The sequence below is a fragment of the Stegodyphus dumicola genome, chromosome 11 (genome assembly GCF_044657685.1).
Source record: "Stegodyphus dumicola isolate Sdum_Otavi_A_Nest chromosome 11, ASM4465768v1".
NCBI lineage: Eukaryota > Metazoa > Arthropoda > Arachnida > Araneae > Eresidae > Stegodyphus > Stegodyphus dumicola.
Genome location: NC_140778.1, coordinates 55,096,635 through 55,384,992, shown reverse-complemented (window position 1 = coordinate 55,384,992; position 288,358 = coordinate 55,096,635). Strand labels below are relative to the sequence as shown.

The following is a 288,358-nucleotide window of genomic DNA, read 5'->3' as shown; positions in this document are numbered from 1 at the left end:
AGTCCTTACAAAATGGCACGTGACTTAAGGGTGTTGAACCCTGGATTTTTTAAACCAATTTGGTACTGATTTAAGGAGGGAAAACTTAGTAAGTAAATCTTGTTGACTGATAACGTAGCACCCTGAAATTTCTGAAATATGTTCAAACGAAATCATAAAATCTTCAGTATCAATAATCAGTACAAAATTAACAAATCAAATATAGCATCAAATATAGACAGACTCTATGATTCATTGTGATTAATGTCATGTATGTCATCAGAGGCGTAGCGAGGGTTTTCAATACCCGGGGACAACTGAAGATTTTGTGCCCCTTTTTGTGTACCAAGAACGGAAAACATTTCATTCTACAATTTCATCACATCAATTTGGCGCCCCTTGGATGCTGCGCCCGGGGACAGATGTTCTCCCTTGCCTCACCCAAGCTACGCCACTGTATGTCATTATTATATGCTGCCGGTAATATTGAAATACTTAGTATTACTTTGAATACCTGTAATGCTGCAGTTACTCTTCAGAGCTCTAAAGAGCTTATTTAAAATTTTATCTTTTACTTCCCCCCCCCAAAAAAAATTGATAATAATTAAGAAAGTCTTCAGTACCTAAAATTGACAAATTTTATGTCATAATTTGTTAATTACATATTTAATATGGGCTAGTAAATTATTTTATTGCACTAGGCAATTGATAGGAATATGATGAAAATTTCGCGCTGAAATAGTTTATGTTCTGAAGGTACCTAACTTCGTACCTATATAAATAACTGAAAAGTAAAACATATGCTCTAAATTACATTTAAATTATAATACGCTAATAAAAAAGCTCTACGTACAATTCAAAACAGAGTATATCCAGATCCAAGCAGGAATAAAAATTTGAATCAAGTAGCTCAGTTTTATATATATATGAAAAAAAAAAAAGTGGGATAACCTGAAATTTCATGCTTTCTTTCTAAATAAAAATATTTTTATTAAAAAGAAATTTATAATGTTTGACTACTACAGATTAATCGTTTTTAGAATTTTGCATAGAACAAGAGCAAATTTTTTTCTGGTATACTTCTGCTCATTTTAAGCGTCCCAAAGTGTAGCAGAAGAGTAGCGCCATCTTGCGGTCAGTAGAAATTTCATGGAGGCCACCGAAAACACAAAGGAATAGTTTCACACTGAGAAGTTGGCCTTGGTAAAATATAATGCGCAGAAATTTGTTTTGAGTGTGAAATACTGTTCGGCTACGAATAACTCGATTGCATAACAAATACAAATTTTAATTTTGTACTGTGTTGGTTTGCGCTAAGTAACCACCGGTAAATTTATTTCAACTCCAAACATTGCTATATATATGTGTGAGAATCTACTCTGTTATGTACTCGCTTCGGCAGTACATATACTAAAATTGGAACGATACAGAGAAGATTAGCATGGCCCCTGCGCAAGGATGACACGCAAAATCGTGAAGCGTTCCACATTTTTTTTTTAATTGGATATCGCTTCCTTCGTCATTTCGAAACTCGATTGATGGTATAGATTTATGTTATGTTGACAACAGGTGTTAAATTCAGTCGGGGCTCCAACAATAATAGTACCAAATAATATGAGCTCCGATATTCCATTTTTTAACAATCTGTCATTATCTTAATTTACGACTTCAAAGTTATAGCGCTCACAGTTATCATAGAAAATTAAAAGTAAGCTCAAAATATTAGTACTGATGAAAGTAATTTTTAAATCCTTGTGTATAGGCTGAGGAGTAAAACATCATTAGTGAAAACTCTGAGAGCCATAGTCTGAAGAATTTGCTTTTGATTTGTGTGACATCTGATAATCTCTACTATTAAATAATGAAGAATCTGTGTGTATATGTATGCTTGAATGTTCCTGGCTCATTTTATTTATTTTATATTCTGTGTGAATTTAAGGAACTTGTCATTAAAAACTTGTAGATTTAAAAGCTTTGTGTTGCCATTCTGCAAAGCATAAAATATTTATGTTTCAATTTTAATCAAAAAAACTCATTGAAATAAAAGAAGTGTGTTGCCAATCGTATCAAGTGACACTTAGCCGACGGACACTTAACCGACACCAGTTAACCAACATTACATTTAGCCGACAGGTCATTTAGCCCAGTGCTCTGCAACCTTTTCTCACCTGCGACGCACAAAAAATTCTTTCTGGAATTTCGTGGCACACCAAAAGCTAATGTATATATGTACTGATTTATACACAAAATTTACAATAAATTTTTGTTTTTAATTTGAAAAATATACAATTATAAAACCATAACATATTTATATGCAATCATAATAATTATCAACGTGATACCTGCGCTTAAAAAAGTTATATATTTTTGAGTTCCGAGTTATCAAGGAAGTGCCGAAAAAATTCAAATGCTGATACACTTACAATCACACACACAACCACACAACAGTGAAATACATAAAAACATTTAAAATAGACATTATTAAGGAAAAAAATTGTCATTGTGTATTAAATACATGATAAAAAATTGCAAAATGTCAAATACATGTATTTGATTGCGGCACATGTATATTCTACTCATGGCACACCAGTGAGCCGCGGCACACCGGTTGCGGAGCACTGACAGTTAGCTGACAAGGACACTTAGCCAACAGAACATTTAGCCGACATGGACAGTTAGCCGACAGGACATTTGCCCGACACGACAGTTAGCCAACAAGACATTTGGCCGACACAGAGAGTTAGCCGTCAGAACATTTAGCTATGGGACATCAACAGGTTAATAAGCCGACAGTGACGTTTAACTGACAAGTACCCAAAAATTATTTAAACTATCAATTATAAAATTTCTCGACTACTCCATAAGTTCAATATTTAAGTCATTTTTTCACCTATCAGTAAAATTCATTTTTTGATTCTTAAAGATCTCATATGTGCTATTAATTATTGTCTTAATTAACATTGTTTGATTTGTATCTTGCTGTTTGGTGTACATTGGCCAAATTGAAAAAGCACTGAAATTTCTCGTTAGGGAATATAAATTAAATTTCAAAAGGAAAAAGCTAAGTACAGCAGTCAATTAATTACATTTTATATGATCTTCAAAAATTATCCGCAAAGCTAAACCAAAAACGAGAAAGAAGGAATGCAAGAGGAAAAAAAATTAAATTAATGAAAAATGAAACAAAAATTTATACATTTTTAACAGATATTGCAAAAAGTTATATTTTATAAGAAAACATTAATATAACATATTATATTGAAAATTACAAATTGTAACTTTCAAAACATAGTACATAATATTTTTTATTTGCATGACCAAGGCCAACTTATACTTAAAGTCTGCCAGTGTGAAAATATTCCTTTGTGTTTTCGGAGGCCTCTGTGAATTTTCTACTGACTGCAAAATCGCACTACTATTCCGCTCCACTTTGCGACGTTAACAATGAGCAGAATGGTACCCGAGATAAATAATTGTCTCATTATATGCAAAATTTAAACACGATTAATCTGTAGTAGTCAGAAATTTGGAAAAAGTGCAGAATCACCCACTGCTTGGCGCGTTTTTAAGAATTATACATACTCGGAATGCATGAATACATCGACTTATTTTCACTTAAAAAAAAAAAAAAAATGGCATTGCGCACTCCCCTTATCCATGTGCACATCGACCCATTTTCACTTAAAAAGTCAAAGAAAATTGACAAAAATACAATTCTTCTTACTACTACTTCTTACTTCCTATAAAAAGCGCCAAACAAATAAGTGGCCGATTCTGCACTTTACCCAGAAATTATACATCTCTTTTTAATAAAAATATTTTTATTTAGAAAGAAAGCAAGAAATTCCAGTTTTCCCATTTTTCTTTTCTTCGTCATCTTCTTCATTCTGATTTTAATTCCTGCTTGCACCTAGATAGACGTTATTTTGAAATGCACTTATTAGAGTTACCTATTCTAATTTAAGGGTAATTTAGAGCAAAGGTTTTACTTTTAAATTATTTAAGTTAGCAGGTAGCTTCAGAACATAAACTATTTTAGCGCAAAATTTTCATCGCAGTAATATCAGTTGTCCTGTACAACAAAATAATTTGGAGCCATTATTAAATATGTAATTAAGAAATTAATAAATGATCTAAAATTTGTTAATACATAAGAGAAAAAGTACTTCTAAAAGAGATTTGGTTTTAGGTCCTGAAGATTTTTTCTCTAATTTAATTAATATAAAATACCTTTTAAGGAAGCATTAAAAAATAAAATTTTAAATAATGCAGATTTAGAGCTCTGAAGAGTAAACGCAACACTACAGATATTCAGAATAATACCAAGTACTTCATATCACCGACAGCATATAATAATGACATACACGATATTAATCACAATGAATCATATACTCCTTCTGTCCCAAACTAGTTGAGTACTGATTATTGATACTGAAGACTTTGATTTTGTTTGCACATTTTCCAGAAATTTCAGGGTGCTACGTTATCAGTCAACAACTTTTCTTTCCTTAAATCAGTACTAAATTAGTTTGAAAAATCGATCTTACGCACAGCCTAAAGCCACGCCCCGTTTTGTAAGGAATCTTCCTTCTGTAATCGCTTAAAATCTTCAGGCTAATTAAATATAAATGCAATGATCTGTCTGGTCTATACCAGCCAGTTCACCTTAGAAATTCTTCCACGAAGCCATCCCTCACCTTAGGCAGACAGCCCTCGAGGCTTTGCCTTAATCACATAAACATGATCTGTCTGAAATACGGGCGCCATATTGCTTACAAAATGGGGCGTGGCTTAAGAGCGTGCTAACCCTCTAAATTTGCGCCGTTAAAATTGTTCGAAAATTAGTGCTATATTTGTGGAAAGTAAAAACTGAGAATGAAAAATGAAAAACCTAGTACGCAGCGTTACATTTCCTGTAGTACACTGCATAATTTTAATGATGTCGATCTACTAAACTACATCGAAATTTACTTATAACTCCACCTACTTGAAATGTAGCAACAAATTTGGGACATAATTTTCGACCTAAGTGTACCAACTTGTTTGAGACGGAGGGAATATAAAATTTTGAGACTACTAGTGTTGAATACCAAGTATTTCAATATCATTAGCAGCACATTTTAAAAAATAAAGCCATATTTTCTAAAACAAAACGTATTACCTCCATTAATTACCATATATATACGGATTCTACATGAATCTGTATTACTTCAAGTGCAATCACAAAACACTCAACGAGGTAGACACAAATTCATGCACAGCGTATTGATACATCACTCTAATTAATATGAGATACTCCCTTTAAAATTTTGAAGCTAGTACAGACAGCATTCAAATGTTTCTGGATCATAGATAACAAATACGAGACTTAAAAAGTAATAAATTTCGTTAAAAAGCTAACGCAATTAGCATTTCTTATAAAATATATACGTGAATGCATTTTTAAATTTAATTGCATTAAATTCATATACAAGTATATAGGTTAAAATATAATTTATGCAGAAAACAGAGATGGTCTCTAGTATGATAAAAAGAAATTATGATATTTTTATTTTATGAAGACAAAAAAATGACATGAAGCTGAACACACGTACGCACACATATTAAGAAGCTTGTTTATATCCAAAAGCAGAGGGAAAGAAGCATATCAAAAGAGCTGTAAAATTTTACGGGATGATGGCTTTCATTTAAGAATTTTTGTATTATGTACTTGTATTAAATCTGCATTCCATGAAACTGATGGAAATGCTATCCGTCCAACAATTATATGTTGAAATTAATTATTTAAATACAATCGTAAGATAGTTTTTAAAAGGAAGAAAACTTTGCAGTCTGGCGCGCAACAATATACCATTCTATGTTACTATTACTTACAGAGGCATGTTTTAATAAAATACACTGTTTGTTAATAACGAGCCACGCTACAAATAGAGAACGTATAGCAAAAGTGTAGCAGAATGCGAGCGCCATCTAGTGATGAGTTTCGCGAAAGCCACTGAATACTGGGAACCGGAATTTCGTTCAGTCTGGCAGGCCTTGAGTATGAGCCTTGTAATAGACCAACTTATACTCAAGGCCTGCCAGTGTGAAAATACGTATAAGATTGTTAACCACGCTTTGCGACGTTAACAATGAGCAGTATGGTACCCGAGACAAATAATTGTCTTGTTATATGCAAAATTTAAAAACGATTAATCTGTTGTAGTCAGAAATTATACATTTCTTTTTACTAAAAGTATTTTTATTTAGAAAGAAAGCATGAAATTTAAAGTTATCACATTTTGATTTTTTCATATATAACCGTCGGATACTTGATTCTGATTTTAATTCCTTTTTGCATCTAGATATACGCTATTTTTAATTGTACTTATTAGAGTTACCTACTCTAATTTAAGGGTAATTTAGAGCACATGTTTTACTTTAAAATTATTTATAGAGTATGAAGTTAGCAGTTAGCTTCAGAACATAAACTATTTCAGCGCAAATTTTTCATCTTATTATTATCAGTTGTGCTGTGCAACAAAATAATTTGGAGCCATTATTAGATATGTAATTAAAAAATGATGAAAGTAAATTTGTTAATACATAAGAGAAAAAGTATTTCTAAAAGAAATTTGGTTTTAGGTACTGAAATTTTTTTCACTTTTTTAATTACTATAAAACACATTTTTAGGAAATATTAAAAAATAAAATTTTAAATAATGCAGGTTTAGAGCTCTGAAGAGTAAACACAACACTACAGATATTTGAAATAATACCAAGCATTTCAATATCACCGACAGTATATAATAATGACATACATGACATTAACCACAATGAATCTGATAAAAATTTTTAAGCTTGTTAGTGATGAATACCAAGTATTTCAATATCACCTACAGCATACAGCAATAACATGTATGACATTAATCACAATGAATCATATACTCCCTTTGTCCCAAATTAGTTGAGTACTGATTATTGATACTGAAGACTTTGATTTTGTTTGCACATTTTCCAGAAATTTCAGGGTGCTACGTTATCAGTCAACAACTTTTCTTTCCTTAAATCAGTACTAAATTAGTTTGATAAATCCATCTTACGCACAGCCTTAAGCCACGCCCCGTTTTGTAAGGAATCTTCCTTCTCTAATCGCTTAAAATCTTCAGGCTAATTAAATATAAATTCAATGATCTGTCTCGTCTATACCAGCCAGTTCACCTTAGAAATTCTTCCACGAAGGCATCCCTCACCTTAGGCAGACAGCCCTCGAGGCTTTGCCTTAACACAATCTGTCTGAAATACGGGCGGTATATTGCTTACAAAATGGGGCGTGGCTTAAGAGCGTGCTAACCCTCTAATTTAAAATTGTCCGAAAATTAGTACTACATTTGTGGAAAGTAAAAATTGAGAATGAAAACCCAGTATACAAGTGTTACATTCCTTCTTGTACACCTTAGAATTTTACTGATGTCCATCCATTAAACTGCATCGAAAGTTATTTATGACTCCTACTTGGAATGTAGCACCTAATTTGAGACAAAACTTTCGACCGAAGTGTAGCAACTAGTTTGGGACGAAGGGAAAAAATAATTTTTAGAATGCTAATTTCAATATCATTGACAGCATATTTTAAAAAATAAAATCATATTCGCTAAAACAAAAAATATTACCTGTATTGATTACATATATCTGGATTTGACATGAATCTCTATTACTTCAAGTGCAATCACAAAACACTCAACCAGGCAGAAATTCATGCACAGCATCACAATAATTAAAATGAGATGTGCGCTTTAAAATTTTGAAGCTAGTACAGACAGCTTTCAAATGTTTCTGGATCAAAGATAACAAATATAGGAGCTAAAATGTAATAAATTTCGTAAAAAAGCTAACGCAATTTGCATTTCTTATAAAATATATACGTGGATACATTCTTAAATTTTAATTGCATTAAATTCATATACAAGTATATAGGTTAAAATATCATTTACGCAGAAAACAGAGATGGTCTCTAGTATGATAAAAAGAAATTATGATAATTTTATTTCATGAAGACGAAAAAATGACAGGAAGCTGAACACACGTACACACACATATTAAGAAGCTTGTTTATATACAAAAACAGAGGTAAAGAACTATATCAAAATAATTTTAAAGCTTTAACATTTTACGTGATGATTGCTTTTGTTTAAAAAATTTTGTATTATGTATTTGTATTGCATGAAACACATGGAAATACTGTCCGTCCAACAGTTATATGTTGTGAATAATTACTTAAATACAATCGTAAAATTTTTTTTAAAATGAAGAAAACTTTGCAGTATAGCACGCAACAATATACTATTCTGTGTTACTATTAGTTACAGTGGCACGTTTTAATAAAATACACTTTTTGTCAATAGCGAGCCACATTACAAATAGAGAACGTATAGCAAAAGTGTAGAAGAATGAGAGCGCCACATTGTGATGAATTTCGCGAAAGCCAGTGTAAACTGGGACCCGGAATTTCTTTCAGTCTGGCAAGCCTTGAGTATGTATAAGTTGGCCTTGGTCAGACTGAAGAGATACATTATGTATATTTCTGAAGTGTATTTTAAAGGGGCAATCTATCCACCCTCCGTACCTTTCTGTGCATGCGCGAAATAACATCAGAAGGCAGTAAACCGGCATGCCGTCGGTCATATTATAAAATCATATTAACCTTCAGCATTCCCACACCTTTTCAGGTAGTTTTCTTTAAATTCATTTTGATGCTGTTCATTTATAGCACTGGGATATTGTCCCTTGAATTCACATTCCAGAGCTTCGATCAATCCTTTCAGTCGGTCTATAAATTTTAAGATACTCAAATCCTCAATCGATAATGTTTCCGCATCCATAAATTCTATCCAGTTTCCGAGAAACCGATATGCAAGTATAAGAATTTCCTCGGGAAGCGCAGACACACGCTTTCTAATTAATTCAGCAGTAGCCATTTTAATTAGCGGAGTATTATGATTCCCCGCCATATCCACGTGCTTCCCGATCAGAGATATAAACACACACACTATAGGTAGCAGGAATAATGTAACACAATCCGTTGCAATCCACTAGGTAAATAATCACAAAAACACAATTGCTCACAAAATTACTCGAGTAGATCATCAAATCAAGCACATATTCAATGAAAAACGATGGAACACCGCAGAGTAGAAGCGCGCTAAAAAAAACTTCGTACACCAGCTCGGTTGTAGAAAATCCAATCCAATCAATAGCAATCTCCATCCCATACAAAACTATGCTTATCCAGCTTTCCAACCGATGACGACTCAAGAGCAGACTGCCTCTTCAATAGTTCTCGCTAAGTTCAGGAGATGGCGCCACAGTACGCAACTAGAACTTTCCACTATTAAAGTGAGCTAAGAGCACCCGTAGGGTAAATAATTGCTGAGTTACAGTCTTAGGACTAAATATACATTCTCACTTCACTATGTTACTATTCATACACTATGTTATGCCAGAAAAGATACACTTTTCCACACGACGCTACACACAGGATGTGGCTTTCCCAGCCTAAGAGCCCGTAGAAGTGCCCAGCACCTGAGCCTTCAATTCACGTCACAGATGCTGTAATATGCAGAAATGTATAGCCATATGAGTCGTAACGGACTCCTTCCCGTAATTTGACCTGGCTACGCCCATGGACATGTGTCGGGTTTCGATTGTTTTCTCGGCGATTATTATACCAAAAGATTTTCTTTTTTGTAGTGTCTGATTCAGACATTAATGAGTAAAGTTTAGGTATTTCAAGATCGGATAGAATAAGATATGCGCTTGTGCGCGGCACAATTTGAATATTCTATGCTATATTGTTGTATTAGCGCTGGTTTATGCAATATTTAGCTTCAAAATTTTGTTGAATTTGCTGTAATTGAATAACACGTGTCTGTAGCCCATTATCATTTATGCGCACGTCAAAATAGTAAATATAGTAATTAATTCATAATTTTGGTATCTATGTAGCAGGCGATCTATCTATTATTTATTACTGAAATACGAGGGTAAGTTGAAAAATAAGTTTCCCCTGTCGACTGTGGTTAGAGTTGTGTATGAAGTCATAAATAGAATGAGACATTAAAGATATGACATACCTTTATTTTTCTACATAGGTACCAAGTACATTGAGACATTTGTCATATCGCTTGATAAGCTTCAAAAAGCCCTCCAGGAAAAAATCAGGGCTTTGCATATGGAAGAAGCGTTGAACGGCTTGTTTCACTTCAGTATTGCTTCCAAAGCGCCTTCCCCCGAGATTTTTCTTCAAAGCCGGAAACAGATGGAAGTCGCTTGGTGCGAGATCAGGACTGTATGGCGGATGGTGTAGGCGCTCCCAACCAAGAGTTTTGCGTTGCCGTCGCCGAATGTGGTCTGGCATTGTCATCCAACAGCAGAACACCAGATGTGAGAAGGCCAGGCCGCTTTTTCCGAATCGCCTCTTTCAGTTTCGACAGGGTGTCACAGTAGCGCAGTCGAAGGCTTTCGCCACGTCCAACATGAGGAGAGCAACACTTTGTTTGTTATGCAAAGCAGAGCCACAAAAGTCAGTAATACGTAACAATTGCTTCGTAGTAGAAAGGTGCTGGCGGAAACCAAATTGTTCCGGAGGCAACATGTTTAGATTGGATTGCATACGTGAGAGAATAATGCGCTCATAAATTTTTCCGAGCACAGGCAGGAGACTAATAGGTCGATAGCCATCTGGTTTCGTGTGGTCCTTTCCAGGTTTAGGAATTAAAATAATTTTTGCACTTTTCCACTGCTGTAGAAAGTAGGAGTTAAATAAACACGCATTTAAAATGCTAGTGAAATTCGCTACTGCACAGGGAGGTAACATTTTAACTGCAGTATTAGAAATGCCATCATTTCCGGGAGCTTTGCGTGATTTGAGTTTTTTAATAATTTGAGACACTTCTACAGGGGTAGCAAATTTGGGAATATTTCGTGCTGTGGGGGCATTTAGCCAATCTTTCACATGAGTAAGGGTGAAAAGTTCAAAGTTTCTGTCCACCTGCAATCATTTGGCGTAAATTGTAGTTCCAAATGCGAGGCGAAAACATTTGCTGTATCTTCATTTGAAAGGGCAACAACTCCGTTATGGAAGATGGGACGATTGGTAACAAAATTTGCTTTGAGGTTTTTTATTAAAGTCCAAAGAGATCCGTCACGGAAATCTAAGTTGCACATTTTTTCACACCAAAGTTCGTCCTTGTGTTGCTTCCCAGCAGGTTTGATGTCCCGGTTTAGGCGATTTATCGCCCTTTTGGCGACAGGATCCCAGGTAAGGTTGTAAATTTTTCTGAGGCGATTTCTATGCCTCATCATTTGACGTATTTTAGGCGGCAGTCAGAAGAGCGTGTTTGTATTTACAACTGTATCACTAGCATTTTCAATAGTCTTTTGAATTTTTGAGGTAAATGAGGATACTGCAGAGTCGATGTTATCAACACAGTTCAAATTTCTGACATCAAGAATATTATCTTTCATGAAGAGTTCATAGCGCTGCCAGTCAGTGATTTTCCTAGTGGAAGCAGTATTATTTTTGTTCACTCCTAAAGTAGCAAAGAGCGGTAAGTGATCCGAGGATAATTCGTGCAATACTTCAAGCGTGACAGGGATAGTTGTGGTGGACAAGACAATATCCAGAATGTCGGAATATTCTATTCTGTCCGGGCGATAAGTGTATTCGTCCGGTGTGTAAATAACAACAGGATGGCTTAAGATGTAATTTTGTAGAGTTCTACCGTTTGTATTTCCTTTACGGCAATTCCATGCGATGCTCTTGGCATTTAGGTCTCCTGCCAGGATCGTAGGAGTATCAGGAGGAAGGATTGAGTCTAGTAGGTTATAAGTTAACACATTATGCGGTGGATTATAAAAAGCACTGAAATAAATATTTTTGTACACCGGAAGGGTAATCAGTGGCGTAGCAAGCGTAACTGGCGCCCGGGGCAAAATAACTTTTTGGCGCCCCCCCCCAAAAAAAACTTTCAGTAATATAATGTATAGAATATATTTGTAATAAGAAAATAATGCAAATAATAATAAAATGCTGAATCTGCCATAAAATACTCAAAAATATATAAAGATTAGTCACTACCTAACTGCACTAGCCTTGGATTCGGAAATGCATCTGTGTCGGCGGAAAAATCTGACCTACGATGATCTAGAATTAGTTAAAAAGGTGTTATTTATTTTACATATTTATATAAGTGTTTTTAAAAAGTACAGTTTTTAAACAATTAAAAGTTTAATATACATTATAGATAAACAAATATGTGGCAACTTACCTACTACAACTCAACTCTGCCAGTCTGATAACCCATAGCAACCAAAAACAAAAATAATATTTGTTCCATTCAATTGTTATAATTGTTTAACGATCTGTCTCAAAAAATTGTACTACCAAATTGTACTAATTGTACTAAAATTGTACTAATTGGTGACACGCATTTATTACGAATGGCAACCTTCAATGTTGCACAAGTATGGAGTTTATATGTGTAAATTCTGAGCAGCAGTAAGTTATCCAGTGTGATGAGATGCAACTAAGACATTCACCTGTCATTTCAAGCTTTTTGCCGCATTCCGGTGAGTCAACATATTTCTGTCATAATTTCAGCGGATATATGTATCGTTGTATCGTCTGCTGCATTTGAGCCTCCAATTTCTCTGATTTCGAGTACCAAGAAACTGTGTCACTATATACATATTCATTATTTTTCTATACATATTATTATTGTGCATATTTGATTGAGCTAAAGTGGTTGACAACGATGCTGCTTCGCAATTGGCGAGAGTGGCAGTTAAGCCACCGCCTTTTTCTCGCCGAGACCCATCGTTATGGTTCATTCAATTGGATGCGCAGTTGAGTCACATTACTGCCGACGAAACTCAATTTTATACAGTGATCGCTGCGTTAGAATCAGAGGTACTGCAATCAGCTCATGAAATAATTTTGAATCCATCGACGACGGACAATTACAAATCTTTTAAAAAAAATAATTTCTGTTTATGAAGAATCCGAGACAGTTAAAATCGAACAGCTGTTGCATGATTTATGGTTGAGTGATATGAGGCCTTCTCACTTGCTGTCTAAAATGTCAGATTTAGTCGCCGGTAACCTAACGGATAACATTCTTAAAACATTATGGATGAATAGACTCCCATCTAACATGCAAACTATTTTAGCGGCCAGTAGCGAGCCACTTAAAAATCTTCCCGAAATCGCTGATAAAATTCACGAGATGGCCATTCCAGCGCAAATACACACAGTGCAGGCTCATGGTCCAGGTATTGTGGTGTTACAAGCTTATATTGATGATCTGTCCAAACAGGTTGCTCAATTAGTAGTCATCCAAGCTGAACCTTTTCAGCGCAACAGCTCCGCATCACGTGGTCGAAATATACGCTGTAGCCAACTGAGGAAACGTTATCAAAGCCCTCCTCCAAGTCATAATAGTCATAATACAGGGAAGACACAATCCTCCTAGTCCCATGACCATATGATTATGAAAGGTCGACCCCCTCAAGACCAAAAAAGGAAAGAAGAGAGAAAAAGAAGCTAATTATCTAAAAATAATTGGAGGTTAATTAACGAACTAAAAATAAGGAAGAGACATACAAACAACGAAACACAACACCAACATTCAAAATCCAAAAACAATGAAAAACTCCACGAGCAAACAGAGTGGCTGAAACTCTCAAGAAATATTCATTCACATGAATTTTCGGAACAGGCACAGGCGGTCCAAAGCCATCGAGGAATTCCCAATTTAAATAACCTGCAGAAGGTCAAACCGAATTCCCTACAGTATTACTTTAATAGCATATTATTTGTAAAATCATAATTCTATTTAAACTATTAATTTATTTTAAAAATTTACTTTAATAGTCCTACTACTATCTGAATTTAAATGTATTAATTATCCTTATTAATCATAGAAAAGAAGCTCCAGGACTGCCAATAACCGAAACTGGAAAAATTTAAGATTGCCATGTATCATATTAAAACCCTAGTAATTACTCCATTAAGAACAGAATATAAGAAAAAATTTTAAAACTTTAAAATTTCAGAACATTTTAAAATCAAAAACTACAATTAAAAAATATAAAAATTCCATAAAATTTAAAATTTAAAAATCAAAATCCTAAAACTCAAAATTACTAATTTCGATAATTTAAATCTGATAATCCATCAGGATTCTCAGCATTTGCAAAGCCATATCTATGTAACAATCAACTGCATCTCTTCGAAATACCGCATGTACGAAACATCCACAATGCATTAAATAAAACACTACACAGAAAAATTTCAAAATTTTCGTAGTAAACCTATAAATACTCATAACTGAAAATATAATACATATAATCAAAAGATAAATATACACAATACTAAACAAATATTCCAAATTCAATATTAGAATTGATCAAATCCATTGCACATTTAGAATATGTTTTTACGATTTCCAAGTTCCATGACTTATCTCCCAAACATTTCTTTCTCAAATTTTCCAATAAGGAACAATCATTCAAGAAGTGATCTGCGTTACCAACTTGATAGCAATGACCACACAAGTCTGAATTTTGTAAATTAAATCTCGAAAGGTACGCGGGAAATCTTCCATGCCCAGTTAAAAACAGGTTTAAATCAATATTACTAATTGGTCGCATACCATTTTGAATTTTAATAGACTTCAAAAGACCCACGCACCTCTCTGATTCATTCCTTCTAGTAGTATTCCAAATATCATTATAAAAATTGTTCATGTTTCTAATTGCATAACTTTTCAAACCAGAAATTTCTGTTTATATTCACAATCATCATTAGTGGTCGCCTCTTTAGCCAGGACGTCGGCCCTTTCATTTCCAACAAAGCCAACATGTGCTTTTATCCAGTGTAAATGAATGCACATATTCTGCATTAAAAATTTCAATAGACATTTAATATCAAATATTAATAAATTAGTAGGACGGGCCGAGGTCAAGGATTGAAGCAAAGACATACAATCAGTATATATATGAATAGAATTAACACAAGTCAAAATTTCCTTAACCCACTGAAGGGCTTTAAGCATTCCGATTGAAATACAGAATTATAATTATTAAGCTTATATTTTTTATTTTCAATTTCAGTTCCATAATGATAAATCACAAATGCTGCACCCAATTTATCATCTTGCCTGGACCCGTCAGCATAAATATCCAATTCTCCGACTATTGGGAGTTTACAATCAAATTCAAAAACACATAAACCAGAAGGATGTACCAAAATATTATTAATTCTTTCAAACATATGCCTTGTAATCAAAATATCTTTATACAATTTAAAATCAAGTCTACCAGTTCTAAACAAAAATTTTTCAAAATATAATTTATATAAAATTGAAAGAGGCGGCGTGCCGGCTAGAACGCAGAGCACCTCAGTTGAGACAGTACGGAAACATCTTGTAATCATTAAGCACCAGCTCCTCTGTATGGCATCGAGTTTGTTCCTCAACCTGACCAATCCCCGGCACTGGATCCCCAGGCACCAATTCCATAGAAAACTCTAGGGATAATTACATTATTCAAAATATCTTTAAGAATGCATGATTTGTTACAAAGTGTCTCACTAGAAAAAGGATCTCCTGTAAAACATTAACATATCATCTGAGAGCCGATGAATTGTTTTAAAATGATCTGCGAAGGTCAACTTGCAATCAATCTTGACTCCCAAATATTTAATAACATCAACAAACTTTATTCTTTTTCCTTGATATCTAAATTGTGGAGCTCTCACTTTGATCCCAGCCCGAGGGAAAATGATTGCAAAAGTTTTTCTAAGTTGAATTCAAGACCCTCGCCGATTCTCCAGTTTTCCAGTTTTAACATAACATTCTCAAATGATTTCTCGAGTTTTTCCAATGATGCACCATACATCAGAACAGCAAGATCATCTGCATATGCAATAAAGTTAACATCACTGGGGAATTCCAAAATAAGAAATTTGTTTAATATGATATTCCAGAGCAGGGGAGCACTGAAGGAGCCCTGCGGACAACTAATGAAAATCTCTAGTTCTATCTCTGCAGTCTCATCCTTAAAAGCATTAAACAAGATTTTGCGATTGTTAAAATAACTCCTATAACATTGAATCAAATTCCTTGGCAATTTGAGGTTAATCATGGTTTGTAAAATAGAGTTCCAGCACACTGAATCGAATGCAGACGAAACATCCAAGGACAGCAGCACTACGTGATGCGAACTCTTATTGCTTTTGATAAAGTCAATAGTATCATATAATGCATCATATGTAGAACAGCCAGTTGTGAAACCATACTGTCGCCGACTGAGTATCATTCTACTATTCAAGTAAAACTTCAATCTCTCAACCAAGATTCTTTCATACACTTTTCCAAAACCACTCAAAAGTACAATTGGTCTATATCTGTCATTCTGCTTTGGAATTAAAACAACTCGACCGATTTTCCAATTTCTTGGAAACACATAAAATTTAAAACAGTAATTAAAAAGCAATATAAAAATATCCAGATATGTAAAAATTAGAATCTGAACAAATATAGGATTAAAACAGTCCGGGCCCAGAGCGCTTCGACGCCTTATTTGTTCAACTGCACTTCTGATCTCTGCCTCTGTAATTACAGCGTCATCCAATAGCAATCAGAAAATCTATCCTCATCTAATGAAATATCCTAAGGTGCTCCCAATTTGAGTGATTACGAAAGCTTCTGTCTATTGAGTTCAATCAAACTCATCAGTGTGCTGAGGATTATACAGAGCAACAGCACGTCTCACTTTTTCAGAGGCAATTCGATAAAAACCATCATAATAATAAAGATTATTAAGAAAACATTTCTTCTTAGTTTCAAATTTTGTCTTCCAAATTAGACGTTTATAAGTTGCCAAATTTTTTATATGCAATTTTCCTTTCATTACGTATATATTGTCCGTTAAATTCAAAATTTGCGAACTTTTCCTCAAAGCACGTATCCGGCGTCGCATACAAGTAAGTTGTGGAGTCCACCACGAAATCTGCCTACTTCCCTTTTGTTTTGTTCGTAACTTCTTTTTAACATCGATAGACAGATCCTCAAAAATTTTTCAATACAATTTTCAGTTGTATCAGAGTCCTCACACTTCAATAAACTAATTTAAATTTCTGCATTATCGGAGCAATTTTATAACAATACCTTGTAATCCGGTGGACATCTCTTGTTAAAACAATCTTAGGAGCACAATGAATATTTTCATCATAATTCAACTGCAAATAACGATGATCACTAAGACTCTCATCCATCAGAACTTGCAGAGCCCCAGAATTGATAGACAAACCTGGTGAGGTCATAACAAGATCAGTCTATACCTCCGATGGTAGATTTGAAAGTTGCAGGAAAACTCAAATCATTTAGTAAAATTATATTATTAGAGACGATAAAGTCAAATACCAATCGCCTTCTTGCATCAATATCTCCTGCGCCCCAGCTTGGATGTTTAGAGTTAAAATCACCGGTAACAATGAATTTATTATAATTTTTCATGACCAGGTATTTGTTTTTACCACCACAAATTTCGAAACAAGGCAAACAAATGCCGCCCACCGTGTCGTTATAACGACCAGGGAACTGTTTCAAGTTCTATTATTGGCGCAGAATTTTTTCAAAAATTTTCTTTGCTTGCCGATCTTAAAAATCGCCGTTTGATAGATTCCACAACCAACTTAACTTATCCGGGAGTAATTCGCAATAGTCAAGATTTGAGCATTAAACTGATTTCGGGTAACTCCCCCATGGCATCAACTTCTCAGAGAATTCCCTGCAAACACGCGCCCAGTTATGGGTATTTCCGAACCCAAGCAGGATGTATTACATTATATTGAAACTACCGGACCTCCGATTGCCGCTAAACGAAGACGCTTAACTCTGGACAAGCTTAAAGCCGCCAAAGAGGAACTTCAATACATGATGGAACAGGGAATTTGCCGTCCTTCAAAAAGTTCTAGGGTCAGTCCGCTCCATCTAGTTCGGAAACGAAATGGTAACTGGCGCCCGTGTGGCAATTATCGCCGGTTAAATGCAGCTACAATTCCTGATCGTTACCCAGTCCCTCACATTCAAGGCTGTATGCAAGTTTTCGAGTGAAAAGCTATTTTTACAGCCATTAATCGTGAGCAGGTGTATCACAAAGTGCCCGTTAAGCCAGCTGATATTCCAAAAACTGCGGTTATTACGCCTTTTGGACTATTTGAGTTTCCGGTCATGACTTCGGCTTATGCAATGCTGCTCAAACATTCCAACGCTTCATGAAGCAGGTGCTAAATGGCCTCGACTTTTGTGTACCTTATTATGATGACGTCTTAATCGCCTCCTCTTCAGAGCAAGAACACCTTTCACGTTTGAGAACAGTTTTTGAACGTTTTCAAAGGTACGGTGTCAGTCTTAATCCTTCCAAATGCGTTTTTGGCCAGTCAAGAGTATCCTTTCTTGGTCATGAAATTTCCTCTGATGAGATTCGACCCCTTCCAGATAGAGTCACCGCTATCCGCGATATGCCCGAACCATCTACAGTGAAGGACTTACGACTTAAGAAGATTTCTTGCTATGCTCAATTTTTATCGACGTTTCTTACCTCATGCAGCAACCATACAAGCACCTCTAAATTCCTTTTTGGTTGGAATCAAGAAAAACGATAAACGTGTTATAACCTGGACCGCAGAATCTCGCGAAGCGTTAAAAAATGCAAAAATGATTTAATATCGGCAACAAATTTGCAGTATCCTTCCGCATCTAAACAATTATCACTCTATGTTTATAAGGAGAGGGACTCCCGATTTCCTAGCATGCTTTCGTGGTGTAGTGGTTCTACACGCTGGGCCGGTACTCCAGAGGTCCGCGGTTTGATTCCCGGCGAAGGCGATTGCTATTTTTTCAATCTCTCTTGCTTCCAAATAACCTAATGTCTCTACAGTGGCGCCCAAAATAAAAGGGGTGTTGAATGAGGATTCTCCACACCCAGGATTTGGCGATTGCGGCCCCTAAAAACCCCAGTCGCCCTTTAAAAAGGGGAGTTTATAAGGTATTTCTCCCGCTTTCCTAGCGTGTCTTCATGGTGTAATGGTTTTGCACGCTGGGCCAGTACTCCAGAGGTCCGCGTTTCGATTCCCGGCGAAGGCGTTGCATATTTTTCATCTCTTCTGCTTCCAAAAAATAACCTAATATCTCTACACGTTGACGCATCAACGACAGGTATAGGAGCACTTTTAAAACAAAAAGGTCAAGAATTATGGAAACCACTTTCATATTTTTCTAAAAACCTCTCACTAGCACAAACCAGATACAGCACTTACGATCGCGAATTATTAGGAATTTATGAAGCTGTCAACTATTATCGGCATATGCTATAGGGACGCGTTTTCATGATCTTCACAGATCACAAATCCTTAATCTATACTTTTCAGCAGCGTTCTGATAAAGCTTCTCCTCGTCAAATGAGACACCTAGACTTCATAGGGCAATTTTCAACAGATATCCGTTATATTGCGGGTTCGCAGAATATTGTAGCAGACATCTTGTCTCGTATTGAAGAACTAGCCGTTCCTTCGCCAATAAACTTTGCTGCCCTTGCGGATGAACAACACCGGGATTCAGAACTACAAACCCTCTTGAAAAGCAAATCTTCCACCAATCTCAACTTGCAGCCTATGCAGCTGTCACCTGGAAAATCACTTTATTGTGATGTTCAGGATTCAAGATTTCGACCTTATGTTACCTCCGTGTTTCGCCATGCCATTTTTAGTCAGTTACATCGTCTGTCACATCCTGGCATCAAGGCTTCAAGGAAACTGATATAGCAAAGCTTCGTATGGAATAGCATGCAAAAGGACATAGCCAACTGGACACCATCATGCTTGGAGTGCCAAAGATCTCAAATTGTCAGACACACCACTAGCCAACTTAAAAATTTTAATTTGTCCTCATCTCGCTTCAATCACGTGCACCTCGACTTGGTCGGGCTCTTATATTTATTAATAATAATATAATACATGAATAAAATTAATTATTATGTATACATTTTTCTTACCTTGAAAATTTAGAAGCAAATTTATCATTTACTTCATCAAAGTAGATCCTTTCAAATTTTTCTCTTTCCACACTTAAAAATGCTAGATGACTTAGGGGATCTTGTCCCACCGTTGATTGTAAATATGTGAAAATTTATTTTAATTTGCTGAACGAACGTTCATAGTAAGTAGTATTTAAAGTGCGACTCTTAGGTTTGGAAAAACATATTCCCTATAGATCTGCAGTGGAGTTTTAGGTTCTGTTTCTTTTCTACTACGGAGTAACGTCATGCAGTCACATTCACTGCTCAAAACAATTAGGGTGTATTGTGGGTTCGGTATGAAATAACCATATAATCGATAACATTTTTGAACAAAAGAAAATAGAAGAGATTATAAAGGAAAATTATAACGTTTACAAAGTTGGGAATATGCAAATTTAGTCTGTGACGTCGAAAACTATGCGTTTTAGATAAGGAGTAAGGAACGACCTGCAGTATTCCTTTTTGTAATAGAAGATTAAAAACAATTCACATGCGTTGAATGCTTCGTAGCAGTGAATATACATCTCAGCAAGATGACTTAGTTGAATCAGTAGCCAGGAAGGCCATCAGACGTTTACAGGAGAGTCAAACGCAATCCATTGTAGCGGAAGCGTTACGAATCTCAAAAAATGTCATTTCCAGATTATGGAATCGGAATTTGGAAACTGGATATATTTGAGAAATTCGGGACAAGGTCGTGTTATCGTTTTAAAATAAAAAGCGAGAGATATACGTGCATTTCGTTTAAATATATATCTCTACTTTGGAGAAATAAAGTGGTCAGAAAGAACGTTTTGGTTGATGTACTGCAAGCATTTTATTACACAAATCAAGAAAATAAATAATTATATTATATTACAATAGTTATTAATTTTAAATATATTTTTCAGAAATCGATCAAAATAAAAACTGAAATTTTCCGGAAAAGCTTGTTTGGAGACCATTTGGCGCCCCTGTACGAGCGGCGCCCAGGGCATCATGCACCCCCTTGCCCCCCTCTCGCTACGCCACTGAGGGTAATGCACACTGTAATCAGCTCGCAACCAAAGTCTTTACACTCTTTAACTAGGCAAGATGGTAAATTTATCTTCACATAGATGGCGACACCTCCGCCTCAATGGCTAGTTCTATCACAGCGATAGATTCTGTAGTTGGAGATATTCAGACTGTAACATCTTTGAGCATGTGTCTCAGTAATGAGCGCGAAGTCAATATCGTGCTCATTGAGAAATTCTTGCAGTTCTGAGATTTTATTGCGGAGACCATTTGAATTCCACACCATGAAGCGGATTAAAGTTGCGTTATTAGTGTGTTGGCCCATTATCTGAGATCACATTTTCTTGAGGTAGAGCGTTTTTTTCTTGGGTTAGTTGCTTGAAGAGTAGGGGAAGTCCAGAATTTTGAATAATTGCGAAAAAGCTTTTAAGTTCATGTAGAATGGTTTTAGCTTCTCTTACCGCTTCAGGGGCAAGTCCGCTGGCTAAGGCTTGCGAGTAGGATTTGTTACTGATTACTCGATCTGCATAAAATGATGGCTGAACGTGAGCTTTAGGCTTTGGAAACTTTTCAGAACCACGAAAGTTCGCAGTGTGTCCAGTCATCTTACAATTCGCACACGTAGGGGAGTATTCTTGTCTTTTTTACATAAAAACGATTGATGAGCGTCTCCACGCTTAACGCACCGAGGTTCATGGTGGCAATGTGTCTGAGCATGGTGAAATCCCTGGCAGCGGAAACACTGCAGGGGTCCAGCTCTACCTCGGTATCTTTCTACTTTAATCCTCATTCCTAGGATGAATTCTTCGTCGAAGATATTTTTACTTTTTTCCTTACGATCCAGGGTGATCAAGAAGAGAGGCATATTTATGACTTTTCCGTCTCGTCTTCGTTTGAGTTTATTCACTCTGATGATGCTATAACCTTTTTGAGTTGAACATTCAGCAATTTCGCTTTCGTCCGTGTCGTTGGGAAGATGTCTAATAACAGCCTTAACATATTTGTTTTCAGGCAATTCGAAGCAGTGATATCGAATACCTTTGTCTTTGAAGACCTGTATGATTTGTTTATAAAGCGCAGGGGATTTGGATTGGATTTTAAATCCACTCTGAATTAATTGACCAAAGTAATCCTTTTCAGCCTGCGGATTATAACCGATGAGGAGTGCTTTAACTTCTGAAAATTTGAATCTTTCCTCTTTAACCATGATAGGCGGTGGTTTTCTTGAGCTCGTGCTAGGATTGGATTCCGAGGATGGACAGCAAGAGTGACGATCGCTCGTGTGACGAGCTCCCGCCAACTCAGCTTAATTCAGGGAATTTGAATATCAATAATGATATTATTGATGCGAATATGTGTGAAGCTAGGAATCAGGCTCCCCCTGTGCAATCTGCGTCACCAGATGACGAGCGAATGCAACTTATCATTCAATTTTATGACCTCAAGCAACAGTTCGAGGCAATCCAGCGCCAGAAGAACTTTATGAAAAGGACGCCTTCGTCCCTGGACTCCAGTGGATACGAACAACTAGACCAAGCGGGTAAGACCCTTTTTCATAAAATCAACGATATTGCTAATATCTTAGATGTCCCAATTTTTCACCTTCCCTCGACCAGAGAAGAATTTCTTAATATTCTGGAGAGCGAGCGCTTAGCCAAGATGGCTGCCGCTCAATCCACAGAAGATCCTCGTAAGCAAGAGGCATCTATTCCCACGCACGAGGTGCGGGGGAAACCGGTCCAGGCGACGTCATCGCGGAAGCGAAAGACGCAGACAATCGACTCTGACGGGTTTATCACCCCTGCGGCTCGAAAGCAAGGGAAGGCGTCTATTATGGATCTCACAATAGATGATTTGGCACAAAACACTAAAGAAACAAATGTCACTATTCCAAATTCTAAATTGCTAACCAGCTCAAAAAATGCTATTCCTAAAAAGGAGAGGATTACTAACAAGTACGAAAAAATTAAAAATTCCATAATCAACGATCAAACTAATGACGCAGAAATGGCTACTGAAAGTACTACTGAGGGAGTTAATTCCGAGCAGGCACGGAACTTATCCCCCCCCCCACCGCAGCCTGAGATTCCGGCAATTCATCTCAAAAGCAGCAAGAACTGGAAGACACAAGTGTCTTTCATGAGAGAAATTGCCCCAAATTTACGGAGCATCCTGACTGGACCCTATCTAAAAATTTTTGTTCAAACAGAGCTGGAGTTCAGGTAGGTCACCCGCTGGATTAAGCAAGCCGGCATCCAGTTCAAAACTTTCGATCTCAAGCAGGACCGGCCAGTCAAAATTTTCATCTGAGGCCTCCCTGTTGAAACAGACGTCGGGGACATCAAAGAGGAAGTGGAGGCGATGGGATTTAAAGTGCATCGCATTGTTCGGCTTACTCAACCTGGCTCCAGACACCCAATGCCACTTGTGTATTTATAAAAGTCATCCCTCACCCCTTCCTCGATCATCTGTTTGCTGTCACTGACATGTGGGGCACAGAGATCAGCATTGAGCGTTACCGAGGCCGCAAGGGCCCTACTCAGTGCTTTCGGTGCCAAGGCTTTTTCCATTCTTCGGAACTCTGCACCCTTCCAATCCGTTGTGTCAGATGCTCTGGACCCCATTGGGCACGTGAGTGTACCAAAGGCTTAGATGTACCTGCCACTTGCTACAACTGCGGTGGAGACCATCCTGCTTCATATAAATCTTGTCCCCGCTACCCAGGTAACAAACGGGCTCGCGGTAAAAATTCCGCGCCTAAGACTAGGGCAGCTGCTCAGACAGCCCCCCGCAGGGTTCTTCTAAGCCCCCAGCAACTGCTGAGACAAGACGTCCCATGCCTGCTCCCCCAAGCAACGTCAGTTCACCATCTTATGCACAGATGGTGAAGAACACCACCGAGCACGGATTCAAATCCACGAATCCAAGACTGTCGGTTACAGAAGCCCCTGCAGCCCCAGCAGTGTCAGCCATAGCAGAGTGTAGCAATGATTCAGACGATGTCTTCTCATCTACACTAAAATGTTTAATCGAAATCTCCCGCGACCATACCAGCGGTAGCTACCAGCGGTAGACAAGCATACTCTGGTCCTTGCCTTCAAAAAAGCAATGCCTAAACTCAGGCAAGCAGATGCTTTAATGAGGGCATTTTATATTCATGAAAGCTATGTTGAGCTTTCAACCTAATTCGGCTTTTTTAGACCCATGTCTTCTGTTTTTCAGTGATGAACCTCTAATAACGGCCTAAAATTCAACTTTATTAATGACAGTTCAAACACCACCAGAGAACTGACCATTTCCATGTGGAATGCCAATGGATTGACATCTAAAATTCACGAAGTTCGTGATTTTGTAGTAGAGCACGATATTGACGTGTTTTTAGTCCAAGAGACTCACCTTACCCCAGGGAATACTCCCAAAATTGGGAATTATGACATTTATTGTACTGACAGGGTGTCACAGGGCAGAAATCCCAGTGGTGGCACTTGTATCTATGTGAAGCGTTCGTTAAAGCACCACATGATACCGTCCCCTGATTTAAATTTTTTGGAAGCGACAATTATCAAAATTTTCCTTCAAAATTCCTCCCTGCTGACAATAGTCTCAGCTTATCTACCTCCACAGTCTACAGCACGTGGAAGGCCAGCTTTTCCTGTCAGTGATTTTGATAAACTTTTGAATATTTCAAATCACCTAATTATTGCTGGTGATCTAAATTCACGCCATACCGCATGGTTTTGTTCTAATAGGAACAGGTATGGTATTAGTCTAAATTCATGGTGCCAGAGTAACCATGTACAGATCATAGCTCCTACCCTCCCGAATTTTTACCCTGTTAGGGGGTCCCCAGCAGTTCTTGATCTGGCTGCCTTTTATAATACATTTTTTCGGCATGAGATAAAAGTGATTCAGGAATTGGACTCTGATCACTACCCCGTTTTGATAACCCTAGACATTCAAAATCGATACTCAAAATTTGAGGAACAAGTCTCAACAAATTGGGACGACTTTAGGTATATTTTAAAAACAAATTCACTCCCTCCCATCAAAATTTCCAGCAATTCGGACTTTGACAGGCATATTAAAAGTTTGGTGTCTTTACTGAAAGAAGCGAGAGCTGCGGCTTCAAAAACACGCAATCACCCAGGTGCTAGGCTCCCACCTTAGACTAAATTCAAAATTAAGCAGCGGAACTACTTGCGAAAAATTTGGCAAAGGTCACGAGATCCCAATATCCGTGCCCAGTTTCGCAAGATACAGAACGAGATAAGGACCGAAACCCGCTTATTAAAACAAGTGGAGTGGAAAACATACGTTGAGTCCCTAACGACTGAAGACAAATCGATTTGGCGCGCAGCCGCCCGATTACGCAAACATAAAGCATACATTCCGCCCCTTCAAACGGCCGATGGCGCACAGATGGCCTACACTGACTCAGAAAAGGCTAATGTCATAGCTGACAGACTTGCAACTCAATTCACACCAAACCACGACTCCTACTGTAACCGCCCGGTTACACAGGGGCGCATACAAGCACGGGGTAAAGATTTCTTAACACAACCTACCACAACTGAACTCAGACCAACGGACCCTACTGAAGTCATGGTTTTCATTGATAAATTGAAACCTGACAAGGCACCTGGCATAGATTCTATTTCGAATCGCATGATCAAAAACTCCTCCCCTGTGTTTATCGTATGGATCACGGTACTCATAAATTTAATGCTCAGGAGAAGCTATTTCCCCGACTGCTGGAAAATTGCAGCAGTCGTCCCCATTCCAAAACTGGGACAAAATTTAAACTTACCCGTCAATTACAGACCCATAAGTCTGTTATCTTCTCTCTCTAAGATCTATGAATTTGTTTTACTTAATCGCCTGAATGAATTCTGTCGGGATCAAAATTTACTAATCCCGGAACAATTCGGCTTCCGACCTAAAAACTCCACGGTACACCAGTTACTCCGTGTAGTGGAATTCATTCATGAAGGCTTTCGTAAGCGAGAGAAAACTGGAATTGTCTATCTGGACGTTGCCAAAGCCTTTGACAGGACTTGACATGACGGGATTATCTACAAGTTCATGCGGCTTGGTTTTTCGGCTCATCTCATTAAAATTATTAACTCGTACTTGACCGGACGCAGTTTCCGCGCGCGAATTAACCACGAATTCTCCTCTCCCCGCCCAATCTATGCTGGGGTAGCTCAAGGTAGCCTCCTTGCCCCGTCAATCTTTAACCTTTATGTAAAAGATATTCCTAAGGCCCCAAATATCGATCTTGCGTTATACGCAGACGATACAGCCATCATTTCACAACACTCCAACACACTCCAGGTAATCTCACAACTGCAGAGTTACCTTTCGACCTTAGAACTCTGCCTCGGTCTGTATAAAATCAAAATTAATGTCGCAAAATGTGCTGGCACTATGTTAATCCGAAGAAATATCCCAAGTATACCCAATTTAATGCTCTTCGGTGAACCCATTCCCTGGGTCTCTTCTTACAAATATCTAGGTGTTTTACTAGACTCAAAATTAACTTGGCAGCCTCACATCCGCAAAATCATAGCGGTTGCGACAGCTGTCAAAACCGCCCTACGCCCTCTTTTAGCTAGTAACAGTGACCTGTCAACTGATAACAAAATCTTGCTCCACAAATCAATGATTAGGCCGGTTCTTACGTATGCGTGTCTCGTCTGGGGCCCATATGCACTGACTAACAGAAAACATGTCCAAATTTTTGAATCTAAAATGCTTCGGCAAATTTTAAATACTCCGTGGTTCGTACGGAACGAAGAGATTCATAATGACCTCAAAATTATGCCCATTAATCGCTATATACAGAGACTTTCGGAAAAATTTTTCAAAAATATTCAACGTGTTGCAAATCCTGTGCTTCATATGCTACCCGTATACGATCCTGCTGTTGCTTCTTCCCGGAAAAGACCCAGAGCGGTTCTTAACAGGGAATACTCAGCTTTCCCATTTAAACGGGCTAGATATGAGCACACTGATAGCCACGTGAATAACTACCTCTCGTTCCTTAACCCCCCCCCGTCTCTAAAGTTCTTTAACGCACACGGCATTAACTCGAGGAACCTCCTTTAACGTTTCTTTAATAAGAAACATCGCAGTCAAATAGGACTGATTTAAAATACTTTAACTTATCAAATGAAATAAAACTGTAAAAGATTTTTAAATTATAGCTTCTTTCTTCCTTTAAAAAGGAACTTTCTTAGGCGCTTAACAGCGTCCTTTTCGGCCTTTAAATACCGCATTGAATAGCGGTAAAAAATGAAACTTCTCCCTCCCAGCTGATCACTGGCAGAACTACTTTTTCGACCTGTAAACAGGTTCCCCCCTCCCTCCCACCTCGAAGAACGCGCATCGGAATTCCCCTGCGTATTCTTCATCTGACGTATGCAAAACATGATTATCAAGGTTCAAGGAAACTTCACCTTTTATTTTTCTAGTCTAAATATTATAGCTGCCCCTATCTAAATTATTCTGGCCCTTTTTCGGCGCAAAATTAAGACCTTCTGAGTTTTTTTGCCTTTTTTTGATTCAGTGTGAAGGCACTTATTCCAAGTCATTCGGCTTATCAAAATTTTACCCTATTTGACAATCCCCTCTTTTGATGATTTAATTTCCTCTGAAGATGTGGAGGTAAAGGCGTAGTTGCCCATGAACTCCGTAAATTGCACTTCCTTGATCCCTTGATCCTTACTAGGATTGGTCGATGGTTGCGGACATTGGTTGCAGACTGGGAGAAGTGTCCATGACGTTATTTTTTGGTGTTTCGGTAGCCGGATCTGCGACCTGTACTTCTGGGGCTGTATCTATATTATCAGAAGTTGTTTCCGTGGTCGGCTCAGCTGTCGAATCAGAGGAATCCGTCAGGGTAGGCTTTCGAGAGGGTTTTCTTGGTCTTCTAGTAATATCTCCTTTAGGACCTGAGTCCGTATTGGAGCTGTCTTCATCCAATGCTTTATATTTTTTAGACTGCTCTTCATCTGAGCGCGCAGGGCTGCTGGCTCGTCTGGCATTAGTTTTGTTGATTCCAGTTATTGAAGAATCGTTATAATTAACCTTAGGAGCAGGGATGTTTGGTTTGGGAAGAGAAGTAGAAGAACGATCAGCATTCAATTCTCTGTCGATGAAAAGTTTGAGACGACGAAGGAATTTAAGGTCTCCTGCATCTTTAGATGAGAGAGATCCATCAGCTTCTTCGACGCATTCTAAGTTGGTAATCTTAGCGGCAATAAAATCGATCATTCGATCCATGGTGGAGCGGATGGCAGAGAATATAGCAACGGGGAAAGCAATCAGAGTCTATTGCAATACCGGCCTACTGTTACAGCGGCATGCACTCTGATCAGGTATAATAAAAGAAGAGTTCCAATATCACAAAATCAGGAGCGAGCAGACGTACGTCTTACATGTACGACAGTCAAAACTCGAAATCTCCGAGCACGTGGCCACGCAAGCGCGGCGATTAGGCCTAGGACAGGATGATGAATCGAAGAACCGGATCTGGTGGAACGAGCACTCGCAAGCGACGTGCTACTCTCATGAGGGATACGACGAACTCCTGTGCACTATCGCTAACAAATACACTCCAATTTAGGGAAAACTAATGTATGCAATGAAACAACAGCACAGGGTATTTAAATAGCGCAGTCCGGGTAAATAGTAAATTTTTTAGAGATATGTGATACAAATGCCATAGGTTCCAGTGTTAAAATAAACCAGATCGTCCCTACTCTTTCTTGCGGACATGTCGGTGACGCTCGCCCCGCCCACTGGGTTAGTCATGTGCGCAAGAAAGAGTCGTTTGTATCACATAACTAAGCTATAACTGTTTTTAATTATTAAATGTGATACGTTGTATAGTAATGAGATTATGAAAGTCACAGTTTTTTTCAAATAGGATTTAATACATCTCATTAAAGCACTTTTTACTGCATTTCGCGCATTTTTTTCACGCGTAATTCTTGTACAAAAAACTTTACTTTGATAAAACGATAAAAACCATAAGCACAAAATTTATGAACGTAATTTTGCGTAAAAATAAAGTAAAATTAGATAAGATTGATAGCACGTGATGTTTTGAAATAAATAAGGTAAAATTAAACAAGATCTGATAATTTTTTAAAAAAATTTAATGAACATTTTCAGTCAGTGATTTTCAAAACTATAATAACGTTACAAAACGATTATTTGATTATATCATCATTAAATTATTAACATTAAAGTGGATTATTTATTTTAGTAATTTATAAAATTCGGAGCATAAAATTTTCTGAGTGTAATGAAGGGGGGAAAAAGATAAAATAAAATCTAGAAGCACACAGATTTTATATTACGCCCAAAAGAAACCTTTTTTAACGTTTTGTGTGTTATCTATGTTTATTGAATATCATGTTCTTCGCCCGTAAACCACATACATTTGAAAACAGCATATCTTTACAATTTCCACACTGAAGATAAAACTGTTATTTTCCGTACAGTGCTCGCTCTGAACTCGTTGAGTTTGTTAATCAAAAATTCGTTTAAAAATTCGTCAAGTTTTACAAAATAAGAAATAGATTAAAACAAATTCGAAATTCGACCGTCCAGATGCCCATGTTCGGGTGGAGTATTACATTATTCAAAATTTGATGGCTCTAGATACTGTCTTTTTTGTCACAGTGCGAGAAACATACATGTATTCATGCAGATTCTTCATTATTTAATTTCTTTAAATATAATACAGGGCGATAATATTTGGTAACAACAATTTGCAAGGAGACACGGACATTTATAGTGAAACAGCTCAAAATGGCGCTTCGAGCTAATAAATTAAAGTAACCGTAAATAAAAAAAATCGTATGCAGAACTAAAAATAAATTTAAAAAATAATCACTGTAAAGTACAAACAAAATTAATTATTCCGGTTAAATACAATTTTGATATTAGAATTAAATGTATAAAAATTAAGGAGTCAAAAGTGTTTATCACTATGATGTATTATGAAATATAATTGAAATAAAATTCCTTTATAGAAATTGTTCTATAATATTCATCTATAATTTTAAAAACGCAGCACAATTTAGATATTTAAACAAAACTTTCAAAAATTAGTTTTTAAATATTTTAGTATTTTTTACTTATTTACACAAATAAAAAGCATAAAAAATGCTTGCTTGAAATTTTCTATTAGTTCAGATTAAAAATATTATTTTCTAAAAGAAGTAGTTACAAATTTCCTTACAGCATAGGAAAAGCTAAAAAAATATCCAGCCCTGAAAGCATGCAATAGCTCTATAATTATTTGGAACGCTACTTATGCTTGATAAATACGCTAAATTTTTAAAAATCAATCTCAGTTTCAAAAATAAAATATGGAGAAATTCTAATTTATATTTATAAGTATATTTATATTTATAAGTATTTAATTTATATTTATAAGTAATTTATACTTATAATTTATATTTATAAGTATTTAATTTATACTTATAATTTTTATTTATAAGTATTTAATTTATACTTATAATTTTTATTTATAAGTATTTAATTTATACTTATAATTTTTATAAGTATTTAATTTATACTTATAATTTATATAAGTATTTAATTTATACTTATAATTTATATTTATAAGTATTTAATTATAAATATAATTTATATTTATAATTAAATATATATAAATTATTTCTAATTTATAAGGCGCTACAACCAAATTTTTCTTGACAATTATACACGGAGCAATAGGCAACCACTGTTAAATTTCTGCAAGTCGTCCCTACTCCTCCGGATGTGATCAAGGTGACAGCCGGTAACGCGTCAGACGAGGAAGAAAACCTATTTGGGTTAGTCTATTTCTTATAAGGTCCATGGTATTCTTCCATTTACACTACGCGTACTTTCTATTTTCTCTTAAAAATAACAATAATAAATTGTTTACTATTGAGAATTAATATCAAATTCCTTACTTTAGATTTAAATTAATAACATTTATGCTTAGGCGTTACGGATAATAAGTATAATAAAGTGTTTATATTTACAATTACCATGATACAGTGACCGAATTCTATCAATTATTCAAACGATAAACAACGTCGTAGTCTCTAACAGTTGCATAGCTTCAATATCTTAAAGGATTTTTAAGCAAATTAAAAAAAAAAAATTAAATTCATATTGTGGAACATTTCAATTTTATCAATTTTACAAATCACCTTATTGCTACGTAACGACATAATTCCTTACATACCAGTAATTAGACAATTTTCATTATATTCTAAAAATTTTAAACTTTACATTTATAAAAAAGAAGAATATTTTTTAGTGCATATGAACATCATTACACAGCTTTCATATCCGTTTCTAAAATTTCCAAATCACGCCATATTCTCTGTAGGCATACTAGAATCCTACGCATCAATACATTAAAAAAACTTTAATTTCTCACAATGAAAGAAAATAATATAAGAAAATAAATACTACAAATTTGGAACACTAAGCAAATGCTTCATATATGCACACACACACACACACACATATTATCAATGAACTCATATTATCAAGTGCAATTACGATGCCAAACAATACGCTGCAATAGGCAACCAAGTTTACAGTTTTGCTACTGTTGAGTAGATCGTCGGACTATCGATATTTATTTTAAGTCGGAAAGCATTATCAACATATCAAAAACCAAACAATTAAAAATACAATTTAAATAACAAAAAAGATATCTCAAATATGATTTACAATTAATACTACAATACAAATTTAAAATACACAAACGATACGTTAAACATTACACATAAAAAAAGTTACATTAGTGCTTGGCATCACACACAACCTCGTTTTCCCTTGTACACAACAATCCGTATTCGCTCGAAAAACATCAAAGAATTGCACAAACTCAGTGTCCCTGCGCACATCCATCTATTTTCACTTAAAAAAAAAAAAAAAAAAAAAAAAATGCAGAGAATTGCACAAAATTGGCCTTGCCCATCACATTGGCTTTGCCCCTGTACACATCAATCTATTTTCACTTAAAAAAATCAAAAAATTGCACAACCTCGGCACTGCGCACCCCATTGGCTTTGCCCGTGGGCACATCGATCTATTTTGACTTCAGATTCATTCTCTGATTCAAAAAAATCAGAGAATTGCACAAACTCGGCATCGCGCACAACCTCGGCACTGCGCACCACATTTGCTTTGTCCGTGTACACATCAAACTCAGAGAATTGCTCAAACTCAGCATTGCGCACTGCATTGGCTTTGGCCATGTACACGACGATTTATTGTCACTTAAAAAACAAACTTTACAAAAATTTTTCCAATCTGTCACCGTATATTTAGCAACTTTTCTCCATACACCACTCAATAACGCTTTTTTAACCTCTTCGCTCCAACTGATAAAAAAACCCAGATTCAGATATTCATCCATTCTGCAGTTAAGCACTGAATGAAACACACTCACCAATAATCAAGACATTATATACTTATATGTTTGCTTTCTTTATATTTATATATTTGCTATTTATATATTTGCTTTCTGCAAAAGAATTCTTTTCTGTATTTTCAGTAGTTTCGGTTATAATTTTTAAATCATGCATTCAATATTTTCAATCGTTTGGTATCTTAATAACACATTTGTGAGAGACAACTCGCTGCGTTAAATGCTAACTCTACCACACAACACACAAAAGGAGATTTATAATTAAAAAAGTCTCGCACAGGACATTATAAACCTAACAATTAAACTCAGTTAAAATATAATTTAAGTTTTCTTTAAATATGAAGCTGTAGCATACTTATACCTTGTTGTTAAGAAGACGCGTAACCAATATTACGTCATAAAAAGGCGTGTCCAAGCATAACAAAAAAAAAAAAAAACAGATGGTAAGCACCGCGTCGACTGATGCAGCCTATTCTGCGATTTAGCCAATTAACAAATACGAAATTACACTTAAGAGGTCTTTTTAAGAATTTCACATAAATTATTAAAATAAGTGATTTCATTCTTTTTTCATAAAATATTCAATACTTCTTATATTCATTAATAAATGATTAAATATTTAACTTGAAAATCAAACCTATAGGTATTATTAAAACCTGAGAAGAAATTTTGTAAATAATTTGCTGAATCAAATAAATATTGTTATATCAAATAAATATTGTTGCCATTGAGACAAAAATTATTTCAAGTTATGAATTAATTTTCTAAAATAAAAATTACAAAAATGACTATTCTCCACCTTCGCAATACAACTAATAATTGTATTTAAAATTACTGTATGCTTGGATTTTTCATAATTTTAATTTTGCAAAAAATCTATTTAATCCAGAATTATTCCACAAATGAGTACATTTAATTCTGTAAACTTAAGAAGAGGGGAAAAAACACATGTCATGCATTACGTAATGAATTTTTATGAATCCATAGTTAAAATTTTACAAGCAAAATTTGCATATAACTAACAGAAACAGAAAAAAATTCTTAAAGACAATTAAAAGCACCCCTAAATAGATTGAAAACACTGAAGTACATTATAATTATGTACACTGAAGATGTTCAGGAACGTGCACGAACTCAGTTAATACACAATAATTTAATATGTTCATTATAATGTAGATTTTTGTGGCAACAGTGATGTTGTTTACATATTACTTTGAGCGTGATAACGCATGGGATGTTATTCTTTTTGATATGTTTAGAATGCTAAATAAAATAGTTCGTTGTTGATTAAAAAGGTTTTCTCTGCTAAATATATTACCATTCGTCCGAAGTTATTAAATAAATAAATTGATCTAATTTCAAACAGAAGTACAACTTTAAAAAAAATTACCGAGAAAACTTTTAGACAATTATTTGGAATGACCATTATGAAAACCAAGAGAAAAGTTTTGCACCCTAAATAAAAGCATTTCACTTATAACATTACATTTTAAAAGTCTTTTAAAGAATTTCACATAACTAGAACAAAGCACCTTTGACTACAACAACAAAGAACCTTTTCGAACAACGCGGTAAAAGATTGCTATAATGCCATATACTCGTAATATAATAATATGACGGACGGCATGCCGGTTTCTTGCCTTCTGATGTTATTTCGCGCATGCGCAGAAAGGTACGGAGGGTGGATAGATTGCCCCTTTAAAATACGCTTCAGGGATATACATAATGTATCTCTTCAGTCTGTCAACTTATACTATAAGTTGGCCTTGCTTATACTCAAAGCCTGCCAGATTGAAAGAAATTCTGGGTCCCAGTTTTCACAAATTCATCACTAGGTGGGGCTCGCATTCTGCTACACTTTTGCTATACATTATCTATTTATAATTTGGCTCGTTATAAACAAAAAGTGTATTTTATTAAAACATTCTGCTGTAACTAATAGTAACATAGGATGGTATATTGTTGCATGTTATGCTGCAAAGTTTTCTTCCTTTTAAAAAAATAGTTACGGTTATATTTAAATAATTATTCACAACATGTAACAGTTGGACGGATAGCATTTCCATCAGTTTCATCCAATACAGATTCAATACAAATACATAATACAAAATTTCTTAAACAAAAGACATCATCACGTAAAATTTTAAAGCTTTAAAATTCTTTTGATACGTTTCTTTCCCTCAGCTTTTGTATATAAACAAGATTCTGAATATGTGTGTGTACGTGTGTTCTGCTTCATATTATTTTTTAGTCTTCCTGAAATAAAAATACCATAATTTGTTTTTATCATACTGGAGATAATCTGTTTCCTGCATAAATGATATTTTAACCTATCATATATATATATATATATATATTAACTTTGGGAATAATGTGAGAAGTACTCAGTTCCGATTACGCATTATTTTGTGTGTGGGAAATGAGAGATCATGAGATATGTCATGTGACATTAATGGACGAATTACTGTTCTTTAATCGGAAAAGGGGGTATATTTGTAAAAATATCTGCTGTACTTTATAGCAGTAGTTTCATTCTATGTTCTGTGAAACTGTTGTTTAATATTTGGATCCCATTTCCGTATATAAAGTAAATCCGAAATTTTTATTACGTTTATGTGTAATTGAAAAGAATTGCTTAATTGCGGATAAGTATGAATGTCCAATATGTGGGAATGAAATGAGATTGTGTGAAAGGAAGGATATTACAGATAGTTTGAATGGCGGTGCAAGAAACCTGGTGAAATAATGGACATTTTCTGATCCGCCATGCACTCAAGATTCTGTAGAAGATTAGGTAAGTTAGTATTTTTAATTATTTGAGGATATTATTTTTATGCATATCTAAATGTAACGAGTAAATAAATTAATATGGTATTATTGGAAAATTGTTATTAGCAATGATTTAGTTTAAAGTAATTAGGATTGTAAGCTACTTTTTATTAATTTAATGTATGTGCTTATTTATATTTTAAGTAGTGTTTTTTAATTTAATTATATTTTAATTTAATGATCGTGATTTTGAGAGTTATATGTTTGTAGTATTTTGGAATACGTTTGAGTAGAAGTAAATGTGCATGGAAAGAATTTAAGTATTTGACACTAAGTATTTGTAATCATTTTTAATGTTTTGTTATAAATTCGTTGGTGACGTTTATAATAGATAATTTAGAGGTAAAAGTTTTGGATATTTTATTTATTTTATACGTTCAAATGTTCGTCCTTGGAAAGGGTATATACTTTTTCGCCATCAGGTAATTTCTTATATGTCCTTTTTACCGAATTTAAAGTTTCACAAAATTTTCATGCATTTTCGTAAAATTTTTCTAATTTACGAGAAAAAAGCAGTGTACATGGATATAGTGAAGAGTGTGCGCAATGCCATGTTTGTGCAATTCTGGGATGTTTTTTAAGTAAAAATAAGTCGACGTGTACATGGTTTAATTATATTTTAATTAAATGATAGTTATTTTGTGAATTATATGTTTGTAGCAATTTGGTATACGTTTGAGTGGAAGTAAACGTGCATGGAAATAATTTAAATATTTGACACTAAGTATTTGTAACCATTTTTAATGTTTTGTTATGAATTCGTTGGTGACGTTTATAATAGATAATTTAGAGGTAAAAGTTTTGGGATATTTTATTTATATTATACGTGGAAATGTTCATCCTTGGATAGGGTATATACTTTTTCGCGACCAGGTAATTTTATATATGTCCTTTTTACCGACTTTAAAGATTCACAAAATTTTCCTGCACTTTCGTGCAAATTTTTCTAATTTATGAGAAAAAAGCAGTGTACATGGATAAAGTTAAGAGTGTGCGCAATACCATTTTTGTGCAATTCTGTGACTTTTTTTAAGTAAAAATAGGTCGACGTGCACATGGCTACCGTGTATGTGCCATTCTGAAAAACGCGGCAAGGAGTTTGCGATTCTGCACTTTCTCCCAATTTTGCAGTTAATATTTGTCATGATTAAGCAGTTTTGTTCCATAAAATTTCTAGCATAAGTGTAATTCGGCTAGCAGATTGTTGGAAAAAGTGTTGAGTAAATAAAAAGAAAAGAAACATGTCTTTACTTCGTAAAGACAAAATGGCGGCGAAAAAAAAAAAAAAAAAATAGGGGGTTGCTGTAGCAGAGTTGGTCGCCAAAAAATCGCCAAGTTACCATAATCCAAAGATCAATCTTTTTTAGTTCTCGTATTTGTTATCTTTCATCCAGATAACATTTGAATGCTGTCTGTACTAGCTTCAAAATTTTAAAGCACATACCTCATTTTAATTAGTGTGATGTATCAATATGCTGTGCAAGAATTTGTGTCTACTTGGTTGAGTGTTTTGTGGTTGCACTTGAAGTAATAGAGATTCATGTTGAATCCTAATATATATAATTAATAATAAAAAGTAATACTTTTTGTTTTAGGGAATATGGCTTTATTTTTTAAAATATGCAGTCAATGATATTTAAATACTTGGTATTCAACACTAGCAGTCTCAAAATATTATATTCCCTTCTTCTCAAATTAGTTGCTACACTTAGGTCAGGTCGAAAGTTTTGTCCTAAATTATTTGCTACATTTTAAGTAGGTAGAGTCAAAACAACTCTCGATGCAGTTTAGTAGATAAACACCAGTAAAATTACACAATGCGCTACAAGGAATATAACACTGCATACTAGATTTCCATTATCGCGATCTCAATAATTATTTGCACTCCCCAACACAAGCCACATGCCAATGATCCTATTAATCGTAAAATCTTTCCTATCTACTTTTTGCTTTAGTGTTTGTACTGTGTATAAAAAATTTTAAAAAACCAAAAAAAGTATAAAATATAAAATACAAGAAAATTTTAAAAAACCTAAAAAATTATAATAAAATTATGAAACTTAAGTTTTTATTTCTCATCTCTATCCCTAAACTTTCTCGAGCCTGTGGCTCCCTCTAGTGTGCATCAAGTAAATCACTTATGCCAAATTTTTCTTATTTCTGCTCGCTTTTAGTAATTCTGATGTGGAGGTAGATGGTTTTGAACCATAGGAACTCCGAAATTTTTAAATCATTGGCATTGGCATTTTCATTATCAGTTTTTACTTTCCACAAATGTAGACTTATTCTAGGAGAATTTTATAGACGCGAATGTAGAGGGTTCGCATGCTGTTGAGCCACGCCTCATTTTGTAAGGACTATACCGCCCATATTTCAGAAAGATCGTGTTTATGTGATTATGGCAAAGCCTCGAGGGCTGTCTGCCTAAGGTGAAGGATGCCTTCGTGGAAGAATTTCTAAGGCGAACTGGCTCGTATAGACGAGACAGATCATTGAATTTTTATTTAATTAGCTTGAAGATTTTAAGCGATTACTGATGGCTGAGTCCTTACAAAAAGGGGCGTGGCTTAAGGGTGTGCGTAAGATAGATTTTTGAAACTAATTTAGTACTGATTTAAGGAAAGTAAAGTTGTTGTTGACTGATAACGTAGCACCCTGGAAAATGTGCAAACAGAATGATAAAAACTTCAGTATCAATAATCAGTACTCAAATGTAGCAACTAATTTGGGACACAGGGACTATACGATGCATTGTGATTAATGTCATACATGTTATTATTATTATATGCTGTAGGTAATATTGAAATACTTGGTATTCATCACTAACAGGCGTAAAATTTTATATAAGATTCATCGGAATTAATGTCATGTATGTCATTAATATATGCTGTAGGTGATATTGAAATACTTGGCATTATTTTGAATATCTGTAGTGCTGTGTTTACTCTTCAGAGCTCTAAATCTGCATTATTTAAAATTCTACTTTTTTAATATTTCCTAAAAAAGTATTTTATATTAATTAAAAAAAGAGAAAAAATCTTTAGTACGTAAAACCAAATCTCTATTAGAAATACTACTTTTTCTCTTATGTATTAACAAATTTTAGATCATCATTTATTAATTTCTTAATTACATATTTAATAGTGGCTCTAAATTATTTTGTTGCACAAGACAACTGATATTAATAAGATGAAAATTTTGCGCTGAAATAATTTATGTTCTGAAGCTACCTGCTAACTTCGTACTATATAAATAATTTAAAAGTAAAACATGTGCTCTAACTTACCCTTAAATTAGAATAGGTAACTCAAATAAGTACAATTAAAAATAGCGTATATCTAGATGCAAGCAGGAATTAAAATCAGAATCAAGCAGCTGAGGTTATATCGGGGAAAAAAAATAACGGTAATTTGAAATTTCATGCTTTCTTTCTAAATATAAAATATTTTTATTAAGAAGAAATGTATAATTTGACTATTACAGATTCATCGTTTCTAAATTTTGCATATAACAAGACATTTATTTGTCTGGGGAACCATTCTGCTCACTGTTAACATAGCAAAGCGTAGCTGAATAGTAGCGCCCTCTTACGGTCAATAGAAATTTCAGGGAGGCCACCGAAAACACAAAAGAATATTTTCATACTGGTAGGCCTTGAGTATAAGTTGGCTTTGGTATAATTTGGCCTTGCTGGAAGCGTCCACTGGTGACAGCCAATAAGCGAGTAGGAGATCGCGCGCGCTTTCATTTCTTTACATTGGTAAAAGTATAGTTTAGGGTACCCCTTTGCGATTTTTGGCGGTACATGGATACCGATTTCGTGTATCTTTTCGAATCGTTATTTTGGCTTGCAAAACGGCGATTTTTGGATTTTTGGGCCAAAAATCGCCGCTACGCTAGTCAAAATAATAAGACAAACAATTGCACAAACTCGGTATCCATGTATACATCGACTTATTTTCACTTAAAAAAAATCCCCGAATTGCACAAAAATGGCATTGCGCACTCCTTTGACTTTATCCATGTACACGTCGACCTATTTTCACTTAAAAAAATCCCAGAATTGCACAAGCTTGCATTGCGCACTCCCTTTACTTTGTCCATGTACACATCGATATATTTTCACTTAAAAAGTCAAAGGAGCACAAAATTCTACAATATAGGCAAACAAAAAATACATTTTAAACCAAACAATAAAATAACATAAAAAAGGAAAAAACATGTTATACATTTAAACACTACCAAAAGCAAATATTCACTTACCATGATTTTCGAGTTCATTCGTACACCCAGAGCCACGTAAAAATTAAAATATCAATCATATTCAAATGACTTTTTTTCAAACCAGGTACTATTTCTGATCGAACGCTTCACATAGTGACCATCTGAACCTTTCTTCCTACAAATCCATCTAAACGGTTTTTACGTTCGACTAGACGCATATCCTTCCTACATACAGGACACTTATAATGGCTACTAAGTAAACCTTCATTTACACAACAGTCAATTAAAGCTCTTTTCCCCTTTAGCTCCAAATCGTATAGAAACTTCAAATTAATCTTACTACATTTTGGCCATTCTACCGTCTAAAGAATCAAACCAACACACACCACAAAAACGCTTACAAAACATCCCATGATTCAAAATTTCCCAGAATCATGCACCCGATTACGTCACAATAGGGTTTCCATAACATTAAACTACTCAGGCTACCATAAATGAAACAACAACTTGGCGATAAATCAAACAACAACTTCGCCATAATACAAGGGGTACTTTAGTCTACTCTACCCATTTACATTTCGTAGCAGTCTTCCGCTGTTAATCTTCGAGCGATAGAGCGACTTTTTTTTTTTTTAAATGGTTCGATCGAAACGTGTGGTGAGCCGAAAACAACGAAAATGTATTTTGCTGCAGAGTTTTCTTCTTGCAGCATATGACTTTAGTAAAAAAGCCACGAAGTGAGTAGGTGAAATCCATTTACAGGCAGAGAGCAAGCAATTCATGGATATCATTCTGCTTCTCTACCTCATCTACGAGAGAATTATCAGGACTTATTCTTCAATTTTACGAGTATGTCGGTAAGTACAATTTTCATTGCATATAACAATAATATAGTTATGGTATAGTAGCATTTCTCAAAGTTTCAAATTTTAACATACAGTTTTGTTGTAATCCATGCTCATCATGTTTTTGTAAGAGCCTGCTAAACATCAAAATCAATGAAGGAGATTACATTTTCTGCTTCTTGCAAAAAAAAAAAAAAAAAAAAAAAAAAAAAAAAAAAAAACTGAAAATTGCAATTTCTGTATTTTTCTTAAACATTGAGAATTTAAAAATGCAGAAAGAAAAGAATGCTTATGTGAAGGATGATTAGCTATTTGTCATTTCCTTTTAAAGTATGATTTGCAATGTAAAATGAAAATGCTTTGCTAATTGAACAGTGCTAAGAATTGCACAAACTCTGTGTCCATGTACACATTGATCTATTTTCACTTAAAAAAAATCAGAAAATTGCAGAATATCGGCATTGCGCACAGCCTTGACTTTGTCAATGTACGCATAAATCTGGTTTTGCTTTAAAAAAATCAGGAGAATCATGACGTCGTATAAGTTTAAAACAAAGTTATTCATTGCCAAAATTGAACAAAATTTGTAGCCAATCGAAGCTCCATAAACTGCATTTTAAATCACACAATGAAAAATAACAAAAAAGGAAATATCGACTTACCTTATTTTTAAATTTCTGTGTCTCCAATCTTCCAATCTGTGGTACACAAAATTCCTTAACAGCATCCAAAAACTTTCTAAAGTTGTCTGAACTAGAATATGCATACTGCCATAGACATATAAATTCACAAAAATAAGAGTAAAAAATATCCTACCTAGTGCCGGACTGTCGGTGGTATTTCTTCCGAAAATCCCTTTTTATTACATTCCACATTAGGAATTAAAATTAATTAGGAAATGTTTTAAGTGACATATTTCATTAACTGGAACACAATTAGGTACAGTTTTTAGAACTTAGTTCAAAACAGTAAAAGTTAAAATATTAAGATAATTATCATTACTTGAAAAAAAGTGTGAATGCTAAATATCAGTATTATATAATAACCATTATTCTTTTCTGGGTTGACTAATTGAGTATGGCAAGGGGTTATCCTTTCCTTTTGTTCAAAATTTGGTCATTAAGTATACAGGTTCCAAACCATCAAAAATTATTTAGAAAAATAAAAACATGTTTTATTGTTACTATTTAACTATTATTATCAGTATTTTCATTTCAAATAATTAGAGAGTGCTCCATTTTATAAAGTTTGTGCGATTCATTTTATTATATTAGGCAATAAAAAGTACATTTCTTTTTATGAAGGGAAAAGTTTAGAAGAAAGAAAAATATTACATTAACGCTTTTGTCCATGCTTTGCTTTCACTACTTTTAATTCCATTGCTAACTTTATAATACAAATAGATATATTATCTGAGATCATTGATATCAGTAATTCAATTAATACTCCGGATTCAAAATCTAAACACAAAAATGTACAGAAAATAAAATTACTTACCATTCCGATGGAGACGATCCGCAATCATCATCCCTCCAAGCGCATTCTTTTTTATTTTATTTTTATATTAAGTCTATTATCCCATATAACGGGATGTCGCTGAATTTCGGCAATTAGACTACAATCTTCGCTCATGTCGTCAGCCATGTTGTTTATTGAACTTAGCGCGCTTCTGCTGCTGATGATGATTTGAAATACTCTCCTGATTGGTCGGTTCAATGTGTCGACTAGCTCCGTTTTGCGTGAAGTTCAGATTTTTAAACTGGGTCCGTAGTGACAAAAACTGGTTTTTTCTAGCTGATCGGCTGTGTTGGTTGCGTTCGTTAGCTCCGATATGTCCCAGTGTGAACGGATGAAATACTATCCTCCACCCCCCTGAAATATTTGACGAAGAAATAGATTGGATTAATGAAACCAAATATCTTGGAGTCACCCTTGACCAAAAACTTACCTTCAGAACCCACTTCCGCTCCGTAGTACAGAAATTTAAAATCACTCCAGCTACTATGCGATCTCTTCTTGGTAGAAAAAGCAACTTATTTACTACAAATTAATTTTATATCGCTCTATACTTCGTCCAGCTCTCCTTTATGCAGCTCCTATCTGGGGACATGCAGCTGAAACCAATATTAAACAATTACAAATTCTGCAAAATAAAATTCTACGAGAAATTATCAATGCTCCTTGGTATATTCCAAACATATACATTCACAGAGACCTTCAAATTGAACTTATTCAAGAGTATATTAAACGATTAGCGGCCAACTTCTTTTATTAAGTACAAACCCACAGTAATAGCCTTATTAGCACTCTCAAACACTCCCCGCTTTTTAGTGAAAAACATCGGTACCCAAGTGACATCCTACCCATATAAGAATTACAACCTTAATTGACTCCTTCACGCTAAACTGACTCTGCGATAAGTAAAGTTCCACCGCACAAACTATGGGCTGATAGAAACCTGAGAAATTCTGACATGGATTAGGATTATTCTTTAATTTCAATTTCTAGCGCTATATTTACTCGACGGGACTTCATAAAAACCAGAGACAGGAATACGACTTCAAACCAAGCGAAAACTAAAAGGAAACATTCAGACTCCAAATGAATCAAAAGCACCTAGATGAATCAGCACGTACTTTTGATAAATTTTAAAAATGTTTTTCCAAATCTCATTGTCGGCCAACATGAAACCGTGATTAATACTCTTCAGAACAGCGCTGAACATAGGCCTAAACCTCTGGAATGGACTCCAGAAAATCAGCTTAAAATTGTTACTGAAACTATAGAAAGAAAAAATAAAATCTGAAAGGTCTCAGATTTTAAATTACGTCCAAAGGGACGTTTTCATACAATTTTGTGTGTTACCTTTATTTATTAAATATCACGTTTGTCGCACTTAAACCATAAAATTCAGTTCAACAGCAATATCGCAAAATAGTTTTAAAATGAGCATATCTTTAGAATTTCCGATACAGAGACTCGCGCGCTGGAGTTAAAAATGTTGTTTTTGTACAACTTTGCCATTGCTCGCTTTGAAATCCTTGAGTTTGTCAATCAAAAATTCGTTAAAGTTTTACAAAATATGAAATCGATAATAAACCAAATTCTAAATTTCAAATTTGGGCTTCCAGATGCGCATATTCACAGTAGGATTACGTCATTCAAAATTGGATGGGGCTATGTACCGCTGTTTTATCACAACGCGAGAATCATACATACTTTTATGCAGATTCTTCATTATTTAATTTCTTCAACTATAATACAGGGCGATAATATTTGGTGGCAACAGTTTGAAAAGTAAAACGGACATTCAGAGTGATTCAACACAAAATCGCAAAAGGAAAATAATAGTCCCTCAGGGACAAAGCCCCTTTGGACTAGTTATGAGAAAGACCCCAATACTTCCGAGGAACAACTTAAACCAGCATTCGTATTTGAAGAATCGATAGAAGACCAGATTAGAAAAAAGTTTTCCCAAGCAGGAATCACCTAAACAAAATTTACAGTCCCAGTCAAAAAATAATGATGGGTCACTCGACGACAATGGATGGATTAATCCCAAGAAACGTACAAGACCATAACCAAAAAAGTCAATAAGGAATTTGAGCAAACTAAAAGATTTACCGTTCTAAACTCAGAAAAAGATAAAGAAATTGACACAGATATTCCAACGCCGCAAAAGAAAATTACACCAATCGTAATTACTGAACTAACCCGCCCCGCCCATTGGACTTCATTAAATAAAATGCTTCACAAAGTACTGTACAGTTGTACAGAGCATTTCGAGGCAGAAATAAAGAACAGAGCAATCTACGTCTAAACAAATTCGAAACTCCAAAACTCCATAGCAGGCTTTGAAAAGAACAAAAATCAGTTTTTCACACTTATCCGATGGATGCAGAGTCTACAATTAAAGTTATCCTGAAACACATTCCTAATTCTGTCTCAGAGCAAGAAATTTTCGATGAGCTCGAACGCAGATTATTCCCCGTCTTTAAAGTTAAACAACTCCCAAAGAAAATTGAAGATAATAAAGTAATGCTACCCAATCTACTTAATAAAATTGCATAGAAATACCAACGGCGAAGCTATATTCCAATTATATAACATTTTCGATTTCATAATGAGAAGTACAATCCCAGAAAAAGACCAATTTAGTGCTACAATTGCCAAGAATTCGGACATTTCCTGAAAGGTGAGTTGGGAAAATCGTCACTTTATATGCGGATACGCGTTTTAAAAGCTTCATAAAAGATGTTAAGTGACTGAATGAAAGCTTTAAATATCGTTAAAGTGTTTAATAAGATTTCTAACGTATAGTAAAAACAGTTAAGAATTAAGTTTTAGGATGTATTAAAAATTAATAAAAATGTTGAAGTAATAGGATGGCTTCGTTTTTTTTTTTTTGGTAAAATGTTTCGCTCTTGAAAAATAAAATTGCATCTTCTGTATTTGGCAAATCCCAAAGACGCATTTTGGTAGCACTAGAAAATGGCGTCAAAAATCAGCAAACAACAAGGCAGAAAGGAATCCAAAAGATTAACTATGTGCGAACAACAGGATTGCTCTTTATTGGATTGCATCAGCGCAACTTCTTCTGGGGTTGCGTTAATACGCAAGTACCGAATTTTGAGATCAGAATACAGTACTTCATTCCGGACGTACCAGTGAACATTAGTAAGGATGCGAGGCGTGAAGTTTTGAAACTCTTGAATTTTCTTCAGATTAGAGTTAGCTGTATGATTTACTTTAATCATTAAATTATTTAATTTTTAATGATTAATTATTTTATTAATAATTTTATTTATTCTTGTTCCTCTTTCCTGATGATCTTCCATAGGGATCCGGCTAGTTGAGAAATTAAACCCTGGTTGTGCCATTAATAAATTGCATGCAAAAGAACTACTATTTGTGCACACAAAATTGTTCACAAAGTTGCCATTCTTTGCGGAAAATGTGTTGAGTATAAATTAGATTAAGAATTTATGTACAATTTAAACAACTAAATATTGTATTTAAAAGATAAATAAATAAAATAAAAAATTAAACAAAAAAGAAAATCTGAAAGGTTTCAGATTTTAAACTACGTCTAAAGGGGGCCCCCTTTTTTTATCATTTTGTGCATTACCTTTATTTATTAAGATCATATTCTTCGCACTTAAACCATAAAATTCAGTTCAAGAGCAATATCGCAAAATAATTTTAAATTGAGCGTATTTTTAGAATTTCCGATACACAGTCTCACGAATTCCTTGAAGTCAATAACTTCAAGGAATGATTTTGCATTTAATGAAGTAGTCTGAGAAAATAAAAATACACTTTTATCTAAAATCTTTACAACAAATATGATCTCAGTCACATTCATTTAAAATAATTTCTCTTTTCAGTATTTTGAAAAACCTATCCTCGTTTCTATAAAGTATATAATTTTAAATAAGCAGTAAAAACAATAATTTAATCCATAGCTGTTTAGTTTACGAGTATGCTGCAACCCTCCTGGCCGACAATAATCGGCCTCATGGTTAACGCAGACAAAGAAACAAACAATAAAAAAATAATTGAAAAATAAATAAAAGATTAAAATATTTAAAGTCCTATTCCTATGATAGTCTTGTTTTCATTCACAATCCTCATAATTTCTGTTGCATAGCTATTCAAGAATTTTCTTTTCAGTTACATTGTTCATTTATTTTTCCAAATCTCGTTCTCACACTCTCTGTCAATTTACATTCTTCCATAAAATGAGCTGCAATTCCGTACTTCCCACAAGCCAAGCATTGATCATTGCCCTGGAGATTAAAACGTTTTAAATAAGCCGGGAATCTACCATGATCCGGGATAACTTGAATAGTATCTATTATTAAATAGATCCATTTTTCTTTTTATGGTCAAAATCCTCAAGTAACCCTTGTTTTTATTTGAACCATTCCATTCCCGAGCCCATTTCTCAATTAGATTTGCTTTCATTTTTCTCAAGGTAATTCTTCTGGAATCATTAATAGCGACATAAATATCACCCTCTCCCCAGCAGCCTCTTTAGCTGGCATATCCGCCCTTTCATTCCCGATAACACCAACATGTGCCTTAACCCAATGAAAATATATACCATTTTTCTCTTATTTTGTTATGTTTTTTTATATCCAAAAGAAGTATTGCTTGATTCCGGATTTGCCAAGCTTTGTAGGGCCGAGAGAGCATTAGAATAAATATGCATTGTAAAGTACTGTTTTAAGTTTTCATAACTCCACCGCATTGCCTCTAATTGCAACAGCTTCAGCTTGATACACCGATTTATTTCCTTCTAATCGTATTTTTTTATTATAGATTTCGACTCCGTAATAAAAAATAACAAAAGCGCAACCAGTTCCACCTGCATATCCGGAGCCATCAGTGTATATATCAATCATGCTAGTATTCATATAATCGTTATCGTACGGTATACCCTTGAAATCTTTTGGATGTATATTAATAAAATCTTTCCCTGTCAAGGCGTTACCATTCAAAACATCACCATTTTGACATGTTAAAATCTTTAAAACGATAGCTGAGTAAAACGTTTTCATACTGGAAGTTATAAAAAGTGAATGTGGAATGGTGGAATGCCAGCAAGTAAGCAAACAACTTCTGTAAAAACAGTACGGAAAGCTCTTATGATTGCATGCAGCCATCTCCTTTGCAATGAATCCAGTTTAGTTCTCAGTCTAATCAATTCCCCTGCCCGGCAGCCCCACATGCCAATGCCATGTAAAATTTTTGGCCTAATAACATTTAAATAAATATCTAAGGGTAGTGCTTTTTAACTTTAAAGTTTGTGAATCAAAGGTACTTCTATAACATTTTTAAATTCTCTATTTCTCTATGAAACGCCTTAAAATGTTCAATAAAAGTTAGCTTTTCATCAATAATCACTCCAAGATATTTAAAGTGACTTTTAAAATTAATCTTTATACCATTAAATTTCAACTTTGGTTTTCTAGTAGCCTTACCACCCCTTTGGAAAGAAAATGGCATTTATTTTTTCATTGTTGAACTCTATATTTTCTTCTCTACTCCAGTTCATAAAATTTTCCTCTAAACTATTTTTTCGAGTTTCTCTAATATTAGAGATCTAATATTCTCATATTAGAGAGTTCTCCCAGTTTACAGCATTTCATTGCTTAGGGAAAATAAAAATTCAATCATAGCATCGCTTTCTGACCAATAATTTTAAGTATGAGGATTGGTTTATGTGATTATGGCGGAGGAGTCGACGGCTATCTGCCTAGGAGGGATGACTTGGTGGATGGCTCTGAAAGGATGAAAGAAGAATTGGCTCATGTACAAGTTAAACACCGGAAAAACTACGAAAGTGCCCTTGCAGGTATTCCGTTCCACCGAACTACCCGTGTTCAGCAACTTAACCGTTCGGGGCTTAAAATAAGAATCGGGTTTGTTTCCTTTATCAGTAAAGTTATCTTTTAAATAAAAACTGAATTCTGCTAGAGAACTTGATAAAAAATCTGCGGATATGTTAGAAGATGATACGTAATTTGACTTTAGAGCATTGTTCAATCTATTAAATAGTATTGCAAGTAATAAGGTAACACGCATGTTACAAAATTAAGAAATGATCTTTTATTGTTGCCAATTTATTACAAAACATTAAAACGCTTCACTAATATTTAGTATGAATTAGCTTGTGGAAAAGGAAAGATTTAAAATTTACATTTTCAGTATAAAACCAGTTAAAATATAAAATTAAATATCTAAAATACATTCATCTTCTGAATTCTACATTCTACGTCATATATAATATGATGTCGTGAATCTTTAAATTTGTGGAGCATCAGTAGAAAGAACGTCAGTCGTCACAACCTGTGGAGCATCAGTAGAAAGAACGTCAGTCGTCACAACCTGTGGAGCATCAGTAGAAAGAACGTCAGTCGTAATAATGTTGTCATGGTACAAACGCAGCACGATATCTTGCACTTCTTCCAGTCTCTTCCTTCGGTCACCAGCAAAGAATTCTGGAAATTTTAGGTTTAATTTCAAATCTTCAGGTCGCTCGCTCCAGTGCCTGGAAAACGGTCGCAGGTTTGAATAACTTAATGACAACTTATTCAGATGTGAATGATTTTGTACATATATAATTTCACAAAAACTATACAGGAAAAATACAACTATTTCACATGTAACTATTTCACATACAATGCAACATAAAAGGCATTGCTGTCTGCTAGGCACAGCTAAAACTGTTTACATCTGTTATGAAGGTTATTTTAGAATAAGTATGGTCAAGAAATGTGTAGTTCTATTTAGTTCCTTCTTTACACAGGTAAATAACATTAAATTTCTAGTGTTTAGGCGACATTTATCACAGATGTCACTATAAAACCTAACCGAAATGACCTGAGGAAAGTATCAGGTAAGTTTTTTGCCTGGAAGTACAAGTTTGCACATAAACATCAAAGAGAAAATTGTTTGGCGCGTGTTTTTCCGTAACGAAAATGTTGTGAAAAGCTTTCGTATAATGAATTTTATGCCTTCAAGCAAAAGTTGTACGATTTAAAACATCCAGAACTTGTTTCAACTCTGAATACTCTCCACAATATCCTGAATAGATGTTAATTTTGGAGTTAGAATTTAAAGATCGGATGCGGACACCACGACTTCCTTGTAAGCCCCATTATACACATTTTTTGCTGCACTTCATTTAGACTTATTTCTTCGAACTATTCTAATTTAACTCAGATTCCCTTGTACGCCCTATTATACACATTTTTTGTTACACTTCATTTAGACTCATTTCCTCGAATTATTCCAATTCCGATTCCCTTGTACGCCATATTATACACATTTTTTGCTACACTTCATTTAGACTCTTTTCCACGAATTATTCCAAGTTAATTCACCGATTCCTCAAGGCAAGTTGAAAATGACATCAAAAATTACAAATTTTGTAATTATCCCGGCAAATTTTGGTCGTGCGAGAAATTCGTACGAGTTCAAACTTCACATATTTTTTTCTTAACAAATATTAAAATTTTTACAAATATTTGTATAGGTACCAAGAGACTACATTTAAGGTTTCATTATTATTATTATTTGACGAAATTATTCTTTAAAATTTATACTACCGAAGCAAATATTTTCATCATTTAAAACTCCTGCAGTTAGAAATATACGACTGCGAAAATAGAGCCCGTCTGAGGGGACGAGTATATTTATGTTTGGCGATTGCTTTAAAAAGATGCACAACTATGTTACAACAGACCCATATACAAAATTTCAAATTTTGTCGTTTAATTGCTTGAATTGTGCGCGATACATAGGTGCATACCTACAGAGATCACGAAAAATTCCCTTTTGAATCCATTTTAGAAAAAGAGACCTTTATTCTGTTCGTACCTATACATGTCACGCAAAGAACATCGTCAAAAAGGATTTTCGTTTAAATAAGATACCCGAAAATTTTCGCGATTACAATAGTTCCTTTACTCCCCCCCCCCAATGGTGAGCAATTGCCTACAATGGCACTGGACACTCCGAAGGACAGTAGTGGTGGCCATTTTGTTCTGGAGGGAGCCAATAGGCGATTACCGATACCTCCTACGAAGGGATAGACTTGCATCCATGCCTTCTCCGGGATTCGAACCCATGCCCTCCGGTATCCCAGTCAGGCTCCCCCAACCTCTATACCGTCTGGGCGGTTTCCTTCGGTTTGCACAAGGAAGTAAAAGCGGAAATTTTGCGAAACTGTTTACTGTAAATTAAGAACAGTGTTTGTCTTATTTTCAACAAAAGTAATGACTGAATAAAGCCAAAATCCTCCGTTATTTTTATAGCGGTGGCTTAATAACTAACAAACAGAAGTGTCTAAAGAAAACATTACGAATTTATCAGGTACGATAATTAAACATTAATTATATACCGATTGAAACATGTTAATATTTAAAGTCTTACTTTGTCATCGAAAAGTTATCTGAAGCAATATAACCAAGGAACTTGAAACAGAAATGCATGACCTGAAAATAAAATCAATTAATTAAAATTATTTCAAATAAAACTTTACTTTAGCAAATGAAGACTACGGATTGATACAGCTTTATTTGATGCACTTGATTACTACAAAGCACGCAAGGGCTACGTTTCTATAGCGGAAGGAAGCACTTTTAAGGGAACTTTAAAGAATTCAACACGTTAAATCAGAGGAAAGTTTCGCAAAGCACACATAGCCTGGCTGATACCGGGATTCGCACCCAAGCCATACAACCAGTGTTTAGAAACTTTACCGTCTGCCATCAGTGGGCTTTGGAAGGATACCCTATGTTGGCAACCACCGTCGATTCCCCTAGCGCATGCGCATGATAAGCAAGTTCTCTGCTGCATAATACTTATACTAAGTTAATGCGAAGTTAGCCAAAGTCAATGGTGAGTATTGCATGTAAGCGAGAAGTGCAAAGCGCTGTGTAATATGTTTCTACTCTGCTGTTCAACGTCTTCATAGTATAAATGTTTGTCATGTATATGGAAGATTTTATTTTATTCTTCATAGGTTATGGGCTCAGTCAGCGCTTAACCGTGCAGTCAAACTACTATTAAATTCTTTCGGGAAGCCAAGCTGCGTCGACTGAAGTGAAAATGGCGACGACTAATACAGTGTCAATTGAAAAGCTAAGCAAGGACAACTTTGACACGTGGAAGCCATACTGATTAAAAATGATCATTGGGACTATGTAACTGGAAAAATTCCGAAACCATAACCTGGTGATGAAGAATTTGCTAAATGGAAAGCAACTGACCAAAAATCACGAGAGGATATAATCCTATTCATCTTACCCAGTGAACTTCCACATGTAAAGAATTGTGCAACATCTCACGAACTGTGGCGTAAATTGTATTCTATTTACGAATCGAAGGGACCAGCTAGAAAGGCGACAATTCTAAAAAACTTGCTTTTTACAAAAATGAGTGATTCTAAACAAATGACTGATCATCTAAATGATTTTTTTCATTCTTTGGACAAACTGAAAGAAATGGAAATAAACATTGCGGATGATTTGCTTACAATATTGCTTTTATATAGCATACAGGACTCTTATGAAAGCTTTCGAATAGCCATCGAATCTCGTGAGGAACTGCCTCGGCAGAAATGCTGAAAATTAAACTGTTGGAAGAAGCTAACGCTCGCAAAAATAAAGATTCACCGTTTTCTGAACCACAAAATGCGTTCTATTCGAAAGATCGGAAGTATACTCAACGACCGGTTCCTAAACCAAAACCAGATAAGTCTGCAAACCGAAGACAGTATCCAGTTAACTACAGATGCAATTTCTGCCATATCTAGGGGCATAGAGCATCGGAACGTAGGAAGAAAAGTAAAGAAACTATAAGCAAACGCCTCAGTGAAACTGCGATGTCTGCAGAAATTCGGAATTCCTTGGAGCAAGAAAAAGCCGTAGCATGCACTAATAGTAATTCTAAGGACATTTTTTGTCTCGATAGTGGTGCAACATCGCGTATGTGTAACAGCAAGGAACTGTTTCAAGAAATTCACGAGGTAGGTGATACTTATGTTAAATTAGCTGCTGATAAAATAGTTAAAGCTATTGGAAAAGGAAGTGTGAAATTTAAAGTTCGCATAGGTTCTAAAACTGAAAATATCAAACTAAAAAATGTATTGTGTGTACCCGATTTGAAAAATAATTTAATCTCAGTGTCTAAAGTAACTGAAAAAATCTTTCAGTAATTTTCAAAGAAAAATGTGCTCAAATAATTAACTCTAATAACGAAACCGTAATTTTAACTAAACTCGAAAATTAACTTTATTTTGTCATGCCAATATTTGAATCTGTATCAGTTGCCAAAGAAATAGATCAGTGGCATATAAGATTTGGCCATTTAAATGAAAATTATCTCAAAAACTTCAAATAACATGGTTAGAGGTCTTTTTCTCAAAATGACTACTTGTAAGGTATACATTCAGGGTAAACAAACCTCAACCCCCTTCCCAAAGAATCCAAATATAGAAGTACTGAATTGTTGAATCTAATTCATTCTGATTTGTGTGGTCCCATGAGAACTGAATCAATAGGTGGATCATTTTATTTCGCAACATTTATCGATGATAAATCTCGATATGTTCGTGTTTATTTTCTGAAATCTAAGGATGAGGTTAAAGAAGCTTTCAGAAATTTTAAAGCATTTTTTGAAAATAAACTTAACTCTAAAATCAGAATCCTGAGAACCGATAACGGGCTAGAATATTTAGGGAAAATAATAAATTTCTTAATAATGCGGGAATAAACACGAAATGAGCACTCTTTACACGCCAGCCCAGAATGGCGTCGCCGAAAGGTTAAATCGCACTTTAGTTTCAATGGCGCGATGTTTGTTACTGCAATCCAATCTGCCTTAGAAATTCTGGGCCGAAGCCGTCAATACAGCTGCTTACATTCGAAATCGCTGCCCAACGCGAGGTTTAAAAAACGAAATAAAAACACCTTACGAAGTGATGTTTGGCAGAGTACCAGCTGTCTCTCACTTCAGAACCTTTGGCCAAAAAGCATTTTCGATAAATAAAAGGCCAGGAATAGGCAAATTTGATATTCGATCTAAAGAATGTATTTTTATTGGCTATTTTGATGAATCAAAAGCGTATAGACTTTGGGATCCTGAGGCACGTAAAGTGATAATAAGCAGAGACGTAAAATTTATTAATGAGTTTGAAAACTGCTGTAGTTATGACTCAGAGCAAGAAATAAATCTGCTTTTCGCTCCGGATAAAAAATTATAAATAAAACATGTTGTGAAAAATCATCTCTGGACGACAACGAGTCCCCACATGACTCTGAAAAGGAAAACGGAAATGATTTAGATAGGGAATCAATGCTTCCTATCCTGATTAAAAGGGGGCCTGGTCTACCCAAGAAAATAAAAACAGGTTTACCAGGAAGGCCTAAATGGAATATCACTATACAGTTTTAAATAAAAATGAACAAACTCAAAATGTTGTTGAGGAAAGCATTAATCCTACGGTGCAAGAAGCATTAAATGGAGCATGCATATGCTGAATATTGGCATAATGCCATGCCGCTAGAATATAACTCGCTTGTTCAGGAAAAGGCTTGGGAATTAGAAAAAAGACCTGAAAACAAGAAAGTTATTGGTAGTAAATGGGTTCGAAAATATAATCACGACGGCACTATCGAAAAATACAAAGGTAGGCTAGTTTCTAAAGGGTGCGCTCAAATCCCTGGTCTCGATTTCACTGAAAACTTCTCCCCTGTTGCTAGATTAAGTTCCATAAGAACAGTTTTAGCTTACGTTGTAGAACACTATCTCAAAGGTTACCAATTAGATTTTGTAATGGCCTATGTAAATGGAAATTTAGATGAAGAAGTCTACATGGAAATTCCCGAAGGTTTTCGCGATGAAACCAATTCAGATAAAGTGCGTCTTTTAAAGAGATCATTATACGGTCTTAAACAATCAGGACGTCAGTGGTACAAAAAGTTGGATGAAAAATTGAACTATGAAATTTAAATCTCTTAATTCAGATAATCGTGTTTATATTAAAAAGACGCTTAACAGTGAAACTATTATAATTGTTTATGTAGACTATCTTATCGTTTTTACCGATTCTAAGCAAACGTATGAAACAATTCGCGATAGTTTGGCTTCTGCTTTCACAATGAAAAACTTGGGGAAATTACATTATTGCTTAGGCATAGAATTTTACCAAAATGAGAATTCAATTAAAATTTCTCAAAAGAAATTTGATGATATTTTAAATCGGTATAATATGCAAAATGCTAAATCAGTCTTCACGTACAGATAACAGCAAAAAATTATCAAAAGAGATGAGTCCTAAAAGCGAAAATGAAATCTCTTAAATGAAAAATGTTCCATTTAGAAATCTAATCTGATCGCTAATGTACCCTTCAGTAGCTACTAGGCCAGATATCACATACGCCGTGAATTTCTTAAGTCAATTTAACAACAATCCGAGAAAAGAACATTGGCATGCTGCGAAAAGAATACTTCGATATCTAAAGGGAACACCAGATCAAGGACTAATTTATACGAAAACAGGAAAACCACTCATCGCCTTTGTGGATGCAGATTGGGCATCAAATGTCGATGATAGAAAATCCTACACCGGTTTTGTATATATATTAAGTGGTTCAGCCATAACCAGGGAATCACGAAAACAACGCAGTGTAGCTCTATCTTCAACGGAGGCGGAAATTATGGCTTTGTCTGAGGCCGCCAAAGAAACCGTCTACCTACGTCGTTTTTTGAAGGAGCTGGGTTACACCATAGAACACTCAACAACAATATACTGCGACAATCAAGGAGCTCAGAAAATTACGAAGAACTCTGTGTTTCACTCCCTTAGAAAGCACATAGACATTCGCCATAATTTTGTGCATGAAGTATATGAACGCGGTGAATTAGATGTGCAGTACATACCTACCAGTGAAATGGGAGCTGATGTGTTAACCAAACCCCTGACTCCTGTTAAACATCAAAACTGTTGTACAATTGTAGGACTGAATACTGTTTAATATGTATTTTGTTTTACTTTTCAGGAATAAGAGAATCAACGTCGAAAGGGGGTATGTTGGCAACCGTCGTTGATTTCCCTAGCGCGTGCGCATGATAAGCAAGTTCTCTGCTGCGTAATACTTATACCTAGTTAATACGAAGTTAGCCAAAGTCAATGGTGAGTATTGCATGTAAGCGAGAAGTGCAAAGCGCTGTGTAATACAATGTTTCTACTCTGCTGTTCAACGTCTTCATAGTATAAATAAATGTTTGTCATGCATATGGAAGCCGTTATTTTATTCTTCACCCTACAAAGAATTTTAATTTACAATTGACCATAACGAGAATTTTAATTTATTATGCAGAATTACTGAACAGGATTTGTTTCATTTACCAATTACGTAGTAAGCTTTTATGGTGTTTTGCATTTCCGTAGAACATTACTGATATCGTACTGCAGAAAATTCGCACAAGGTTAACGTCTTCCGCAGCGACACATATAATCTAGATTTTTAATCATTTATAGAATGTTTCATTTACCATTTCCAAAAAATTTCTAGATACCCTTTTAAAAATTGTTTCTAGCAATATCTCAAAAGCGTATTCTCCCAAAAAAAGAGTTATTTTCAAAGATTACACGAAAGTGTTAAAATGGGAAAGTTCTCACTGCACAAAAGTCGGGTTAGTTCATTTTCAATACAGCAAAGCACACATGTGGGATTTGCTTAGAGGGACACATGCTTTCGTGGAGATTGTTCCCTAAGGCACCAGCCGCCAAACTCATGAAGCTTCGGAGCTACCATATTGTTTTTAATTTTTAGTGTGTGCTACCCAAAATAACTAAAAAATTTATAAAAATCCAATTGCTTATAGGTGTGGTGTATTTAATTATGGCAAAGCACACTAGGGCTATCTGCCTATGGGGAGGGATGCCTTTCGTGGAGGACTTTCTAAGGGAAACTGGCTCGTATACACGTTACACATGGGGAAAACCACCCAATTGCTTATAAGCTTACGTTTAAGTAAATTTGAAATAAATTTTAATTAAACTGTATGACAAAAAGAAATTGAAATAGAATTGTAAGCAAGAAAGAACTTTAAGTATAGTTTGTAATAAATGTAATATCAGACTTTATCAGACTCATTAACATTAATAAGGAAGATAGCTCCCTTTTAGTCACCAAAAAGTTTTTAATGTTCGGAGAGTAGGTGCTGGCTGGAATTTGAATACAATTGTCCAAGTATTCATCAGAGATGTCTGTTTCTGTGCTTATATTTAATTGCATACTGGAGAAATGAATCTCGCACAGATATAATTAAACACTGCAGTCACTTTGAGACAAACATGGAACAAAATTGAGCATTTTTCTTAAAGAACAAGAGGCCAAATATTTTCATAGTGTTAAATATATGTGGCGTTCCGACAGATACTTCAACTTCTATTCATGAGATGGCGCCACGTGTAAAATTCAGTTCTTAATCGGAGCAGCAAAGCGACGTCATTACTCACTCCGACTTCTCGAAAAACAACTGTACGCGACGGTAGCATGAACTGTGTTCCGAGCTCTGTGTTGATCTCTGCAATGTAATTTAAATTGTAATTTAGTACTTAATATATTCTTTTGTTATAGGAGATTGTCTACTCTTATTTTCTTTAATTATATCATGCATTAAGCACTGGACCACTAAATATACGTTTACGACTATACATCTTCCGATTGCCAATAGATCGGCAGTGTTTGTAAAAAGAAACTGATGTCATAATTATGTATATACAGCGAGTCTTTGGTTGTTTGTCAATAAACGTTGTGTGAAATAACGATCTGTTTATTACTTTAATTTCGATTCAGTCTGAGGAAATTTTAAGTTTTCCAATGTACTTCAGAACGAGCAGGAGTGGGTCACTCAGAAAATAAAATAGAAATATCTGATGTGTACACCACATGACTTCCTTGTACGGAATATTAAATTCTACGCATTTTTTTTCATTTCATTTAAACTTAATTCCTAAAATTTCGTTCGATATATTTCATTCAATTAATGTAGTTCCTTTCGCAGGAAGGCAAAATTACATGAAAGCTTAAACTATCTTTGAATTTGAAATTTATACAATTAAAATTTGAATGTAAAGATATAAAACGCCAAATACAGTTAAAGCAATTAAAAACAATTTTCACACTTCAAATTAGAGTTTCTAGGCTAAAACAAGCAATTTAGGCCAGCGGCCAAGGCAGATTTTTGCGAGGGAAAACTGAAAGTTTTGGTCCCATTCAGCAAAAAGACACTGGAGGTGCAAAAACACTTAATTCACCAGTAGGTTAAGTTTCAAATGTAAGCAAATATGATAGAGTAAAAGAATTAGGAGTAGCTGATCTTAAAACAAATTAAATTGTTAATACTACAGCTATTGCATACACATTAACTAAAGGCATAAGAAACCTAAACCGGAAGATAAGATCAATAATAAATCAACTATTTTTAAAGCAAACTATACGCAGTTTTCCAGCATGCAAGATTAAAAAGCTGAGCTCACCGAGCCGAGTAACAGAGGGTATACACTGACTACCAATAAGTATTTGGACACCTATGCAAGTGACGATATCTGCGGTCCTAAGGTACGTCACGGACTCCGTCGGTATATATCGTGTAGGAAACAGCATCGGATTTAGTCGCATGCAAGATGCCTCTCAGTTCGGAGCTCTGATTTCGAGAAAGGTATAATTATCGGGCATCACAAATGTGGCAGATCCTTAAGGGACATATCTAGCGATTTGAAGTACCCAAAATCGACAGTGGCCTATGTGATTAAAAAGTGGAAGATGAGCGGTGATTGTCGGAATGTGCCCAGAGTCGGCAGACCAGCGAAACTGGGAGATACAGATCGACGAGTGCTGTACAGAGAAATTCGGAAGAACCGCACCCAACCGATGGCCTTCATCCGCGAGGAGTTTCAACAAGCATCCGGGAGTATTGTTTCAATGAATACCATCTGTAAGGAAGCATATCTGCTTGGTTTTCATGGTCGTGCTGCTGCCCATAAGCCTTTGATCACAAAGTCTAACCGCCTGCTCGGTTAATATGGTGCAAAGCACATCGAAATTTGACCGTAGATCAGTAGAAACGGGTTCTTTGGAGTGACGAATCAAGGTTCACCCTTTACCATTCGGATGGCAGGGTCTGGCGTCTACCTGGAGAACGTCTCCTGCCAGAATGCATTGTGCCAACAGTCAAGTTCGGCGGAGGTGGAATTATTGTCTGGGGGTGTTTCTCCTAGTATGGGCTGGAATCCTTTGTTCCCATTCATGGTACGCTCAACTCCGATCCCTACTGCACTATTTTGGATGACAATGTGCTTCCTACGTAGTGGGAGTTTTACGGGTTGGACCCCTGTTACTTTCAGGACGACAATGCCAATTGTCATGTTTCGACGTTAACCGAGGCTTGGTATGGTGCCAATGGAGTTCATCGAATGGACTGGCTTGCCCAGAGTCCAGACCTAAACCCTATCGATAACCTCTGGGACGAGTTGCATCGCCGAATTCAGGGGTGCACTACCCGTGAAAAATCGGTGAAGGAACTTCTACGTCTTCTCCAAGCCGAGTGGAAGAAAATACCACTAGCTGTCATACAAAGACTTGTGAAAAGTATGCCCCGGAGGTTCCACGCTGTAATTACCTCTCGTGGAGGCTCTACCAACTATTGATTTTGAATAAAGTTAGTTTTTCTTTTCTATCACAGGTGTCCAAATACTTATTGGTAGTCAGTGTATATTAATATGTTTGGTGAGGCTTTCTGCAACCAAAAAGAGAGGTGCACAACTACATGTTATAGCAGTCCTATATACAAAACTTCAAAGTTCTGAATCTAATCGTTTGAATTATGCGAGGTACATAAGTACAGACGCAACGAAAAAAAATCTCTTCCGAATGGATTTTAAATCAGTTTTATAATTCGTTTGAAGTCCTTTATTCTGGAAATCTTTTATTCTATCCTTAGGCATAGATATCACGCAAAAACAGTTAAATTTAATCCGATAGCGGTCAAAATAGATGTTTCCGTTGAAATACGGCTCCCAAAAAATTCCGCGATTACAATACTTCCGTTACAAGGAAGTAAAAAGAGACTGAAAGAGTCTAAATAAATAATTTTGACTTACCTCTTCATTCTTATAAAGGCGTTCTGGCAAATTATGCCTGAAATGGAACGTTTAAAATTAATATTTAGAATTAAACCAAGACAGCTTTTTTTTAAGACAAATTCGCTAAAAGTTATACCATTTGAGGAATTTGACTTACCCGAAAAGGTACCAGTCGTACCCAAGGGTTAGGTACGCCATCTGTAAGGGAGTTAGTTCGTCATGGATCCAGTGGTCGGCCCAAAGAGACAACCGGAGAAGAGATGCGAACATGGGTGTACGATCCCAACCTGAGATGCAATGAACTAGGGCGCTATGGTTACCTAACGAATGAATAGAATGCATTTTCTTCTAGAATAAGTTTTCGTTAGAGATAATTAGGTATTTGAATTTTAACGGATTTTGAAGATTACTTATTTCGTGAGAGTTAGCCAAAGTACATAGATCAGCTTATGCAAATAGCAGTGGCTGTTTATGTATTAGTAAGCATAAAGTTTGACATTTTTTTAAAGTTCGTAACGGCTGTTTCTGATGATTTAATCTCTAAATTTAAGATTGGTCACATCATTTCGGAGATCTAACGGTACAATATTAGTTTGCATTAATTTTTCAAGAAAACGCTTTGGCTATGAATTTGCCCTCTGAACTTTCGCAATGTGATTGTTAAAAAATGGATGAACATAAGCATGCTACCTTTTTCAAGTTTTGAATAATTTTAGAATTCTCGGCTATGACTTGAAAAGGAGTTCACGCGAGATCTTTCTAACGTTGCTTCCACAGAGGAGCCTAGAATTCAGTTCTCTTATTCCTGATAAAGTGAGGATATAGTTTACAGCTACGCAGTTTGCCTAGGTTTAGCAAATTCCAACAATGGACGCTTGGAGACACGAAATCTGTAGTCCACATCAACCAAATGCTTTTAATCAGTTTCGAGCAGATTAAAGGATGTGTGAAAGAAATTTCATTAAAGATCTCCCATATAGCAACATTTATACTGCTGCAGCATCACAGGAACATCAGAATTTCAGTTGACATCCAGTGGGTTATTCTCCCGTGGTTCTACAAAGATTTCTGATGGTTGAAACATGTGCAAACCATTTCACAACATTCGAACTTACCATGGATATGACCTTTAGTAAGATAATAGGCAGGCGTAGAAATGAAGAGACCAAATTATGAATAGATAAGTTGAGCTGGTTTGCTACGAACACTTGTAGTCACCAGAATTAAACTTCACAGAATAAATCAGATATCCTAACACACTGTGCAACGCGGATCTTGTCGACTAATGCTCACTTGTTTGAGCCAGTCCACTAAATTCCTGTTGGGAAGATACTCCTGTCGTCGGCAACAGCTTTGAGCACCTTGCAGGCGACAGTGCGATTTAGCTCAGTTCCGCCCCACCCCACAATTGATGGAGAGCATCACGGGGCATGGGTCGATGGTCTCCCACCCCTCTCCCTCTATAATCAGCCACTCAAGAGGACTTTCGTCCCGCCACATATTTAGAGCGTCCCCATGCCGCAAGAACACTATACATTTATAAACATCCATGCCTTCTTCGGGATTCGAAACCGGACCTTTCGGCACGGCAATCACTATACCGGTTGCGCGACCCGCGGATGTTGCAGACTTTAAGCTGAAGTATGGTGTTTATTTCTTACAGAATATTCCCGCGTATCTTTGGAGTCCTTGTCCAGTTAGTCATCAGCGAAGGTAGGATTTACATCAGGTTATGTTACAGTTCGCGAGACGAACTCACAAGTACGTAGTTGATTTTGCTCTATTTTTCATGTTATCTTTCATTTTACTTAAGTTTCCAGTGCACTTTGCTTTTACATGCCATGTAATTGCTTACCAAGATTCATTTGGTCAAGATTATTAATAATCACTGTTCTAAGAAGGAATCAGCACTTCTCGTGCTTATGTGCCTCCATCTAGCGGATTTTTCACGTACCAATAATGGTTTACTTAAGGGGAACTAACATACGGAAGTAAAGGTCTACGGCCATTGTTTCTACCAATTAAGTGTGAAGTGGCATTTTAGTACCAATATATCAGAATTTCGCGATTTTATGTATTCAACATCTTGCACATTCATTAAATTTACAACTGATAGACATCACTCTTATTTGGGAAGAAAGAATTGATCTGGCAACTGCCGAAAGATTAAAGGAATAAACTAAGAAATTACTTTAGACATGAACATGATACATTAACCATTAATCTAATCTGAAATGATTGAAAACTCGCATTTTAGCTCAGCTAATATTTTACATTATGCGTCTGGTTTGAGATTCGCCTGATAAAAGTAAAAATGTATTTATGTATGAATAGAGCTAGAGGTTAAAGTGAACGTTTAGAAAATTGACAAATTAAGTCCAAAATGTCTCCAAATGGCGGCCAAATTTGGCAACTTTTGGCCGTTTGTCGCCAAATGCAAGAAAATTAGTGCCCAGAACTATTGCCAGCTTGGCGATATACGGCTAAATTACCGAGATACCCATTTTATTAAATATTAAATGGGACTTGCCTTGTATTCGTACTTTTCCGGGATAACTTGCCTCTAGATTATGTTAACAGTACTCAAAAAATACAACAGTTTCACGTATATAATTGCACCAAAGTCATCTATATACAAAATTTGCAATACTAATTTTCCGTTCCGGTTATGTCATTTCAATACACAATGGTTTGGTTTATTCGAGTGAGGAAAAAAAACACGATAGGGCTATTTGCCGAAGTGGAGGAATGCCTTCGTGGAAGGCTGAAGGGAAATTTAATCGTACCGACATATAGAAATGTTAGGAATGACTTACTTACCTGATGTAATGACTACCAGCTGAATCAAGAGGTATTCTTCGGTTAACTTAACGAGATCCCAGTCCTAGAAAAAAATATTAAGTATTTAAGTTAAAATGTTCAGAGACGCTATTTTTCCGTGACCTGACCGAGTACCAAAGTAACATTTTGAAGCATAATAAAGAGCACTTGAGTTTTTATATGATAGGAAATACTGGAATTTTAAATGAAGCAAGCTATAAATGTACTCGACAGAAGTTCTGGAGGTACAGAGTTAGATTTTGCAAGTTAAAGGATATTAAAAAAATTATAAATTGGGAAAAATTTCCGAATTAGATATCTAAAAACTTTTAGCGCAAAGGAACTTAAACATAATTCAAGGTTTTATATACAGTGCGTAGAACAGTCTGGATAATATGGGAATCATGATTTTGTGACCAAGCATGGTTAAAGAACACCGGCTTAGCCAGGCTTTCATCAAGTATTTAAACATGTTTTAACGCTTTGATTTTTCTAGTTAGAATAACATGGCTCATCCAAAGAACTCAGGAAGGGATTTAGTTTATACAGAAGGTGAAATTTTAGTTGAAATAGCAATGACGATGGTCATTTTTGAAGCATCTATTTTTCGCTTAATAGAAGTGCTGTGTGATATTTTGCGAGAATAAATCTGGCAACAACTAGTGGTAACCATAGCTACAGATTTAGTTATTCGAGTTTCAGAAATGGAAATTTTCGTGAGCATTTTCTTTTAAATGCCATTTTTAAAATATGTTTAGGATTGCGTTAAAAATAGAGTTCTAGATCGGATCTAGTCCTATGCTTACTTTTGCGGTATTTAAATTACAAAAATTTTCTGAAGTCTAGAAAAAATACGCTGGGCTTATTCTCGATGTAAATTTGCAAATATAGCCGAACAGAATTCTGTTAAATGCTTTCAGAAATCTGGAATAGTATTTTAATTTGTAGATGTTTATAATATATACTCTTCTATATTGGAGGTCAGGTGAGAAAAATTAAGAATTTTTGCTACTAACAACAAGTGTTTGAAACTAATTATTCTAGTATTTACTAATTGCTCCATTATTTAACTCTTAAATAAAAGGTAATTAACAGCCTCCTTAAAGTAGGAAACGTAGGATCACTTTGACCGCATATGGTCTCAAACTCAACCTGCTTGCAAAAATGTTCGGCATGTTCAAAGGAGTCAAGTGATGAAAAGTTGCAGTCTTAAAATACTCGTTCAACAGCGTTTAGATCAACGTCGTATTCAGAGTTTAATATCGAAAAATAATTGAATACCTACTTTCGCCAATTTAGATCTAGTTAACTAAAATTTTAATATCGGAGGTAGAATGCAAGTTTTCAATATTATTAAACGCTAATTCTCTTACGCCTGTTTGCAGTCCGAATTTTGATGCGTTCCAGACATCACGAAATAGTTTTTAGTTCAATACAAAATGTTAGACATTTGCAAAATTTAAATAAACTTTTCATTTAAACACAGTAGTATAAATACATTTAAAATTAAACTCACAATTAAATTTGATGCTTACAAAGTAGTGCAACAACAAATTCGTATTCTTTAAGAGAAAAATTCAAAGTTGAAATGCTTATGGTAATAGGTTAAGTCAACCAATTAAAATAACTTTGAAACAATTAACCTTACTATGAATAAAGGAAAAGATTAACCCATAATTTGTTAAAGATTAAAATTTCGGCTCTCTTTACTCTTGCTCAAACATAACTATAAAGGAATTCATTCCTCTTCTATTGCTCATTAAAATCTTGTTAGAATATGGTATATTTATAACAAAAGACTAGAGTGCTATCTGCCCAAGGGTAGGGATACTTTAGTGAAGCGTTTTCCAAGGGAAACTGGCTCGTATACACATTAAACATGGGGTAAACCAGCCCGTTCGCCGGACTGAACTACCAGTGATCAGCGATTTGTCAATGTAACTAACAAAAAGCATCGGAAGTCAAAAATCCGTACACGTGAAAAGTGAGGTTATTTTTTGTTTAAGTTTGGGCACTACACGGACGGCAGGGATGCATTCATGGAAGACGTTTTAACACAATATACATGCGGGAAACTATGAAAAGACCCATGCAGCCAGCCCTTTCGCGGGATTCGAACATCAGACCGAACTGCCAGTATACAGAAACTTTACCGTTCGGCTACTGGTGGGCAAAACTGATAAATTAGAGGTTATATATAAGGTATTCCTCCTGCCTTCTTAGTGTGATGGTCTGCACGCAGGGCGCGTATTCCAGAGTTTCGCGTTCGATTCCCGGCGAAGGCGTTGCTAATGTTTCATCTTGATACCCAATGTCTACACTGGCGCCCGATCCGAAGGGTGGTGGATGATTCTTCACACCCAGTCGCCCTTTAAAAGGAGGAGTATACAAGGTATTACTACCGCCTTCTTGGCATGCTTTCGTTAAGTGGTGGTCGGCACGCTGGGCGCGTATACCAGAAGTCCGATTCCCGGATTATAAATGTAGTTTAGAAACTTATGAACAGCGGATTAAAATAGAAGATCAAGTATGTAATTTGAAAAATGAAATCAAACTTATTTTTAAGAAACTTTTTCATTAGAAATTCTTACCTTATACTGGCTATAGTCCGTATCCGGAAAATACATAATGAAGTTTTTAGGTACTTTACATTCTACAGTTACGGTAGGCTGTAAACAAAAAACCAGATTTAAATAAATGATCTGAAACTAAATTTCACATTTTCCTCTTGAACGAGGAAGGTCATCTTCTGAATGTTTAGCGAAAATATTCAAAAGATTTCGAATGAAAGGCTGCATCTATCGGTACGTTAATGAAAAGTTTACCCAAAAAACTAAAGAAATTTAGATTTAAACGAAAAGAGAAACACGGAAAAGTGAAACAAAGCACAGCAACAAGCTGATGTTTGGCATAAATCAGCCAAAACAAAAGCACGTTGTCTCATATCAAAGAACACTAATCTCGTTTTAAAACGTGAAATTAAATCGATAGCTAATCAGAGTTGAAAATTTATTACTCATAATTTTGACTTGGGGCTCCGCAAAAATTACTCAAAAAGCATCTCCAGTTTATGAATTTTTTTGAAGCTTTACGCATTCACAAAAATATATCTCGTTTAGTTACAATCCAGGCCTCCCTCTCTTAAAATTACATTTACTTAACTTTCAATTTTGTTACCATTTTCCCGAATAGATGGTGCTACGTTCTTGTTCGCTTTACTGCCGTAGGTTAAATATACGACTGTTGTTACTTTAAAATACGACTGTTAACCTCTCCAACAAGTTTAGACACGAATTAGAAAAATTTAAATCTAAATACTATGCACTGTCGCAGAAATCCCACTTCAGACATTCGTTTATAATACTCACATCCGATTGGCTTACAGTACTCCAACATCTTTACTTCGTTATCACGAATTACTTCACAGTTCATGCTATCTCATAACACACTGACCAGGGCTAGTCTTCCTATCCCTGCAATCCCCTGTTGAATTTTTTTTCCTATGATGTAAATAACGAAGTCTCCCCCAAACCGGTGTTATTTGAGGTGCCTGTAATAGCAGAAGAAATTACTGTTGACACAGGTCTATTAAAAAGTATCAAAGCTAATTTCCAATTTTGCTTCTGATGAAAAGGTACCTGTTAGCCTTCGAAATCGATTGATTTAATTGACTAAATCTATACCGACTGGTTAAGTGACTGGCTAAGAACGAAGTGTATGGCCCCATCGATGCAACTGAAAACGCATGAAAAATTTGATTGCCATCTCACTACAACTTGATCTTTGTGACGGCCGATATTCGAGCCAACCCTGAAAAGTTATCCACTATAATATTTCTTCCAGTTTTTTCTGATTATTTCTTTTCATGCATATCAGAAACAGTAAACATACAGTTAGCCCTGGACATGGATTACTCGCAAAATGAAGTTTTCGCAGAGCGAGTCGCGTATCTCAATATAAAAATCGTTGAAAGTAAAATACCCCTTTACTCTCAATTTTTAAAATTTAAATGAATTACATATTTATGAATCTCAAAAATTTAATCTCTTTCATTGGAATGCTTCGTTTCCAGTAAGAAAATGCTCGCTTTAAAAATGTAATAAACGAAAGCTTTGCAGCTATACAGCAGCTAGCAAGACAAAAAATGGACGGTTTTCGTGGAGGGCTTTCCTAGGCAAACTAACCCTTAATTCACATTGTGCCCGGCAAAAAACCACCATATAGCCAGCCTAACTGAACCTGTATCGAATTGAATTTTTTTAAGAAAATTAAGTTGGACAGGACACTAAAAAATGCAAAGTAGACAACACGTTACGGTATTTGAACACAGCTCGAAACACTTTCAACAATCGTATCCGGTTGGCTATATGGAGCTAAGTTCTTGATAATATTTGTAAATCTGAATAAGTACACGTCTACCAAGCACTAATTACGTTGTAAGGATAAGAAACCCTGTACGCGTACACGGAAAAGTGAGTTTACAATGAAATTAAAAGGACCATTTAACTGCAGATGTTTGTTTACAATGAAATTAAAAGGACCACTTAACTGCAGATGTTTCGTACCGTATATTCCAGCGTAGAACGCGCACTACTAACACAACAAAATAAACTCCATTATGGGTGCGCGCTATAAGCCGCATATAAAAAAGGAAAAACGAGCATGCAAAAAAATTCGATTGCTACCTGTACCTAAATCCTGTTTATTTAAAAGAAATTACATACTATGAATTTAAAAAATTTCATTCTCGGATAACAGGAAAAATTAGTCTATTAATCTTCCGTTATACCTTTAGTCATATCGGATTCGGGTTGATATTTAACGTCACTTATTCTGATCTATAAATATCTTTTGTTCCATCTACACTGTTATGTCTACATTCTTTAAATGACTAATGTTGGGATTAATTTCATTCTTTGCTTTTATTATCCACTTGCACACTATTTCTACACTGGCATGACCCACTTGGCAACAGGGTGCGCGTTATACGCCGAATATACCTTAAAATTAAAGTTCGACCTTATAAGTGCGCATTATACGCCGAATATACCTTAAAGTTCGACCTTATAAGTGCGCATTATATGCCGGAATATACGTTAATTCGAATCAAGGTATGTTTCGAAAACCGAAGCTTGTTTTAAATGCCTATAATCAGGAAGATTTTGAAAATTTGATATTTCACCTACGTTTAACATTTTCAGACTTAACAGCTTGCTTCTCTTACCACCCACACACATTAAACATACATAGTAATAGCTTCACTGGAAAACAGTGTGGGCTAGTAAAGGCTAAATATCCTATTAATTTCACAACTTTTAATCATGCGTCGAAACCAAATAACGAATCTCCTATAATCATTTTAAGAATTATCCACGTGTCGCTTAGAAATACGTTAAAGAGAGTGGTAACCAATATTTACCCCCTTCAAACGTTCTTCAGCAACCATTTCTTGGAATGTATGCAGGGCCAGTGTGAAGGAAATTAAAGATCTATTCTTATAGTTAGCTTGTTACACAACAAAATGTTATGCAGCACTTAACAAAACGTAATAGCACCGGATCTTTGAAAATATTTGCAAAAATAATGAGCGGTACAATTTTTACAAATAAGATTTGATAGTTTTCACACGAGTCAAAGGGTGGGTTGTTAATCCGTAAGGCAAAGCACAAAACCGCTCTGCTTAACAAGCAACGTGGAAAGATCCACAAAGATGTTTATTCGTACTAATACTGGTTTGGTTCATTTGATAACGGCAAAGCACACGAGAGCTATTGGGCGTAAGAGAAGGAATGTCTTAGTGGAGAACTTTCTTAGAGAACTTGTTCGTATCCATGTTGCACACGAAGAAAACACGAAAATTCACGTGCAGCTAGGCCATTTGCCTAGAATCGAACCCAGGTCGTCGAAATACCAGTGTTCAGCATTTAACCCGTCGGCTGATGGTAGGCCCACATACTTACGTCAGCTAAAGCGTGCAACCCATCCTTTTGTGGGATTTGAATCCAAGTTGACTTGTCAACTGTTCAGCGGTCTTGCCCCCGTGGTCAACTATGGACCAAAGAGGAGGAAATTATGCAAAATGAAATCTTTAAAAAACTCCTTTAAAGAAAACAGATTTCCGAGTAGGTAAGCAAGTTAAATGCATAGCTTTATTAATGTCCGAGTTTAAGGTCATGCTGTACATTCGCCAAGCTATTGGGAAGACTGTAGGCGGGTTAACTAATTTTGGCACAAAAGACCAGAACTGCCCGCTGAAAAGGTAGTATTACATTCGAAGAGGAGTTTGTAAGGGAACTCTTATTGGCGTTACATACCGCGATACTATAAAAGCTAACTTAATTGTCCGCTTATTTACTATATAAGGTGTTACAATGAAATTATTTCAGACAAACACACATATTTTGTCCAAGATGCGTGAAAAAATTACCATTTCTGGTGGTTGGTGTCGGTGACCACCATGGAGGTAGGAAAGGGAGGAGGGGCCATTCCGCGCTAGAAGTGAAGCACTGCTTTGAAGCTTGGGTCACCAGACGGGGTGTTCTTTGTTTACATTCAGAAGCTCGCTTGACAAGATTCTGATAGTATTTCGACACACGACAGTTTCATAGAAATCGAAAAAGGGACACTCTCGCATGAAAGAAACATTCATAGTGTGATGGATAATAGCAATTTGTATAGTTTACTGACATTTACGCAAAAATCACATCTTGGTTATTTTTCGATAACTAATAGCGATTTTAATTATGAATTTGTTTTATAAAATTCTAAACTGTTGCACTACAAAAATATAGATTTTAAGAAAATTGCTAAAAGAGATCTGCCAAAATTTATTTCCTAGAAGATTTGAAAAGTTTGAAACTTGATGGCTAAATGTAAATATAAAATTATGTATGTTAAAATATTTGCAATTAGGCACATAGGTCAGATTAAGTTTTTATTAAATAGAGTAACGCATGCAAGGGCTATCTGCCTAAAGAGAGAGATGCCATCGTGGAGGAATTTTGAAGAAAAACTGACCTTTGAGTGGGTATTAAAAATAACACTTAGAATTTTCATTCAAATTTTATTTATATATTTTTTATGTAAAACTTTCGTGTGTATGCTAAATTAGTGTAGATTACTTTACACGAAAAATATAGTGAATGCACAGAAATTAAAGATTTGCACATGCCGGAAATGATAAATAGGAAATCTGTATGGGTATTTATGCATGTGCTTGCAAAATGCATGTATCTGCCTTTGACAAAATACTTAAATATTCATTAAATTATTTATAAATGTATTTGAAATGAAGAATTTATTCACTTATAAACAACTGTGAAAGTACTGTGAAGAAATCTAATGATTAAATGTATCTAATTTATAATGATTATAAATGTTATCTAAATATATAATAACCTTAATATTGAATTGTAAACATGAAATCCTGTTGACAAATACGTTATAAAACTATTTAAGCAAGAATTGTTCGTATTGGAAAGCAATCTGTTAAAAGGTATTGTAAAGCAAATGCTATGAGATGCGCACTGAAATGAAGGGTTAAAAAAATCTGATAAGTATAATGAAAAGAATTATTCCCTTTACATTTTATAATAACTCAGTTACAAGTTAAACAATACTTTAAAAAAATTTTATTTTATTCCCTTTCAGAAATGTTCAGAGAAAGTCAAATACTATTTAATACCTATTTAATTATTAGGAATTAGCGAAATAAATTTATAATAATAATACTTATTTAAAGTATTTCGCTAATTCCTAATAATTCTCTAATTTAAAATGAACCGAATAGAGCATTAATTATAAATTGACTTACATTTTTCGATTTAAAAGAAACCAAAAAATCATGTCATAGTTAAGAAAGTATTTTAGGAAGAAGCTCTATAAATAGAAAAGAAATAATGCGTAATTTTAATATTAATAATACAATAAACTTTGATCTTAATTTTTGTACCTTAATCGAATAAAATCGAATTACCTTAAATTTTTTTTCTAATCTAATTAACGAAAACTTGTGGAAATATTTCATTCAAATTAAACCATTCTGAGAAAACTGTCCTGTGAAAAGTATAGCATTTAATTCCGTTCAGAATGAAATGTTGTTTAAAAATATGTTGTTTTCACATACTTAGGACTCTGAAGTCTTGTAGAAAAAGAAAATATATACATTTATATGTATATTTGCTACGTAATTACAAAATATTTACATCCGAACGCGTCAAATCCCATAGAACTCAATGGTAAATGACCCAATGTTTTGGTCACCACGTAGGGATCGCCGGTGCTTCAGAGCAGGGTACGGAGAAACTTGTTTAGGGCGACTCCATCTTACTTCCTACCTCCATGGTGACCACAGCCCACAGAACATATCCCTACAAATCAGTCTATGGTACTCATGGAAACTCTTTCAAGCAGAGTGCAACTCATTGTGCTGCATTCCCAAACTATTCTTGTAGGCTTTTTTTGAGCACCGCAGAGTGCACTTCGTCGTATTGTCTTCGATGGCTGATGTTTATTTTCTTGAAGACTAATTGCTGCATCAAGGACTGCAGCGATTCTCAACCGGTGGTACGCAAAGAGACAAAGTATTTTAACTATCAAATTAAAAATATTTTCGCGAATTCTCGTGAAGAAAAAGAACACTTGATAGTAATTTCCTGTAACCGAACTTTAACTGAAGATTTCAAAAATAATTGTTAACGTTTGGCTTAACAGAGAAAATAATTTAAAGGCAGTTAAAATAAAACTCTTAAATTTTTTGCCTTTTTGCACAACCTATTTGAGTAAACAAGGATTTTATTCCCTGTTATATTTGAAAAATATAATACAGAACAAAATTAAAAGTGTATCCTAATTTACGGTTAAAACTAAGTGAAATAAGACTAGACATTAAGAAATAAATCAGTCTTTAACATGCCCAAATTTAACTAAATTTTAGAATTGAAGTATTGTACCTCAAATTTTAATAAAAATAATGAAAGTATTAGATTAAAAATTGGTTATGTGTGCATATTTAATACAAATATGCCAATAAGTTGTGCAAATGGCTATATACATATTTAATATTTCTATTCAGAAAATTGAAAATCGTCATGGTAAAATGTAGCGGAGGTACAAAACTCAATTTTTGTTTAGATGGTACTGGCTTATATTTCTTCATTAGCGAGCTACAAGGAAACTTCAGAAAGGGCCAGTCTTGAAACCCACTCACACGAGTGAGTAAGACGTTCAATAGAGAAGGTAGTTACTGTAGGTTAACCACAGTCCTTGAAACTTTTAACAGTGGAGAACGCTGGCCGAACCTTACAGAATGGGTTATATTCATTATTGTTAACACTTAAAAATTCTGTACACATTTTTGAATTGAAAGCACTTCGAATTTCAATTTTTATAGGCTATTTTTGAGTCTAAGAGAAAACGAGAGAAATCCGACTTCTCTAAAACCCTTCCTTACTTACTGTTGCAGTAAGAGTTTTAATTTTAAATAAATTAAAGTTGAATTGAAAATTTATACTGCATAGGATAACCACCAAAGACACATGCCGAAATTCTCAGAGACTCACCGCTTCCCAATCAAATCTCAAACCTTCAGGGTTTCTGCCGTTTCGATGATATTCTTCGAAGAATTCGCAACCTGGAAGAGAATTTAATCAAATTATTACTGAAATCTCGAGTTGTTTATAACTGAATAAAATTCGAAAAGGTCCTTAAAACTAGGTTTACAACAGTGTTGTTTATAGAAAGTTTATTAAAGGAAGAAAAATGACCTGCAATCAGTATTACAACATTAAACCACAAAATTTTATTTTCTGGTGTTGGTGTATTGAGAATACGGCAAAGCACACTAGGGCTATCTGCCTAAAGGGAGGGATGCCTTCGTGGAGGACTTTCTGAAGGAAACTGGCTCGTATACACGTTACACATGGGGAAAACCACGAAAACGCCCATGCAGCCAGCCCGTTCGCGGGATTCGAACCTTGGACCGAGCTACCAGTGTTCAGCGATTTTACCGCTCGGCCGCTGGTGGGCCTAAGGTTGAGATAAGAGAGTTCTTTTGATTTTAACGATAATTTAGAGTTCTTGCCTATAAGGCTGTATAGCGCACAAAAAGCCATATTTGCTTTATTTGCCACTGCTTTTACACGATGAGCGAAAGTGAGCCGATTATCAATAATAGCTCCCAAAAATTTGTAAGAGCTTTCAGCGAGGGACAACTTCATTTTTAATTTTGATCTCATTATGGATGAATACACTTTTTCTGTAACGTCTGAAGAGGACAATACAACATTTGCTCGAGTTTAAATTTATCTTCCAATCCTCACACCATTTATTTACGAACAATTTGTCCATGGTGAGAACTGGGCTAAGTGAGTCCATAAGGACGACCGTGTCGTCTGCATATTTCAAAATTTTACAGTCAGGAGGGCTTGGCAAGTCGTTAATATAATTGTTGAAAAGACAAGAGTCCCTGTGGTACCCCACTAAAAATTATTTTCTTGCGAGAAATAGCTTCTCCGCACTTGACTTGAAAAGGTCTGCGATTAAGATATTATGCGAATACTGATGGCAGAGTCCTTACAAAATGGCACGTGACTTAAGGGTGTTGAACCCTGGATTTTTTAAACCAATTTGGTACTGATTTAAGGAGGGAAAACTTAGTAACTAAATCTTGTTGACTGATAACGTAGCACCCTGAAATTTCTGAAATATGTTCAAACGAAATCATAAAATCTTCAGTATCAATAACCAGTACAAAATTAACAAATCAAATATAGCAACTAATTTAGGATAGACAGACTCTGATTCATTGTGATTAATGTCATGTATGTCATCAGAGGCGTAGCTAGGGTTTTCAATACCCGGGGACAACTGAAGATTTTGTGCCCCTTTCTGTGTACTAAGAACGGAAAACATTTCATTCTGCAATTTCATCACATCAATTTGGCGTCCCTTGGAAGATAAAATTATATTTTTCATTTGAAACGCAAGTTCTAGAAATTCTGAAGCAAAACTAATTTTACCATTTAGCTTCGAGCAAAATTGCTGCGAGAATAGAACTAAAGCTATTTTACCTCTTGGCGTTATTTATCTACAAAAATATGCTTAACTTAAGGCTTTGAGTTCGATTCTTGCAAGTTTCGAAAACAGAAGCGGGTTAAATCGAGTAGCTCATGCTTTATGTTACATAAATTAAATAAATATGGGCTTAGAAAAGTTCGTGTCTGAAACGTTAAGATAATTAATGAAACTATTTTGAAATATATAGTTATCGAGAAAGAATCGCCCAATTACAAAACTTAATATTTTCTTCAATTGCAAACAAAACTAAATAATAAGTCATTGCGAAGAAAGAATGTTAATTTTTTGACACGTATGCAACTAGACTTTTTTTAATCACCCGCATAATATCAATGCAATTCGCCATTTCTTGCCAAATACGTTGCAATGCTTCACTTATTTCTGCGATATTCCGTAAGAAATGAATTTAAGGAACTCTTTCAGTCACGCCCTTTGGGAACTCAAAAGAGCTGGAAAATAATGGTTGAGCGAGCTGGAAAAACATTTTAGGTTTCTGACGACGGACACTGCTATCTCTTTATGTTTAGGCTCACTTAACGAACTTTGTTTTACTTCATCAACTCTAATATTTACCTGACGAAATGCTATTTTTTAAGTTACGCTCGACAATATCTTGTTAGTTTGGTATAGGACTTCGGCCTAGGTATCCATACCGGCATAACTAGCTCCGCCCATTGAGTTTTCCTTAAAGAACAACACGTAAATCTTTGAAGATACTACACAACAATCGCTTACTTTTGGAGAGTACTTAAGTGTCCTGTATAGGCTGGTATAAAAACATCAAAATGTATTTAAGAAAGCAGTGGGGACCCAGAGCATGCATCTTCAACTGTCCAATGACGTCTGTTCACCATATCCATCATCCAAGCAACCCAGGTCTACAATTCAGGCGATTTCTAATCAAGCACCGAGAAACATTCAGTAAGATAAAGAACATCGACTACCTCCACAAATAAGGACTATATATGCCACTGTAAATCTTCAGTCCTCTCATTCTGCAATAATTTCAGAGTGCCATTGTTATCCCCACCACACACTTCTAACGCGCCTTCAATCTTAAGTCATCAGTGCCTTACCGTGTAACAGAGCAGATTCCAATCGAGTGAAATGCAGTGAACCGACATGAACTATCTGGAATTATGGTTCAATTACCAAGTGTATCATGTTGAACTGCGAGCCCCATCGTGTGCTTGCAGCACACTGTACCGATTCGTACTATATGAATAGACGGACATTGCGAACTTTATATGTTTATTGCATCTTTATTGTATTAGATATTGTATCTATTATTACGAATTTTATTGTATGTCACCTACCCATGAACATTACCATCACCAAATGTAACAATATGCAGCGCTGTATATCCAAATGTACGACATGTGTATGATTGCATGTCACCTTGTTTATTACTTAACAAATACGGAAAGGTGGTACATCGGGGCAATACCATTCTTCATAGCGATGATAGTGCCCCCCGTACTTGTTCGTCCTGTGTAGGCGTGGGGATTTTCGAACTCTAAATTGGAATTTACATGAATGACAATTTGTTTTGCCAGTTAAATGAAAGTGGTTTCATCACTAAATACGAGTTAACCGAAAATTTTGGTTTTGAACAGCTTCATCCATGAAAAAGTAGTGTATCGTCATGTAGTGTTGCAACTCGTCACTAGGTTTCAGTGCTGGCATGTTTCGCAGTTCTGAAAGCTTAAAATGCAAATTTTTCCTCAAAACAGTCCAAGCAGTGGACACATGTCTTAAGTTTACCATTAGCACGAACAGTCGATTACTGTAGACTGCGTAAGTCTTGCTCTTTCAACATTCTGTGGTAAAACACCTGGTTGCCCTGCCCTGGACTTCTGCTTTTAACGGGCATCCTGGAACTTGTTTTAACTTCCGATAATTGGAAGTGGTTTGGTTTACGAGATTACGGCAAAACTTCGAGGGTTATTTGCTTAAGGGAAGAGATACCTTAGTGGAGGATTTTCGGAAGGAAACTGGCTCGTATACACATTGCACAAGAGGAAAACTACGAAAACGCCCATGCAGCCAGCCCGCTACCGGGATTCGAACCTCGAACCGAACTACCAGTGTTCAGCGACTGTACCGCTCGGAGTAATTTTTATTTAATTCCCTACTCTGAGATGTTGAGTACTTTCTATTAAATTCACGCTGAACATCGATTACCGAAAGACTTGCAAAGAAGAAAACAGAAAGCTGCTCATGCGCAGTTTCCCGTTTCCAAAATTTCAATACCAGTTTAATGACAACAGTGCTGCCCCCATAATGCTAAAAGAAGGTTTTAAACTAAAATTTTAATATTTTCCCTTCACAGTGACAATTCCATATGTAATTATGGAACATAAAATTGAAATGTAGGAATTGTTTTCTCATTAATGATTTGGTTTACGTGATTACGACGAAGCATCGAAGGTATCCGCCTAAGGGGAAGGATGCCTTCGTGGAGGACGTTTTAAGGGAAACCGAGTCGTATGCACAATCCACATGGGGAAAAACACGAACACGGCCATGCAGCCAGCGCTTTCATGGGATTCGAACTACCAGTGGTCAGCGATTTTACACCTCGGCCGCTGGTTGGCCTCTTTCCTCATTAATGATTGCCTTTTTAGAGTGTTCGTACTAAGATAAACGATACTACGACTCCTGAATAATTTGAATATATTGATAATAAATTTACCCAGCTTCCTCTTTTTGCAAAAGCAAATACTGAAAGAATGTGGTACCTTAACATTAACAGTTTAAGATTATCTTAATGCTGCAAAGCAGACGATGGTTCTTAAAGGATAATACTTTCAAGGAAGGCAAATGTCCGAAATATTTTCCAAATACTCTTATTTCTGACTTACACCGGTCAATGTAGATATTCACCATGTAGTAATGGTGAATGTTGAACATATAACAATATTACATTTTCTTCTCCGTAATTCAGTCTCAAATAAACGCACTTGAGACTTGAAATAAAAACTTAAGAACACGAGAACCTAAAGCATACAATACATTCAAAATGAGAAATTAAAATAATAGAAGTTAAAAAATTATACAGTACGTTCTAAATGAGAAAATAACAGTAATAAAAACTTACAAAATTATGTGATTCAAATCTTGTTTACTGTAACAACTTTAACTATTACGGCACTTTATTACCTCTCTTTTCGACTTTCACCAGAGCATATCTGCGATTGTCGACATACAGCGGTGAGGGTCCGAATATACAAGAATGTAGTGAAATATTCGGTCTTTCACTGATGTATTTGGTGAATGTTGATATTCTCCGGTGAATGTCGACGTTCTCCAATTTCGGTCTTTCAGGGTAACATACACTGAGAAAACAAACCTGTTCACTGTATTCGAATTTGGGAGAACTAGCTGAATTACCTATCTATTTAAAAAATTCGCTACCATTACCTTTGGCACAGGTTCACAGTGCCGTTTTACGGGGGTCATAGATGGTAAGTATAAACAAACTTCATTTTAGGTTAAGTTGGCCTTTTTGAAAATGATTACCGAATTTCAGTCCATTAATGGGTTTCTATGGAATTCCGTTGTGCAGTACTAAATTCTTTGGAATATTAGGTAGCCAATTGTTAATATAGTACTAAAGGGAGGTTTTGTTCAAATCATATAGTTTATTTGCTTTATCAAATGAAAATTTTAAACGCGAAAACATTAAGTAACGAGTTTGTCCCTCTGACGGGCGAGGATTTTCGCTAGTGAAGGAAAATTTCCCAAAATTAATAAGAAAAATTTTGATTTTAATGTAAAAATTCTGGTATTTGATGCCCGGATTTGTGCACTTAACATGTTGCCCTTGTTTCTTTGACGTATTTTAATATGCACGTATATATACGTTCTTAGAGATATCAAAATATTCTAAGCCATATAGAGCCTTGCCGATTAGAGAGGGTGAACGCCTTGCTTGTGAAGCAAGATATTAATTTATACGGCACAGCCGTATATATACGGCCTAAAATATTTTTCGATATTTCGAAGAACGTTTATATACGTGCATATTATAATATGTCAAAGAAACCAAGGCAATATATTAAAAGTATGCAAACCCAGATACTAAAATATTAGGAGAAGTTTTACATCAAGATGAAGGAAGTTTTTTTCTGATAGTTAATAGCAGCATGTTTATGGTAACCGATTCGTTGAAAACCGATCTAAAAATCACAATTTATTAACCCAAATGAGCAATTTGCCCAGAAGACTTAATTTCCTTTTAGCATTTTGCGTCGCCCACTATAAAATTGGTTTCACTTCTCAAATTAGAGCCCACCAGCGGCCGAGCGGTAAAATCGCTGAACACTGGTAGTTCGGTCCGAATCCCGCGAACGGGCTGGCTGCATGGGCGTTTTCGTGGTTTTCCTCATGTGTAACGTGTATACGAGCCAGTTTCCCTTAGAAAGTCCTCCACGAAGGCATCCCTCCCCTTAGGCAGATAGCTTTAGTGTGCTTTGCCATAATTAAATACACACACTTCTCAAATTGTTGGCACCATATAATAGAGCTCTGCATTATATTTAAGGAATCTGCACGAAAGTATGCATGCTTCTCCAATTGTGAAACAAGCCAGTACCCAGAGAAAATTTTGAATAACAGTCCTGTACTCGAATATGGGCACGTGGAAGCCCCAATTTACTAAAACTATTTATTAAATAAAGGTAACAAAAAACGTTAAAAGTTCCTTTGCGGGTAACAAAATCTGAAATTTTTCCGATTTTTAATTATTTTCAAAGGCCACATTTTTAGCTATCACAAACAACTGTACAGCAATAGTAATTCTTTGAAATGTTGATTATAAGCGGAGATAGAGCAGTTTTTGACAGATGAGGAACCGGAAGTCAAATATTAAAGGGCCGATGAAAGATGTAGTTTTCACCCTTTGTTATTTTAAAAATAATTTTAAGCATTTGAATGTGTATAGAGAATCTGGCAACTTATTTTTATTATGCATTGCCGTTTAAGAACGCGAATTGTGTACGATGTGCAACGTTAATCTGAAGCTTACGTGCGTTTTTTGATTAGTCAGTTTATGATATTACAGCAACTATAATTCCAAAAGTACTTTATAGAATCACTTGGAAGTTGTGCACACAGAGTTTGAGTCATTATGCATAATATAGAGGAAAACTAAAGATTAGTCTTATAATTAATTATATCAATTTTTGATCAAATTTTACCATATACTACTAGCGAAGCAATATTTTTCAATTATCCTACTTCATTGTATGCTTTTGATAATTATATGCGACAAGATCTAAAAGTTTTTATCACCATTCTCTTGTCGGTGACGGTTGATGTCCGTTAATTGTGATCCAAAATTTTTAGCTTTAGTATAACTTTCACAAATTAGATTTTTTATCAAATTTGTGGTGATTATATTCAAGTGCAATTCAATAAAAACTCGAATAAACTCAAATGTAACAAGCATTTAAAAAATGCCCATCGTAAGAGGTCGGTTGCCTTGAGAAAATGTAGCTAAGCAAAGAATAGACCTACATTGAAATCCAGAGGCAAAAATTTGCAACATTACATACGCATTTGGACCGAAGCATCACATGGCCATAGTCGCAATATAGTAGGAATTGATTTACCACGGTATTAAAAATATTTAGTGTATATTACATAATGCCGCCTAACGGGACAGTGGCTACCGACGCTAACTGCAATACCAGAGGTCCCGGGTTCGAATACCAGAGAAGACATGGATATTCGTAAGTGTATAACGTGTGCGGCATGGGGCACTCTAAAGATGGGACGAGCCGAAAGTCCTTTCCAGAGGTTGATGTTAGGGAAAGAGGGGTGGGAGCATCTGACCCATTCCCTCCAGCAAAGAATATGTATTGTTAAGAAGGAAAGCTTCGCAGCAGGAGTGACTCCCTCGGAACGAAAAGGAACACAACTGCGCATGCGTGAAATATCAGTCGCCAAAAAGCGCAAAAGTTCGAACATGTTCGACGGTCACGTTTATCAAGAGTTTAAAGCTGTGCGACTCCATTTTTCCCCCTACATATTGACAGATATAAAATCGGACATCAAACTGCGATATGGATAATACAAGTTCAACTAGTAAACCAAAAAAAAGCACGAAAATTCGAGTTCAAATTATCGCGAAAAGTCAAAGAACGATTCATCTTAACCCGTGTAGCTCAATTTCCTGTACACGTGGCGAAGGTGGAAAATCTCGGCCAGGTACATCACAAAGGGGGAAATTCTCGCCAACAGGTTCCGTCGCCAAATCCCTTGGCGAATTGTCTCTTTTCTTTCTAGCGGCTTAGAAGACAAACTGGTTTACATTACGTCTATGGAGCCTTTGCTTCTTTACATAGACTTTCTTTGGCTCCAGGATGTTGTTCATCAAAATTGGGGCCGAAATGAGCAGTGTCGTTCTGTCACCTGTATGGTTCTCAAGGGCCTTGCCAACGACACACGCAATCTTGCATTCCTTTCCAGGATGAATTTTGTGAGCTTGTTCCAACGTTACCGTCAGGCAAGCGAGATAAGTCGGAACAGCTTATTTTCAACGCCTTCTTTCCTTAAAAAATATTACCCATTTTCCAGACTGGTGACTTTCTTTCAACAATGGATGGGATAGTAATCTGCCTTATAAAAGAAAGATTCTTACATGGTGCATTTTGCAAGCGAAAGTAGCTCATATTCACATGACGCATGGAATTCCCACAAAATCTAAATGGAAGCAACTCAAGTCGTCATGCTTTTAACAATTAAGCTACACGAACCACCAGCACACCCTCAGCGCATAAAGCTGAGGAGTAGTAAACCACGAAGCACTATCACAGCCAAGACTTCGTTTATTATGGCAAAGAACACCACGGCTATCTGCGAGTGGATGGATGACTTAGTGGAGGATTTTCTAAGGGAAACTGGAAGTATACACATCGGCGGCCAAAGACTTGATCGATTAGTCAAGCATTTTCACCCGATAAAAACGCAAAGTTGTTTAAACATACTAACATACAGTCTTAAAGAAAAATAAAATTGTTCGATGAATGTCAGTAATCCAAATTTAATTTATAGAAATCAGTCTTAAACTTCCCTCAGGTACCTACATATAGATAACCATCTTCTAAACTAAATTCTTAAAAAGTAAATATTTACATACAAATATTTAGTCCCGGCAAAGAAAATTAAATACCACAAAACTTACCCGGGTATGGAATTTGAGTTATATTGAAGTCTTGGTAAAATCCCCTGTTTACTTTTTCGGAAGAAGTGACCCTGTAAAATCGAAACAGCATGAAGCAAGTTGAACAAAATATAACAATATGAATACAAGATAAAGAGATTAATATTTACTTGATGATGCATAGTTTTTCCATTTCTACCATGAGGTCAAAAATAAAGTCAATACCCAAATAGTGCAGGAGTTCTCTATCGTGATAGTGCATGTCCTCTAAACTCTGCGAAAACCTGCAATTCAGTAAAACTCATCTTAAATATTATGTATCAAGTTTCAATAAAATTTAATATATTGGATTAAATCTAAGCTAAAATACAGGAGGTATTCGCACATTTTTTTAGACGGTTTGGCTTTTGGTCTACAAGAGCGCCTGCTCGCGAAAACGTTATTTGTAGCTGCAGTTATATTTTTTGAAAGTAAATTATTGTTTGCTATTTGACAATTTTGTTTTCATGGAAAATTACACTTTAGAAAACAATGGACGGAAGGGGTATATTCGTGCTCTTTCCGAAGAAGGGTATTTCTATTTACTTATTAAAAAATCCCGGCAGAGCCATGATTTTTAGGATCTACAGCAAAAGCAGATAATAGTCAAATAAGAAAGGAGAAACGGTCAAAGTTTGGCTTGGAGCAGGAAAATTCTTCTAAATACATATTCAAGGAAAACTGAACGTTGCAATGTTAACTTTAATGTTAAAATCTTCGAAGTCAAAGAATCATTAAAATGCTCAGTATAAATTGTGAATAAAGTGATCAATGCCAATTTAGATGCTGAAAAAGGCGAAAAATGTAATGTGTGTAGCAGTACTTTACCGATATATCGCCGAATGCAGTACGCGCTGCAGAATCTCAGAAACAATTATTCAGACAAAAATGGAAAAATGTTGTCACAATAGATGGATCTTACGTATATTTAAATGACCTCAATAAAAAGATGCATTTATTACCAAACAGGAAGAAATCTCGGAACGTGGTTTACAGAACCTAAAGGAAATTTTTCCGAAGGTATTTACGATCGTTACTTTTTTATACAACTAAAAACTTAAAATTAAAGTGCGGAAGACTGAAGCTCAACACATTATTAGGAATTCATTTTATGCCCAGTTTTCAAATATCTAATACCTTTTCTTCACTCAACGTGGCAACCATCAATAGAGCTGCGTCAAGGCAAAGCAAGCAGCTGCGCACGTCTAAGTCCACTGTTAATTTCTTGGAAAAAACGAAACAAGTATCAAGGTAGTACATTTGACTCGCATTCCTGCTAAATCTCTTGAAGAATTCAGATTTGAGCTTTTGGACTTTTAAAAAGCTGCTTGTTCAGACGTCGATCTACAACCCTCCCACGATTTTGAAAAGTTGTCCGAAAGGAATGGAATAAAATAACTCTTCTGCTACTAAAACAAGACTAGTCTCCAAAATTACGGTGTAGAAAGATCGTGAAGAATAAGGGTTAGTGAACGGAACATTTAAAACAAAGATTTTAGGTAAGATATTTATGTAAGTACAATGAGAATCTTATAAAAAGTGTGCGAACATCCTTATTACAATCGCCAAATAGAAAATAGTTAATGATTCAAAAATAAATTGGCTTTTAACATTAGGCAGTACATGTGAAATACCGAACGTTTGTATCCGCTAAAGCAACACCTAATTGCATTTGCTAAAAATTGCATCTGGGAGGTTGATTCAGGTTTGCTTAATCAATTTCCATCATAAGAAAGCGAAAAAAAATCGCGGTTACGTAATATGTCTACAGCAGGAATCCATCTGCGTCCACAGCAGGAGCAGCGAAACAGGACGCATAGCATGCATATGCAGTGGACTCACAGGAAAACTTATCGGCGTGGCCTGTGGGCGCATATGTGCGTCTGGCGCAAGCCATCGGCGTAGATTAAGGGCGCGAATGCGCGCTCGGCGAAAAGTTTGGCTGTTTATTGCTGTTGTGGCCTTGGCTATTAAGTTTAAAATTAATTTATGATTAGGAACAGCACGAATTATAATCACATAGCTAAGTTTATTACTTTTTATTTTCTAGCTATCGAAATGTGACGCTACGAGCAACGTTTTGAAACCAAAAGCAAGCAATCATGAATCAGAACTAGTTGCCATTCAGCATAAAGAAATTTAAGTATAAATATGAACTACTTGTTGCCATTCAGCATAAAAGAAATATGAATATTAACAAAATATTAAAGTTAATTTTATAAAATAATTAACCACATCAACAAATATGAAATATTTCTCATGCAATACTTGGGCCACTACACCGTCTCACGTTGTATGTTCGGAAATTATTTCTGTCGTACATGTCCAACACCAGCAGAAACGTCATGTCTCGTTCGTTGCTTAGCAACGAGAAAATTAAAGCTAGTTTACGTGGCGAGTCACTGCGGCCGTGCGTCGCTTACACGAAACACTTCAACTTAGAGCAGTTAGCAAGCAAAGAATTAAAGTACAAAAATAACTTATTCCAATCACTTGAAGCCTAGCGAAAAAGGCCCTTCCTCAATGACGTTTACATGAAAATAATCTGCACGCTTAGATTTTATGTGCTTTCTGCCAACATTTTGAGCGTTACCTTTATTAAATAATTTACTTCGGATACAAATCACAAAATTGAATTCAACAGCAATATCACAATATTAAAAGAGCATATCTTTAGAATTTCCGATTCCCAGTTCGGCGCGGTGGAGATAAAAAATGTTTTTCCATACAGTGCTGCCATTGCTAGTTTTAAACAGTTGAGTTTGTTTATCAAAAATTCATTCAAGTTTATCAGAATTTGAAATGGGTAAAAAAATTTTAAATTCGGACTACCAAGTACCCAGGTTCGGTTTGAGGACTACGTTATTCAAAATTGGGTGGCTCTAGGTATCGTTCTTTCACAATGAGAGAAACATTCAGATTCTTCATTATTTGGTTCCTTTAAATATAATACATGGCAGTAATATTTGGCAGGAACAAATTGAAAAGCGAACCAACAGAGAAAGTGAAACGACGTAAAATGCAGTTTGGAGACTAATAGTCCTTTGAGACCAAGGCCCCTTCGGGCTAATAAATGGACCTATAACTATAAGCAGTAAAAACATGTTTAAACAATCCGAAAATGTTTAAGAAAAGAGTTTATGCAATTGCTTCACACAGTCATTGTACAAATAAAGTGAAATTCCTTCAACGTTTCCAAAAGAATGCAAGTTTAAAAAGTTGTGCGATTAGAATGAGGCAAAGCCACGAGGACTGTTTTCAAACCTGTATACTAGCGCTTCAATGTTTTTAAACAGTATATCATTCTTTATCTTCGCTCAAGGATTAACAAACGACCAGAAAATAGTCCCCAACTTCAGAACACTGGTTTTATTCCTTTGCAAATGCAATGAGTCGCAATTTATTTGATGTCCTTCGCGTGCAGCGATTGGAGAATAAAATAGTCTTTGCATGCAGTTAGACTACAGCAATTTCTTTTTGTCAAACGATTCTGAACAGAACACTTAAACTTTGAAACTTAATTTTTATGCATTCAAACGAAAATTTTGTATAATTAGAGTAGTGAAACCACTTCTATTACTTCTTTCACATAAAATCCGTCGATTTAAAAGTTTTCAATCACTCGGTCTGTCTTTGGATCGAAGAATGCTCTTTTAGTCTTAAGCAATTTTTTTCAAGTACTTTCATTAGTCTACAATTTAAGCCCATAAGAGTATTAGTGTCGAAACTGCTATTTACGTCGAAACACGAGTTTAATCTCTTCAATTTGTTACCACCAAATATTCCGTACGTTATATTGTATTAGAAGACTTACATTATATTACACTTTAAGAATCTGCATGAATGTTAGTTTCTCCACAATGCGAACATGCAAAGATACCTAGATCCTTCCAATTTTGAATAGCATAGTACTCCTCTCGAACACGGGCATCTGAAAGTCCGAATTTGGAATTTATTAGCAATTTCATATTTTTTTAAAGTTTTTAAGAGTTTAAGAAATTCGACAATTTCAAAGCGACCAATGGGAACTCCGCACGGAAAAAAATTTTTATCTCCAGCGCGCGAGACTAAGATATATGCTGTATTTAAATATATTAGAAGGCATTGGCTCAAATTTGCTTGTCCATGTCTTAATTTTTAAACTTTACAAATTTGCGATTAAAAAGCTCAATTTTAAAGAGAGCAGAGGGAACACTAAAACATTTTTATTTCCAGCGAGCGACTATAGAAAATTCTAAAGATAAGCAGTTTCTTAAATATTTTTAGCCCAAATGCTCTCGAAACGTGCAAGATTCTGTAAATGGAAAAACACCCCTTCGGGCGTACTATGAAATCTGAACCTTAATACAATCATAGCATAAAATGAAATTTACATAATCAAATCGCGTTCATCGTTTTGGGCTCCAATATTTTAATTTACAGTATTTTAATTTCAAAGTTTCTGTAAAGAGAGCATATTAAGCACAAAAGCAAACGAAGTTTTAAAAGAACATCAAGAAAGGCAAATATTTATAGACAGACTTGCTAATATTTATTTTAAGTTAAGATTTGCATTATTTGAGTTACAGAAATAAAGCTCATTAGATTAACAAAGCCTTTTAAAGACATCGTGTTTATACAAAGAACTATTGCTTATATGCAAGAGGCATATAAGTTAGCAAATATAAGTAGATCAGGGTAGTAAAGGCTATCTGCCAATATATCTTAAATTCCTACTATTAACTCTACCAGTATCTTCCTCAAATTTTGAGTCATTAATAAAACACTATCCACTCAAGTTCAAATACTTTTTTAAACTTGACACTGGATATAAATACTGGTTTTTCACACATTAAAGTCAATTTCTACTTATTCCAGTTTATCGGAACTAAAGATGTGCCGTTTTGATTAAATATATTACAAGACTTGAAAATAATGACCGTTTATTAGGAATCCTCACGTGCTGTAAAATTTTGTAACTTGTAGTACATGACTGATCAATGGGATTGCAATATTTAACGATTAAGTGGCAAGAGTAAGACAGTTCTAAAGATTGCTAAAGTGTAGGGAATTAAAGAATTGTAGTTTTATAGCGTTGGATGAAGTGGATGTAATGTCCCATTACGTAGGGAAAATTCTCCCCATATTTCGATGTTGACGTGATAATACATGTTTAAAATATAACGCTTTAAAATGACACTTATTCACAAGCGGAGAACGTGAAAAGATACTACAACATAACGGACGATTAGAGAAAGGCATAAGCGCCAAGAGAAGCTTGCGAATGAAACAAAGGAAGAAAAGTAAATTAGTAATTTTTCTTTGTTGATAGAAGTTGAAAGTGGCCAACTTTATGTTATTTGTTTAAATTCAGATACATTTTGCTTTCAAATCACATGCACTTTTAAAGTGAACGTTTCATGGAAAACTTCTCCGAAGGAATTTTACCACCATAAATTGTTTTGACTCTTGATTTACATAATCCTTCCCTTTTACAAAGAAGGCTAAAAAGAACCAAAACAGAAAACATTCCGCTTAAATTTTGCATTCGTTATTTAAACAGATACGAATTGAACCCATCGCATGAAACTACACTGTTAGGGACTGGGAGGTGAACATTGTTGATACTTTAACAATTCATTGCTAAACAGAAAATTAATGTTTCGAGAACTTACTTTTTGAAGCATTTGAACATGGAAAAGTTTCAGAAATTTTACAGCAGCATTGTAAAGCTTCGAGACATGCTGTACATTTGATATAATTCAAAATATCAAAGATCTACATACTGTCAAAATAATTTACAACACGTTGATAATAACAACACGACGAATTTGCTAGTGACGCGTGTATACAAAAGCGCAAGATTTTCAAGATTGTATTGTTTGCATGTGGCAGAGCACTTGAGAAACATTAACCAGAAACCGAAGAAAGTCATAATGCAGACTTACGTTAAGGCATTGTAGAGAACTAAACAATTTAAAGTGTATATAAAATTTTTTATATACAGAGAAACAAAATTATGTAAAATTATCCAATTCTTAGAAGATTTACTTTTCAAAAATAGATTTCTGTAGTTCGAGATATTAAATAAGAAACGCCAATAGTATTCAAATTAAACTGATATTTTAAAAGGTTTAAATAATTAATTGTTTCATAGTTAGATTCTTAACCTTTTCAAGCCTGGAATTTTTTTTTTTTTGAGAGGCGCGCAGGGTCTGCGACATATTGTTTGTATGTGGTAAAACAGTCTTAAAACTGTTGCGAAATGTGATGAGATAGCTAAACGGCGGGCCAGAAAGTGGCAGCAAATGGCGATATGCGAGACTGAGCGAAAAATTCTAGAACGCACTTTTAACGCACTCTAATATTCTCAAAGATAAGATAAAGCTATATATATCCTTTCCTGTACAAGAAGAAAGTATCTTGAATTTAGAGATTACCTTAAGAGCGATGGGAGCTGTACTTTAGTGCATTGCCATGAAGCCGCCTTCTTAGTTATAGCCTGAAGACCGTCCTGCTAAGTGTTTCAGCGTGTTTGTCGTAGTTCTAGACGGGCGTCAAGGCGCCTCTCAAACTGTCCTGTGTAAAATTGTTTATGGACGAATAAATTGGGTTCTGGTTCTTCATGAAGTCTTATCAATTACTGCAAATGCACGAACCCATAAAACGCAACCATATCGCCAAGTTCCTACTGCCAAACCGTTTCACAAATAGCATAAGAAAGTATTCAGAAAACAAGTGAAAAGCAAATACGAACAAGTCGCCAGATGAGCAAGAGTAGCAAGCTTGTAGAGTATTTTAATTTTGTAACATTTTGAAACACTTTCCTATCAATTCCTGTTCCACTTGCAGCTCCCTACCAGAATCGGTTTTTAGATTGACGTTGAATGCAAATGAATATTATTTAAGGAAGGTTTAACCAACTTCGATAGAGTCCTTAGTGGCGCGTGTTTGCCTTTCGGCTAAATTATTCTTGAAGATGTTACGCTCGGAAGCAATATATGTGCCTATTGGTATTCGCCGGCTAGTTTAAGGGCCAATTACGTTAGATACTTGCCTTTAGCTTCGGCTAAGTCGACTTTAGTTTCTTACTTGTTATTCCGAGTTCAAGCTCGAGTAGAGGCTTTGCTGCAAGCCCAAGAACGGACCAAATGTTATTTATATTTGAGTGAAGCAAGGGTATTTTAATCCTTGTTGAGTCTACGTCTTAGTTGCTTGAACTCTGTGATAAATCACTACATAATTGAATATGTTCCTCGAAGTTCATCTTGGACAAAGGGCGAGGAACCCTACAAGCTAAATAGCAAGACAAACTTTACTAACCATAAAGCAAGATCCACATACGAAGGTCGAAACACCAGCAATAGGAATGAAAGGCTTAAGTTCTAATATTTTAGTTCACGTAATTTGTCCAGCAAAACCAATTGAATTTTGTAACATGGAGTAACTATTCATCCAAAAATAGTATCAAGATCTTTCTCAGTATGCTTTATATAAAGGTACAGAAGAAGTTACTTACAAGAGCGTGCTCGTGGATTCAGCAATATTTGATGCTACCTGCGCGGCCTGAGTTCCGACGCTCCTGAAGAGAAAACAGCAAGTCAATACAAGGTTAGTAGATTAGTAATCTAGCGTAAGTACTTAAAACAGTTACTTACGAGTTCGTAACAGTAGAGAAACTTCAGATAAAAACAGAACTATTAAACCTCTACACTAGAGCGGCGCTATGTCGATTTGAAGCGTCCATTTTATGTTCGCTACGGCACTTTGGAACTATATCCCTTAGTAGCATGATAATGGGCGTTCTGCGGCAGGTGGGTCAGTGGGTCAGGGGGTGTGGTCAATGACGTCACACAGAGGGCGGGGCCAAAGGCAACGTCATCACACTAGGAGGCGTGGTCACGAGTGGAGTTGAGGTGTTGGTAGATTGCTGGTTGAGTTGTAGACCTCCTGCTTTTCATTTAAAGTTAGTTTTTTTAAATTGGCAACGGGGATTTTTTTTAGATATATGCTCATGGCGCCCTCTAGGGATGAAAAAAGAAAATAATCTATTTAGGAATTGCTCATGACGTCCTCTAGGGACGAAAAAAAGAAAGTAATTTATTTTAGAAGTTTCTTTTTTTTTAAATGTCCTATTATTCAAAATATAGGATCGATCCCTGAAACAAAATATCTCACCAGCTGAGTAGTTTGAAGATTTTAACCACTAAGCTGACGGGATACATTCAGATTTAGGTAAAAAAGCCTATATAAGAAAATGGAATTTGAATCAGCTCATCAATTGCAATTATGCCTGCTCCAGGAAAAGCCACCGTTGCGGTGTGTTTATACACTTTTATGTGTTATTTTATCATCCATCTATATTTTTACAGAATTTCATAAAATTCCTATTGATTTTACGCTACGTCTTAACGACAGTGGGAACTTATCATTATCCATATGAAGAATTATTCAATAGGTTATGAATATGAATTTATCGTATCAGGATCCGGCTCATGTTGCAAGTTTTGGTGGTGTTGAAGCTTTACATCGTGCTGCAGGAGGTAAAGTTTCCAGGAAAGAGATTCAAACATGGTTAGAGAGAATAGATGCGTACACGCTTCACAAGCCAATTCGCCGAAAATTTCCAACGAATAGAGTAATCGTGTATTCTATAGATCAACAATGGCAAGCTGATTTAGTGGATGTTTCACATTTACGGGATCATAATGATGGTTATCGATATATATTAACCTGTATTGACATATTATCCAAATATGCATGGGCTATTCCTCTGAAACAAAAGAGGAGAAGATATTGTGAAAGCGTTTCAAAAAATAATGAGTCAACGTAAACCAAAATTCCTTCAAACGGATCAGGGCACCGAATTTAAAAATAAAGTGTTTATAAAATTTTTAAAAAGAAATCAAGTTAAACTTTTCAGTACATTCAATACTACTAAAGCATCCGTGGTGGAAAGGTTTAATCGCACTTTGAAAACAAAAATGTGGAAATATTTTACGACTCGAAATACATATAAATATGTAGATGTCTTGGACAAATTAATAGAAAGTTATAATGCTACTTTTCATTCAAGTATAAAGCGAGTTCCCATAGAAGTCAATTCAGAAAATGAGAGTGATGTATGGTTTACCTTGTATAAAGATCATCCTTCTAACGTTACTAAATGTATATTCGCTGTAGGAGATGTGGTACGTGTTTCCAAACTAAAGCTTACTTTCGAAAAAGGCTATGAAACCAATTGGACGGAAGAACTATTTGTGGTGACAGAGTGTGTTAAAAGACATCCAGCTGTGTATAGAATTAAAGATTTACTTGGAGACTCAGTAAAAGGAACGTTTTATGCATAAGAGTTGCAGAAAGCGAGACTGAAAGAGGAATATCGCATTGAAAAAATTTTAAAGAAACGTATACATAAAAATCAGACAGAATACTTTGTAAAATATCGTGGTTATCCCGACAAATTCCATCAATGGATTCCAGCTTCTAATTTACTCTCGATATAAAGTGCGAGAAAATATTGTATCCGAATCATGAAAATGAGTTTTTACGTAACACTTCCGAGCGATAGCTCTATGAATTATTTCCCCGAAAATAAAATTTCACATTTTATAACACGTTTACCTGTTCCCATTGAATTAAAAGGTATGTGGGAAGTTGGTTTGGTTGAATTGCTATATCCGCACACATGGCACAATGTGAATGCAGACAATAACTTAATTGGATTTGTTTTAGAGAAAAATGGTGAAATGTTAGGTCGTAGATTACCTCCAGGATGTTATGAAACAGTACCTGATATTTTAAAAGCTATTTATATTAAAGAACATCAAAACAAAATAATATTTAATTATAACACAGTAACAAAACGAGTGAAAATCAAAGTGAAAAATAACGCTGATTTACTGATTTTAAGTGATTTTACATGATGGGTTAGCACAAATGTTAGGTTTTGAACCTACGGTTCAAAACCTAACATTTGTGCAGATGATAGTTCCGAAACTGTTGTAGAAAGTCCTTTTGCAGCCGACCCCTGTGCACATTATCGTGTATTAATGATATATACGGATATTGTAGAACCTCAAATCGTAGGAGATGTTTTAGCTCCTCTTCTTCGAATTTTAAGAGTAACTGGTAGCGATGGAGAAGTGGTGAGTGCACTATTTGATAGACCTCATTATTTACCTGTGAATCGGAAAATGATAGACACTTTGGAAATCGATATAAGAACGCAAATGGGAGCATTTACGCCATTTGAACGAGGAAGGTCACACGTGAAACTTCATTTCCGTCAAAAATACTTGTCATAATGTATGTACCTTATCAGTGTTGTCAAAAATCTTTTGAAGATTATTATGTACAACAAACAGGACATGGATTGAATTATTATCAAGGTAATCTTTATCAGAGAGGATACGGATTAGGGGGTCTATTCAGATCCTTCTTTCGCGCTGCCGTACCTCTTATTAAATCAGGAGCCAAAGCAATTGGAAAACAAGTATGGCATAGTGGACTTTATTTGTTAAATGATGTATCACAAGGACAAGATGTAAAAGAGGCTGCTAAGCGTCGACTGAAAGAAGCCGGAAATATATTAACTGATAAAGCTGCTACTAAAGTGAAGAACATGATTGGTTCTGGACGAGTTAATAAAAAGCAGAAACGTAGGAAAAAGCGTACCATTTCTCACCGATCAAAGAAGGTGAAAGCACAGGATATTTTCTCTTAAAAAAAAGTATGACTTCGTATATTCATCGAGACTCTCCCGTTTGCGTCAAATCTGAATTAGATTTATTTACCATTCCTCCTACGCAAACAGCTATAGAAAAAGGACAGTTTGTGGAATATCACCCTCTCGCAAATATACGAGATGGAGGACCTATCGAATTTAATATTTCTGGCAGTAGTGAAGACTATATTGATCTAGCTGCTTCTTATATACACGTGAAAATTAAAGTAGTTAAGGCAGACGGATCCAGTTTAACAGACAAAGAACCGGTTGCCCCTGTAAATTTATTTTTACATTCTCTCTTTTCGCAAGTAGATGTAAGTTTAAATGAAAGAAAAATTTCATCTGCGACAAATACCTATCCTTATAGAGCCTTCATCGAAACATTATTAAATTATGGGGAAAATGCAAAGAAAAGTTTACTCACCTGCGAAGGATTTTTCCAAGACACTTCACCTAATAAAATAGATGTCTTAGCTCAAGATGCGGATGCTGGACTAAAAGCTCGCGGTGAACTTATAAAAAACAGTCAAAGTGTGGATTTGATAGGACAATTACATTGTGACATTTTTCAACAAAATCGACTCTCGTTAAATTTCGTTGATGTGAAAATTAAAATGGTGCGTAGTAAATCTGCTTTCTGTCTAGTTTCTACTGAGAAAGATGCCGATTATAAAGTGATCTTGGATCATGCTTCTTTGTTTATCAGAAAAGTAAAAGTAAACCCTGGAGTCTCTCTCGGACATGTAAAAGCGTTGGAAAAAAGTTCTGCTAAATACCCTATAGATCGAGTATTATGCAAAACATATTCAGTTTCTAAGTTGGTCTTTTATGCAAGATAATGTATTTTTAGGATTGATGCCCAAGCGAGTCATTATTACTTGTGTAGAAAATGCTGCAATGAATGGACAATATTCAATGAATCCTTTTCTGTTTGCCCATCATCATGTCAACTTTATATCGATTTATGTAGATGGACAACCCGTTCCATGTAAACCAATGGACCTTGATTTCGAATCTAATCATTATGTGCGTGCTTACCACAGTTTATTTTCTGGATTTAATCGCGACAAAGGCATCTATTTATCTCGAGAAGAATTTGTGAAAGGACATGTGTTATATGCTTTCGATTTAACTCCAGATATGTGTGATGGATCTCATTTTAACTTACAGCATCAAGGCAATTTGCGAGTAGAAATTAAATTTGCTAAAGCTCTCTCTGTGACTCTCTCGGTGCTAGTCTATGCAGAATTTCAAAACGTGATTGAAATAACAAAATCTCGCCATGTACTATGCGATTTTGCTAATTAAGCAATGGACAGCCTTGAAATAAGCAGAGCACTCTCTCAGAATGCAAAGACACGAAAAGTATTTCTGGGAGTTTTTGCAAGTGATCGACTCCCTATCGAGATCAAGAAATATCCAAGTTGCTTTATAGCTAATGTAGATCGATTATTCTACTGTTATCTTAGACAGTGTACCTTTACGAATGAGAAGAAAAGCACAAAATGCATTAGCTATTTTAAAGCGACATCCTGATATTCTTAAGTGGAATGATAAAGGCGAGGTACATCATAAGGAAAAAATTAAGCATTCAAATATTATAGACTTATTCAATATCCTTTTTACAACCAAAAAGAAAAAGATTAATATTCCTGCTAAAAACGAATTTTTAAAAGCCTTGACTGAAAGCATCTGAATCCGGTAGTCACTGGTTAGCCTTTTACATTTCATCTCCACAGCATTTAGAATTTTTCGATTCCTATGGACATGATCCATCCTATTTTCCTGTACCGATAGCCAAGTATGCAGAACGATTTCCACAGATGGACTTTAATTCGTTGACTCTCCAAACTAATGTAACAGCAGTATGTGGTCAATATTGCATATACTATTTATTGTAAATGTCGTGGACAATCTCTCAATGATATATTATCTTTCATACCTCAACATATATCTAATGATATTAAAGTATATAATTTTGTAATCAAGAAATTTCATGTAAGATCTTTTTTCTATCAATAAATACATTTAAACTTTATACATTATGTGTCTTGTCTCATTTAATATGGAATTTCCAAAGCTACAACATCCTTTCACAATGGTGATTTCGGGACCCACTGGATGTGGGAAAACCTATTTTGTACGAGAACTGTTAAAGTATAAAGAGGAAATGTTTTCAACGATTCCCGATAAAGTAGTATGGTGTTATGGAATTTACCAACCTCTGTATAATGATATACCGAATGTTTTGTCGAAGGTTTACTAATTAAATATCAAGAATATTTAGGTTCCAACACATTATTCATCATAGACGATTTGATGAGCGAATGTGGGAATGATAAACGTCTGACTAACTTATTTACAAAAGGAAGTCATCATTTAAATTTAAGCGTTATTTTTATCACACAAAACTTTTTTCACAAGGGAAAAGAAATACGTGAAGTGACTTTAAATGCACACTATTTGATTTTGTGTAAAAACAGAAGAGATGTCAGTCAAATCGTACATTTAGGAAAACAGCTCTTTCCGCGTCATTTAAAGTTTTTCAAGAAGTATATGAAGATGCAACCAAGAAACCTTTTTCTTATTTATTCATTGATCTGCGCAGTGAAACTCCGGAAGAATTACGTTTACGCACCCAAATTTTACCTAAACAAGTACAGTATGTTTATCAAATGAAACATTATTAAAAAATAATAAAAACAACAGCTTTATAAAATGCATCATCATTTTATAAAATGACGCTGGTCACGAAACAGCTAAGACAGTTACAGCTGTTAAACATTTGTCCGTTAAAGTTACGGAAACAGCTATTAAAGAAAATTAATATCAATTGCATAAAAGCTATATGCGAATGTAGTTTAAACATACTCAAAGGAAACGTTCCATTGTCAGAGCAACAAAAGAAGTCTCTCTGTAAGCATAAAACAACTTTACGAAAATTAGGAAATCATAAGATTTCTCTTGTGAAGAAACGAAAATTAATTTTACAAAAAGGAGGTTTTCTAAACGTTTTGATTCCTGCTGCTTTCAGTGTTCTTACAGGACTAACCAATGGAGTTCGCTAAGAAATATGTGTTAGTTCCAGACGAGATGATGACAAAGCATACCATTTCTGATAAACAGTTAAGTGAATTGGATAAAGCCATGATGCATATTTTAAACAGTTCAGTTGACGATCGTGAGAAATTAGTGCGTTATTATGAACTTTTACAAAAGAAATTGAACTTAAAGGAATACAATTCACCCTTTAAACCTCTTAAAGACGACTCACAAAATTCTTTAGACGATTCAGCTGAGATGAAGAAAGTGAAAGAGGAAGAAGAAGCCCCCTCTTCTGTGACAGACGGCGACAAACAGATGACTAACTGATTATTCTACTGTTATCTTAGACAGTGTACCTTTACGAATGAGAAGAAAAGCACAAAATGCATTAGCTATTTTAAAGCGACATCCTGATGTTCTTAAGTGGAATGATAAAGGCGAGGTACATCATAAGGAAAAAATTAAGCATTCAAATATTCACTTATTATTCAATATCCTTTTTACAACCAAAAAGAAAAAGATTAATATTCCTGCTAAAAACGAATTTTTAAAAGCCTTGACTGAAATCAACATGCCAATGGACTATATCAAAAATGAAAATTTACAGAATCATGATGTTAATATGAAAAAATATTGCATGTTAAATCTGTAAAACATACGTTCTTCACGAAAATGGGAACCTTATTGAATGAATAAAATTATTTTTACATACAGACTCTTCTCTACAATCAATATTTGTTTTACATCGTTTTTAAATGTTATGAAAAACATTCATTTCACAAAGAAACTTTTACCTTTCAATACATTTATTTTCAAAGAATAAATTTCTGTATTATACATAAAATATACTTGGAATTTTCTTTCATTAGTTAATATCAAATTAACAGCAATATCCATTTACTAACATTTGATATACACGTTTGCTTTAAAATTAAAACTAAAATTTCAATATATTTCTATTAAAAACATAAGGAAAAAAAAATAGTCATAACATCAACCAAACACAGAAATTTAAATAGAATAGCTGTACTTATATTAATGCATTTTTATAATCTTCATAACATTTCGATTCAAAAAACCTATTACAAAATAAATGAAAAATTTTTTTCTGCCTTAAAGAATCTTATATTTTTAAAATTAATACATAAAAATATATCTTCACCAATATAATTCATCAACACTTATCGTAATACATTCTTGTCTTGTCTTGTTTGGGAAGGACAGTCTATAAGGCGTCATTATATTATTGCGTTATCATGGTAAGATAGGTTAATGGAAAACTCTGATAATCACTGAAAACTTATTTGAAAGAGTTGTTATTCTTAAGTTTGACATTACTTATACATATATGCATAAGGGTAATCTTAAAAGCATCATCCACTTATGATAGAGTAATGGAAAATTTCTAAAACTCTGATAATCATATGTGAAAGAATGTATTATCTTAAGGTTGTTGTTGCTATTCCAAGTTTGACAATACATACAGAAGTGAAGGAAGATCCTTGATAAGTAGACTTCACGTTGTAGACTTCGTTATGATAAGGGTTAATGGAAGTTGAAATCGTATTCAAAAGAAAGGGTTATCATAATGTTGTCCTGGTTCAGATTATACAAATCTGAAATGTTTCGAGAGCATTCTTTAATCCCTATAAAAGGTGTTTCAGAAATGGAAAAAGTCAGTTCTCTTCTCAACCTTGAAAAGAGCAAGTCTTCCTGATTTGATTCACAGAGCTTAATATTTTTTTGCGATGGCTTTCGAACAAGATCACCAATCTGTTTCTTCCAATGTAAGTATTAGAACTGTTATATATTATTTTAGTCATTTTTTTTCAGACTAGATGAACTTTTTAAAATGAATTATAATCAATCTATTTTTAATGCATGATTTATATGTTTGCTTCAAGTATGATTTGAATTCAAAGAGCTTTTAATAGCCTGCTTTTTATATAGTTTAGAGCTCAAAAAAATTTTTTTAAGCATTTGTAAGAGTCTGAAGGAAATCAGTCGAGTTTGTATATCGTTGCATGATATTTTTAATGCATGAATGAACTATTTTTATGAGAGAAGATGCTTTTATTTTGAATCTATTTTAAAAGTATATTTGTTATAAGATAATGAATGAAGTATCAAATACTGTTAAACATGAATCATTTTTGAATATTCTAAAAAAATATTTTTATTAACACAGTTTCTCTTTTTTTTCTTAGTTTATCGACTTTGGAATTCAGGAGGAGGACTTCAACTCTCTAACTTCTGAAAGAATGGAACCTCAACCAAGTACAAGAGAGGTAACTTTTTTTCTTTTTAATAGTGACTTGCAGATATAGTTATTTATTCAATGGTTCTATTTCCAGTCAGTCGTTGTATAATGTGTGATTATTAGGAAACAAAAGTAGTGAGAGAGATTTTTAAACTAAACTAAAATTCTTTAAACGTAAAGAGTTAATACTAAATGATTTCTAAATTGAATTATGTAATTAATTTTTTTTAGTGAGGGATGATTAAAAATGAGTAATTTTATAATGAAGAAAGCATGCATATTGAAAGCCGCTTTTCTATCTTTCACAGGTTTGCGACATATGTGGTAAAAGTTTTAACAATAAAAGTCATTTAGTTCGTCATTCGAAAACACATGAGGGAAAAATCTTTCACTGTGAAGAATGTCAGGCTCAGTTTACGAAGACACATACAAAATATTCATGTTAAAAAAATACCTTTTCATGTGAAAAATGCAACGACGTGTTTAGCAGAAAACATGATCTAATGAAACATGACCGTACTCAACATGGTACTGTTCAAAGTATTAAAAGGAAAAGTAATAATCCCCATCCATTAAACAAGCGTATGAAGCATGCAGCGTCGGCCTTAAACGTCTTCAGTTCTTTTACAATTATCGCCACCAAAGAAATTAATTAAGATATAGAAATATTTTTAAATAATATCAAATTAAATATTATGTCGAAACTCGAGGAAGAAATCAATGAGAAAAAGGCTTTAAAATGGTACATTATAGTAACAGCACAGTTCTCTAGAATAGGACATGATGGGGACGAAGAGGTTATTAAACCACATTTTAGATCTACCTGCCTCACAAGTTTAACAATAGAGAATGTGGAAGAACAATTGAATGAGGCCTATAACAAGATAAAAAAATCATTTGAAGAATTTTTACAAAATGGCTCTGGATGGACATTAGATAAAATTGAAAAATTAGAACTCTGCACAGCACGATATCATCCCTTAGCCGCTAGTAGTTATATACCTCTTCCCAAAGAACTTGCCATGAAAAAAGCCATTTTAAACATTCAAAATGATGATCAAAAATGTTTAGTGTGGTGCCTACTTGCACACAAATATGATCTGTCTAGAGAAAATAAACCAGAACGAGTAAATCATTATAAACCCTATGAACATGAAATAAAATTAGGAAATATTGAATGCCCTGTTCCTATTACAAAAATATCATCTATTGAAAAACTAAATAATCTTAGAATAAATGTATTTGGATATGAAGAAAAAGAAGTCTTTCCCTTCTACATTTCAAACAGAAAAGAAACTGATTGTATTAATTTACTTTTAATCAGTGATGACACTACTCAACATTATTGCTTAATAAGAAATATGTCCCGGTTATTAGGTAACCTCACAAAACACCACCCAAGCATGTTCTATTGTATGAGATGCTTGCATACATTCACCCGTGAAAACCTGTTAGAAGAACATGCAAAATACTGTCAACATCAAAACATACAGAGAATTAAAATACCATCAGAAGAAGAAAAAATATTAGAATATACCAATTATCAATATGAAGAGTCTATTCCGTACATTATTTATGCTGATTTTGAAGCTTTAATTGAAAACAGACACTTGTACACCTGATGTAGCTACTGCGTCTTTTACAGAAAAAATACATCATAAAGCTTGCGGATATGCTTACATAATTGTAGGACCTGATGGGAAAAGCGTTAAACCTGTAACAGTATACAGAGGTCCAAATGCAGTAGACCATTTTATACAAAATATTTTACGTGAAGAGGAAATAGCGGAAAAATTATATAGTATTATACCTCTTTCCATGACATCTCAAGATGAACAAAATTTTAAAAATGCAACTCATTGCTACTTATGCAAAAAAAATTTGAACAATGATCGTGTAAAAGATCACGATCATCTTACGGAAAAGTATAGAGGAGCTCTGCACAATAAGTGCAATTTGAAATTTAAACTTCAAAAGAAAATTCCTGTCGTATTTCACAATTTAAAACACTATGATGCACATTTAATCATGCAAGGCATCGGCAAAATTCAAAACAGGGAGTTTCATGTTATACCTAATAATATGGAAAAATATATTTCTTTCAGTATTAAAAGAAAATGGAATAATCTAAGAATATCTTTAATTTTTATTGATAGTTTACAGTTTATGAACGCGTCTTTGGAAAAACTGGTATCTAACTTGCCTGAAGAAAAATTTAGGATTTTAAAAGAAAATTTTCCCAATGATCAAAACATAAAATTATTATTACGGAAGGGAATATATCCATATGAATACATCAACTCTTTTGATAAATTTAAAGATACTCAGTTACCATCCATAGAGAACTTTCGAAGTACTTTAACTGGTGAAAGTATATCTTCGGATGATTACATTCATGCTCAAACTGTTTGGCAAGCTTTTAATATTCAAAATTTAGGTGAATATCATGATTTATACGTAAAAAGTGATGTTTTACAATTAGCAGATGTGTTTGAAAATTTTAGACAGCTTTGTAAAACTTATTATAGTTTATATTGTGCGCATTTGATGACTGCACCTGGATTCGCTTGGCAAGCCTGCTTAAAAATGACTGATCAAGCTTTGGAATTATTAACGGATGTTAATATGCATTTATTTATAGAGCAGGGCATTCGTGGAGGTGTGTCCATGATTACCCAGCGTAAGTCTGTAGCAAATAATAAATATCTGAAAAATTTTGATTCAACTAAAGAAAGTAAATATATCTTATACCTTGATGCAAACAATCTCTACGGGTGGGCTATGAGTCAACCCTTACCCTATGGAAGTTTTGAGTGGGTTGAACCTCATAAGAATGTCATAGAAAAGATTTTGACTTTATCAGAAGACAGTTTGGATGGATACATCTTGGAAGTAGACCTCGAATACCCCAAAGAACTTCATAATGCCCATAACGATTACCCCTTAGCTCCAGAAAAAATGAAAATAATAGCTAATCATCTTTCACCTTATGCAGTCAGTGTACTGAAAAATAATAAATTTATCTCGAATACTAAATTAGTTCCTAATTTAAATCCTAAATTTAATTATGTCATCTCTCATAAAAATTTACAGTTATATCTCTCTTTAGGTATGAAATTAATGCATGTTCACAAAATTATAAAATTTAAACAGAAAGCTTGGTTACAACCTTATATACAGTTTAATACAGATCAACGTAAAAATGCACAGACAGGATATGAGAAAGATTTTTTTAAACTAATGAACAATAGTGTGTACGGTAAAACTATGGAAAACGTGAGGAAACATGTTGATGTTCAATTAGTCAATACTGAAAAAAGAGCGAAAAAATTGGTAGCTGCACCAACCTTTCATAATTTCAGAATTTTTGATAACGATTTGGTTGGAGTACAAAGGTTGAAAAACTGTTAATTTAAACAAGCCCATTTATGTAGGATTTGTCATACTAGAACTTGGTAAATATCATATGTACAATTTTCATTACAATCATATCAAAAAACAATATGGAGAAAGAGCCAAGCTACTTTTTACTGACACAGACTCTCTCACGTACGAAATTTTAACAGAAGATGTATATCGAGATATGAGTTTTCATACGCATCTGTACGATATGTCAGATTATCCGAAGACTCATGTTTTATACAAAATCAATAATAAAAAGAAAATTGGATGCTTCAAAGATGAAATGAATTCCGAACCAATAATAGAGTTTATAGGACTGAGGGCGAAAATGTACTCTACTGTTGGATGAAAGTGAGAAGAAAACCGCGAAAGGAGTTAAACGAAGTGTCATTAAAAGGAAACTTAAACATAAAAATTATAGAGATTGTTTAGAGAAATCCATCTTCACCAGAGAATTACAATATAATATTCAGAGTAAGAACCATCATCTTTTTACCATGGCTATAAATAAAATCGCACTTTCAGCTTTTGATGATAAAAGATATATTTTAAAGGATGGAGTACACTCCTTAGTCTATGGGCATATCAATATAAATAATGTTTAATGGAACACAAAATGGATTATTTTTAATGTGGTCAATGACTTCACAGTAGAGTTATGGGAAGGGGCTGGCACCTGGGTATTCAAAAAAACCCCATGACTGAAACTGAAGAGAGACCCTCAGGTGTCAGAAAGCTGAGGCTTTCGATAAAAGCCCGTGTGTGTGTGTGTGTGTGTGTGTGTGTGTGTGTGTGTGAAATTTTAATGAGTATTATGTTATTCTTTCCAATATTTTTAACAGTTATTTCGTTCCAGAAAAGCAGATATTTTGTTTCAGGGTTCAATCCTATATTTTGAATAATAGAACATTTAAAAAAAAAGAAACTTCTAAAATAGATTATTTTCTTTTTTCGTCCCTAGAGGACGCCATGAATCCGTTGCCAAATTAAAAAACTAACTTTAAATGAAAAACAGGAGGTCTACAACTCAACCAGCAATCTAAAAACAACTCAACTCCACTCGAAACCACGCCTCCTAGTGTGATGACGTTGCCTTTGGCCCCGCCCTCTGTGATGTCATTGACCACGCCCCCTGACCCACTGACCCACCTGCCGCAGAACGCCCATCATCATGCTACTTCCCTTTATTTAAGACGTGCGATAAGACCTTCCTATCTGAAGAACTTTCGCGTACCAGGCTCGGCTTGACTTAGCCAAATCTTACTTAAGTCTCAGCATAGCATTATGCTTGAAAAAGGAAAGAAACGTACCTTCAAGTTTTACAAAAATTAAAACTAAAACTACATTAGCTGTTGGCTAATATAGGCGAAATCGGCTCGAGTTGCTGGTCCGCCCGAGCAAAAATGGCCTCGTTTTGGAGGACCTTACTTCTATTACAACCTAATTACTTACTATTACGTTGATTCTGCCTTACCTTATGAGATAGTGCCTATGTTAAATGAATAAGCAAGTATGTCATTGATATTCACTTATAGAAATCATAGTTTAGGTAGTCTCAGCATAGCATTCGCTTAAAAATTTAGCTTTAATTCTTCTAAAGCTATAAGTTTGAAGATCACTCTGCTTCATACTTGAATAAAATTTTTAGGATGTATAGTTACGACGTTTTGGGGAACGTTATGTCCGTTGCGACCTAATTACAGTTACTACCATGTTAATTCTGCACTACCTTACGAGAAGGTGTCCATTTTAAATGAATAAACTAGCATGTGGTTTGCGTGATTACGACAAAGCTTCAAGAGCTATTGGTCTAAGGGAAGGGATGCCTTCGTGAAGGACTTTCCAAGGTAAACTAGCTCGTATGCACGCTACACATAGGGAAAACTACGAAAACGCCCATGTAGCCAGCCCGTTTGTGGAATTCGAACCTCAGACCGAGGTACCAGTGTTCAGAGACTTAACTCCTGGGGAGCTCAAAATAAAAATCGGGTTCGGTTCCGTTATCATTGCAGCGATATTGAAATAAAAATCGAATTCTCCCACAAAACTTTATAAATTCTGCAGGCATGTTTGAAAAATACGCATTTTGAGTTTAGAAAACAGAGTCAGGACGGAAATGCCAGATTTCAGAGACCTTTAAGACTTTGAAATGTGGCATTTCGTATTTTTATGTATATTATATAGAAATGTAGACTGGAGAAGGCATTTACATAAACTTAGGATTAAGATATGAATGGAAGGAAAATCATCTTACACGATTGCGTCCATAGCCATGGAGAAGTTATCTTCATGAATCACTTCAGCTGGAAAGAAAAAAGCAGGTTTGTATTATCCAACAAAGATTAGTAAAATGAAGGTAAATTGATATTGAATCGAACTAACCTTTTGGATCTGGTTGTTGTTTTATATTCTCCGAAACAATAGAAAGTTGGTTGCTGAGTGTAGCAGATCGGCAAAAGAACTGAAATTTAAAAGAAATATGGTTGTGTATCAAGGGAATCGTAGTTAAGGTACTGTCGACAATTGTCTACCAATGTTGAAAGGAAAGATAGTAAACTAATGCTGTCAAATAGCACTAATTTGTTCTTCACCATGCTTTTAAAGATCATAAGTTTAATTTTACGATATACGGTCATAAGTTTATTACACGGCAACATCTGTACCTTCACTTAATTATAAGTACACATGCTGTATAAAATTTAAAAAGTAGAAAAGAATTAATTTGAACATCTCTGAGCGAAACGAAAGTTTGAGCTCAAGACATCACATACAGTTCATCTTGAACAACTATGAGCAGTATCCTTTGAAGGTGCTATAAATTTAGTAGGATTTCTTTTAATGTCGTAATTTTAGTTGCTGCAGTTTTTTCATTCATCATTGCTGCGAATAGATGTACTTATGCCTCAAGAGTTTAAATACAGCTAGCTTTCTTAACACTAGAAACGCCGTTGGGGTCATCTTGACCTTTTTTCCAATTTTACGCGTTTTTTTTTTAATATACAGCTGAGATTCGAAGCTGATATTTTTTCACTTTTTCTAAAGTGTTTCCAAGTATACTAAGCCAAATTTCATATTTCTACGTTAATTATTTAAACAAATAATCGCAGATATACCTAAAACAGCCAATTGGGGTCATTTTGACCCTCATAAGAAAAACGACACTAGGAGCACTAGGCCATTCAAAACTTTGTACAGATGATTTGTGGAACAAGAATTGAGGATCACCTGTGTTCAAAGAAATAATGTCACGCAATCAGTTCCGTGAAATAATGCGGTATCTCAGATTCAATGTCCGAAGCACCAGAGCCGATCGTCTAGCCACTAACAAATTTGCTTTCGCTTCTGTAACAAGCTAATGGAGAACTTATTTATGCTATAATCCTGGAACAGAAATAACCGTTAATGAACAATTGTTGCAAGATGTAAACCTTGTAAATCAAGATGTAGATTTATTCAGTATATGGCGAATAAACCGGACAAGTTTGGCATCAAATTCTGGCTAGCAACTGATGTAAAATCCAAATATGTTTTGAGTGGTTATCCTTATTTGGGCAAGGATGAAGAACGACCAACTAATTTACAACTTGGGGAAAGTGCAGTTCTCAAATTACTGCAACCACATCTAAACTCCGGACTCAGTGTCACAACTGACAATTTTTTTTACTTCTGTGAAAGTTGCAGATGAACTTTCTGCGAAATAAACCACAATTGTGCGGACGATGCTTCTGAATAAGCGAGAATTCCCCCCCCCCATTGCTCGTGACACTTCTTCGGCACGATATTCAACTTTTGCACTGAAAAATGGAGACAAAACACTTACAATATATAGGTGCAAGAGCAGAAAGAATGTCGTGATTCTGAGCACGATGCACAATAATGCGTTTGTTGACGACAGCATAAAGAAAAAACCGAACACTGTCACTTACTACAACAGTACAAAATGTGGCGTTGATGTCGCAGATCAGATGCTGAAGAAATACAATACAAGTAGTGGAAGTCGCAGGCCTGTACATGTTTTTTACAACGTCCTTGACATTGCTGCTCTCGATGCTTGTATTTTATTGAAATAATCCTTGGGCACCTCTATTTCCTGTCGAGAATTTATTCTTGCACTCGTGAAAGAACTACGAGTTGGTGCACTACGCAATAGATGCCCCTCAATCGCTCAAATACAGACACTTAAACGAAAGAAATGTGCATTTTAAAGTTGCAAGGGCAAAACAAGACTTGTCAGCTGCGAGGGATGCCAGAAAACAATTTGTGGTAAATGTGTCATTGTCAAGCGTTCATATTGTATCACCTGCGATAATGTATAACAAACTTTGGAAAACATTACGTGTTTATTCCCAATTTATGTTTTTGTAAATTTTTGCATATGTTCCATTTTCCTCTTTTTGCATTTGTATCTTGTTTGTTTTTCAAAGATTTTGTTTTTGTTTTTGTAATCTTACATTGAAAGATATGTGCTAATTTTCGCTAATTGCACGAAAAAATTCTAAAGTATAAAAAGTAAATAAAAACCTAAAACCTCTTTTATGTGGTCATTTCAGCATCATTTCAATCATTTACTGTGTTTACTTGTATTTCTTATGAGGGTCAAATTGACCCCCAATGGCGGTTTCCGGTTAGTCTGAAATTCGGCTGTTCTAGTATTAAGAACTAAATTGCTTCTTTACAATAGTCTAATAAGATCCGTCTTGACTTATGCATCACAGATTTGGGCAATGACTACCATTTATGTAATGAAGCTCTGGAAAGTTTTGGGCGAAAGATTTTACGTTGCATTCTTCGTGGGATCCAAGTGAATGGATCATGGAGAATAATTTGGAACTCGAAAATTTACAAACAAGCCTGTGCTGTAAAATTCATCAAATTACAGAGACTTAAATGGGCTGTCAGCTGTCTACAAGGAATAGCGTTGCTGCAAAATGTTTGTGGCAAAGCCCATGGGAGATAGACCTCGGGCAGACCCTAGCTAAGATGGGTTGATTGTGTCGAGAAAGATAACATTTTAAAGGCTTACAGCTGGAAAACAGTCGCCGAAATTAGATTGGTGGAGGATTCAGACAGATTAATGAGACTATTTCGGATACTTATTAGCCGAGGAAGGCTAATAGTCTCGAATGGGTATTTTGCATCGAATGACTTAAATGCAGTGTACGACTTTTCAAATTGTTACCAGTAAACATTAACGCTTTGTATTATAAAGAAATTAAATAATGAAGAGTCTGTATCAATGCATACATGTTTTTCGCATTGTGAAAACACGATACCTAGAGCTATCCAATTTTGAGTAACAGTCCGGCACCGGAATATGGGAACTGCAAGCTCGAATCCTGAATTAGAGCATAATTACCCATTTCATATATTGTAAAATTAACAAATTTTCATTAAAAATTCAAAGATCTCACAGCGAGCAGCGACACACTGTAGGGAATAAAATATTTATATCCAGCGCTGCGAGACTATCCGAAATTCTAAGCACATCCTTTCGAAACGTATATGTATGTGCAATTGAAAAAATACCTCTTTGGGCGTAATATAAAATCTGAAAGCTCAGACTTATTAATCTGCTAGTTGGCTAAGTGACAAAGCGGAGACTTTACGGCTACCAAAGGTTGGTAGGAATTGTGTTCACACTCCTAATAGGAGTCTATTACAGCAAAAATAGATAGACGAGGGCAATTACATAAATGATACCTTAGAGACTATGATCTTTTCCTAGTACACATTCATTTTGGTCTTGCATGTCAACTAAGCAAATAAAATTTAAGCAACAATTCCCTCAGAAACAATTTTCACATTCTATAAGCTGTTTATATATTGCGGCGTATGCTACTGGCTGAGAAAAATTTTAACATACCATTATTACCGCGCCTGTTGTGTATTCGTACGTTCTGTACAAGGAAATTTCTCCAGATGCTGTTTACGAAGTACGGGAATTGAAAATTATACTTACACACAGACGTCCAATTACATAATGTGCTGCCAATTTTATATATCGAATTATTGAGGATGTTTCTGAAACGATTTTTGAGAGTTGATATTTGGAGTTTAGAATATTTAGTCAAAAGAATAATATTCAACATATATGTAATGTAGTCAAGACTACGTACACTTTGCACAAATACATGAGACGGTTCTGCGTATTACTTTCCTGTAGGCCGATTAGCGAAAATTAACTTGAATTTTTCAGGTCTCGAAAGCATGACTCAAGATATGCAATAGATTTATGTATAGGAATCTACTAACATGGGTATTTTTCCGAAATTATTTCATTGACTCTACGACTAAATATGCCTGAATATTTGACAAAATGTGGTGAAAAACTTAATTAGAAATTTAAAAACTCATCTTGGCGTCCTCTTTTTTTCAGTTTGTGCCGAGATGTAATCGTTTGGCAAGAATCTTGATTTATAATAACCCATTTTCTTCCCCTTTTACACTCTAAAAAAACAAACTCGATAAAAAGTAAATCGTTCATTCTTTCAAAAGAATTTGACAAAGTTCGCAAAGAACAGTTGGGGTCCGTATAACAAATAAGCCAATATATATTTCAAAACGGGCGAATATATTAATTCACGTACATCTTCCGAATTTTTGAACAAAAACTATTTTTGCAGATCTACCTGGAAGTAAGTCTACTCTAAGGTGATAATACTTTAAAGGTACTGTGATTAAGTTCTCATAAAGGAAGGAGAAACAAGATTAATATGGAGAAGGATGTCTCGAGAGCTTAAGATGAATAAACTTCCGAATACGTTTTCAATAGTTGTCAAGTTGAATTGTTTTAAAAATATTAACCTGTTGTCATTGTTTCAAACGCAGAATCGAGAGCCATAGAGCTCGCACGTAAAATGTAGCGATATTGGAATTTTTTGAAAAAAAAGATTTAGGTTTCTCTTGTGGATTGTATGTAGCCTTTTATTTTGAGACGTTTAATAAAATTTCCATGCGGTGTCCCATCATTTGAGTTCAACACCACACCGTTGAAGCATTAACATCAACACCACAAATTCAAAACGTTTTTCGAAAAATTTAAAAATTACCAACACAAATTTCTTAAATAAATCAAATTATCTTCGAATTTTACTTTGATTGAACGTAAATTTCGAACTAAAAAAGGAATCAATTAAGTTTAAAAATGTATACTAACCACTTAACATTCAGGAAGAAAAATTTAAAAGTACTCGCGAGATTTTTACAAATCTTGGCACTTATATAATTGGCATAGAGTCATAAAATCAGTATACTAAAAAAAATCTATGCCAGTCAAGAAAAAGGTCCGATTTTGTGTCAAAGTAACTGCAGGAACAATGCTATATATAAATCCAATACATCTCCCAAGTTGCCCTTTCTGGACATGAAAAATGCACAAATTAACTTTAATTCGGCGCGGCAGAACGGGAGATACACACCTCTCTCATTTCTTTGGAAGAGAGGCAGAATACAGTGTTAGATTTACATGATACGTCTATAGCTATGAACGAACACTTAAATTGTTCTAAAGAAAAATTAAGGCATCCAAATAGTAATGAGAACTTACGCGTTTGATTTTTACAAGGAATTTTATAGTAATTTAAAGTAGAAAAATGCTTTTGTTCTCTCATATGTACAATTTTAATATACGAAACTCAAGGAACTAAAAGCAGTTTACATGCCCTAAATGTATAACTAAATGATTGCTTATTAGTTTAAAGAACTACTTAAGATTGACGATCTTGGGCAAATTGCATGAACTCGAGAAATATGTAGGCGTGATTCCGCCAATTGTTTGAAAAGCGGTGGCTATTAAGGAGCACCAAGGAACGTCTTTTAGTGAAACATTAAGAGGAAAATCTACCGATAACGCCACCTAGCTGAAATTGTGAAGATACCGGTATGTTTCAACATGAGCTTTAATACTTAGTAAACAGCTACAGCTGAATAAGAAATAAGTCGCGTTATCCTATGAGACTGCAAGTTTATTCAGTTGAAGTTATGTGCAAAACCGATAAATGGGAATTACCAACTAACTGATATTTCCCATTTATTGAACCATTTATCGGATGGTCTTATTTTCCCATCTGCTAATCGAAAACTGGGAGTTACCAACATTTGATAAAAGTCTGTTGTAAAATTATTGTACAGAATATCTGCTACGCATGATACTTCATACTTTGCGATATACTGGCATTCAGCAGGATGTTATCTTCCTGCTCGCACCAGTTCTTTTATGGATTCCAAATAAAGCCTGGCTTTTGCCATTTCCGCATTGAGGCATGAGATGTAGATTGGGGGCAGGGATAAAATTATAAACCTTACCTCTTGATTAAGCTGGTATCCTTCTCACACGAGCGTTGCTGAGCGAATCTGAATAGATGTGGAAGGGGAGCTAACCAATTACTAAAGGAAGGAATTGAGAATATGTATATTTACAGTAAGCTTAGTTTCTATGATAACAGGACACATTAAATTGAGGATTGCGGGCAGCCTAAACAGCGGCCGCTAGACCAATCAGCTTGCGGTATCGGCTGTAGAATACATAGTTGCAGAGTATACTAAAATTGCGATAAGACGTTATGCATAAACGTAAAGTAAGTAAAATGACCACTTAAATTGTTCACAAAATAGTGTTCCATAAGGTGGATAACTACTCATGGATCGGGGCAGAAGAATTACACCTCCCCAATATTACAATATTATTCCTTAAATATAGAGTTGAATGCTAGAGTCATCTGCCTTCCAGGAAGGAAACAATTTATATTCACCTTGCATATGAAGAAACTTTAAAACGCCTTTGTAGCTATTCACTTCCTTTGAATTCAAGCCACAGTGAACTGAACTGTACCAAGTTTCGCGCCATAGACCATTTAATATCGCCAAAAACACTCCGGAGAGTTTCGTTTTTGATTCAGTCAAACTTCACGCATATTAACAGTTTCAGAAAAAGGGATGCCTTTGTGAAGGTTAAGGAAACCGATACATTTAAGTCATGTACCATGACAATCTCAAAACTCATTCAATTGGCAGACCAAGCCAATTCAAAAAGATGAACCGAGTGTTCACATTTCATATTCACTCGGCCATTTATTTGAGAATTCCGAACACAAAATGCAAGTACTACTAGCATGGGTCAGATACCTAAAGAAAAATTGAATTTTCTAATGAAAAACTCCATGATACTTTAATTGTAGAAACAAGGGAAAATTGCTATGGATATTCCTACAATATTTTCTCATTCGTTCGATATCAAGTACTCTCAACTGCTTTTTCAAAAATTAATCTATGATTTATCATAATTTCTTTACATACGCAAACAGATTTTAAAATTCAATATAAGAGTACGAAACATTTCGCGTTTCGTTTCTTGAATTGAAAGACAGAAAGAACGCTAATGATCATGCACTTCCGGATTCGTATACCAAAGTGCAAACAATTCATGCAGTTACGAACGATTTTAAAGGGATCTTTGGAATTTTTGGAATATGGTAACAGGTAGTTTGGCGACATTTTGGTAAGGCGATAAAGGTCACAAGCTAGTACTTTAGTAGTGTACATGGATAAAGTCAAGAGTGTGCGCAATGCCATTTTTGTGCGATTCTGGGATGTTTTCTCAAGTGAAAGTAGGTCGACGTGTACATGGATACCGTGTATGTGCAACTGTTAAAAACGCGGCAAGCAGTTTCTGCATTTTCTCCCAATTTCGCACCTAATCTTCGTCATGATTACGCACTTTTGTTCCATAAAAGTTCTAGCATAAGCGTAATTCGGCTAGCAGATTATAGGAAAAAATGCATTTACTTCGTGAAAAAATAGCGTCCAAACAAAAACTAGCATGTTGCTGTAGCAGGGTTGGTCGCCAAATTTTCGCCAAAAAATCGTTAAGTTACCATAATCCAAAGATTAACCTTTTAAAGCTCTTTTGGCAAATTGTAGCGTCAAGAAACTGAAAATGCACAGTTGTAAATCCCAAGCACTGTTATTAATGTAAATGCACCGTTATTAATTTGGCAAAATTCAAACGAAAAGTACATAAAACGCAAAGGCATGAGTAGGATACAAATTGAACGAAAGTTTGAGTTCACCAGTAACGAAAAAGATTGTCCAACATTAACACTTCACGGGAAGAATCAAACTCATTTGGGGCAGTAAACTATGATCCAGTACACGTGAATTATCCAACTCACGTGTACTAAAGGAAACAGGATCGTACTCACACTGCACACAGCAAGGTTGACGACAAAAATTCGCATGCAGATGAATTACTTGCGTTCTAACAGAGATTGCCTATTAAACAATCCGAAGTTTGCTTTCTCAAATACCAATTTTGAGATTTTGAGTTTAAAGAACCTAAGTTTGCAGGTCTGATTATGCTAATTCTTTAAAAAGGAATGGCGATCAAGGAAGACCGAGACAAAGCCAGTGAAGATAAGGAAGTTCTTTCGCTGAAACCCTCATAAATTTGATTTTTAAGGAAAGCATTCACCGATAACGTCCACTAGCTAAAAAAGTTAAAAATACGTTTTAAAAAGGAGGTTAATACTGAAATAAAGTTGCAGCTGAATATGAAGGCATTCGTATTATACTAAAAGTTTAACCTATTAAAGTTAAATGCAAAGCCATAAATATTTCTCCAAATAATTCCATCGCATAGGCTGCTTTCACTGGTTTATGGGGTTACGGCAAAGCCTCGAGGGTTATCTGTATAAGTGGAGAAATGCCTTCGTGGAGGACTTTCAGAAGGTGTGTGTATATAATTATGGCAAAGCTTCGATGGCTATCTGCCCAAGAGGAGGGATGCCTTCGTGGAGGACTTTCTAAAGGAAACTGGCTCGTATACACGTTACACATGACGAAAACGCCCATGCAGCCAGCCCGTTCGCGGGATTCGAACCTCGGACCGAACTACCAGTGTTCAGAGACTTTACCGCTCGGCCGCTGGTGGGCCATTTTCAGAAGGAAACTGGCTCGTATACACGTTAGACATGAGAACTACGAAAACGCTCATGCAGCTAGCCCGTTCGCGAGATTTGAACCTCGGATTTAACTACCAGTGTTCAGCGACTTTACCGCTCGGGGGCCTGCTTTAATGGTAAGTTTCAATAATAAAGACTTGGTGTAAGCATGCATTGACAGTTCCCCGATAAAAATTGGTTGCAGTAGTAAAATCAGAAGAAACAAAGTAAACATGCTCCTGGTAAGACTGATGAATTAACAAGATTATCATCTCCGAAAATAAGAAACTCCAACAAATATATACGGAATAACACGGGACGCATCTTGGCTTGGAAACAAATTGAAATATTAGAAGTTATTGTCTAAGGCGAACTAATTGTTTTTTACTCCATGTCAAGGAGAAAAGTTTTGAATACGGAATATTCACTAAGTGAATCTTTCAAATCGGCGTTTTGAACTCTATTTCTGCTTATTAATTACTTGAAACTAGATACACGACTGAGCAATAATGTTATTAGAAGTGTCAATTTTGAAATTACAGGGCTCAAATACATTATACGAAATGGTGTATTAAAAATACACACATTTCAAACGGTGGGTTGCAAGTCACAGAATCCAAGTGGAGCGTTAAATCGAAAGAGAAGGATATTTCGCGTGGACGAAGAAAGTTACAATTGTTGATACTTCACTGCGGAAGTCTAAAACGCTTACTTCTGCGCAAACTTTTCGTGATATCTTCGAAACCTGATTGAAGAATCGCTCGGGTTCCAAAAGGGGAGGAAGTGTTTAAACATCAAAAACCCATTTATTAAACATATATAGAACTTGTGGAAGGCCAAATTAAATATTTATCCGAGACCTTATCCTACTATGAAAAATCCAACACACTTCTTAATCTCATTCTCTTCTAAAAACCTTTGGTGAACCATTGTCAACGTTTTTATTCATTGTACACACCAGGACCAGCAGCGTATGGTGAAGGGGTTTCTTACTTCATTCTAAAGTATATGGTCTATAGATATCCAAATGAAAACTTGAAAGAAAATTGGGTTCAGTTCGAAGACAACTGAATTATCATTCATCGAGTTAAAACAATGCAGTTATTAACAATTAGAATATAAGGCAACCAGTAACTATACAAAACTCCTATATTGCAGTAATGTTACGTGTAATAAAAGGTATGGGTATAAATGTCGTCGCACATTTGGAATCTTAACTTGAAAGTGGACAACGAAATAAAACAGACTATTTGAAATTTTTGTAATTCTAGGGAGAAATCTTCAGACATGTCTAAACTTGGGTGTTGGTTGTATGACAATCTGTGGTAAAACAGAGGTCGTACAAATATTGATGTTAACGCTAAAGTGCAGAAATCGGTTAGCCTGGAGTTTAGGGTTATCCTTTAAAATGCGAAAGTTGTTTCATTTCGTAAAACGCAAATTACCTAGACAATCTGCACATTACCTACTACGCAGTTAGTAAAGTGAAAATAAGATCATTGCTGGGACAGCAAACTTTCCATTTTGTTTAAAACAAGCACCAATTACATTTCTAAATTCTTGATTGGGAAGGGTTTCAGAAATGTTACTGCAAATCTAAATGTACCACAAATACTAGTGCTGGTTGCAAAATCCAATTGCTAAGAAATTGGAAGTGTCACTAGTCTTTAGTTAGCACTAGTAAGCTAGCAATTTGCTCATGTTTATAAAATTCATTTCCTTAATGGTAATATTTTAAACCGCTTTATTCTTTGCGTCCTAGTTCGATGATAGATTGCATCAACTAATATTTTTGACCAATTGTATTAACTTCACTTCTTAGGTATGGCAAAAGAATTAAACAATATTATGTTAATTAAGCGTTCAGAAATGTTGCTGCTGTTCCACCAAAGATCTTATTTTCAGTTTAACGAGCGCCTAGTAGGTAACGTGCGGATCAGCGAGAGCCAAGTAGGTAATATGCAAAGTGGAGGGAGAGAAAGGAAATTCTAGATACAAACTTGTGAACTTTAACGACACGGAAGCCGTTAATGCGTACATTACGGCTGGATGAGTACATTACGTACATGTGCACGTTGACTTCCGCACTTTACCGGTAAAGTTTACGGAGTTTTACAGATTTTAAGCCCTAGGGAAAGAATTCTCTGTACTATATATTCGACCTTGAAACATTTATTGAAAATTATAATCGTTTAATACATTTGATTTCTGTCCAGCTTTCAGGTAATTACCGGAGTCTTAAGTAAAAATTGAGATTCATGTAAAATATTTAACTTCATGCAAGAAGTGTTTCCTGTAAGTTTATGTTTTGGGCTAGATTCATACGAGAAATTCAACATGCTCAATTATTTTAACAGAGATGGTTAATCTAAGCAGGGCACTTCAATTTCAACTCAACAAGAAAATTAGAATGAATTTAATACAGTCAATATCTAAATAGTTGTATCTCTTCTGAACCAAGTTTTAAAGCAGTTTAAACTAATAAAGCCTAAACCAAGTTTTAAACTTAACCATCCTGAACTACAAGTGGTAAAATTAGCTTACTGACACGACTGAAAAGCTAATAGCATAAACGTTTGATTCAACTGGTAATAAACGAAAAGTAAAGTGTTACTTAAAATTTAAATCAGAAAAGTTAAGTATAAACATTTCCATTGAGTATTTAATCGATTGGATTGGATTATTGTAATTTGGTACAAAACCTGTCAAGGTTATCTGCGCCAGACAAATGGTAACAATGCAATTAGTCATTTGTAAAAACTTCCAGCTTAGGTAAGAACAGAGATTACAGTCTATGATAAGAACTGATATCTTAAAAAACAGGTTAAAGTCTATTATAAAAGCCAATATCTTTTAAAAACAAACAAATTACGATGATGTGCTTTTCAAATTAAACTTCCTAAATCCATTTCTGAACAATTAAAATTGTTTTTGGCGAAAATAATTAAAACTCTGGCATTCCACCAAGATATGATGGACTGTCAGATCTGCATTGCAGTTTGGGCAGCTGGGATTCTCTTCCCTTCAGAATATACTCATGGGTCAGGCGACAATGGCCAATTCTCAGTCGAGTCAAGGACATCTTCCTTTCTATTAGCCATACATGGCCAGTATCCAATGATGGGTTTTACATTTCTCAGCTTGTTATATACTTTGTCATCCCATTGCTTCTGCCATTTGCTTAGGATTTTGCTTTTGACAAACACTTTGATGTCTGCTAGTGGAATCTGAAGCTTGTACATTGTGGTTGCAGTTTTAGCTGCAATATCCGCCAATTCATTCCCCTTAATGGCAACGTGTCCAGGGATCCCCGAATTTTTAAAGAATGATTCAACTTCAGGATTCTGATTGCAACTGGATGAGTACATTGAGCGTGATTTTTCAATGACGTTAAGGCACTCATGGAATCTGTAGATAATAAATTTTATGTACTTTTGTTTTGAAAGGTAAGTCAAAGCCAGATGGATTGCAGTAAGCTCAGAAGTAAGCACAGAGCAAACTGTATGTAATCGAACCCCTACCATTGTTTTTTCCGTGACGAAAGCAGCGCCAACATGATCCTGGGATTTTGATCCGTTTGTATATAGAGGGATGTATTTCCTATATTTGTTTCTATGTTGAAAAAATATCTGCTTGTAGATGATTTTACCACAGTGTACACTAAACTTTAGTGTAGCCTGAACTCTTGCAAGTTTGAACTATAGTGCAGACTGTACTTTCAGCGAACTCTAACTCCTGGCACCATAACTCGACATCCGGTACCAATAGCTTCATCTCTATGTTTAAGTGCTCACAGCACATTTGCAACCCCAAGGATACCAGCAATACACATATGACTCTATAAGTATTTATTACTCTTGTTTTTACTCTTTTATCTTACATATGTGTCTCTTCATATTTATCTTAATATCAATGCATCCTTATGTTCGTATCTGTTAGTATTTGTTTTTGCCTGTGTATGTATCTATTCTTGTATTTGTTTTGTATATTTTTATGTATCTGTTATTCCAACAGCCATGCACACCCACAAAGTTATTGTCACGCAACCATTGTCAAACAATAATCCTCAGCCCCTGTTTGGCCATGTATTGATCTTTAGATCTGTATTATAAATTCCGGAGGCAGCCTCACGGGGCCCCAGAGAGTTGTTATTCCTAGATAGGGGAGGGCGTGGGACACACGCTTGTTTACCTATGTTAAACAACAGCCGTCCCCGTTCTCCGTCACCTGTAGATGATTTCATTAGTTTGTGATTTACTCCAATGTCGAGAGTATTTAATCGAACATGTGCAGAAAGGTTAATTTGGATAGAAAAAGTTTGGATAAGTGATGCAGAAGACAATTGCTTTCAGACTTTACGAAATCAGCGATGAACTTTGGAAGGAGAAAATCTGCAGATTGTATTGCCGAGCAATGTAATATTGCATGAAGGGGTATTCCATAAAAAATGATGGAAGAACTTTATTTATCATACCTCAGTTTTAGAGGACATGGAATTGTTAATATACGAAGCCTACTCGTGCCTTTTTTAGACCATTTTGCTTTGCTGGGAAAATTCTAACGGTTTGAAATTTTTTTAACAGCAGCTGCATTTTTGAGTAAACATTATCGCCTGCTACTTCAGTTGTTTTCATGTAAAATGTCGCTTTTCAAGAAGCAATGGATGGAAGGCTATGTTTACGTTCTTTCCGAGGAAAATTATTCTTACTTATATTAAAAAAGTTGCGAAAGCAACAATGCTAGGTAATAATTGTCAACAGAGGAAAAACACGTATCCAAGGGAAAACTGAGCGTTTCGAATGTTGTAAAAGTAAGCTTTAATGTAAAAAAATAATCCACCAAGTAAAAGACAGTTGCAAAATCAATAAAATGCTCAGCATCAACTGTACACAAAGTGATTAATGCTGATTTGACTTTTAAAAGAGCGAAAAACTGAATGCGCCGTGAGAAACATTTATAAAGTCAAAAATAGAAAAGTGTCATAATACATGAATCTTGGGTGCACTTAAGACTAGCATAAGAGACCCATTTATTATCGCAGAAAGGAGAAACTTAAAATATGGTTCCAAAAAATCTAAAGAAAGTTTTTTTAAAGGCATTTACGATTGCTGCTACTTTTTCATTCAACGGCTAATCAAAACTCACGAGTGGAGAAAAATGTTAAGATCAACTCCACATGCTATCAAAAACCTTTTATTACAAAATTTCACATGGAAATAACTTTACACACAATTATTAATCAATAGATGTGCATCAAGACAAAAGAAGCAGCAACACAGCAAAATCCACCATTTCCTAGAAAAAGGGAACACTAAACGGGCATCAAGGGCATAGTTTACTCATATCCTTACTAAACATCCTGATCTATCACCTTTCCAAAAGATAATTAGAGTCCAAAAAGATACAACCTATCCATCTCCCGAGGTTTTGAAAAACTGTTCTAGTGAAATGGGATAAAATACCTCATCCGAAACTACAAAAGGCTTTACAGTCTTGGAAATTAATGTGTATAAATATAGTGCAGAATACGGGTTATCAAACAGAATATTTAAAACTTAAAATTTTTCGGCAAAATGTTTCTGTAATTACAATGAAAATCGTTTGAAAAATGTGCGAAGAGCCTGTGTAGGCATATTTCTTACCCAAGCTACCAACGCTTGCTTCACGTTAGTTTAACACTACGTTTTTGACAATTCTTGTGAAAACGTAATCGTAGAAAGTCTTCAAAACATCTTTCACACTTTGGCTCTTAGAGAGGCAGGGCTTAATTTTTAAGTTAGAAGTGCCGGGGCCCTACTAGACTGTCAGGGAAGAATCAAGATAATAAATAAAATGATTAAAAATTAAAATCAGTAATTAAACCAAAATAAAAAGGAAAGTAAGGAGACAAATAAAATTAGATAAAATTTTCAGACCTCGTCTTACTTCGTGCTCTAGCTGGAATTAAGATTCCACACAGAAGGTAAAAAGTAGTTCAGCTGATCTCCATCAGACGAAGCCCTGGTTACACGCATAATGGGCTATTTTACAGGGATGAGAAATACAATTTTGAAACAGAAAGATAAAACGATTAAAGCGTCACGAAGGATATCAAATTCTAGAAGCAGCTTCAAGCTACGGAAGGTCATTTTTACGCGAAAATGTAGCTTCCGAAATAAAGAGGAAAGAACAAGACTTTCTGATCGCGATGCCCCGTCGATACAATTCTAGCCGTCAAATAGAAAATCAACCCGAATAAAATTTGATAACATAACAAACGCAAGACCCTTGTGTACAAGTGACAGTAGGACCCCGCGTTTGGTTACATCGCTCAAGACGTCTACAGATCTCCAGTAGAAATTCATTAACGTGGCACACGCACGATCAGCATATAACTCAATTTTTTTTTAAGAATGAAAAATTTATTCAGTTAAATCCTTCGCCCTTTCTGGAGAATAAGTTTCACATGTGAGCGAGGGCTTTTCTTTGCTTAAAAGCCCCAACCTCTGAGGAAGGTTTGTGCCCGAGAGAAGAACAAGCTTACCATTCAGAAGTTGCAACAGATTTTTAAGGCGTATTTATTATTCCACTTATATGGGGATTTGTCTTAGTAGCGGAAATTTAGATCGTAAAAAGTAGAGATTGCTGCTTAAACCTTTCTGAAGCTTTTGCGCAAGTTGAGCAGTAGTTAAATGAGTGAGCTGGAGAGCATTATTTGGTTACAGCCGAAAACATCGAGGCAAAAACATCGCGGACGAAAACGTCGCGGAGAAAACAACGCAAGGCAAAAACGTCGTGCTACAAAACATCGTTGGAGAAAACATCGCAGTTCTAAAATATCGTATACAAAACACTGTCGTCGAAAATAAAGCGGCTCAAAAACTTCGCAGTTTAAAAACATATTCGTCGAAAATAGCGTGGTAAAAAATAAAGTATTTACAAATCATGGCATGACGATAACATCGCAGACATGCTTTTTTCAGGTTTTAATAATTATAAGTGGATATTCCCATAATGATTTGTGAGCGCAAGGTGTAAAGAAGGATAATTTTTATTTTCACATTTTTTTATTAAGTAATAAATTTTTGCTGAAAAAGTAAGAAGGAAACTTAAGCATAGAAAATTAAATGCAACTTATAGATTATACTTTTCATGAAAAATTACCAGTAAAAACTTTATAAAAAAGGATTTATTAATGGCCTTTGCTAGTTAACTATGTCGGTTTAAAATTATATTAAGTTCTTAAGTTGCATTAATTTTCTATGCCTAAGTTTCTTTTTTATTTTCTCAGGAAACGTTTATTAGTTAATAAAGAATATGAAAGTAAAAATTATCCTTTTCATCTTGCGCTCACAAATCATTGTGGAAATATCCATTTACAATTATTAAAGCCTGAACATAGACGTTATTGGAATTGTTATCGTCCTGCGATGATTTGTAGACCCTTTAATTTTTACCACGATATTTTCGACGACTATGTTTTTAAACTGCGAAGTTTTCGAATCGCTTTATTTTCGACGTCGATGTTTTTGTACCACGATGTTTTAGAACTGCGATGTTTTCTCTTTGCGATGTTCTCCAACGATGTTTTGTAGCACGACGTTTTTGACTTGCGTTGTTTTCTCCGCGACGTTTTCGTCGCGATGTTATCGGCGGACACCGCATTATTTACAGGAAGTGAAATTTACGAGTTAAGATTTTAACATTTATAGAAAACTAATTATATGTACATAATTTCAGACTTCTGTGTATGGCCGTGTTTTCAAATGGGTTTGGAATATATTTACCAACTATTGTGGATGTGAATTTTATTTTCAGGTGAAGGCTACATGATTGTCTATCCACATTCGGGGCTCATGGCATATTCCGGCTGTGTTCCATTTACATTCCAATTTGCAGTCTGTCATTATAAACACGCAGAAATTAATGTAAATTGATAGAAAAAATTTAGCAATTAACGGATTAAAATAAAATTTGTCCCTCGAAATTAGGGTTCACTTACAGAAAAACGCCGTAGCCTTTTCATTTAGGGAGCCGATGCGTTCCGGCTGAAGTTATGATTTCTCAAAAACTGAGAAGTACGAGATTCGAGTTCCGGTGTTCTCCAGCGGAATTTAAACTTTGTAGATGGGTGAAAAGTCCCGCTGTGTTGCCAAGATTTAATTCATCGCAAGATGGAGTACTTGCAATGAATTAAGTTTCCTTTAAAGTTGATAAAGTGGAATGTACCGACACGATTCAAATTTCTAGGTAGTACTTACTTTTCCGTCGATCAAGATGACCGGAACAGGAAATCGCCTCCTTACTCGACTGTACCGGCATTTGCCAAGCCACTCGAAATATTCATTATCGTCGAACCTCGAAGCGGGGGATCTGGAATAGAAAGACAAATTAATCAGTTGAAATTATAAGTCGAATACACACTAGAACTCAATATCCGAATGGCAGTTAGTGCTCATTTGAAATAACCAGATGTTTAAATTCTGCAAATAAAATGCGCATCATGATACAAGTGCAGGAAGCAAACTTAAGCACACAAATTGGAATGAATTAGCGTGATTAGATTGCGGCAAAGCACACGAGAACTAGCTGCCTTCGTGGAATGTTTTTAACATATCCGAGCAAGATGATTTAGCTCGATAACTGCAACGCACTCGAGGGCTACTTGTCTAGGAAGAGGAGGGAAGTCTTCATGGGCGACTTTCGAAGTCAAACTCGCTTGTAATGCTCACGCATAAGGATAACCACGAAAAAGCCCATGCAGCCAGCCTGTACGAGGGATTCGAACCTCTGACCGAACTACCAGTGTTCAGCGAGTCTATCGCTCGGGCTGGTGGGCCATATTCGAGCATAAAATAATTTCGAATAAACAAGCCAATAGTCTGTTCACAACTTATTCGTAAATCGATTAAATTTCTTTACCAAATTACGCAAGTGAAATTCCGGGATAAACTTATTTTACGAAAGACACATGTTGGGGCAAGTACATGCTGCGTTCAACCCCTTTTAAAATAAAGTACAACGCCTAACTATTCCAACATTTTTCACAGGATGCAGTAAAGTTATTATGCAACAGAGCTTTTGAAAAAATTTTCATGAGGTTAGGTTTGTTTTATTTAGATTATGGTAAAGGTCACTATGGCCATCAGCTTAAGGCAAGTGATGCCTTCGTGGAGCACTTTCAGGGACACTAGCCAATACACACGTTACACACCGCGAACACCACGAGAACTCCTATGCAGCCAGGAATCTTAATCCCATGCAGTCGGGTCGTAAATATCAGTGTTCAGTGACTTTACCGCTCGGCCGTTGTGTGCCCAAGAACTCCGTACGAGATTTTCAGGAAGTGAAACGCGGGCAAGATTATATAAATTTAACAGTAAAAATTCGCTCGTTATACTTTCAATCTAAATATATTCGGCTAATACCCAACCACTTTAAGGTCAATTGCTACGCGAATTTTGTTATATTAAGTTAATGAACACTTGCCCATTTATACACATTTTACAAGCAACTGCTTGTGCTTACAGATTGTTTTTGACGTTATTTGAACAGTTTGTACAGTACTTTTCGGTTACTATAAACAGTGTACATTTTCTATGAAATTAAACTAAGTATTTTATTTGCCTTAATACAGCTCATTTTACTGAATCAATGGAAATCATTCACATAGCCACTGAAGGAAATAAATTCTACTTTTACGGAATAAAAAGGAATATAGAGAATTTCATTTTATTCGCTCAAGTTATTAGTTTTCGCTTAGGTTAACAGAAGTAAAATGCCTTTTGAAGAAATAAAATTAAAGCTTATCTAATATATGGGACACTTGCGTTTAGATTTGATGAGAGTAATGGAAACACGTGAAACCCACACGAGTCTGGTTTATGTGATTACGACAAATCCTCGAGGGCTATCTGCCTAAAGAGAGGGATGCCGTACTGGAGGATTTTCCTAAGGAAACTGGCTAGTATACGTGTTACACATTGGGAAAATCACGAAAACTGCGCTCCCGTTCGCGAAAACTACCTCGGACCGAACTACCGGTGCTCAACGATTATACCGCTCGGGAACCCTAAACACAAAAATAAACACTACTTTCAAAAATCTATGCGGACAGCAATTTATGGAACAAGACTTTGAGACGTTTATGTATACACAACTTAAATGACTTTGAATACTTTCGGAAATAAGCCTATTCGGAATTCAGTTGAGCTTTTCCTTAGCTAGCATTTATTGCGTGAATATGAAACTAATCCTGTATTTTCAAGGTTAGCCTAGAATTATGTTCAAACGTACAAGGTTAAGCAATTCGCGTAGTAAATAATGTAGGTACATGTGCAAAAAGTTTCACAAGTTAAATAACCTCTTGGAAACTGAGAACATAGCTGGCTACGATGAATTTAGAATATTGGTACACCTTATTGAACGATGGAAATTTTTAGTATCGCGGTAAATTCAATTTAAATGCAATGAAAAGAGTAAAATAAGCCAAAGTGTGGCGAAAACTCAACTCTTAAGTTTCACATATCACTTGCAAAGTTTAAAGATAATTTCAGGTTAAGAACAAATTCCAGGATAACAAATTAACATTTACAGTATTTGGAAATAACTGTTATATATTTTTGTAAATAGTGGACAATCCAGATTCCCATAAGAAATTAAATTTCACAAGAAAGGTGTCTGAAATTGGCGATTTACGCTTGGTTATGTTAAGAACTTTTTGGATAGATTGGAAGTTATTCAATTTAAAATTACACGAATAACTTAGTATTTTGACATAGAAAGCGAGTTCAAGAGAGCCTAAGTAAGAAACTTCTTTCGAAAAGATTAATGCATGTTTAGGTAGTGAAGATTTTCTAAACAGGTTGTACGCACAAGATCTATGGAAAAATATTTCGTGAGAAGTTCTGGAAAGAAAGGAATTGCCAGCCGATAGTGATTTGGCAAAGCTTCGAGGGCTATCTGCTTATGGAGAGGGATGCCTTCATGGAGGACTTTCTAAGTAAAAGTCATTGGTATACGGGTTACACAAAAAAACCCCAGAAAACGCTCCTGCAATCAATTAGAAAATAAATGAAAGACATTTTCCTTTGCACCACAATACACGCCAAACGAGTTTCGCAGAAAGATAAGTTAGCGTTGAGTATTGACTACATTTAAACATATTCTGATCTCTTAACATGTTTACGTTAAATAAGTAACATCAGTAAAAAATTATATTGGGTCATTTTATTTTCTTCATTTATCGAAACAATCAAAGATTAGGTTTACGAAACTTACTACGGTCGAGAAAATCAGAAAGTTTACTTGCTCAAAGTGAGAACTTACCGCGAGCAGGTTTCTGAAATTTTTAGGCAGCGGGAAAGGATCTGAAATCCAGATTTCCTAAAACACTTGCCAACATTAACAATCTTTGTTAAAAGGGAAAGTTTCAAGAGAAACTCATTCAGCTATAAGTATATGGATGAACAAGGAATATTGATAAAAAGCAGCAAGGCTGAATACTTAACTCTCATTTTCGCCAAGCTGGCGATTCATCCGCAGTTGAAATTTAAGAGTACAAACTGCAGTTGCTGCCCTGACAGTATAGTGGTTAGGGTAGCCTGACTGCGATACCGAAAGGCCCGGGTTCGAAACCCGGGGAGGGCATGGATGTAAAATTTGTCAGTCTTTTCAGAGGTAGCGATGACCACCTATTATGTGTTTCCACAATAAAATAACCACCACTTGTGGCCTTTTGAGCGGCTAATGCCGTTATAGACAAGTATCTGCCATCGAAAAAATAAAAATTTTTACGATAATTATACAAAATGCGCATAAGCGTTAATCGAAACTTGAACTTCTGGATTTTTCATATTTTTTAAGCTTAATATTAAGAGAAGGAAACAAAATAAAAATAACTGAACTCAAAATGTGTTCAGTATTAACTGGGAACATATTAACATTGTCATTTACGCAGTCGAGTACATGATAGCAGCTTTGGAAGACGCTGTTCTACCTCACCATGGGTACATGTGATTAGTCTTAACAGCTTAAAGTATTCCAGGTTTGTAGTAAATCAGAAGAAAATTCAGTAGAAGTAAAGGATGACAGTTTACAGCGAAAAAGCTAGAGCTTTGAATGATGCAGTAAGCTGGGTTTTAAATGAAAACGTACAGAAATTACTTGAAACGATTCTACCGATTGAAAAACTCAGAATGCGAAATTCCCCAGTTGAAAAACTACGTGCCGGTTTCCAGATAGCCGAGAAAAAGACTACGTAGAAAACTTCAAGTAGTCAAGTAATGAAAGAGTTCCTTTCCCCGACAGCTTTAAAGCGAAGTAATGGCTGCCCAGCGGCACAGAGCACCGCAAAAATTCTACAAATTCTTAAATCGCGGGTTCCATTTCCGCTGGTCGCAATTACGACTCTGCATCTATATGGACTTTACAATTTCAGTAAAAACTTGGAGTCAGAATGCTCTATACGGACAATGTTAAAGTGGCCATTTTCGATGTTCGTTTTCTCAAATCTTGCTAGATACACGTCTGAAATTTGTGATTAAAGTAAACGTATGACTACACTGAAAGAAGCTTTTGAAACGTTTTGAGTGTTACAGCAACTTATAGAATATTCTATTAAACATAACAAAATTTAGCACTTTTCACAAAAAATTTCAGAAATTTTTTCCTTAGTTTATGACAACAGATTACAGCAACCGGAAAAGAATTACGAGTTAAAAAAATCGGCATACACGTGAGCAGTAGTTTGAGAAAAGGTACATCGAGTATAAAAAATCACATTCGGAGAAAATGTTTCCTTGCAAAAAGCCCAATTGGTAAAATCTTTCGATGATAAATTGTGAAAGTAATTTTTTTACTGTTTTAGTTTTCATAGAGATAAAAGCATGGCATTTTCAGAAATGCTCAAATTTTAGAAAATTTGAATACAAAAATCCAAACCACCATTTTTGGGATTGGATTGGATTATTGTAATTTGGCACAAAACCTGTCAAGGTTATCTGCACCAGACAAATGGTAACAATGCAATTAGTCATTTGTAAAAACTTCCAGCTTAGGTAAGAACAGAGATTACAGTCTATGATAAGAACTGATATCTTAAAAAACAGGTTAAAGTCTATTATAAAAGCCAATATCTTTTAAAAACAAACAAATTACGATGATGTGCTTTTCCAATTAAATTTCCTAAGTCCAGTTCTGAACAATTAAAATGTTTTTGGCGAAAATAATTAAAACTCTGGCATTCCACCAAGATATGATGGACCGTCAGATCTGCATTGCAGTTTGGGCAGCTGGGATTCTCTTCTCCCTTCAGAAGATACTCATGGGTCAGGTGACAATGGCCAATTCTCAGTCGGGTCAAGAGGACATCTTCCTTTCTATTAGCCATACATGGCCAGTATCCAATGATGGGTTTTACATTTCTCAGCTTGTTATATACTTTTTCATCCCATTGCTTCTGCCATTTGCTGAGGATTTTGCTTTTGACAAACCCTTTGATGTCTGCTAGTGGAATCTGAAGATTGTACATTGTGGTTGCAGTTTTAGCTGCAATATCCGCCAATTCATTCCCCTTAATGGCAACGTGTCCAGGGATTCACGAATATAGAATCTGGTATCCCCGAATTTTTAAAGAATGATTCAACTTCAGGATTCTGATTGCAACTGGATGAGTACATTGAGCGTGATTTTTCAATGACATTAAGGCACTCATGGAATCTGTAGATAATAAATTTTATGTACTTTTGTTTTGAAAGGTAAGTCAAAGCCAGATGGATTGCAGTAAGCTCAGAAGTAAGCACAGAGCAAACTGTATGTAATCGAACCCCTACTATTGTTTTTTCTGTGACGACCACCATTTTTGGGAGATTTGTAGCTTCCAACACCCCTTAAACGCCCGACGTATCCTCAGTTTGGACGTTTCGCCTCCGAATGTGGTATCTTAACACATTTCTTCCATTTTTTACCGCAAAAGGCCTCAAGAACCTGAACGAAATTTACTGGTCGAGACTCCTAGAAGTCGTACCGGAAGAGTGTGAAGTTCTAAAGTTTGATGTATGCAGCCAATAGCTTTGAATTCAGTAGCATGCGAGTGTTTTAACACATCGTTATTTAAACAAGTAAACATTTAACTGTACACGTGCAAAAGAATATGGTATTTCGCACTAGAAGTGTTGCGATTAATCTCACTAGTCCGAACCTAATCAGAACAAGTTCAAGCAATTTATCGTCGCAGGTAGTGCAAGACGCGTCTGCAGTTAACTAGAGCCTTGAGCATCAAACAGGAGACAGTACCATTCTCTTCCAATGTATTTCAGAATCTTAATAAAATGCCCATTAAAAATTTAGTAAATGGATTGCATCAAATATGATCAACTTACGTATGGTTGACAGGATATTCTTCCTCGTTAGCGTTTTTCTCCTTCACTGGTACGATGATTACACTTGGGTAGTTATCACATAACGTTCCTCCAACGTTAGAAACCAACTGAAATAAAGACATACATGAATTTCGTTTTGTCAAACTTTGATAACGTGACAGATTTAGTTTTAAATGATTCAAGAACACTGAAATAAAGAAAAATATTTACTCTGCAGAAGTAGCTTTTCCGAAAGAGATCTATGCAGTTCGAAACTATATCCCAGTCCTCCTGGAAGAAAAATGAACACGATATTAGAGTTTCATGTATTATACTTGTTCATAGATCAAGAATTGAAGACTAGTTTAGAAAATAATTTTACTTTAAATAGCGTATTTTTTTAAACCAGAATTACTTACATTTGGTTTTGTGTACGATATACAGGGATTGTTACAGAAGAAGTTTTCAAAGAATTTTCTCGCATTGGAAAGACAAGTGTAAAACGCAATTACTGGAATTAAATTCTTTGAAATACTCCATTTCCAATGCTGAAATATCTAATTTCATACTCCAATATGTTAGGATGTTTCAGGAAAACTCATTAATTTTAAAAGCAAAACTTGCGGCGCGTTTAAGCTTTTGCTTTTGAAAGCCCAGCATCAATGCAATAATAAGTGCAGGGACTTCTGGCAGTATTGCACGTAGCTATATTGTGTATACTAACAGATCAAGTTTATTGAAAGGGTAGAATATCTCATTAATACCTATTTTCAGTTTCACTTATCCCATTAAAAAGCTTATAATAAACATTAAAATTTAAGAGAGCTTTAAGTCTAGAATACCAGTTTATAGCATTAAAATTAATGTGAAGTTTTTCGATAAGAGTTCAACTTAATACTCAAACACATTATATCTCGGAAGAAAGAAGGGCGTAAGATGTTGACTTTAAATCGGTGGAAGTAATTTAAAATACTACACATTCTTCGCTTAAAACTTTAAATGATCATAAACTGAATAAAATTCGGTTTTCATAAATAACGACCTAATGAAACAAAAGAGTTCATGTTAAAATTCGCATTTTAAGTTCCAGTATTCTAATGTAAAATCTGGTTAATTCAGCTTTGCTGAAAGTTGTAGCAGAGGAATTTAACGCTTCATGGACGTTGCAAGTTATAAAAAGGACAAATAGAATTTTTAATTTTGAACGGTCTTCCAATGCAGAAGAGTAAATAAGGCTTGCTACTCAACTTTACGAAACTCGTAATTAGAATTTGCAAGTTATACGTACTTTAAGTAACCGATACTTTGGTATAAGCGAAACAACCCTGGCAAAATTTGGCGATTTTTTTATGAAACGAAACATAATTGTGAATTTTCAGATTGTAACTTAAAATGAATGTGGTCACCTAAAGAACAATTATGCGTATGGTTACCACAACCTGAGGATTTCTGAAACTTTGGCAACGTCTAATGCGATTGCAAAATAACTCAAGTACTAAATAACGTTTGTAATACGACACGCTTATTTTTAAGGCTTAAGAACAGAAGAACATAAAACCATTTTTAGTCTAATTTAGAACTGGTTAAAAGACAATGCAAAAAGGTAGAAAATTACCGAAAATTTTTAGCCTTCAGGTTTACAGTGCACATATGACTCGACTGAAACTCAAAGTAAATGCCAAAAACTGAAACGAAGACTTAAAAATGAAATTAACATACCGCATGTTGAGAAGAAGCAACATATTGATTATCCTTGAAACGCTTCAGCAACGATGAAATTAAATCTTCTGTTATCTCTGCTTCGTAATCTAGATGTTCAAAACTTTCTCTACTCTTATGAATGAGATCGGGCGATTCAACACTAGAGCTTCCTGAAGTCGGTCTTTCAACGTCAGATGGAATTTCAGTCGAAACATCTGAAGCTTCACTTACGGTACTTTCTACAGATGTCGATTTAACATTTTTTTCTAAAAATGATTCTTCATCAGATACAACTTCAGGCGAAGAACTTGACGATTCATTTCCTGCGGGTTTCTCTTCCGAACAAAATTCGCCATCAGAAGACAATTTACCAACGTTTTCTCTTTCTGCAAGTACCCCATCAACGTTAGATACATTTTCCAACGAACGACTCGATGTTTCATCTGTTGCGACTTCTGCAGAAGAACATTCCAAATCTGCAGTATCTATTTTTTCAGAAGTATCCAATTCAGCAAGTGAAACTTCACGGATGGAGGTATTTGAAACCTCTACATTAAGAGAACTGAAACTTTCATCGTCAGAACTTGTAAAACACACTCGTTTAGCGTCTTCCATTGTCAAAGTAAGAAAACCCGAGATGCCTCGAAAACACCTATTCCAGAGCTCAGCACACAGAAGAAGGGGAAACAGATCTTAAGACATTTATCCATTTTCGTTTTTGCATGTAATTCACTAGTAACCAATCAAAAAAACCTTGCAGTTCTTTTCAGATCATTGTATGTTAGTGAGTAGTTTAGACATTATGCCATTTAGAAACGTCAGCTACCATTTTGCGAGGACCTATGTAATGTGCTGTAGTCTGGTACTTGTGTTGAAAAATCTAAGGATAGTTTCAGAAGTCAGAAACGTTTTAAATAAAACTGTATGTCACTGAACTCACAATTTATAGAAATGCAGTTGGTACATAAAAGGCATTTTGCAATTTCTTGACAAAACATTTTTGTTATATAAAAATTCTAGTTACAATTATACCTAGCAATGTTGTTCCTTGGATTTCTGAATGTGCGATCCTTCGTGTAAATTGTTAATGTGACAAATCATTGTTTTACTGACCTACCACGATGCAGTGTTTTTCTTCTAACCAGAAATAAAGACAAGTATATAATTTTGTGATATCCATGCAGGTCGCATCTTCATTCCATTTCAACTTTTTCTATAGCAATTCCTACTTTCAACTTTTGATAAAATAGGGAGATCTATATGAATTTTGACCATGTGTAGTTATATCCAAATTCCTGTTTTTTGTTTAGAGTGTTTCCTGTAGTATAGAGAGATCATATAGCATCAGGACGAAAAAAACCCTCCATTCAGGACAACGCGTTTTGCTAGCAGGCACTAGCACTTACTCAGAGTAAAGTCTATTTCAAAGTTTACTCTGGAGTAAACTTGTTAGCGATTTTCTAGCTTTTTGTTTGCTTAGTAACCGACCTAGTTCAAAAGTCCGATTTTTTCAACTTTTTTTTTTATTTCACATTTTAAAGGCCACACTATAAGGTATTTCTCCCGCTTTCCTAGCGTTCCTTCGTGATGTAGTGGTCTGCACGCTGGGCTGGTATTCCAGAAGTCCGTGGTTCGATTCCCGGCGAAGGCGTTTGCTCCTTTTTCATCTTACCTGCTTCCAAAAAATATCCTAATGTCGCTACAGTGGCGCCCGAACTAAAAAAGGGTTTTGATGATGATTCTCTTCACCCAGCATTTGGCGACTGGGTCCCCTAAAAACCCCAGTGGCCCTTTAAAAAGGGGAGTATATAAGGTATTTTCCCCCGCTTTCCTAGCGTGCCTTCGTGGTGTAGTGGTCTGTACGCTGAGCCGGTATTCCAGAGGTCCGTGGTTCGATTCCCGGCGAAGGCGTTTGCTCATTTTTCATCTTGCCTGCTTCCAAAAATATCCTAATGTCTCTACAACACTTTTAACTATCAGAAGAAACTTTTCTTGTCTTGATATGTTTATCAGAAGAGGAGATATGCCAGTTTTTCTGAAAGACGACAAATCGGAAGCTATTGTTTGCCACGGCGGAAGAGGAAGTTTAAAGAAAAAATTAAAAAGCGCAGTTTCCGCCTTTTTTATGTTATTTGTTATCTAAATAATTTTAAGCATTTCAATTAGTCTGGAGAATCTGGCAAAAAATTTTTAATACGAATTTTCTCATTTTTGTTTGGCAATGGGAAGAGTATTGTGTATGTCGCGTAATGTTAATCTGAGAACTTTAAATGTGATTTTTTATAAATATTTTTTTTTCTATAATTTATGTTCACAGCAACCATGATAACTCTAAAAGTTCCTGGCTGATCTTCTATAGGCGGGGTAAGTTGGCGCCAAACTATTTTGGCCTTCAAAATTTGGCGAATTTTTAATTCGTTTCAAAATTTCAAATCTCAAAAGTTGGCGAGTACTTGTAAGGATCTTAAGTTTTACTAACGTTTATTTTATTTTAAATCTTTACTATCACTTCTTATTTTCTACTTCCGGCCAGAATTAAAAGCTTTAACTTATTTATGCAAATTTGTCTGGCGAACGCCAAGTCCTTAAGTTGTGGCTTTTTGCCAAGCGAGAGAGAGGAAGGCGTTAGTCGAAGCAGGCCGCTTACCTTAGCAGTTTTACTCGGTTGCTGGTTGCCTTCCAGACCAGAGGTTTAATCCTCTTAATAATTTTAAACGTATTGTAGTGTTAACAGTTCTCTGTACTACATACGCCTTCCTGTTAATATAAGGCCAATCTTCCACGTTTATTATTCCAAATTTAAGTTAGAGTTTAGTTATATTTTTATATTCTTATGTTCAGACCACAAGTAGTTGGTCTCTGTATTCCGAAGTACGGAAATTATTGTAAAGAGTGAAAAATAAAGGGTTTTGTATACCCTTCTTGTGTATCCTGTCTACTTCCCACAGTTATTGAACATAGCTTTAGTAAGCTCCCTGTTCCGAGTCAGGTCCTTGCATGTTCCCAAAGAAAGTAAGACGAAACATTGAACCTGATATACTAACATGTTATTTTTAAACGTAAACACAATAGTAACTTTTAAATTTTTTAGCAGTGATACGCCGTTATTTTATGTAAACAGAACTGTGCAAGTAAAATGAGGTGATGTGGGAGCTTCCGCAGTTGTTCCTTTTACAGAATCTGCAATAGTTCCGTTAGTGTAAGTCTCAAATTCCCATTACACCTTTATAAGCAGTACATGCACAAGATACAAATGGCCTAATTGTCAAGAAAATTTAACGTCTTGTGCCCATTGGGCATTGCTTCATGAGCCGGACACGTCGCGCCTTGCGCGATATTTCGGCTATATTGGTACAAATGGCAGAAATAGAAACTATGGAGAGATCGAGACCAGTTCCCGATTAGAAACCTTATCGGCTCCACAAACAGAAGAGGACAATACAGCTAGTACACCACAGGAGCAAGAGCAAAGAATCATTCTTTGGCAAGAGTTCTTTAACGACAGTAACTGTGCTGTAGAAGCGCATGAGTGTCTAAATTTAGGTAGACTACCAGCAGAAAGTGAAATTCTTGAAAAAAAAAAGTGAAAAACATCAAATCTCAATTTATGAACCTGTCAACCTACTGACACAAATGAATTTAAAAATTGTGAACCTAGAAGGTAATTAGTGAGAATAGAAGGCATATATATATATATATATTTACTTATTACTTGCTCTGCCCTTAGGCACTACACGGAAAGGCAGGGATGACCCGTGGAGGCCTTTTTAAGGAAAACTGACTTGTGTCCATGTTACACATGGGGCAAACCACGAAAACGCCCATGCAGCCAGCCCGTTCGCCGGGATTCGAACCCCGGACCGAACTACCAGTATTCAGCGGCTTTTACCGCTCGGCCATTGGTGGGCCAATAGAAGTCATATGTTAGAGGAATAATCACGCAAGAAAAGTCAACTTACGCTAATGTCGTGAGTACTAGAAATGGATCTCTTTTGACAGCACGCTCATTAACCAGAGATATGGAGCAGGCACACCCCACAATGTACAGTATATGTGATCAATGAGGCCAAATATGTACCTGACATGTGGTATACGTGTATTATTATTTTTAAAGAGTGTTTTATTTGTCATAAGTCTTCAGTGTTAATCAAGTGTATCCCTCTGCGTGTGTGTTTTCTGTACATTTTCATGTTTTTGTGTTTTCATACATTTAGTACCTAGCTCTGAGCCCCTCACCTGTAAATCCGTCCCACAAGTCTCATACCTGTAATTATGTAATTAGTCAAGCAATGTTAATAAGTCGCCCCTGTTTGGCCATGTAAACTCCTGTACCCTTAATAAGCTCCCGGTGTGGACTCTTGAGGCCACAGGGAGTTGTTGCCATTAGATAGTGGAAGGCGAGGGACACATGCCTGTTTATCTCTGGTAGCCACCAGGCGTCCCCGTCTTCCGTCACCTACCTACCTACCTACCTACTCGAAAAAAAGACATTACCTCACATAGAGTCAGATACAAGGTAGTCTGATATACCGATTTCTGTAAACTTAAAGTTAGCATTGTAGAGACATTAGAAATTTTTTGGAAGCAGGCAAGATGAAAAATGAGCAATCGCCTTAGCTGGGAGTCGAACCACGTACCTCTGGAATACCGGCCCAGTGTGCAGAACCACTACACCACGGAGGCACGTCAAGAAGGTGGAAGAAATACCTTAACAGCATAAAAGCCGTAAAATGAATTGACAGGGGTCGCGTTTTAACCCCTTCTTGGTCGGATTTCTTTTTCAAATTTCTGACCCAAACAAAGCATTTTTTCTTAGTGCTGAAAATTAATTTATGTTTTATCATAAATTCGAAAATGCAAAATATTTATGACAGTAAGCAGTTTTTGATGAATCTACGGGTAGTCAAGTATGCGATTTCCCGTCCATTGATCACCGGTTTTCCCTGCAACGCACTCAAGTTTTGAATTTAAAAATATACAATGTGATGTCATATTTATTAACTATATTGTTTTGATGTGTTTAATATAAATATCTACGTGAAAATAATTATTAAAATGACGTAGAAAATGCTTTGGAAAATGTATTACCAACCTTACCGTTAAAACAGCTTCACAGCCTGTTTTGGACATCAGAGTATAAAAACCACATTTATCACAAAAGCAAAATCATTTATTTAATCAAAAAAAAAAAAAAAAAACTTTTGCTTACTTTCTCAAAAAAAAAAGTTGGCTATAATTATAAAAAAATATCTCGAATGTTTTTTTAGTCGAAATTCTAAGAGATATCACGCGGATATTCAATAACAGATGTTGAAGGCGGCAAATCTCACTGAGAAAATTATGCAGGGACTAGGACTAGTCGCGCTGCCTCTTAGCAGTATTCAGAAATACAAAAATAATAGCGGAATTCAAAGCGACGTATGAGTAGCGACGAATTCAGTTTTAAAGATGGAATTTTTCACTTCGTCTCATAGCGTCTCACGACGACCTTACGGGCACAAACACACCGAACGTATGAGATGCGACACCGAACGAAAAGAGGTTAATAGAATTAACAAAAAAAAAAAAAAAAAAAAAAAAAAAAAAGGGAGGAATAGTTAGAGTCTAAGATATTTCTCCCGCCTTATTAGCGTGCCTTCGTGGTGTAGTGGTCTGCACGCGGAACGCGTATTCCAGAAGTCCGTGGTTCGATTCCCGGCGAAGGCGTTGCTCATTTTTCATCTCTCCGGCTTTGAAATAATCTAATGTCACTACAGTGGCGCCCGAACTAAAAGGGTGTTGGATGATGATTCTCCACACCCAGGATTTGGCAATTGGGTTTCCTAAAACCCCAGTCGCCCTTTAAAGGGAGGAGTATATAAGGTATTTCTCCCGCGTTCTTAACATGCCAACAGTAGAGCTAACTTCACGCATATTCAGAACTATGAAATCATCCCGGATGATTTGCTCATCCGACCTTATGCTGAACACTTAATTAAGCAAGCCAATAAGTAATTTTACTCGTCTGTGTTTACTCTCCGTGTGCACCTTCCCACATCATCACTTCTGGCAAGCATTCCGACTAGATTTCGACCAATCACAGTGAAGCGCCAGTAGTCTACGAGCATCTCACGGACTTTTAGCTGTAACTACATTGGACTTATCCTTGTTTGGACCAGTGTTGCTTGTTTAAACAGCTGGCGTCAGCTCCTGAGCCCAGGCGAAAATTGCGCCGTATTGCTTTTTCTTCCTCTTATTTCTTCCCTTCCGAGGAAGCTCAACAAGGAGCTTTTTAATACCAAGCTCCGCATAGAACTCTTTGCATAACTGGAAAGCACTGCTCCGGCAATAGAAACCCAGTACAATACAGTATATCGCAGTGTTAACATGCCTTCGTAGTGTGGTGGTCTGCACGCTGGGCGTGTATTCGAGAGTCCGTGCCTCGATTCCCGGCGATGGCCGTTGCTCATTTTTCATCTTGCCTGCTCCCCAAAATATTTAATATCTCTGCAGTGGCCCCCGAACTAAAAGGGTTGCGGATGATGATTGGCGATTGGGTTCCCTAAAAACCCCAATCGCCCTTTAAAAGGGGAGAGTATATAAGGTATTCTTCTTTTGACCGTGCCTTCGTGGTGTAGTGGTGTGCACGTATTCCAGAGGCCCGCGGTTCGATTCTCGTCGAAGGCGTTGCTCATTTTTCAATTTGCCTGCTTCCAGTTAACCTAATGTTTTTACAAGGTAACTGACCTCGTTCGAACGGCTTTTATCAGAATGATTGTTATATATTTGAATTTACGAGATTTTTACTGGATTGCACTCAAAGTTAAATACAATCAATAGAAAAATGATAAAAAATTCATTATTTTTTGCAAAAAACTGAATTTATGAAAAAAACTGAAATTTTTACATCGAAAATCAACAAACACGTCAACCATCACTGACAAAAAAATAATGACGATAAGAACATATTTTTAACTTTATTTTATGTATATTAACCACAAGTATACAGAGAAAAAGAAGAATTGGAAAATATTGGTTCACTTGTAATGTATGGCTAAATATGTTAGTCAACACACCAAAATTTTCCAAAAATGCATACACTATTGAAGAAAAAATTACTAATTTTGTAAAACTATAACTTTAAGTCAGCGTGATGCATAATAATATACAAGCTTTGCTTGCAAAATTTCAAATGACGATTCTATAAGGAACTTGGTTAATCGGGGTTCCATAATCGGGGTGAGCTCGAAACATGGTGGGAGTTTTTAATTTGCTGCGATTTTCATTTGGTTGTGGTTTCGGCTGTATGTTTTCCCGTGGGAAATCTAGAGCTTTATTTCGGTGATTGCAAGGAATGCGAAGTTAGTATAGCTAGAAGACTTTTTTTTTAATTTAATTTTGAAATTCTGTGTTTGCTTTTAAAAGTTTTACTGTTTAATTTTGCAGGAGGTTAAGATGTTCTTGGTGGGAAAATGTTGGATTTCAGATGACGTGAAGCTTATAATTTATGAATGTTTTCATTTAATTTTAGTTAGTTAATGTTTTATGGGTAATTATTTTTTAGTCCAAAGGGACAATTTGCCCTGAAGGACTATTAATTTCGTTCTGGCATTTTGAAACGTATAAACGGCGAATCCCTTTTCAAATTGTCATTATCTCCCTATATTATATTTAAAAAAATTAAGAAATGAAGAATCTGCATGAATATATCTATGTTTCTCGCATTATGATAAAATAACAGTATTAAGAGTCATCAAAATTTTAATAATCAAAATTTTAATAATAATGTTCCATAGAATATGGGCATGCAGAAGACCTATTTTTAATCAGAAATTTGTTTTATTATCGATTTCATATTTTGTAACGCTTTAACGAATTTTTGATTAACAAACTCAAGGATTTCAAAGCGAGCAATGACAACACTGTGGAAAAAAAAAATCTCCATCGCGCGAGACTCTGAATCGGAAATTCTAAAAATATGCTAATTTTAAAATTATTTTGCAATATTGCTGTTGAACTGAATTTTATGGTCTGAGTACGTAGAACATGATATTTAATAAATAAAGGTAACACACAAAATGTTTAGAAAACGCCCCTTTGGACGTAATTTAAAATATGAAACCTTTCAGATTCTTTTTTTTAGTTTTGTTTCTTGCAGATGGCAATTGAAAGATGTGGAATGCTTAATGTTTTGAACGAAAGTTGTTTAGTGTGTTGAATTACACGACGATAATAACTTATATATATTAGTGAGCTTTTGATGCATACGTTGTTAGTGAATTTGAGTATATTTATTTGGTTGACAATTTTGGAGTCCGAGGGAAGTGTTATACAATTTATTATTTTATTATTCACTAGCCGCTACGCGGTTTATGTAAGTTTATTGTAAGTTCGTCTGGCTTTTAAATGTATCAAAAAATTGCCTAAAGGAAACACCAAACATTAAATTTAGAAACTGCACAGAATTTTACTCTGCAAAACAGCTTTATTAAAATAAGAAATAAATAAAAATTAAAAATAAAAAAAAAACCCACAAATTTCAATAAAAATGTATTAACCATAAAAATAATTTCAACGAAATAAGAAATATCCCTTAAATTAACCAACTTCTTGTTGCAAAATCTTAAGAATTCAAACGGTATAAAAGAAGTTAAGAACTTTGTTTCCTAAAACAAACATGCAGAATTTAAATTACAATGAAATAAGCAATAAATCTCATATTTTGAGAAAACAGTCAGCAGTCTAGTATCCAAAGCAATGAAGGGAAAACTGTTGCTGAAAACCACATTTCTAAAAGAATGAAATTATCATCAGAAAGCAATAACCAATCAAAACTGTCCTTTGTGGATGACATAATTCAAAATATACAAACCTCTTTGCCATTAGCTAATAAAGAGAGACAGAAGAAAAAGGAAATTCTTTCTCTGGTGCCTCGCGAGACACATGCGCGTCAGAACAAGAAGTTTGCGATGTGCGTGTTGTGTGTCCAATAATCGAAACAAAATAAGCAGCATTTTATCTTATATTTTCAACAGTCAGCAGTCCAGTATACAAAGCACTGGATGAAAAAATGTTGCCAAAACCACATTTCTGAAAGAATAGAAACTATTCAAAATGATACGGTTTCATCAAAAAAGATAAAATAAAAATATCTGACTCGAATTTTGAAAAAATCGCTTCGAGATGCACTGGCTCTTGTCAAGATTCACCTATGTACCAAATTTCGTAGTCCTGGGTCTATTAGCTTATATGAAGCACGAACGAAAGCCACACACACGCAGAGAGACTCTTTTATTATACGGTAGAAATTATATTATTTTATCATGAATTACATAGATAGGGCTATGCTTTTACTTGCAAAGCTGATGGAATTTGTTTAAATCATCTAGTATTTTACTTGTACTATTCTGTTTACATAAATTAACAGCGTTTCGGTACTGAAAAATTTAAACATTATTACTCTGTTTATGTTTAAAAATCACATCTTAGTGCTCTACTTGCCTTCAAAAAATTCGCCAAATTTTGAAGGCCAAAATAGTTTGGCGCCAACTTACCCCGCTTATGGAAGATTAGCCAGGAACTTTTAGATTTATCATAGTTCCTGTGAACATAAATTATATATATATATATATAAAAATAGCAAAAATCGCATTTGAAGTTCTCAGATTAACATTACGGGACATATATACACAACTATTCCCATTGCCAAACGAAAATGAGAACATTCATAATAAAATTTCTTTGCCAGATTCTCCAGACTAATTGAAATGCTTAAAATTATTTAATTAACAAATGACATAAAAAAGGACGGAAATTGCGCTTTTGAGTTTTTCCTTTAAACTTCCACTTCCGCCGTGGCAAACAACAGCTTCCGGTCTGTCGTCTCTCAGAAAAACTGGCATATCTCCATCTATAATAAACATATCAAGACAAGAAAAGTTGTTTCTGATAGTTAAAAGTGTTGTAGAGACACTAGTATATTTTTGGAAGCAGGCATGATGAAAAATGAGCAAACGTCTTCGCCGAGAATCGAACCACGGACCTGTGGAATACCGTCCCAGCGTGCAGACCACTACACTACGAAGGCACGCTAGGAAAGCGGGGAAAATACCTTATATACTCCCCTTTTTAAAGGGCGACTGGGTTTTTTAGGGGACCCAATCGCCAAATCCTGGGTGAGGAGAATCATCATCGAACACACTTTTTTTAGTTCAGGCGCCACTGTAGAGACATTAGGATATTTTTTAAAGCAGGCATGAGAAAAAATGAGCAAACGCCTTCGCCGAGAATCGAACCACGGACCTGTGGAATACCGTCCCAGCGTGCAGACCACTACACCACGAAGGCACGCTAGGAAAGCGGGAGAAATACATTACAGTGTAGTCTTTAAAAATGTGAAATAAAAAAAAATTTAGATTTTTAGACAAAATCGACCTTTTGAGCGAGGTCGGTTACGAAGCAAACAAAAAGCTAGAAAATCGCTAACAAGTTTACTCTGAAACAGTGCGAGTAAGTGCTGGTGCCTGCTTAGCGAAACGCGTTGGCTTGGATGAAGAGTGCTTTTCCTGCTGATGCTATATGGCAGGGATTGCCAAACTTAAAGCCGATGGCAGTCGCATGGTAGATTTTATGAACGTTCCGAGAGCCGCAAGTCCAAATTTATATCGTTTAAAAAATAACGAAGCAGGTTTGGAATACAAAAAAACTTTCGAAGTAAATTAATGAATATATGTTTAACATAATTACATATAAATATGAATAAATACATCTTATATCTACTGTTTTATGTGCAGAAAAGATAAAGCCAAAGAAAATAAAAAAAATTGTAACGCTTGCACTGAGCAACTGAGCGTTTTTTCTTCAGGTAAAGAAACCAACTATTTTCTTCTGATTTCCTCTATACCTCTCCGTTTATAATTATTGTCTTATTTTAGTAGATGTAAAATGAGTTGGAAGCGTCTTCTTTGGCCTACGATTACATAAAAATTTTATTTGAGTAAATTAAAAATCATTATTTAAAAGAAAGCTGAGCGTTTTTTTTAAATAATGATTAAAACATTTAATTTAATTTTTTAAACTTTTCCGTTTAGAAAGGAAAGTTTAAACGTCAACGCACACTGAAGAGAAATTGCTAATCGAGGAAAAATATGTATTTTAAAATAAGTCATTAACTTGTTTAGGCTTTTGCTTAAAAAGCAATTTTGTTTCTCCACGCAATTAACATAAGGAACAACCTAATGAGAACATTCGAATCTTTGGATGTAACCTAAGAAATCATTAAATTTTTTTTCCAAGTGATTTGCAGAGTATAGAAAAATTTGCCATTCAGTATCTATGACAACGGCTATGACTGATACAGTATTTCAGCCTGGTATTGCAGGGAATCTGCCAGAATTGTTTAGTAATCATTACACTACGCATCATTGAAAATTCTCAAAACTATCTCCCGAATCGTCCCGATAATTTTGGACATAGATAATGAAGTTCATGCGCATCATTGAAAATCCCTGAAACTACCGCTCAAATTGTCCTGATAATTTTGGATATAGATAACGAAGCTCATGCTCATCATTGAAAATTTATCAGGTTCAGTGTTTCTCCTTACTTGCTTGGGGAACATTGAAGAACCTGACTCGGAACAGGGAGCTTACTAAAGCTATGTTCAATAAATGTAGGAAGTAGACAAGATACACAGGAAGGGTATACGAAACCCTTTATTTTTCACTCTTTACAATATTTCCGTACTTCGGAATACAGAGACCAACTACTTGTGGTCTGAACGTAAGAATATAAAAATATTTAACTAAACTCTAACTTAACTTTGGAATAATAAACAAGGGCCTACGTGGAAGATTGGCCGTATATTAACAGGAAGCCGTATGTAGTACAGAGAACTGTTAATACTACAATACGTTTAAAATTATTAAGAGGATTAAACCTCTGGCCTGGAAGGCAACCAGCAACCGAGTAAAACTGCTAAGGTAAGCGGCCTGCTTCGACTAACTCCTTCCTCTCTCTCGCTTGGCAAAAAGCCACAACTTAAGGACTTGGCGTTCGCCAGACAAATTTGCATAAATAAGTTAAAGCTTTTAATTCTGGCCGGAAGTAGAAAATAAGAAGTGATAGTAAAGATTTAAAATAAAAATAAACGTTAGTAAAACTTAAGATCCTTACAAATTCTCGAAACCATGTCTTGAATCATTAAAAAAATTTTGGACATACATAATCTATTATTAATAAATCTAGTAATTCATGCAGGGCTATGTAAACGCTTCGTAGAGTACATATTTCATCTGCTTACGGGGCGAACTCTTCAATCTAGCTGTTTAAACGTTCAGTTGTTTTTCAAATACATGGAAAATGAAAAATAATGTTTCAGGAAGAAATCATACCTCTAACTACTATAATGAAATTATTTCACAAATTATGCAAATGTTCATATAACATGAACCCGTACCGCTTTATATATCTATGGACATGCATAGATGTTCGATGTGGAGGCCTTTTGCAACGCGACAGAAGTCTTCACAATAGTTTAGTTCCTAAGCTCTTGCCAAATAGTACGGATCCATCCTATTTTAAATATTGCACCCATAAAGGCGATCAAATGGCTTACCCTCTCGTCTTGAATTTCTAAGTAAAATAACTCAGAAGAAAGTTTTAAATAAATTATTGTCAGCCTAACGGTCTTGCATTACCTAACCTGTGTAGGGAAAATAAATCTCAAACTGAGTTTGAAATGGAGTCTGTAGGCAGAGGATATTTGAAAAAATAAAAGATCAGACTTTAAAATCGAACGTTTACGAGAGCGAAATTGCACATGATTGCCTGAAATTTGTGGTGATCAAGCAGTGGAATAAAAGACGTGTAACCAGAGCCGGGGCAGCTGCAGAGCGGCAGTGCTAAGGGGTGAAACGTTTTAGATATGCCGGACAGCAAAATGTCTCTAACCTAGTGCGAGGTAGAAATAAAGAAGGTCATCAAACAAGAAATCGATAAGTACAAGAAAATACCACAAACTAAAGAGATTTTACCAATATCAGTATGCCGATTTTGACAAAGCTTTGGAGAAGAGAGACATTAGTGTTCTGTTGATCTCACATTACTCGAAACAACGTTATTATATGATAAGAAGATTTGATGATTAAGGTCAAAGAGATGTATCTGGAATAGAATATTTGATGAAATGGGAATCAAGCATTTTGGCTAAAATTTAAATCGTTTTCAAACCAGTGATTCTTCACACGACTTCAAATATTTCAGCATGCACAACCATTGGTGAAATAAATTTTGATCTCTGCCTAGGATTACGAAGAAATTATTACTGAAGATAGAATTTCATGTGGGAAAAGTGTTCATCAAGCATATTATTGTGAATGGTTAAGAAATCTGTGAAGCAACTGCATAAAAAGGCTTGACTTGCTTAGGGATAGGAAATAATTTTGAAAAAATTTCTGAGAAAATTGAGACAACCAAGTGAGAGGTCCTAACCAAGTAAGAGGATGAAGGTTCACTCCAAAAATGAAATCCTCGTAAAATTCTTTCACAGATTAAAAGAGATCTGTATGGATAGCAGAGTGAAACAGATTTCTTCAGCCATTCAAGGAATGAAGAAGAGTAACCTAAAACGGAAAGCAAACCTTCCAGGTGAATCACAACTGTTGTGAACAATCGGATCACACAGGAATGTAAGAAGATACTGCCTGAAGTAAAATTAACTTGTGAGAAAAAATATTAAGGAGAACAATTAAATAAAAATATTAACATTGCGGTTCAGATTAACTTCATATTGATGTATTCCGATGGCCATTACCTGTTCAAAAAGTTGCAAAAACGGAACAGTAATTACAAGAAATGAAATTATTTGTAATTTCACATATTTGTTGCTCTCACGATAAGCCAGCAGTGGACAGTTTGATACCTATCAAATGTTTACATACATAATATCAGAAATTAAATTAGCGATTAATAAAGAAGCCTGGCACTGCATGAGTTCTATTTCAAATTGCATTTGTATTAAAAAATTAAACTAGTATATTTATTCAAAACAAGTCGCAGTTCAGATGGCAAAAGACCGCAAGTACCTCGCAAGCCGCAGTTATGGTGTCGAAGAGCCACAGTTTGGTCATGTCTGCTATATGATCTCTCTATACGCATCACTACAGGAAACTCTGCAAACAAAAATGTTATCGATATAACTGCACCTGGTCAAAACTCATATATATCCCCCTATTTTACAAAAAGTTGAGAGTGGGAATTCTTATACAAGAACATCAAATAGAATGATAATGCAACCGGGATGAATACAACAAAATTCAATTCTTGTCTTTATTTCTGGTTAGAAGAAAAACACTGCATCGTGGTAAGTCAGTAAAACAATGATTTGTCACATTAATAATTCACACGAAGGATCGCACAAATTGTGCGTTCAGTGAACATACAATTTTATTTAAACCGTTTTTGATTTCTGAAACTATCCTACATTTTAAACCCTAATACCAAATTATAGTACATTTCATAAGTCCTGGCAAAATGGTAGCTTACGTTTCTAAATGACATGATGTTTAAACTACTCATTAACATACAATAATCTGAAAAGAACTGCAAGGTTTTCCTGATTGGTTATTAGTAAATTATATGCAAAAGCGAGAATGGATAAATGTCTTAAAATCTGTTTTCCTTCTTTTCTGTGATGCGCTTTGAAATAAACTCTTTTGAGGAATCTTGAGTTTTCTTACTTTGACAATGGAGGACGCTACAAAAGGGTACATTACAAGTTCTGATGACGAAAGTTTCTATTGTTGTAATGTAGAGTCTTCAAATAGTTCTGATGACGAAAGTTTCTACTGTTGTAATGTTTCGTCTTCAAATAGTTCTGATGACGAAAGTTTCAGTTCTTTAGATGTAGATGTAGATGTTTCAAGTAGTTCCAACCTTGCAGTTTCATTTGCAGAGTTCTATTTTTCCGAGAGAATGGATTCTTCTCATTTGGAATGTTCTTCGGGAGAGAAAATCGCAACAGATGAAACACCGAGTCGTCCGCTTGAAAATATATCAAACGTTGAAGGGGTATTTTCAGAAAGAAAAAATGTTTCTAAATCTTCTGATGGCGAATTTTGTTCTGAAGAGAAAACTGCAGGAAATGAAACAACTTCTTCGATTGAACTTATATCTGACGAAGAACCATCTTCAGAGACAAATGTTGTTAAATTGGCTTCTGAAGAGAAAACGTTCAGTGAAACTCCAAGGTTTTCGATTGATATTGGATTTGACGTTCCAGGGGTGTTTTCAGAAAGGAATAATGTTTCTAAATTATCTTCTGATGACGAATTTTGCTCTGAACAAAAAAACTGCAGGAAATGAAACGTTAAGTTCATCGACTGAAGTTATATCTGGCGAAGAACCATCTTCAGGAGAAAATGTTGTTAAATTGCCTTCGGAAGAGAATACTGTAAGTGAAACTTCAAAGATTTCGACTGAAATTGCATCTAACGTTGAAGAAACGCCTTCAGAGAGCTCTATTGTTGAATCGCCCGATCCTGTTCAAAAGGGCAGAGAAAGTTTTGAACATTTGGATTTCAAAATAGAGATAACAGAAGATTTAATTTCATCGCTGATGAAGCGTTTCAAGGAAAATCAGTATATTCCTTCTTCTGCATATGGGGTATGTTAATGTAATTTTCAAATCTTGTTTGTTTTTAGTATTTACTTTGAGTTTCAGTCGAATTATATTTGCATTGGAAACATGAAAGCTAAAAATGCTCGGTATTTTTCTCTTTTTGCATTGTCTTTCAACCAGCTGTAAATTAGACTAAAGATAGTTTCATGTTCCCTTATTCTTAAAAATAAGTCCCTCATATGACATACGTTATTTGGCACTCGAGTATTATCACAATCGCATTAGACTTTGCCAAAGTTTCAGAAGTCGCCAAACTCTGGCAACCATGCGCATAATAGCTCTTTAGGTGCCCATATCCATTCTAGGTTTCAATCCGAATATTCATCCACTTATTTTTTCTTTTGCAAAAAACCGCCAAACTGCGCCAAAGTTAATCCACTAGTACATAAGTACCTGCATCTTTTATTTGAAGTGCCTAAAACTTGCAAATTCTGAAATCTTTGGTTTCAGCAGCAGTCTTGCTTAACAATCTGTATTAAAAGACTGCTCAAAATTACAAATTCCGTTTGTCCTTGTTTCATTACACCGTCTACGTAGTATTAAATACGTCGAAGTTGTTAAACGTATCTGCCAGAGCTTTCATAATGTTGAAAGAATCAGGTTCTGTATTGGAATGCTGGGAGTTAAAACGCGAGCTTTAGACTAAACTCTTTTGTTTCATTAGCTCATTATTTATGAAAACCGAATTATATCGTGTTTATGCTCATTTTAAATTTAAGTTGTCGGCGAAGAATGTTAACGTTTGTTAAGTCGGTGAAATCAATTGAAAAATACTGCATATCTTTAGCCCTTCTTTGTTCCAAAATCAAATACGGGACATTGGACATTTCCTGTCTAAAAAGTCAAATTACATTTTAATACACCAAATTCGTATTCTACACCTAAAGTTCTCTTAACATTTTAGTTTATTATCAGTTCCTGAATGCTAAGAATAACTAAGTATTAGATGTTCTACCCCCAATAAACTTAATCCAGTGGTATACACAATATACGTACGTGCATTGCTGCAAGAAATCAGTGCAGTAATTATTACATTGATGTTGGGATTTCAAAGCAAAACCTCAAAAGCATCGCAATTTAAGCTTCTAAAATTAATGTGCTTTACTGAACCATGCTAACGTATAGAAGTATGAAATTAGGTATTTCATTAATGGAAATCTTATGTCGACGGATTTAATTTCAGTAATTGCTTTCGATACTTTTCTCCCGACTGAGAGAAAATCTTTGAAAACATTTTCCCTAATAATCCCTCGATACGTGTACAAAACCAAATATAAATTAATTCCGGTCTTAAAAAATTCGCGCAATTTAAAAAGTAGTTGTCTAAACTAATCTTCAATTCTTGAGTTATGAAGAGGTGCAATACATGAAAGTAGAATAGTATGTTAATTTTCTTGCAGGAGGATTGTGACATAAGTTCAACCTGCATATCTCTTCAAGAAAAGCTACAAGTGCGAAGTAAACGCAATTTTCTTCATTTCTGCGTTCTTGAATCACTTAAAACTAAATATGTAATGTTGTGAAATTTTGCCTAAGCAAAATTCATGCATGGCCTTATTTCAGACGATTCGTAACGATGTTGGAAAGTTATGCTATAACTACCCAGGCACAATCCTCTTGCCAATGAAGGAGAAAAAAGCTAAGGAGGAAGAATATCCTGTCAACGAAACGTAAGTGGATCATATTGAAGCCATTTATTTGATTTTTAATAGATATTTTACTTAATGATTCTGAAATGCGTTGGGAAAGAATCTCACTGCCACCTATTGGGTGCCGAAGGCTCTGGTCAATGTCTTATATTCCTTTACCACGATAAATTTCTCGGACTTACGTACGCGTCTTGTATTCTTTACCACGATAAATTTCTTGGACTTGTTCTGATTAGGTTCAGACTAGTGGGATTAATCGTAACATTTCTAGTGCGCAGTACCATATTATTTTTCACTTGCACACTTAAATGTTTACTTGTTTAAATAACGAAGTGTTAAGTCTCATGCTACTGAATTCAAAGCTATTGGCTGCATATTTTAAAGCTTCACTTTCTGCTGGTACTCCACTTCTACGATAACCACTAAAGATCACTTGCGCCTTGCCTTTTACGGAAAAAAAATAAACAGTGTTGATATAAACACCACACCCGGAAGCGAAAAGTCCAAATTGACGATAAGTAGACATTTTAAATTTTTAGAGTCCATGCAAAAGCAGAAATTCGAGCAGCGAGGTTACCACTCGCCATTTAAGAATCGTAGAATTGTGTGTTGCTCCGTACCGCTGGGCTGTTATTTACTGCCTTCTGAAGCTGACAGAAAACAAGTCTTTCATCGCTTCATCGGTTGGACTTTGCTACAAAGTTTCTGCCTTTCCTGGAAACCGAAACGTTGTTTTTCAACTGGGGATTTCGCATTCTGAAGTTTCTCAACCTGCTGAATCGTCGTTTCAAGTAATTTCCGTATGTTTTTATCTAAAATCTAGCTTAATGCGTCATTCAGCGTATCTTTAACGTTTCGCTGTAAAATGTTTTCTTTACTTATACTGAGTTTTCTTTTGATTTAATAAGATCCGAGATCACTTTAAATTGTTCTGCAGAAAGCTGCTTTAGTACATATAGCCATGCTGATCCATAACCAAAGTATACCCTCCTTCAAAACTGCGATTATGTTCTCGATTAGCTTCTACTAACGAGTGTTAATATGTTCGCAGTTAATACTAAACACATTTTGCGTTTAATTACTTTCCTTCTCTTAATATTAAGCTTAAATTTATTGAAAAATCAGTCTTAAGATTTGGATTGTTTTTGCCTTTTGTAATGGCGCGAACTTGAATATAACGGCTTTGGCCACTCCTAAGGCCAGAATGGTGGGTATTTTATTATGGAGGCATGGATTAGACGGTCTTGGCTACCTTTTATGAAGGGTCGGGTAGTTTTACATCAGTGCCTTATCCGGTATTCGAACCCGGCCACTTCCGTTTCGCAGTCACTCCCCTAGTCGCTAACCAATACCGTCTGGGCGGCAATTGCAATTTTTATTTAGTTTCAGCTGCGGATGAATCGCCAGCGTGGCAAAAATGAGAGCCAAGTATTCAGCTTTGGCCCACCAGCGGCCGAGCGGTGAAAGCCTTCGCTCCGAGGTTCGAATCCCGGCGAACGGGCTGGTTGAATGAGCGTTTCCGGGGTTTTCCCCACGTGTAACTTGAATACGAGCCAGTTTCCCTTTAAGACCTCTATGGGGCATTCCTCCTTTTCCGTGTAGTGCCTAAGGGAGGAGCACGTAGTAAGTAAAAACAAATTCAGCCTTGCTAACGTTTTATGAATATTGCTTGTCCTCCATATACTTACAGATGAGAAATTCTTTTTAAAATGTTCCATTTTAACGAAAATTGTTAATGCTTGCAAACTTTCCAAAAAATCTGTTTCATATCCTTTCCCGTTACCTAAAAGCTTCAGAAACCTACTCGTGGTAACTTCGCGCTTCCAATAAGTAAACTTTCTTACGACTCTCTCGACCATTGCAAGTTTCGTAAACCTAAAATCTCAAATTGCTTCGATAAATGAACAAATTAAAATCGACTCGATATAAGAATTTTTTATTGACGTTACGTTAAATGAGTACATGTTAAATTTAATCATAGCCAATAATCGGCTATAATGTGTAAATCTTTTTGAAAAATCCAAGAAAAAGATCTTTATGTACTTTCAGTTTCCTGAACTTCTTGTGAAATGTTTCTCTACAGAAATTGTGTATAGAACGTCTTTATAGTATCTTGTATAAATCTGTATTATACGCTCCAAAAGAATTTCCTTCCTTAGGTTTTTGAGGTCTAATTCTGTGTCAATATATCAAGTTATCCGCGTAGTTTTAGATTAAAGGACGTCTGATCTAGCCAAAATTCCAATTCATTCCAAGCATCTTTCAAACTACGCTTATGAAATTTATTTTCGCATAGTTAACGTGCAAATCTACATAGAATGACGCTGGTTGTCCGCTATCCTTAACGGTATATAGAAATTATTTCCAAATAAACCTTATTTCGTAGCTGAATTTCTTTTTAAAATTGTTTCGTAAATGATGCTGGGAGTTTTCGCCTCACTTTGGCTTATTTTACTCTCTTTTCGTTGCATTTAAATTTGCAGAGATAAGTAAACATTCCCATCGTTAAATATGGTCTTCAAAGATGTATAACAATTCACAGTAACCAGCTATTCAGTTTCTGAAAGCTCACTCAGCTTCTAAAACTATTTTTTTGCCCATGTGAAAGCATACTTATGTACCTACATTATAATTTAGGACACGTACATAAACGTCAGCAACTCCTGTTGCATGAATTGCTATCCTCATCGTTTTCTGGAACCCGAGTGTTTATTTTTGCTTTTTATCTCGCGTGTTTAACGGCTGAAAGGTCAAGTCTTTGACACGAGCCACCTTCCCTCAGAAAATTCTTCACGAAGGCATCCCTCCCCCTTGGCCAGATAGTCCGAGTCTTTGCCGTAATCGCGTAGACCAAACCAACTCGGGTGTTTTAAGTGTTTCATTATGTTCACCAAATCCAAAGTTTCTTATATACATTAAGTTGGCTTTAATTTTATTCCTGCAAAAGACATTTTACATCTGTTAAACTACAGTTCGTATAACTTGAGCGAATCAAATGAAATAGCTTATATTCCTTTTTGTTCAGTAAAAGTTGAATTTGTATCCTTTAGCTGCTATATGAAATACGTTGCTTTAATTCGGAAAACTGAAGTTGGTTTGTTAAGCCAAATAAAATACTTCGTTTGATTTAATCTAAAAGTGTACTGTTTATAATAACAGAAAATTACTGTAAAAACTGTTGGAGTAACTGTGCAAAATCATTAATCCAAGCGGTTGCGTAATTTATAAATGGGTAAGTGTTTATCGTCAATTAAATATAACAAAATTCGCGTAGTAATTAGATTGAAAATGTTTATGTATTAAACGAATGTATTTAAACTGAAAAAAACTAAATTATTAGTAATTGGTATACTTGTACAATCTTGCTCGCGTTTCACTACCTCTGCGAGTGTCATGAGAATTTCGTGTGTCCATCAGGGGCCGAGATGTAAAATCGCTCAATACTTATAATTCCCACTTGGGTTGGATTCCAGGAAAACGGGCTGGCTCCATGGGCCTCTTCGTGGGACGTGTATACGAGCCAGTTTCCCTCGGAAAATCCTCCACTAAAGTATCGCTTTCCTTAGGAACATGGGTATATGTAGTGACCTTTGCCATAATCTCAATTAACCAAACCTCATCAGATTCTTCCAAAAGCTTTCTCGGTTACGTAACTAATTTTACTGCATTTTGTGAAGTCTTTAAGATAATTCGGCCTTGTACTTTACACTGAAAGGTGTTGAACGCAGTGCGAACTTGCCCCAATATGTCTTTCCTAAAATAAGTAATCCTGAAACTTCATTTACGCAATTTGCTAAAGGACTTTGAAAGATGCACCATCAGTGTAGTAGTGCACAGCGTATTGGCTTCTTTATTCTAAATTATTTACTACTCGAATATGGCCCACCAGCGGCCGAGCGGTAAAGACGCTGAATACTGGTAGTTCGGTCTGAGGTTCGAATCCCGGGAACAGACTGGCTGCATGGACGTTTTCGTGATTTTCCTTCTGTGTAACGTATATACGAGTCAATTTCCCTTAAGTCCTCCATGAAGGTTCCCTTGGGCAGGTAGCCCTCGAGTGCTCCTCAGTAATCAAGCGAAACTATCCTACTCGGATATGTTGGAAATTTTCCACGAAGTTTTCCCTCTCAAAGGCAGCTAGTTCTCGCGTGCTTTGCCACAATCTCATAACCTAACTTATCTCAATTCGTATGTTTACGGGTTCAGTTCCTGCACTTTTTATGCTACGCAACTGACAAGCAGTATATACCCGGATATAAGAATCCGGTATTTCAAACTAGCAGTAACCCCAGTTACTTTGCATATTGAGTTCTAGTGTGTATTCGACTTGTAATTTCAATTCATTAACTTGTGTTTAACTTCCAGATCCTGCTCTTCGAAGTTAGACCCTAAAGAATACTTGAAGCGGATTGAAAAATGCCGTTACAGTCGAGTAAGAAGGCGATTTGCTGTTCCGGTCATCCTGATCGACGGAAAAGTACGTTTTTTAGTAAGAAATTTAAATCGTGCAGTACATTCCAGTTTAACAATTTTAAAGGAAACTTAATTCATTGCAAGTACTCCATCTCTAGATTATTACACCATCGTAAAATTAAATCTTGCCAACACAGCGGGACTTTTCACCTATCTACAGAGTTCAAATTGCCCCGAAGGCCATCGGAGCCCAAAATGAAAGGGCTCTGGCACTTTTCTGTAAGTGAACCCCTATTTCGACAGACAAATTTTAAGTCATTAACTGCGAAATCTTTTCTCTCGATTTACATTTACTTCTGGGTGTCTAGATTGATACAAACTGCAAAATGAAATATGGATGCAATTTGCCATGAGCCCCAAATGGGAATGGTCATTTCAAGTAGCCCTCACCGTAAATTAAAATTCAAATTGTCAATAAATAGTTAATAAATGTATTCTAAAACTATTGGAAGACGGCAGTACACGAGAGTTGGAAATGATATACATTATATGACATACCGTATTTTGAAAGTGTTTAGGTCCTGAAATCGAAAAAATTTTACTTGTCAAATAACTCTCCAGCTCGCTCATTTAACAATTACTACTCAACAGCTCGTGCAAAAGATTAAGAAATATTTCAGCAATGTAAAAAAGTAACCATTGTTCCATTGTAGTAATTAGTTACCAAATTTACGCTACCAAGACGAATCCCCAAATGTGTCTCATGGTACTTAATAGGTTAATAGTAAATGCCTTAAAAGTCTGTTGCAACTTATAAATGTAAGGCTCGGTCGCAAACCCTGGATGATGGTTGACGCTTTTCCTTAACCCAAAGACTTATTCTCAGGAAGTGCATAGAATTTGACGGTGTATAAATTTTTCATTCATAAAAAATTAAAAGCGATAATCTGATCAGTCACTTGCCGCGCTAGTGTCTTCTTAGTGAAGACTTTTGAACGATGTAACCAAACACTGGGTTCTCTGTCCTCTTGTCTCTGTCCTGTCAACGCTTATTATCACGTCGTTATGGAATCAAATTCAGGGAAAATTTCTGCTTTACAGTTAAAATTATATCGATAGGCCATAGCGATCAGAAAGTCTTCTTTCCTTTGTTTCCAAAGCTACACGTAGCGGCTGAACGGTGAAGTCTCTGAACACTGGTAGTTCGTCCCGCGAACGAGCTGGCTGCATGGGCGTTTTTGTGGTTTTCTCCGTATGTAACATGTATACGAGCAAGTTTCCACGAAGTCTTCCACGAAGGCACCCCCCTTAGGCAGATAGCCCTAGTGTGCTTTGCCATAATTAAACCAAACCAACCAAACCAACCAATCCAAAGCTACGCTTTTCTGTTAAAATTTCCTTCGATAGAGTAATGCTGTTTCTAGAATTTACTATTCTTTTTACTGATGTTTTAATCGCTATATCTCTTTTCATTTCTCTGCTACAAGATTTTACATTTTTAATACCTTTAAAATGCTTATAACCAGGGCTTAAATTCTATGGGCATCAGCTGAACTTTTTAGCTTCTCAGTTTAATTGTAATTCCAACCGGAGCCCCAAATAAGATGAGTTCCAATAATTTAATTATTTGTATTTTAATTTCTATTTCTCTTTACATTTCTTTTTATTTTGCTTTAATTTAATTTTCAATTTCAGTTATTTTCTTTCCTGGTGGTCTTTTATAAGACTCCGGCACTTCTAGCTTTAATTAGAATTTGATTTTCTAGATATTAAGCCCTGCTCAAGAACGATCTTAAGAAAAATCGCTTGATTTTTTAAGACATTGTAAGATTAACTTTTTTAGACATTTGGCGGTATAAATTTCATTAGACACAGAACGAGCGTTGGGAGTTTGCTTAAGGCATATCGCTACACTAGCTGTTTACCCGTTTTTGGACGATTTTCATTGCAATAGCGGAAATATTTTACGTAACATTTTGTTTTAAATAACGCTTATTCTATCTAAACAATAAAGCCTTTTGTAGTATCAGAAGAGGTATATTATTCCTCTACTCTTGAACAGCTTTTCAAAATCCAAGTATGTCTTAGTTCGACGCTTATTAAACAGGTTGTCCAAAACACCAAAAGCGCAAATATACATTAATGATAGATCAGGAGATTTAATAGGGATAAAAGTGAAAGGTATGGCCTTGGTACCATTTTCTTGTTCCTTTTTTCCCCAGAAAATTGGCCTTGGAGTTTAATGTTCGCCGCTTGCTGTGTCTTCATGCATGTCTACTGTTTAGTCACTGTGTAAAGAAATTATTTCACATTTGAAAATTGGCTATAAATTTGTTTGACAACATGTGCAGTTAATCTTGACATTTTCCTGCACTCTCATGATTTTTAATTTGCAGTTTTATGGAAAACCAGCAGCGATCGTAAATCCCTCTTAAAACTTTCTTTAGATTCTTTGAACCGTGTTTTTATTGATAATACGTGGATCTTTTTTGGCAGTCATTTAAGTACACCCAAGACTTTTATGACAACACTTTCCTATTTTTGTCCGTATAAAGGTTTCTCCCTGAGAATTCTGTAGCGCGGTAAGTTGCGGAGAGAGAAGATTCACTCTTTTCCCCTTTTAAAGATTCAGTCAGCATTAATCGCTGTTAATTACCATACCTTTAGATATCGAAAAATCGGTACCAGATTCGGAAATATATGTATGCACAAGTATATGTACTTATAAATGCGTGTACACACACGCGTACTTAAGTATGCACATAAATTTCTGAATCCGGCACTGTTAACAGAATACCTGGAAAACTATGGCTTTCATAACGTTTTTAATAACTAAAGAATTTTCTTCAGAAACGGTACAAACATAGCGTTCCATCCACTACTTCTTTAAAAGCGACATTTTTCATGAAAACAAAACTGAAGTAGTAGACTATAAGTTACTTTCAAAAATATAGTTGCACTAAAAACATTCGAAGCATACCACTTTTGACAGCGAAGCAAAATGATCTAAAAATGTACCAAACGCCTGTGTATATTAATAACCGTTTGCATTCTAGAATTGACGTGCCATGAATAAAAATCTTCCATTTTTGTATGAAGTACCCCTTCCTGCCATATTAAGTGAATTGCTGAGTCATAAAATGTACAGGTTCCAACCTTTTTAAAGTTTAGCACTGATTTCGTGGAGTCTGAAAGCAACTGTTTCCTGCCTTTGTACACCCCCTATTGGAAGATTTTTCCCTCTAAATTAGCCTTTCTGAAAACATGTTCGATTAAATACTCGATGGAAATGTTCATGGCTAATAATACCTCTAAGTTTTAAATAACCTTGTATTTGTCGTTTGTTACTAATTGCATCGAAATTTCATGATATTTTACCTCTTGTCGTCCAGGATGGTTAACTTTAAAATGTCTTTTAGGCTTTATTCATTTGAACTACTTAAAAATTTCCTTCGGAAGGGATACGGCTATTTAGATATAATTAGTCGTATTTAAATAAACTCATTCCGAATTTTTCTTAAAGTGAAGTCAAGGTTCTATGAATGACAGCTCGACATCTGTGTTCAAATAATTGAGCTTGCTGAATTTCCCATATAAACCTAGCTCATAACATAAACGCACAGTAAACACTTCTTAGTTGATTATACATGAATCTTAAATTTTTACTTTATACAATTCTGGTAATTCCCTGAAAGCTCAATTAAAATTCGAATGCAACTTAAGTGTATTAAATAAACGATTATAATTTTCAATAAAGGTGTCATGGTCTTGTATATGTACAGAGTTCTTTCACTATGGCTTAAAATCTATTAAACAGTGTCGGTGTTGACGCTAATGTGCTGGTTACTTAGCAAATCTCCATTAAGTAACTTCCTCCTAAAAGTGAAATGAAGTTTTCCGTATGTTATCTGGGTAATGTGAACATTAACGGCTTCCGTATCGTTAAAGTTCAAAAGTTTGTTTCTGTAATTTTCTTCCCCTCCCTCCACTTTGCACATTACCTACTAGGCACTCGCTGATCTAGCTAGTTCAAGTTTACTAGGCGCTCGTTAAATTGAAAACAAGATCTTTCGTGGATTAGCAACAACAGTTTCTGTACCCTTAACGTAATTTTATTTATTCTTCATACCTAAGAAATCAAGTTAATACAATTAACAAATTAGTTGATAGAATGAATGAGCGATCCAATTATACTAGGATGCGGTATAATAACTGTTTAAAATAAAAAACTGTTTAAAATAAAAAACTGTTTAAAATAAAAAACTGTTTAAAATAAAAAACTGTTTAAAATAAAAAACTGTTTAAAATAAAAAACTGTTTAAAATAAAAAACTGTTTAAAATAAAAAACTGTTTAAAATAAAAAACTGTTTAAAATAAAAAACTGTTTAAAATAAAAAACTGTTTAAAATAAAAAACTGTTTAAAATAAAAAACTGTTTAAAATAAAAAACTGTTTAAAATAAAAAACTGTTTAAAATAAAAAACTGTTTAAAATAAAAAACTGTTTAAAATAAAAAACTGTTTAAAATAAAAAACTGTTTAAAATAAAAAACTGTTTAAAATAAAAAACTGTTTAAAATAAAAAACTGTTTAAAATAAAAAACTGTTTAAAATAAAAAACTGTTTAAAATAAAAAACTGTTTAAAATAAAAAACTGTTTAAAATAAAAAACTGTTTAAAATAAAAAACTGTTTAAAATAAAAAACTGTTTAAAATAAAAAACTGTTTAAAATAAAAAACTGTTTAAAATAAAAAACTGTTTAAAATAAAAAACTGTTTAAAATAAAAAACTGTTTAAAATAAAAAACTGTTTAAAATAAAAAACTGTTTAAAATAAAAAACTGTTTAAAATAAAAAACTGTTTAAAATAAAAAACTGTTTAAAATAAAAAACTGTTTAAAATAAAAAACTGTTTAAAATAAAAAACTGTTTAAAATAAAAAACTGTTTAAAATAAAAAACTGTTTAAAATAAAAAACTGTTTAAAATAAAAAACTGTTTAAAATAAAAAACTGTTTAAAATAAAAAACTGTTTAAAATAAAAAACTGTTTAAAATAAAAAACTGTTTAAAATAAAAAACTGTTTAAAATAAAAAACTGTTTAAAATAAAAAACTGTTTAAAATAAAAAACTGTTTAAAATAAAAAACTGTTTAAAATAAAAAACTGTTTAAAATAAAAAACTGTTTAAAATAAAAAACTGTTTAAAATAAAAAACTGTTTAAAATAAAAAACTGTTTAAAATAAAAAACTGTTTAAAATAAAAAACTGTTTAAAATAAAAAACTGTTTAAAATAAAAAACTGTTTAAAATAAAAAACTGTTTAAAATAAAAAACTGTTTAAAATAAAAAACTGTTTAAAATAAAAAACTGTTTAAAATAAAAAACTGTTTAAAATAAAAAACTGTTTAAAATAAAAAACTGTTTAAAATAAAAAACTGTTTAAAATAAAAAACTGTTTAAAATAAAAAACTGTTTAAAATAAAAAACTGTTTAAAATAAAAAACTGTTTAAAATAAAAAACTGTTTAAAATAAAAAACTGTTTAAAATAAAAAACTGTTTAAAATAAAAAACTGTTTAAAATAAAAAACTGTTTAAAATAAAAAACTGTTTAAAATAAAAAACTGTTTAAAATAAAAAACTGTTTAAAATAAAAAACTGTTTAAAATAAAAAACTGTTTAAAATAAAAAACTGTTTAAAATAAAAAACTGTTTAAAATAAAAAACTGTTTAAAATAAAAAACTGTTTAAAATAAAAAACTGTTTAAAATAAAAAACTGTTTAAAATAAAAAACTGTTTAAAATAAAAAACTGTTTAAAATAAAAAACTGTTTAAAATAAAAAACTGTTTAAAATAAAAAACTGTTTAAAATAAAAAACTGTTTAAAATAAAAAACTGTTTAAAATAAAAAACTGTTTAAAATAAAAAACTGTTTAAAATAAAAAACTGTTTAAAATAAAAAACTGTTTAAAATAAAAAACTGTTTAAAATAAAAAACTGTTTAAAATAAAAAACTGTTTAAAATAAAAAACTGTTTAAAATAAAAAACTGTTTAAAATAAAAAACTGTTTAAAATAAAAAACTGTTTAAAATAAAAAACTGTTTAAAATAAAAAACTGTTTAAAATAAAAAACTGTTTAAAATAAAAAACTGTTTAAAATAAAAAACTGTTTAAAATAAAAAACTGTTTAAAATAAAAAACTGTTTAAAATAAAAAACTGTTTAAAATAAAAAACTGTTTAAAATAAAAAACTGTTTAAAATAAAAAACTGTTTAAAATAAAAAACTGTTTAAAATAAAAAACTGTTTAAAATAAAAAACTGTTTAAAATAAAAAACTGTTTAAAATAAAAAACTGTTTAAAATAAAAAACTGTTTAAAATAAAAAACTGTTTAAAATAAAAAACTGTTTAAAATAAAAAACTGTTTAAAATAAAAAACTGTTTAAAATAAAAAACTGTTTAAAATAAAAAACTGTTTAAAATAAAAAACTGTTTAAAATAAAAAACTGTTTAAAATAAAAAACTGTTTAAAATAAAAAACTGTTTAAAATAAAAAACTGTTTAAAATAAAAAACTGTTTAAAATAAAAAACTGTTTAAAATAAAAAACTGTTTAAAATAAAAAACTGTTTAAAATAAAAAACTGTTTAAAATAAAAAACTGTTTAAAATATTAGAATTAAGGAAATTTACGAAACATAAGCAAATTGCGCACTTATTACTATCTTAAGATTGCTGATAATTTGAATTTCATAGCAACTGGATTTTTTAAAAGCACACCTATTTGTGGTACATTTAGATTTGAAGTAACATTTTCTGAAACCCTTTCCCATGAACATTTTAAAAAGTGGTGGCTGTTTTAAGTGCACAGAAACGTTGCTGTTTTTCGAATAAAAATCTTATTTTCACTTTCACAAGTGCGTAGTAGGTAATGTGAAAATTGTCTAGGTAATATGAGAACTTTCCGCATTTTTAAGGGATCGCCCTAAACTCCAGAATAACCTATTTCTGCACTTTCAGCGTTAACGTCAATATTTATACAGCCTTTCTTTTGTCGGGCGAACACCGACTCAAACATAGAACAGGTCGTCATACCACCGACTCAAAGTTTAGAAATGTCTGAAGATATTTCTTGCAAGAACTTGAAAAAATTTCAGTCCATTTGATTTATTTCGTTGTCCAGTTTGAAGTTGATTACAAATGTGCAATGATGTTTATATCCATACTATTTACTACATGTAACATTACTGCAATATAGGATTTCTGTATGGTTACTGGTTGCCTTGCATTCTAATTACTAATATTTGCATTGTGTTAACTCGATGAATCATAGTTCTGAGTTATCTTCGAACTGAACTTCCTTGAATTTTGCAGTTCGATAGCTATAAACCATGAGTTTTAGAATGCAGTAAATCCCTTCACCATACGCTTTGACCTGCTGGTCCTGGTGTCGACAATGAATAAAAGTTGCCAATGGTCCACGAGAGATTTTTAGATGAGAATGACATTAAGAATTATGTTAAATTTTTCATATTAGGCCAAGGTCCCAGATAAATATTTAATTCGACCATAAGGCTACTTTCGACAAGTTTTAGAACTGAATAACTGGATCATTGGTGTTTAAATACATTCCTTTTTGGAACCGGAGTGATTCTGCAAACAAGTTTTCGAAGATATCAAGAATAATTTGCGCAGAAATAAGCGTTTTAGAGTGCTGGATTTAAGTGTCAACAATTAAGACTTTCATCGTCTACGCGAAATATCCTTCACTTCGTTCGGGTTTCCTTTTGATTTAACCCTTAGTTTCTACCACTTGCAGCTCACCATAGGAAATGTATGTGTGTGCGTTTTAAATAATTTCCTCTAATGTATGTTAGTGTTTAAGAGCCCACCAGCGGCCGAGCGGTAAAGTAGCTGAACACTGGTAGTTCGATCCGAGGTTCGAATCCCGCAAACGGGCTGGCTGCATGGCCGTTTTCGTGGTTTTCCCCATGTGTAACGTGTATATGAGCCAGTTTCTCTTAGAAAGTCCTCCACGAAGGCATCCCTCCCCTTAGGCAGATAACCGTAGTGTGCTTTGCCAAAATTAAATACACCTTTAGTGTTTTAAAATGCCACTTATAGTAACGTAATTGCTCGGTTGTGTACTTAGTCGCGTGTTGTTAATCGGCTAAAATCAAGCTTAGAATCGGGTTTTGGACATCGTTCACATGGTGAATATTCGGTATTCAAATATTTTGCGCCGTTACTGGAGTAAGACATCATATTAGTTTTCCTTACACAGCTAGTTCAAGTTTTCTCGATTTCGAAATAAAGATGCACGCCTTGTTACTGAGGGAAGATTTGTTGGAGTTTTCTTATTTTCTGAAAAGTAAATCTGTACTCTTCAGAAGATAGGTACCTTTAAGTTGTTCCTTGCGATTTTACTACTTCAACCATATCCTATCGGGAAAAGTATCGATGCGTGTTTACACTGTCTTCAATATTGCAATTTATCATTAAAGCAGACCCACCGGCGGACGAACGGTACAGTTGCTGAACACTGGTAGTTCGGTTCGAGTTTCGAATTCCGCGAAAGGGCTGGATGCATGGACGTTTTCGTGGTTTTCCCCCATGGGTAACGTGTATACGAGGCAGGTTCTTTTACAAAATTTTCCACGAAAGTATTCCCACCTAAACAAAATGTGTAAATCTCTAATAAACAGAGAAGCGTTATTCCACACAACGTTTATTCACGAACACCAAAGACGAACAGATACATATACATAATTGACATCAGTTTCTTTTTACAAACACTACCTCCATCTATTGGCAATTTAAAGATGTATAATCCTAAACTTAACACTCCCCCCATGCATCCGTAAGCGGATGCATCAAGTTTACTGAACTTCAAGATTATAAAGTCTTTTAATTGGTCTTCTAATAACACCCTTATCCAACTGAATCTCACATCTAATTCTATCATCTCCTCCATGAAATAATTCCTTAATCCTACCTATCTTCCAGTTACAGCGTTTAACATTACCTTCTCGTACAAGTACAACATCATTAATATTAAACACGGGAGAATTCTTTGGAGGTTTTGAAAACATGATTGATCTTAATTCTAACAAATATTCTTTATAAAATCTTTTCTAAAAATGCTCTAATATTAATTGTCTGTTTCCATAATAAACTTCCTAATCAACTTGTAGATTCTAGTTTAGATTCAGGTGAAGGTAAAACAGTCAATCTAGATCCAGTTATAAAATAAGATGGTGAAAGAGAATCAGGTTCATTTGGTTCATTGTATACATACGTTATAGGTCTAGAATTAATAACAGCTTCAACTTCAACTAAGACAGTATACAGTTCTTCATAATATAAAGAAGCTTTACCTAAGATACGTTTTAAACAAGTTTTTACAGATCTTACCAAACGTTCCCAGAATCCGCCCCATCAAGAAGCCCCTTCTACAATAAATTTCCATTCAAACTCATTTTTACCAAGGAAATTTAGAACCTTTTCATCTTTACATAATTTATACAAATATTTTAATTCACGATCAGCAGTTTTAAAGGTTTTAGCATTATCAGAATAAATAACTCTACAAATACCTCTACGTGCAAAAAATCTACGTAAGGCTTGAATGAAACACTCTGTACTTAAATTTGATAACAATTCTAAATGGACTCCTAGAGTCGCTGCACAGGTAAAGAATGAAATGTACACTTTTGTACCACCTTTTAAATAAAAAGGGCCGGCGAAATCTATGCCACTTACCTCAAATGGTTGAGCTTTCTCCACTCGGTCAGCTGGAAGAGGAGCCGATATCTCGTGTCCAGCTTTAGCATATTTTTTACAAAATCTAAAATCATGTGACACAGATTTAACAAAACGTCTAGCTTTTAAAATCCAAAATTTCCCTCTTACTTGCACTAAAGTTTCATTTACACCACTATGAAGTGCCTCTTCATGACAATTCAAAATAATTAAATGAGAAAAATAATTATTTGGTAATATTATAGGCTGAATTTCATCGGCATCTAATGATTTCACTAATCTACTTCCAACTCTTAAACAACCCTTTTCATCCATTACTGGATTTAACCCAAACAATTTGGAATTATGAGAATGGTTTTTTACATTTAACATCATTCAACTCTTCAAAAAAATACTCACCTTGTGATAATTCAATAACACATAGCATTACATATTTCATTTTTGGTCACAGGACCAATCGCTCTATTGTGACTTTAAATTATTAATGAATCTAAATACATATGACGTGACTCTTAAAAGTTTACCTAAGTCACTAAAGTTTTCTATTTTTAACACAGGTTGTAAAGGTTTAACACTGCTAGTAACTTGAGTTACAACTCTTTCTTCAACACTATCTACTGTTACAATTCTCGTTCACTTTAGGCCAATTTATTTCATCCTGATGAAGCCATGGAGGTCCATGCCACCACACTTGATCTACTACAAGATCACTCACTTTAACACCGCGTGTGATTTTGTCGTCTGGATTATCTGAGCCAGGACAATGCCACATACTCGGGGATGTTTTGTCTTGAATTTCGGACACTCGATTTTGTAAGAATGTTTTCCATCGCCGTGGTGAGTTTTTTATCCAATGAAGCACAATAAGAGAATCTGTCCATAAATTAATCTTAGCTTGAGGAAAATACACACGGACTGTAGTTACAAGTCTTGCACCTAACACTGCTGCCATAAGCTCGAGTCTTGGTAAAGATAATTTTTTCAGGGGTGCCACTCTGCTCTTGGCTATCACTAAACTTTCTCTAGAATATTTTAAACTATGGAATTTCACGTACACTGCTGCTCTGTAAGCACTTTGAGATGAATCACAAAAACAATGTAGTTTCAGTGTTTCAGGCGTTTCATCAACATCACGAAAATACCACCGAGGTATCTGAATATTAGGTAGATCACATAGTTGCCTATACCATTTGTTCCACTTGTCTTGCAATTCTGGTGGGATAATTTCATCCCGATCAACACCTTTCAGCCATAAATCGTGAAACAGAACTTTTGCTTGAATAACGTATGGAGCAAGAAAACCAACAGGATCGAAGATTTTTGAAGCAGCTTTTAAAACACAACGTTGTGTTTGGTCATTTGACTGGATGAAATCAACGTCTTGTGCATTAAAACAGAAGATATCCTTAATTGTATCCCATTGAAGTCCAAGAATCTTTGAGGGGGAATCGCAGTCAGGCAATTTGAAGCTAACGAAGTTGTCACTTGATTTATACTGGTTTTTTACAATATCCGAATTGGAATTCAATTTGGTCAAAGTCATTGATGCCTTTTCATTATATCATTGGCTTCATGATATATCTGTATCGTTTCCTCCTCCGTATCTGATCCACAAATAAAATTGTCAACATACATGAAGTTTTCTAACATTTCTACAGTTATGGGATAGATGTTTTCAAATTTCTTTAAATGATGCTTAATGCAAGCGCCCAGCAAAAATGGACTTGATTTTGCTCCAAAAATTACACGACACATCTGATAAACTTGAATTCTCGGATTGCTCAAACTTGAATTCTCATCAATCCACAAAAATCGCATTGAATCCCAATCTTCAGGTGCTACAGAAATTTGCAAAAACGCTTTCTCAATATCTGACGTAAATGCAATTCGATGAAGTCGAAAATTTATTAAAACTTTCAAAAGTTCAGAATGAAGATTTGGTCCTTGCAGTAAATTATTTATCGATTCATGATTTTTTTCCTTTGAAGAAGCATCATAAACAATGCGAAGTTTTGTAGAATTATGATCTTCCCGGATGACAGCACGGTGAGGTATGTAGTAAGTTCGTCTCCCAGATGGAGTACCAAGATCGACCTATTCTGATTTCTTCCTTAAACTGATAGTCAATCACTTTATATTGCGTATAAAAGTTCAAGTTTGATTTAAATTGTTCGATCAGATTTAAGAATCGTCTTTCAGCATTCTTAAAATTGTCTCTTAAAGTCACATTCTGATCTTTCCATGGAAGTCTAATTTCGTATCAATAACCCTTTTGTGTAATCGAGTTGTTAAATATTTGCAAGGCCATTTTGTTCTTCGTCAGAAATATTTTTAATACCTATGGATTCAATATCCCAAAACGATTCGACGCTTTTTAGAAGTTTCTCTTCTACACTTAAGTTCAAACACGCATCATGGATTTGAAAGTCTGAGGAAGAAAATTTGCCTTGTATACACCACCCAAACAAGGTTTTCATCGCTACGGCGTTTCTGTTTATCCTTGTTATTTCTTCGCTTGTTATTTTCCATATAATGTCCGCGCCGATTAAAACGGAAATATGATTCATTCCATCGGCGCCGCTGCAGTCTGTCAAAGTGACGCCGAATGCTTGGAGTTTGAATTTGATTTCTACATCTGGTACCCGTATATCGGCATTTGTTAAGACTGGTACTTCGATGACTTCGAGATTTATGGATTTTTCAGGGTCATTAATATTCCGGAGCGTAAGTTCAACTTTCTTTCGACGCCAATGTTTCCCGTTCTTTTCACCGAAGGTATGCAGATTTAAAACAGTTTCTCCTTTCACTGGTAATTGTAATTTTCTTGATAAATCTTCTCGAATTGCAGAGATTTGGCTACCGCCGTCAAGAAGACATCTCTCAATACAATTCTTATTTCTGCCCTCAGCCACAGCATACACCGTTTGAAGCATAATATTAGATCCAGTTTTGGCAGAAGAATTTTGAACAATTTCCGCCGATGTTTCAGTTTCCTTATTTTTTACACTGGAGACAGCTGATGCGGGATTTAACACACTTTCATGATGTTTACCGCGGCACTTTTTGCAGGAAAACTGTTTGTTCTTACAGTTGATAGCTAAATGTCTACATCGAAAACACAGAAAACATTTTCCTGTACGTTTCAAAATGTTGCGTTTCTCTTCAGAGTTCACCTCAGTACATTCATATTTCGTATGGTCTTCTTTATCACAAAATATACATTTGTATCCAATTGTTGATATAGCTGAAGCAGTCGGAACTTTCGGTTTATAATTCGGATAAACTTTCGTGCGTTGTTCATTTTGACGAAAGTATGGTTTCTGATTCGTTTTCGCAGAGTTTATTAAACTTGCAGCTTCTCGACAGTTAACTTTTTTTAAGAATTCTATAAGTTCCTTTATATCAAATCCTGCTTCCATATTTCGACTTCGATTTAATTCCTCTGGAAATTTCTGCAAAATGATAGGACAGAGAATATTTCCATAACTTCCAGAAGTAACGTTTAACGATTCTAAACTTCGAATGTTGACTTCGCATTCATCGTACAGCTTACGCAGTGCTTTAACATTTGAAATGTTTCCCACTGGTTCAAGGGATAATAATTTATTCATATGTGAGGTGATAACATCTTGTCTTCCAAAACGTTCTTTCAATATTTCTACTGCGGAATCATAATTCTGGTCACTTAAAGCGAAACCGGAAATGGCAGCTAAAGCATTACCTCCAAGTACGGATTTTAGGTACGCAAAGTTTTCAGTTTTCCCAATCCACTATGATTATGAATTGTATTTTCGAATTGGTTCCAAAAGTCAAACCATTTACACGAATCTCCATAATAAGTTCCGATTTGCAGACGTGGCAACTTCACTGTTTTCGCTTCAATTGGAAGTGCAACATTAGCCGTTTCATTCTGATGAACTGTTCTAGAAGTTTCCGAATTCTTCCTCTCCATAACAGTTTTATCCTGGTATTCTTCACTTAAGGTAACTTCATTTTCAATCTCCTCTGAAGTTACTTTCGTTTCTATTTCTGAATCTAAACTTTTCGGTTCATTCATTTTTCTCAATTCACTGTTCATATAAATCCTCAATTTTCTCATTTAGCGGAATATTATTTGCTAAATTCGATTCGACTTTGGTTATCAGTTTCGTAGTTAATTGTCTAACAACCGATCGTTTCTTTTTCAAATGTTCAAGAACGCCCTCCATTTTCGAAATATTCAGTCTGTCGATTTTCTGGTTCGTAATAATCCCGGTTTGCAGGCACCATAAACAAAATATGTGTAAATCTCTAATAAACAGAGGAGCGTTATTCCACGCAACGTTTATTCACTAACACCAAAGACGAACAGATGCATATACATAATTGACATCGGTTTCTTTTTACAAACACTACCGCCATCTATTGGCAATCTAAAGATATATAATCCTAAACTTAACATCACCCTTGGGCAGATGGACCTCGAGGCTTTGCCGTAATCCCATAAAGTAACCTTTCAAGCAGCATGCCCCTAGCATTCAACACTATTCAACGAAAATTAACAAGTAATATTGGGGGAGGTGTCGTTCTTTTGCCACCATCCATGCGTAGCATACATCTTGAACTCAATTTTTGTGACTACTTCAACTTTTGAATTCAACTTTTGAATTTCAACTTTTGAATCAACAATTGAAACTTCACTTTGTGATCATTTTACTTACTCTGCATTTATCTTTATCGCAGTCTTGGTGTACTTTGAAACTGGGTTCTACAGCCGAAACGGCAAGCTGATTGGTTTAGCAGCCACGTATATACGACTGCCGGCAAGCCTCAATTTAATGTGTCCTGCTAACATAGGGACACCATTTATTGTAAATAATTTACGTATTCTCAATTTCTGTATTTTGCATATTTCGCATCCATTTGCATAATTTTTTCACATCTTCTGATTCATCAACGGCACTCCTGTGAGCAACTTGCTTGATATGTAGTCTTCAATTAAGAAGCAAGGCGCTTCAAATTGTTTCTCCCATCTTGTCTGGAGATTACCTTAATGCGGAAATCACACCCTTGTTGGGATGCATTAGCACCCCCGCAGGGATCGCTAATGGAACTGGTAACACCGAAGGATATCATTCTGCTATGATGCCAATATATCGCAAAGTATAAAGTATCATGAGTAGCAGGTATTCTGAACAATATTTTACATCTGTGGCTTTAAGAAATGTTGACGATTCCCAGTTTTGACCATTACATCAAACACTTTACGTACAGTGGGTAAGAAAACTATTAGCAATTGCCTTTAACAGATCATATTGGGAAACAAAGGAAATGCTTGACAATTTTAGCTGTACAAAATGAACACTGGAGGCAATAAAGACACAAATCCTAATGAAACTTTCGTTTTAATATGGCTTTTACACAAAATATACAACAAAAACGTAAATTGGCATGTCAAAAAAGTATTGGCAAGATCATACAGAAAAATGTGGGAACAAAATTAAATATTTTGTATTCATACCTTTTGCATCTATAAGAGCTTGTAATCTATTTCTCATAGAGAAAACCAAAGTCCTGTTGGAAAAAACCAGCCCTGTTGGGAATTTTGTGCCATTCTTGCAGGAGTAAACACTTAAGTTCATTTTTACACGAAATTTTGTTTCCTGACTTCTAGGTCCAATTTAAGGCATAAATTTTTAATTGAATTTCATGTCAGGCTATTGAGGCGGTGTCTTTGACTGACAAGGAGCATTATACAGTAACTATTGCGAGATGAGGTTCATTGAGTCCTTACAGTCATTGTTCTGTGCAAACTCAAATGATGTTCCTAAACGAAGTTTTTGGGAGACTGAATTTTGTTATGGCGCAATATATCAATGTATGCGTGTGCTGTCATAATACCACCAATGAAGCACAGGTTACAGATTCCGTTTGCTGCCATACTGCCCCAAACTACAAAGTTTTGTTTTCCCAGTTCGGTGTTAAGCTCTGCACACATATTTTCGTCCATCACTCTCGAAAATGTTGCATTTCAATTCGTCGAACAAAATAACAGGGTTCCAAAATTCTTGTGATGAATTAAAATGAGATTTTGCAAAATCTAATCCCTTTCGCCCGTTTATTTCTGAAATGAAAGGTTTATTTCTAGCTGTTTTTCCATAACTTCCCGTATGTCAGAAATTCTAACGAGTCTGTACACTAAGTTTTATGCGAAGTATTAGCGACATCTTTAAGTAACTGGGGTGCAATTATTTTAGGGTTTTTCTTAACATCTTTGATAACGTAACATTTTATATTGCAGAAAATATTCGATACCGTCCACTTCTAATCTTATTTTCCGTCGATCCCGTCTCTTTGAACTTTTTACAACATTTCTAACTGTAAATAAACTTATGTTTAACTGTATTTCTAAAGCACGATTAGTTAAACCCTCATTTCTTAGCTGAATAATCATGTCTTTAACATCAACATCACTCCTTCGACTTCGAAGCCATTTTATCACAGTATTAGCAAAATAACATTTTAAGTTTTGAAGTAGCACTGCAGACTGTATACTAATAAGGTTTCTTATCAGTCTAAACACGTAACCTCTACATAACAAAATTTGCATAGCAGTTAGAACTTTGCCAATACTTTTTGACATGCAAATTTACCTTTTTATTGTATATTTTGTATAAAACGCATATTAAATTGAAAGTTTCATTAGATTTGTGTGTTGATTACCTCCTATGTTCGTTAGCTGAAATCGTCAGGTATTTCCTTTGTTAGGTAATATGATCAATTTTAGGCAATTGTCAATACTTTTTCACCCACTGTATAAATAATTTAATTGGATAAATGACTAGCCTCGTAGGATAACGACTGCTTTTGTCTTCAACTGTTGCTGTTTTCTTTAGCATAAAGCTCATGTTAAACATAAACAATCTTCTAATTTGGGATAGATGCCGTTATCGGTGAATGATTTTTCCTAAAAATGAAATTTATGAATGTTTTAGAAAAAGATCTTTTTACTTTCGCTGCATTTCTCTGTGTTCCGCAATAGCCACCGCTTTTTAAACAATTAGCGGAATCGGGCCTAAATACTTGTCGAGTTCATGCGCTCTTGTCTAGCTCATCAATCTTGGGCAATAATTCGTTAAACTAAACTCTTAAGCAGTTCTTTAAAGTATAATTTTAGGCCACCTGAATAGTGTAAATTGCTTTTAGCCCTTTGACTAAGAATTCAAAAGAAATTATTTCATTTGGCGGGAAAACGTTTGACGCCAACTGGATAACAAAAGATGGAACATGCACAACTAGGGTACATTGCATATATTCTAAGCACTTTTAACCCTTTCTATTAAACTTTTAAAGGGGTCATGTATGTCCCGTTGGTAGTCAAAGGATTAGTTCCTTGAGTTTTATAGATTAGAATTATAGATAAGAAAAACAAAAGCATTTTTCTACTTCCTTTAAATTGCAATAATATTCCTCTTAGAAATCCGACTGAAATAACAATTGTTACCACCTGAGAATGCCTTATCTTTTTCTTTATAACTTAGTATATAAGTATAGGTCCATGGCTATAGATGAGTATCATGTAAATATAAGGCTGTACACTCTGCCCACCACCCCAAAAAATTGGACAGTTCTGTATCTCCCGTTCTACTAGGCCGATTTATAAAATTGAAGTTGCGTTTTTCATGTCTTGAAAGAGTGATTTAAGATAATTTGATTTATATACAGGATTTTTTTAAGGTAGGTATTTTGACACAAAATCGGAATTTTTCTTGAATGACGTATCGATGTTTTTCTGCATTTCGATTCTACGACTCAAATTATGTCAAAGGATCAGGCTTGTAAAAATCGTACGAGTAGTTTTTAAACAATTTGCTCTTAAAATTTTAACTCCGCGGTATTGATCAAATTTGGTATTAATCTTACTAATCTTGCTTAGTCCCTTCTTTCATAATTCGAAATTAAGGTCCAATCAAAGTAAAATTCGCGGTAATTTTGACTTTTTGCATTTAGTATTTTTAAACTTTTCGTAAAATATTTAAATTATAGCGATAATTTTTATCGTCGCTTTAAGCAGATGTATTTCTACACATACCTGCCAAAAAATTGAAAGTTTTTATCAATTTTCAAAGGTATGTACAGATTTATATATTGCCGCCTTTTTTAAGCAATATAACGCCAAATGTCCTTTACGGATCTTAAAAGTAACATCTGCGTTTAATACAAATTAAACTATTGGAAATGAACGATACACCTATTCCGTCGTGCTCAATGCGGAGGAAAGGAATGTAAGTTACGACACATCCACAGTTCTCGTTTTTCACCAAATTTAAATATTTAGATGCAATTTGAGTCTAGAATCTAAATATAGACAAATCGGTAAGTCGTTTCACAAAATGTCTGGTTTTGTTTCAAAAACTGTTGGAAAATATACTAAATGTAAGTATAATGTATATTTTATTCTACCTAGCGCTTTCCCACACATGAAAAAGACAAGTTCAATTTCATCAATAGGCTCAGTAAAGCGGGAGAAATGAAACTCTCGCCAATTCTGTGTGTGCAAAGTGTACATCGTCTTGACTGCATTATGACTAGATTCATTAAATATTGACTAAAACAGGTTCTCAACCTTTTGACTAATGCGTACCATCTAAACAAAAACTGAATCTTTAGTACCACCACCACTCTTGAACAAAGCTCAAATCGCACAAATTTGCGAATGTTTGTGAAAAAAAAACTGTCAGGATGTTGGGTTTTAATTTTTTAATTTAATAGTTAAATATATTTTCCTTTGCGTACCACCGTTTGAGAACCCTTGGACTAAATCATCGTCTTGACTGCATTATCACTAATTTCAGTAAATAATGATTCAAAATTCATTCACAAATTCATTGACTAAAAGTATTCTAAAATCCAAATTCTCGAAAGTTTCAAATTAACCTCAAATTCGATACCTTAAATTAGCCTAACATTACATTATGTACCTTTTACAAAATATAATGGAACGCCTATCTGCAAGTACCATTTGTAGTCCCCGTACTTCGTAAAAACAGCTATGCAGTACATATATTTTTGTACTGTACGCATTAATACACAACAGCCGCAGTAATAATTCTATGTTAAGATTTTTCTCGCCAGGGGAATACGCGGTAGCATATGAACAACTCTTCTGAAAAGTCCAAATTATTTCAGGGTGGTAGTGCTGTTTCTTAGTTTGAGTCTGCTGTTCCTTAAATTTTTGCTTACTCGACATGCTAGACCATTTTTTATGTACTAAGATAATCATCGTAATGTATGCTTATGGGCAATCGCCCTTGTCCAAGGCAAAATTATTTTTGCTGCTGTTATTTTGCACTGTTACGACGGTGAGGGCAATTCCTACCAATCTTTGGTAGCCATCAGGTGTTACTCGGTAACTTGGTCAGCTGGCAGATCAACAAAATAGTCTGAATTTTAAGATTTCGTATTACGCCCAAAGCGGTATTTTTTCCTTTATACACACATGCACGTTTCGAGAGCTTTTTGGTCTAGCATTCTTCTGGAATAAAAATATTTAAAAACAGTATATATTTAGAATTCCGGATAGTCTCGCGCGCTGGCGATAAATATTTTGTTCCGTACAGTGTGTTGGTACTACTTCCTTTGACATCGTTGATTTGTTAGTGAAATTCGTTAGTTTTACAAAATATCGAATGGGTAATAAAATCAATTCAAAATTCGAGCTTGCAGTTCCCATATTTCGGTGCAGGACCGTTATTCAAAATTGGATGGTTCTAGGTATCGTGTTTTCACATTGTGAGAAGCATGTATGCATTGATACAGTTTCTTCACTTAATTTAAATATAATACAAGGCGATAATATTTATTAGCAACAATTTCGGAAGTCGTGCACTGCATTTAAGTCATTCGATCCAATATGCCCATTCGAGAATAATAGCCTTTCTCGGCTAATAAGTACCCGAAGTAGTTGCATTAATCAGTGACTCGGCGAGGATTTTAATACCTTAAATTTTTTTGAGCGAGCAAACTGCTGGCTTTCTTTAATGCTATGTTCATTTTCCATATAGGTGTTGATTGTGATGCTTAATATGTAATGCTCCTACATAAACGTAGAACAATGAAGGAAATTAATTCGGATTGAACGATTTTTAGTTTTCATTAACTGTTTGACCAATCCTGCAGTCGTGGATATTGTGAAGTTAAAATTAAACTCAAAAGCATGACCACGAAATTCTGTACAGTTGGGTACCCGGGCATGATGGTATCCGGGGGGGGGAACTAACTAGTAGACATTCACGAAGTGAAATCTGCTGTTGATTTGTGCAGCCAGCATATTGCCCCAACAAATATTTAAATTATAAAGAGAAGACTCAAATAATTTGCAGGTACTGTGGGATGCCCAGGTCCTCAATAAAATTTAAAGCGTGAAACCTCTAGTTCAATACTGGCATTCAATATGAAACCGAAGGGAAGAAGCAACTTTAACCAGTCTTCGTATTGGTCTCTTTCGTGTAACGCATGTGACCCCTGAGCGTTGAACACTCGTTGAACACTGGTAAAGTCGTTGAACACTGGTAGTTCGGTCCGAGGTTCAAATCCCGCGAATATGCTGGCTGCATGGGTGTTCACGTGGTTTTCCCCATGTGTAACGTGCATACGAGCCGGTTTTCATTTTAAGTCTTCCGCGAAGGGATCTCTCCCTTTGGGCAGGTATCCTTCGAGATTTTTCCGTAATCGCATAAAACCCAAACAAAACCATGTCTCACATGGTACCTTTTAAGGGCCGAGAGTGAATCTGTTCGTTCTTGCTGTCAGTGTTGTGACAGTGCGCCCTTTTTTAATTCACTTGTCTTTTAACACTTCATTTAAAATATTTTAATAAGTGACTTGTCTCTTGACGTCTTGTCCGAACAATCGGTCAAGATGACAATGTTCGTTTATTTCACTGCTTGAGAGAAACTGGTTTTTTATCGTGTAATTTGATGTTGCATCCTTGTGTTTTAATGCTACGAGTTTAAATGTCTCGTGTCTTAAGATTTTATACGTGCTTCACATTTCATATTGTATAAATCATGAGTTAACTTCATTTTAATATTTAGCATTTTATTCCTTTTGATTTTATGTCTGTTGTACTAAATTTGTAACTGTACTTGATATTAATTAATAGTAATTTGTAATTCTACTTTTGTGTATTGTCAACATGTTCTGGCGCTAATAACATCTCCAGGTTATTTGTCATACAATGCACTACTACTACGTTTATCTAGTGTTGCCATCTTTACAAGATGGTAAATTAAAATTACACTCAGCTTGTATGTGTATATAAGGCCGCACAAATGTTCTGATTGTGTTCTTGCAAGTGACACTTCTATGTAAAAAAAGACTTTTTAACGGTTAATGTGCCGCCAGTTTAAAACCAACTTATTATCAGAAACTGTTTATAGCAAATAATGGAATATTAAACCAATGTTTACGTTCAAGCTTTTATAAAACGCGGCACCCTTCCTAGCCAAAAATTGAGATCACTGCTTTCCAGCACTTTTGATTCAGTTTTCGAAATTAAAGTAGAATAATTTATAAAGTGACTAGCGAATGAGGGAAGAGACTTGTATTTCAGAATATATGTTATATGGTAATGAATTACTACTATGGAAAAACATTTTCTGAATAAATCCGAAAACAGCTGTTGGTTGGAAATAACTTTTTCAATGACTCGACAGCCCTGGGTGGGACATGGCCATCTCTACTGTTGCCAACTATTTTCCAGTTTTAACCTTTAAAATATTAAGCTCTTTTTCGACACAATCGATCCATATTAGCTAGGGTCTACCCCTAGGTCTATTTCCCATGGGCTTTTCCAGAACGATTTTCTTGCAGCAGCTATTTTCGTTTATTTCAAGCAGATGGCCAACCCATTTAAGTCTCTGTAATTTGACGAATTTTGCAATATTGGGTTCTTTGTCAATTTTAGATTTCTAAATTAGAACTTCTCAATGATCCATTCACTTGAAGCCCACCAAGAATGCAACGTAAAATCTTTCTCTCAAAACTTCCCAGAGCTTCCTTATCACGTAATGAGTAGTCATTGCCCAAGTCTGATGCATAAGTCAAGACATATCGTAAAGCTTTTGTAAAGACTCAATTTAGTTAAGTAAGCTGGATTTTAAATAACTCCAGGGCATAAATACATCCATTTGCAGCAATGATTCTTTTTAATACTTCTGGGAAATAACTGCAGCAACTAAGACACTGAATTAAATCTGATTAAATTTATAGTAGCTTCTAAAGATACTGCTCATAGTTATTTTAGAGGAAGTGTATGGGATGTCTTAAGCTCAAACTTTAGTTTCGTTCAGAGATGTTCAAATTAAACCTCTTCTACTATTATAATTTTATACAGCATGTGTACTTAAAATTAAGTGAAGGTACAGATGTTGCCGTGTAATAAACTCATGACCGTATATTGTAAAATTAAACTTATGATCATTTTGATCCTTGTTAAGAACAAATTGGTGCTATTTGAGTGGATTAGTTTACTATCTTTCCTTTCAATATTGGTAAACAATTGACACCTCTAACCACGATATCCCTTGATGATCAACCCTGATTGTTTTGAAATTTCAGTTAGTTTGCCGATCTGCGACACTCAGCAACCCACTTTCTTCTGTTTCGGAGAATATTAAACAACAACCAGACCCAAAAGGTTAGTTCGATTCGATTTACCTTCATTTTAGTAATCTTTGTTTGATAATAATCACCTGCTTTTTTTCTTTCCAGCTGAAGTCATTCATGAAGATAACTATGCCATGGCCGTGGAGATGGTCAAGTAAGGTTTTTCCTTCCATTCATATCTTAACGTAAGCCTATGAAAATGCACTTCAATTTAATTTCTATAAGTGAATACCTATGGCATGTTATCGATTAACATAAAACACATAAGACAAGGTAGAATCAACATGGTAATAACTGCAATTAGGTTGTAATGATAGTAAGGTTCTCCAAAACACCATAACTTAACATCCTAAAAGTATTCTAGAAGTAAGAACCCAACTGAACTTCAAATGTTAACCCTCTCCACTCGAGGCCTCTTTTTCTCTGGCGATTTGAGCTGTATTAGAGAAGAGCTAATGCAGCTTTTGCTTTAATTTTTCTAAAGCTTAATTTTCATTTAGTTTTCTTTCAAGAGAATTCAATGCTAAGATTTAGCTAAGAAGGCAAGCCGAGCCTGTTACGCGAAAGTACTTCAGATAGGATTATCTTATCGCTCATCTTAAACTGATATAGTTCCAAAGCACTGTTACAGCTGTGGTGTAGTGGCCTAAATCGCTACATAAACCCCGGGTTATAATACAGAGTTGAAATGAACTTCAAACTGAAGTTCTAACAACATGAATTTTAATAAAGTAAAAACTTTAATAGTTACGATTCTTGACAGTATGGGACTTCGATACATATAGTCCCGTAATTTGAGAATTTTAACAGGAAAAATGCTCTATCGCATTATGCACTAGGAAATATAGTTCTAGCGGGCCAACATGCCCATAGCTCTAGCAGAAAAGAAATCTGGTCTCTTCTCAGGAAACCACCTTTTATATTCACCCTGCCGTTACTTGCGCTGAACTCCCGGAGGTTGAAAACTCCTTCCCTCGTACAACGAAGGTGCCTATCTCCTCACCCTAATGAAGACTTTTTTGCCTATTGGAGTTGCCTTCGAGACTGCAACCGGAATCACTAACAAAGGCCACTCATTGCACCAGGATTTCACCACCAAAAATGGTAGTATTGCAATCCGAAATCATTTAGCCTAGACAAAGATACTCTATGCGACCTTATCACCTAGCGCACACAAAGTGGACTCTTCATATCGGCCCGGAATCGCTCGAGTGCGGAGGGTTAATAGTTGTTTTGCTTTAAAGTTTTTCTACTATTACGAGCCTTATAAGCAAGTTTTAAGCATTTACACTAGATTACTAATTGTATAATTTAATGTTTTCTCTTCAGGAACGCTGCAACCCAGGTCGTGCAGGTAGCATCGAATATTGCTGAATCCACGAGTACACTTTTGTAAGTAATTTCGTTTGTATGTTTATAAAGCACAACTGCAAGAAATTGAATCACTAGCACCACGAATGCTGTTACTCCGTTTTGCGAAATCCTAGATAAATTATGACATACTAGATAAATTATATGAACTAAAATCTGAAGATTGAAAACTTAAGCCTTTCGGTTCAGCCGATGGCGTTTCCGAACTTCATATGTTGAGGTCTGTTTTATGGTTTTCTACTATTTAGCTTGCTACTCTTACTTAACTGGTGGCTAGTCCGCATCCGCATTTGCTTTTTCACTCGTAAAATATCCGCAAAACGAAACTAGTGAAAAAGCGGATGAATGTTATTTATAGAATGATTTGGCAATAGCAACTTATTAATATTGTTGCTTTCTACCAGTTCGTAGTTCTGCAACAATTCATAGAATCAAAACTCAATTTGTTCGCCAGTATAAGCTGTATCACAGGACAGTTCGAAAGGCACATTTACGCTTGTCGAAAAACGACAAGCATGCTGAAACACTCGACAAAACACCGTACAGGCTATAATGGTGAAAACAGCTTCACAGCAAAACACTAAAGTACAGCTCCAGACTCTTTCGACCGCTCTCGAGCTAATCCCTGAACTGAAGACTCTATTTTCTCCCCGTACAGTTGGAGTATATATAGCTTTAAACCATCTTCGTGAAAAAGATAAAAGTGCATTCTAGAATTTTCTCGTTGCAATCTGACACATCGCCAATTTTGTTGCCAATCGGACAACCCTATCTTTCCTTGCTACTTTCTGGCAACCCGACGCCCTCCATTTATCTATCTCACCGTATTTCTCCATGGTCTATTAAACCATTTATAATGGTAAGATTTCTCAGATTCTCTCACTTTTTAAACTAAATATTATCGCCATGTAGTGTATTGTAAGAAACTAAGTAATGAAGTATCTGCATGAATGTTTCTCGCATTATGAAACAGTACAGAGAGCCATCTAATTTTGAATAGCGTAGTCCTCCAACCGAACATGAGTACTTTGAAGCTCGAATTTTATTGTGTACTTCAAATTTTGTAATACTTTAACGAAGGTTTAATTAACAAACTATGATTTTAAAGCGAGCAATGCCAACACTCTACGGAAAGAAACCTGTTTATCTCCAGCGCGAGAGACTTTGTATCGGAAATTCTTAAGATGTGCAGTTTTGCTGTTATTTTGTTTTAACTGCTAAAAACCTAGTAAGTAAAGGTAAAACCAAAACGTTAAAAACTTTTGCGTGCAATATAAAATCTCGAAAGCTTTCAGATCTTTTCACGTAAGCGTTACCGAGGAAAGGCATGCTCTAAGTGCTCGCCAGACTTCAAGTGATTGAAATACATTATTTTTTTACTTTAGCGCCTTCCCCGCTAACTGTTTTAAGTCTAAGAACTTGGAATTAGTGGCGTGCGGTCGCATAATGGCTGACCAAACATTTCATTTTTTTCGTTGCTGCGCAACTAACGAGGCACAAGGTTCTTCCTGGTGTTGGACATATTGAGACAACTGGTGACGAGACAGCTTCCGTCCTAAAACTTCTTTACCAATCGGAATTAAGTGCCGCCCCGCCACGTATCGATCTACAATGTTTCGACCCCACAGAGCGAGGGCAGACAACGCAGTACCAGTACGGTCTCTGCCGAGCCTTGCACTGTCCCGAGTAGCCTCAGGCTTTCTGTGAAGACCGATTCTATACCCTCGTGGTTGAGACCGTCTAGAAACAGATCCTAGTCAGTACTTCCCAGGAATTCTCCTCAGTCAACACTCTAGAAGAGGACGTATTAAGATAACTCAAAGCTACAAGGAGGCCCCGGCTTCAATGGCCATACGGAATTAAGTGCCAACCCCGCGCATCTTAACAATCTACCATGTGGCGACCTCACAGAGCAAGGGCAGACAAGGCAGTAGCCGTACGGTCCCTGCCGAGCCTTACTTTGTCCCGAGAGCCCTCAGGCCTTCTGTGAAGTCTGTTATTATACCCCCGTGTTTGAGACTGCCTAGGTACAGATCCTAACCAGTACTTCCCAGGCGTTTGCCTGAGTCAACCCACGGGGGAGACATATTAAGACGGAAATAATTTCAGAACATGCACATAAGACTCCAGTAAACGGCCAAGCCCTTTGTCGAGCGTGCATACTCCATGCCGATGGCTTGCGACAGACTCACATATGCACCCACAGGCTACACGATGGGTTTTCCTGGGCGCATATACGAGTCCATAGCAGTCAAAAGTTAATAAACATTTTACAGCGGCGATATTTCCCTTTTTAATGTGGAAATTGACTAAGCAAAGCTGGATTAGCCTCCCAGATGCAGTTTATAGCAAACTTAATTTGGTGTTGCTTTAGCTGATACTATCAGGTTCAATTGTTCCGTCTTACTTTCTTTGGGAACATGCAAGGACCTGACTCTGAACAGAGAGCTTACTAAAGCTATGTTCAATAACTGTGGGAAGTAGACAGGATACACAAGAAGGGTATACAAAACCCTTTATTTTTCTCTATTTACAATAACTTCCGTACTTCGGAATACAAAGACCCACTACTTGTGGTCTAAACGTAAAAATATAAAAATAAAACTAAACTCTTAACTTTGAAATAATAAACGTGGAAGATTGGCCTTATATTAACAGGAAGCCGTATGTAGTACAGAGTACAGAGAACTGTGAACACTACAATACGTTTAAAGTTATCAAGAGGATTAAACCTCTGGCCTGGAAGGCAACCAGCAACTGAGTAAAACTTCTAAGGTAAGCGGCCTGCTTCGACTAACTGCTTCCTCTTCCTCGCTTGGCAAAAAGCCACAACTTAAATACTTGGCGTTCGCCAGACAAACTTTGCATAAATATATTAACGCTTATAATTCTGGCCGGAAGTAGAAAATAAGAAGTGATAGTAAAGATTTAAAATAAAATAAACGTTAGTAAAACTTAAGATCCTTACGATACAAAGGTTCGTTTTTCGCATGTACTGAGTGTTCAAAGCTAATTTATTTTTAAATCATTGTTTCCTATTTGTCGATTATACTAAAGCTGTTCACACATCTCTTATAAGATTTTCAATGTATTTACACAAATAAACTTCCTAAAAAACCTTTTTCATTGTTCCATTTTGAAAACCCTTATCTTTCTGCACCGTAATTTCCGCGACAAGTCCTTTTTTAGTTCTAGAAAAGGCATTTTATCCCATTCCTTTCGAACAGCTTTAGAAAATCCTAGGAGGGTTGTAGATCAGTCTGAACAATCCGATTTTTAAAAGTCCAAAAGCCCGAAAATCCGTAAACGATACCTCAGGAGGTTTAGCAGGGATGTGATTGCATTGTTATAGCGTTGATACCAATTCCTTTCTCATTTTTTCCGTTTTCCAGGAAATTAGTAGTGGATTTTGACCTGCAGCTGCTTGCTTTGCCTTGCTAGTGATGGATTACTGGTTGGGTAAAGAAAGGTGTTCGATATTTGGAAAACTAAGGATAACATGAGTTGCTGATAATGTACCAAGCAACAGTTTTCTCCACTTTCTTTAACTTTCATTTGCAGTCATGTAAAAAAGGTAACAATCGATAATCCCTTCGGAAAACTTCCTTTAGATTCTGTGAACCACGTTCCAAGATTTTTCCTCTGTGGTAATAAAGGCATATTTTTATCGAACTCATTTAAATATACGTAATATCCATCTATTGTGGCAACATTTTTGTCCGAATAATTGTTTCTCGGAGTGTTCTGCAGCGCGTTCTGCTTTCGGCGATATGTCTTTGGAGAAGAACTATACACATTAAATATTTCGATGTCTAAATCGGTATTAATCACTTTATTGACAGTTGATGCTGAGCATTTTAAAGATTTTTTGACTTCGAAGATTTTCTTTTAGCATTAAAGTTGTTACCATTGCAACATTCGAAACATTCAGTTTTTCCATGAATATCTATTGTGAAGAATTTTCCTGCTTCAAGCCAAATGTGACTGTTTTTCCTTTGTAATTTGACTATATTATCTATCTTTGCTGTAGATCTTAAAAATCATGGCTTTCAGGGGATTTTTTAATAACTAAATAGGAATAACTTTCTTCGGAAAGAGCACGAATATAGCCCTTCCGTCCATTGCTTTTTTTTTCAAGTGTTATTTTCCATGAAAACAAATTGTCAAATAGCAGACGATAATTTACTTTCAAAAATATAACTGCAGCTAGAAAATTTTTTTCTGAGCAGCCTCTTTTTTAGACGATTTGGTTTTGCTTTAAAAAAATGTGCGACTACCCTGTATATTTTGGCTTGAATTTAATCCAATATATTAAAGCTTGTTGAAATTGACCATAATGATATTTAGGATATGTTGTACTGAACTGCAGGTTTCCAGAGACTTTGGAGGAAATGCACTGTCACGACAGAGAACTCCTGCAATATTTGGATATTGACTTTATTTTTGACCTCATGGTAGAAAAGGAAAAAGTGTGCTTCGTCAAGTAAGTAATGCTAATCTCCTTATCTTGCATTCATATTGTTCAATTTTGTTAAATTTGCTTTATGCTGTTTCGATTTTACAGGGTCTCTTCTTCCGAAAAAGTAAAGATGGAATTTTACGAAGGCTTCATTATAACTCAAATTCCATACCCGGGTAAGTTTTGTGGTATTTAATTTTCTTTGGCGGAAACTAAATTTGTATGAAAATATTTACTTTTCAAGAATTTAGTCTAGAAAATGGTTATCCATATTTACGTAGGTATCTGCGAGAAGTTTAAGACTGATTTCTATAAATTAAAATTAGATACAGGCATTCATCCAAGAATTTTGCTTATCTCTTTAAAACGCTGTGGTATTACGTTTAACAACTTAACGTTATTTTATCGGGACGGGAATGCTTGACTACCAATGTGTATACGACCGGTTTCCCTTGGAAAATCCTCCACTAAGTGTGCTTTACCATGGTATATTAAACCAAACCAGTCTTGGCTACCGATAGTGCTTTCTGGTTTATTCCTCATCAGCATTAAGTGCTGAAGATGTGTTGGTAGTTCGTGTCTCTTAACTGTTGAAAGCACGAGGCGTTCAGATGTCTGCATTAAGATTTTTGAGTTCCATGCGTCTGGTGAATATAAGGTAATTTCGCTTGGAATGTGCACCACGGAAGCATATTTTTATAAGGCAGATTACTGTCGAATTTAAGTCACCAGTCTGAAATCTCGGTGTTTTCTTTTTGAAAGGAAAGAAGGTGCTATAAAATAAATTGTGTTAATATAAGTCGTGACTTATCTCACTTGTCTGAGAGTAACATTGGAACAAGCCAACAAAATTCATCCTGCAAAGGAGTGCAAGATTGCACTTGTCGCTGGCAAGTGCCTTGAGCACCAATCACCATTCCAAAGTGACGGCACGAAATGGCTCACTTAGGCCCCAATTTTGATCACAACACCCTGGAGGGGGGCGAGTCAGATTTCCCACCTGTTTCCCTACCATCAGCCTCTGGAAAGAACCTTCGGCTCGCCGCATCTTTAGAGAGCCCCAAGCCGCAGACATGCATTTACAAACATAAATGTATAGCAGTCAGCGTCGCTAACCGCTATGTAATATGTACCACTATGTACTATATATAGTTAGGTGGCACTATGTGATATGTACCACTAGGTACTGTATATAGAGTTAGGTGGCACTATGTGATATGTACCACTAGGTACTGTATATAGAGTTAGGTGGCACTATGTGATATGTACCACTAGGTACTGTATATAGAGTTAGGTGGCACTATGTGATATGTACCACTAGGTACTGTATATAGAGTTAGGTGGCACTATGTGATATGTACCACTAGGTACTGTATATAGAGTTAGGTGGCACTATGTGATATGTACCACTAGGTACTGTATATAGAGTTAGGTGGCACTATGTGATATGTACCACTAGGTACTGTATATAGAGTTAGGTGGCACTATGTGATATGTACCACTAGGTACTGTATATAGAGTTAGGTGGCACTATGTGATATGTACCACTAGGTACTGTATATAGAGTTAGGTGGCACTATGTGATATGTACCACTAGGTACTGTATATAGAGTTAGGTGGCACTATGTGATATGTACCACTAGGTACTGTATATAGAGTTAGGTGGCACTATGTGATATGTACCACTAGGTACTGTATATAGAGTTAGGTGGCACTATGTGATATGTACCACTAGGTACTGTATATAGAGTTAGGTGGCACTATGTGATATGTACCACTAGGTACTGTATATAGAGTTAGGTGGCACTATGTGATATGTACCACTAGGTACTGTATATAGAGTTAGGTGGCACTATGTGATATGTACCACTAGGTACTGTATATAGAGTTAGGTGGCACTATGTGATATGTACCACTAGGTACTGTATATAGAGTTAGGTGGCACTATGTGATATGTACCACTAGGTACTGTATATAGAGTTAGGTGGCACTATGTGATATGTACCACTAGGTACTGTATATAGAGTTAGGTGGCACTATGTGATATGTACCACTAGGTACTGTATATAGAGTTAGGTGGCACTATGTGATATGTACCACTAGGTACTGTATATAGAGTTAGGTGGCACTATGTGATATGTACCACTAGGTACTGTATATAGAGTTAGGTGGCACTATGTGATATGTACCACTAGGTCGATTTCCTACTATATAGTTACCATGGCCACTGGTCTCTCATAGCTAATGCTTCGGGGCAAATGCCGTATATCTAACGATTCAAATTTTTGCTATTCAATTGTAGATCTCAATATAGGTCCGTTTTTTGTAAATTTTCTTAAGGTAACCGACCTGGTTCGAAAGGCTCTATTCAAAATCTTTGCTATATTTCTGACTTTATGAGAATTTTTATTGCATTGCACTCGCACTTGAATATAATCACCACAAAAGTGATAAATCTAATTCGAGAAATTTTTACAAAAATTTTCTATCTTTTAACGAAATCAACCGTCGTTGACGAGGAAATATTGATAAAAACCATTTTTGTTATTGCATATATTTAGCAAAAGCATACAGTGAAGTAGGATAATTGAAAAATATTGATTCAGTATTAGTATATGATCAAATATTGATGAACTCAAATTAATGATGTATTTCAATTGCTGTGAAAGTAATTTTTAAAGTTTACTATAAATCTATAATGATGTACAAACTGTGTGCAATCTATAAAGTACTTTTGGAATTGGCATAGTTGCTGTGAACATCGTAAACCAAACTTGTTAATCAAAAATTGCACATACTCTTCAGATTAATGTTGCATGTCATACACAACTATTCACGTTGTCAAACGGAAATGAGAAAATGCATAATAAAAATACGTTGCCAGATTCTCCATACACATTCAAATACTTAAAATTATTTTAGAAATAACAAAGGTTTAAAACTACATATTTCATTCGCCCTTTAATATTTGACTTCCGCTGCGGAAGACTAACTTCCGGTTTCTCATCTGTCGGAAAAACTGGTATATCTCCACTTTTAATCAACATAATCAAAGAAGTAAAGTTGTTTTTGATGGCTAACAATGTCTCCTTTGAAAATATTTAAAATCTGAAATATTTCAGATTTTGTTACTCCAAAGGGGCGTTTTTTAACGTTTTGTTACCTTTATTATTTACTAAATGTGTCCTTTCGCTCTTAAACCGTAAAATTCGACAGCAATATCATAATACTTTAAAGAGCATATCTCTAGATTTTCCGATGCAGTCTAGCGCGCTGTTAATATTTTTATCCGTACAGTGTTCCCATTATTCGCTTTGAAATAGTTCAGTTTAACGAATATTTTTATAAAATATTAAATTAAAAAGTTTTATAAAATATTAAATGGGCTAATAAAGTAATAAAACAAATTCCGAATTAGGGCTTTCATGCGCCCATATTCCAGTAGAGGACTGTTATTCAAAGTTTTCTCTAGGTATGTTTTTCACAATGAGAGAAGCATCCCGACATTCATGTAGGTTCTTTAAATATAATGCAGAACTTTACTGTATGGTGGCAACGATTTGGAAAGTTAAACGCGTTTTATAGTGGACGACGCAAAATGGCGAAACGAAACTAATTGCCTTTCTGAGCAAATTGACCCCTTCGGCTAGTAAAAGATTTTAACCGAAATCGACCTTTTGAACGAGATCGGTTACCTTAACAGTGCTGCTATTAAAAAAACTCCAACTTTGACGAAAGTGAACTCATCACGGGTACCGCCATATATTGAAATTAAGCTCATCATCCTCGATGGTTTCGGGTTCAAAACTTATTTGGAAAAGCAAATCTACATCAGATTTAAACAAACCGCATTTTTTAGCTTTCTAACAGTCTTATTATGGCTAAATATTGGAAGGTATCTAGTAAGTACTGCACAACGGAATTTCACTAAAATCCAGTAGTCATTCTAAATTAACTTGGCATTTTTGAAACTAAAGTTTGTTTATACTTACCATCTATGACGCCTTAAAATGGCATGGGCAGCACTGCGAACCTGTGTCAAAGCTAATGTTAGCCAGTTCTTTAAAACTCGATGCATCATCACTCGATGCATTACCGAAACCTCGGTGGCTGTAACTATGTATGCTGTCATAGGTACCTGGGCCGAAGTCCTATCCTAGACTAACAAAATATTGTACAGCGTAACATAAGAATACCATTTCGTCAGATAAATACTAGAGTTCGTGCAGTAAAACGAAGTGAGCCTTAACATAAAAAGATGCCAGTGTCCTTCGTCCGAGTCCTATAAAATAACTCTTTCCAACTCTGCCAACCATCAATTTCTAGCTCTTTTGAGTTTCCAAAGGGCGTGACCAAAAATGAGTTCCTTAAATGAATTTCCAAGGAAAAATCACATGACTCACAACGTATTTGGCAAATTGCTTTAATATTATGAGGATCATTAAATGAAGTCTAATTGAATATCTGAAAAAATTAACATTTTCTTCACAATGACCTATTTATAATTTTGTTTGAAGTTGAAAATATTGTATTTGGGAGATTCTTTCTCGGTAACCCTATATATTTCAAAATATTTTCATTAAATATCTAATTTGGTTCACGTTTCATATACGAACTTCTCTAAGCCCATGTATAATGCGTCTAGTACGTAACTGTTATAACTTGCGCAAGTCCATTTTACCCGGTTTTCGGAACTTGCAAGAATTAAGCTTAAAGCATATTTTTGTAGATGAACTCTAAGAAGCAAATAACTTTTGTTCTAATCTCTCTGAAATTTTGCACTAAGCTAAATGCTAAAATTACTTTTGCTTTAGATTTTCTAGAACCTGTGTTTCAAATAAAAGTAAGTATTTTGTCGTTCAGAGGATAATATAAATTACTGTTTAATGTTGCAATAATCTGAAAGCATGGCACGTTTTTCTTCCTTTAGTAAATTTCCTATAAGTAACTCAATTTTAAGCTTGGTTTTAAGGACGTTTTTCGAATTTTACCTAGTTAAAACTACTCGAGAGTTCAGCTCTAATAATTTGAATTCTTTTCCAGGTTGCGAATTCTTCGAAGAATATCATCGAAACGGCAGAAATCCTGAAGGTCTGAAATTTGATTGGGAGGACGTAAGTCTTTGATTTCAGCGATTTCTTCCGTGGTTATCCTCAGCAGTATAGATTTTAAATTTGCGTTTATTTAAAATTAAGCCCCTTATTACAACAGTCTAAGTAAAGAATGATTTAAAAGTCTGATTTCTCTCATATTTTAACTCTTAAACACTCTCAAATTAAAAAATGGTCTAGTAAAATCGAAATTCAAAGATGCCAAATCTTCAGTTCTTTCAATTCAAAGATGTGTAATAAAACTTTTAAATGAGTGTTAGCATTGGTGAACATATAACCCATAAGCAGACAATTGCGTTAGCTTTTATACTTGTAGTATCGCCGTATGTAACGTGAATGAGTTCCCTTAGAAGCTCCTCCTCTAAGTTATATTACCTTTTAAGCGGGAAATTCTTGTCTGCTTTGCCGAAATTAGTTAACGCGCTGTCATCCAAATAGTTTCGCGAATGTACAGCATGACCTTAAACTGTCAATAATAAAGTTGTGTGTTTAACAGCTTGCTTACCTACTCGGAAATGTATTAACACATTGATTTAAAGGTTTAATTTTGCATACTTTCCTAATCTTACTTTCGCCCGTAACTGATCCTATGAGCTAGCCCACTGATTAGTTGATGAGTTAGATTCAAATCTTAGTAAAGGGGGCTGCACGCTGCATTCAAGTCTACGTAGCGTCTAACGACAGTATAAGGGCTCTTTCAGCGGCCGAGCGGGGGTAAGTCAATGAACACTGGTAGTTCGGCAACCTGGGTTTGTTTCCAGCTAAATGAGCTAGCTGCATGTGAATCTTCATGATTTTCTCTAAAATAGATGCGAACAAGTTTCCCTTTGAAAGTTCTCCACGAACTCATTCCGCCTTTTTGTCGCGATACCTACTGCGTGCTTTGCTGTTATCAAATAAACCAAACCACTCAGTATGAATAAATTTCTCTGTGGAAGCTTTCACCGTAGATTACTTTTAACCCTTTCCCGCAGGCTACCTTTTAAAGTATAGATTTTGATGAAAAAAAAAAAAAAAAAAAAAAAATAGGCAGTCTAATTAGGCCTAGGAGTACACAAGTAAAATTTTGTGAAGATGGCACTTATCGTTATAATTCTGTGGGTGTGACCAAAGTGGCACACTAATTGGATAGAACTTAGAAAAGAAGCTGAAACGAGCATTGTTGTCCATGAACTGACCGATGAGATGCGGAGAAACAAAGAATACAGACTCTCAGTTGTCCTAGATTATCGGTGAGCCCGGTCTGGGCACAGCTAGGATTCGCCGTTTGATTTTAGGCAAGATTTCAAGGTGAAAATTTAAAACTAATATAGAATAAGGAGATTAGGATACAACCAAAAAATAACACGGAAATTTCTTTTCAAACAATTCCTTTTATACCCTACAAAAATCTGGAAGATTTCTTTGAAAAATGAGGGTCTTAAAAAAACTAAACATGGCTAAACTATATGGACTGGTTTGTGTTGAGCTGCCATCTACCATAAATGAACAAGGTTCAGAGTAATCTAAATCCTTTTCAATTCAATTTTTCTGTACGTACAGAAGAAAATTTTTAGGTGTCGCAAAGGGTTAAGTAGAGCGGTCTTGTGCTTGTGGGTTAACAACCCACCTTTGGACTCGCGCGAAAAGTGTCAAAATTGTACAGTTCATTATTTTTACAACTATTTTCTAAGTTCAGGTGATGTTACGTTTTGTTTGTAAAATTTTCGGTAGCATTTTGTCTAACAAACTAGCAATAAGAATAGATCTTTAACTTCCTTCACTCTGGCCCTACAGACATTCCAGCAAGTGTTTGTTGAACTTTTGAAGGGGGTCATTATTAGTTACCACTATATTTAATGCATTTCTAAGCAACACCTGGATAATCCTTAAAATGATTACAGGAGATTCATTATTTGTTTTCGATGTAGGATTAAGAATTCTTAAATTAATAGAATATTTAGCCTGTACTAGATCACACTAATTTTTTCCAGTCAAGCTATTATGTATGTAACTAACGTGTGTAGGAGGTAAGAGAAGCAGGCTATTAAGTCTAAAAATGCTAAACATTGCTGAAATATCGAATTTTCTACAACTAGGCAAAATCTTACTGGTTTTGGACTTTTAAAACAAGCTGTGGTTTTCGAAACGCACCTTGATTCAAATTACCGTATATTCCGGGTATGCGTATAACGCGCCCGTATAATTTAGAGCTAATGTTTTAATTTTTAAGTGTATTCACCGTGTAATGCGCACCTTTTTGCAAATGCGTCCTATCGGTCTAGAAAGTCTGCGAGTGGATAAGAAAAGCATAGAATTAAATTAATCCCGACATAATATAAGTCATTTAAAGGATGTAATGTATCTAACAGTGTAAATGGAAAAGATGATTATTTACAGTTCAGAATAACGGTGATGGTAAAAATAAAGTAGATTTCGGTAGTATGTCTGAAGATACAACGGAAAACGAATCGAACTTTTCCTGTTATCCAATAATGACATTTCTTTTAAATAAACGAGATTTAGGCACAGGTAGAAATGTAATTTTTTAAATCCATTTTTCATATCCGACATATAATGCGTCCCCTTAAGTTTGGATTTTATTTTTTGCGTTAAAAAAGCACGTTATCAGCTAGAATGTTGCAGTAAACGGTAAATCTCTTTAATTTCATGGTAAATAATCTTGTCCCTGTACACGCACCATGTATCTTATCCGTATACACTACACTTTTCCGTGTAGCCGAAGTAGTACAACCTTCATGGATTAGTATTTATTGTTCAGATTCACACAAAGATTGCTAAACAATCAGACCCATATATGGCTAGGTGGGTACGACTGCTGAATGTGGTTCAAACAAGGTTCAAATACTGCCACGCGTTGTCTACTTTTCGTTTTCTATCCCTATCCGATCTAGTTTTCTTTAGAGGTCCAGTCCTGATATGCACGAAAAGAAATATTCAGAAAAAATATATTATGGATGACTTTTCTGGGTTGGCTCGGACATCTGACGTTACAAATTTAAGACAAATAAGTTGTAAATAGCGAGATGGCAATCAAATTGTTCATGCGTTTTCAACTACATCTATAGGGTTATACACTTTGTTCTTAGCCAGTCAGGTAGTTTAAAGTTTTAAATTTATTGCAAGAGCATCTGAATCTATAAAATTACCACAGGAACAACCTTGTGTTCAGTATATTTAATACTGAACACAAGAACAATTAAATCAATCGATTTCGAGGGCAAATAGGTATCTTTTCATCAGAAACAAAAAAATTTGCAAAATTGTAAAGCAAGTTTTGATAATTTTTAACAGGCCTGTTTCAGCAGGAACTTTCTTCTGCTATTACCGGCCCCTGAAATTGTAGGAAAAAACCTTCAGCAGGGGATTGCAGGGATAAGGACTGTCCTGGCCAATGTGCTGTGAGATAGCATGAACGGTAGATCGTGATGGTGCAGACGGGCGTTTAGCTTATTCAGCTTTTACCGGCTAACATGGATTTTTTTGCCCTAAGGCGTTGACGGTTCGTGGGTTTATCACAAGCATTGAACGTTTCGGTAAGAAGCGAAAAAACGAAGTACTTTGAAGTACTCAGTTGATGATGGTAAAAAATTAAAGTCCGACATGAACGGTGAAGTAATTCGTGATAACTAAGTAAAAATGTCAGAGTACTGTGAGCCAATCAGATGTGACTATTATAAACATATGTGTGAGGTGCGATTTCTGCAATAGTAGATAGTATCTGGATGTAAATTTATCACTTTCAAGAAGTTCATACCTAAAGTTGTCGGAGAGGGCACAAGTCTTATTTTTAACCTACGGCAGTAAAGCGAACAAAAACGTAGCGCCATCTATTCGGGAAAATGGTAAGTTGAAAAATTAAGTAAATGTATTTTTAAGAGATGGGGAGAACTGGATTGGAACTAGTCATTAACTAAGCCAGATAAATCTTCGTGAATGCGATAGCTTCAAAAAATCTAATTCACAAACTGAAGAAGCCTTTTTCAAAAATTTTTGCATAAGTCAAAATGTAATTTTTAACTATTATCAGACTGGTTAATTTCATATTTTCGGACATGAGATTCGTGTTCTTTGATAGACTTTATTGCACTTTTATTTTGGCTGATATCTCTAAATTTATGCCAAACCTCAGGTTATTGCTGTGCTAATTTTGTTTCATTGCTGTGCTAATTTTGTTTCATTGCTGTGCTAATTTTGTTTCATTGCTGTGCTAATTTTGTTTCATTGCTGTGCTAATTTTGTTTCATTGCTGTGCTAATTTTGTTTCATTGCTGTGCTAATTTTGTTTCATTGCTGTGCTAATTTTGTTTCATTGCTGTGCTAATTTTGTTTCATTGCTGTGCTAATTTTGTTTCATTGCTGTGCTAATTTTGTTTCATTGCTGTGCTAATTTTGTTTCATTGCTGTGCTAATTTTGTTTCATTGCTGTGCTAATTTTGTTTCATTGCTGTGCTAATTTTGTTTCATTGCTGTGCTAATTTTGTTTCATTGCTGTGCTAATTTTGTTTCATTGCTGTGCTAATTTTGTTTCATTGCTGTGCTAATTTTGTTTCATTGCTGTGCTAATTTTGTTTCATTGCTGTGCTAATTTTGTTTCATTGCTGTGCTAATTTTGTTTCATTGCTGTGCTAATTTTGTTTCATTGCTGTGCTAATTTTGTTTCATTGCTGTGCTAATTTTGTTTCATTGCTGTGCTAATTTTGTTTCATTGCTGTGCTAATTTTGTTTCATTGCTGTGCTAATTTTGTTTCATTGCTGTGCTAATTTTGTTTCATTGCTGTGCTAATTTTGTTTCATTGCTGTGCTAATTTTGTTTCATTGCTGTGCTAATTTTGTTTCATTGCTGTGCTAATTTTGTTTCATTGCTGTGCTAATTTTGTTTCATTGCTGTGCTAATTTTGTTTCATTGCTGTGCTAATTTTGTTTCATTGCTGTGCTAATTTTGTTTCATTGCTGTGCTAATTTTGTTTCATTGCTGTGCTAATTTTGTTTCATTGCTGTGCTAATTTTGTTTCATTGCTGTGCTAATTTTGTTTCATTGCTGTGCTAATTTTGTTTCATTGCTGTGCTAATTTTGTTTCATTGCTGTGCTAATTTTGTTTCAGTTTTCATTTGAAACTGAATTTCAGTTTTTTGTATAAACGTTTCATCAATGAAATGATAGATGCAACCTTCCATTCGAGATCTTTTGGACATTTTCGAAAATGATTCAGAAAAATGTCGACCTCCCTCGATCGAGAGGAAAATCTAAAATTTAGTTTCAGATCACTTATTTATATCTGGCTTTTTTGTTTACAGCCTAGCGTAACTGAAGAATGTAAAGTACCTGCAAGCTTCATTAAGTATCTTCGGGAGACTGACTATAGCCAGTATAAGGTAAGAATTTCTAATGCAAAAAATCGTTTCTTAGAAATAAGTTTGATTTGATTTTTCAAATTACAAACATGATCTTTTAATTTAGTCTACCATTATACCTACATTTCTAAACCGTCTTTCTTTATAAATTTCTTTATAATACCATTTAGTCTTAATTTAGTCTAATTTTATTTAGTTCTGAATCTCTTTGGCCCTGAGCAATAAAGTCGTTAAACACTGGTAGTTCGATTCGGCTTTCGAATACCGGTAAACGGGCTGGAAGCATGGGCGTTTTCGTGGTTTTCTCCATGTGTAACAAGTATACGAGCCAGTTTCCCTTAGAAATTTCTCCCTGAAGGCATTCCTTCAATCGGACGGATAGTACTTAAGTGCTTTGCCGCAATTAAGTATACCATACGTACCAAGATTTCCATGATGGCAATAAAAACGGGAATGAATTAATTTATAATTTTTTAAAACGTTATGCGCAACTCAGAGTTGAAATCTTGGCTACATGCTGAACGTTAGCCCACCAGCGGCCGAGCGGTAAAGTCCCTGAACACTGGTAGTTCGGTCCGAAATTCGAATCCCGCAAATGGGCTGGCTACATGAGCGCTTTCGTGATTTTACCCGTACAATACCTTGGGGCTGAACACTTAAATAATGTTGAACGTATCCGCAACCAGATTGAATTTGTGACCATATGCCCTTTTACGGAGTGTACCTCCGTTTCGTACATTAAAGAAATGGCAATTGCCAATTAGAGTAAAATAAGAGCAATTGGTTTCGAACGCTTGTATTAAGTGAAAAATAAATGCTTCAAAAATGTGCATCACCATTGTTATTTTAACTAAAATTTCACATTTTGTACAAACTCCTTTCCTTAATTCTGAGAACAGCGCTAGATTCTTTGGATAAAAATGCAAATCTAAATAGGGAAATTGGTTCTGTTCTATTATCTGAACCGGAATCGTCGCCAAACATTTTGCTTAACTCATATCGAGATTGGCTTATACGAAGTTTAATAAGTTTTAAATTGTAGTTTTAAAAAGTTAATTTTAAAGTTGTTATAAAACAGATCAATTTTCGCCTTTTTTTACTAAAACTTTTACTTTTTACTGCCTTTTCAAATTTGGCAACGAGAATACAAGTTCTAAAGATATAATTGTTACTAATGCCGTTCAATTGACAATGGATATAAGAATTATGGATTGACCTAATGATGAAACATCTTTCATAAAATTTCTTCAGGAACGAGGAATAAGTGCACGAAAAAAACCGTACAATGTAGCTGTACTTCAGTTCAGAGGGAGCACCAAAATGGAGGTGTGAGGACACCATGTGCCAAGGAAAAGGATTCGTTCTCAAGAATTGGTTTAAATGATCTGTAATCCATATCTTAGCGGCAGTTCGTTATGTTTATACATGGTGTTTAGAACAAACTTCTCTTGAATTTCGTCAGTAGCAACTAAATGCAAATTATTGCATTGCTGTTACCTGGACAGTTATATAAGGGAAGTCTGTGGCGATGCATCAATGTCTAGACCGTCTGTTGGAATAGGCGGTACTGGTAATATTCTCGGAGTTGACGAAAGCTTGTTTCCCCTCGAAAAAACAACGTCGGTCATATCCTTCCGCCCCAGTGGATGTGCGGAAGTATTTGCTGAGCAGCAAAATGTTTTTTAGTTGCTGTACCCAACTGTTCTGCCAGAACTTTGCTTAAAGTTCTTTCAAAGTTATTGAAAATATTATTGATGGTACTACAATGTACTCCAACTGTTGGAATGGGCATAATACTAAACTGAAAGAATTTTGATCTGACCATTTCTGCCTTAACCCTAGAAATAGCTTTAGCGATCCCGACACTGGTTGTCGCACACTAACTTGAAAGGTTATGGGGCAGTGCGAAACAAGCGTCAACGCTGCGCTGACCGTAACCAATTGGTTTTTTATTCGAGTTTATGGGGCGGCTAAAACACGCTTTCAGGCGTTTTAAATGGCATCCGCAGTTTCACGCCTCGGTGTTAATCTGAATTCCCTAACCGATTTTTTTTTTGGCAATTTCTTTAATTTACATTAAAACATTTGTAATTTGTCTAATATATTTTTACTCTTGAAATTAAAGGATATCTTAAATATTTTAGCGATTATTGGCTTAGAATTTTTAGCCAAATCCGGCCCCCAGAACAGTCCCGAACGATTAAAGTGTCTAAACATGTTTAACCGCTTAATGACCGAATTTAAATTAAAAATTATGCCGAAAATCCCTGAATGTTTTTATTATCTACAGATATAGGTCACTGGATGTAGCTTTAAGGCGCAAAAAAGTTTCGACGAAAAAGATTTATTATGGTTCATGGTGTTACACCCGAGTTAACTCTGGCTTCAATGCAGCAACCAAAAAAAAAAAAACGCAATCTAGCCAAAGGTAATATAAAGCTGTATTCAAGGTAATGAGAGCTAAAGTAAAAATTACATACATTTTACGATACATAAACGTCATTGACAGTATGCTACAGTCTGAAACAGTGTGGTAATCTGCATCGACTAAAAGGGAATTTACAGTTCACTTATAATGCGTTCACATCGCCGACTGCGGCTCAGGGTTATGCAGGAACCATAAACAGCCCCTTGCACCTTTATCACAACTAAGAAAGCGCCTAATCTGAAATTTTGTCCGCTTTACAATTTTATTCAGAATAATATTCTTTAACTTGCAAAATCTGTCTATGCTTCAGTGCTTCCGTCAAGCATATTTATAATTTGCTTCATTTAAAACTTAAATGTATCCTAGAATATAAAATGTAACTCGAAGTGCTGTCTATGAATGCAACTTTGATACGGTCTGTGAAATTTTAAATGCTCGATAAACATTCCTTTTTCTAGGACTGGGATCTCGTTAAGATAACCCAAGAATACCTCTTTCTTCAGCTAGTAGTCATTACATCAGGTAAGTCATTCTTAACATTTCGATACGAGCAAGTTTCCCTCAAATCTTCCACGAAGGTGTTCTTTCCCTTAGACAGATAGCCTATAGTGCTTTGCCACAATCAAATAAGCTAAAGCATTGTGTGTTGAAATGAAATTGCATATCCCGAATTCAGAATCAATATTTTTAAATTAAATTGTTATTGTTGATTTACTATTTTTGTACATAAATGAATTTAGTGCAATTATGTGATTGTTCTATTTTTGAGTAATGCAACTTAAAAAATTTCTAAAAAAACAAGCTATGCCGGAAAAGTACGAATACGCTAAATGGGTTATCGCGGTAATTTGTCGAAATATCGCCAATTCCTTTGGCGACGAAACGCTATAAATCGCCAAACTTCCCAACCATTTGCAGGCATTTTGGCCCGGTCCTCTGTCACCGTAGTATGTATTGCAATTGATCGTTAAGTGCAGCTGGAATTCGATCTTTCACACAGCTTGCTCATATAAATTTTATGCACAGAATACATGATATATATTAAACATATGTTTAAAAATTAATTAAATCTTGAAATTGTTTAAATGTTAATTTCACTTTCAAATTTTTTTATGCATTACTTGAATCTTAATTTTTAAATTAGCATGTGCTATTGTGAAACCTAATTTTAGGACATGCTGTTCGCAAGTGCAGACGTCTATTGGGAAATTTTTAACTATTGTCCCAATATTTCCTATCAACTAAAGTGGACGCATTAAACATTTATTGCATACTAATATCTATTTCGATGTAATAAAACTCGCTGCACTTTATAATTATTTTTAATGTTTGACATATCATAAACTCGCAATTTTTTTTATGGATCTGAATTTTAAATTTAAGTATGGCCTTTTAATTTTTATTGCACCAAAATGAATTCTCCAAGGATTATGGACGTAAAATTCCGCATAGAAGTATGGCCTTCCAATTCGTTGCATACAACCTTCTGCCAGCTCCTCATGGATACGTTGTTGGGTTGGATGTGTATTGGAAGAGCAAACAATTATCATCGTATTTTGTCGGACCAGAGGTTTCATGGTGAAACTCGTAACGTTAACATAATTACAATCAATCTGTAGTTAAATGTGTGTAACACAGGTAACCACATTTAAAGTGATTCGTAGAACTCCGCCTTAATTTTGTCATAATACCACTATTTACTCTCGATAAAAGTATCTAGCCTGAAATGTACAGAAATACTTCGTGTAATTAAGACGCACTTGCAAAGAAGCCTATACAGTTTCATATGTTCTCTCTTATGAGAAATTTTAAATTTCCTTCTGACTGTGCTCTATAGTGCCCGAAACCCTCTGCAAGAAAGGCACCTTGTTATGGAATTTTAAACTAAAACTTTCGTAGTTTCACCGCAGAGCGTAGAAGGGCTTGATTTCAAAGAAATTATTTTAAAAATGTTTAATGCGTCCACTTTAGTTGATAGGAAGTATTGGGACAATAGTTAAAAATTTCCCAATAGACGGCTGCACTAGCGAACAGCATGTCCTAAAATTAGGTTTCGCAACAAAAATTAATCGCAGTTAAAAGAAGCCTTCAGGAACTGCTTTTCCTACTCTTAAAAACAAAAGGTTGGAGATTTCTTCAAAAATTCAAAATCCGGCGGTTGTTGAACGAATATAGAAACACAATGTAGCTTTCATACATGCCTGTTGAATTCTTCCAATTATCTTTTAATCTTCTAGCACTTCACTTTAACCTCTAGCTCTATTGCATAAATGCATTTTTACTTTAATCAGCTGAGCATCCAATCGGATTCTTAATCCAAAATGTTAGTAAGCTATGTGTTTTTGTGCCGAGTGGGAAGTTCGAATCATTCCAGATTAGAATAATATTTAATGTAAAGACGTCTCTTAGTTGATTCCTTTAATCTTTCGGCCTCTGCCAGATGAGCAGTTCTTTTACCCAAATACGAGCTACATCTATTGGTCGTAAATCTGCAATGAATATGAAGATATTCAATTGCGAAATTCTCTTGTATATTGGTACTAAAATCCCAGTCCACAATTAGCTGTTAGAAACTATCGTCTTGGATATAAACTTTGTTCGCAAGTCTTACTTCCATATGTCAGTTTCCGTTTAGGTAATCCATTATTCGTTAGGTACTTGAAATATCTACTAGGTGGAGGCAACTATGCATTAGGAGTACTGAGAATCTGTTCTGAGCAGTGACAATTGTTAATCTTGACAGATGAATCTTCGTAAGCGATTATATAGCATGCAAACTCAATTTTAACAGCACATAAATGTAACATAACGTATATAGTAAAATTTTGCATTTAAGAGTTCGTCTAGCGAACTGTATTCTGGTCTGATGCAAATCCTAATTTCACTGCCCACCAGCGGCCGAGCGGTAAAGTCGCTGAACACTGGTAGTTCGGTCCGAGGTTCCACTCCCGCGAACGGGCTGGCTGCATGGCCGTTTTCGTGGTTTTCCCCATGTGTAACGTGTATACGAGCCAGTTTCCCTTAGAAAGTCCTCCACGAAAGGCATCCCTCCCTTTAGGCAGATAGCCCTCGAGGCTTTGCAATAATCACACACACATCCTAATTTCACTAATAAATAAAATTTTCAAGGTGTATGACCTGCTTTGGTCACGCAGAAACAATCGTTCCAAGATCCTCTGTTATGCTAGAATATCGTAAATTTGGTACGATGCTGTCCAGATAAGTTATGCCCTGGGGTGATGTTTCCTTAAGCATGATTCTCCAGGGTGAGAGGCAATAAGGGGTGACGAAGGACCTCAAGACATCACAGGCTTGGGAGAAACAAACCTACTGCAACACTGAAGTATAACATCTCATAATAGCGTAGAATTGCGGAAATACGGAGACTCCACAAATATGCAGGAATATTTTGTAAGTAATGAACACCATGCTTCTTGTGTTGCATGTCGGTAAGATCCTCTGTCCACAGCGTGTTTTGATACCTCCGGTTTGTTCTATGAAGTTGCATTCTGGTAAGTACGAGTATTTGTAGCGAAACCAGCTCTAATTATTCTTTATTCATAATTTTTTCTCTAGCTTTCCGACTGCGTATTATCTTATTAAGAGTCTTATCCATCAGAAAACTCTTACGTTATAACATAGTTCGCACGTAATGTTTCAACCATCGTAAATGTTTGTACAACCACGGTTAAGGACCCACTGGATATCGACTAAAACTCTTAATTTTCCGGAGATGCCGCAGACGGTATGAATGTTGCTATATGGGGCACAATGACTTGGATTTAAATAATATATAAATGTTGCTATATGGATGATCTTAACTTTGATTGAAGTATATGTGGGGAAGAAACTTTATTGAAATTTCTTCCACATACATCCTTCAATCTGCTCGAAACGTATGGAAGTCATTTGGTTAAAGTAGGCTCCCTATTTCGTGTCTCCAAGCATCCCTTGTTGGAATTGGCTAAACCTAGACAAACTGCATAGCTGTAAACTGTATCCTAACTTACCAGAAATACGTGCACTCAGTTGTAGGCTCCTGTGTGGAAGAAACGTTGGAAAGATCTCACGTGGACATTTTTTGAAGCCAATAGCCGAGAATTCCAAAGTTGAATTTTGAAATCATTCCAGATTAGAATAATATTTAATGTATCTTATTCAAACGGAAGATATCTTAGTTGATTATTTTAATATTTCGGCAGCTGCCAGATAAGCAATTCTTTTTTTCCCCAAATACGAGCGACATCTATTGGTCGTAAATCCGTAATGAATGTGGGATGTTCAATACATAAAATTGCGAAATTCTCTTGTATATTGGCACTAAAATCCCACTCCACACTTGGCTGGTAAAAACTACGGTCTTGGATCTAAACTTTGTTCAGAAATCTTTGACCCGTAGGCCTTTACTTCCATATGTTAGTTTAAAACCTCAAATGTAGTACGCTTATGTTCATCCATTTTGTTTACACTGGTGTTTATCACACTGGCGAAAGTTCCGTAAGGGCAAATTCTTGGTCGAAATGTTTTCTTGAAATATCAATGCAAACTAATATTTCACCGTTAGATCTCCGAAATGATGTGAGCGATCTTAAGAAATCTAGTTATTAAATCTTCGGTTGGTAGATTTTTTAATGGCACAAAATCTCGAGTATTATGCGCCAGACAAATGGTGAATAGTTCAAGATGCACAAACACTGTATCAAGTGAATTGATGAAATGAACCTGGAATGTTGATGAAGGCATGGAGAAATGCTTTACAACAGGTAGAGCAGGATAAAATGTAGTTCAAATCATATGGTAATTAAATCTTCGGAAACGGCCGTAAAAGCTTACAAAAATGTCTAGCTCACCAGCGGCCGAGCGCCTCGGTGTAGCCACTGAGGGAGGGGTTTCGAAAATGGACCAATGAGCTGCTATTGCTCTTGTGACGTTAAATCTTCGTGCATGTGAGCGTATGTTTACATTTTAATTTGCATTTGTTTCGCAGTTGTAAATATATGGCGTAATAGTAGAAAATCTCGTAGTGCTTTCGTTTTCTGAGTTTGATTAATCGCTGACATTTCACTTTCGTGATTTTTTATCACGCATTAATATTAAGATTGATGTCCACGGCATATTATGTGGATTAAGAGAATTCAAGCGTATTTTAATTTAATTGAGCTGAGAATGACTGAGTCTTAAAATGAAGCTAGTGTTTTCTTATTTCAGTGCTTGCATTCCTTTTATTTTTAAAGTGCAAGATTCAGAATACATATGATCTGATTATATCCGTTGTTGACATTAAAAACTATGTGAATAAATTGAATATACTCATTGTGAATATGATTAATTCACTGTTTGAGTATTTCTTGTATAGACAATACGTTTAAGAGTGAGCACTTATTAAATGTGAAATTTAACGCACTAAATGTATACGAATACAAATTAGTAAAGTTCATTTTGAATAAAATTCTGCATTGGTTATTATAGAACATCTCTTTCATATAGACTGCCATAAAGTCCTGACTTCTATTTACGTAATTGGTGTAAGTATTTTTTCTCATACAGTTTTATGTAAAGATTGCATTTGGGTTCAGATGTTTATCATATATTTCTTTCATCTTATTTACCACTTATTAAGTAATATTTCACATCGATATTTTATTATAGAACATCCTTTTCATGTAGACTTCTATTTACATAATTGGTGTAAATATTTTTTCGCAACGCATAGTTTTAGGTAGAGATTGCATTTGGGCTCAGATGTTTATCATAGATTTCTTTCTTCATCTTATTTACCACCTATTAAGTAATATTTCACATCGATATTTTTTTGAAGTATCAAACATGTGTTTGTATTTATTTCAACCAGGTAGTGAAATCTTCATGATTTCCTATATTTGATCTAACTTCGCAATGAAATGTTTCAGAAGCAATCGACAATGCTTTAATTATTTTGTACAGAAAATTGCGTGGCAGAGTATTTTCAACCATCTTGCTTAAATCTCAAAGCACGCAAAAGGTCATGTGACATGACAGAAATATTGCTTATTGGTTCATCCTAGAAGCCATTCCCTCGGTGGCTACACAGATGTGCACTTGTGAAATATGCCGGCCGAGCGGTAAAGTCGTTGAACACTGGTAGTTCGGTCCGATGTTCGAATCCCACGAAAGGGCTGGCTGCATGGGTGTTTTCGTGGTTTTCCCCATGTGCAACGTGTATACAAGCCAGTTTCCCTTGGAAAGTCGTCTACGAAGGCATCCCTCACCTTATGAAGATAGCCCTCGAGGCTTTGCCGTAATTAAATAACCTAAACTAAAAAAATGTCAACTTTATGCTCACAAATACATCAATAGCCGCTGCTGTTTGTGTTAGCTCCTCTGTGTCGTTCTTTGGCTAACTCTCGCCAAATAATACGGGATCTTCAAATTCATTTGAAATTCAAATACCTAATTAAATCTTTTCCGTAGAAAATACCTTATATTTCTCATTTTTTAGGTAGCCATAACGCCCTAGTTCACTGCATCTCAGGTTGGGATCGTACAGCCTTGTTCACATGTCTTCTCCGGTTGTCTCTTTGGGCCGACCACTGGATCCACGACGAACTAACTCCCTTGCAAATGGCGTACCTAACCGTTGGGTACGATTGGTATGTTTTCGGGTAAGTCAAATGCCTCAAATGGGATAACTTTTAGCAAATTTGTCTTGAAAAACATAGGCTTAAAGAGTCTTAGTTTAATTCTAAATATTAATTTTAAACGTTCCATTTCAGGCATAATTTGCCGGTACGCCTTCGTAAGAAGGAAGAGGTAAGTCAAAATTATTTAGACATTTCTTTCGGTCTGTTTTTACTTCCTTCTAACGGAAGTATTGTAATCACGAAAATTTTTGGGTATATTTGAACTGAAATATCCATTTTGATCGCTATCTAATGAAATTTAACAATGTTTTTGAATGATATCCGTACGTAAGGATGGAATAAGACTTCAGAATAAAGAGCCCCAAACGAAATGTAAAACCGATTTAAAATGGATTCAGAAGAGGTTTTTTCACGGGCTCTGTATACGTATGAATGAATCTCGCGTAAAAACGAGTAGACTCAGAACGTTGAAATTTTGTGTATAGGACTGTTATAACATGTAATTGTGCACCTCCCTTGGTTGCAATCAGCCGCACCAAAAGTATATAAATATATACACCCAATCTGTTACTCGGCTCGGTGATCTCAACATTTTTCTACGTTGGAAAATTGCGCGTTTTTAGTTTAAAAATAATTGAATTATGATCTTATCTTCGGGTTAAGGTCTTTGTCTTCAATCTGCATGCAATAGTTGTAGAATTATGAACAATTTAAAAGTTGTTTTAAGTGCAGTTAATCCTAATTTTTCTACCATAGCAGCCATATTTGAAACTTAACAGAATCGTGAATTGTGTTTTTGCACCTGCAGTGTCTTTTTGCCTAATGGGACCAATGGTAAACTTTCAATTTTGTCACCCAAACATCTGCCTTGGCCGATGGCTTAATTGTTTTTGGCCTAGAAACTAATTTTAAGTGAAAGTAGTTTTAATTGTTTTATGTTTCTATAATTTTCAAATTTTAATGAAGATAGTTTGAGATGTTATGCAATTTTGCCTTGCTGCGAAATTAACTGAATTAACTGAATGAAAAATATATCCAAAGAAATTCGATGCAAAAAGTTTAAATGAAATGCAACCAAAAAAATTGTGTATAATTTAATATTTCGTACAAGGAGGTCATGTGGCGTACACATCGGATGTTTTCATATTTTTTCTTCCGATTCATCCCTTCCTGCTCGTTCTGAAGTATTTTGAAAAACTTAAACTTCCCTCGTAGATTATGTTCCCTACTGATATAAAACTATTTCTATAGTCTTAACTTGGATGGACCCTCGGTATCTGAGTGCTGCAGAACGTTTAATGCTGTGAGTTCGATCCCAGGAGAGCAAGCTAGCTGCATAATTTATTTTTCAGCATGTATGACGTTGGTACAAGCTAGTCTTCCTTTAGAACAGTGATAGCCAAACCATTGATTGACTTTTCAGTAGATCGCATTAGCTATCTTCCGTTGCCTAACCTTGATTACTCCATTGAGCTCACGCTGAAAATTGAACACTGCTGCAGTGGAGCTAGAAATGATTGATTTTCAATATAATTTATCTGTAAAATCTCATTCTTAAAGCTATGAAAACATTTGGCCTCTTGTTCTTTAAGAAATACCCAATTTTGGTCCGGGTTTGTCTCAAAGTGAAGGCAATGTGCAACTTTATCTTTGAGATCTTTCTCCAGTATGAAAAATTAATTTCGGGACGTTTCGGCGTCAAGATATATTTTTCTTGTATATATTCAAGATATTCTTTCTTGTACATATTCAAGATATATTTAATGTATATATACTTGTATCTTGTATATATACTTGTATTTATTCAAGATATATTTTTCTTGTATATATTCAAGATTTTCTTGTATATATTCAAGATATATTTCATGACTACTTTATCTTGACGTATTATACTCGCATTAAATTTATTTAGTTTAATAATTCCGTTTACCTTTTGTATTCTTAATGAAAGTTGCTTTTAATATATCTGTAGTTATTTACAAGCATGAGAAATTGCACATAGATGGAAAATTATGGCAGTATCGAAGAGAACTGGGCCTAAACATCTAATGTAACAGAAGTTTTATTATCGGTTTTAAATTTATGCGGGTGCAATATTTTCTGAAATTTTAATCTGCTAGTTCAGAAAAATCCCTCATACAAGCGGGAAATTCATATTTTCGTGAAATCTGAATGGGAAAACGGAATTACTTTGGAATCTTATCAGCACCTTACTCTTTCAAAATTAATATGTAACGGTGTATTTGTATGAAACTGTACACAAGATTTTACGTAAAATGTTTATCAAATTGGGTTGAATTATTAAACTAAACAGAGTAATTAGTTTAAATCATCTTGATGTAATACGGCAAGATGTGTAAAGAAGTCTTACAAGTCGAGTGAAGATGGATGTCTTGACGGCGAAATCGCCGTTGTTCTACTCTCCCAACATTAAAAACTTGTTGATGACTAAAGAGTTATCTTCCTCGTTAATGTTTAATCAGTCCGATAGAAAAGTATTACTTTTATTACCAACTACAATTTCTTTTGTTTGCAATTCGATTTCAATTTCCTTTTTGTTATATACAGTTAAATCAATTAATTCCAAATTAATTAGAAATGTAAGTTTATAAGCAATAATTGCAAGATTTTTTTAAAGTTGTTAGTTCTTTTGGGGAGCTCACGGTAGGATTTAAAAATGGTATAATGGCTCAGAAGTTTAAAGGCGACTGCCTCAGAACAACCTCCACGAAAGCATCTCTCCCTTTACACAAATCTCACTAATGTGTTTTGCTGTATTGGAAATAAACTAACCGGACTCTTGTGTGGTGAGAACTATGCCATTTTTGCACTTCCATTTAATCTTTCAAAATAACTCTTTATTGAGAAAGTGCGCTTTTGAGATCTTGCTACAAAATTTTTAAAAGAATATGGAATTTTTTTTGAAATGGTAAATGGAACAATCTATAAATGATCGAAAATCTAGATTCCATTTCACTGCAGAAGACGTTTGCCTGAATTAAGACTTGTTCGAATTTTCTGGAGTACCTTATCAGGAATGGTCTTCGAAAAGGTAAAAGTTCATTATAGCTTATAATAGTAGGTAACTAATTGGAACACTAAACAAATATCCTGTTTAGTACTTCTGTATTATAAATTAAAATTATCGTTAGTCAATTGCAAATTAAAATTCTGTGCAGGCCCAAGTAGCATATGACGTAGCAAAGACGTTGCAAACTGGTCCCAGAGGTTGCAAAGAGGTTGTTGTAACGTCTTTGCTACGTCATGTGCTACTTGGGGGCTATCCTACCAAAGCCCACCAATGACAGAACGGAAAATTCCCTAAATACTGGTAGTTCGAATCGCTGCGACCGGGCTTGCTACATGTGCTTTGCGTAGTTTTCATGTATTCAACGTGCGATATTCCCTAGACTCTCCCACGAAGGCATCCTTCCGCCTTAGGAACACAGCCCTTGCGTGTTTTCTCGCAATCGAATAGTTGTATCATTCTGCAGAATCTTTATTTGCTAAAGTAATATTTTTATTTTATTTGAATTAAAATCAATGAATTGAAATTTTTATTTTCAGGTTATGCACTTCTGTTTCAAGTTCCTCGGTTATATTGCTTCAGATAACTTTTCGATGACAAAGTAAGACTTTAAATATTAATATGTTTAAATCAGTATATAAATTAATGTGAGTTTAATTATCATACCTGACAAGTTCTTAATTTTTTTTCTTTAAACACTTCTGTTTGTTAGTCATTACGTCAGCGCTATAAAAATGACTGAGGATTTCGGTTTTATTGTCATTACTTTTGTTGAAAATAAGCCAAACTCTGTTCTTAATTTACAGTAAACAGTTTCACAAAATTTCCTTTTTTACTTCCTTGTACAAAGCGAAGGAGACCGCCCAGACACTATAGTGATTAAGGGAGCCTGACTGGGATACCGGAGGGCATGGGTTCGAATCCCGGAGAAGGCACGGATGTAAGTCTGTCCCTTCATATGAGGTAATGGTGACCGCCTATTCGGTGCCTCCACAATAAAATGACCACCATTTTTGGCCTCGGGAGTGGCCAATGCCGTTATAGGCAAGTACCCGCCATTTGGGGGGGAGGAGAATAAAGTATTGTATTCGCGAAAATTTCAGGTTATCACATTTAAACGGAAATACATTTTGAGTTTCCAAACACATTTTAACGATTTTTTGCATGACTTGTATAGGTACGAACAAATTAAAGGACTATTTTTTTTTTTCTAAAATAGGTTTTAAAATGGATTCACAAGGGAACTTTTCGTGATGTCATTAGGTACGCATCTATGTATTAGGCTCAGGTGCTGGGCACTTCTTCAGGCGCCTCGACTGGGAAAGCTGCATCCTGTGTATCACGTGTGAAGTGGCATATCTTTTTTCTGGCATAGCATGGCATATTACTTAGACGAGGAAGATTCCTCGTGATAAGTAGTGAACGTGATAAGCAGTAGATGAGCCTTTCGCATAAACAGCACGGAGAGTTAGTCGTGTTCATGGCTGGAGCTGCGAGAAAAACCTAAGTGATGCTACTGCTACGTTGGCCGGCGCTCAAATGAAGATGGAATGGCATAGAGATGGTCGAAGAGGTATCTATGTATTACGCCCACCTCGAAAACTATTAGAACGCTGAAATTTTGTATATGGGTCTGCTGTAACATAGTTGTGCACCTTTTACTACTATCCATAGTACCAAACGTATAGATACCTGCCCCTTTAAATGGCCTTTATTGTCGTATACTACTAGTTGCAGGAGTCTTTTAAAGTATGAAAATATTTGTTTTGGCAATGTCAAATTTAAAAAAATAATTTCCGGCAAATAACCTAACTTTACATGTAGTTTCTTGGTACTTGTACTTATACTCGGAAAGATTTTATATTCGTTAAAAAAAAATTATATGCAGTTTGAGCTCCTACTACCGAAATTGGCCCAGATGTTTAATTTCAAGATTTCCAATTTTTCATGTCATTTTCAACTTGCCTAGAGGAATCGGTTAATTAAGTTGGAATAATTCGAAAAAGTTTTAAGTGAAGCGCAGTAAAAAATGTATATAATTTCATAGGATGTGCTAGGAAGTCTGTGCGCATCCGATTTTTTGTAACTTTAAGACTAAAAGTCCAAAATTGACATTTTTTTCCGGATAATGTGAAGAGGATTCTGAATTGAAGCAAGTTCTGTACTTCACTCGTACAACTCTTGATTGAAGGCGCAAATTCATTATATGAAAGCTTTTTTACAAACTTTTCTTTACGGAAAAACACCGGCTAAACAATTTTCTCTGGATGTCTATGTGCAAAACTTTTACTTCCAGGGAGAAAACGTACGTGATTTCGACTGTAGTTTTTATTGTCTGAAACGAAATTCTAGATCAAATTCGAATTGCTCATAATCTAAAATAAGATGCATGGCTTGGAGGTTTTTACATAAATTTTAATTAAACTTAATATTTGCATATATACAATGTAGACTAAAATGCCTGAATCAAATATTAAGGCTCAAAAAGCAAGAACTAAATAGTCCCATCAAAGAATCTAAATCGAATTGTATTGCGTAGTGCATCGAATTCTTCCTTCAAGAAGAATAAAATTTTCAAGTCATTTGTTCAGAAGGGGAAGGGTTAAGTTAATAGATGGTCTACTAACGCCCTCTCTTGCCGATAAAGAATATTCCTAAACACACGAGACTTGTAATAAATGTCGCCTGAACTTGAGAAATTTAAGGTTGTTTACTTCGTTCAAGAAGGAACTAAATTTAACTATACATTTCTTGACCTTCATTCTAAAATAACTTTCATAACGGATAAAAACAATCTTAGCTGTCCCTAACAGATGGCAATGTTTTTTATGTTCGAGCGTTTTATGTTGCATCATATCTGAAATGGTTATATTTTTCCTGTATAGTTTTAGTGAAATTACATATGTACAAAGTCATTCCCATCTGAATAAGTTGTCATTAAGTTATTCAAAACTGCGACTGTCTTCCAGGCACTGGAGCGAGCTACCTGAAGATTTGAAATTAGACCGAAAATTTCCAGTATTCATTGCTGGCGACCGCAGGAAGAGACTGGAGGAAGTCCAAGAAATCGTGCTGCGTTTGTACGATGTCAACATTATGACGACTAATGTTCCCATTTCTACTGATGCGTCACGTATTTAGATTTTAAGATTCATGACATCATATTATACATGACGTGGAATGTAGAATTCGGAAGATGAATGCATTTTAGATATTTAATTTTGTATTTTAACTGGTTTTATACTGAAAATGTAAATTTTAAATCTTTACTTTTCCACAAGCTAATTTATACTAAATATTGTTGACTTTTTAATGTTTTATAATAAATTGGCAACAATAAAGTCATTTCTTAATTTTGAATTATGCGTATTTATCTTATTACTTGCAATATTATTTAAGACTTGAGCAATGTTCTAAACTGAAATTGCGCATCTTCTGTCAAACATATCTAGACCTTTTTATAAAGTTTTCTAGCAGAATTCAATTTTTACTTAAAATATCCCTATAGTGGTAAAAAAAACTAACATTCTTTAGAGTTCCCGAGTGGTTAAGTCTAAGTCGCTAAACGCTGGTAGTTCGCTCCGGGGCTCGAAACTCAGCGAACGGGCTACCTGCGTCTACGTTTTCGTGGTTTTCCACGTGTTTAACGTGTATACGAGCTACATTTCCTTTGAGAGCCCTCGACGAAGGCATCCCTCCTCTTACAAAGACTGCCGTCGACTGCTCTACCATAATCATATAAACCAAACAAATCCTAATTTGAGCAAATTATTGGTCTGAAAGCGATGTTAAGTTTAAATTTTTACTTTCCGTAAGCAATGAAATGCTGTAAACTGGGAAAAATTTAAAAGTACGACAAATTTTATCAAAACTTACCGAACGTGAAGAATATTTCTTGAAATTTGAAGCTTACCAAGACAGTTCGCACAATTTTTAGGCTAATTTTAGTGTACCTACAGCAATACTCCACCTAAAATTTTTGCTTCTGTTTCATTTGATAAACCTTGTTTCTTTATCCTCTTGCACTGTAATTTCCAAGATGAAGCTTCTTTAGTAGCGGAAGAGTTATTTTATCACATTCTTCAACAGCTTCCAAAGTCCAAGGAAGGTTGTAGATCGACGTCAGGACAATCCGCTATTTAAAAGTACAAAAGCGCAAAAATGCATAGATGATGCATCAAGAGATTTAATAGGGTTATGAGTGAAGGGTTAGATTAAGTCATGTAATAAATTTGCAAATCATGAATTTAAATGTAACAAAAGGTAAATGACAAATATAAGAATTCACCTGTGTCTAAAATAAGTAAATTGAAACTAACAAAAATAAGAAGTTTGACTCCCTGATTAGGATAAGATTAATTTTTAATTGTGAGGAATTTGAATAAACTGGTATTTAATCTGGAACCCTATTATGTTTTCTTCATATCCTTTATGTGTTTTTCTTATATATATATTGATTTTACAAGTTATTTATTCGATCCTCTCACGGCGTGGTCCCGGATGCATTTTCACAACGCAATGCATTAAAAATTCACTTATACGGTCACTAAAAGTTTGGTAATTAGCAAACTCTTAAGAGTTTAGTTTCGCAGTTGATATTTAGCTAGTTACGGTTTCACCTGTCTGTTTCTGCATTCGTTTCCTCCCTAAGAGGAAGTAGTAATACTGCATTGGTGCCCATGATTTTTACGGCAAAATATAGAAACAGAACATTGGTGCAGTAGCTATTTAACATTAATCACAACTTCTCAATAACTCGAAAACACTTGTAAGTTAGGACTGTAGCTTTATTTCATAACATCTCTATAATGATTTAAACACTTTCGCCACAAAGGCGGAAACACTCTCCTCTCCCAAGCGAGAACACTCAGTGCCTCCTAGATTATATATCTAGGAGGCACTGGAACACTGCGTTTTCCATTTTTGCACAGCACTGCCCTCTGGAGGCCTTTTCTACATTTTGCATAGATCAGCGAGGTAAGATTGAACACAACCAACCACACCCTATATCTCTTTCATATTTTCAATCGTTAATAAAATACTTCTCAGTCATTCACACAAGTTGAAATACATTTTTTAACTTGTAGTCGATGACTCTTGATGTTAATACAAATTTTTCACATATTAAAGTCAATTCCTACGTATTTATTCCTGTTTATCGGAACTAAAGAATTGTGGTTGATCTTTACAGTAAGGTAACTGGTAGTTTGGCGACATTTTGGAGGCGATAAAGGTTACTACCTGGCACTTTGGTAAAAATGTGAGCAGTACTGAGTTCGGATTACGCATTATTTTGTGAGGGAAATGAGAGATCATGGGATATGTCATGTGATATTAATGGACGAATTACGGTTCTTTAATCGGAAAAGGGGGGAAATCGGGAAAAAATCTGGAAATTTTGTATTTGGCTTTATTCTGTGTTGTGTGAAACAGTGTTCGTGAATTTTTGGATCCTATGGCCGTAACTAAAGTGAATTCGAAATGGGTATTTATGTATGTATTAATTTAATGTATCTGCTCATTTATATTTTAAGTAGTGTTTTTGAATTTAATTATATTTTAATTAAATGATAGTTATTTTGTGAATTTTATGTTTGTAGGAATTTGGTATACGTTTTAGTTGAAGTAAACGTGCATGGAAATAATTTAAATATCTGACAATAAGTATTTGTAATGGTTGCGGTATGAATTCGTTGGTGACGTGTATAATGTAATAGATGATTTAGAGGTAAAAGTTTTTGGATATTTTATTTATTTTATATGTGGAAATGTTCATATTTGGAAAGGGTAAATACTTTTTCGCGATCAGGTAATTTCATATATGTTCTTTTTACCGGGTTTAAAGATTGAGAAAATTGTCATGTATTTTCGTGAAATTTTTCTAATTTATGAGAAAAAGCAGTGTACATGGATATAGTGAAGAGTGTGCGCAATGTCATTTTTGTGCAATTCTGGGATGTTTTTTTAAGTAAAAATAAGTCGGCGTGTACATGGTTTATGTGTATGTGTTATTTTGAAAAACGCGTAAGGAGTATGGTATTGTGCACTTTTTCCCAATTTTGCAGTTAATATTTGTCATGATTAAGCAGTTTTGTTAGATAAAATTTCTAGCATTAGTGTAATTCGGCTAGTAGATTGTTGGAAGAAGTGTTCACTAGATAAAAAGAAAAGTAACATGTCTTTACTTCGTGAAGACAAAATGGCGGCGGGAAAAAAAAATAGAGGGTTGCTGTAGGAGAGTTGGTCGCCAAATTTTCGCCAAAAAAACGCCAAGTTACCATAATGTAAAGATCAACCAGAACTATTACTAAGAACTAAAGAAATATATTAGACTTGCAAATAATGATCGTTTCAAACTGAAGCCAAGCTTCAAGAAGAAATGACCGTTTATTAGGAATTCTTACGTGCTGTAAAAATTTTATAAAACCTTATAAATAATAGTATATGACTGATAAATGGGATTGTAATATCTAACGAAAATAAGTGAGAACAGTAAGAGTTCTACAGTTTTTTAAAGTGTTGATTATGCAGTAATATATCTAGGAAGAGAACTCTTCGCAGCAGGCGAAGCATATATCGCCTTGAGTCGTGTGAAATCATTAGATGGAATATTAATTTAACTGGACTGCTCTAAACTCGCTGGAAAATTTCCTTGCAATGATGAAGCATTACGAAATGGATATAATGAGAAATTATAGACTACCATCAGCTTCGTAAATTAGAGACTAAAAAAGTTAATGTTAATGAAAAGTTACTAAATTAAAGTTTTTCTTTAAATAGGTATTGTCTTTAAGAAATTTTTTTTTAAAAAATTAACAGTGAGTTTTAACGTGCGGCTGCTAGCTTTGTCTTGATGCTCTTCTCCTGTTTGATGGCACTGTGGGTGAAGAGAAGTGTTTCATATCTGAAAGCTATGTATGAAATGTTGATAGTATGTGAAATGGCGGCTCGTGGCTAAAATTAGTGGGGGTGCTGTTCCAAAAAAAAATTTAACCTTTGTTGTAAAATTGTCTAAAAGGAAACATTTATAAAAACAAAATTTATTTTGAAACTTCATGAAATTTTACAAGAAAAAAATTAAATATTTCTTAATTTAACCAAAATTGTTACAGTTCAGTGTTTGTCTGTTCATTTAAAAATGAAGTCCATTCTTGTTTTAATTTGCGCGAAAACATTTATTTTCTCCTTGATCTCTGGATGACAACTGAGGAAATTTTTCTTTATTGAAAGCCATTGCAAGCGCATTTATTCTTTCCGAATTCCTAGTGCTTCTTAGAAAAGTGTTCATTCTTTTCAGTGTTGAAAAGCAGCGTTCTGCCTCTGATGTAGTCATGGGAACTTTTTTTTTTTTTTTTTTGGAACTTTGCGGTTATACTGGCTTTCAGCAGGAAATTAAAGTCCTGCTCTTGCCAAGTATAAAGATAGTAATTCCTGGTGTGATCCCATGTGAGGCCTGACAGAGTAGAAACCTGAAAGAAATTTTCTTTCGTGGAGGTAGAAGTGTGCTGGAGAGAGAGAAAGAGAAAAAGAAGCACTTTGCTCCTGTACTGCTACATCTTGGATGGAATCTGCCAAGCAGGGGCCGGAGAAAGAAACTTCGGATGACCTGTGCAGGATAGCCCGAATACTAACTGTTCATTCGTCGGAGCCAGTCACGTGGGAGGTCACCCTCCCAGAAATTGACTCCGATCGATGCTGCTTGAAAACCAGAAAACTGGAACTTAGAATTCTGAACTCAAGAGGTGGGCGGCAAATGGGCGGAGGATTTTGTCTTCAGCCAGGATTTCGTAGATAAGAATGTCCGTGAAATTAGTGGGATTCACATTGATAATATTAAAAAAGTTGTTGTTTATTCTGCTGAGGTAGTTCTGAATAGTATCTATTTTCAAGTCGGAGTGGAGGGTCCTATTCCGAGCAAAGTAAGGAGCTTTTGTGATGATTCTTAGCACCTTATTTTGAAGCACTTGGAGTTTGCTAATTTCGTTTGCTTTGTAGTTTGCCCAGGCTGGGGAAGCATACGTGAGAATGGGTCGGATTACAGTTTCATAAATCCTCTTTTTCAGTCTGAGGGTGAGGTTTTCATTCTTTAGGAGAGGGAAAAGCCTGAAAATGTGCTTTTCCGCTTACTCTAAGCATATGATCCTTCCAATTGTAGTTCTTGTTAAGGGTAACTCCCAAGTAATTAGCTTTATCAACTGTAGGGATGATTTTGCCAAAAAGTTTAACCTCACTTCTGACCCGTTTCCTCTGTCTGCGATTTCGAATGAGTAGAATCTTGGACTTTTCTGGCTGAATGCACGTTTTTCAGCGACTGCACCACCCCTCAATAGCAAGGATTTTGGCCTGAATTCTTGACAAGGCATAGTCTGGGAACTCTCAAGAGAATTTTTATCAGTTTCGTAATTTCACTAAGAACATTATCTAGATTATTTAACTGTATAAAGACATGCCATCTGGTGGCACTATTTAACCGTAAATGATGCAGAATAAAATTTTGAAGATTGAAATTCCTAGCAGTACAAGAAATTTGAATACGCATGGAACTTGAATCTTGAGTACAACAAATAACTTGAAAACTTCATTTCTAGGAGTTCCTCTCAAGGATCTTCTCTGAGAGTTATCCAGAGCTCAGTTTTAATGAGTTCTGCCGAGAATTGGTGTTCGGATTATAATTATACAGAATTTTTCTATGACTTCAATATAACTGTGTCTAATAAGTCATTAAGAACAGCAGAGAACTTTTTCTTGCTTTTCGCTTCAAAGTATAAAGATAGTAATACATATTGACTTATACAGGCTGTATAGACATATTATCCAAAAACCAGTAGGTATTAAAATTTATAGTGAAGTAAATAGTCCTCAAATGAAAATATATCTTTTAAAATGATTTTTTAAGTAAATTTTAACTACAGATATACCTATCAAACAAGCATAGTCTATCAAAATGTTTATATGTTTGCTTGCTTATATATTTGAGGGTTATCTGCGATGAGACATCTCTGCGGAGTATTCTCTTTATGGAAACTTGACTTATAGTTTCACCATGCGGATTGAAAACCGTGAAAGCATTGTGCAGCCAGCCCGTTAAGCGGAATTAACGGAAAAGAAATAATTATGAAGGAAAGGAATTAACTCTTAGTGAATGCTAAATGTGGTAACCATCATTGCCATGACTTACTTGAAAGGAACAAGAGGTTGTGAACATTATGAAATAAAAGTTCTCTATAGGCTGCTTTACACGTTTGAGCCCAAGAAATGCAAGTGTTCTTGACCACTCCACTTGACACCTTTTGAATGGAATTAGTTTCATGCCTTGAGAAAAATACTTCTCTTGAAATGTTGAATGACATTATTGTCTAGGCCAGGGGTTCTCAACCGTTCGTACGCGTACCACTGGTGATACGCAAGAGAAAAATAGGTGGTACGCAAAGAAGCAACATATTTTTAACTATTAAATTCAAAAATTGAAATACCAAGAGTTTTTTCTCTAACTCTCGTAAATTTATGCGATCTGAACTTTTCAAGAGTAGTGGTGGTAGTTGTACTTTGTAGTGGTGGTACTCAAGGTTTTTCAGTTTTTGTTTAGATGTAACGCGTTTGTCAAAAGGTTGAGAACCGCTGGTTTAGGCCGTTTATTGCTACCATGCTATAAAATTGGCAGAAACTCAGTTTCATCTTAAGAAGTGAGACCCTTTTTTTACGTTTTACAGAAGCCATCGTGCGTGTCTTAGGCTCAAAGTTCCGCTAGTGTAAACGAGCCTTTACAATAAATAACACACAACGGATACCGTCTTTTTATCGTTTCTCTAACTCGGCCGGTTTTACACTTTCAGCTCCACAATCCCCAACACGTTATGGTGATAACTCAGCACCGATTCCAGAGTTTTACCTTTTTTGGCGAGTCAGGGGCATTCAAGAAAAAGCTTAAATGATCTAGCCTCGGATCATAACCCAGTAATTATGGAAGTTTACTTGGTACGACGTAGCACACCAGACAAAAGAACCTTTGTTACCAATTGGCCTGGTTTTGCCAAAAGTTCTGAAAAACATACACTATTCCATACCCACAATAGAGGAATGAGTTGGTTGGTATAATTAATGACTTCGCGGATGAAATGTTTCAAGCTCCGAAAGATAGGTAGGAGGTAGGAGGTTCATGATAGAAAAAAAACACCAAGATTCTAAACTTCGTAACTTAATCAAGCAGAGAAATTTTACATGTAAAACAAAGCAGAGATACAGAGACAAAACTCAGCTTAATTAAGGAAATCATGAAGTCAGGCTCTTGATACGTAATCATGCACAAAAAGAATGGGTCAGCTAACTTACAATCATTATCCTCAAAAGATAATTTGACCTGAGGGACGAGAGCTAAGTAAAGAGATGCTGCATGAAAGTTCCGCCTCTAAATACCCCTCAAGGAATTGCATACACCGAAGCTGACAAGGCTTCGGTGTATGCAGTTCCTTGAGTCGTTTGTCGCTCAATATGCTTCTTATTTTTGCATAATCAACATCTCCTGCACACCAACAGAAAAGCGCACCACAGCTACGCTGGCAAATTATCTAACACAGTGTGGTCCAAACTTTAGTTTCCCGAGGGGCAATCAAACGTTAGTATAAGAGAGTGAGGGTCAGAGAGTCAGAGACATTAAAGAAAGAAAATGAGTTACATATTAATCACTAGTTTAATATATCACTTTACTGTCTAGAAATCAATGTCATGATTGGCACTGCTTTTTTTTATACAAGTTTATCAATGTTCACTGTAATTTCAGTAAGGCAAAGTCTTAAGCTCGATTCCAGTGAAGCACTTTGAATGCGATTTCTCGTTTTTTTCTTTAATTTGTTTGAGAGCAAAAAAAAGCACTTTCACACACATGTGTACTGCCAAACAGCGATAACATTTGCAAAGCAAATTTATGCAGTTTGGAAAAACGTTCTTTAGAAATCAATTTTCCAGAAATGTTCAGTGACATCACACCTTTCGTCCTTTACCTTTTCGTCCCGTACTCTGTTGGGTGCCAGCGCATGTAAGAATACTAGGAAATGAAAGTGCAGACGTTGTGGCTGAAGAAGCTGCCAATAGTGCATCCTTACTTGAGTGCCCAACAACCCTTCCAACCTCGCTGCTAAAGCATTCCACATGCGAACTTCTTATAAGACAGTGGCGAGGCCGCTGGAATGATGCTACAACGGGTCGACGTACACCTGCAATGCTCCCAATTGTAAGCATGGATCTGCAGAGCAAAACTGGCAACATGTCACATTTCCTAACAGGACATGGACCGTACAAAGCCTATCTGCATAGGTTTGGTCTATCCAACACAGACATCTGCGATTGTGGGAAAGTGGGCAGTCCAGACCACTATTACTTTGAATGCCGCTTGACGGCGAAGTTCCATCCAAAAAAACCAGCACCCATGCTTCGAGCAGCGTGGTGGAATAATATTCAAAATAACAATGTTGCTCTATCGAAACTACATGCTATCACAATCTACTGCGCTGCAAAAACGAAGTAACCTGGAACAGCTCTCATCACAGTCATTCCCCAAATAGCTAAATTACTGTTTCAGCTCCTGTAATATAAGTATTTATTATATATATATATATATATATACATATATACATATACATATATATATATATTATTTATCTTTTTTTTACTTAAATGTAGTTATTTAACCCTTTTGTTATAAAAATCTTTGTTCCATCGAATCAACTTTTTAACATATACAAATATTTGTACTCATCCCGTGTAATACATTGTTCATACAGTTATCTAACTTTCGTAATATAAGTGTTCATTCCAATATTAGTAAATATGCCAACCTAACACATGAAATACCAATAACAATGCTGCATAATGTCTATATATTTCTGTAGTGTAAAAATATTTCTTCCACATTGATTGTCATCACTTAAATGTATCACATTTGACTTATTTATGTACCAAATATAGCATTCATTTAATGCACTGCCAAATGCATATATGTGTATACATACAATATAATTTCACTAATATATAGTATTGATTTATGTTATAAGAGTGTTCATATGTAATACTGTGCTTTTCAAAATATCTTGTAACAAAAGAAAATAATATGTACTGAACAACAGGCCTTGTATGCCAGTGTAACTGATTTCTGCAGAAATGACGTTCAATTCCGTACGGCAAGAACTAGGACGGATGTCATCTTCGCGGTGTATAGTGACATCACACTTTTTAGTCTGGTAGAATAGATCTGCCTGAAGATCACAAATTTCCTTTGAAGGTCCATTGGAGTAAGTGAGTGAGGTGTATACAGTTTTGTTTTTAGGGAATCAAAATCCTGGAATCTGTCCTGGAACTCTTCCTTGATACCAGTAATTATTTCTTGAAATATAACATGGGTTCTAAAATGGGCACGAAACATGGGTTCTAAAATTTGTGTCATTTCCTTCTTTCAGCTGCTGACAAAATGCGAAGTGTGCTGTATTATTGACCTTCAGTGCAATTTGCATTACATTAAGTTTTTGAGATATGTCCATAAAGCTAGGATATATTTTGTTTTCTGCCTTGTAGTTTCAAGGTTAAAGCATTCAGATGGTTTGTTAAACCTGTCAGAAAAGCAAAATTATTTAAAAACTGGATTTCTTCCAATTTTTGTTGGTACTCATGCCCAATGTTTTCGTTTTAGAAGAAAGCGAGAATTTTATTCCTCAACACAAAAAACTGTTGCAGACAATTTCCAGCACTTAGACAGCACACTTGACACTACAATAAAATGTCACCATACTCGACATCCAAATTGTACACAAATGCAATAAATGCACTGTGTCTCCGGGCTTTTCCTCTCCTTATTAAAATTACAATATTTACAACAGTTTTCATTGTTTGAACCTTATAATTTTATTATTTAATTATTATATTTAATATAATTATTTACATTTATTATTTAAAGCAGTACGAAGGGTGTTTTGTTTTTCCAAATGTTTAACTAACTTTTTTTTTTTTCCAGTAAAGAAGAGCAAGTGCCAACAAAATGAACAAGAGGTTCACTTGCGACCCGCGGGTTGGACCACGCTTCTAACACATGCAAAAGCAGATAGCATTCCTAAAGTGCTGTCCTGACTTAACTTACGTGATGAAAAGCAAGTCACAGAAAAACCACGGAACAGAGAAGGATTTAACTGATATCCGTATGATATTTCGATCAGTCAAAATTATTTGCTGCACACTGAAGATGGGCTGCTACTCAAAGTGTTTGAAAAACTGATATAATTACACCGATCTTCAAGCCCCCGAAAATGCCTCGGCGATCTTGTTTTTTACAGGCCAGTTAGCCTTTTATCGGTTCTAAGAAAGGTGTTCAAACAATGTCCTTCAACAGAAACTGTACGTAAAGATAGAATACAGGACTGTTTTTCCCAACACGGATTATAAAATGGATTCAGAAGATATTTTTTTCGTGAGGTCTGTTCGTACGTATATATCTCTCATAACTCAAAGACGAGTAGCATCAAAACGTTGAAATTTTGTATATAGGACTGCTATAACACGCAGTTATGCACCTCCCTTTTTCATAACAACCGGCTGCACCAAACGTATGTAAATATATATGTTAAAATATACTCACTCCTGTTACTCCGCTCGGTGAGCTCAGTTTTTTTTTTTTTATTATTATTATTTTTATTTTTATTCTTATATATTGGTAAATTGTGCATTTTTTGCTTTAAAAATGATTAAACACTCTTATCTTCCCCTTAAGGTTTTTATGCCTTTAGTTAATCTGCAAGCAATAGATGTAGAATTATCAGTAATTTAAAAGTGTTTAAGTGTGGCTAAGCCTATTTTTTTTTCCCCATAGCAGACATATTTGTTCATATTTGAAACTTAGCAGAATAGTGAATCAAGTCAGTTTCTGCACCTTCAGCGTCTTTTTGCCGAATAGGATCAAAAGTAAACTTTCAGTTTTGCGCACCAAAAAGTCTGCCTTCTGCCTGCTGCCCGAACTCAGGACTTAATTTCTAAAAGTAGAAGTGCCGGAGCCCTTTGAGAGACCATCACGAATGAGGTACAAGAGTAAATAAATAAACAAAATGACTATTAAAATCATTAATAATTTAAAAATTAAATAGTTCATGAATATCAAATTAATTAACAATTATTTAATTGATATTAGTAATTAATATTTATTAATTATTCGATTAATTCACAATTTATTAAAATGATTAAATATTAAAGTAATTAAATAGTTAAAATTAAATAAAATGTAAAGAGATAAATAAAAATTTAATAAGCGATTTTTTATATAATTGTATTGCTAAAAATAAAATTTTCTAGATCAAATTTCTACTAAAATAATTATTCCGTTATATAAAAACGTGCCGGAGCCTTCTTATTTAGGGCTCCGGTGCGCTTCGACTAGAATTAGAGTATGTCCCCAAAACTAAGAAGTATTTTGCATAATGAAACTCGAAAGGCATACGAAACGAACGTGCGCCAAAATATATATTGGTGAGAGAAAGTAAAGTTCGTGTGCAATGCAGTATATTTGATTTTCACCCTAGCTACTTGTACCTGGCTAAAGGTCTAATGCAGTTAGTACTTTCTTCTTTTTCAGGTACGGTGTCGAAGTATGTTCCTGTTTCTTTTTTCGGTAAAATCCTAGTATATGGTGCAGCCTTGGCGCGACTTTGAAAATTATCGCCAACACCAAAAATGATTCAAAGAACGTCTATATGTATACTATACACACATAGTATATGTATATATACTATATAGATAGTATATACTATGTTTAACTGTACATTTTTTCTTTGAATACTCATCGTAAATGTCCCGCTTTTACTGTCTTTAACTACTCATCGTAAATGTCCCGCTTTTACTGCTTATTATAAAGTCGCCAAATCCTGTGTGCACCGGATACTAGGATTAAACCCTTTTTTCTTATTGCCTAAAATAGGTAAACCTGATATTTAGGACTGATGATGATTCTATGTAAGTTATCCTTTTCAATACTTCAAGTTTTAATGTCCGTTAAGATTATTATTTTTGTTATGCTTAAGTTAAGGAAAATTATCCTATTTTATTAAATAAAGATTTCGTAGTTAATCTTTTTTGACTTATGATTTCTTTAACGAAAACTGTGCTTGAGGAAACTTACTCATTACGCCTTCAAGTCTACTGCACAAACCAACAGTACTGGCTCCTGTGCAATTTAAGCTCTGCCCGAACTGCTTGTTTTTGTGTAGAAACTCTAAGTTAAATTGTAAAAATTGTTTTATTTTTTAATTGTTTTAACAGAATTTGGTGGGTTTTTTTTTTTTTTTTTTTTTTTTTTTTTTGGCTGATCTTTGGAATATGGTAACAGGTAGTTTGGCGACATTTTGGAGTTAATAACGTGAGAAGTACTCAGTTCCGATTACGCATTATTTTGTGTGAGGGAAATGAGAGATCATGAGATATGTCATGTGACATTAATGAACGAATTACAGTTCTTTAATCGGAAAAGGGGGTAAAATTTGAAAAAATATCTGTAGTAATATATTATTTTGTATTAAGCTTCATTGTGTGTTGTGTGAAATTGTGTTGATTAATTTTCGGATTGCATGGCGCTATGTAAAGTGAATTCTAAATTTTTAATGCGTTTATCTGATAATAATAATAATAAGTTGAGATTGTGTGAAAGGAAGGATATTACAAGTTTGAATGGCGGTGCAAGAAATCTGGTGAAAATGGACATTTTGTGAAACGGAGTGTAAGGAAGGGTACGTGGTTTGCTGAAAGTAGTTTGAGTATGGGTGAAATTTTATTAATTTCTTATTACTGGGTGAATAGACTGCCAGTTGACTACTGGATTTCGGATTTAGAAATTAGCAGTAGTACTGCAGCCGATTTGAACTCTTTCTGTAGGGAAGTGTGCGTGCCATGTAATGAAGATTCTGAAGAAGATTAGGTAAGTTAGTATTTTTAATCATTTGAGGATATTCTTTTTATGCATTGTTCTAAATGTAAGGAGTAAATAAATTAATATGGTATTATGGAAAATTATTATTAGCAATGATTTAGTTTAAAGTAATTACGATTGTAATCTAATTTTTATTAATTCAATGTATGTGCTTATTTATATTTTAAGTAGTGTTTTTTAATTTAATGATCGTGATTTTTGTGAGTTATATGTTTGTAGTATTTTGGAATACGTTTGAGTAGAATACGTTGAGTATTTTCATGCATTTTCGTGAAATTTTTCTAATTTATGAGAAAAAAGCAGTGTACATGGATATAGTGAAGGGTGTGCGCAATGCCATTTTTGTGGAATTCTGGGATTTTTTTTAAGTAAAAATAAGTCGACGTGTACATGGTTTAGTTATATTTTAATTAAATGATAGTTATTTTGTGAATTTTATGTTTGTAGCAATTTGGTATACGTTTCAGTCGAAGTAAACGTGCATGGAAATAATTTAAATATTTGACACTAAGTATTTGTAACCATTTTTAATGTTTTGTTATGAATTCGTTGGTGACGTTTATAATAGATAATTTAGAGGTAAAAGTTTTTGGATATTTTATTTATATTATACGTGCAAATGTCCATCCTTGGAAAGGGTATATACTTTTTCGCGATCAGGTAATTTCATATATGTTCTTTTTATCGGATTTAAAGATTCACAAAATTTTCATGCATTTTCGTGAAATTTTTCTAATTTATGACAAAAAAGTAGTGTACATGGATATAGTGAAGAGTGTGCGCAATGCCATTTTTGTGCAATTCTGGGATGTTTTTTTAAGTCGACGTGTAAATGGTTTATGTGTATGTGCTATTCTGAAAAAGGCGCAAGGAGTTTGTGATTGTGCACTTTTTCACAATTTTGCAGTTAATATTTGTCATGATTAAGCAGTTTTGTTAGATAAAATTTCTAGCATAAGTGTAATTCGGCTAGTAGATTGTTGGAAGAAGTGTTCACTAGATAAAAAGAAAAGTAACATGTCTTTACTTCGTGAAGACAAAATGGCGGCGAAAAAAAAAAATAGAGGGTTGCTGTAGCAGAGTTGGTCGCCAAATTTTCGCCAAAAAATCGCCAAGTTACCATAATCCAAAGATCAACCCTTTTTTTAATATGTTTTTCTATTTTTAATGAAGGTATTTTGGGGTCTTATGTATTTTTGCCTACCAGCGAAGTGAGAACTGAATTAATTGAATGAGAAATATATCTCTAATGAAATTTGAGGAAATAAGTTTACATGAAATGCAGCAAAGAATGTATATAATTTAATATTCCGTAGAAAGAATTCACGTGGTGTCTGGTTCAGATTTTTTACTGTATTATATAAGTATATCAGGGAACACTGAATTACTATACTGTTTTTGCTTATGTTATCAGATTTCCGTATAAAGAAAAAAAGCTAGCATCACAGAATGTGACCAGAGACTCTTAACTATATTCTTGTATTAATAACAAATTCACATACGGCTGATATCGTTTTATAACATGATAAATTTCTTATAATATCTTGGAACAATCTCATAACAATGCTTATAAAACGTACAGAGACACAATAACTAAAAATGCTGAATAATAATTGTATCAGAAGGTTAAATCCTGGCAAATGGGCTGCAGGCACAGGCATTTCTATTGTTTCCCTGGATGAAATGAGAGAATTTCAATAGAAAGTCCTCCACGAAAGCATTTCTTACCTGAGATATCCACTCTCAGCATGCTTTGCTATTATTAAATAATCCAAACTGTGCAAGAGGTTTACTTATTACACATTTTCACAATGAACTGAAATTTCACTCAATACAGTACAAAGTTCGTAATCCGGACGTCCATTATCCGGAATGATCTATAATCCGGACCTCAAAGCCACAAAAAATGCGCATACATTAGGCAAAAAAATGCGCATACATTAGGCATGCGCGTAAAGAATGCGCATACATTACACGCATGTGCTTTGCGCATGAGCGCATTGAAAGAAATGTTTAATGAAGTAAACAAATAAATGTTAAGCGTTTTTTTGTAAAATTTGTAAAATCTCATAACATTTAGATCATTAAGCCAGTTGAAGGGAATGTAGATGTGTATGATGAATTGAATGCACAAATCCAGCCTCAGGACATTGGAGTTAAAAGTTTTAGTACATATAGAAGGAAAAATGGAGACATGATTGTTAATTTAAAGGATAGGACAGATGTTTCTATTGTAGAGAAGGCAATTTCAGAAAATCCGAAATTGAATACACTTATTCGAACACATAGAAGTAGGTTTATTAAACCAAAGATTATCATGTACAATATTAGTGATTCAGTAGAAGATGATTTAGTTATGGATAATCTTAGAGAATATTGTGTATGCGACGGAAAATGTGTAAGATCCCTGTTTCGTATTAAGACAAATGAATACGGAGTGTCTCATAGGATTTTTGAAGTATCTGCTAAATGTCAACAAGATATCTTAGATGATAATAGAGTTATGATTGGGTGGAAGTCTTATACGGTGAAATTGTTTATCCAACCTAAGCGTTGTATGAATTGTCTCCGATTTGGCCATGTTAAGGAAAATTGTAAATTTGAAAAAGTTTGTTCTGGATGTAGTGGTAAACATGAAAAGAAGAACTGTCAAAGTGATAGGAAAGAATGTATAAATTGTAAAGAGGCTCTAAACAAATTTGGACTTGATATTGATTATGAACATGATTCTCTTTGGAGAGGTTGTCCCTCACTTTTAAGGGAGAAGAAGTTTATTGAGGAACATTTAGACTTGGAAGTATGATTTGTATTTGATACTGCGGTGGGGAGAGTTATTTATTCATTTGTTTTTATATTTTTATTCCTGTGGCTTTGGATTTAAAATATCTATACAGTGTGAAATAAAGACCTTTTGAACTTTGGTGTGATTTATTTATATAAAAGAAGATTTATAGGAAAATAGGCAATTGGAAGACTTGGAAGGACTTATACCCTTGCCTCCCAGGTAAGTTTAGGCAATTATTAAGTTGTTTTAATTGTATATATTGATTTAAACTGTATATATTTGATTTTATTTTATACACACCTGATTTTATCTTGGATCCTTTTAATTATGAAAATTTTAAATTGTAACCTTAATCACTGTAATGCTGCAGCATGCCGGCTCTCTGCAATAGATAACATTTTTGAGGACATACCTGATATTATTACTATACAAGAACCATATTATGTTGTAAATAGAATGGCATATATTAAAAATAGTTGGAGGACCATCCATGCAGATAGAGGAAGATCCGCTATTGTAGTTGTGAATTCCAAGATTGAGTTTATTGTTAGATGTACTTCGGACATTATAGTTGCTATAGAAATTCAAGAGGAAGGAAATAATTTTGGAGTGGTCTCGGTTTATTTTTCTCCAGTTGAAGATTTGAACAGTTATCTTTTGAGATTGGAGGAAGTCTTATCTATTTTTAATTGTGATTTTATAATTATTGGGGATTTTAACTCAAAGAATTTTATATGGGGGGCAAAAAGTTTGGATGAGAGAGATATTTTAACTTCGGATTTTATTATTTTAAACGATTTAATTTTATTGAACAAAGAAGATTCAAAACCTACTTTTTCCTCTGCACGGGGAGATGGTTATACTGATCTAGTATTGTGTTCTCCGAGAGATTTAATAGAGAATTTTGATATGAAGATTTTGGAGGAAAATTCACTCAGTGATCACAATTATATTGTGGTAAAAATTAGGGATATTTGTGATAAAGATGAAGAAAAAGTTGTTTTGTCAAACAGTCTTAAAAGAATTGATAGATGTTGTATAAGAATGAGGAGACTTATCTTGGAAATTGAAGATCGACTTGTTAATATAAATGATATCAAGGAATTTAATGACTTGATCATTTACATGGAGAAACAAATTGAAAGACGGATGAAGAGAGACTTAAGATGTAGGATTCGACAATATGGAAGTGCTACTTGGTGGAATCAAGATTTGGATCTTCTTAGAAGGAAAATTCGTGCTATTCGTAAGAGTTGTCAAGTGAAAGGTTTAGATGAAGATACAAGAATGAGAAGAAAAGTAGAATATAAAAAGTGCTTGGCTTCTTATAAAAAGAAAATTAAAAAAGTTAAGGGCGATTTCAAAAATAAAGGTTTTATTCAGAATAAAGAATATTACGAAGGGATATTTAAAATCGCAACAAATAAAATTAGGAGACAGATTATCTTACGAGATGATGAGAATAAAACGGATATTGATGTTAAAGAAGAATATCGAAGAATTGTTAAAGAGACACTTAATATTGGGGAAGATGAAATGGATGGTTTTGATAATAATGAGAATGATTTTAGTAGTGAAAGTTTGGAGGATGAATTGGATTTTACGTATGAAGAAATCAGAGAAGTCATATTAAATCTCAGAGATAAAGCTGCTCCAGGACTTGACGAAATTCGTGCAAGAGTAGTAAAAAGACTCTTTGTAAATTACCCTTCTTTTTTCGTTATACTTTATAATAAGTGTTTGTCCCTACATGTTTTTCCTGATACTTGGAAAGTTGGTAAACTTATTTTGATACCAAAAAATGAAGAAAAATATCGTCCTATATGTTTGCTAAAAGTATTTGCCAAAGTTTTGGATAAATTGATTGTTAATAGACTTTTATATGTTTTGAATGGTAATCATCATCTAGCGGATAGCCAATATGGTTTTAGAAAACGAAGATCAGCTAATTTGGCACTTTTTAAGGTTGTTGACGAAATACGAAAATTGAAAAGCACTGAACATGTTGCTATTGTCTCTTTTGATGTTAAAGCTGCCTTCGATTCTGTACGATGGTCCTCCGTGTTGAATAAATTGATTGAGTTAAATGTGACAAGAGATTTGTATTTGCTTATTAAGGATTATTTTAACAATAGAAGTATAGTTTTTAAAGGTTTATCAGAAAATATTGATATAAATTTGCAATTGTATAAAGGATGTCCGCAGGGATCATGCAGTGCTCCTCTGTTCTGGGCCCTAATAGTAAACCCACTCTTGACTAGTTTTAATGTTCTTAACGCAAAAATCATATGCTACGCTGATGATATTTTGCTTCTTGTCAAGGGCACCTCTTTGGAGAAAATTCAAGATACTTTTACTGAAGTTGAAAAGCAGATGCTTAAATGGAGTCAATGTGAAAATATTCAATTTAATGTAGATAAAACTTTTGGTCTCTTTTTTCCTAGGGGAGGTGCCAAGACTAGAGTACCGAAATTGAAATTTGATGGGAAAAATATTAGATTTCAGAAAAATATTAAGTATCTTGGTGTAGTTATTGACGAAAAACTGAATTTTATTGAACATTTTAAACTTTTACACAGAGACATTGATAAGATTTTACATTTTTATAGGAGTACTTTTAATGTGGAGATTTTACAAAAGAAAGCACCAATATTGAAGAAGATTTTTAATTGTGTCATTTTACCGAAAATATTTTATGGAATAGGTGCTTGGGGTGCTAGAGCAGGGGAGTTGATCAGACTAAGAGATAAATTAAATTCTTTGCAGAGAAGCTGGATGCTGGCTATTACTAGAGTCTTCAGAACTGTTTCTACGGAGGTGGTCTGTATTCTTGCAGGAATTCCTCCCCTCTCTTCCCAATATAAATTTTCAAAAGTTTTTACTTTTAAATGATTTGGTTGACGGAATAAATATTGATGATTGTATTATTAACAGCGATGCTTTCCGAGGTTTTGATGATACTTATATACATCCTGTTAATAGAATTTCGATTTTTTATGATTGTAATTACTTGAAACATCAAGAACTGGATATTTATACAGATGGCTCGGGGCTCGAGGGCGGTATTGGAGGAGCCTTTGTTGTCTTTTTCTATGGCATTGAGATCCATAATTGGAAATTTAAATTACATGCTATGAACTCTGTATATCAAGCTGAGATGTACGCAATATTTGAAGCTTTAAATTGGATTAAAAGAACTTTAGGAGTTGGTTACTGTATAAATATTTACTCCGATGCCTTGTCTGTACTGCAATCCCTCTCGGGCCCTGAAAATAAAAACTGTTTAGTATTTGATATAAAGAATTTATTTTTACAATTGAAAATCATTCATAATATTAAAATTCACTGGATGAAAGCTCATGCTGGTTATGATGGGAATGAGAGGGCTGATGAATTGGCAAAAGCTGCGATATTAGATAAGAATGTTACTGTTAAATACATCCCATACTCTAAAAGAAGGGCCACCTCCGTTTTATTTAATCATGTTCTGTATGAGTGGAAAACTAGCTGGGAACATTCTAGTAGAAATGATGGCTTGTTAAAAAATATAAATTTAGGAAAGAAAATGGAAATGTATATAGATATTGATGTTAATCAGATCCTAAAAGGACACGGTCGCTTCCCAGCATATTTAAAGAGATTTGGTTTACAGGATAATGATAAATGCAAATTATGTAACGTTCTGGGAGACTCGAAACACTTTTTTGAAGACTGTAGTATTACCGGGAGCCCAAGGGTTAAATATCGAAAACAATTTCACAGTGATTTTAAGAAAAACTATAAGAATCTTGAAGAATATTCTAGAGAGATTATGAGGATTCTAAATTCGTCTAAAGAAGCCATAGGCATTTTTGTGTGAATGATGTATGTATATGTGTTTATATGTTTTTATGTCGTTTTATTTATTTATTTATTTTTTTTTGTTTGTTTGTTTTGTTTTCTAACAGTTATTATTATTTGTTTCTGTTCGTTTGTATGAATGTATTAGGTCCAGGGATAAAGTGAATTTCCCTGGTCGTATTTATTATTTCGTTTCGTTTTCCTTTTACTAACCTTTTTTGTTACTCGGTTCCTGATGATTTGGTTTTCCGGGGCTTGTAGTTTATCTCTTTTGTTTTTTGTTTTCTTGTTGAGTGTTTTGAGCACGGCTGGATCGCTGGCTCGTCGTTTGTTGTTGGATGGGCTAGCTCCCATGAAGAGTCATATGACCAAGCATGTCTTGGTTAGGTGGGCTGGGGGCTGCGCCCCGTAATTATACCCTTTAGATCATAATTGCTTTTTATTTCATAAATTACGGTTTCATATTTTTAATAGTATAATTTCTGCATGCCATCTTACCAGATTTCAATTTATGATCTATAATCCGGAAAAACCTCTAATCCGAAATCGGCACGTGTCCGAATTACGGACTTTGTACTGTATTTTTATACTATGCAGAAATATATTATTCATTTTGTGCATTGATACTCTATTATATTTTGTTATCAATGTACCAATCGTTATTTTAGTAATGTGTTTGAGCACTGCAGCATTAGGTATAGCTGCATTAGCATATTAAGTACTGCATAGATTATGTCATTAAACAGCTTAACACATAACTGCAACAGTTCATAATGTGTAATAAAATACATAAATGCAATCTTGTACTATGAAACATCCTTTGTATTATGAATTAATAAGGAAATTAAGAACACCAGTTTATGATTATTGGCTGTGAATACATATCACATGGTGTGTGGCACTCTGTGTCGCTATAATAGGATATATACATTTATACAAACCAGTTTAATAATACATTTATTAACGCGCTAAAGTGGAATTTAAGAATTTAATTTACATGATTTTTTTTTCCCAAGAATGCAGATGCTTCATGCTTAAAAGCATTGCATTGACTTTTCTCATTGTGATAGTTCAGAGATTTCTCCAACACTTGTTAATATTGTCACAAAAGCATCATGGCTTACACCATCATACTATTCCTTACAAGTTATAATACTGTGGAAACAAGTTTCCTAATTTTTCTGACTTTCTAAAGGATCTATACAATAAGTACAAGAATAAAAATTTCTTTGAACTTGTGAAATTTTATTTGATTTTATTCAATTTAGTTTCCCTTTTTATTCATAAACCGAAATCTTAATAATAATAATAATAATAATAATATGAATCCAACAGTTCAGGAAGTTACGTAAATTAGTATAAACATATTTTAAATTTTTTTTAGAACCTGGAATTGCTGATTTCAATGCATTAGAATTTTGCAATAACCCCATGTGAAACACTAAATAATTATAATTTATTAAAGTTCACTATAGATTGTGAAACAGTGCAGTTTAAGAAAACTTAGTACAGTCAAAAGTCGTTAATTCGGACACCCATAATCCGGACCTCAAAGCTAAAACCTTTCTGCGCATGCGCCGCGTTGACACATGCGCATAGGCGTTTACGCGTGCGCGTAAGGCGCAAGTGCAGAATACGTTTTCGCGTGCGCGTTTAATGTATAACGGACGGTGCAAGCTAAAATTATATAATCATCTATTTCAGTTAATGTTGATGATTGCGTTGTTCCTTAATCTTCGAATTGGATGCGGCTTATTATTTTTTGCAGACTGTAAGAGCAATTTTATAAAAGTAAACTTTAACTTTCGATTATGTCGATTTCCGATTCTGGAGCTCCCAAAGGATCTACAAAACGAAAGTATGTCTCGATGTCCGTCAAACAGAAAGTGGAATTGCTGCAAAAAATGGATAAAGACATGAAGAAGGTGACAGAGAGGTTAGTGAAAACGAAAAAATTTCGATTGACAAGTTAGTCGGTATTCTCGGCACAGCAATTACGGGACTTGTAACTGAACAAGAAATCATGTCTGTTTATAGAATTAAAGAGAAAGTATTATCACATAAAACGAAACAACTTACATTGAAAGAAATGTTTAATAAAGTAAACAAATAAATATTAAGCTTCTTTTTTTGTAAATTTTGATATCCTTTAGATCATAATTGTTCTTTATTTCATAAATTACGGTTTTATATTTTTAATTTTAGAATTTGTGCATGCCATCTTACGAGATTTAAACTGATGATCTATAATCCGGAAAAATCGATAATCTGGAATCGCCGAAGTCCCGACGAGTCCGGATTAACGACTTTTGACTGTACATATATTTAGCGAAACGGTAGAGAAAGTTTTATGGAAATTATGGATATGGATTTCTAAATAGATTAAAAATACCTAGAATTACAAAAATAAATAAATAAATAAAAACTGAATCAGAACGTAAAGAAAGATTAATGAAAATTTTAAATGCTGCTGAGTTCCATTTACTTAAAGGAAGATTTTTTTTTTAAGATTTATTTAGATACTTTCATTCAAAGTCATATTTCATAAGACATATAAATTCATACAGCATATCCTGTTTTTGTTTTTCTCAAATAAGCTACACAAGGTAAATTCTCATTTCTTCAAATAATTAAACCTATTCCATACTATTATGAATGACATCACTGGCATTGAAAATCTAACATCATCACTGACAGTGAAACCCTAAACTACAATGAAGAGAAATAAATATATATAGTACCTTCTGGTTTTCACAGCAGGTCTCTAATATGACAATGACAATGTTTTCAATTTGAAAAACTTTTCTTTTTCATTCTATGAATAAGATAGTGCTACACTTTTGCACATTTACAATCTTACATTGAATCTTTTGTTATTTTACTTATCATGCAATACCAGCAAAACATCTCTCAGTAACTTTCAAGTCTTTTGACTGGCCAAAACTTTCATCTCACACACTGAGAATCTAAGCTTTTCTTTTCAGTTGTTTATTCAGCTGTGTCAAATTCTCACTCAGCAGCTGTTGTCCATATTACAATGTAGCTGTAAATTTCGTGCACGTTTCTTGAGCTCATAACTTCACTAATGCAAATTAACCTTTATAATTATTTTCACATAGGTTAATCACACGCATTTCATAAATGCTTAGAAAAGGTACAAGTCTTCTATAAAGGCCTTGTTGAGAAAATGAATTTCGCACATTTCTACAGTGGCAAGAAACGTGGTTACAATTTGCATATGTGTAAGCAAAGTTACCAATCTGCACATATGAAAGAAACAAATAATTAACGATCTAACTGCATTTTTGTAATAGAATTGTGTCAATGCAGTGGGGTTTTATTTCAAAATACTCAGTATACTGATAATTTTTAATCTTCCAACAGAAAAAGATACTGTAGATGATACTGTAGAAGCATAATTAGAAGCAATTGCTGGACTGCAGCCACTAGAAAAGTGTAAAAAATGATTTTTCTTGTTTGTTTATATATGTTCTTTTAGTAAATTACTACACAACTATATTAAAGAAAAAAATATATAGAATTTTATGATACATTTTAATAAATAGAATTTTTCAATATCTTTATAAATGTTATTTTAAATAAATTGCTTACATAACTGTATTAAATATGATAAATAATGTACAGTGTGTGTTAGAAAAATGTATACACACTTTGAACTGTCATAGAAAATTTATTTTCCAACCTACACAGTTAAATTTCTAGAAAGGTAAGGTTATAGTGCAATTTGAAAAATAAGTGTACTTTCTAATCAAACAGAATGCTTCAAATAGTGTTTAAAACATATGTTCAAAACAATGTCCTTCATCTATACATTTCTGAGTACGAATCACGACTGATTCCAAAAATGGGATTTCTACGCTCGCCCCTTGAATCTGATCCCAAAACATGTCAAGGTGACGTGGTTTACGACAGTACATCTCATCTCTTACTGTGCCCCATAAGAAAATATCATGGGGCATAAGGTCTGGAGAGTGTGCAGGAAACTCGATTGGTCCCCTGCATCTATCCACTGGCCTGTTATATTATCACTCATCACTAACACTTACCACATTCATGTGATCTTTGCCTTGACAATTTTTGTGGACTATTGAAACACTTCCAGCTATAAAACTGAGGATTCATCACATGTAGCCATGCAATGTCTCTCTGATCAGCCTTTCTGCACATCACACATTGTTCCATGAACCTCAAATTTTTCTAGTAGATGTGTAATAGTTAACCTTGAAGGTGGATCAATCCCCTACTCAACATCTCCATTGTCTCTGAACTGCAAAAACATTCTCAAACTTCCAGTACCATTTGAAAACCTGCTTCTGCTCTTGGAAGTTCAAACATACATCTGCCATGTCAATGTTACTCTTTTGGCACTAACTGGGTTGCACAGCTAAACCAATGACCCTGCAGCTAGATGTTGAGACAACATAACATTATTTTCTCTGATAAACTTAACCTTACAGGTATGATAATAAATTTTATATGACAGTTCAAAGTATGCATACATTTTTCTGATGCAACCTGTATATTAAATAAGTCCTGTTAAATTATGTCATTAAATAAATTGTTGAAAAAATTGAATTAAATACTATACTAAACACAGATTTATATTTAATTCTGGGGAAAGTGCAGAATCATCCACTGCTCGGCGTGTTTTTAAGAATTTGCACAAACTCGGTATCCATTTTTAAATCGATCTATTTTCACTTAAAAAAAATCAGAGAATTGCACAAACTAGGCATTGTGCAGTTCCTTGACTTTGTCCATGTGCACATCGATCTATTTTCACTTAAAAAGTCAAAGGAAACTGACAAAAATCCAATCCTTCTTACTCTTGTAAAAAGCACCAAACAACACTGCACTTCACCCTAAATTCCTCCTGTGTCTGTATATTAAATAACTTACATTTTATATATAATAAATGAATTTCCAGTTTCTTGTTTATTGTAGTCAAATTCCATATCATAGATATTTACAACACTCGGCAACAATTCGCATTTTCTTAAGCGTGAACTGCGGCAAGTCCCTTATAGAAGACAAGTACCAAGTAAAATGTCATTTTAATAAATTACATAAATAATTTTCTTGCTGTATAAAAATACCAGCTAGTATTTAAACTGATATGTTTTTGGAAAATAAAGTACCGATATATTAATGTACATGGTTATGTATATAACTAAACATAAAGTAAATACTTTTTAAAGGAGTAATTTAAATTATAAAAAACTAAATTCAGTCAAATCGTAAAAGTGATTTTTCAAGTCATTTTGCTCATTACTGCTATCAGCCATGCTCCTGTTTATTTTATTATATAACTACTTAAATTCGTTCTGGGAAATCTAAACAATATGAATTAAATAATATAGTATTTTTCTATAATGCCATGCTTTCTGGTGTCAATGAAAGGGAAGCCAAATATAAGCTGAAACCCAACGATTGTGCCATTTGAGCTACAACTGTGTGTGTGTGCATCTAAACATTACTCTTAACTCTAGACATTGTTTCCAACTGACAAAGCTACCCAAACTCTAGGGAAAGTGCAAAATCACCAACTGCTTCGCGCATTTCTCAAAATAGCAAACTTGAAAATAACAAGTCAAAGAATTGCTTAAACTCGGTATCCATGTACACATCGACCTATTTTCACTTAAAAAAAATCGGAGAGTTGTACACTCCCTTGATTTTGTCCATGCACACATCAATACGTGCCACATAAGTGGGCGATTCTGCATCAACTTGAAAATAACAAGTCAAAGAATTGTACAAACTTGGTATCTATGTACACATCAACCTATTGTCACTTAAAAGAAAAAAAAAAAAAAAAAAAAACAGAGAATTGCACAAACTTGGCATTGAGCACTCCCTTGACTTGTCAACGTACACATCGATACACACCATATAAGTGAGTGATTCTGCACTTTAGATCAAACTGCATAGCAGGGGTATAATGGAAAAATACCAATAATAGTTTTAATATAATTCAAACTGCAGCAGAATATAAACATTAAGTTAAATTAATTTTAAATTAAACATTAGATTAAAACTTAAGGCTAATTTGCTTTGTTCAGATAAGAGATTTTGTCTTCAAATTTTTAACCACAAATATGATTTCTCTCCTGTATGAATAAACATATGCATGTTTCAATTGCCTAAATGTGTAAATGACTTTTTACACTCGACATATTTAAGGTGGTGTACCTGCGTGAATAAGCATATGCATATTTAAAGTACCCTTTTGCCTAAAGGACTTTTTACACATTTGGCATATAAAAGGCTTCTCTCCTGTATGGATAAGCATATGTGTGGATAAATTACCTTTTTGTCTAAATGATTTTTTACACACTTGACATACATAAGGTTTCTTATCTGTATGAATAAGCATATGTAACTTTAAACTGCTTTTTTGTACAAATGACTTGTTACACACCTCACATTCATGAGGTTTCTCTCCTGTGTGGGTAAGCATATGCTTATTTAAAGTGCCCTTTTGTCCAAATACCTTATTACATACCTCACACTCATGAGGCTTCTCTCCTGTGTGGATAAGCATATGCACATTTAACTCGCATTTCAGTCTAAATGATTTGTTACATACTTCACACAGATGAGGCTTCTTTCCTGTGTGATAAAGCATATGCCTGCTTAAATCACTCTTGGGTCCAAATTTCTTATTACACACCTCACACGTATAAGGTTTCTCTCCGGTGTGAATAAGCATATGTGTGTTTAAATTTCCCTTTACTCTAAATAACTTGTTACATACTTCACATACATAAGGTTTCTGTCCTGTGTGAAGAAGCATATGATTGATTAAATTGCACTTTTGTGTAAAGAACTTGTTGCATACCTCACACACATGAAGCTTTTTCTGTGACGTGTGACTAAGCACATGGTGGTTTAAATTACTTATTTGGCTAAATGATTTATTACATACTTCACACACGTAAGGTTTCTCTCCTGTATGAATAAGCATATGCTTACTTAAGTCACTTCTTGCTCCAAATGCTTTGTTACACACCTCACACACACAAGATTTCTCCGTGTGAAGAAGCATATGCTTGTTTAAATCAGACTTTATTCTAAATGACTTTTTACATACATCACATACATGAGGTTTCTCTCCTGTGTGAATAAGTATGTGATTGCTTAAAGTAAATTTTTTTGTAAATGATTTATTACATATCTTACACACATGTGGTGTTTGTTGTGTGTAAATATGCATTTCCATGTTTAGAGTGTGACTTTATTTAAATTATTTTTAATGGTTCTCGCACATAAGATTTCGTGTACTCTTTTTAAATACTGCTTTTCCCAAAGGACCTGTTAAAGCTGAGTGTTTTGATATCATATAACTTGCTAAGTACATTATGACAATATTTTTGTTTTGCCATGGACATGAAATGTGTTGATTAACAGAAGCTTAATCTGAGATTATCATCATATTTGTAATTAAGTTTTACAATGTGTCTCTTATACAGCAACTAGCTCTTTGGCATTTGTATGATTCATTTATAGCTGCAATATGCAAAATTTGGATGCAACCAACTTAAAAGTTGTTTTCCCAAACCATTGTAAGGGTAGCAGGTAGCAGTGAGGAGAGCAAGGACTTTGCAGTGGACTACTTCAGCCAGTGTTTGAGGACAATGAATACTTGAAAAAAAGAGTTACAATGGATTACATCAATGAATTCCTGATCCTACAGTGAGCGTTCTCCAAGAAGTAAGGTCAGATGATCAAGTGAAAAGTACTAATCTTCAAATCTTTCCAAAATCACTGGAGTAAAGTTTTTCAACATTGACTGATTTCTTTTAATAACTGAGAACGTGTCACTTTTAATTTTACTTTGCTTATGTTATGTTAGTTCACTAATTTTTGTTACCTGAATGGGTAACAATTAATAAATCTTCAGTTGTCAGCAGATTCTGTTGATATTCAACATATCGTCCGATTAAATGGTTGTTTTCTGCTACCGCAACCCCAAGTAGTTCTTGGATGCTTCAAGCTCCAGTTCAACACCTAGCCCAAAACAATAATACATACTGTGCCTAAGCGCCTTAGCTTATGACAGCACTATATTAAAAATTTATTTGTTTTAATTCATACAAATACGATTTCTTTCCCTGATATAGGTACATGTTTAGTTATGGATTTATGGAATTATATCACATAGCCTAGATTACGATTAAGTGAAGTTTTGATTACGTTTGTCAACCAATGTTTCAGAGTCTGAGGAAATTAATTATCAACCACGTTCTTCCTATGCGAAATCGTTTTCTGATGTCATACCGACAGCAAACCTATTACAATGATGCCAGATTAGGCAAATGTTTTGTTAACAAACAGACAGACAGACAAAGTAGACAGATGTCTTTTGTTGCACCCGCTAAGTCTTTCTGCACCGATGGGCGAAAAATCAAGCATAGGTGCGAAGGAAAGGTATATAGAAAGGAGGCCAATTTTGTATTTCAGAGGAGAGTAAAAAGGAACTTCGTACATTTTATACGAGTTCGAAATGCCAGGAAGAAAAGATGGGACAAAATAAAGTAAAAAATAAATGGCCCAAAAGTAATGGAGAGGAAAAAAATTTTTTTATTTATAATTAAAAAAAAAAAAAAAAAAGGCCTATAGAAAGAAAAGGAAAGGAAGTAAGAGAATTTTGTTAAAAAAAAAAACAACCCACGATTGTGTTCATGAGTGTAGTCAAAGTTGTTATCATTTACATTAAATAGAGTCTTTCAGGTGTGTGTAATGAGTGTGTTTTGTAAAGCTGAATAGATGTAAAGATGGGGGAAAATTAATAATAAAATAATAAATATTGGGGGTCCAGTCACATAACAGTATAAGTCAAGTTTAGAGGCTAACTTTTGCTATAACAGGAAAACTAAAATTTAAAAATTTTTAAATTTGAACTTTTATTTTTTAACATGGAAACCAATATTAGCCTCTACCTTGAGACACAGTAACTGAAGACAAATAAGATCAAGATACATATAATATCATGCAAAGTTATACATTAAAACTAAGTAACATCATCTATTGCGGTTTCCAACATATTTATATACTCAGAAAACACCATTAGATAAAATCATAAATCCAAAACAAGGCGAGAACATAAATGTTTTTTTGAAACGAAAATGATAACCTTGTTTCCAAATAGAAACTGCTTATTTAACTTTCAATAAAAGCAACGCACGAAATATAGATGAAAGATTAGGTAGGAGCAAGGTCCGTTGTCTATTTCTTATAAAATCCATGGTTGGCTGGGAATTACGTCAGAATGACGTCACCAGAGCCAACCAATCAAAATTTCCTGCCAAGTTGAAATTTAGTCGCACCAGAATTCATTTCTTTCCTCTTTCCTTAGTCAAGATTTGTTACGAAAAAACGAGTGTCTGGCAACATTAGTATAGTTTTGAAATTGTATTAATATGTTGAATGTGAATCATGAGCAGTGAATGATCAGTCATTTCCGAGAAATTATTTTATTTTTTTCCCCTCTTCAACAAAATAATGGAATATTCTATACGGTCGAATATGTATAAAAGTTTTAAATAAGTAATTTCGTTTAACTGTTTGCATTGCCTGAAAGTTCTAGCAAAATCAAAATTTCATTCAATTCTAATGCAGTGTTTGTGACATTCATAATTAAAGATTTATAGATGCTATGACAATAAAACGTATTTGGCCTAAATATAACATTTATTTCTCTTGAATTGTTCCCAGATATCATGTATATCATGCACTACATATGTCTCCGCAAAATGTATTCATAGTTTTATAGAGATAAATGTATAATGTGAGCTAATGTAACATAAATAGGTCTTTATAGAGATAATTTATAGATAGAGATGAATTTATAATGCGGCTAAAAGCTAATGTGGTGCATCTAATATCTATTTTATATAAAATCACTGTAAGCCAACACATGTTACATTCATTCAAAACAGGAACAACATTGTGAATTATATAGCTGGCACATGGATATACACATTGAAGAGAAACCTCATAAGTGTGAAGTATGCAGCAAGTCATTTCCACGAAAGTACTCTTTAAAGAAACATATGCTTATTCACACACGAGAGAAACTTTTTAAGTGTGAGGTATGTACTAAGTCATTTATGAAAAATTGTCATTTAAACAAACATATACTTATTCACACAGGAGAGAAACCTCATGTATGTGAGGTATGTAACAAGTCATTTCCACAAAAGGACTCTTTAAATAAGCATATGCTTATTCACACACGAGAGAAACTTTATAAGTGTGAGATATGTAGTAAGTCCTTTACACAAAATTGCCATTTAAACAAGCACAGACTTATTCACATAGGAGAGAAACTTAATGTATGTGAGGTATGTAACAAGTTGTTTACAAAGAAAGATAAATTAAACAAGCATATACTTATTCACACAGGAGAGAAACCTCATGTATGTGAGGTATGTAACAAGTCATTTAGACTGAAGGGTGATTTAAGTAGGCATATGCTTAATCATACAGGAAAAAAGCCTCATGCATGTGAGCTATGTAATAAGTCATTTAGACAAAAGTGTAGTTTAAATGAGCATTTGCGTATTCACACAGGAGAAAAGCCTCATGTTTGCGACGTATGTAACAAGTCATATAGACAGAAGTATAAGTTAAACAAGCATATGCTTATTCATTCAGGAGAGAAACCTCATGTGTGTGAGGTGTGCAATAAATCATTTACAGAAAAAGAGAAATTAAAGATGCATACGCTTATTCATATGGGTGTGAAACCTTGTGTTTGTGAGGTATGTAACAAGTCATTTAGATTAAAGGGTGATTTAAATAGGCATAAGCTTAATCACACAGGAGAAAAGCCTCATGTGTGTGAAGTATGTAACAAGTCATTTAGACGAAAGGATCATTTAAACAGACATATTGTTCATCACAGAAGAGAGAAGCATTATATGTGAGGTATGTTAATAACACCATTTATTTAAAAGTGTTTTTGAAAGAAGGAAATGGCTATTCGTTTAGATGAGAAACATTATCTGTATCATGTATACAACAACTCATTCAGACAAAGATTTTATTGAAAAAAGTGCATTCATAGACAGAAACTATACATGTTACATATTTTAAAAACAATTTCATGAAAGAAGCATTTGGTATATATATATATGTTTATCAATGCAGAAGAGGAGACATGTCTTTTGAAAAAAATTTAGGTTAATGAGAACCTTCACTTGTCTAGGAGTAACTTTCCTTTAATTTTCTGTTATGCACTTGCCACATGTTTTGGTGGGTTTTTAAATTGTAAATGCTTTTTAGTTGTGAGAATAATTTATAGACATACACAGCATAGCTGAGATGTAGATCATTAGGTCTTTGCATGTGTGTTGCTTTTTTTCACAAGCTCAAAAAAGCATTGTAGGTGCATATCGGTAAAGTACCGACTTTTCGTACAGCAGAAAAACCTGATAATGTGAGATGCGTATCTTTTTATTTGATATAAATTCCCAATATGCTGTTTATTTGTTTCCATGAGAGAAAATCTTGATATATAAAAGTGAAATCCAGGGCCGTACCTAGGCCATTAGCTGTCCTTAAATTAAAAGAGAAAATGTTCAATGATTAGTAAAATTTTTATTTCATACTAAGTACTTACATATGACAAGTTGTATAAAATGTACTTACATGAATTTAAAATATTTAATCGTGGTATCGTAAGAGTTCGGCTGCCCCTGATTTTCATCGCCCGCTTACATTTATGCACTGCACCCTGCTAGGAATGGTCCTGGTTAAATCATAAGTAATTTTAATGGAGCATAATATAATAAGTTGTGAGATAATTTCTTTTTTAATTTACTCTGAGTAATATATTTTTGAATGAAGATTTTCTGAAGAAATAATTTTGTATTTAATACTCAGAACTGTGCATTAAAGTAAGTTTACAAATACATACATGCAGAATTATTCATATAAATGTATATAGTGGACCACTGGTATAAAACTGTGAACTGACTGAAATAAGTACAGTACATATATGTATCTGAATGAGGTATAAATATTCATGACAGTTATTTATTTAGTGTTATATGGAAAATTATGTGAAGTATACAAATACAAATGACTCATTGTTAAATGTGCATTTCATTATTTTTATTAATATATAACAGATGCAAAAAGCAGTACTGAACAAGCACTTGTATTGGGATATCTCTATCAGATAAACTGCCTGATTACAATATATATATATATATATATAATTGTTGGTACTACCATACAAAAGACTTAGATTAACATCTGTTTTTATGCTTTGATTGACAAGACAAAGATAACTGCAAAGTTACTGTTAATTCGCATATCAATTATATAAATTATTACTCTTAGTTATGTTTTAATTGTTACTAATGCAAATTTATGTCAAACACTAAAATATGAACATTTTTACATAGGAAATTTTACATACATAAAAAATACAAATGTATTTTATACATTTTTGCACAAATATTTTTATTAGCATTTAATTATGTATTTTTCTCCGCCACATAAATTTAAATGCATGACTATGATATATCCATTTGTACTGTACTCTATGTTTTGAAATAGGCATCTGAAGGCAAAATTTCCCCATTTTGTTTGCTTCTTTCATAACTGTAATAACTGTCTTTGATCAGATTCTAGTTCCTGAATACTCTTTTCCCACTTCTGTTTATTGCTGGCAATTAATGTGAATGGATGGAAAATGACTTGAAATATTGTTTCAAATAAAAAATGGGAAATTATTTCATTGGGAGTGTAAGGATAAATATTATAGTATTTTATTATAAATATTATTTAAATATTATAAATATTATTTAAAATCTCAACTGTCTGAAACATTCCGGAAGTGTTGAATTTCGAATAGTTGAGCTCATAAATAATGAATATTCAAATTTAAAAAAACAAATCAGTGGAAAAAATTTCCATTTTAAAATTATAAAAACAATCATCTTATTTGTTACCAACTTGAATATCAGAAGCCTATATTTAAAATTATATAAAATTTTGGGGAAAAAAAAAAGAAACACATTTCAATCAGAAAAGCTGATGTCTTTCATAGGCCTTAAGTATGAAAGTAAAACATTTGATTCGATTATGAAATTCTGCAGAGAAGTCGCCAGTCATTCTGGCATAAGTTAAAATGGATGATTAATTCTTTATTTACATAATAGATACAAATTACAAATATAGCATATAAAAAACTGTAATTGCTTATCATAATTTTACATGTTACATCACCACTCTTTATCCATTTACAAAGTTGCATACACAGTCAAAAGTCGTTAATCCGGACTCGTCGGGACTTCGGCGATTCCAGATTATCGATTTTTCCGGATTATAGATCATCAGTTTAAATCTCGTAAGATGGCATGCACAAATTCTAAAATTAAAAATATAAAACCGTAATTTATGAAATAAAGAACAATTATGATCTAAAGGGTATCAAAATTTACAAAAAAAGAAGCTTAATATTTATTTGTTTACTTTATTAAACATTTCTTTCAATGTAAGTTGTTTAAGTTGCTTCGTTTTATGTGATAATACTTTCTCTTTAATTCTATAAAAAGACATAATTTCTTGTTCAGTTACAAAGTTCCGCTTTTCAAGTCCCGTAATTGCTGTGCCGAGAATACCGACTAACATGTCAATCAAAATTTTTTCGTTTTCACTAACCTCTCTGTCACCTTCTTCATGTCTTTATCCATTTTTTGCAGCAATTCCACTTTTTGCTTGATGGACATCGAAACATACTTTCGTTTTGTAGATCCTTTGGGAGCTCCAGCATCGGAAATTCTATTTGACATAATCGAAAGTTCAAGTTTACTTTTATAAAATTGCTCTTACAGTCTGCAAAAAAATAATAAGCTGGATCCAGTTCGAAGATTAAGGAACAACGCAACCATCAACATTAACTGAAATACAGTCAAAAGTCGTTAATCCGGACTCGTCGGGACTTCGGCGATTCCGGATTATCGATTTTTCCGAATTATAGATCATCAGTTTAAATCTCGTAAGATGGCATGCAGAAATTCTAATATTAAAAATATGAAACCGTAATTTATGAAATAAAGAACAATTATGATCTAAAGGGTATCAAAATTTACAAAAAAAAAAAAAAGCTTAATATTTATTTGTTTACTTTATTAACATTTCTTTCAAGGTAAGTTGTTTAAGTTGCTTCGTTTTATGTGATAATACTTTTTCTTTAATTCTATAAACAGACATAATTTCTTGTTCGGTTACAAAGTTCCGCTGTTCAAGTCCTGTAATTGCTGTGCCGAGAATATCGACTAACTTGTCAATTGAAATTTTTTCGTTTTCACTAACCTCTCTGTCACCTTCTTCATGTCTTTATCCATTTTTTGCAGCAACTCCATTTTTTGTTTGATGGACATCGAAACATACTTTCGTTTTGTAGATCCTTTGGGCACTCCAGCATCGGAAATTCTATTTGATATAATCGAAAGTTCAAGTTTACTTTTATAAAATTGCTCTTACAGTCTAAAAAAAGTAATAAGCCGGATCCAGGTCGAAGATTAAGGAACAACGCAATCATCAACATTAACTGAAATAGATAATTAGATAATTTTAGCTTATACCGTCCGTTATACAATAAACGCGCACGCGAAAACGTATTCTGCACTTGCGCACATGCATATGCGCAGTCGTAAAGGTCTTATGCGCATGCGTAAACGCCTATGCGCATGTGTTAACGCTGCGCATGCGCAGAAAGTTTTTAGCTTTGAGGTTCGAATTATAGATCATTCCGGATTATGGGTGTCCGAATTAACGACTTTTGACTGTAGATAATTAGATAATTTCAGCTTATACCGTCCGTTATAGATTAAACGTGCACCTGAAAACGTATTCTGCACTTGCGCACACGCACATGCGCAGTCATAAAGGTCTTATGCGCACACGTAAATGCCTATGTGCATGTGTTAACGCGGTGCATGCGCAGAAAGTTTTTAGCTTTGAGGTCCGGATTAACGACTTTTGACTGTAGATAATTAGATAATTTTAGCTTATACCGTCCGTTATACATTAAATGCGCATGCGAAAACGTATTCTGCGCTTGCGCACATGCATATGTGCAGTCGTAAAGGTCTTACGCGCACGCGTAAACGCCTATGCGCATGTGTCAACGCGGCGCATGCGCAGAAAGTTTTTAGCTTTGAGGTCCGGATTATGGGTGTCCGAATTAATGACTTTTGACTTTAATGGCTTTTCTTGATGCCCGGATCGTGCAATTTCAATATTATTCGATTTTTGTGCAGTCCCAAATGTAAATAATTTTCTAAATGTCAGGAGAAAATATCATATATATATTTATTTTATATCCTTCTTTACAAAAATTAAATTGGTTTAATTAAGACACACTAACACGCCGAATAAATACTAATTCAGAAGACAAACAACAAAAATCAGCGTTATATTTACAAAATTTCCACAGGACTAGTTTCGATGGTTTTACCGAACCACCATCCTCAGCTGCAAAACCGCAAATGAATTTTCGGTTCATTTGTGGTTTTGCAGCTGAGGATGGTGGTTCAGTAAAACCATCGAAACTAGTCCTGTGGAAATTTTGTAAATATAACGCTGATTTTTGTTGTTTGTCTTCTGAATTAAATTGGTTTATCAAGAATTAATAAAATTTATATTAAACCCAAAAGATTTTGTTATGATTGCATTGCAACATCATGCTTATCTATTATTGGTACTAAATGACACCATTTGGCAACAACATATATGTGTTAATAGTATTGCGTGATCTATAATGACATTACAAATCTCTCATTTATCAAATTTTCTAAAATATTTTGGTTACATGAAGCTTTCAAGTTAGTTGAATGCCAGATAGTTGGGCTTTTACTGCACTTAAGATGGACTTATATACAGAAAATTTTAAAACTATAGTTTTATTGTACATACTCTAGGGGATTTACTATTATACAGGATTCTTGCAGGTAAATTGCGATACAAAACGTAAGTTTGTTCAAATGAATAGATATACACATAGTACTCAATATGAACTTGAACGTAATATGAACTTGAAAATATGTACTTGTAATACAAATAAGTTGCTGTACACGTACATAGCATATCCCATATTTATAGCAAAATCAGTAACAGCCTTCTATGTCATCGTACTGCCTCGTTTTCTTGCCGGCGCATTGGGCTCTATTGTGACATAGAGCCCAATGCGCCGGCAAGAAAACGAATCATAATGTTCTTCTGTCAGTCATTGTTCATCAGTAGAGCACAAAAAAAAAAAAAAAAAAAAAGGTGTGGTCAGGCGACTGGTTACTCACGCTCCTTTGTTGTTGAACAAGTAGCTACATATTCTGGCTCTGGTGCAAAAACACAATACCAACTGATTTTAATCCCTAAGCATGCAAGAATCAAGGATGTCAGACTCGAACGAAAATGATTGAGTTCTTAGCTTTGTGAATTGAATTAAATTAAAATCTAAGCTTATAGATTGTTCATCTAGTGAGTGAGGCTTTAAAGACTTTATTATTTATTACATTAGCTCAGATAACATGGAACCATGGTTAATCGAAACTTGGATAATCGAGGTTCTACTGCATATTATAATATATAAGGAAAAAATTAATCATGGCATTATAAAAATCTTATTTGTGAACTGCATATTACTGTGTATTACTTCTTAAATTACATTCATAAATTGTTGGTGATATGCACTAAATAAACTTAAATAAACACTAAATATGGGATAAAACTATACTTGATGTGCTGCAAGGAGCAAACATACATGATTTTTTAACTAAAAATTTATTAGTTACATAACAGATGACTTGTACACATGAAATGATATTATTGCATGAATTCTTAGTTATAACTGCAGAGTTTACATTCTAAAATCAATACATTGATATCCTTATATGTTCCTAGCAAATTTTGCTTAATAGTGGTGGCAAGATAACATCACTGAATATTGGTAGTTTAAGTCAGATATATATCCTATCAAATGGGCTAGCTGCTTAGATGTTTTTGTGGCTGTACAGTACTTTTTTATTAACCTTGAAAAGAGTTGCACAAATAAATGGCTATTTTTTTTAATTTGCTTCTTTATGCCAATGAAAACATTTCTATATACTCAAATAAGTGTTTAAAGACTGGAATCAAATCTGAATACTGAATCAACATTTAGAACTGCATTGCACTACTTGACTTTGTTTTTTTTAGATTTTTAAAAGTAAAATCTCTAATAGAACTTGTAGATTAGCATACAGATTCAAGCATTTGAATTTAATCTTTAAAATTTAGTTCAGTGCTTATACTCCACTTCAGTTAATGAACACACTTGAGATTTATATATTTAGGGAAAATTATACTTTTTTGCATTGTTTGAAAGTCTTTCGAGTATGAATATAATAATAGTATTTTGAATAAATAGTGTTTAGGTTGCTGGATATGATATAGTAAAGAATGAAAGCAGTAATGAACAAAATTACTTGAAAAAAGACTTTATTATAATTAGCTGTATTCATCAAAATATTTAATTTATAATAATTTAATTTATACGATTCAAACTATATTAATTCTGTGATCAGTTATTATAAATAATCATTAACGAAACAATCTCAGTTTTAGATGCTTATAACAAAATAATAGTTCAGCAAATTTTTAGTCCCAGGAAATATAAGAGGAAAGTTACTACAGCAGGAAGAACAAAATTTTCTTAAATATGCTGTGGACTCGAGTAACAGCATACTGTAATTTTTCATCAATATACAAGTTTACATCATATTCTTATTTCTACAACTCTTTAGTGTTTTCACTGCATGTTTGGTAAAATAACAGGTATGTGTACAATATTCTAGCCTCTATTTATTTGTTTGAAATTCGTATTTACCACTTTTTAGTCCAAAGGGGCTTTGTCCCTGAAGAACTATTGTTTTCGTTTTGCGATTTTGCGCCGGACTCATAAACGTCGGTTCACTTTTCAAACTGTTGCCACAAAATGTTAGAGTCCTGCATTATATTTGAAGAAATTAAATAATGAAAAATCTGCATAAATGATTGTCTATTTCTCGCTTTGTGATAAAACAACAATGGTACATAGAGCCATCGAATTTTGAATGATGAAATCCTACTGCGAATATGGGCATCTGAAATCCCAAATTTGGAATTTGTTTAATTATAGATTTTATATTTTGTAAAACTTTCAACGAATTTTTGATTTACAAACTCAATGCTTTAAAAGCGAGAAATGGCAACGTTATATAGAAAAAAAATACTTTTATCTCCAGCTCGCGAGGCTGTGTATATCGGAAATTCTAAAGATATGCTTAATTTAACATTATTTTGCGATATTGCTCTTGAACTGAATTTTATGGTTTAAGTGCAAAGAACATGATATTTAATAAATAAAGGTAACGCTCAAAACGTTAAAAAAAAACGCCCCTTTGGTCGTAATTTAAAATCTGAAACATTTCAGATTTTTTTTTTTTTTTTCAAATAAATGTTTTAAAAATTTCTATATACCTATTCGAACTGCGTAAATAAAGGTGCAGCGTTTATTTATTAATTTTTTTTTCCAAAGATACAGGTGCATGTTCAAAGTATTGTTTTATGAGAAATGCATATACTGTATCCTATAAAGGCAGAATAACACTTGTTAAGAAAGTGTGGTCACTATTTTTTTTTTTTTTTTTTAATATGATTTGGTTACTTTTAAGGTGCATGAAAAAAAAAGGTACAAATTGAGTTTTGTTAGCATATGAACTATGTTGGTCTTCCTAAATAACTTTGCATGTAAACGCCAAAGAATAATTTTCACAAATGAACATTATCTATGCAACAGCTTTCAGGTAACTTGAAAACGCTTGTCTTTCTTTCTGTTTGCATGACTTGTTTTTCACTTAATTTCACTTGAAGAAGGTAATAGTGTTCAGTCGCTGAAAGCATTTCAGCTAAAATTAAGCCAATTTTTTTCTTTGGTGACTGTACATTAATTTTCTGATATTGCCATATAGATGTTCGACAAATTTCATAATGTAAACAAGCTCCCATTTGAGAGATTGCATATTAAAAATTGCTTCTATTTAAAGTATTTATAGCATATATATGACTGCACTGGAGATAGGTTGGCCAAAAGTCTATTAAGGTGACCAGAAAAGATCAAGTTCATTTCGTAAATATCAGATTTATGAATGAAATTGTCTCACAGATAGCAGCTTACCATTAAGTGTTAAAAGCATACAGTTATTAAAATGTTTGCAACAATTACTGTGTATTCATAATTAATAATAACTACTAAATTCCGATCCCCTCCTTTTCATCTAATTTTTTTTTAACTCCATGATTCCTGAATATTTTCAAATTATAATTTGATGATCTTTCTCAGGAAGCTCCAGTGAATGACTATTTTTTTTTTTTTTTTCCCCTTGTGTAGGACACACTTCTTCTAACAATAAAAACAACACAATGTCTGTAAAATGTTTCTACTACAATTTGATGTGCACTGCCATTGCTCTAAAATCTTGTTCCAATTATACTGAAGCCACCACTTTTCACATGCACCTTTGTACATTCAAGGAAGTTCTCAATTTTGAATCTCTGAGCTTTCTACTACATTGGTACAAATGGTACGTAGGTACACCTAATACTTAGGTGTACAACTGCTCAACTGGTTTATCCTCTTTAGTGGAAATATGAGGAAGTTTTCCTCAGGAAATTCTTCATGAAGACATCACTTTCCTCAGGAAGTCCTCCACAAGAATATCTCTATTTTCTCAGGAAGTCCTCTATGCATGGAGATAGGAACATATGGAGACGCCTTCCTCCCACTAGGGCTGCCAAGCTTTGGTAGCCGAAAGGCTGGTTTTACTTTTGTTTAAATCCAGAATATGTTACCTTGAGAGCGGTTTGGTAACACTCCAACACAAATATAAAAGCAAGGGCACTTTTGTACAAATGAAGCATTGACTGCTGGATTGGTAACAGCAATTTGTATAGTTTAGGGACATTTCTGCATAAATCATAGCCTGGTTATTTTTTGATAACTTGCAACAGAAAATTTGATTATGAATTTACTTTATAAAATTTTAAGCAACTGGACTACAACAATACAGATTTTAGCAAAATGTTTGTTATGTGTAAAGAATAATAACTACCTTAACTTTTTGAAGACGGGATGGCCATTATAGTGGCCATAGAGTCCTCCCTTTGAAAAGACGGGGTTGTCCACTTTAGTGGCCATGTCTTTTCCCCCCATTTTCCAGGCTGAAAAGTGGGGTGAAATGTCAAATTTGACGTCCCTAGGGTTTTAACCACTTATCCCTTTCAAAGGTGTTCCTTTTGCGACATAGATGCACCCTTCTGAGAGTCCATTAAACTACACACACAAATCTTTGTTGCAAATAGGAGGTGATTTCTTAAAGGGGAGAAAGCATTCAGTTCAAGATTCCCCGTCCTTGGGTAGCTTTTACTGCTACCAAAGCCCCGGCCTCAAAAGGTTAAGGTACCTTTAAAATGCCAAAATATTGCAAAAATATAACATAATTTAAAGGTCAATTTTCTTATAACTAACTGGTATAAACGTGAAAATTTGTATAGTTCATTTGATGCCCTCATTGTAATATGCACTTTTTAAAATTTTTAGGGAAGAGGCATAAGAGTTGCTAATTTCAAACTCACTTAAGGTTTATAGAATTGGAAAATAATCACTTTGGGTTTTATATAGCATAACTAAAAAATGAAATTTCCTCAATATCCTGTAATCCTTATTAAATTAATAAATATATACACAGATGTGCTAATGCTAACTAATCCATCATTTATAACCATATATTTGTGTAAAATTGTATATAGAAACATTTTCCACTTTGGCGGAAATGCCCTGTGCAATCAAGGTGATGTGACCATTCTCAATGTCAGCAGTTTCAGGTCCTATAAACAAAATAGCAATTTCACATCAATGGAATACCATCTCCAATACGATCATCACCTATATTTATACCCATATCCATCGCTCTTGAAGAACATGATTACATATTTCATATAAATGATTTATGTGCATAGTTTATTACATATCTGGTTATGTGATCCACAGAATTCTGCAAAGATTAAACGTGCTGTTTGTTTAAGTGCATTATATAGGCAGCAGTCTACTGTTTGTTACAAATAATTTATTTGCTGTAAAAGTAAAGGGTATTTAATTTATCCATCAACAGATGTTTTCAACATCAGTTAAAGCCTCTGAAGAAGTATTTAGGTATATTCTGAACTTTAATGGTGGAAAAATTATTAAGCAGAAATATAGCACTTTTAGAGTAGAAATATAAGTACTATTAAATAAACTGGAAGGACAAAATCTGTTTGTATCTTTAAATGAACATCTGCTTGAAACTGACCCAGTACATAATCCCATTTTATATTTAATAAGAGCAATCATCAAAGAATATTTGTATGTAAGATACATTTATTTTTGCAAAAAATATTGTAAATAGTTCAGTATCTATGTGTTAATTGCATACAAACTTATTAAAATTAATGCCTGTAACTTTCATTCATGCACGCATATATCTTATGTAGAAATTCTGATACGTATATGCAAAATTATCGTGAATTACTTTACTCAAAAATACACAGTGAATACAGAAATACAGAAAATAAAAATTCGTACAAGCTAAAAATGAAAAATATTATATGTATACGGGTATTTATGCATATCTTTGAAAAAGCATGCATTTGCCTTTAACTAAATACACAAATATTTATTAAATCATTTACAGATGTGTTTGCAAATGATTCATTCATAAACTCCTGTGAATGTTACTAGAAATATAGTTATTAAATATATTTAAATTTATAATGATTATAAATGTTATCTAAATATACGATGACATTAATGTTTAATTTTAAACATAAATTTAAAGTCCTTTGACATATTTAAAAAATGATTTAAACAAGAACTGTTTGTACTGTAAAACAGTCTACTAAGAGGTACTGCTCTGTAAAGTGCATATGAGAGAATGTGTATTGTTGGACGATTAAAAAAAATTTTTTTTGATAAGCATTAAAAGAATTTTTTCCTTACATTATATAACAATTCAGTTACAAGTTCTAAATAATTTTAAAAAAATATTTTTATCTTTTTTAGAAATACTCGCAGAAAGTGAAGTACATATATAGAAATCAAAGACCAGAAATCGGCAGCAATAGTTAACATATTTAACTATTAAAATAAGAGGTGCTCTCATTAGAAATTGACCCAAGAGAGAATTTAATTAGAGACTATGATTTTGAGTTAAAAGATGCCTCATAAGCTGAAAATCGTCTCATATTTTACAAAGTATTTCAGAAAGAGTTTTGTAAATAGAAAAGAAGAAATTTTGTGATTTTAATATTAATAATACAATAAACTTTGATTTTAATCTTTGTAAATGTTAAGCAAATAAAATCGAAATACCTTTAAAATTCCTTTCTAATGTAATTAGCAAAAATTTATGAAAACATTTCCCTCAAATTAAAACTGTTCTGACCATGGAAAATGTATAGCATTTGATTCCATTCAGAATGAAATGTTTAAAAATGTTTAATTTCACATACTAATGACTCTGAAGTATTGTACAAAAAGAAAATATACACATACTTATGATGTAATTATAAAATGTTTCCTCCAAACATGTCAAAATCCATTGATCTTAATGGCAAGTCACTGAATGGTTTGGTAAACAGGAAGACTGTGTCATCTCTTCAAGGGAGTGTATGGAAAAACCAGTTTGGGCCTTTCCTCTCTTTCCTACCTCCATGTGTCTACAAGATCATCTCTAACATTAGACAAGCAACTCTTGTATGTTCTCCCACACTCAATGATTTTTTTTTTTTTGAATGATTTTTGAATTTCATAGTTTAGCAACATGAACAGAATTACTGGAAGCCATACTTAATAGCTGTTAATATATTTTGAGTTAATGAGCAGCAGGGCCGTTCCTAGGCCATTGGCTGTCTGTGTACTTTCCTAAGATTGTCCCCCCAAAATTTAAAAAAAAAAAAAAAAAAAAAAAGGCTCAATGATTTTGCACGATTTGGAAAGAAAGAGGAAAAGTGCATTAATTGACTGGTGTGTAAATGAAGGTTTACTTGGTAGCCATAGTTTGGAATTACATAGTATATTTTTTACTCTTATATTTGTGAATTTATGTGGCGACGCCGATATACAGGTTGTAGTTCAGATAATTTTAGTTTTTGGATACTGTTAAGGAATTCAGTGTGCCACAGATTGAAGACGAATGAATTTCTAAATAAGGTAAGTGGATATTTGCTTTGTGTAGTGCTAAAATACATAAAAGTTTTTCCTTTTTTGTGTTATTTTATTGTTTGGTTTAAAATGTAGTTTATTGAGATTATGTATTTTTTGTTTGCCTCTACAGTAGAATTGGGTGCTTCTTTGACTTTTTAAGTGAAAATATATCGATGTGTACATCAACAAACTCCAGGGAGTGCCGTAAGGAATAGTTTGTGCAATATTCTGATGTTTTTTTAAGTGAGAATATATCGTGTGAACATGGATAAAGGGACATTGCGATGCCACATTTGTGCAATTCAGGGATTTCTTTTTAAGTGAAAATAGGTCGATGTGTACATGGATACAGAGTTTGTGCAATTCTTTGACTCGTTATTTTATCTTTGCATAGTGGCAATTTTTACGCCAAAAGTCGCTGCTACACAAAGCCAAAATAACAAGACAAAGAACTGCACAAACTCGGTACCACCAAAAATCGCCAAGGGGTAACCTAAAATATACTTTTATCATGTGATTTCATATAATTCCATCATATGTACTTCTTTTCCAACATACACATAAATAGTTGCTATCTGACTGTAAAGAAAGTTTTCTGCCAAAAAACATTTAAGGTAGTTCAACACAGTGTTCTAAAGCAAGCCTCTTTCTTTCAAATGCCAAAAATCGTTTTAAAAGTGATTAAATGCGCCAAAAAAAGTGATTAAATGCGCCAACACGAACTGTTTGCAAGGACAATAGTTAAAACGCACGCAAACTGTTTGCACGGACTTTAATTAAAACTGAATATTTCTAAAATACATTTGTATTTAGCACAATTTAGGATCAGTTTATGAATGTAACAATTAGGAGTGATAAAATGCATAAATGGTAGATAAATCCCTTATAATATTGTCATTACTTGTAAATTATAATATAAAAGTATATAATGTAAATATGTTTGCATGTTCCTTTTTTATTTTTATCTGGCTATATCATTATTGAATATTCATTTGCACTTAGCAGCTGAAGAAGGTAGTCCAAAAGCTATTGAAACTAGTACTGCAAAATATTTTTAAAAATTTACACTGATTCTTAATGTTGGACTTTGTTTTTGATTGTTATTCAGCATGATATTTAAACTAAACTCTGTCATTGCTTCTGATATACAGCAGATAAGAAGCATTTATACAGTCAAAAGTCTATAATCTGGACTCGTCGGGACTTCGGCGATTCTGGATTATAGATCATCAGTTTAAATCTGGTAAGATGGCATGCAGAAATTATAAAATTAAAAATATGAAACCATAATTTATGAAATAAAGAGCAATTATGATCTAAAGGGTATCAAAATTTACAAAAAAAAAAGCTTAATATTTATTTGTTTACTTTATTAAACATTTCTTTCAACGCTTGCATGCGTAAAGCATACATTACGCATAGTCGAAATTAGAAAATTGCAACCAGAAAACTATTTGATTTGTATTCGTAATATTTATAATGACGAGGAATTTGATTTAAATCATATCAGAGCATATCGAGATGAAATACTACATTTAGTAAGGAATTATAAGCCGAATAAAATAAAAACATCTGCCCTGAAGATAAGGATAGTGCTGACACATCAACTTCCAGTTCATTGCACGCTGCAACGTCCCCCTGCGCAGAGCAGCGTGAAATTGATACACAGACTTTGGAATGGTTAGAGAAACAAAGGAGCCTTTATCCATTTTTTGCAGCAATTCCACTTTTTGTTTGATGGACATAGAAACATGCTTTCCCTTTGTAGATCCAGCATCGGAAATTCTATTTGACATAATCGAAAGTTCCAACTTACTTTTATAAAATTGCTCTAACAGTCTGCAAAAAATAATAAGCCGGTTCCAATTCGAAGATTAAGGAACTACGCAATCTGCAACATTAACTGAAATAGATAATTAGATAATTTTAGCTTAGCTTATACTATCCATTATACATTAAACGTGCATGTTTAAACGTATTATGTGCATGTGTACACGCATATGCGCACACGTAAAGGTATTACGTGCATGCGTCAGAATTGACGCATGCGCAGAAGGTTTGTAGCTTTGAGTTCCGGATTATGGGTGTCCAGATTAATGACTTTTGACTGTAATAAATTTTGTCAGTATGTCTTAAAGGAATGTGTTTTAGCATTAATGATGTTAACAGACATTAATGTGAATTCAGTAAAATTTTGCATCCAAACAATTATAGGTACTTTTATGTTATCGAGATGAGATTAAAAAATGTGTATACAGTCAAAAGTCGTTAATTCGGACACCCATAATCCGGAATGATCTATAATCCGGACCTCAAAGCTAAAATCTTTCTGCGCATGTGCCGCATTGAAGTATGCGCATAGGCGTTTTACTCGTGTGCGCAAGACATTTACCACTGCGCATATGCGTCTGCGCAAGTGCAGAATACGTTCTCGCGTGCGCGTTTAATATATAACGGACGGTATAAGCTAAAATTATCTAATTATCTATTTCAATTAATGTTGATGATTGCGTTGTTCTTTAATCTTCGAATTGGATCCGGCTTATTATTTTTTGCAGACTGTAAGAGCAATTTTCTAAAAGTAAGCTTGAACTTTCGATTATGTCAAATAGAATTTCCGATGCTGGAGCTCCCAAAGGATCTAGAAAACGAATGTATGTTTCGATGTCCATCAAACAAAAAATGAATTGCTACAAAAAATGGATAAAGGCATATTCTTTGTTTATCTAACCGTTCCGAAATCTATTTATCAATTTCACGCTGCTCTGCACGGGGGGGACGTCGCGGCGCGCAATGAACTGGAAGTTGATTTGTCAACACTATCGTTATCTTCAGGGCAGATGTTTTTATTTTATTCGGCTTATAATTCCTTACTAAATGTAGTATTTAATTTCAGTGTACTCCGTCTTTGATATGATTTAAATCAAATTCGTCGTCATTATAAATATCACGAATACAAATCAAATAGTTTTCTGGTTGCAATTTTCTAATTTCGGCTATGCGTAAGGTATGCTTTACGCATCCGCGCGTTGAAAGAAATGTTTAATAAAGTAAACAAATAAATATTAGGCTTTTTTTTTTGGTAAATTTTGATACCCTTTAGATCATAATTGCTCATTATTTTATAAATTACGGTTTCATATTTTTAATTTTATAATTTCTGCATGCCATCTTACCAGATTTAAACTGATGATCTATAATCCGGAAAAATCGATAATCCGGAATCGCCGAAGTCCCGACGAGTCCGGATTAAAGACTTTTGACTGTATATGCACGTATGTTGGTATACGTATGTAGTACATACATACATTTCTGATATATGTATGCACACTACACAGAAAAAAAAAAAAACAAAAAAAGAGACAGTTCTATATCTCCCATTCTACTAAGTTGATTGATGAAAGTCAAATTGTGCTTTTCATGTTTCAAAAGCGTGACTTAGGATATATATTAGATTTATATATAGCAGTGTTCTAATATAGGTATTCTGACACAAAATTGGACTTTTTCTGAAATGACATACCAAGTTTTCCCATATTTTGATTCTACAACTCAAATTATGCCTAAATATTAAATTTTGTTACATTTGGTGCAAAATGTATGGAGAAATTAAAAAAATTTATCTCAGTACATTTTTTTCAGTTTGTGCTAAGAATAATTCACTTGGCAAACTTCTTAATATATGGCAACGTATTTTCCTTTCGCTTTTTACATTGTGCAGGAGCAGAAAAAAAGTCATATTGTTCCTACTTTCAAATAATCTTAACAAAGTGCCTAAGCCACATTTGATGCTCTTATCACTTTCCACAAATATGTCAAATTTCAAAATGCACCAGTATATAAATTCATGTACATCTTCGAAAATTTTGAATAAAAAAACTCAAATTTTTTGCAGATATGCTTAGAAATACATCTACTTTAATACGATGGCAAAAATTTTATAGATTATAGTAATTCAATATCTTTTTCGAAAAATTTATAAAAATTATTTAAGAATATAAATTTTAGGGAACTACTTAGCGACAAATTTCTTGCCAAATACTTTTGGTGAGAAACTCCATGATGCCATATTACTATCTAAATTTTTTGTCTACATTTCAAACTTTAAGCCTAAAATGTCTCCAGAAACGCAGACATGTAAAAACCACGTTTTGAACACACAATTTAAGCTAAAAATCCGAAACAAAAACAAAAAATTTAGATAGCAAAAACGTAAAGTTTCTAACCAAAATTATTTGACAAGAAACCATATACACAGCGATATGTTTTAACTTTTAAAAAAATCTACAAACTGCACAATCTAGGCAACGAACAAATCTATGAACTACACACACCTTGCTTTAATAAATTAACATAACAACAATAAATTCATTCCAAAGAATACCATGTACACAGCATCCTGTTTAAACTTAAAAAAACATCTACGAATTGCACAATCTAGGCATCGCGCACAAATCAACAAAATAAACTAAAATAACTAAAATTATAAACAATTCAAATACATTACAAATTACAACAATAACAACAGAAACTCATTGTTAAAAACAATGAACATAACATTCTACAAAATAAAAACAGTAAAATAAAATGCACTTACTATAATAAACTTGTTAATAAAATTTTGCCAGTCACACAATGTCTGTGAACAAAAGTGCCACGATTTTGCTACATCACATGTCTTTCTGTGATTCAAAATTTCCTCCAAAATTAACTTACTACACGAAAACCACGATCCAAATCTTAAATTCCACTGACAGCCACATACTTTACGAGCAACCATTTGACTGCAAATCCACACAAGAACTATCAGTAATGCCTTTCTTCATTTGAGTTCTCATGCCAGCTCCGCGTTTCGGACTCTGTTTTAAAAGTCCACACGGTTGATCTTTACAATATGGTAACTGGTAGTTTGGCGACATTTTGGAGGCGATAAAGGTTACTACCTGGGACTTTGGTAATAATGTGAGCAGTACTCAGTTCCGATTACGCATTATTTTGTGTGGGGGAAATGAGAGATCATGGGATATGTCATGTGATATTAATGGACGAATTACGCTTCTTTAATCGGAAAAGGGGGGAATTTGGACAAGTATCTGTGGATGTATATTATTTTGTATTAAGCTTCATTGTGTGTTGTGTGAAGTAGGGTTGAATAATTTTGGGATTGTATGGCGCTGTCTAAATTGAATTGTAGATGTGATAAAGAGAATTTTTTTTTTTTTATCAAATTCGGAAAAAAAATCGTTCAGTAATTTTATTGAATCCATAATAAAAGTGTATCCACCATGTAAGGAAGATTCGGAAGAAGATTAGGTTAGTTAGACTTTGTTAAGAATGTGAGTAGTATTCAGTTCTGATTACGCATTATTTTGTGTGAGGGAAACGAGAGATCATGGGATATGTTATGTGATATTAATGGGCGAATTACTGTTCTTTAATCGGGAAAAAATCTGGCAATTTTGTATTTGGCTTTATTCTGTGTTGTGTGAAATAGTGTTTGTGAATTTTTGGATCCCATGGCCGTAAGTAAAGTGAATTCGAAATGAGTATTTAGTGGTATTGAAAAGGATAGTAATAAATGTTTTTTAAGGTTGTGCGAGAGAGAAATAAAGATGTTTTATTATGTTATTTATTTTACCTGGTATCTTGCTTTGAAAGATAAGTATGATTTTAAAGATTCTAAAACAGAAGTAAGAAAAGTGTATCCGCCACGTAATCAAGATTCTGAAGAAGATTAGGTAAGTTAGTATTTTTAATTATTTGAGGATATTATTTTTATGCATTGTTGTAAATGTAAGGTGGAAAGGAATTTGGTATTATTGGGAAAATTATTACAGTCAAAAGTCGTTAATCCGGACTCGTCGGGACTTCGGCGATTCCGGATTATCGATTTTTCCGGATTATAGATCATCAGTTTAAATCTCGTAAGATGGCATGCAGAAATTCTAAAATAAAAAATATGAAACCGTAATTTATGAAATAAAGAACAATTATGATCTAAAGGGTATCAAAATTTGCAAAAAGAAAAAGCTTAATATTTATTTGTTTACTTTATTAAACATTTCTTTCAATGTAAGTTGTTTAAGTTCTGCTTCGTTTCATGTGATAATACTTTCTCTTTAATTCTATTAAACAGACATAATTTCTTCTTCAGTTACAAAGTTCCGCCATTCAAGTCCTATAATTGCTGTGTCAAGAACACCGACTAATTTGTCAATCGAAATTTTTTTTGTTTTCAATAACCTCTGTCACTTTTCTTCGCTATCGGAAGCGAATTACAATGACAAGGAACTTGTTTTAAATCATATCAAAGACGGAGCATATCGAGATGAAATACTACATTTGGTAAGGAATTATAAGCCAAATAAAATAAAAACATCTGCGCTGAAGATAAGGATAGTGCTGACAAATCAACTTCCAATTCATTAGGCACCCGCCGCCGAGCAGCGTGAAATTGATAAACAGATTTCGGATTTCAAAACATACTTTCGCTTTAGATCCTTTACATATTAACAAATATATATCGGAAATTCTATTTGATATAATCGAAAGTTTAAGCTTACTTTTATAAAATTGCTCTTACAGTCTGCAAAAAATAATAAGCCGGATGCAATTCGAAAATTAAGGAACAACGCAATCATCAACATTAACTGAAATAGATAATTAGATAATTTTAGCTTATACGTCCATTATACATAAAATGCGCACGCGAAAATGTATTCTGTACTTGCGCACACTCATATGCGCAGTCGTAAAAGGTCTTACGCGCACGCGTGAATGCCTCTGCACATGTGTCAACGTGGCGCATGCACAGAAAGTTTTTAGTTTTGATGTCCGGATTATAAGATCATTCCGAATTATGGGTGTCCGAATTAACGACTTTTGACTGTATTAGCAATGATTTAGTTTAAAGTAATTAGGATTGTAAGGTAATTTTTATTAATTTAATGTATGTGCTCATTTATATTTTAAGTAGTGTTTTTGAATTTAATTATATTTTAATGAAATGATAGTTATTTTGTGAATTTTATGTTTGTAGGAATTTGGTATACGTTTGAAATAAACGTGCATGGAAATAATTTAAATATTTGATATTAAGTATTTGTAATGCTTGAGGTATGAATTCGTTGGTGACGTGTATAATGTAATAGATGATTTAGAGGTAAAAGTTTTTGGATATTCTATTTATTTTATATGTGGAAATGTTGATATTTGTAAAGGGTAAATACTTTTTCGCGATCATGTAATTTCATATATGTTCTTTTTACCGGGTTTAAAGATTGAGAAAATTGTCATGTATTTTCGTGAATTTTTTTTAATTTATGAGAAAAAAGCAGTGTACATGGATATAGTGAAGAGTGTGCGCAATGCCATTTTTGTGCAATTCTGGGATGTTTTTTTAAGTAAAAATAAGTCGACGTGTACATGGTTTAGTGATATTTTAATGAAATGATAGTTATTTTGTGAATTTTATGCTTGTAGGAATTTGGTAAGTTGAAATAAACGTGCATGGAAATAATTTAAATATTTGATACGAAGTATTTGTAATGCTTTCGGTATGAATTTGTTGGTGATGTGTATAATGTAATAGATGATTTAGAGGTAAAAGTTTTTGGATATTTTATTTTTTTTATATGTGGAAATGTTCATATTTGTAAAGGGTAAATACTTTTTCGCGATCAGGTAATTTCATATATGTTCTTTTTAACGGGTTTAAAAGATTAAGAAAATTGTCATGTATTTTTGTAAATAAAAATTAGTATTCTTATACTTACGTTTACATTACACTTATATGTATTTTCTCTAATTCATATAGAATAATAATATTTCTATTACAAGTATCTTTTCTCATTTGTAAGTACTTTGCCTGTTGATTGATATATTTCGGTAAGAGCCATGCCCATGTAATAAATTAATGAATGCATGACCTTTAGTACATCCATTTTACATAGTTTCAGTACTTTTTCTTTCCAAGTTCCTTCCATACAGCTGAAAGCATTTTATGTTGAAACAAATACCTGTCCTTTTTCATAATATATTTCACAATACAAATAACCTTCAATAGTAATCAAATTTTCTTCAGTAGCATTGTTAATAAAACTAGAACTTTATACATTTTCTTATATTTCAAGAGTCATTTGAACTGTATTCCTTACACCAGCAGTGGTCTGCTAATTTTGATGACCATGGGGATGCATCAAACTATTCTGTTATCTTAGATAATCAATAATATTTTTTATTTCAATTTAATCAGCTATTTATGTCACACCTTCCATCCTCTAAAAGGTTACTGTTAGAAAAGCATTAATAATATAGTATCTTGTTAAAATTTTATGCCATAAAAATTGATTTATTCTCATAATTTTAGATGACAATAACCAATAATAAAAATAAAAGCATTCCTTAATTATTTAAAATGCACATGCACGTTTTTGCAGCCTACGAAAACAAATTATTTTAGGGGTTGGAAACCTCATGGTTTTGCGTGCTTACAGCTGTTAATAATTAGGAACATAACGTGAACAGCCACGCTCACAAATTAGCATTCACCCCTCCCGCCATATTTTCTTCCTTTGATCCCGAACTGACGAGCCGAGAACCAGCATCTATCGACGAAAACTTCTTTAATTATACAAAAATATTTCTATCGATCCATTGTTAAAAAATTCAGAAAAATAATAATAAATAAGAGAAGAATAATATAAATCTCCAAATGAGAACAACGATAGCCTTCGAACAAGCGAATAGGATGAATCGGCTAGGTTACCAGGTTTGAACTATTTATCGCCAAAGTTGGTGATGTTTACATTTACCGGGTTCTCTGCGGAAGTGCTTCCTTTCTGAATCCTATCCTAGTAACAGATAAGTACCCAATTATATATGAATTTATGTTTGTAAACATTCTAAGACAGTATTATTTTGGGCATTTCTCTTAGTTTTAATTCACCTAAAAATTATGAAAATGTATAACGTGCAAATAAAAATGGCAACTTTAAATTCTATGTGCAGAATTTCAAAGATTTAGATTGATTTAAAACTGAGATATCTATGTTTGAAGTACTAAATATTAAAATTAAATAATAAATAAACATAAAGCTATTTAATTATAAATTTATTTTCAAAAACTCGTACTAAGTGGCACTTAGAAAACTCATTCTGTAATTATTTGTAATACTATTCAATTATAAGAACCATAAAAAAGTGCAAACTATCATTGAAGCCAATGATGCCAAAAATAGTTACAGTAACACTAAAAAGTTAACACTAAAAAGGAAGCATAATAGAAAATAACTATGTAAGAATATTATTCTACATTAGATGAAAGGTTAATTTCATAAATAACACTAATTCAATCCATAAAAAAAAAAAAAAAAAAAAAAAATCAAACATAAGTGAAATTAAATGCTGTCAGGAGGAAGTGAAGAATGCAATCCTATGAGTAATCACACAGCTGTGACTGTATCCTGTATTAAACTAAAAAAAAATGTAAAAGTTTACAATTGGGTGCCTCTTGTTTATTGGCGAGGCCCACCAGCGGCCTAGCAGTAAAGTCGCAGAACACTGGTAGTTCGGTCCGAGGTTCGAATCACGCGAACGGGCTGGCTGCATGGGTGTTTTCGTGGTTTTCCCCATGTGTAACGTGTATTCGAGCCAGTTTCCCTTAGAAAGTCCTCCACTAAGGCATCCCTCCCCTTAGGCAGATAGCCCTAGTGTGCTTTGCCATAATTAAATACACACACACTTGTTTATTGGCGATTCTTTCTTGACGCCAAGATCGGCGCAAGGAAGTCACAATTTCAAGATGGCTGCTACACAAAACCAAAATAAAAAGTCGAAGAATTGCATAACATCTGTGTCCATGTACACATCGATCTGTTTTTACTTTAAAAAAAAACCCTAGAATTGCACAAACTAGGCATTGCGCACTGCCTTAAATATGTCCATGTACACATCAATCTATTTTCATTTAAATAAAATCGGGAAGCTAAAACAAATTTGAAACTATCGTGATAACCAGAAGTGAGGTTTCATCGGCAAAATTTTTAAAAAAATTTTGCCAATCGAAGAGGCACCCAATTCTACACTAAAGCCAAAAAAACCCTCGTTTAACACAAAACACTTACAAAGTACAGCATTCCTATTGTTATGAAATACTTAGTGCTTCAGAATTTCAGACCTAAATGGGCTGATCTTTGGAATATGGTAACTGGTAGTTTGGCGACATTTTGGAGGCGATAAAGGTTACTACCTAGGAATTTGGTAATAACGTGAGAAGTACTCAGTTCCGATTACAGAGTATTTTGTGTGAGGGAAATGAGAGATCATGAGATATGTCATGTGACATTAATGGATGAATTACAGTTCTTTAATCAGAAAAGGGGGAAAATCTGGAAATATTGTATTTAGCTTTATTCTGTGTTGTGTGAAACAGTGTTGGTTAATTTTTGGATCCCATGGCCCTATCTAAAGTGAATTCGAAATGGGTATTTAGTGGGAATGAAAGGGTAGTAGTAAGTGTTTTTTTAAGGTTGTGCGAGATCGAAGTAAAGATTGCTTATTAAGTTTTATTAAGTCCGTTTGGAGGATGAAGGTTTTCAACATCTTGCTGTGAACTATAAGTATGATTTAAAAGATCCTGAAACAGGCGCACATAAGATTGCTTTTTATTTAGCGGAGGAAATAAGAAAAGTGTATGCGCTACGTAATCAAGATTCAGCAGAATATTAGGTAAGTTAGTATTTTTAATTATTTGAGGATATTATTTTTATGCATTGTTCTAAATGTAAGGAGTAAATAAAGTAATATGGTATTATTGGAAAATTGTTATTAGCAATGATTTAGTTTACAGTAATTAGGATTGTAAGCTAATTTTTATTAATTTGATGTGCTTATTTGTATTTTAAGTAGTGTTTTTGAATTTAATTATATTTTAATTAAATGATAGTTATTTTGTGAATTATATGTTTGTAGGAATTTGGTATACGTTTGAGTGGAAGTAAACCTGCATGGAAATAATTTAAATATTTGACACTAAGTATTTGTAACCATTTGTAATGTTTGCGGTATGAATTCGTTGGTGACATTTATAATATAATAGATAATTTAGAGGTAAAAGTTTTTGGATATTTTATTTATTTTATACGTGGAAATGTTCATCTTTGGAAAGGGTATATACTTTTTTGCGATCAGGTAATTTCATATATGTTCTTTTTACCGGATTTAAAGATTCACAAAATTTTCATACATTTTCGTGAAATTTTTCTAATTTATGAGAAAAAAGCAGTGTACATGGATATAGTGAAGAGTGTGCGCAATGCCATTTTTGTGCAATTCTGGGATGTTTTTTTAAGTAAAAATAAGTCGACGTGTACATGGTTTATGTGTATGTGCTATTCTGAAAAACGCACAAGGAGTTTACGATTGTGCACTTTTTCCCAATTTTGCAGTTAATATTTGTCACGATTAAGCAGTTTTGTTACATAAAATTTCTAGCATAAGTGTAATTCGGCTAGTAGATTGTTGGAAAAAGTGTTCAGTAAATAAAAAGAAAAGAAACACGTCTTTACTTCGTGAAGACAAAATGGCGGCGAAAAAAAAAATAGAGGGTTGCTGTAGCAGAGTTGGTCGCCAAAAAATCGCCAAGTTACCATAATCCAAAGATCAACCCCTAAATGTTCTAATGTGGTCACATGAAAATGGCCCAAATAGTACATTCTGACAGGAAATTAACATGGACTATTTAAGGGTAGAAAATGAAAATGAATAGTAACTATTACATAAAATATACTGAAAACATTTCAAAGGAACAATGAGGATGGAAAAAAAAACACCTTATTAGCGCAAGATGCTTTGGTTTTCCGCCAAGACTTCATATTGTAATTGTGAAATTTGCAGTGCAGTCTCTGATTGATCTTTTAAACCTAGCATAATGAGCATGGGAATTCTCAGAATTGAAATGTTGGTTTCATGAGAGGTTCAGCTATAAAGAATGAACGAGAAATGTTGGGTTCTTAGTGTTAAAAATCATATAAAACAATATATTTCAATTTTTCATAGTTTTAGAGAATGCATTGAAAAGTGAAATTCTAGTGACAGATTCAAATCAGAGAAGGTAGGTATTGCAAAATACATAAAGAGCTCCGAATGAAAGAATTAGTTTCAAAACTTTTTTATCAGTCTAGATATATGCAGTTTTGCACCTTTCTTTCCTTATTAAATATCAAAGATAAGCATATGCACCTTTACATCAGCAATACTTCATATGACTTGATTTATCCTGTAAATATGAGCTTTTTCTATTGTAGAAAAAATAAGTACTTTATTAAGAACTTGGATGAAATGACAAGTTACACACATTTCATATATAATGAGATTTCTTTCCTGCATGGACAAGTCCTTACAGCACTGATAAGTAAAGATTCTTATTAATATATTTTTTTCACAAAAGACATGAGGTATCATCAGATTCTTTTTGTCCATATGACTTGTCACACAGGTGACTCGCAGAGTTCTCCTTTTGTATGAATAAATATATGCCTGTTTAAAGAACTCTTTTGTCTAAATGACTTGGTACATACCTTACACACATGAGGTTTTTCTCCTGTGTGAATAAGCATATGTATGTTTAAGTGACCCTTCATTCTAAATGATTTGTTACATACCTCACACAAATGAGGTTTCTCTCCTCTGTGAATAAGCATATGCTCATTTAAAACAGACGGTCCTCTAAATGAATTGTTACACACTTCACACATATAAGGTTTGTCTCCTGTGTGAATAAGCATATGCTGGTTCAAATGACATTTTCGTCTAAAGAACTTATTACATATCTCGCAGACATAAGGTTTTTCTCCAGAATGAATAAGCATATGCTTATTTAAATCACCCTTTTGTCTAAATGACTTGTTACATACTTCACACACGTAAGGTTTTTCTCCAGTGTGAATAAGCATATGACTGTTTAAATCAGACTTTATTCTAAATGACTTGCTACATACTTCACACACATGAGGTTTCTCTCCAGTATGAATAAGCACATGCTTGCTTAAATAATCCTTTAGTCCAAATGACATATTACATACCTCACACACATGAGGTTTCTCTCCTGTGTGAATAAACATATGCTTGTTTAATTTATCTTTTTCTCTGAATAACTTTTTACATACATGGCACATGTGAGGCCTTTTCCCTGTGTGAATAAGTATATGCCTGTTTAACTGATTCTTTCGTGTAAATGATTTATTACATTCCTCACACAAATAAGGTTTTTGTACTGTGCGAATAAGCATGTTTAAAGTAGAATTTAGTCTAAATGAACAATTATGTATATCAGGCTTGAGGTTTCTTTCATGTGTTCTCTTTTAAAATACTGATTTTCGCAGATAACTCGTACTTACCTTCTAGGCATGAATTTTGTCCCCCTACGTAACTATTAGCAGATAATAAGCTGACACACTTGTTATTCTAAAACTTGCTACATATATTACAATGATATTCACTTTTTACATGGATGTAAAAGGGTCTGGTTAATAAAGTATTCAAAGTAGTTCTTGGATGCTTCACATAAGATGTTGGTACCTTCTGCAAACATACAATTCACTGGCTCTATATCTCATTGTAACACTTCCAGTATGCGATTAATTGCAAGAACTCAATGTAAATAACACTTCCAGTATGCGATATAAACCAGCTTCTATTTTCAGGTACACTTCATTAAAGATTGATTTCTTACACCTGACATAAGCATGAGTGAGTGAGTGAGAGATTATGGCGCAAAACCAAAGATGATTATAGCCCGCCAAACACGAGATGGGATGATTACAAATGATGAAATTAAAATACAATAATTAAAAACAAGTATACAAATGTACCAAATCCAGAGGATGAGGTCATATAAAAACAAGTTAAAAGCACACATTAAAATTCAAGACACAGTCTTCAAAACAAATTACGGTAAAATCCTAGTATACGGTGCGGCCTTGGCGCGATTTTTAAAATTGTCGCCAACACTAGAGCTGGAGCAAACCGCATGTATTCGTTACTGAGTAACGGGCAAAGCTGTTTCAAAATACCAAAGCCCCGTTACCAAAGCTGTATATAAATACAGCTTTGGTAACGGGTACATCGGTTGACTCGAAGTACCGATTCGGTACTCACAAATTCATTTTGTTACTCGCAAGTATTCGTTACTCGCATCTATCGTACGATGCGGTTTGTTCGAGTACGAATGATGCGGTTGCTATACGAATACGAATGATGCGGTTTCTATGCGAATACGAATGATGCGGTTTCTATGCGAATGCGAATGATGAGGTTGCGTTACAATGTGCTCATATTTTTCATAGATAATTTTGAATTTTTTTGGGCATCGGGCAAACACTTGTTTACATTATGTGTTTTAGTTGAAATACTATTTAGTTTAGTTGTTGATATTTAAGAACATGAGCAATTTTGATAGCGGGAAGAGTTATTTTGTATTTGCTTTTTACTATTGCTATTTATGTTTGTAATTTGAAAATTTAGATGATTATTTATTTATTTTTTTCCTTGAGCGTGCCATAGTGAGATTTTATTGATTTGAAATATTTATATACTGCACTTAGGTATTGTTTATATAAGAATATGTAGGTTAATATAGGTTCTTTACTTCCTTGTATCAAATAAAATGGTAGTAATTATTGTAATCGAGAAAACTTTGGGTATCATATTTTAACGGAAATATCCGTTTTTGACGATTACGGAATCCATGTGAATTATTTTTGGGGTGACGTCTGTACGTACGAACACAATGGACTCTCTCTTTTTTTTTTTTTTTTTTTCAAAAAAACTTATTGTTAAATGTAATCCCATTTACTCTAAGCTGATACTTATGACTAATGATTATGACTATAAGTTGATACTTGAAAGGGATTTTTTTCCTGATGTGCAAGTACGTATGTATGCATTTTACATAACTCAAAAACGATTAGTTATAGAACGTTGAAATTTTGTATATGGGTCCGTTATAACATCTAGATGTGCACGTCCCTTTTTATTGCAATCGGTAATGCTACCAAACGTAAATATGTATATATATATATCAAATAAATTATAATTAAATGTAAAGTACATATATATATGTCCTTATAATTAAATTTAAAGAACACACACACACAAACATATATATATAATAAAAACTTTGGCTTTTATTTTATTTAATTATCACTAAATAAGTTACTTGACTTTTATTTTCGCAATCATTGGTTGTAGTCAGGACTTAATTTTTAAAATTAGAAGTGCTAGAGCTCTAAGGAAGGCCTTCAGGAAAGATGAATAAATAAATAAATAAATAAAATAACTATTACAATAATAAAATAATTAGCAACTAGAATATTAAATGATTATTATTATAATTCAATAAAAATTTAAAGACAAATGAAAATTTAGTTAATTCTTAAATTAATAATGAATAACTAAATAATGAAATAAAATACCAGACATCGTCTTGTTTGGGGGCTGTGGCTAAAATTGCAATTTAAGAACTAAGACGAGCATTAGCTAAATTTAGGCTTTTGATGAGAAAATAATGTACTGTTTACCAGAGTATAGATAGAAATTTGGTTATGTAACCCATTCTTCTAAAACGACGTTTCGTCGCTGCCTTCCACCACCAATTCTCTTTTTATTATTATTATTATTATTATTTTCGGTTTCGGTTTATTCGGTTACAGCAAAGCACACTAGGGCTATTGTCCCTACGGGGAGAGAGGTCTTCGTGGAGGATTTTTTAAAGGGAACTGACTCATATGCAAGTTACACACGGGGAAAACCATGAAAACGCCTGTGCAGCTAGCCGTTAGCCTGGAATTGAACCCCGGACCGAAATATTAGTGCTCAGCGACTTTACGGCTCGAGCTCGATTAGAATAATGGATATCAAACATGTTCAAAAGGTGTGTATCTGAATATAATTAGGTTTTTATAACATAGGGCCCATTTTATTAGTTTCACATAGTTCTAAAGCAATTGACCACAGTATCGCTGTTTTGAAAGAAAGTAAAAATGTGAGAAATGGATAATGAACATTAATATACAAGCTTTATTAAAAGTAGTCAGCCTTTTAAAACGTGACCGTCTATGCTTTTAGAGGATTTTTGGAGCTCTGTGCATTTGCTCTGGCATCTTAAAAAAGTGATGTTCAATATCAACGTATGTTTATGTTCTCAAAAATACAGGTCTCTTTCAGAAAGCGACCTCTTAGAAGTCGTCAATAAATGATTCAGTATAGTTATTTTCTAATAGACCATAGAATAAATTTATTTTAACATCAATTTAAAAATGGCTGCTTGTACTAAGAGTTAAGAGCAATAAGACTCTAATTTTTCTTTCGCAATTAGCTGTCATGCCAGCTGAATTGTTTTCTGCAGAATCTTATTGTGTATAATTGAAATATTTAGCTATGCATTCAACAAATATACAACAAATGGAAGACAAATCTTTAAAAAAATTAAAATTTGGAACATTAATAATAATTTTTTTGTTATACATAAAATATTATTAATGAATGATGAATATATAATATTATATATAAATCAAAATTTAGCTCCTATCCCTTTATAATAAATTGAGGAAAAGCTATAAAGTGAATTAATTTTTAAAAACAAAACGAAAATTTAAAAAAAAACTTTGTCATATACCTAGAATCTAAAATTGACGAATACTGAATTTTACGCCTCATGTGTGTATGCGTGTGTTTAATTATGGCAAAGCACACTATTGCTACCTGCCTAAAGGATGGATGCTTTCGTGGAGGACTTTCTAAGGAAAACTGGCTTGTATACACGTTACACATGGGGAAAGCCACGAAAATACCCATGTAGCCGGACCGTTCGCGGGATTTGAACCTCGGACCGAACTACCAGTGTTCAGCGACTTTACCGCTCGGCCGCTGGTGGGTCGTTTTACGACTCATATAATAATAAATGCATATTCATATTGTAACAGAAATTTTGTTAAAAGTCTAGCATATGTATAGTTATTTGTGATCTTTTAAAACTGTCGTAACATGATGCATATTTATGATTATTGTGAACCAAAACAGTATGCTTTACATCTTTACAAATATACGTGATAGATTTTAATATTTATTTCTGCATATACTTACGTTTCCCAAAGACACGAAAGCAAGTCAAGCAGATTTTTGTTGTATTAAGCAGACTTAAGTTCTCTGTTAGCTAGTGTAACATAATTTCGGATTCTATGAGCCTTCCAGAATTATTAGCAAAATAGTGGAAATGTCTTTACTAAGTGTTTTATAAGCAAACAGCAGATGTACACTGAGCAGTGATCAACTGATATACAGTAAGACCCCGCTTAACGCTGTTTCGGTTTAGCGCTCTTTTATTTCAACCCGGGGATTCCACGAAATCGCTCGCAGCATACGGAGATTCCCCGAAATATTATGCAGAGATAGGTTTCAAATACATATCCGAAAGAGTGTACTTGTATTTCTTGTTTGGTCGTCACCATCGAGATAGATAAGGCCTGCGCGCTGAGTTACTACGTCACTGCTAGGGGACCGGTCTTCGCGCAGTTTAGCTTCCTTGCTAAACACCCGTTTTTCTAAACCTATTCTATGAAATTGGTATCTCATACTATAAAATCAGTCTAAAACAAAATTACAAGCGGCAATATAATGTTTTACAAAGCTTATAGGAATATGAAATATTTTCATTTTCTTTTGTTGGTATTTATTTTCAAAACAAAATTATTTGAGAATGGTGTGGTGCTTTTAAAAGCAAATCATTTCTTTGAAGAAAAATTGGTTTTAAAATTCAAGTAGCTAAAATTTTTACTTTGATTTTTCTGCACTGTCTTTGTGTCTCTCGTTGATTCTCATCACCGCATCAAATTTTTTTGTTTCACCCACTACTTTAACAAAATGTTTGCCAGTGGGAACACATGTTATCTCTCATTCTATAATTATTGCATATTTTTTATATCTATCATATTAATGTAGCAGGATTATAAAACATCAAACGAATGCAAGAGACTACTTAATATTTAGACTAACATTTAAATGCCTTATATAAGTCAGAAAATGTTTCTGAATGTAATAAATTACTAAATAGTCTAGTCTTAAAATTATTTCTTACTTACATATTGTATGTTAATCTGTATTACAGTTAATGTTTTCCTCTTAATGCTACATAATTATTCGACAGAATCTGTAGTTAAATTGAGATAATGTTTATTACATAGCTCTGAAGACTATCAATATTAAAATTCCAAATAAGACAGGAAAAAAGTTTTTAAATAAAGTTATACACAATTTTTTTGAAAATATTTTATAAATATACGAATAAAAAACTTTTAGAAACTGAAATTTCTTGCAAATATTTGCATCATACCTATTTAACTATAAGCGTTACCTCTGTTCTGAAAATATTTTTTCTATTAATATCCACATGAAAAGAAAATATAAATCCTATTATCATGTTCAAAACTTTTCAGTAAGCAATTTTTTTAACTTAACTTACATAGCTTTTGGTGGTGCCACGTACTCAAATTAAAGATTGTAATTTAAAAGATAATTAAAAAAATTGTTTTTAAAATTACATTGAATTGAATACAATGAAAACAAGTATGTCTACATATGAATTCCATTACTACTGCTTCTTCAATAACTGTACAATTTTAAAATTTCATTTTGCAGTTTCGCAATTTAATTACCTTAATATGAATCTTGCATACATTACTTTAGAAACTTTTCGATCATTCTCAGAAAGATTTATATTGCATAACAAATTTTAAACAAACTGATTGCATGATAATAACATATATAAAAGTGAACAGAATCTATATTAGCTAAACATATGCATTTAAGTTTCATCATGATAAAATGATATTTAACGATTTGCAAAAAAACATTGATATTTAAATTTAAGAACACAGTACTCTGTTAAGAATCAAATTTACTCTGCATTTGATATTCTACATATTATGTAATGAAATAAGTGTTATGCTTTTAACCCCTTACGACAGTTATTTCATATAAAATTAGTTTCCAATTAAAATAAATAATCATAAATTTTGCTGACAATTTTTATATTACTAGTGTTAGTAATTATTACAAGAGATGATGCTTCAGATGTCAAAAGTAAACATAAATTCAATTCTTAAAACATAATGGATAAAAAATTACAACTTATAAAAGCCAACAAAAAGTATGCTGAGGGTCTCTTAACCGTGACGTCACAAGCCAGTTTCGTTTCAGAGCGCAGGCCTTATCTATCTCGATGGTGACGGCTAAGGGCCCTAGTCTGGACACCGTCGAGATAAAAGAACGGATCGCTTTTTGCGATCTACTCGACAGAGAGCGAGTCTGGTGTCATCGTCTCGATCATTACAGAGATCGACGCGTCGGAAATTTTTCCGTCAGCTGGACAGCTGCGGTTTAAGTTTCTGACTATCGTTTTAGAGCTAAACTGAGAACGGCGGAGGTCACGGATTGTTTTTGAAAGTGTACGTAATAGATATTTTAATTTCTTAAGATTTGTGAAAAACACGAGTATTTCGCTATAGAAATTTTAAAATAATAAATAATGTAAAAATAAATAATGTAGAATAATAATTAAATAAATAATGTAGAATGGTCAGCATCAAATGCTGACCATTCTACATTATTTATTTATTCTACATTACCAATACCTTAATTAAATATTAGGGAAAATAATATATTTGGTATTTCCCTATTTCACATATAAAGAAGGGGTCTATACTTTTAATTTAAAATTGTAATTTTTAAACTAATGTATATATCAATATACTTAATTTCATGTTTTGATGAGTAATTTATAAATTTTGAAATTTTATGTTTTAAATTATAATGCATTTTCCTCTACTTTTATTTGAATTTGTAGTGTATAAAAATGTAATACATTAGATATGCATTAAAGAATATGCAGTATATAATTCAAACTATGCACATCCTAAATTCAACATTTAGATTAAATTGCTTTGAGTTAAAAAATTTATTTAAGTAGTTTTAACTGTACCGATATCAATGTCAATTTCCAATAGTTTCTAGAATCTCCTGTATAAAACAAGTTAAATTCCTGTACAATTTTCGGTTAAATTCTTGTCAATATTATAATGCAAGATTTATAATTAGTTACCAGATTTTTTAATGTGGTCTACTTTTAGATATTAAATCAGTTTTGTGTATATTTATTCAGATCAAAATATTGCTTAGTTTTGGTTTTATGTAATTAAGGCAAAGCCTCGAAGGCTATCTGCCTAAAGTGAGGGTTGGCTTCGTGGAGGACATTCTAAGGAAAACTAGCTCGTATACACGTAACACATGGGGAAAACCACGAAAACGTCCATGCAACCAGCCCGTTCGCGGGATTCCAACCTTGGACCGAACTTCTAGTGTTCAGAGATTTTACCGGCCGTTGGTGGGATCGATTTAAAACGGGTATAAATATATATGTACTGCAATTTCTTTCACTGCATCTGTTAATATATTTATACAGTTATATATATATATATATTTAAAACAGATTTTCTGTGCCTTAAACTTCTATTCTTCTGGAAGTTACCAATGAGTCCAGCCCGTTCGCGGGATTCGAACCTCGGACCGCACTACCAGTGTTCGGAGATTTTACCGCTCGGCCACTAGTGGGATCGACTTAAAAAGGGCATAGATAAGAATATGTACTGCAATTTCCTTTCACTGCATATATTAATATATTTATAATACATTTATGTATACATATAGTTATTTATTTAAAACCGGTTTTGTATGCCTTCATTTTTTATGCTTTTGGAAATTACGAGAAATATGTTGGTAATGCCAGATATATTGGTTATCAGAGATATGTTGGTAATGCAAAAACCCGTTCGCAGTATTTGGACCTCGGACCGAACTACCAGTGTTCAGCGATTTTACCACACAGTCACTGGTGGGATCGATTTAAAAAAGGGTATAAAATGGAATATGTATTCGAATTTCCTTTCATTGCATATGTTAATATATATATATATACATGTTTATATATGCGTGTGTGTGTGTGCAAGATAATATGTTTTATGATTTAACCTATAGTTATTTAATTTTTTTTATTTTTCTTCCTATTACTTTTGTTAAAAGTATGTTATATTTTTACTCATTGCTTATTGGTATCTACGATACATAATATATTTGTAGCTTTATGATTTAACCTATAGTTATTTAATTTTTTTTTATTTTTCTTCCTATTACTTTTATAAAAGTTTGTTATATTTTTATTCACTCCTTATTGGTATCTACGATACATAGTATATTTGTCGCTACGTGATAGGTATAATTCCTGAATAAATAAAATTATTGATATAATCATGGGTTGCTAAAAATTAAAAATTTTTTTGATTCAAATTCATTAGGAATATTAAACACGCGTACGCGGTGCTATATTTCAATTATTAGACTTATGACGTTGTTGCATAACCTTTTCAGACAAAATAATGTATTTTAATCATAAAATTCCTGTTAACAAATAGTTTACAACCATGTAACCTTTCAGAAAATTTCCATTTTACAAAAGATCATACGTAAAATTATGTTTACGTTTCTTCACATACCTGAAGTTTTGAAAAGGCCATTCCTTTCTGCGTTTAAAATATCCATTAACGTTCCCCATTTCTTTTTTCCATACTCTTTACTACAGCGTATTTTTTCGAAAAATTTCACTATTTACTCGAACTCGATTTTTTTTCTACCGCCATCCTCAGTAATAAGCACGTGCGAAACAGCCCCTTTGACAACAAACTATCCCCTTCCCCTGGGCCTGGAGCAATGTAGAGGTGAGATAGACTGGTTGCTATGCAATAAACGTCACTTCTGCATGGAATTCCACTTCACTTTCCGCCGACGGAATTTGAAGGGGCCAGACTTGCTCTCCCTTCTGCTGTCGAGTAGAAAGAGAATCCCGACTGGTTTTCCGATATCGATCTCGACCGGTGTCCAGACTAGACCCCTTGGTGTCTTTGTCGAAGTGTCCTGTCGGCTAAGTGTTCTTGTCGGTTAAGTGTCCGTGTCGGCTAAACGTCATGTCGGCTTACTGTCGGTTAAATGTACTGTCGGCTAAGTGTCCATGTCGGCTAAGTGTCCCTGTCGGCTAAGTGTCCGCGATCGCAAAATGAAACACAGTTAAAGTTTTACTGAGGCTTGCCCTCAAATTCTGATATTCAAATTATTCTTGATTATCTGACCGAGCTTGGGTTTATTTCCAGAAATGGCATCACTCTTCTGGAAACTGTCACGGGGCATGTTGTTGTGCCAAGAGTGTTCGGACATCATCGTGCTGGTAATTTTGATTACCATGGCGTATTTAAAACCCAAAGTGTCAGATTGACTAGATCTCCACGTGGCCTCATATAGGGGCTGCCCCAAATTTCCATTGTCAGAAAACCCGGCCAATAAGCCTAGGGTCAGTTTTGACCAAGAAGTCAAGCCAGTTAATCCTGTAAATAATGCTGTTATTAAGGAAGTACTAAGCATTTGAAATACCCCTAAAGTTACTCCTTCTGTTATTGCAACTACCTCTAGTAATTCTGTAAATTGAAGCAATACTAATTGTTCTCGTAAGAGGTAATAATACCAATAGTAATAATTATATTGATCGTTTAGATACTTCTGAACTATTTAAAGTTATGAAAGCCTATTTGGATTTAGCGTTAGCTCGGTATTCCAAATTTAAAAAAGTGTCCTGGGCTTAGAAAAGGCACTAATATTTTGTATAAAATGCAAATTTCCCATCTCATATTTGAGAAAATTAACGGCTTCACAATTTTTTTTCGGGGAGTGAGTTTCGAATTGTAACAGGGATCGCAAATGGTCTATTCCATAAAACTGATGAATTACGTAGTTTTATAAAGGTTGTGTGTGTGATTAGGGCAAAGCCTCGATGACTATCTGCCTAAGGGGAAGAATGCCTTCGTGGAGGACTTTCTAAGGGAAACTGGCTCGTATAGACGTTACACATGGGAAAAACCACGAAAACGCCCATGCAGCCAGCCCGTTCGCGGGATTCGAACCTCGGACCGAACTACCAGTGTTCAGCGACGTTACCGCTCGGCCGCTGGTGGGCTCTTTTAGAAAGGAGTATAGTCCTGATGAGCTTCTCCTGAAGGAAGACAAACTTGGAGAAGGTACTTCTTTTGATGTAACCAATTATTTTATGCATAGACTTGATCGGAGCAGGACAAGTCAATATCCCGGAGGGAGTCTTGATCAAGCCTTCGATCACCCATTATTATCACACCACATTGCCACCGCTTTTAGCTCTTGAAGCCCTAGCTATCACAGTTACCCCAGTCACCTCACGCCTACTTACATCATCTCTGCCTATGTTCCACCCAAAAGATAACAAATAAATATGACTTAGTGTTATGTAGACTAAACATAAAAATTCTCAGAGATGGAGATGTCAATGCACACTACCGCGAGTGACCTGCAACAATAACATGTTCCTAGGAAGCGAAGGTTCCTAGGACACTTCCACTCCTTTACCAAGTAATTGCCGCCGGCGCGCTTAGCCGTTCTGTCAAAGCCGCCTGAAATAGTATATCAATAATTAATAAATTCAATATCAATAAATTCCGAATAGTTATCTTCCGAATAGTCTCCGAAATCCCTCCGAATAGTCGGAGGATTCAATATGAGTAAAAATCAGATCTGTGCCATGAATGATCGATCGCGAAAGTGTTTAAATCATGGACGTGTTTAAATAAACCCAAATATTTTGCTGCTTAAACCTGAAAACTTGTGTTCCAAAGGTGAACGGTCCGTCATCCTAGAGCTCCTTAGAGCAGGGTTTCCAAACTTTTCTGTCTCTAAGAACACATTCCAGAATATCCGTTGGACGGCGGGCACCATTTTTTTTTTCAAGGTGAGTTTATAGTTGGATAGAGTTATTAATAATACATGCACATAGAAAAAGAGATCCATCACATTTCGCTTTGTGCTGGTACCTGTGTTGGACGCAATTTCTATTTTATTAAAAATGAGAAAATTTCAAATAGAATTTTACTGATAACTGAAATATTTTTATTGTTATCGCACAGCGCGGGGGCACATGTTAAACGATCATTGGGCATAGGTAGTGCAATTTCATAACTGGTCATTGATATTTACTCTCGCTTCTATGCTAACGTAATCTTCTTTGCACTTTCTCCACTATAACTCACGCGCCTGCTCACCAGATGGCGCCAGAAGCTCTACTGTTCCAGTTTCTGTTTAAGGATTTTATTGAACTAACGCAGGGTTTGTTTACTCGCATTTTTCAGCTCGTGTTGTTAAAACACAGACTGTTTTTAGCATGTAAATTGCGCATTCATGCCTATTTTAAATTAAACGTCAGCGGCCATTGAGGAACACCACTAATCAAAACTGTTAGTTGTTGTTTACGTAAGCAACCACCATGGAATCCAGGCTTGAATTGTGCTACGGGCGAGTTATGATGTTAATGCGAAATACAAAAAACTTATTGCGTTCCTGAAAAATCATGGCATGCGTATATGGCACTAGATGTGTCACGTTTACAATATGTATTAGTGTTATATCTTATGTGTAGCTGGACAAGCTAATGAAAGCTAGTGTAAAGTATCCACCAACTACTTTGCTTAACTCTCTGAGCATTTCATATTTAGCCATGAAATTGTAATATCTCCAAGAATGCCATGAATAAGTGATAGTTTCTTGATTATATTTCCAAAATGACTCTCTCACATTTTCAAATATGCACTTCACTCGAAATCGGACTCCTCCGAAAGTGGCAGCGATTTTCATATATACAAAATCCGAAATCCATCGTTCTATGTGGAAATTTACTTCCAAAACTCTAGAAGGGTTAGGGTTTCTGTAAATCAAATTCTTTTACATTTGTGGACAACATGAACAGGTATATAACGAAATATACAATATCAAAATTAATACCTTTTTTGCATAGGAGAAAAATTTCATGTGTGGGAAGTATGTGAAATGTCATGAGGAGAAGTAAACTTCCAAAATGAGTTTATACCTACTTGCTCAACAGAAATGCATAACATATGTGAGGAAGGTAAAAAGTCATTTAGACAAAAGGGATGAATTAAACCTGCATATGCTTTTTAATACAGGATGTGAGGTAATTATAATGTGGAGTACGTAAATGAATCATTTCCTGATAAGTCTAGTTCAGTATCCATATGCTTATCCACGCAGGAAAGAAACTTCACATATGTGAAGTATGTAACCAGTCATTTACTCAGAAAGGTAATTTAAACAAACATATGCTTATTCACACAGCAGAGACACCTCATGTGTATGAGGTATGTAACAAGTCATTTGTTCAAAAGAGTCATTTAAATGACCATATGCTTAACCACACAGGAGAGAAACCCCATGTGTGTGAGGTATGCAACAAATCCTTTAGCTGCAAAGGTTATTTAAAAAGCCATATGCTTATTCACACAGGAAAGAAACCTCATGTGTGCAAGGTATGTAACAAGTCATTTGTTCGAAAGAGTTATTTAAATGATCATATGCTTGGTCACACAGGAGAGAAACCTCATACGTGTGATGTATGTAACAAGATGTTTAGACTAAAGGCTCTGTTAAACCAGCATATGCTAATTCATACAGGAGAGAAACTTAATGTCTGTGAAGTATGTAATAAATCATTTACTCAAAAAAGTAATTTGAAAAGCCATATGCTTCTTCACACAGGAAGCAAACCTCATGTGTGTGAAGTATGTAAGAAATCATTTTCTCAAAAAGGTAATTTAAACAAACATATACTTATTCACACAGGAAAGAAACCTCATATGTGTGAGGTATGTAACAAATCATTTAAGCGGAAAGATTGTTTAAAAAGCCATATGCTTATTCACACAGAAAAGAAACCTCATGTATGTGAAATATGTAACAAATCGTTTGCTCAAAAATGCATTTTAAAGGGCCATATGGTTATTCACACAGAAGAGAAACCTTACGTGTGTGAGATATGCAACAAATCATTTAGCCTCAAGTATTATTTAAAAAACCATGTACTTACTCACACAAAAGAGAAATTTCATATATGTGAGGTGTGTAATAAATCATTTGCTCGTAAGTCTAATTTCATTGCCCATATGCTCATTCACACAGGAGAGAGACCTCATGTGTGTGAGGTGTGTAACAAGTCATTTAGACTATATGATTCTTTGGACAGACACATGCTTATACATACAGGAGAAAAAACTGATGTGTGTAAAATATGTAAGAAGTCATTTAGAGGAAAGAGCAATTTGAACAAGCATATACTTACTCACACAGGAGAAAAACCTCATGTGTGTGAGTTATGTAATAAGTCATTTACTCATAAAAGTACTTTAAAAAACCATATACTTATTCATACAGGAGAAAAACCTCATGTGTGTGAGGTGTGTAACAAATCATTCAGACTGTACGATACTTTAGACAGACATATGCTTATTCACACAGGAGAAAAACCTCATGTATGTGAGATATGTAATAAGTCATTTACTCAACAAGGTCATTTAAAAAACCATTCACTTATTCACACCAGAGAAAAACTCCATGATTTACATGTATAACAAATTACTTTGATAATAGAAAAATTTAAAGATGGTTGTGTACAAATTAGATTAGTAAGAACCTTTAATTATTCGTGCAGTAATTACATGTCTGTGTTGTAAAGAAATGTTGTATGAGGGGTGTTTAACTTGTCATTTCATCTCAATTCTTAATAAATAATTTAGTTGCTTCCATAACAAAAAAATCTTATGTTTGCAAAATAAGTCATTTTAAAGTATTGCTGATTTAAAGCAATATTTTCTTATTCTTCGTGTTTAATTAATTAATAGTGAGAGGTTTAAAATAGCATATTTGAACATTGAAACGTTAGAAACTGATTATACTATTCTGAATCTGAAAGTCAAAATTGTTTGAGAACGTGAGGTATTTGCATATTAAGGCAAAAATCTCAGTACAAATTGCCAGACTTTGTGAATATGCCAAACTTTGACAACCATGGCCATAACCATTCCTCTCGTAACCATGCAAATAACAAGCCTTTAGTCAAGCAAAGATACTATTTTGTATGTACTTTTTTGTTATATTCTAAGATCCAACAGTTTTTGTAAACAAATCGTGATATTTTTCCCCTTAAACTTGGTTTTAAATTATGCCCTTGTGGAATGTACAAAGAATGGAAGAAACTGCAGTAACATTTCTGCAAGAAAACAGAATTTTGCTGAAAATTTTCTACACGCAACAACGAGGAAATTCAATTCCTCGATAGCCGAGGATTGCGTGAAGCCGCTTCTCAGCTTTTTCTGGCACTTTTTTAGTCATCATCATTTTAAGCAAAAACGGATCTCTGTATACTTGGTGCAATAGTGCAAAAATAGTACAGTCAAAAGTCGTTAATCCGGACTCCTCAGTACTTCGGCGATTCCGGATTGTCAATTTTTCCGGACTATAGATCATAAGTTTAAATCTGGTAAGATGGCATGCAGATATTATAAAATTAAAAATATGAAACTGTAATTTATGAAATAAAGAACAATTATGATCTAAAGGGTATCAAAATTTACAAAAAAAAAAAAAAAAAAAAAAAAGCTTAATATTTATTTGTTTACTTTATTAAACATTTCTTTCAATGTAAGTTGTTTAAGTTGCTTCATTTTTTATGTGATAATACATTCTCATTAATTCTATAAACAGACATAATTTCTTGTTCAGTTACAAAGTTCCGCTGTTCAAGTCCTGTAATTGCTGTGCCGAGAATACCGACTAACTAGTCAATCGAAATTTTTTTGTTTTGACTTACCTCTTTGTCACTTTCTTCATGCCTTTATCCATTTTTTGCAGCAATTCCACTTTTTGTTTGATGGACATCGAGACATACTTTTGCTTTGTAGATCCTTTGGGAGCTCCACAACATAAAATAAAAAAATCGGAAATTCTATTTGACATAATCGAAAGTTCAAGCTTACTTTTATAAAATTGCTCTAACAGTCTGCAAAAATAATAGGTGCTACTTTGGTAGACGGTTGCACGGAATTCGGCGATTTTTCTTTTGGCGAGTAATACAACTTATGGTAACCGATACTTTGTTGTCATTTTATTTAAAAATTAAAGTGTTTTATCGTGCATAAATTCCGTGTTTTAAATATTATTTATGGCTTCTAAATATTAAAAATCAATTTAATTTTGCATTTTTATTTGAAATAAAAATTTTACTGTTTATCATATTTTATGTTGTGGATGATGTAATCAATGACATCACCTTACTTTAAAAGTAATTGGTTTTAATCTAATGTTAATAAATTTAATCTAATGTTTTAAACATTATTTATGGCTGTTAAATATTAAAATACAATTTAATTTTGCATTTTGTTAAAAATGATTTTATTATGTATGAATTTTTAAATAAATTTAATTCTAGGCGTGATGTAATAAGCTCTCTGATTGGTTATAGAATATTTGTGCATTAACGAGCTGTAATCAGCTCCCTGATTGGTTAGTGAAAATTTGTGCATTTTCACGCCATTTTAAAATTTAATTCATATCTTCGAATTCCTTCAAAGATGTCTGTGTCTAAGATGAATGTTGTTATTGGTAAGTACCAAGAATTATTGGTATCGGAATAAAAAAAATTGTCCTTTGAGACCTTATTTTGGCCAGCCTGGCTTTCCTAGTCAAAGATTTGTTTACAAATTGTTACAAGGCTCAGAGGAATTTATTTAAAATTTTTGGAGGAAACCTCGCTAATTGCTTCTTCAATGAAGTGCGAGAAATGTGGATCACAGATGAAGATGGTTAAAAGAGCCGATTCCGAGGATGGCCGTATATGGTATTGTGGTCACGGTGGAAGAAATAATCGCTGTAACGGAAAAAAAAGTATTAGACATTCCTCTTTTTTTACCGGCAGCTGCTGTCATTTTAGCTCTAGTGTACGAAATATTCATGGGTTCTTCATACAATAGAATTCAATGTGAGCTCGGTATTTTTTCAGAAGCTGTAGTCGACTAGCGCAGTTATGTAACCGACATTTTAATTAATTTTGTAGAAACTAAAACAAAGAAGATCGGACGGCCAGGGAAAATCGTGGAGATTGATGAGTCTAAAAGTTTAAAAAGGGTCGATTCGTTGAAGGGTAGTTGGTTTTTGGGGGAGTAGAGCACGATTCAGGTCGCTGTTTTTTAGTTGCTGTGCCAAACAGAACAGCGGATATTCTTCTCGCTTTAATTAAGGATTGGATCGAACCAGGAACCCAGATTATTTCGGACTGCTGGAAAGCTTATGACCGTTTGAGTGAAGAAGGTTTTAATCACTTGCAAGTTAACCATTCGCTCCATTTCATAGATCCTGAAACCGGAGCTCATACTAACACAGTTGAAAGAGGAGCTCATACTAACACAGTTGAAAGACAATGGCGTGACTTCAAAAATTCTTTGCCGGTTTACAATCCCCAAGGAGATTTTGAAGGATACATAGCCTGGTATTTGTTTAGGAAAATTTGCTGTACATTGAATGAGCATCCATATGTTAAATTTCTCGAAATTATTAGAGACATAAACTGGGGTGATTGGCATGTACTTCAGGGAGGGGCGGTTAAAGGATCTTCAAAATCTTAAAAAAAGTACCTATTATTGGATTTTTTTTCAAATATTTTTGTTATTTTTAATCTTCATGATCCATTAATTTGGCTCTAAATTGCTTTATCTATTTATAATTTTTTTTTTTTTTTTAAATTTTTTTTTATTCCTGCCCTTGATATTACATTTTTCAAATTTTTTTCATTGATACCTAAATTATGATTCCGATTTTTTTTTTTTGGTGGTACTTATCAATAAACAACAGGTTAAATAACTCAAAAAAATGTAAGTACATATTTTTCTTTTATTTTATAATTGTATACTTCAATTTTTGTTAAAAAAAATAATACACTATTTTCAAAAATTGCTGAGATAATTATTGTCACATATGTTTTAATGTTAATTATATTCTATATAACATATTTTAAAGTATTTGAATTTAATAATATTCTAATTCTTTTAAATGTTGGATGATGATTTTTAATTCGGTATTCAATTTCAGTAATATTTTAATGTAATTAAATGTTGGCACAATGTTTTTATAGCGGTGTTTTTATTCTCTTCTTTGCTATATGAAAGTAATAATAACCTTACTTAAGTATTTTATACTCATAGTAAATGTATTTATTTACACTTGCCTGCCATTTTAAAAAACGACATTTTCAACAAAAAATTAATCCGTTACTTCTAACGATATTTATTTTTTTTAAAGTTTCGAATACTTTACTATGCGTAAAAACAGCATTTTTCAAGATGGTTGACGTTTGTAAAAATCATGCCAACAATTGCACCAACGTAAATCGCCAAAAATCCGTGCAACCATCTACCAAAGTAGCACCAAATAATAAACCAGATCCAATTTGAAGATTAAGGAACGATGCAATCTGCAACATTAACTGAAATAGATAATTAGATAATTTTAGCTTAGCTTATACCGTTTGTTATACATTAAACGTGCATGCGTAAACGTATTAGGCGCACACGCATATGCGCAGCCGTAGCGTAAATGCCTATGCGCATGTGTCAACGTGATGCATGCACACAAAGTTTGTAGCTTTGAGGTCCGGATTATGGGTGTCCGAATTAACTACGTTTGACTGTATAGTGCAAATAGAATAGTGCAAAAATAGTATAGTGAGATTTGAAGAAGTATATAAGCATTTTATTGTTTTAGTGCATCATGTAATCTTTCTTTAATAATTCAAATTTCTATTTTCTTTTCGTATATTGATATTGTTAACCAACTTACAATAAATATCCACAGTTTGGAAATCTTTCTAAAAATAGTGGGAAAACCACCAACTTTTACTCGATAAGTAAGTTTTAGCTTTTCATCTGTGAAAAATAAATTTATGCCGAGGTCATTGTGTTAATACATATACAGTCAAAAGTTGTTAATCCGGACCTGAAAGCTACAAACTTTCTGCGCATGCGTCAACGCATGCGCATATGCATAATACGTTTACGCATGCACATTTAATGTATAAAGGACAGTATAAGCTAAGCTAAAATTATCTAATTATCTATTTCAGTTAATGTTGCAGATTGTGTTGTTCCTTAATCTTTGAATTGGATCTGGCTTATTATTTTTTGCAGACTGTTAGAGCAATTTTATAAAAGTAAGCTTGAACTTTCGATTATGTCAAATAGAATTTCCGATGCTGGATACTTCCAAAGGATCTACAAAGCGAAAGCATGTTTCGATGTTCATCAAACAAAAAGTGGAATTGCTGCAAAAAATGGATAAAGGCATGTCCTTTGTTTCTCCAGCCATTCCGAAATCCGTTTATCAATTTCACGCTGCTCTGCTGGGAAGGGGAACGTCGCGGCACGCAATGAACTGGTAGTTGATCTCTTAGCTCTATCCTTATCTTCAGGGGAGATATTTTTATTCTATTCGGCTTATAGTTCTTTACTAAGTGTAGTATTTCATCTCGATGTACTCTGTCTTTGATATGTTTTAAATCTATTTCATTATAAATATCACGAATATACATCAAATAGTTTTCTGGTTGCAATTTTCTAATTTCGACTATGCATAATGTATGCTTTACGCATGCGTGCATTGAAAGAAATGTTTAATAAAGTAAACAGATAAATATTAAGCTTTTTTTTTTTTTTTTTGTAAATTTTGATACCCTTTAGATCATAATTGTTCTTTATTTCATAAATTATGGTTTCATATTTTTAATTTTATAATTTCTGCATACCATCATACCAGATTTAAACTTATGATCGATAATCCAGAAACACCGAAGTCCCAATGTGTCGGGATTAAAGACTTTTGACTGTATACCTTTTTTCTCACTCATGGCTCCATGCAAATGTTTCAGATACATTTACACTTGTAAGTCCCCGTTCATTGTCTACCATTATGTGTTCTGTTTTGACATATAAATCCTGTGGAATTTACTGCCTTCATATTACCACCTTCAAATTCTTGTTCTGAAATTCTAAAGAATGGTTAAACATATCATTACCATGTGCATGTGGTAACTTGTAAGTGGATTGTATTAAACATGGCTGTTCTTATATTAACACAAAATTTAATTATATTTCTATGATCAGACATGAAAATATGTGTTTTAGCTTCAATAAGCTTCAAATTTTGCATATATCCATGAGGTAGAACAGGGTTTCTTAAACTAGGGTCGCGGGCCCTGCTGCAGGTGTCACTAAAAATTTTAACAGTTAACTTATTATAATTTACAATTACCAAATATTTTTACACACTGTATCTGAAAATAGATAAAGATCAGATGAAGAAAAGAACGAAAATGTTTCGATGCATTGTTTTTATAATATAAACGTTCACTTTCCTTGCTTCGCACGTGACACTGTCATTTCTTCTGTTACTTATTTAAAATTTTCACATTGTTCTATGTCTTAAAATTAGAAATTAAAGTTAATGACCTAAAACTGCAACATTAATTTACAGTACCAGTGAAACAGTTGACAGTTTCACTCACGTGTGTGTTGAATTTTCGCAATACTTTGTGGGTCCCACAAAATTTTTGTAAATATTATGGGGTCCTGGGTGTTCCGAAAAAATCTCAATGATAAAAAGGGATCGCAACTGAAAAAAAGTTTAAGAAACCCTGCTGTAGAAAAATCTCATGTGCATAAATACATAAAAAGGCATTTCAACAATATCTTTATCATAACTGTAGAAAATATTTACTTACTAAATTGGTCTTTAAGAAATATTCTATTGTTTTTTAAAGTAGTGGCAGAATAAACATAATTTTTAATCTTCAAGGACACACACTTGCTTTCTATATACATTTAGCGTTATTTACCCAAATAGAATCTCATGTTTATTGCGTATAATTCTTCCTTTGTTTTGAAGTGTTTGTGCAAATCAATATTATGAGAAATGGGAGCCTAAAATTGTTTTGAAATTTTTTCAAAGTGCATGGTGAAATGTTTAAAGTGGGAAAGAATCTGCGAAATTTCATATTTTATTGTGTCTTTTGTTATTTTAACCCAAGAAACATTCAGTTTTAAAATTATGCTCAATAGATGTTTGCAGAACAGGGCTCTTAACAGAAATAAGAATTCTCATCTGGCAGCATCATATTATTAACCAAATACAGTCAAAAGTCGTTAATTCGGACACCCATAATCCGGACCTCAAAGCTAAAAACTTTCTGCGCATGCGCCGCGTTGACACATGCGCATAGGCGTTTACGCGTGCGCGCAAGACCTTTTACATCTGCGCATATGCGTGTGCGCAAGTGCAGAATACATTTTCGCATGCGCGTTTAATGTATAACGAACGGTATAAGCTAAAATTATACAATTATCTATTTCAGTTAATGTTGATACTTGCGTTATTCCTTAATCTTCGAATTGGATGCAGCTTATTATTTTTCGCAAACTGTAAGAGCAATTTTATAAAAGTAAACTTGAACTTTCGATTATGTCAAATAGAATTTCCGATGCTGGAGCTCCCAAAGGATCTACAAAACGAAAGTATGTATCGATGTCCGTCAAACAAAAAGTGGAATTGCTGAAAAAAATGGATAAAGACATGAAGAAGGTGACAGAGAGGTTAGTGAAAACGAAAAAATTTCGATTGACAAGTTAGTCGGTATTCTCGGCACAGCAATTACGGGACTTGAACAGCGGAGCTTTTTAACTGAACAGGAAATTATGTCTGTTTATAGAATTAAAGAGAAAGTATTATCACATAAAACGAAACAACTTACATTGAAAGAAATGTTTAATAAAGTAAACAAATAAATATTAAGCTTCTTTTTTTGTAAATTTTGATACCCTTTAGATCATAATTGTTCTTTATTTCCTAAAATACGGTTTCATATTTTTAATTTTAGAATTTGTGTATGCCATCTTACGAGATTTAAACTGATGATCTATAATCCGGAATCGCCGAAGTCCCGACGAGTCCGGATTAACGACTTTTGACTGTATAATATTGCCAGATCATTTTTTAATTTTATTTCATTGGATTGATTGAAGTAATATTAGATATGGTTTAGTCTGCATGTTTTCTTAATTGAATCTTGAAGTCTTTTTTTTTTTTTTTTTAATCATAGGTATAAAATGTTTTTATCATGTTTATTTTTCAATGTTTTATTTACAACTTAAAGCTAAAGAAATCAAAGTATTGAATTTAAGGTGATATTTAAATATAAGCATTCTAAAATGTATTATGTGAAAGTTTGAAACTGCATGTTTTAAATACTTTTATGTATTTGAGAAGATTTTATTGATCTAAATCAAATATTAACTAATATGTGTATAAAAAGTAGGTTATGGAATGAGTTTTGTCAATGCCACTTGATACAAGTTCCTAACAATTTTTCTGAAATAGCTTTAGATTTACTTATTAATTTATTTTAGTTCTTAGTACATAAGTGTAAAAATGCAGAATTTTGTCAAACATTCTCTAAAGGGAAGTATGAGAAAATGAAAATTGGTAGATAGCCACTGCTACACTATGCTGAGCCTCTGATGTCTAAGGTAAAACAGATCACTGTATGCTTGTGGGGTAAGAATAGTGGGAAAAAATTCCAGAAATATTTGGAGACAAATGTAAATGTTTTATTCTTTTAATCTTTATTTACTTTATTTCACATAATCCTTATTTGGATCATTCTCCAAATTCGGGCACTTTCTTGAAACTCAAGAATATTAACTGTTCTAGTAATACAATATTCCCATGTAACAAATTGTACTATGTAGTTTTAGATGGATACTAATTAGTCCCCTAAAATTGAAAATTTATTTTTAATTGTTTTTGTAAGATACAGTTCCAAATATGTGACAAAAATCAACTCTGTGAACTGCAACCAGCCCGTAGTTTACTTAAATATGTTGACATATTATTAAAACTACATGAAATATTATTTTTTAATTAAGTTAAATACATATGTATTGAAAAATATTTCTATCTCTTGAAGTTATAATGAATTTGGTATATTTAGAAAGTTTTGTTCATCTAAAGTTTGCAATCTGGTTCAAGCATCACCTCCATGGACAGAGGGATTCTTTTAAAAAAATGTTCACATGGCAACACTGTTAATTTCTTTCCAGTGGTGTTGAAGAGAGGCAGCCATTTTGTGTGCATTTCCATTGAGTACATATATGAATAAAATTTTGTTTGTACACAGGAAAAAAAGAAAGTTTCAATTCTAGGTGAGTATGTTTATTGGTTGTCAACTCCCATGACTTCTATAAAACCTATAAAATGTGAACTACTGTATGTTTTTTTTAATCATGTTAGGTGTACATGCTGAAAAGATATAAAAAACTTAACACCATTTTATACCGTTAAAACTGTATATAAAAAACTTAACACCATTTTATACCATTAAAACTGTGCTTTAGCTTAAACTGAAAATGTGATTTCGTCATCTCCATGGTCATCCTGTGGACAGCTTTGCCCATGGAGTTGTTAGGCCTAACTGAAAGGTTAAATTTCTTTTAAATTGTTATTTAATCAATAATTATTATATAAATGATTAATTATAATTTAATTGATAATTATTATTTATTGAAATAATTAAAGATTGAAGGAATTAACTAATTAAAATTAAATAAAATGTAAAGAGATAAATTGAAAATTTATTTCAAAACATACTTTCGCTTTGTAGATTAATTAGAATTCGTAATACTTAAAACAATCAGATATTACTTTTAGGAATGCGACATATTTTATAATTCCACTCAGATTTAATATGTCTCTTAAATATTAAACAAAAAAAAACAAAACCAGAATTTATTTTAATATATTTTCTATTTATTGATTTTCTCTAACTGCAGACAAAAAAATACATATACATTTAATTATCTAACTGAGCAACAAGCAATATTTAAAAAAAAATTCTTAACTGATTTGTCAATGTAAGAAAATTTTTTCTTGTTATCAAAACATTTCATGTATAAACATTCTTGTTCATAAATTTTTTCTATTACAAACTCTTTGCAGGATTATTAAACCACATATTATTAACATAATTATTAAAAGATTAAAATAATAGCTAGCAGTTTTTGTTGTGCTTATCATAATGTTCGTTAAAGTATCCTAAACTTAAATGTTCTTTACTTAAAGTTTTCTATTGTTACCATGTTTTGCAATCCTTTCACAATATAATCCACATTGTTACTCTTCAAAGCATATTTCAACACTGAAAAGCCAAGACATTATGACCACTTACTCAATAGCACCTTTGGCCTACATAACAGCTTCAACTGGCCTTGGCATGGATGACACAAGTTCTTGGTAGATGACTGTAGACAGGTTGTAACAAATGTTTAAGTAGTGGTCACACAAAGTTGAGATATTCCAACATGGTGATGTTGAGCTCCGATATGCCACTCCATGAAATTCCAAATATGCCATATCACATAAAGATCTGATGAGTTAGGTGGCTAGGACGTTAATTGGTATTCATCGTTATGCTGCTCGAACTACTCGAACACAATTCGATCCTTGCGACATGGGGCATTGTCCTCCTGGAAGATTCCATTTCCAGTGGCTGTGTGGTGCCGATTTTGCTGTATCAAGAAGGACAGTGGGTGTCAACATCTTACCATCTACTGCTGGTTCGTCATTTATCTAATTTGCATAAATACTAACAATGGCAGACTGCGAAAGCCTACCAGTTGTTCAGTTTCATAGATACTTGTTTCGAGCCTTCATTCGAGTTCATTGAAAAATGTGTCCCACATTTTTCAGTGGTCATAATGTTTTGTCTCATCAGTGTATATGCAAGAGTTATAATACGATAAAAGGAACATTTACACTCAAGGAATGTACATATTTTGAAATATAAAGCAGAAGAAGAACCAAATTTACAACCAAGAGGTTAACAGTATTATTTAAATTAAAAAAATCCTAAATTGCATTTTAAAAAATTTAAATTTGTATATGTTACTGAAGTCACTAACTGTCTTATTTAGTACTTATTACTTGCAACATTGCATAAATGAATATTTATACTGCGACTCAAATCCTAATCCTATTATTAAACATAAATATAACATAAGTTGATCATTTTCTACACTATTAAATGAATTACTGAAAGAAACATTATTATGGAATTAATATATTACATTATTATGACAAATTGGTATGCATAATTGCTATTAATAACATTTGAAATATACTTGTTATTCCTCTAATTTTACTTTTTTAAAAAAAAAAAATCAGTGGTCACAGAATTTAGATATGGATAATTATTCTTTATTTAATTTTATAAAAAAATTTGTCCTGAAAATCAAGAAATTTATCCTGAAATGCATAATATCTGCATACTTAAAATTCAATATATAAAGACAACATGTGGCAATTAAAAGCACCAGTTCAATATAAACTTAAAAATCATGAAGTATTCTAAATTCATACGTAATTGGTTCACTATTATTCCACCTTAAAAAAATTAGCATTCATAATCAATAAATCACTTAGAATATGATATAAAAACTGATTATTAGCATAATAGAAAATAGACACAAAATTCCCCATAAAAACGTAACGAAAAATAATAAAATCATTTTCTTAATTAATTAATTTTTTCCAATCATACATAACATACAATTTTCAATAGACAACTTTAATACATATTTATATTTCAAGATATTGCTTCTCACACACACTAAATTTAAAATAAAAAAGAAACCGATTGAGGAGTTTCTTAATAATTTCATGAATTTTGGGATTATACATGTTATGAGAAATATAAAATTAATTATATTTTACTTATACAACAGATCAGATTAAAAAATTCCAAAATTATAGTATATTAAAATCCAAATTTGGATAATGAATTATAAACATAATAGTATTAACAAATGTAAGGAGTACATTTTTAATTTACTGGAATAAATTTGTTGGAAAAAGAAAAAGAAAAAATGCTCAGTACTTTCTGATTATCCTCACAATTTCAACTTACAGTACAGTAAGCTTTTGACATTTACGAGTATGCATGCAGTACTACATAATAAACATGTATAAACAGTTAGGAGAACATGCAAACTTAAATACAATTTAATTTAAGTGTTATAAACAATATCCAGCAATTGCAAAAATATAAACTTTCACTATATAAAAAATTTTCTCGCTCCCATATAATGCTTTGTGGACAGAATTTTTTTTTTTTTTTTTTGCTGCGAGCTGTAAATATAGCTAAATAGATTCCCTTTGCCAATTCTCAAAGTCATGAATAGTTTGCAATTTTTCTTGGGAATACAGATGATCAGAATGTACCAATGTTGACAAAATAAAAACTTCTTTTTCCAAATTTTAGAACTCAGATTAGCAATTTTCAAACATCATATTAGAATTCATAATAAAAAGAATATGCCAAAATATTAAATGTTACATGAACTAACAATGAACAAGAATCAGTATATCATGAGCATATTTGCAAGTCAATAGTTTTAAACTTTTCACTCCCCCAGCAAATGATTGTATAAGCTTCAAACTATAGAGATTCTTATTTTTATCTTTTACTTATTTTTAATTAACATTTGAAAGCAGTACATATATATATATATATACATGTGCATTAAGATTGTGTGCATACGGTGGATCCTAAAAGTGTTCGGACACTTTAAAAATTTGTAGAAAAAGTGGTGTAGCCTGGAAATGAATTGGAATATAAAGCCCAATATTTTTTCATATCATCTTCATGCAATTTTGAGTAAAACTAAACTTTTCTTTTTTTAAATACTGACATGTTTATATTTTCTAAAATTTAAAATGTAAGGAGTAGAAGCTGTCATTAGTGCTGCAGGATATCCTACAATATACTACAATATTTACTAATATGTGTAGATTTCTTTCAAATGTACAAAGACTTTTCAGGGTAACTTTTCTGCTAATTTTTCTAAAAATTAATAGATATTATTAAAACATTCTCATTCACAAATATTAATTTTCGTTAATAAATAAAGCAATATGTCACTGAAACTCTTAAGTGTACGAACACTTTGTGAGCCATTGTATATATATTGGATAGCTGATAAAGTTGTGGCTGCCTTAGAAAAAGCAGTTATTATGCTAGATGATTTTCATTAAAAATACAAAATCTCCTACTGTACTCTCAGCAAACAAACATTATACAGTCAAAAGTCTTTAATCTGCAATGATCTATAACCCGGACCTAAAAGCTATAAACTTTCTGGCAAAACGCATAATGTGTCTATGCATGCACGTTTAATGTATAACCGACGGTATAAGCTAAGCTAAAATGATCTATTTCAGTCGCGTTATTTCAGATTGCGTTGTTCCTTAATCTTCGAATTGGATCTGCTCTGCAAGGGGGGCTCGTGGCGCGCAATGAACTGGAAGTTGATCTATCACCACTATCCTCATCTTCAGGGTAGATATTTTTATTTTATTCGGCTTATAATTCCTTACTAAATGTAGTGTTTCATCTCAATGTACTCCAATATGATTTAAATCAATTTCCTCGTCATTATAAATATCATGAATACGCATAAAATAGTTTTCTGGTTCCAATTTTCTAATTTCGACTATACGTTATAGTTCTTTACTAAGTGTAATATTTCATCTCGATGTACTCTGTCTTTGATATGTTTTAAATCTAATTCATTATAAATATCACAAATATACATCAAATAGTTTTCTGGTTGCAATTTTCTAATTTCAACTATGCATAATGTATGCTTTACGCATGCGCGCATTGAAAGAAATGTTTAATAAAGTAAACAAATAAATATTAAGCTTTTTTTTTTTTTGTAAATTTTGATATCCTTTAGATCACAGTTGCTCTTTATTTCATATTTACGATTTTATATTTTTAATTGTATAATTTCTGCATGCCATCGTACCAGATTTAAACTGATGATCTATAATCCGGAATCGCCTTAGTCCCGACAAGTCCGGATTAAAGACTTTTGACTGTATTCATAACTTTGAAAATAATTTTAAAAAATATATATATAGTACATCAAATCATATTTATTTTCATAAATAAACTATAATAAGTTTTAATGACAATTTCTTAAAAAAAAATATTCATACACAAACAATATAGCTGCCAACCTTGAAATCTGACACTTCATAATGCATAAATAACATTAACTATAAAACTGAAAAATATATATAAATATATAATAAATATATATAAAACTGAATAGGAAAAAGTATCCAGAAATTCTCTAGGAGTGGGGGAATGTAATTTATATGATTTTAAGTTTAATTCTATAAACGTGAAGATTCAATGATCTATCATGGCACAGGTCAAAAAAACTGGTAGAGTTGGCAACTATAAAACAATAATTACATATCAAAATGATAATAATAATATAATAAATGATAATATAAATATATAATAAACAATAATAATATAATAAACACTAATACATATAAATGAAACACATATAAAATGATTAGTTTAGTTTTTTAATTTTTTTTTTTTGGGCTTTTTTCACACTTGATAATGCTTTGTTAGTTTCCTTGATTTTGAAACATAAAAGAAGTTGCATGCATGAGTTGACAATATGTTGCCACAACTGAGAGGCATGAAGATGGCATTTAAGCCAATCATGATCAATAGTTTTCAGCTCGGCTATAATTTTGGATTTCACATTTTTATAATTACATATTTTCTCAAACACAGTTTTGAACCTTTTACCCATCTCACACACAGCTAAAATAAACTGATGTGAGGGGTAACACAATCCATCTTTCATAAAATCATACTCTTTGAAATGCAAAAAATAGGTGTGGGTGTCTAAATCTTTATTTGAAACAAGAACACTTTTGCACAACAGGCACAAAGGAAACTGTTTTAATGCCCGTTTAGCTATATAACCAGCAACATAGGCTGAAGAGTTTTGCTCAAATACATCATATACTGCACCTGCAATAGGAATATCTACAGCATTACCCGCAGTCTCAGTTAATGGGAGCAACGGGTCATCAAAATCCATTTTCTTCATTGCCAAACAGAGTTCTTGTTAACTGTAAGCACCTCAGCAGGTAGTTTTGATACCTGCTGAGGTGCTTACATCATGATCAGGTTCACAGTTTGATAACCTACTTATGCTAATTACATTCTGTGCTATTAGAAATCTCATTCTCTGTTGAAAATCATATGCAGTAGGATGGTCATTATTCCCACCTCTGTGTCTGACAACAGAGAAAAAATTTTTTAAGGCGTCCTGAGTGAAGCGACACATCAAAATAAAAGGAACATTCTCTAGGAGAATAGGGATTAAATGCTGGAATGCAGAAAGAGTCAATCTCCATCCAAATAAAGTGGGAAAGGATATTTCTTTTTTGTTTGGAATTCAATTGACTTAATTAAATCCAGCATTTGTAGCCAAGTCTCCATGTGAATAGAATTCTTATGTACAGCTGAAAGGAAAGGGTTATTATGATTAATTTTTCTGCTGTTCAAACTGTCAAATAACTTATTGACATTTGAACAAAAATCAGCTGCATGACTAGCCGATGCTGGCAGACGACCCACTGCACTCAGGAAGCACAACCCAGCAGCCACAGAATGGCTGAAGACTTGTGCAGCCAATTTCACATTCATAGTACTAAGGCCGTCTACATTAACATGGCGGTCAGATAATTTTGGAGCAATTCGGTGAGGCATTTGACGATCAAATTCCCACAAGGATTTTATGTGCTCCCAACTAGCATCCTTATCATTCAAAAACTTTACATCATATTTAATAAAATTGTTTCTCAAGCATTTTAACAGGTGAGGCACATCAAAAACTGTGAACACCTTTCTATCTTGGCACATAATGTATGGTCTTTCTTCTGTAACTCTCATAGCTTTGGTGTAGCACATCATATTATTAGCTCCACCATGGCATACAAGTGCCACAGGTGTCAAACCACAATAAAATAATTTTGAAAGGGCTTACATAACCAAAGTACATAACATATCACTTGGTGTGGTGTGAGAAGCAAGGAAAAAAAAAAAAAAAAAAAAAAAAAAAAAAACCTGTTTCCACTTTTTACACAGCCCATGCACCATAAAAACAAGAGCATGAGTTGCATACTGGGGAATTACAATGGGTTTAGTGTAGGAACCATAATCTTCAAATCCAACAATACGATCCTTTTTTTTTTATCATATGAGAGACCACGTTTTAAAGTCATCTCATCAGAAGACAAAATGCAATATTTGTCTTGGCATTTCAGGTTACTGACAACTAACCTCAAAGACTGAAGTACAGCAGCTGAAAAGCCAGGTTCCAGGTAAATAGCAGAAATAGTTTTATGTAATGTAGGCTTACTTGGCAAGTTAAAAAAAGCCTTTAAAGTATCATATGCTTTAGGACTACTCAAATAGATCTGAAGGCATAAGTTTTTGTCCTCCAGTGACCATCGTCGTCCATATTTTGATATTGATGATGCTTTTAATTGCCCTTTAATAAAACTGTAAATTACTGGACTGACCATTGGTTGAATTATCTTAAGTATATCTACTATTCTTACAGAATTCTTGCCGCAGCAATACTTTTTCTTTAAGTACGATACTTGGCTTGTCAGCTTCTTTATTTTTAAACTCTTTGGAGTGTAAACTCTGCAGTGTGTATCTGGCGTTTTAATTGCTTCTTTCTCTTGGTCCTCATTTACATATGGCAGTTCTTGAGTCTCATCTGTTTTTGCTATTTGAGTCAGTGACGTTTCAGTATGTACTACGTCCACGGTCTTTTGACTTTCATCATCTAATAAGAATAAATATAAAAAATACTTCATTTAAATATAACATAATACATAATCCTTTACAGTACAAATTTGCAATTTAATAAGTTAACAATTTTACAGTGTTGAGTATTTCTGGAAGACCTTTTCGGTTTATTCTTAAATTACTTATCATTACTGACACAGCTTGTATTTATTTGAGCTGTTTTTTATTTTATGAATCGCTCTATGCCTTATGATTTTCTTTACTGAGTTACTGTAGTGAAATATTAGTTTATAGATTTTTAAGTACGATGTGATAGACCCAGTGCAGATTCTAAACTGTTGGCGACTGACGTGCAAATTAAAACTGGCTGCCCTTTTTTACAGAGATATGTTTGATAATCATTTTGTTGCCCTTAAATCTGGCCACCTACATTTGTGCACCATCTTGCCCCAGCAAGATAATATAACCTGGATATAACCCTACATTAAAAAATATCAGCCAATGTTGTGCAACTAACAAAAAAAAAAAAAAAAAAATTACCAACCTTATTCTTACTGACAAAAGATTCTTTGTTATCCATCTTCTCATTTTTATCACAAAATGATACGATATTTAT

At 34.1% G+C, this 288,358-nt stretch overlaps 4 protein-coding genes and 1 non-coding gene across 9 annotated transcripts; 3 read left to right on the top strand and 2 right to left on the bottom strand.

Moving 5' to 3' along the window:
* The first annotated feature begins 1,365 nt into the window (after window positions 1-1,365).
* Window positions 1,366-1,472, top strand: LOC118203591 (U6 spliceosomal RNA). Its single transcript, XR_004760596.2, has one exon. It is a non-coding gene; the product is annotated as a U6 spliceosomal RNA (small nuclear RNA).
* Window positions 1,473-48,037: 46,565 nt separating this feature from the next.
* Window positions 48,038-127,294, bottom strand: LOC118193521 (phosphatidylinositol-3,5-bisphosphate 3-phosphatase MTMR14-like). 3 transcript variants are annotated; one of them, XM_085826708.1, is made up of 16 exons: window positions 126,627-127,294; window positions 125,139-125,198; window positions 124,929-125,035; window positions 118,809-118,920; window positions 102,014-102,092; window positions 101,886-101,934; window positions 87,715-87,777; window positions 80,348-80,461; window positions 80,199-80,269; window positions 71,494-71,564; window positions 64,525-64,602; window positions 61,934-61,997; window positions 59,271-59,433; window positions 59,132-59,168; window positions 50,389-50,450; window positions 48,038-48,502 (listed from the first exon to the last, which is right to left on the bottom strand). In XM_085826708.1, exons 1-16 carry the CDS (start codon window positions 127,221-127,223, stop codon window positions 48,256-48,258), a joined length of 1,974 nt encoding a protein of 657 aa, XP_085682834.1. In that variant the 5' UTR covers window positions 127,224-127,294; the 3' UTR covers window positions 48,038-48,255. The 3 variants fall into 3 exon arrangements, with proteins under 3 accessions (XP_085682834.1, XP_085682836.1, XP_085682835.1); XM_085826710.1 differs by lacking the exon at window positions 64,525-64,602; XM_085826709.1 differs by lacking the exon at window positions 87,715-87,777.
* A 13,993-nt stretch (window positions 127,295-141,287) lies between these two features.
* LOC118193525 (phosphatidylinositol-3,5-bisphosphate 3-phosphatase MTMR14-like) lies at window positions 141,288-202,469 on the top strand. Of its 2 annotated transcripts, XM_085826447.1 has the most exons (16): window positions 142,113-142,251; window positions 143,667-143,724; window positions 143,830-143,936; window positions 148,281-148,392; window positions 170,690-170,768; window positions 170,843-170,891; window positions 172,067-172,129; window positions 176,478-176,591; window positions 176,673-176,743; window positions 181,611-181,681; window positions 186,977-187,054; window positions 189,920-189,983; window positions 195,940-196,102; window positions 196,214-196,250; window positions 199,649-199,710; window positions 202,079-202,469. In XM_085826447.1, the coding sequence occupies exons 3-16, from the start codon at window positions 143,890-143,892 to the stop codon at window positions 202,248-202,250; spliced, it is 1,182 nt and encodes a 393-aa protein (XP_085682573.1). In that variant the 5' UTR covers window positions 142,113-142,251; window positions 143,667-143,724; window positions 143,830-143,889; the 3' UTR covers window positions 202,251-202,469. The 2 variants fall into 2 exon arrangements, with proteins under 2 accessions (XP_085682572.1, XP_085682573.1); XM_085826446.1 differs by lacking the exon at window positions 143,667-143,724 and having other exon boundaries at window positions 141,288-142,251.
* Window positions 202,470-220,357: 17,888 nt separating this feature from the next.
* On the bottom strand, window positions 220,358-230,025 carry LOC118193524 (uncharacterized). Of its 2 annotated transcripts, XR_015043959.1 has the most exons (2): window positions 224,428-230,025; window positions 220,358-221,112 (listed from the first exon to the last, which is right to left on the bottom strand). XR_015043959.1 is itself a non-coding variant. In XM_035364622.2 (1 exon), exon 1 carries the CDS (start codon window positions 228,927-228,929, stop codon window positions 227,886-227,888), a length of 1,044 nt encoding a protein of 347 aa, XP_035220513.1. In that variant the 5' UTR covers window positions 228,930-230,025; the 3' UTR covers window positions 222,627-227,885. The 2 variants fall into 2 exon arrangements, 1 of the variants encoding a protein (XP_035220513.1); XM_035364622.2 differs by lacking the exon at window positions 220,358-221,112 and having other exon boundaries at window positions 222,627-230,025.
* An 886-nt stretch (window positions 230,026-230,911) lies between these two features.
* LOC118193526 (uncharacterized) lies at window positions 230,912-234,057 on the top strand. The gene has a single exon (XM_035364624.2). The coding sequence runs from the start codon at window positions 231,679-231,681 to the stop codon at window positions 232,636-232,638; it is 960 nt and encodes a 319-aa protein (XP_035220515.2). The 5' UTR covers window positions 230,912-231,678; the 3' UTR covers window positions 232,639-234,057.
* The last annotated feature ends 54,301 nt before the right edge of the window (window positions 234,058-288,358 follow it).

Bases quoted from the DNA above. Each gene is read 5' to 3' on its own strand.
- LOC118193525 (XM_085826446.1), top strand. From the start codon at position 141,502: ATGTTTCAAGTAGTTCCAACCTTGCAGTTTCATTTGCAGAGTTCTATT. The intron at 170,769-170,842 runs GTTAGTTCGATT...TTTTCTTTCCAG, and splicing joins ACAACAACCAGACCCAAAAG to CTGAAGTCATTCATGAAGAT. The intron at 172,130-176,477 runs GTAAGTAATTTC...ACTGAACTGCAG, and splicing joins GAATCCACGAGTACACTTTT to GTTTCCAGAGACTTTGGAGG.
- LOC118193521 (XM_085826708.1), bottom strand. From the start codon at position 127,223: ATGGAAGACGCTAAACGAGTGTGTTTTACAAGTTCTGACGATGAAAGT. The intron at 87,778-101,885 runs GTAAGATGATTT...TTTTCTCTTCAG, and splicing joins ATGGCTATGGACGCAATCGT to GAGCGTCGGAACTCAGGCCG. The intron at 80,270-80,347 runs GTAAATATTAAT...TCGATTTTACAG, and splicing joins GAAAAACTATGCATCATCAA to GGTCACTTCTTCCGAAAAAG.
- LOC118193524 (XM_035364622.2), bottom strand. From the start codon at position 228,929: ATGGAAATGCATATTTACACACAACAAACACCACATGTGTGTAAGATA.
- LOC118193526 (XM_035364624.2), top strand. From the start codon at position 231,679: ATGGATATACACATTGAAGAGAAACCTCATAAGTGTGAAGTATGCAGC.